Raw genomic sequence first — 282166 nt, 5'->3', positions numbered from 1 at the left:
ACGTGTCCGTTGTTACATTTTTAAGACCGACCTCTGTGCACAAGTCTGTCTAACAGGCACATACTCTAAAGCTTTGTTGGCATTATGGAGAGTTTAATGTCCAACTGCTCCTTTCCGGCTGGTCCGTGCGTTCGATGTCTTCATCTGTACGTGAGAACATAATTGCTGGGAAAGAATGTTTTTGTTTCTCAGTTTGCTGCTTTGTTCTGTCTGACTGCGGCCTCTGTTTGGCTCTGTGGAGGCAGCTCGAATCGCTGCATCTACGAACAGTAACTGCTGATTTATACCTTTTTTTTAATATTGATCACCGAACCTCACCGTTGAAAAGAAATTGTTTTTTATTCTTAGAAATGACCACACCAGCAAATAAGGTACAGACATTTCGTGGCTCATACTCAACATTTAGAAGCTGAATGACTTAAAAAGAAAACATTTTAGCTGGGATAAGTCAGCATGTACCAGTTAATCACAACCAGTTGTTGTGGTTTTCTTCAGTTCTATACCTCCATTTGTGGACTTCTGAACTTTATTATTAGACTAAGTAAGAAGTTGACAGATCTAGAAAATGTTTCCCGATTTGTACTGAGATGTGTATAATAACAGCTGGGATGATAAGGTTAAGGTGTCTTGCTCAAGGGCACCTCACAAAGTCCACCCTTTTTTTTTTTTTTTTCTTTTTTTTTTTTGCGGGAATCAATCCGCCAGCCTTTTGGGTATTGGACGACCCGCTCTAACCACTGAGCCACGGCTACCCCTGTATGTTGCTGTTATCCTGCTCATGGTCAGCCCTAAATTTGACTGCATTTCCATCTTCAGTCAGAGATTCTTTCATTTTATTCAGAAAAGGAAACGTAACATTTAACCTTCTGCCAAAAGTTTATTCAGAGATTCTGTTGCGTTGTGTAATGAAGGACTGGTATTATGGGCTGATGTTGCTATGTATTGATGTGCATGATGCCGTATAGAGACCTTTTCAGTATTTGAACATATAAATACACCCTTAATTTAAACGATGCACTCAGTTAAATGTTACCTGTTTAGTCATGTCATACTTTTAATGAATCCCCCAAAAATGTGCAACATTAAAAGAATAACCTAATGTGATTACACTTTGAAACATTAAGACGGTCGGCTGAGTGAAGGCAGGATTTGCTTTAGGTGTCAGCTGTTCTTGTTGCTATTGATGCTAGTTGTCATTGTGCCAAAATCTCAGGAGATTTCGAAAGAAGAAAAAAAAAAAAAACATCTTGAATGTCTTTAGCCCTTTTCATGCTGCCCGTTCGGGGTGAGACCGATGCTCCTGTGTTGCACATTGATGTCCTGTGTGTGAATACAGGAAGGAAAGTCAATCATCCATAGCATGCGTAGCGAAACTCGCCGCTCATACTGACGACACTGTTCTCAGGAAGCTGATTCTACGACGGCGACACCAACTGTGTGTTAAAACGTACGGAAGTGGTTCTGATTTGTTTGTGTACATTACCAGAGGAAAACAGAAGGTCAATTTTAAATTTTTTATTTTTTTTTTTTGGTCTAATTAGGTGCGACAGCTGTGGGAAATGAGCTTTTGAGTTTGGCAGTGAAGAGAAGAAGCATCCGGATTATTTAATTAGTCATAAACATTAACAGTTTGTACGGTGATGTCAACAAATCTGTATCGTTCCTGTTAACTCTGCAGCAGCTGTGGCGGTAAACGACACCCTAATTACCAAAGCTACCCTGAAAAATACTTTAACAGTTGGTCACTGGTGATTTTTCTGATGTTTGTTAAATTCTGATTATTCTCTATGCAATCAAGATAAAAAGACTGATTACAGAGTCACAGCTGTGCACATGTGAGTACCAAATCCTTTTGGTGAATCTCGCTAAAGCTGCACAAAGGAGGGAGTATGAGGTCAGTTGTCCAAAATCAGTTATTACTGATATGGGACGATGTATTTCCTGGCTCTTTCTATCTCCCAGTCTTATGCCGATGGCTTTTATTACTTATAATTTCACAGAATACTGCAAAGCACGCCGGGCTGGTCATTGTTGGCGCCCAGTTGTTGCTCAGATGTGACATGAGAGCGCTGCTGCTTCACCTGCAACCTCAAGCCTCAACCTCAAGCTAAGCCATCTTAATATAGTTCTGTGGTTCCTAAATTTTTTGGGGTTTTTTTTCACAACAAGATATTTATGAAGCACTTCCAAGCTACGTCCTCGTTTATAAGAGCTGAGTAAGATAAACCTGTGCTTTAGCAGCAGAAACTATAAAAATTCACAAAATCGGTTAAGAGAAACCCTCAAGTTGGTAGGTATAAGATGACATAATCCTGTGATGTTGTCAACAATGTGTTTTAAATTCCACTTTGGATTATGTGAAGCATCAGGAAGATAAATTTTAATTGCAAAATACCTTTTCAGGCGGTGTTCTAAACATAGGTGTGATTATCTTATTTATTTCAGTATCGGTCTTGAATGTAGCTCAACTGAACCTGGACTTTTATTACTGATGTCGATCTGTGAATGTTTGAAAACCGAAGATGACGTGTCGGCACATTTAAACGGGCTGCGTTTGTGTGGATCCTTTGAAATCCTCCTTTATGTTGGAGAGTTTCACAGTTGAAGTCCTTATGTCTGCAGCCCCTGGGTGGGCTTGTTATTTAAAGGTGATACTGACACGCGTCGCAGTGTGAAATCTGACAGGGAACATGCAAAACCCAACACCCAAGGGCACCTGGTCCGAGCTGTACAGGTTTCCACTATTAGGACAACACGCAGTAATCTTATTCTCTTAACCTAAATTCTCTTTCTGCAGCCGACATCAACCACCGTTTGAATCTTTTCTACCTTGCCAATGATGTGATACAGAACTGCAAAAGGAAGAATGCGATTGTGTTTCGTTCAGCCTTTTCAGAGGTCCTTCCTAATGCTGCTCTGCTCGTCAAGTGAGTACAACGTTTCATCTAAGAATGGGTCCTCTATCCAAATTAAAATGCTAGTTTTTCTTCTGATGCTGAGGTGTGCGTGCTCTGTTTTTTCTTTTTGTTTTGTCAGAGATGGAAAAGTCCGCAAATCGGTGGAAAGGATCTTTTCGATTTGGGAGGAGAGGAGCGTGTATCCGGAGGAGGTCATCGCCCAGTTCAAAGGCAACTTGAACAGAAAGGAAAAGGAACGGGAGAAACAGAAGGAGAAGGAGAAGCAGAAAGAAAAAGAGAAGCAGAAGGAGAAGGAGAAGCAGAAGGAGAAAGAGAAGCAGAAAGAAAAAGAGACTCCAACTGCAAATGGTTTGTAGTTTGCTTCTATGTGTTGTCATTTCAGTTGAATCCTTCCTGCACAGTGGAGTTCCTGAGGTGTTCTCCTCAGTCTTCTACACAGTTTGCACATGGAGAGCTTCCTGTTACAGCCAACCGCCGTGTGACGGTCCATAAAGCATCGCACGCTTTTCATGGGAGATCAAACCTGCCACCTGTGTGGAGAAGCAACTCTGATTCAAAGGGATTGTCCGTATGACAGATCTGTTTATGTTATGGATGATAATTAGATTTAGTTACTTTAAACAAAAGTTATCGAGAATGATGATCCAGTTTTACACAGCTGTGAGTGGCAGGAGCCATAGAGTCATACAAGGAAAAAGCCTTTTCTCTGTAAAGAAAAGAGCGTTACTACTTATTTAGAGTTCCCTAAAGGTCACATGCACACGCTTTTGTGGAACAATTGGACCTTTTGCTTCAAATGAGAAGCATTTTGTTCAGAGAAAAGAGTCCCAGCTGAGTAATATTATCCCTTCTGTGAGGAGTGGAGGTGGTAGTATCATGGTTTGGTCGAGTTCTCCAGCTTGAAATTATTGACAGAAGAGCGAGTTTCTGACTATTACCAGAAAAATCGAATGGGAAGTGTCAGGATATCTGTTCGTGAATTGAATATCAACAGAAAATGGGGCATATGGTAAGACAACGACCCGAAGCATGGGAGTAAACGGGGTAATACTCCTCCAGGAGATCACATCAGTTCTGTAGAAGCTGGTATTGGATCATAATGACCAAGTTTAAGATTCGTTCGTCTTTGTTTTTGTTCCATTTATTTGTCTTCGGCGCTTGTGTGAAAATCTCACATTTTAGAAATAAATCCATCAACTTTCCAGCACCACATTTCCTGTTCCATTTGTTATTGTTTTACAGAGATAAATAATGTGTGTCACTGTGTTTAATTCTCCAGCCACCACCAGTACCAAAGCTGCCCTGAAGTCCAAGGTTGTTGCAGAGTTCACAGTAAGCCCTCTTTGTTTCTACTGTCTCTGAAACAAAGCCACTGATTATGCGAAATATTGTATTTATTTGCCCCTTTTTTTTTTTTATCCCTTTTCCAGCTCCAATCCCTGATCGATCAGTTGTCAAGATACAAGCGAGCTGTCGCTGAAGAGGAGCTCCGGGAGAAGCAGCTTACAGCTCTGCGAGTGGACGTCTGCAGCACAGAGGCCCTAAAGAGGCTTAAAGGTCAGAACTCACTCAGGTTATTTCTGCATCATCACACATCTTTTTTCCCTTTTAAGCCTTAAACCTGACATTTCGATCTGAGCTCTGCTATGCCTGTCAAAACACATCATTAGTACAAGTGAAGCAGTGATTTGAACGGGTTGAATTTATTGTGCGCACACCCCCTTATGTGTGTTTACAGAAGCAGACGGGGAAGGTTAATGGTTTGTTGTCATTAATCCTATTTCTGCAGAAATCAGTGCGCTGTTTCTGATGATGTGTCTTATTTAGAAAGTAGTTCCAGCACCTGGCTTGTTCTGTGAAAAGCCCTGACTAAGCAGGCTATTGTTCACATCCTCTGTTCTGTCGGTTAAATTCCTGCGACTTCATTTGAATTTAGAAACGCAAGACTGCCGTTGCCGTCGTGATATTTAAATGTTGAAATCTTGTGGAATTCCGGTGTTCGATTTAACGATTATTTGTCAACTGTCTCGTCTGTCAGACAAGGCCGGAGGGAACAAGTTTGTCAAGGACTTTGAGGACGGCAGCCTGAAGCTGCAGGAGTTTGTCAGCTTCCTGGAGAAAGAGTTGAAAACGGGGCCACCTCTGCTGGAAGCTTTGGGAAACACGGACATCTTCTACGAGACCCAGTACAAGGAGGTCAAGATTGTGGCAAATGTGAGTTTTAGGCTCTTAGAGATAAAGATGTAAGATGTCATTTTTGGTAGAGAAACACTTTTCTTCTTTATTTGAATTGTTTCTTTGATTTAAAATAGTTTGATGTTAATTGTTTTTTTGTTTTGTTTGTTTGTTTGTTTGTTTTTATTTATTCTTTTCCATCTTCCTCAAATATTCTGTTTAATTCTGCCTCTTCTGTGGATCTGCCCTTATCAGGCGTACAATGCCTTTGCCAATCGTGTGACCACTCTTAAAAGGAAACTGGATTCCCTCAAGTCGACTCTGCCGGGACCCGAGGACTCTCCCATCCCTTCTCCATCTGAAGACGCTCCCTCCCCCACCGGCTCTGACTCACCCTTTCTGGGTATGGAGGCTAGCAGAGCTCAGGTGGATCCAGATCTGGACGGAAAGGCCATGGACGAAGGAGAATTACACCGAGACAATAGAGACACGGAGGACATGGATATGTCTGATGAAGAGGCAGATGCTGCTGCTGCAGCTGAGGGTTTGTTGCAGCAGTGTTGTAGATCTATGGTTTCTTCTTTATATTGATCTGCGTAAAGCTTTGCACTACAGCTGTGATTTATAAATATATCTGCTTTTTTCTTTCTTTAACTTGCAGATGACAAGACAGACAAGCCATCCTCTGCTGTTTTCAAGACTTCAAAGTCAGAGGCACCGTCGAAGCTTTCAAACACATCCACGAAAGCCTCGAAGACCAACGCTTCTGCTGCTGCTGCCGCCACGGCAACCCCAGTGACTCCCACATCTACTAAAGCCACAAGTGCTCCAGCCGCACCGCTGGGAGTCAATCTGGCCAAGGTGGACCTTGGAAAGATCAGCTCCATTCTCAGCTCACTCACATCTGCCATGAAAAATACAGGTGTGTTTAGGGTTGGGAGAAGATGGCTTAATGGGACTAATGTATTTAAGCGTTTGTGCAGGATTTATTAGGCGGGGAATCGGCTGTTTCAAAGCGCTCACATTTACTGTAAATTCCAGACTATAGAGCGGACCTGAACATAAGCCACACCTTCTCATTTTAAAAAGAAAATCCATTTTGTGCTTGTATAGGCCGCACCGGGTTATAGGCCGTGGGTGTCCACATTGTAACATGAGATATTTACACAGAAAGATGTTACATGTGAAGACTTTTAATTAAATGCGTATGGCAACATAAAGAAATGCATGCTGCAAATGCTTTTTTTTCCCCGAACAGTGCCTGTAACACCGATGGTTTTAACTTAAACACCTATCGATAACGCACAAATACGTGGCGTAAAAGCCTTTTTTCTCGCACAGTGCCTGTAACATGACTGGTGAGGGGAAAAAAAGATGAAAAAAGACGGTAGCCTACCAGGAAATGTCATTGATCGCCTTCTTCATCTTCCTCCTAAACACTAAGACCTTCATAGTCATCTTCTTCAGTGAACTGAATTGAACAGCCTCAGAACTTCGTCACTCACTTCAGTCTCTTCGTTGTCGCTCTCGCCTTTTAATTTAAAAGCCGCATCATATGCATTTCTTCTTCGTTTGTTTTCCATGTTGAGGGTGAGTACAAATGACCGATTTACAATAATTTAGTAGTGTAAGTGTGTTTGATTTATCGTACAATTTCATTGGACCATTATCAACTATTCGTTCATTTCATTGGTCTAATGTTACGAGGCAAAATGTTTTTGGCGGCATGAAAAAAAACATACAAATAAAAATAAAAATAAAACAAATATATTAGCACCGTATTATAAGCCGCGATGCTCAAAGCCTGGGAAAAAAGTAGCGGCTTATCGTCTGGAATTTACGGTAATTTGTTCTTGCAGGATTCATCTTGTCATCTTCATGTTTGGCCAGGCTGGCTAATCGCAACCATTTAGTTCATATTGGAAGTGATTTATCCGTTATGGGGTGTTTTGGGACGTTGCTCGGTGCTTCAGTACATGTCTGATTTGTTATTCTGGCATTCCCGGGTTTAATCATCAGCTATGTGCACAGCAGTATTCAGCCGTTCAGCTAAATCTAAATAAGACAGTTTTCTAATTATGGTGCCACATGAGTTACATAAAGGACATTCCCTTCATTCCTGTTTTACATTTAAAAGCCCCCCCCCTCAAACTATCTCCCACAGCTCCATTTTAATAGTTGTGCCCATCCAAAGCTTTTATTATACCCATTTCTTTCAAAACAGAGTATTACTTGCGTGGTTTGTTTTCATGGGATTTGGTAGACTTTAAGAAAAATCACCAGAAACCTTATTATTCCTTGACTTATTCCTTCTTTTGCAATGCTTTTTATCTTTCTTTCTGTCCTTACTTCCCTCTCAGCAGCGAGTCCGTCACATCGGCCATCTCCTGGGACGCCCACCACCCCCACTGGCCAGTCAGCAGCTTCCAAAGCAACCCCACCAAGCCCTGCCTTGGCCAGCATCCTGTCACGTGTTGACATCACCCCTGAGGGGATACTCAGTGCTCTGTCGAAAACCAACACACCAGGTTAGGCACATTTGATGCTTTTTATTTGATTGGAAAATCTTTTTTTTTTTCGTTTTTTTTTTTTTAAATCATTGTATTTTCCCCACATTTTCTGTCTTTGTCTTCGAAACAGCTTTTTCCTCTCTACTGCAAAGTGTGACCAACAGCTCCTCTGCTCCCTCCACCCGAACCTCCCCAGAATCGGCAAGTGTCAAAACTCCGCTAACCCCAACCACCCCAAAAATGAAACCTCATCTGGGAAACAGCCTCAAACGAGAAATGCCAGGAAGAAACAAAGACTGGGAGAAGGAGATCCAGCTGTCCCCTCCTCCGCCTCCTCCACCTCCTCGTCTCTCAACTCCTTCAGTCTCTCCCCCCAGCTTAGAATCCAAGATCAACAGCTTCTTGCAGGGTAATCCAGGTTTTAGTCTCGCTCTCGGTGATGTCAGTCCCGACGGGGTCGACGGGACCCCAGTGAGAGATGAGGCAGCCGGCACGCCGACGCAGGATGAGATCATGGACACACCTGGGAGCGTGCCGGAATCTTTGAGCTCATCTGGGGGGCATAATCTCTCACCCACAGCCTACCGCAGTGAACCCTGGGATGCTGCAATCACGCCATCGGGAAGCAACAACGATGGAGATTATCTCGGCTCCTCTTCGTCCAGGTACGGAGCTGGAAAAAAGAGCAGCACCAAGTTAAAGGACAATGAAGCAATGCGGAAGCACGTCTCGTCTTCTCACGCTAACAACATGAAGGGTAAGAAAGAGGAGCTGCACAGCCAGCTGAGGCTTATGGGAAACAACAGGGCAGTGGGAGAGAGGAGACTTTCTGCCAGCTCTCGTAAAATGAGCATCGGTTCTGATGATGGAAGTCTGAGTGGTAAAAAAGAGGAAAAGGGAAAAAGTCTCGCGTCTCCAGGTGGAGACGGGGAGGAGGGCCAGTATCATCGTATTGAGACGCTTGTGTCACCCCACACTGAGGGGGCACCCATCCAGACTCTGGGGTACTCCAATCGACCACTTGGAGAACGCATCAAGACGGTAGAGAGCATCCGCGTGATTGGCCGAGGCTCTCGTCGAGGGGGGGGTGCTTGCAGTCGGCCAGGGGTATCCGTGTGGTACAAGGAGGAAGAATACCTGGAAGCTCAGCCTCCCTCGTCCCACATTCTGCCCCCCTCTCTGAACATGGGCCAGGGAGGCCCTGAGGACATGCCTTCAATGCCTCCTCCTCCCCCTCCTCCCCCCCAGCATCTCCTCCTCTCACATCTTCACCCTCCACCACCCCTTTCTCTCCCACATCCTTCACTTCAGACTCGGTTCCAAATGCCCTACCACACGGAGAACATGCAGACTCCTCCTCCATCACACCTCCATCATCTTCCTCCTTCATCCCCTTTCTTCGGTGCTCCCCCGCCAATCCCTCGCCCCCCTCCACCTCCTGCACAGCAGCGCCTTTCACCTCCACCTTCTCACTCTGCTGTGCCCTCTGCGGTCATGGTGGGGGGAGTGTTGGTTCCGGTCGATCGTCCCCTATCTCTTCCTCCCCCGGTCAGATCAGAAAGTGGAGAGCGTGGTGGAATGGGGCCCAGAGGAAGCAAAATGAACCCCCTACCACTCATGTCATCATTGCTTGGTGAGCCCCCTAAGCTCCCCCGTTCCAGCACCGTTAAAGAGCCCTTCGTCCCCCGCCATACACCCCCCATCCACCGCCCAGGTACACCCGGTGTTCCTCCACCTTTACTTGGCAGAGGGAAGGAGTCTCTCAGTCTATCTCTTCCCTCCCCCTCCCCCTCCCCCACATCCTCCACACCCTCTCCCTCTACACCCAATTCCCCTGCAGTCGACACTGTTCGCTCTCTTCCTCTCCAAAAACCCCTTCCCAGTCCTCCAGCTCAGAACCAAACCTCCAACCCCCTTCCCCTCCTTAACCTGCCCAGTCCTCGACCCCCGGTCCTCCCCACCCCCATCTCACAGAGACCCCTGCTGCGAGGCCGAGCCCCGTCTCAAGACCTCCACAGGGGTGGGTTTCGTGGGGGGAAGCGTGCCGGCCCTCCGTTCGCAGGTGGTCCCTTCCACGCACAGAAGAGGCCTTTCCTACCCCCACGCTACTGAAGTGGTCGTCTATGACAAGCCGAATGAGAAGTGCAAGCCACACATCTAACAGTGCAGTGTGTGTTAGCCCCGCTGGTATGAGCCCAGACATCTCTACTCTGTTATTTAGCTTGAATTAAAGATACTTTAGTTTGTGTGTAAATAGCCGATTAAATCTTCATGCCTCAGCTTGGTAGCCAGTCATCTTAACATTGTACTCGGAGGATATCGGTTACATAGTGCAGAGTGTTGTGTGCCAACCCTCGATCTTCCATTTAGCCACTTATCCATGCACAGTAGATGAGTTTCATTAGGTCTGGTACAAGACTTGCAGAACTATAAGAATAAAACTCAAGTAGTTTTTTTTTTTGGGGGGAGGGGCACAAAAAAAAACTTATTACATTTAGGCTTTTTGTGTGTGATGTGTGATTATGGGTTTTCTTTACCTCAGATACACAGAGAGACAGTGAAACAGAGGTCTAGTTTCCATGAGATACTCAGAAGAAACAAAGCACAGTTGTTTGGCATTTTGGGAAATGTTTATTGGCTTTCCTGCTGAGAATTTTATCGGAAGCCCGTTGCTATCGTCATGTCTGACAGCTAATTACGAAGCTTGTTTCAGCATTGGAATATTAAAGAGGGGAAAAAGGCAAAAACAAAAGTCTCCAAGCCATTCTAAGCTTAGACGGTCGCGCAGCTGACCCACGAACCTTCTGGTTTAAAGCGTCGGCAGAGATGAGCAACTTTAAACTGAACCGGGTCAGTTGCTTGCATCCACGTCACATCTGTACACATCTGTACACTCGGCTAAATAAATGCTCAGAAATGCTCTGCTGTTCCCAGTTTCGTATCTTTTCCCAAAATGTCAAACCAGTTCTTGGACAGTGTGTGATTGACGTGATTTTTTTAAATTTTATTTCTCCATCTGTGGACGTGTGCTGTGCACCCACAACTAGCATTTCTCATTTGAGGTGATGAGATTTCCTGTTGCAGCTCGAGGTTAACACTTGTTCTTACTTCCAGAATACCTGCTGTAAATATAATTTTTTTTCTCTTGCTCGACCTTCTTCAGCATCTATCCCTCCCACTGTACATTACTGAGCTTGTAAATATAAAGAGTGACTGAGTTGATACCACCTTTTTTTCTCTTCAAGCTTTTATTTCTCTAAATGAGGACAATGAAGGTAACTCGCACATCCCGTTTCTTTACTGTGATTGAGGCCTTGGATAAGCTGTAACCCCGAAGAATTTCTCTGCAGTATCTCTCGCAGCTTTCTCTCCTTTTGAAACCACCACTCAGAAGAGGAGGGTGAAGAGAGTCGTGCATTTTTTATCTCTGACGTAAATGTCTGCCTGTGCACGTTTGACGTTAGACTGAGTTATGAAGATACTCGGTAGTGGATGGCGGGAAAGGGGAGGCATTTCATTTTGAACCGCACTTGGTAGGCTTCAACATGTACTGACTTGAATAAAATCCAGAGTTTGAATTGAACTGTGGGGAGGGGGGGGTATACTTTATTTGGTTACCATGGTTACTAATCTCTTAAATGGCGCCGTTTTAATTTATTTTGCGTTGCTGGGCTCCATTTTTCAGCCTGTTTTTCACGAAATTGTTTTCATATATTTACTTAGCTGCTGACGTTTTGACGCTGCACCAGAGTTCAGTTGCTTTATTTTTCTTACTTTTTGTTTTGTTGAATATGAAATGGATTCACTAAAAATACTCTCTTCCTCTGTACTTTTTTTTTTTTTTCTCCTAATTTCATGCCTCTGCCTTCAAGTCCCTGTGCTTAACTCCATAAACCCTTCTGCACCTCTCAACCCACCTTCAGATTACGAAAGAAAAACAAAAGTCAGCACTAAGGCAGGAATTCTCCCCTTTTTGTGGTAATTGTTGCCGTTAATGCTGTCCCAGAGTGCTTGTAGTCGACCCATTTGGTTGGAGGTGCAGACTGTGTTGCAGTCGGCACCTCGAGGAGCGCATCGTCTCCTTTGCTTATTCGCAGCAAACCAAGATGCCACAGACTCTCCTGCATAAAGCTTTTAAGTAGGTACATTGTAGAAATGTAACCAGAAAAATCATTTTGTTACGACAGTGTGTGCACAGCCTCTGATGTTTCACTGCTTCGTGTCTCTTATCTCTGCCGTCGCACATTGGAGCAACTGATGATGAAAAGTAGTTTGTTGATGACTGAGCAAAGTGAATTCTCAAACATCTTCATGCAGACACAGTACATTTTCTTATTTTGTTTCCCCCCCTGTAAATAATTCCTCTTTTGACTTCAAGACAACTTGGTTTGATTATTATGTTTGAAAATGTCTGAAGATGTGACGAAGCTGATGGTCTGTGTGTATTTAATAAGTTCAACTCTGCTGTTACTGCTGTTCTCATCAATGATGTTATATCACTGGTCTTTGAGTGTCCAATCCTTTCTGGTGTTCTTAACCTGCACACATTCTGCAGCAGTTATTTGTCACTGTGACTACAAGCATACTCACAGAACAGAGGCAGCTTCATACAAGACGAGGTAGACTGCGCAACCATAAGGATTAATGAATACGGGGGCCTCCATCCTCCTCATATATTCGGAGCATTTGTTATTGAGTCGATGGCTGCACTTTTGACTGAAACCAGTCGTCGTTCTTAGCCTAACAAACTGGTGGCAACAGGTGTTTTTTGTTTGTTTTGTTTTGCTTTTTGAGATTTGATTTATTAAGTTTTTAATTATTTTAACAGGAACACAACTTGACCCTGCAACACAATTCTGAAAAAACACAATTTTGAAAAAAAATGTAAATTTAAAACGGACGAGTTCTAGTTACAGAGCCGGGTCTTTGACCACTTGTGCTGAAGTCTCGTAAACCGTCATGAATGACCCAGCTCCAGTGGACTTAACCATTACGGCAGGAAAATGACACTAAGCTGCGGTGGGACAGTTGTCAGTAAAGGGCTGCTTTTACATGAACTCAAAGGCTTCGTTTTACAGATCTTTCCAGCATCATATTTGGGCCTCTGTGCTGTTATTCTACAGCTAAAAGAGACCGTACAGTCAAACGTTTTTAGGTCCCTTAAGTTGAACTCAACACTTGTATCATTCAGCGTAATTACCTGCTCTTTTTCTTCTTTTTAGTCATTTGGTAAATATTTGAGGCTTCTACACTTCAGTACATGTCAACATGGACACTGTAGAGGCTTAACGCTGGAATTTGGCCAACTATCTCAACCTTGACTTAACGCACAGAATAATCCTTTATTTTTAGAATATTAAAGTGATTCCTTATATCAGGCGGTGAGATAAAAAGATTGTTTAAGCACTGAATTCACAGCATTTATACCACACAGACTGTTTTATTTGTTTATTATTAAGACTGACTAGTCTGTCGTGTGGTGCTGCAGCGCCCCCAAGTGGCTGATTGGTGGTACTTCCGCTATAGAACCCAGTTTTACGGGTTTAACTGTTTGGTTTTGTAACCAGTAGACTCCATTTCGCTAATTTTGATGTAAATGATGAAATCCAGATTATAAACAAAAACTTTGGCAGGTTTAACAGAGTGAATATAAATCGGAGGCTGTAGATTTGGAAGTATCCTTAAGAGTATGATTTAGTGACCACTGCTTTCAAATGTTGACTATGTTAACGCTTCAGAACATTATAAATAGCATGTTTTGATAGTTTACGTTTAAGTTTTGACTATTGTAGAAATAAGAGTTTAGGGTGGTTTTGTTTGGAGAAATATATGGATTGTTTTTTTTTTCCCCAGATTATTTCCATTTTCTGAGTGTTTGATAAATCCATTTCTGGTACTGAGCCTACTGAATAAACTTGATCTATAGCTACAGAAGGCTCTGAAAGCCCACCGCTGTATTATGGAGCACACCCACTCTGGTTCAGCGTTGTTGCACATCGTGATGCGGCAGGTCGGCAGTTCTGTGTTGGTCTTGTGACGCCCGGCGCATGCGCTGTGTGGTTGGACTTTCAGAAGTCTGAAATGTCTGATCTGACCATAGCTAGCTTTTGGTGTCAGTTTAGATACTTATTTGGATTTCTAACTTGAGATAGCATGCTTTTTATCTACATGCGTAGCTTCTGGGTGAAAGCGCGCTCTGGTGTTCGAACTAGGAGCGCGCACGCTGCTTCGAAGCTGCGTCACCAGTTTACACCGATGACGTCACCGCTGCTTTCTTAACCCGTGCTTCCGGTGTTATGGCCGCTCGCAGGGAAGGAGAAAATAATGTGGCATTTTGGGGAATGAACTTGTAGGCAGGCGTGTTTGCGATGGCGGTGACACAACTGTTTCAGTTGGTAACCAGCAGGTTGGCAGCTCGTGCGACGCTTCGCGTGCACAGGAAGTACAGCAAGGTGCGCATCCTCGTTTTACAGCAGTACACTGACTGATGCTAAGATTAGCCTCCAGGACAGAGTGTATTATGTCAGTGTTGTGAGCTGCAGCTGATGTTACTGTTGACTGAAAATGTGAGACTGGAGATGGAGCTGGTCTGAAACTTAAAAACCAACGTAGCCGCCCAGTTCGACTTTATTTATGCTTATCTAAACTTATCATTATTATTTGTGACTTGCTTTGCCACTTGTTTTTTTGGATAAACCTCAATTGAAAAAGGATCTGCATGTTAATTATGCGTTTGATAACAACCATACCATCTACTTTCCTGTCTGTGTTTCTCTCTCACGTGGTTACCTTTTAAAAACAAAAAATAAAAGTAGGTGCTAATCATTTTATTTATAGAACATAACATAATTGGCAATACTTTGGTAAAAGTAGGTGAGTAACTGTTATATTGTACCCAATTGGCTCTATTAACTAATACAGGCATAGTGAATTAATGTTTTTCACTAATAATGTGCATACAAAAAGAGAGAACCATATTAAGCCAGTTGATTAATGGGGGAAAAACTTTCCTTTCTATTGGGCAGATCCAGCTAACACCAGTGCTGTCTACTAAAACAGCCATGCAGTGAATCCAGCCCCCATTTGATCTGTTATCTTGTGGTTTAGAGTGTGTTGGGTTAACTTTCAGTGGATTTTGGATGCCGAAGTTCAGTTGCACTCATGAAGGCAGCACAGGTTTAAACTTATTCCTATATTATACACCTCATGTTTGCTGTAATATTACAGTAAGTTCAGAATATGGCATTCTCAGTGAATGGCACGTGTTTTAGGACAAAGGGAAAGCAGCATTTATAACAATGTGTTTTCACATTAGTTGCCTCGTGCTTTTTATTATCCTCTGTACCTTTTAACCCTTTTTGACTTTTATCTCATTGTTTCTTCTCCCGCCGCAGGTGTCTCCAGCTTTATCTGAGCGACTGCGAATCTTTGAGTCTTTCAGGGAAAGACGAGCCAGTGAGAGGAGAGTCGAAGCGACAGAAAAGCCCCTCAGTGTCCGCCTGGATGACGGCCGGACTGTAAAAGGAACAGCTGGTGTCACCACGCCTCTCTTTATTGCACAGAGTGTGCGGTAAATACCTGATACACACTTTTCGATGCTTATGTTATCCTTTGCACAAGTAGCACTGTTAATGTATGTGTTATTGCAGAGTGAAAGGAGCACTGGTGAGTAAAGTGAATGGGGAACTGTGGGAGCTTGGACGACCTCTAGAGGCAGACTGTGAACTGCAGCTTCTGGGGTTCGACACAGTAGAGGGTAAACAGGTAAATTATTCCTTCCCTTTGACTGAGCTGTTGTAACTTGTCTGAAATATGCCACCACGGCATGTGCTGTCGCTACGATAGATCTCAACATTCATAAGATTCCAGTTTTGTTTTTATGACCCCCAGATTATCAACAGATGCACTCGTAATTTGAAGCCACTACTATGCATACTGCAAGAAATTTGAAATGGGTCCACCTCATATAGCTCCATTAAGTGTGTATTTTGGATATTAAGGACTCCTCAAAGAAAAAGTACTCTTTCAGTATGTTTTGTGTTTGCCATGTAAAGATATTTTTAGGCACATTTTCCCTGACATAGGAAGGGTTTGACTGGAGCAAGGAAACAGTAACTTTCACAGTCATAATCAGTCTTAACTTGGATGTTACCTTACTTCCATCGTCCCTACATTACCCTCTGGTTCTCTTCTTCACCCACTCTCGCACCACCGTTGGTTTCACAGGCAGCATGGAGGACAGGGGCGTGCGTCCTGGGCGGTGTGTTGGAGGGTGTGTTTGGTGCTGAGGTCTGCAGAGAAGGAGCGTCGGAACTCGGGCTTTTCTGCGATCACTTGTTGATAAACAGGTCAGGTGTTCATGGGATTTTACTCCGGTAGATGTCCACAGAGTCTTTGTCGCTTATTGAACATGTCAAATAATTGTGTTTCAGCAGCATTCACTGATCAAAAGAGAGAATTCAACATAATTGGTCATTATGATATTGATCTGTTAATGTATTTTGTCAGACTTATGCGTTATGTTCTTGTCTTCTACATGTTTTTTCAACTTTTGGTCTTTTTCCTGTATGTGGTCCAACCCGCAGTCCCTTGTCCCTGAGTGATGTGGAGGCGAGGTGTAAAGAGACCGCAGCACTCAAACTTCCTTTGTTCAGCCTGGAGCTGAATACAGACCAAGTCCGAGAACTCTTCCAGGTCAGCAGCACTCGTTTTATTCGATAAATCCTCCTAAAACGACAGTAGACAACACAGTTTTAGTTAGTTTAGTCAGGGTTTACTGATCAATCTTTAGCTCTGGGGCGCCCAATAGGAAAATAGATCCAAATGGAAATGCTCAAATAAATCATAAACCTTGCGCTGTTCAAATCTATAATGCATAATCACTAAGTTAACATGAACTTTATGCATTAAGTTATGCTGGCCAGAGAACGCTCGTCTCTAGTTGTGTTCATTTCCTTAATCTATCCCATAAACTTTGATGAGGCTATAGTAAGCTTTTAGGATTGTGTTTACAGTTTGAAGGAATTATTTAAGCAGCCTTAAAATGTTTTTTACAGTCATTTCAAGGACAAGACTTGCAGTGTTTTGTGCAGTCGATTTGATTTTGGAGAATCTTTAAGTTAAACTATTAAAAAAAAGATCTTTGGGCACCTTTTGTGGCTGACTCCAGGCCTTTTATGTTGAAGCTGCTCATATGAATAATGTGTTTTCTCTGAAATGTGCATGTGTGCTCGCTGTAGGACAGTAAGCTGAGGCTACAACTTGTTGAAGAGCAGATGAATGGCTCCACAGCCACAGTGTACAGGCATGTATAAGTACTCGCACCCAGATACAGACTTTACCCACCAGTGTCTTCAAACACCCACCTAATGAACCCGTTTCTTTCTCTCTTTGTGACTCAGGTGTGGAGACAGTATAGCAGTGTGCAGCGGGCCCCTCCTCCCACACACAGGCCTCCTCAAGGTCTTCAAGATACTCCAGGTGTGTGGTTGTTTGTGTAACTCCTTCCCCCTCTGTCTTTTTTTTGTACTCTTTTTGTTTTCTCCCCTTCCTTTGACTTTGTATTGCACAGCTGCTCCCAAATTGACCTTGTGCATTAGCCTGTTTATCCAATTTTAGCTCGATGATTGATGAGCAGCGCTTTGAAAGCCAAACGCTGTTTCATCTAATATGGCTCTGTCATTTTTCTCCAGGCTTCAAAATAAGATAATCATGCATTTATGACACACTGTAGTCAAACGCAGAGTTAACCTAATCGCATCAGTAAGAATCTGTTTTATTTGGACCCATCTGGCTCTTTCTGTCCAGTGGGACACTTTCTGCGTAAATGGAATTTTCCTCATCCTTATTGATCCAGGGAGCCGTTTCCAAAGTGGGCTGTCGCTGGGCAGGCTGGGATTCCACAACAGCAAGGGGCTGGAAATATCAGAGGCAGGATGTTGTGTTTGTCAGAGGCCGTATTTCTGTTCTGGGCTCCTGCTAACACAATGGCATCCATCAGATGTGCTATCCCCCCCATCTGTTCATTCTCTTTTTGGCTGGGTCTCACTTTCCTTTCCTCTTTTGCCATCTCATTGTTTGTTCACTGTTTTCTTCTCACCATCCCCTCTGCTTTCCATCGCTGCGCCATTCCAGCTGTCCTCCGTGACCCTGGCCAACCAGACAGAGGCCTCGGGTTTAACGCGGCTGCTAGGTGTGGCGTTTCCAGGAGAGAGGGACAGGGAAGAGTGGGAGAGGGAGCAGGAGGAGGCGAGAAGGAGGGACCACAGGCGCATTGGAGCGGTGAGAGAACGTTTTTAGGAGTAGGACTCAAAATTAGATCAGCTTAAAGCTGATCAGAAACAATGAAATCAAGCGTTCCCTGTAAATAATCACATTAACATGTTTGTTTTTTTTTTTTTGCACAGGACCAGGAGCTGTTTTTCTTCAACGAGGTCAGTCCAGGCAGCTGCTTCTTCCTGCCTAAAGGAGCCCACATCTACAACACCCTCACAGACTTCATTAAGGTGCCTTGACTTATGTTTTTTAAACTGGATATTGCTCAAACTCGCTGGGTTTGAGCTCTCTAACAAACCAGCCTCCACCAGTTTTTGAGTGAGTGGAGTAAAAATAGCAGCCATCATGCCATTATTCCAGCATATATCTTAATTATTATTCTGATTATTCAGTGGGTTTGCTGACCTAATTTTAGGATGAAGAGAATGTAAAGGAGAATTCTTCCTCTTTTTTGGCCCTCACAGACTGAGCCACATTTTGGAAATTAGAAATGATTGAACTTTGTCATCGTTTTCTTAATATTAGTCATTTTTATTTATCCATGTCTTCACGGTGAATTTTATGAAGACATGCTGCACTAATGGCTTCAGTGTCGTCTAACGGGAAACGGAAACGCACTCTGATATGAACACAAAATGAATGTAAACACGGCCATTTTAACTGTGGTCGTGTGTTGAATCCCACATCTCATTGAGCAACCGTTAGTTTTAAATTAAGTTCAAATAAACTTATGCCTAAAATAACACCAAACAAATTAACTTATTGAGTCAAATCCTCTAAAGTGACGCATCTTTTCCTAATATTTACTCTCAACTTTGTCTTCACCATAGTCTACATCCATACCCAGCTCTAAAAATGCTCCAATGAGCTACGAGAAGTAGCCAATTTCAAAATGGGATTTCGGGCCTGTGACTCCTATGGTTGCATAATTAAATGATAATAATAACTTGATATTGTTTTTGTTGGTCTGGGTACAAAAACACATGCTTTTGGCTGCTCAAAACTCTCTAAACGTTGAATGAGCTCGAAGGTGAACAAGATGCGTCATCGCAGCAGTGGTATTCCACCTCTTTCAGGCAGGAAATACACAGGTTCTTTAAGAAGTATACATCAAATTTTTCTCTGCGTTTCATTTAGCTCTAGAGGAGCCCGATGTTTGACTCGGCGTCTGCATCCGCTTGTTGGTCACATTGTAAAGAGTGAATGTGACTCATCAGTCAGCTGTACAGAGCTGCAGGTGCACTTTTTTCTTCTCCTCTGCAATTCCATAAAACTGTTATGATTGGTGTGAAGACATTGTGCACCTCCTGTGATATTTGGCGCCCCAAAGCAGGAACCACTGTTTTAAACTATAATTAATGGATAAAATGATTAATTTCCACATGCACACCATAGCATTACCTGTTTGTCATGTGTGAATAAAACCATTTTTATTTAATTACACCTTTTAAAACCTGCAGCTTTCAATAGATTTCAGCACACAACCTCTAAGCCGAGCGTACATTCATAAATGGAGCACATCAAAGTGTTGCTGTTTCATCGTGCTGCCATTATCTTCAGGTGTAAGCCAGTTCATAAAAGTACCTGTACTGTGAACATGAGGCAGTTTCACATAAACACTTTATTGATAGATATTGGTTCAAAAGGCTTCCTGTTCTGAAATGATATAAGACTCGTTTACAGTAAAGCAAAGAAATAAAGAGCAGAACGAGACTGTGAGTAAGCCTTGCTGTGTCTCTCAGTATATATTTTGAGCAGCTATCTTAAAGACGTATTCTAATTATTTCTCATTTTTCATTGTTTTCTGTAAATTTCATGAAATAAAAGAATGAAATGGCAACGATACGCAGTCCCAACACTTGATCTGCATATTCTGTCTACTTAAAATGAACTGAACAACTTTTCTCAGCACTGCTTATGCAGCTAAATCCAAAATACCAAATGTGACCTGTTTGATTATGCAGACTCCTGAGTTGGGTTTATATAATCATTAAATGCCGCTAAAGCTCTTTATTCCACGTTTGCCTGACTGGCTTAGTCATGAATAAGTGTGATGTTGGTATAACACTCGCAGGGTGCAGCTTGTAAAATGACTCTTTGTTTAATAATGACACTGTTGTGACAGCCTGACCTGCCCCTGCACTCATTGTTACGCACATCCTTCCTTCCTGACCTCTCGTAGAGTGAATACCGAAGGCGAGGCTTCACCGAGGTCGTGACCCCAACTCTGTACAGCACTGCATTATGGGAGCGCTCGGGCCACTGGGAGCACTACAGCGAGAACATGTTCACCGTGACATCAGAGGGCTCTCAGACTTACGCCCTCAAACCCATGAACTGTCCTGCACACTGGTGAGCAGGCGCTCAGACATCGGTGTACTCCGGTTCCTTCACAGACACTGACTCTGCTTTCTTGTGTTTAGCCTCATGTTTGAGCAGTGCGTTCGCTCGTGGCGGGAGCTCCCGCTGCGATGGGCGGACTTCGGGGCGCTGCATCGCAACGAGCTCTCTGGCGCTCTGGGAGGTCTGACTCGTGTCCGCAGGTTCTGCCAGGACGATGCTCACATCTTTTGCATGCCGGAGCAGGTAAAACATGGGGGGAAAAAAACCAAAAACAACGCAGACTTTTTTGGGGGCATTTTTCTTCAAAACTGGGTCATACTCCGTGAGCATCTTTAACCGGATCGAAGCTGTAAATGGAGCGCATGTGGGGCTGTTTTACAGTGATTAGATGGGCTGTGCAAATAACTCCTGAGACATTCCAAGAGGCCTCAGCGTGGATGAATGAGGGTCTTTGTCCTGTTCAAACATGACACCTCATATGTGCATCGCTGCCGCTGTACAGTTACGCTAATTATACACGTAAAGTCCTGGAACGGGTCCCCTGTTTGCACCCCAGTAATTCACAGAGATCACACTCACATGATAATCATTGACCTCTGAAATACTAATTCGATCCATGGTTGGAATTTTACCCTTTGAACTCCTCTGTCTTTAACAATCAGCTCTGTTGATTATTAGATTTTCCTTTTTTTCTTTTGCCTCTTGTTGCAACGGTCTTGACTTGTTTCGTTCTTTCTCCTCAGCTGGAAGATGAGATTGTGGCTTGTTTGGACTTTGTTCGAAGCGTTTATCAAGTGTTTGGGTTTTCCTTCCACTGCCTGCTCTCCACACGTCCTACGCCGTGCCTGGGGGAGCCCGAACAGTGGGATAATGCCGAGCAGGTAAAACGCACACATTCGTGCACACTTTATCATGTTGCTCAGTGTGTGTGTGTGTGTGTGTGTGTACGCCAAGTGGCAGCCATTTAATCAGAGCTCTTAAAGAAATCTTTATAGAAAATAATGTGGTGTAATGAGATCCACTTAACCAATCAGTCATGCATGTGGTACTTTCCAGCCGCTTTGTGTTGCGCCTGTGAGTAGATGTATATCTGTAAACCCCCACGGACGCCTTTTAAGTAGGCGCAGTGGCCATTTAAGCTGATTCGATTGAGTGTAATTGAACATTTATAGTTCTGCGCTCCCACAGCTCCTTAACACAGAAGAACCAACATGGCAGTCATAATGTTGCATCGATGTTCTAATTTTCCCTTCAAACCCTGCTCTGTGCTGCGCTTGTTCGTGTGTGTGTGTAAGCAGCAGTTGGAGAGGGGTCTGCAGCAGTTTGGTGAACACTGGGAGGTGAACCCTGGAGATGGAGCCTTCTACGGACCAAAGGTCAGTGGGCGGGGCAGCGTGTAGTTGTTATTCTTGGCCGATTTCGATAAATAAATAAAACGGACAGATCATATGAGCAAATTTTACTGGACTGAGTCGGGTGTATCTGAGAATGTTTTCATTTTTAATGTATTGTCCTGAATCTCAATCTTTTCCTAAATCATAGCATAAAAAAGGGTGTAAGTTGATTTTCTAAGCTGTAAAACGACTAAAATCATCATGTAGATGTAGTTGTTTTATAATCAGATTCACATGAGGTCAGTTTATTGGTGTAGCGTCACACATTGGAGCGTGACGGAGGCCTCATTTTGTTCCTGGCTCTATAGGGAGAAACTGAGGGCCACACCAATAAAAACTGAAGTAGAATATTTATTGCTCCCTGAGGTTTTTTTTTGTTTGTTTGTTTTTTGTATAAACTGAAAGTAATTTGAGGATGAGCTCTGCGTTTGTTGAGGTGATTTCAAGGTCACTACTTCTGTGCAATAAGTCAGCTAACATAAAGCCATGACACATTCAGGCTCATGTGAAGGGTTAGAGGGTTAGAGGCAGGTCACGTCAGGTTGGAGGCGAACACACCAACACACTCCGTGGAACAAACATTCCTCACAGCCACGTTGCTATGGTGTGTTTGCCACAATTAGCTTCAGCTTCTCACAGAAAACCGTTTATTACTGACTCTCTCCACAAAAATGCACCCCGGCAGCGTATCAGAGCGCTGAACTCGGATTTGCGGATACTAATAAGCTCTGTTACATCACAGATTGACATCCTGATCAAAGATGCAATCGGTCGTCAACACCAGTGTGCCACGATCCAGCTTGACTTCCAGCTGCCGGTCAGATTCGACCTTCAGTATGTCGGGTGAGTCCGGTAACAGTTTACACTTCAAGCACTCAGTCTCTGAAACATTCCTACATCTGTGCCGGTTTAATCCTGCACTGTAGGTTTTCTTTTTAGTCGACTCCTGTACTGAGTCCCGTTATTGGTCAGGCTGAAGTGGCTCAGCTCAAACTTAACAGAACCCTAATTTAATCAAGAAAGATCACTCCTTTTCATTAGATTTATCAGCTCACTCCCTTTTTCTTCTGCCTGTAATCTCTTCTTGCTTCTCACTAATCTGCTTCTGTATTGTGTTTTTGATCACCCAGTTATAAGAGGAATCCTTTTGAAACATGGATTTTTGTTCATTTTTATGGAAACGCAACAGAGAAAATCTGTTTTTGGTCAGCTGATACAGATATTGATCCTTAAAAAAAAAAAATCATTAAAACAGCCTTTTCCATTGATGTGCACCATGGCCTAATCGATTGTTGTAACCTTTCGCTCAGACGAGACGGCCAGTTGCACAGGCCGGTGATGATCCACAGAGCCGTGCTGGGGTCACTAGAGAGAATGATCGCGATTCTGGCTGAAAACTTTGGAGGGAAATGGTGAGAAGATGTGTTTTATAAGCCTGCGATGTAGATCGACACTCTAGCTGTGCCCCAGCTCATGGTCACACTTTTGTTTTGTTTTTTTACCCAAACTAGGCCACTGTGGTTGTCTCCAGCTCAGGTCATGGTTATTCCTGTAGGGGGCAACAGCGAGTCGTACGGCAGACAGGTCAGTGATCTGTCGACAGTTTTCTGTCTGTCTGACATCTTTAATCTCTGTCATGATTAATTTGTGAACGATTTAGTAGGTGAAATCTTACAGGAAGCACCTCTCTATCCTCTTAAGGTGGTTCAGCAGTTCCATGAAGCTGGCTTCATGGTTGATTTCAACGACGATCAGGGCGCGACCTTGAGTAAGAAGATTCGCTCTGCTCAGCTGGCCCAGTACAACTACATATTTGGTAAAAGTGGAAAAACTGGGGCTGTTTAATATACTAAAGCCTGTCAGTGTTGTTTTTATCCCTGAATGCACCACCTCCAAACTTCTGCTTCACTAATATTGATGTTAATATATCTTAACATTTTTTTTTTTTTTGTAGTGGTTGGGGATAAGGAGTGCGAGACTGGAACAGTGAATGTCAGGAGCAGAGGAGGTAAACAGCTGGGCCAGAGGCCGGCAGAGGAGGTGCTGAGGTCCCTCACACTGCTACGAGACACAAGAAGCAACCTCGATGACCTTTGATAAGGGCTCACTGGAACTAATTATTCACAGATGTGATCAGTTTTGCATTTTTTTTGTTCAGGCTGATAAACTATTGCTTTATCTGATAATGTGGATGCTGCAAATTGTAATAAAAGTACAGAAAATATTAAAGTTTGTGTCCTTTAATGGAATTCGCTTATAAATCGGTGCCTGGAAAAGTACAAAGTAGAGACTTAAAGCTGTTTAAAGATCACTATCACTCTAATATCAACATTACTCAGCAGCATATGTCCATTAAAGGCCCTTAAAAATGCAAACCACCTGCTTATATTAGTCTGTCGTGACATGAGAGTAGAAAACCGGGCCTACTTTTAAAAGACTGGAAGAAAGAGGACAAGGAGGGGGGGTTAACTAAAATAAGAGAGTGAGCAGCTGTGTCAGGGCTGTGTGTTTTCATGTGTGTTTAGGGGAAACAGCCAAGTCAAGGTACAGGTCAAAAAGATTGGAAGTTTTTCCTTTTTAATTGAGAGAGGGCAGCGGGATGGAAAAGACATCGGTCACAACAGTGACACGGAGGCCGGGAGGGAGGCGTCCGCTCCCAGAGAATAAAGCAAGTCGATAGTGAGTTCAGTTGCCCTAGAAATCATTTAAGAGGGCAGAGAGGTGAGCTGAGGCACGTTTGGGAATTCAAACATGCAGATGGAGATATTCAAGGTTTTACTTTTTCTAGATGAGAAATTTAATGAATTCCATCTTGGTCTGTGAACAGATGTCAGGATGAAGTATTAACAGACCAGGCTCTGAGATACACCAAATCTTAGACTTGTGGTGCTTCTCTGACACAGTGGAAGTGAATGGAAACGACTGAAATATGACATGTCACCATGACAGTCCACAGCAGCAGTGCTGTGAAGCAGTACTCTGGTTCAACACAGCTTTGAGCTGAAAGTGAAGCAGCCAGCCCTAAGCATGATTAGCATGCCAGCAAAATTAGTTATTCCTCATTAGCAACAAGTACAAAGTACTGTTTTGACTAACTGGAATGTAAATCACTTCCCAGTGTTTTGATCAAAAACTAAAGTATGAGACAAGTGGACATTTTGACCCAGTGATGGTCTTGGATTCAATTGAAATGACCAATTTTATCACAGTTTTATCACAGAGGCAGACATTTATATCTGAACCAAATGTCACAGTAATCCGTTCAGAGACTGGAGACACATTATTTAACTTTGAACTAAATATTTAATCCTGCTGCTGGTGCTTAAGAGGAAAAAAAAATCAAAGCATGACTTCACAAATATATGCTTGAACTTTCATTGTGGTTTATTCTGGAATTTCTAATGTATTTTGATCTGGATTAAAGTGTTCAAGCAGCTAACGTCGCTCAAGCCTTGCTGCTGCTGCGGCTGTTGACAGCAATTTAAAGTTGCACGCTTCATTTCAACTTAAAATTGTAAGCACTCCATCTTAGAAATGTGACCTCTTTAAAAAAATAATTTTCTTCTTCTCTTCCTCTCGTTAATAATAGAAAACCAGCCGTCACAGGGTGAGCTGGGGACTGCACGGAAGCCGCTGGAGCTGATTGTGGAAATTTGTTGTACAAATTCCACACATCCTCTACATAGTGATCAAACAGCAAGGTGTGTTCAGTCAGAGGCTTCTTCAGCGCCGCTTTCAGAAGAACATTGACTTTTTTTACAGTGTGTAATGACTTGCAGTGGCTATTGACTGTATTATGCTGCGTGTTTAATTCAATTCAGTTCAGACATTATAATGATTCTATTTGCTTCCAGCGCCTTTTGAGTAAACCTTTACTAGCAGATTCACAGTGATTTTGGAAAGCATTTCAAAGCAGAGGGCTGGACAAACAAAATGAATTTGATACAGCAGAAATCTCACAGTTTCCAAAACACGGGCCAATGAAACTAAATATCTGTATGTTTTATAAGCCAGGAGTTTTATTCATTCCTTGAAAAGGAATTTTAGGAATGTTATAGAAAGACCAAAGATACAAAAATCTAAATACCTGATGATTACACAAAAAATGTATTCCAGTAAGTGACTCTTTATATAATAATCATGTATATTTTGTTGCAAAGCATGCCAGCTAAACTATGATCTCTTTTTTTGTACAAATCTTGCTTCCAAACTTTTGGCCTGTAGTGTATATACTTCACATTCTGTTGCTGATCACAGGGAAATCATAACTATGAACTGGAAGAAAGCTGCTCCACTGACACAAACCCAATGGATCCACAGACTGAAACAAGTACATGACGGCTAGACTCCAAAAGAAAATGGACATCTTTCTTCAAAGATGGGCTTTAGTTATTATCTTACATTATCTGAATGCCATTTCAGTATTAACACTAACCAGTCAGTGATATTAATATAAAAGAGGATTAATAATCCCTCTGTCAGGGACTGTTCAAATATGTTCAATATTGTACACAATTTGAAAATGAAGTTAAAGAAAAAAGAAGATAAGGTTTTCAAAGTTAGATAAAAGGAAAACTGTGATCACAACATTGAAACTAACCCCATTTTCAGACAGTTGAAAGATGGATTTAAAGTTATAAAAGTTTGTGGGAAGACAGCCATCGTCTCGATTGATAATGATAGATGTCATAGAATAAGCCTGTTGAAAGTCTGTGCTCTCACTCTGCTTCAGGCTTTGTCCAGAACCTGGAGATAAAATACGACCCAGACAGTGTAGCCACCAGCCAACATTGCACAGTAGTTGCGTAGTGATGACATAGACCATTAACTCCAGTAAACACTCCTCAAATTTTGACTGTAGATAACAATATGAGCCTCCCTTCGCTCTCCTCACAACTCCACTGTGCCCACCCTTATTATATCATCTCACGCACACACACACACACACACACACAAGGCAATCTTTCACTGAACTAGTGGAGTCACATGGAGTTCATAGGAAATTATTTTTAGCTATAGGGACTTACCAAAAAAGAAAATGGCTGCTGTGGGTTTAGTCCACAAAAAAAAAGAGCTTTCTAAGACAGCAGAAGCTATGCGTAAAGACAGTTGATTGCTCCCACTGACTTCCACAGTGAGGTTATTTGATGACAGTTTTTACTGTTAAAGGTCTTTTAAAAGTTTTTTACACCATCAGCATCGACAGTGAGCGATGGGGTTATTTCTCATTAAATCTTTCAATTATTCTCAGCGAGCAGGACTCTGTTAACGATCTGGATGAAGTATTATTTGAGGCTCTCAGTGACAGTTGGTGGATGAATCTCAGCAGTTTTGCCTCTAAAATAACACAATACATTGAAACGTGGTCTGTATAATGTCCTGCAGCCCAACATAACATCTTACTATGTCTGACCAACACTCCAAAAACAATATATGTAAAATTTACTGTCATGTATAATGAAGGAAAACATCAAATCATAATGTCTGAGAAATTTGATCCAGCAAAGATATGCCAAGTTTTTGTTTGACCTTTTAAGATCCGATACAGTATGTCGTATATGCCTCTCAGCTGTTTTTTTAATTAAGATGAAAGTTTTTAAAACACACAACGGCTCTGTTTTTCTAATGATGAACATTAGAGGAACGATCATAATTTGCTGTAAAAGTCAAAGGTTTCAGCTGTCCTGCGGCTTCTGTGTTTTTTCTGCATAAAAAAGGTATATTTATCATTAACAGCTCTGTCCGTTTCTGTTTTTCAGAAAACTCTCAGGTGTTATGAGGATGTATCCATCATACAATTAGATTTTACGCTGCTATTTTAAAGGGAACCCTATGTCTAACGGGTTTGAATAAGACTAAAGTTCACTGTACAAACTAGTCCTGAATGCTAATAGAAAGGGCAACTGGATTTTTCAAGCTGGTTGTTCACTGCAGTTAAAAACTGGTGAGTCTCTTGGATGAGAAGTAAAAAGTCCTCAAAGAAAAAAAACAGTAACAAATGCTTTCTCTTTTGGCACTCAGAGATTCTACCCAAACGGTATCTGAGAAATTAATTCAATACAGAGTTGTAGAAACAGTAGATAAATATAGGATCTCTAAGACGTAGTTTTCAGGGGCTGAAAGTCTTCTCCACAGTGACAAACCGCAGCGTGGACAAATTCTATACTGGAAAATCACTTCGTGGTTTCTTTGGGATCGCTGTTGTCCTGGAAGTACTCTTTTCCTGGCGGGAGGCAGAGTGACTGTGACCCAGGAGGGAGGCAGAGCCAAACAGTCCGGCCGGGGGGAAGATAAACAGACTGCTCTGTATTGTTCTCTTGGTATCACTGAGAAGCTGTCAGCCTGAGTGATTGAAGGCTAAACCTCCCAAAATAGGCCCTCCAAGGCCGGGCTGCCTCTCCCTTCCATCTCGTTATAAATAATCTGTGTGTGTGTGCATGCATTTTATGACTGTGTGTGTTCTAAAGAAGAAGCTAAAAAGAAAGGGTGTGTGAGCAAAAGTACAGAGATGTGATCACTGCCAGGGTGGCCTTAGAAAGAGAAGCCACTGAAAACAATAACAGGAGGTTTGTGAGGCTGGAAGCCAGTCACAGATACCAAGCGCGCTCGACCCTCCACTGACCTCTTTAACATGCCAGCAGTAACAGTACCGTCGCTTCGCCTCCATCGCTCATTATTCCAAGTCATCTGTGTGTGTGTTCATGCCTGTGTGTTTGTGCATGCTTAAGTCAGTATTATTTGAACAGGGGCTTATAAATTTCCTCCTGAGGGAATACCACTCGATCATTTGGACTCTAACAGGTGTGTCAGTGGTAAATGTTCTTTATGCACATACAATGCTGTGGGAAGGTTTTGAGCCACCCTTCATTTCATCAATTATTGCCAGGAAAACATGGAATGGGTGCAGTGATTTATTGAAACAGACACAAAAGGAAATACAGTATATAGGCAAAAACAGAGATTGTACAATTCTAACAAGCTTGACAATCAATATTTGGTATGAGCACCTTTATTTCAAGCTTTCTTCTGATTTCTTCTCATTGAAGTAGTCTTCAGGAATAGTTCTCCAGGCTTCTTAGGATATTTCAAAGCTCCTCTTTGGATGTTGGCTGCCTTTTGTTCCGTTCTCTGTCAAGATGATCCCACACTGCTTCAATAATGTTGAGGTCCGGGCTCTGGTGAGGATTCATCCCTCCATAAGATCTGTTGCCACTGTTTTTCAGTCCACTTCTCAGATACTCTGCTGCAGATAGTTTTTTAGGCTTCTTCTTGTGTAGTTTCCACTATTTCTTAAAGACTGGAAAAAAATTAGTGAAAACAGCCAATGTCCTAAGACACTTTGTAAAACCTTCAGAAAGTTTGGAGAACTGCTGCTGAAGACAACTTTGAAAGACTACCAGGAAGTCATGCAGCTTGGAAGCAAAATATAAAGAAACGAGTGGCATCTCTTAGACCATACTGTATGACAGCACTACAGCATCGATACATGCATGAAAACAGGATCCTTTTTTTTTTTCTTTGTTTGTGTTACATTGCCAAGCAACAATCAAAAAAATGCTTTCTTTCAGATTTAAGCAGTGGAAGAAAGCTGTCAAGGAGCTTTCTCCTTAAACTGGATATCCCCAAAACCTCAGCCCACCCAGGCAGCCTCCACTCCTCTCCCCCTCTCTTTTCCAGTAACTCGTCTGGGTCTAGTAACTCTGCTCATCTCAGGCTCAACTCTCAGCTTATACGGAGTGAGCTTCTTGCTTGTTGCGACCTGGCTGCTCTCTTGACCCATCAGCTGAGCTCCACTGTTACCCACCAGTGCTCAGTTTCCTCCCTCCATGCTTGAACTTGGCTTTAGGTTAATTTCAAGGCGATGGATGTTCACTGTCACACCGAGCCGGGGCAGTTACACTCGCAAAGACACACAGATAAGTGTATCACAGCCCAGCGCAGTGGAGTAGGGTCTCTGGCAGGCTTTAGTCTGCTCCAAACTATGTCTGCTATGCTCAACGCACTGCTGACCTGATTTCCTATCCTGCCCTCATCAGAGCGGGATACCTAGAGCGAGCAGACCTAGTTGAAGAGCCTCAGTGTGAAAGAGGCATTCAGTTTATTGTTCTAGCAAACCTGTTGAATCGTTCTCAGGAGGGAGGAGTTTATAGTTTCAGGGGAAGGTCAGAGGTCATGTTGACTCTCAGGCCAGTTTAGTAAGCAAGGAGAATAAATCATTCCCTTTGCGATTTTACAAATATTTACTGTTATCATTCCTCTCTTGCTGCAAATCACTGTAAAGTACGTTGAATGTGAGGAAGAGCGGTGAAAGAAAAGCCCGAACCCTGACAGTTGAATTTTCTTGCATGACTTTATGCCAGCCCATGTGGAAGACGCCCTTGCTCTGGGAGCCCATACTGCTGCTTGTTTTGGTGCCAAATCTTAAGAAATCCAAGGGTAAATGAAAAGTTAGACAGAAAAACTGTGGGTGGGACATGAATTTACACAGAAACACTTCCAAAAAAGCAAGTTGGCCATGCAAAGCTGAGTTCATTTATTGTTTCAACCACATTTCGGAAGTGAGGGAAATCAAATGATCATCTTTATTCATCAATATTCTATCTGCAAAATAAAAAATCTTCAGATAACATTTGCTTTAGAAAGAAAATGTTGCGAAACACCACCCAGAAGGCTGAAGACACATTAACAAGTTCTTTTATTGGACTGTATTCTTTCCACAAACCTCATCTTAGTCTGCTGCGCAGAAACCTGTGAAGTCTTTGGAGGAATGAGATGAGGAGAAGCTGACCTCACACTGTGACCTCAAAGTGCTTTCAGGATTCCTGCTTTTCGAGGGTAACTTAACTCTGCAGAGGGAGAGAGAGATGAGCCGGGCGGCTTGTACGGGTGAAAAGGAAGGGAGGGTGCAGCAAAGCAAAGCTAAACCTTTGGCGTAAATGCGGTATAGATCATGTTTGATATGTGGCGAGGATTTATCATTAAAATTCTTTGTTTAAATAACAGTTTCTGGGTATGGGTGTAATTACTTGCACATGTTAGACTTATATTGTTACATCAGCCTCCTGTTTGTGCATGCATTCGTTTTTGTGACTGAAATGCAAAAGCAGTAACAACAAATGCATTTTGCATCATTTTTGATTAAAATAGGTTAGAAAGAAACAAAGTGGTCAAATTACAGATGCAGATGGATGATTTTTTCCTATTCTAAAGATGTGATAAGAGTGTAAATTAAAGGAGTAGTTCAGCATTTTGCAAGATTATATCTGGTCTTATGGTCTTATGTGTGTGAAATATGAAGCTTAGCACACAAGACATGAAATCAAATCAGTTCCAACTTGTTCCTCTACAGTACACAAGTCAACAGTAGATAAGAACTGAAGCATCAGACTGAGAGGCTGCACAATAAGCAGCTCTCAAAATGTGTGTCTGCTCACATGATGTAAATTCTCTGACACCTTATGCAAAATCAGCCAACAAAGAGCAAGCTTCAGATCATATTCAGAGTTCATTGTAATGAGAGTTGTATCAAACAGAGCTGTCAGCTGCCTCAGGGCCCCAAATTCCCAAATTCACCTGCTATCATTTGTTACATTGTTATTCGATTAAATGCTCATGTGTGTGGCAATATGCATTATTCAGCGGGCAGCATCATGATAGGGGCCTCTCTCACAGTCCAGCATTATGAACCAGTCTTGGGGCTCTCTTGTGTAGAGATCTGGGCCCCTCAACAGAACAGTTGGTTGGGGTTCATGGTGTTTTATGGTATTTCTGTCCTGGGTCTGTTGCAGCAGTGAAAGCTGCTTACTTACACTGCTTTTTAGATTAAAACGGCTTCTTGATTTATTGGTTATGCTTTGCTTAATTCTTTCTTTTGTAAGTCAATTATCATCTATCGAAAAGACATATAACAGGATTTTAAAATATTTTCTACTCATACTCAAACATTTTTTACCTTACTTATGGCATTGCTCTTGTTGACTACCTTTTTGAAACCTCAAGTTTGTTGTCTTTTCGTCGCCATCTTGGATTTTCAGAGGCATACATTATGCGCATTATTCAGATCCAGGGTATATGGCACAACATCTGCTACTCAAAAGAGCTGTGATTACTTAGGCCCTATTTTAAGCCTTGATACAATCTAGATGATGAATAAACCACATTTTTCGAGAACTTGATGATACACATAGAGCGCTTTTTTTCTGTCACACCCACATTCATATGCGAGTTTCATGGAGGCAATCAGGGCTCTAGTATCAGGTCCAGGGAGAGAAGAAGCAAGGGATCAAACCACCAATTATTTGGTTTGAACATGACAAGCTCTACCTTATGAACAGCACATCACTTTGAAATTCAACCCCCACACTTGTCATGAAACAGGAAATTGGTTATACAGACCAAAACTAGGGTCTTGATACGGGGCCTATGAAAACTGACTTGCTTTGGGGCCAGCTACAAGTGGTCGTTCAAGGACATGCTATGTTTAGCATGAATAGGTTGGCTAAAATTTACAAATGTTAAAAATCAAATATATGATATTTAGAACCTTAATGCACCAGGAAAAAACTATTTGTTATGTAAAAATATAGCATCACACTGGCATCCTTACCAGAATGCATTGTAATGTAACTCTTGGTGTTCTGTGTCGTGGCAGCCGGACTGACCACTCCTCCACATTAGTGCATTTGATCCTTACTATGAAGTGACAGGGAGGGTAACTTCTAGATTTCCTTGAATAAACCATGTTCCTCATCTTACATACTAACTCAAACAGAGGCACGAGACCGCAGTCGACACTGTTTGTTTAGGACTAAAATTCTTGTGCAAGACTCACAGGTTTTAATATAATGGGCGAGTATAAAGACTGAAGCGATTTTCACAAGGATCAAATAGTGACAGCTGTACAGGTCACAGTACCTTCACATCTCCAACTCTTCTGCTCGTGACGGGCTAATGATGTTGTCCAATCCAGTTGAGTTACTACGGCTAAAATTGCTTAAAAAGTTCATGCTGGATCTGAGAAAGATGCAAGAACCCGCAGTGCATTGCAGTTTGTCCATTAAGGGACCACATAGCCTCAGACTGGTCAGGGTGCCTGTGCTGACTCATGTCCACCTCCAAAAGCACCTAAAATGGACACGTGAGCATCAGAACTGGACAATGAAGAAATAGAAGAAGGTGGCCTGATCTGATTGATTACATTTTCATGACATCATGTGGTTGACAGGGTCCTTGTGTGTCACTTATCTGGGGGACCAGGACCTGGCACCAGGATACTCTGTGGAGTGGAGTGTGACGCTGGGAAACCTGGGGGTCCTGTCATTCATGGGGATGTCTTCATGGGTGTTCTTGGGAATACACCAACAGTATTTCTTGAAAGTGATGACAGTTTGACAAACATGATGAGTTTAAGGTGCTGGCTTGGCCTCCATATTATGCGGATTTCAGTACAGGTGATCACCAGTGGGATGGCTGGGCAAACAAGTCTGATTGATGCAAGCCCCAGTTCGCAACTTTCAAGATTTGAAGGATCCGCTACTGACAGCTTGGTGGCTCGTACCACAACAAACCTTCTGAGGGAGGTCATAATCAATCTTAGGTGGTGGGTCATAAAGTTATGGCCGATTGGTGTGCAATGTCTCAAATTACTCTGATCATCGTGATTTTTAGAATAAGTTGTGATAGGGCTGTCTATCAGCCGTCACCTAAGCCAACCAGAGCATCATTTTCACCAGCTAACTTTAATGCTTCAACTGCAGTTTAGTAATTCAGCATCAGGGCTGCATGGTGGTGTGGCGGTTAGCACCGTCGCCTCACGCCTTCCCGGCTAGGGCCTTTCTGTGTGGAGTTTGCATGTTCTCCCTATGTATGCGTGGGTTCTCTCCAGGTACTCCGGCTTCCTCCCACTGCCCAAAACCATGCATGTCACATTAATTGGTGACTTTAAATTGATTATAAGATTGAGTGCAAGCGTGTGTAGTTGTTGTGTCATTTGTCTCTATGCTTGCAAGATGGACTGGCCTTTCCAGCGTGTACCCTGCCTCTCGCCCAATGACAGCTGGGATAGGCTCCCCCAGTGACCCTAAAAGTGGATGGATGGATGAATAATTCAGCATTATGCATAAACGATGTGTCCAAGATCTGATGTAAAATGCCCCAGATCTCCATAAATGAACAGGGTAGGAATTCAGCAGCAGCAATTAATTGAAATAGTGATGCAACACTCGGTGATCTTTCACCGATTGACCGTAATCATTGTAAAGGTCCTCCCCAACAGCATTGGCTCTATCTGTCAGTGTCTCCTGTGCCAAACATGGCTCAGCTGTCCCAAGCCATACCATACCATATGAGCTTGTTCACTCAAACTTTGGTTTGTTGTTGTTATGAGTATATATGTGACTCAGTGGCTTCTCTGGATGAACAGTTGTTCTCTGTGTGAATGATTGGAGCAAGTTTATCTCAGCAGTTTTGTCAGCCAATTAGGACACAGCTGAACTGACCCCTCTCATGTTTCGCCATTGACAACTCCAAGTCCTCATTAGAGTGTTCCACCTACTGACCCTTTTATTTCAGCCCGTTTTCACTCCGTCACATACTGCAGTTTTGTCAGGACGTTTTGGCATCGCAGATCAACGCGAAGGGAGCCTTTGCCGTCAGTTTTCAACATGCCGAGCAAATGTAGTGTAACTGTCATTATCTGATATAATTTCCCCATACATTTGTGTGGATGGGAACTTTATGGCAGCAATGGTAAAGAGGCTAAGTTTAGTTTTATATTACATCTAGCTAGATGGAAATTGTACATGGAGTTACTGCAACAAAAATTAATGATGTAAGGGAAAAAGCAAGTTAGCAGGCTAGCAAAAAATGTTCAAAGACATATGAACCACTGTTCACTCAGCTAAAGACTTGAAAATTTGTTCAAAACATTCAAATGATCAGTTTGACATTCAAGCTAATGGTTTGTTAGCCTGTTCCCTTATTTGATTGAAATGTTCAAATGCAGAGCTTCACACGCCTATCAGAGATTACAGGGATTCCCATGGGAATAAATGGGCTGCCAGTTGACTTGCATACCAGTACACACTTATTTAGAAGTCAAGCATTAAACCCAACTATGATCCTTTTCTCAATCTATGCAATCAATTTTAGTGCTTAAACCTAAACAGGAAATAGTGTTACCAAAACTCAAGCATGTAGTTTTAATGCTTAAACGAATGAGACTAAATGTAAGCACAGAGGGGAAGACATAACTGTTCAAACTTTCATGATTTCACATCCTTTGGCGCTCTGTTACCCCTCCTCCAACTTCTTTATAAATATGTTTTGTTTGATGACAGATAAGCATTTAGGTATGATGTCACACAGTCTACTGTTAGTAGTGCTGAGGCAACTGCATTAGGGCACCAACGCCAAAGGACACATTGTCTGCTTCTCAGAGATGCCCAGGGCTCCTCACAAAACCCCAGTATCTGATGCCCTGAGATGATAACAGGTTACTTATCTCCGACTTTGACCCTGTTGTAAACCTTGGTTTCCCTTGTCTCTTTGCTCCTGTAACAACAATCTTACCACTTCAGGTATACTGAGGACCTGTGAATGCATTTTCTCAGTTAACTTCAAGCTAAAATACAGTTAAAATACTGAAAGAGTATCTCCTTTGGCTCGCTCAGTTGCATCCATATTAGACTATAAAGATATCTCTGCTGGCTCTCTGTGGTTCGTCCAGAGCGCAGACGCCCTGCTTTGATCCGCACCCTGGCACAGGATTGGTGGAATCCAGCAAATATTGACTCCATCCGAGCCAAACAAATCACTCCCCCCTTCCTGCGCTCCTTCTCTTTTGCTCTGCTTTACACTTGCTCTGTTCCCCTCTAATCTGCCATTACCTCTTTCCCTCACATTCCCTTTCATCCCCTTTCTGCAGCTGCCTTTCTTTTCACCCCTTTTGTGTCTATGTCTGTCACTCTCTCTCTCCCTCCACTCAAGACTTCTCAGGCTGTCAGTGCTTTCAGTCCAGGCCTCTCCTCCTCCTCCTCTCAGCTGCCCCCACAGAGTTCAATCCACAGCCCTCACTGTCTCAAGCTAGTTTGGATTTCACACACATGAATATTTCACACCTGAGTGCATTGTATGTTCAAACATATGCTGCTGCCTTGAGCCTGGAACATACTTTTTCATCTCTTTGACCCTGAAAACGAGCACAAGCTAAATGTGAAGGCCTTCATGATAGTGTGCCAACATACCTTCATATGATGTTCATATGTGCATCAGCTGGCTACCATAGAGGGCAAAGAGACAGAGGGAGGAAGCCAAAAGGGAATTTTTCAAGTGAAACTTAAAAATAACTTTCTGCTTTCACTGCTTTGGTCTTTGATCTGCTTTCGTGTTTTTTTATCGGCATGGTATGATACACTGGGGTTTGTTGACGTGCACGCTCACTTAACTGGGAGCTATCGTTCCACAATGAGACCAAAGCTGGAGTTACATTTCTGCAACAATTCTTGTAAATGAATCCGTGGACCTCTGCAGAAAAAACTGGCAAGGACTACTACATTACAAACCTCTACAAAGTTCCATGTGGACCTATGCGTTGTTAAATTAGTACATAGAATGATGGTTGAAAATGTATTAATCCCTTAAGGACTTGTTATATTTCTGTACAATAATGACCTAAAAAAAAACTGCAGTGGAGTGTTACACCAGTCCTAAAAGTGAATAAAGATAACTCAGGTGAGACTGGGCATCCTGTTTTATTTAAAGAACGAGGATCTATTAAAGTCAGATCTCAGCAACATGTTTGTGGAAATGTATCATGGCAAAAACAAAGCAAAGTTCTTTCATTAGAAAATCACTTGTTGAGGCTCACCAGGCTGGAATAAGTTACAATCATAAGTTCACAAATGGAGGACATTCCAAGACCATTATTTCAACCTCTGGCAAAAATGGTAGAAACACCATTGGAGGATGTTCTTTCAGTTGTTTTATTTCGTAAAACAAACCAACAACATCTGAATGATCATCCCCCAAGGGTGGAGGACGGCCATCTTTGTGCCAGGAGCTGTAACCTGCCAACAAAGATCACTCCAGCAGCAAAACTTCGATTCATAATGAGAACCCAAGGGAACTTTTCACAGAAGGCTTATGGCTCCACCATCAGGAAAACATTCACTCATTCATTTTCCATCCCCATGTTATCCAATTGAGGGTTGCAGGGAGCTGGAGCCTAGTCTAGCTGCCATTGGGCAGGAAGGCTACAGCCTGGACAGGTCGTCAGTCCATCACAGGGCTACACAGAAACAAACAAGACAGACAGCCAGGGGCAGGCACCAGGTAGTTCCTCAGGGAACCTGACCACCTCACAACCATGCAGACCATAAGAGAAACACTGAGCAACAAAGTGAATGTCAACGGCGAGGCCAAAGGGAGAAAGCCACCATTCTCCAAAAGGAACACTCCTCCAGAGAGACCACTAAGACCAGCCAGAAAGGTTACGGAGAAATGTTTTTTTTGGTCAGACGAGAACAAAAGAGAACATTGTTTAAATAAGAAGACTTCTGTACAAAGAAAAAAGCAACTCTCCATCTGTTTCCCATTTATTTTGCTGCATCAAGGAAAGTTTGTCTTCACTGATAGAAAATCATTTATGAATCACGCAAGCAAACTCTAAATGAAAACATCAGAGTGGATATTTGTATTTGTGTACTGAACCTCCAGAGAAAGTGGGTCGTGGAGTAAGACAACAACTGATTTAGCCAAAGAATGTTTAAAAAAATGTAAAAATAATTATGTTTTTTTTTTTTATTTCTGACCTTTACCCTGCGAAGAAAGCTTTCATGATGTTTACAGTGCCTAAGACACATTTTCTGTGCACCGCAAGTGTGTGAATTCCACACCAACCAGTTACTGAAATATTACAGTTTGGACTATCTGTGATCCAGTCAGCTGATAAACTTACAAACCCAGATGAGGACATCTTCCCCTCCTTCTTATATAAAGATATAGTTTTGTTAAAGCATATTCTGCCTTTTTATCTCTGTCAGTTTGAAATGAGCGTTACACGACCAGGAGCAGGAGTCACCTGCCTCCCGCTTTCCACACTTCGTTGACCTTTTTTCAGTCTTTTAAGAGGTCTAACCCTGACTCCTCGGTTGGTCTCAAGAAGCCTCGAGGCCTCATTAACTTTAACAGTAAAAGGACCGCTGCGTCTGGGCTTGAGGCTGGGGCGTGTGTATGTTCTGGAGGGCAGGGTGTGTGTATACATGCAAGTAGTTTTTCGGGTGATTTATCACTCCCACAGGGCACCGCCACTCTGATCTAATGTGCTATTACTCAGATCAACCAGCCGAGAAATAACAAATCTGCTGCTACATATAGACCAACATCTCTGTGTTGTGTTGACTTGTTGAGACAGACATGTTGCTAATCGGGGTCCTGTGGTTGGTGGTGTGTGTCCATAGGCCAGCACAAAAGTTATTTCTTCACAGAAATCCAGAGGCAAAAAAAGGGGGGAGGGGATAGAAAGGGGGGAAACTAGGAGGAGGGAAGGCAGCAAAGGGTTCTAAGTGGTCATGGACCACTGGTGGCCATGGCAATGACCTCTGGCTAATTGTAGTTACTGATAGACATGGTGCTTAGAAGTCCAGAGATATCCATTACACTAATCACACTCAAAACACACACACCAAAAGCTACTGCATATATGTCTGAGCATATTTACCCTCTGGAATCTCATCGTTCTTGCTATGCCTTTTTACATGAACTTCTTTTATTTTGCCAGATCAAATCTTAAGCCACCTGTGTAATGTGGTTTAGTCCTCACTTGTTGGCTTTGAAGTCCCTAATCTCCGTCGCCATCGCTGTGGTCATATTGTAGGATGCCTGTCCAAGAAAAGCAGCAGCATGACCCTGGGACATCTCAAGCCCAGGGTGTGTTAATATGTTCTCAACCGTAAGTCCCTGCGAACACGCCCTCTTTTCCCCTTGCCAGTCTCGCTAACAATTCCACCATGTCGCCTCTCCGCTGCAGGGTGGAAAATGTTAGTGAAAACAAGATCCTTTCTCATTGTCTCTGGAAGTGCTGGGATGTGCTTCAGTCTTTTGGAAAACAGAGAAGACAAATTGCTAAAGTCTTGAAGGGTAAATTATGATTTCAGCTGCTCAACAGTTCAGGGCCTCCTTTGCTGTATTTTTTTTTTTAAATGCATCAAATGTTTTCATCTGTGACACATCTGGACTGCTGGCAGGCCATTTCAGGACCCCCACTCTTTTATTATAGAGCCCTTGTACTACATGCAGAATGTGGTTTGTCATTATGTTGTGGAAATAAGTACGTCTGTCCTTGAAAAAGATGTCAACTTGATGGTCCATTTTTTAAGAGAACTGTGAAGCTTCTGCATGAGTTTTCCATGCACGGTAGAGTTTTAACTTGCATTTGCAAGTGTCTAACAATGGTTTTCAGAAGTGTTCCTGAATCCCTGTGGTGACTTTAACCACACAACCTTGTCCGTTGCAAGTGCAGTGCTCTCAATGCAGTGCTGCCTGAGAGATTAAAGATGACAACAATTCAATATCAGTTTTCTGCCTTTTTCTACATTCTCCGAATATTTTAACATTATATTCCACAACTGATGACTCTTTAATGTCTTTGATTCTCTTTTTATACACAATCATATTACTGACCTGCTGCCAAGTAACCTAATTAGTTGTGTGATGTTCCACCAGGATTTTCCTTTGTTATTTAGCTTCACATAGTTTATCCAACAAGGTTCTACAGTTTTTCTTCCTTTTCTTCCTTTCTCCTCTATTCATTTATCTTCTCTTTTGCTTTCTTGTTACATGCTACTTTGTCTGATTTCATAAAAAGCTCCTCCTCTCTTGTCTTTACTTTTTACATCATCTGAAGTCTCCCCCCTGTCTGTTTTCATTGTGATGAGGTTGATGTTTTTTTATTGATGCGTCATGCAACTATGCTAAGCCCTCCAGGGACTTAAAAGACTCCAAAAAGTAATGTAAACCAGATGCGAAGTGCAGCAAATACATTTCAAATAAAATGCCCTGGAGTCCAAAGTTACAAAATGTTAATGTATAGATTGTCCAACCCCACCAATAACATTCACAAATTAATTGCTATAATCTAAAGAAGGAGTAAATAGTATTTTTTTTCCATTTAAACACAACTTTTTATAGACACCACAGTTTTGTTTATATATGCACCAGAGTATTTCCATTTTAATCTTTACAGTGTCATTCAAAGAAAACTCAATGTTCCTCAGTGATCTAATCAATCTGTGTGTATCAATAGATAGCAGACAAATACCAGACCTTATTTGTGCAACTACAGATCATTTTAATAAGATAGATTAATTCAATTTTCCTGTAGACGTCTTTTTATTTTTTTTTTAATCATGGAAATGTTCAAAGTTAAGATTTGCAACGACCTGAAACACCACAAGAGAAGTCCTTCCTGTATATCAGGCTCCTGAGAAATCAACTAAAGTCATTAAAGCCCTCAGATAACTTTTATTTTCTTTTTCTTGTGGTCCCCACCTCTGCGCCACCGTTTACCCCCCCACTGTCCCCTGTGTGCAGTTTGACCTGCATGCTCCGTTTCAGGAGTTGGTGGATTGCAGTCTGTATGTAAACAACTTGGCATCTGGCCGTTTTCACATCTGCTTCAAACCAAAGCTGAGAAGACTTCCCAGCCAGAAAAGACACACATGTATAGGCTGCACACGGAGAGTTGTAATTCAGCCTCAGAAGGGGCTTGTCTCTTGGGTGCGCTTATCTGAGCTCCAAATTAGTGTAACAGGGCTGGTTCCTGTAAATGTGATTAAACAGTTAGGAGAAAACACAGGCATGTTTGTGTCATGTAAAAATATATCTTTTCCCGCAAACCGACAGCTATATTTCATCCATGTACATTAAATAAAATCATCTTCCACTTTGAGCTTGTGTTTTTTTAAACAATATTATAGTTATAATACGTTGCAGCCTACTCCCACAGCAGTGTTGCTGCTCCAGATGGTTGTTTCTGATCATTACGACTGATCAGTGTGACCAAGCACAAAGACGCATTATTTTGTTGGATTGTGCAACCAGAAAGCGGCTCTGAGAGTTATTATCGCTTGGTCAGGACCCACAGTGAGTGTGTCTGAGAGGGAAAGTATGGTTTGTGTGTATGAACGTAAAAGGTAGCGCGAGAGAGAGTTGTGTAATCTGTCCATTTTGTGTCTCCTGTCTCCCCCCTCTTTCTCTCTCTGTCTCTCTCTTGGCCCCCTGGCTGCCAGGCGTCACAGCAGTTTGAAATAAGGACCCACAAAAGTTGAGTGAACGGGACTGAAAGAGAAAGAGAGAAAAACGGAACACTTCCCACACCGCAGAAATCACGGGGAGTGACTGTGACAGGAGGAAAGGGACAGAAAGAGTGAGACCAGAAGAAGCCCTCGCAGGACTTCATCACATGTCTTTCAGGACCTGAACGGATCACTAAACTGGACTAAAAATCAGTATCTGTGGGTCAGAAGTGTGCGGGAAACTCTTGAAGTATGCGGCTCAGTTCACTATTCAGGTAAAACTTTGACTTATCCAGCTGCTGCTTCGCCACATGTGGGTTTGCATCCTCTTTTGAGCGGACAGGCAGGGTATTCGTTGTGACTGTGGTATAGATTTCTAAAAGGCGTTTTGTTTTTCTTGGGAAATTTTTGGTTTTTACGCACGATGCCTACTTGTTGCGCGCAGGGCGCTGTGCAGAATATATGATAGGAATTCACCAAGAGGCGTCTGGTTTTAGGTAAGAGTTCCCTCCTCGGGGCGGATTTCGTGAAGTTTTCCTCCGATGTAAACCTGTCCCTCCTCTGCCTGTCCCCGCGGCTCAGAGTTTATTCTAAAATGTGCCACTGTAGCGGCCGCGGAAACGTGGAGCCGGGTAGGGGGTCGTTACTTCGGCCTGAGCGGCTCTGTTGTGTCAGGCTGTGCGGGACCTTTGTCTGTGTTTTTCGGGGATAATTGTGTACTCTGGTGTGGGGAAGCTTCCAGAGACCGCGGCGGTGCACCACTCTGGGAAGAAGGGACCAATTACTCTGCCTACATGTGGCTTGCGGACTGGTGACTGCGGTGATGGTTTGGTTCTCGTGGTGAGCGCTGCAATGTCCATCCAAGCGAGTCTCTTGGTATCATGTTCAGGCTAGTTTCTTGGCAAGTTGGAAGATGGTATTCCACTTGTTTCCACTGCACTTGTCTACATTTTATGGATTTTTAAAACATTTTTATGATGATTCTACACAGACTGTCCTTTTCCTGAAACTGAAAGTGCATTTATTGAACATTTTTCACCTTCTGAAAGAACAATAAAACTTCAAAAGATTGTTTTCTTACTGAGCCAACACCATTCCTAACACCAAGCAGTACACCAGACTCCAAAAGTTATAAAGATGATTTTGCATGGTGACTGACTGCGCCCATGAGTAAGTGTTGACTGTGTTAAAAACCACGTCCTCGGGGTGTGTACAGTCTCAGGGAGAGGCATGTGGAGGGAAAACACGCTCTACGTTTACACTCATTTATTTGTCAGCGCCCTCTAGGATTGCCCAGATCGATTGATTTAACCATAAAAGTAAAGGGTTTAAAGGGAGATTGTTTCCACCTGCCACCTAGTGAGAAGGAAATGGACATAGTTAGTTGCTTAAGTACGCTTAGGTCATTAGAACACGTGATAGGGTGTTGACTCAACACTTCTGTTTTTTGTTTTTTTTTTAAAGTGCATATTGATTGAAAAAAGTTTAAGAAAGTTGACAGAGAATAAAGGAGGTCTCTGTGAGTATGGACAGTATATTGCAGTAGTTTTAGGTTGAGGTCATGGAATAGTCATATGGTTTGTAAATGACCTTATTCAGCTTGCTGTTATTTTAAATCCTGCATCTTTGCCACTTCTTTCACCCTCTGTTCTTCGTCCCGCCAGGCTCAGTGTGCTGTGGGGCTTTGTGGTGGTCACGACCTCCATGACCAAAGCTGCTAAGAGGAAGGTGAGTCATCAGATCATCAAGTTAGATCAACAGACAGCAAAGTCACAATAGAGGGGTGAAGAGGTGGCCGCAGTCAAAGGACAGTTTCAGATTTTCCCAGTGTGTCCTAAAGCATCACTCACATGCCCAAATGCACACTGAAAGAGAGGCTGGTCCTAAAAATGTTCCTCCATGATGTGACGCTTCACCACTCTAATCCAGTGTGAATCTCCCACCATGTTGCATCGCTCTTTGGACGAAAATCCCTTTCATGTTAAGAGTCTCATCCTCACACTGCGACTATCAGAATGCGTTGTCCAAGAGGAGCAGCTGAAGATTTTCACCAAATATCATCATCGTCTATTCAGCTTTTCAGCTTTGTGACTCTGAATTTTACTGATAGCTTAAACAGGGCCTCAATACATGCAAAGGGGCGCACACTGCTGCAAGCTTGTTGTTTAAGTTAGAGCAACAGCTGAAGCTGTTAAAGGCTTATCAAGCACCAAAATACTTGCCATACTTGCAACAACTATTTTATCACTACAACTGCAAGGTGTATGATGAACTGGCTAGTTATAAATCAATCCACAGGTGTTTTGGCATTTTATTGGCCTTACAAGATGATGTCATGTCATACTGCAACATAAAATGAGTCTGGTTGAACATTCTTTTGATGGTCAACCCTCCGTTGATGGTCCCTCTGCACCATTTGACTCCCTTTGAGTGAATGTTAGGGATGTGATTTATTGTGCAGGGCTCAAATTTATATAAACTTGCAGGAAGAATCCTCTCTGCCCCTAACACTTGATATTTCAGCTTAAGTTTAAAATAACTAAGCGTTGAGGGATTTTACTGGGAGCCTATAAAGTTCATGCCGTTTTATGTTTCTTTGTTTTGCAGTTGAATGTTGGGTCTGACTGCCCTCAGCCCTGCTGTACATGCACATGCCCCATGTTCAGGACTAATTTTGTTTAATTCCTCTGCAGGAGAGACTTGGTGTTTTATGCAATTAGGTAGGCAAAATTGCACGTGTAGTGCTTGGCAGTAAAAGTATTGATTCATATAAAAAATTGAAATAATAAGAGAAAAACTTCCACATGAAACTCATGTTTCTTGTATGGTTTAAAGCCACTATTACTTATTTTGTTGCAATACAGGTGTTGGAGAAAGTCTTAAAAGGGCCCAGAGTTGTACTACAGTGATGCCTTTCTTGAGAAATGTTTTAAGAGGGAACCCATGAGTTCATAGCTGCACCCCTGACTGATGCAGGTCTGGTAGTACAGTGTTGCAGGAGTTTAACCAGTAGCTCCACAGGTCACCGGTGGCTGCTGCGGGGTCACTGCTCACAGCTCATTAATGGCCCCAGTTATGTGGCAGCTGTGTGTTTGATGGCACTCATTTCACAGAGCAGCACACCTTCCCTCTACACGCGCACACACGCACACAGTCAACCCTACAGTGATGCTTCCCTTTCCTTCTCTCACACCCTCCCACTGTTTTACACCCCGGATAGTGAATGGAACCCATTTAATGTGGTGGCAAATTAGACAGCATTGCATCCAAGCATGCAGGAGCATGCAGAAAAACACAAGTTTGCTAGTTACACCTGTCCTCTCTCTCCCATCCACAACAGTTTGTACTGTAGGTTTACTTGCTCATTTCCACCTATGTACACACACAAACACACACACACACACACACATTTACAAGCTTCCAAAGAGAGGGAAGGGAAGTGGAGCAGAGATTTATGTTTTGGTTCTTTCTCAATGGAAACTTTTGTTCAGCTTGCATGTTTGCCGCTCTGCCAACCAGGGCAGTGCTTCAGTTATGAAATGAGAGGAGAAACATTTATCTACAACCGCAGAGGACACATCAAAGTCTCAGCTGGCACCCACATACAAGCAGTCACACATACTTATATACACAAACATAAAATGCACAGCCGGGTCAACCGTGATCTTGTTGTTTCTCATATGACACCAACTCCGGTGAATTTATCCAGCCGCTCTGAAGCTGCTGGCAGGTGACAGAGTCTGCGAAGCCCGACCGAAGTACTAAGAGTTAGGATTTATATTTTGGCTTCAGAGGAAGGAAACTCACGAGACTGCAGCTCATCAGTGCGCTGTGGAGAAATAAGTCCCTGCAGAGATTTTGGATTTTGGAATTGCAACGTTTTTACTAGTTTAAGGACTTCTTTAAAATGTTGCCAAGGCTTGCAGTTTTCATTATTTTTACAACAAAGTTTGGGCTACAGTCAGCACAGCAGAACTGTAGGGAAAGTACTCTTAGCTTCTGTCATGCTTTTTTTAAGCTTTTTTTTATGTAATGCTTCTTTTTTTTTAGCTAATCTTTGCTGATTCTTTTTTTGTGTCATGAATGGTGAGATTTAGAGAAGAACTCGATGCTCAGAAACCCCAGCAAGAATCAAACGTAAGAATTAGCTGCTGGATTATACCAGGTGCCCTGAACTTTTTTTTCATTCTTTCATGTCCTGATGCTAGAGGCATAAATAAAAACATATCAATGGCTCTGCCTTCTGAAATGTGATAATTTTCTGCCGTCTTTTTGATGCTTTACAGAGTGTTTGGCTTTTGTTTTACCCACATCTTTTACCCAGTTAACCAAAGAAATAAACCATAAATTATTGCAGCCCTAACCGAGGACGCACTTATCAGTCTGTTGTTCACTTTGACACAAACATCCAGTAACTGTTTGCAGTTGAGAGCCTGTACAGTAAAAGGTTAAATTGTTATGTATAAATCATTAATTTCCTGTTTTTGTGTGTGTTTGTTTATGTTTGTGTGTCCTAGGCGGCAGGTCGACGGTCAAGACAGGTGTTTGAGGCAGAGCCTGTGGAGGGGGAATGGTCTGTATGGGGGGAGTGGTCAGAATGCTCTCAAACCTGCGGCGTGGGCATCTCACAGAGGAGCAGAAAGTGTTTACCCCCTCCACCTCCACAAACCCCTAACCTCTCCCTCTCCCCACCTAACTGGGCAGGTTATCTACCCGGGAGCATCAGGGGTCCTGTTATCTCACCTGTGAATCCTTACTACCCTCCTCGCTACCCTGGGCAATACCCATCTTATCGTTCTCCATCGATCCCCAGCAGCAATAACCCAGGACTCTCTTTGTATCGGAATACACCCTCTGGAGGAGAAGGGCTTCCTGTCCCAGGACAAACCAATCGCTCGCCGGCTTTTTACAATCCAGAATTCTCCCCAGCCAATCAGGACCCTGTTTCTGCTTACCGAGCTCCCTACCACACACCTTCACATGGCTACAACCAGCCAGCACGGGTCATCAGGAGGCCGACCAATCCAGGAGCAGTGAGAGGTGGAGGAGGTGGGAGCAGACGCTCAGTCTCCACCGGTCGGGAGGGTTTGCTTTCAAGGAGGTGAGTGACACCGGAGGATTGGAAAGCAAACTAATCTGACTCATCATCAAAGACCAGACTGACAGGCAACATTTCTCTGGTGTCTTCTGAATGTGTAAAGCCTTTTTCAAATCTGACTACACTCACCATCACTGGTGTAGATGGAACCCATAACCACACCCATCAATGATGTCACAGTGTAACTAAATGCTCTGTAGCAAGTGGACCAAGAAGCGTCTGTGGGTCAGCAAATATAAGATTTAATCTGATGTAAGGTTAACTTTAGGCTTGTTGTTACAAAAATCAGAATTCTATTATGATATGAGCTTCTGGGAGAAAGATTCAGCGATGATAAGTTAGGATTTATTTAGTTTGGTCCCGCAGATTCTTTCAGTTCTGTTTGTTCTGATCTGCAGTCTGTCAGATAACATCACCCAGTCTACTGGGAGTCCAAAAATATTGTTTGATTATATCCTCAGTTTTAATGCCCAAGTCAAACATGTTAAGACAATGTCAAAGATTAGGTCTGACATACGAATAATTCATTTCTTGTCTTGTTTTGACTACTGGAGTTCACATAATTCAGGTGTCAGTCAGGGCTCCTCCATTACCTTCAGTTCATTTAAAATGCTGCAGCTAGACTCATTTACCTGGACTAAAAAGCAGAAACACATCACCTCTGTACTCCCATCTAAATTCTATATTAGTTTCAAAATTGAACTGCGCACTTTCGAAGCCTAAATTCTTTAAATCACTGATCTATTGACCTGGTTTCTGCTCTTCCAATCATTGAGATCCGAAGACAGCACCCTGCTAAGTATTCTCAGGTCAGAAACAATGAGAGATCTTTTGGTTCAATTTTCTATTAAAGCCCCCGTTTTATGGAGCTTTCTACCCACTGAACTCAGGCATCTTACCTTTGCAGAGGCTTAGAATTGGGATCAAGAGTGTGGTTTTTTTTCATAGTTTAAATGGAAGTCGTCGTCTAGCCCTTCAAACTGTAGCGTTGGAGGCCCTTTGGACTAGATGACCACGAGGCCAAGCAGAGGAAGTGGGATTGGGCTCTCCCCACTTTTAAATCCCTCTTTAAAATGTCCCCCCCTGTAAAAGTCTCATACCTAAAAGGCATTTTTATCTTTGCAGTCTTAAAAATAGGTCAGAACATTCTTCTGACCGACTGCAACTTGCCTTATCTCTACTTGTAAAGAACTTTGTAACATTGTTAAGAAAACAGCAACGCAATAATATTTTGTTATGCTATATGGCATTATTGACAGAAAAATGTTTCCAAAAAAGTAGAGATGTGGGGTTTGATTTAATGCACCTTGAATATAATTTATTGCTGACTTGTACTCCCTTGAATATCTTACGGTATGGAAGGGAACAACCTTTAAAATGACAATCAACAAATCAGAATTGAATTACTTGCTATGTTATAATATAACCAAACTAATGTTGGCAATATTAACTCCATACTGTACACAACTTATCCAGTCAGTGAAGGTGACCGATCGCGTTAGCTCACTGTACGAAAAGCTTAAAAAGGGACTTAGATGAAATTTGTTTCTGTTGTTGGGGGCAAATTATGAACCCAAAAATGCACAATTCCCCTTTGACTTTCCAAAGAGTGGTTTCCGAAGTTATTGTTTAGGCATGCAAATGTAAAAGTTTTAGATGTTGGGTGCTTTATTTGAGAATGTGGTAGGCTGAGGGTCAGCGATGTCTTTCTACAAAGACTGCAGACTGTGTTTATACTGTAGACTTTTACAGTCTAAGTCTGGTGACTGATGGATAAACAGACTAATTAATCAGCTATCCTCCCGTATGTTATCTGTTAGATAACATACATTTCACTACATAAATACCAAAGATATTAATACTCAACATATGGTTCCATCGGGAATTGCTGCCACAAAGTGTTTTGGAAATATTTCAACTTAGTCAGTTGAAGCTTCTATTTGTGCCTCTATCAACACCCCAAGTTCTCCTTTTCAAGGAAAAGGCATTTGTCATGAAAGGAAGTGACTTTTGCCTTGCTGGCAGTAGCAACAGAGGTTTGTTTAGGATAAACAGAAGCTGCAACATTCTTCTCAGACAAAGAAAAGATTTGTATCTCATCTCAAAATACAAGGATGAAGTGATCTCTGGGAATGGCTTTTCAGAGTCCCACAGATGATTCATTCATATGCCATTAGTTAAAGTGTTGACATGGTTTAAGCATTAGAGGGTTTGGTATGATGGTTTGAGTATTGGGCGTTGGAGTTGTGCCCATCTCGGCCAGTTATTGCATTATTATTTCTGTTTTTTGTCATTTACACAGGCACTACATCACTCTGCCCTCTCACTGCAGTCTGCTGGGCCCCATGTTGTTTATAATGAGTTTATCCTGCCTTTTCTGCTAAATCCAACTGTAAATCTTTTCCTCTTAATATTCGCTGTCCTGTTTTTCCCATTTTCTTTCAACCCGCAGGTCTTCCAGCATCCGTCCGGGTCAGTTTGGGTACGGCAAGGTTCCCTTCTCTCTACCTTTGCATCGTCCCAACCGTCAAGCTCGCCACACTGGTAACAGCACTGACGATGCTCTCGGATTAGCTACCACTGAAAACAAAACAATGAACAGCAGGAAAGAAGGGGAAGAGATGGGCAGTAATGAAGAAGATGGGGAAGCAAGGAGGACAGAGGTAAAGGGAGATCAGGATATCAGGGAGGCACCTGCTGCTGAGGACGGACCCACAACCACCACCACTCCTGCCATCCCACACCGACATTTGGACAGACCCTCACACACCCAGACGGAGCACGGAAGGAGCAGAGTCATATCCCGACGCCAATCCCCACGCTCTCCATCACTCTCTGTCTTCAGTAACCGCCGCCGATTTGATTGGAACTCCGTCACCGCCCCGCCGCCTCCCATAGCTCCTCTCTCACAACCACACTCCTCTGGCAGCGCTTTACCTTTTTCATCTCCTCTCCACCGCCCCAGCACTGCGCACAGAAACAGAGAGCTCCAACCGGGCTTCAGCCCCCAAGCTCCACCTGCAGGCAACATCTACCCTTTACAGCATCTGCACGTTTCGCACCTGGGAGTCGAGTCAGGTGGGCATGGAGGCGGGCAATCTCCTCAGGTGTACAGATGCTCTGGGCCGGAGAAGGAGTACCGCAGGTGCTTCTCACAGGTAAGACTGTTTCAAAATGTCATCTAAAAGCCTAAAAGAACAAATATTGCAATTCATTTGCTGTCTCCAGACCTTTTTAATTGTCTTCATCTTTGCCCTGTACTCACCTCTGATTTATTCGACCTGCAGTCATGCTTGATTTATATGTGGGCCATGTGTTGAAGGGAGCAGTTAGGCAGCCGAAAACTGAGGAGCTGAAGGTCAGGAGAGTTTATTTGATAGGTAGATCATTCCCCAGCTCCAACACTGGCTGGTTGTCTTTGAGCATTCACACGGAAACTGCCTGCCAGTGCCTCGAGGTGTGCATGTACTGGGGGGGGGGTCACAGCCAGACCACACACCTCCATTATGAAGTTACACACATTCCTGAGCGCTAGTGTCTGCGCTCGGTATCCTTCCAAGTGATTGCATATACACTGTGATTATGAACCTGTGTGTGTGTGTGTATGTGTGCGTGTGACTGTGCATGTATGTGTGTGTGTATAGCGTAGTGTGACTGGCTGGCGGACTGCAGTGATGATTGGGGTTGTGACCTGCTCCATACGTCTTCATGCAGCACAATGAGAGCTTTATCAAGAGCTAAGACTCGGTACTTGTTGCCACGAAGAGCAGCCCAACATGCAGGCTGGTTGTGTGAGATGGGCCGACTGAAACCTCAACGCACACGTGCGACCTGTAGTCGACCTCTGAGTGAATCAGGATGCACTGAGATGGAAATGAAATGTGGGGTTTGTAGTCAACGTTGTGGGTAAAGTTTTACAACCCCATTATAAATGGTCAGGTGTTTCTCAGGGATGCTCTTTATTTGGTATCTTCTTCATTTTCTGTTTCTGTTAAAATTGCTCAAACAAAAAAATTCAGCACATAGACACATCACAACTTTTTTTTTTCCCCCAGTGTCAGTTAAGCTGTTTCAGCGCTCTAGCGTCACATGAGGCAACCTTTCGCTTTAAAATAACAACAACAGGCTTCCACGCAACCTTCAGACATTGTTGTCATTTTTCAGACATCATTCAAATCTGGTCCCTGGAGAGAGTGACATCATGCGGAAAGTCATATATTTTAAGCTGGAATGCATTTCTATGTGTTGCCTTACTTTGGCCAGACAGTCTTCATAGCTGGTTCCCCGTTGCCATTTTGGATTTACGATTTGAGGATGGATAAAAATGGTAAAGATTGAGAAAACTTCCACTAATGTTCAAAAAAGTTTAGACACTCTTTTGAGGTGTTTTGTGAGCTAAGTCTGACCTGGCAAAGACTGAACTGACATGATTCTCCAGCTGTTTATGGTGCCTGAGCCTTCAAACAATAAACTCAACTGACTGATAAGAGATCATACCCCAGATTGTCCTTGAGATGAAAGTAATACCGCGGAGCTCCCTCCATGGACAATATCTCCCACCCCATGCAGAACACCATCAGTGCACTGAGCAGCTCCTTCAGTGACAGACTCCTTCACCCCAAGTGTGTGGAGGAGAGATATCGCAGGTCCTTCCTTCCTGCTGCTGTCAGACTGTTTAACAACCAGGTCTGACACCCCCCGACACCACCACCCCCCCAGTAGACCCCTGTATATAATAATAACATAATAACAATGTGCAATTTTGTCTTTACGAGCCCATGTACAACTGCTGCTCCTGGTGGTATTACCTGCTATGTCTAAGTTGTCTTTCCTCTTTTTGTCTTTTGCTTGCTGCTGTAACATGTGAATTTTCCCATTGTGGGACAATAAAGGAAATCTAATCTAATCTAATCTAATTTCCTTCTTGAGGTTGTCCATCACAGTTGTCACTGCATTTTGCCTCCTCGAGGTTTGTCGTCCAGTTATGAAAAAAACAGGAGCAACCTCTGGTGACGATGCACAGCCTGTTTTATCTGCTTCAAACTAGTTAACGGCTGAGTATTGTTGAGTTAGTATACTGATGTGTTTTGGATCACATCAAAATACTTTATGGTACCACCTGAAATATGAGAGCAGCACCAAATATAAAGCACAAATCAACGATTCTGCCTTTAACTGGACTATTTTAAGGCGACTGCAACTTTGTCTGTAAACATACGGCTGCTTGTTTGAATGTTATAGAATTTTATTGTCCACCAGAGTGGAAATTTATCTTTGGTTCACTGCAAACCACCCCTGTAGGACCTCTGCCAGGGATGTTCTCAGGGAAGAAAAAGACCTTTGTTTTGGGGAGATATTCAGAAAAACTGGAGTGGGGGCTAATCTCTAATTGGTTAAACCTGGAACAATCATCAACATCAATCCAATTACCATCAGCAGTGAAAAGTAACTAAGTATGTTTACTAAAGTTATATTATAAAGTGCATGTACTTGAGTGTTTTAATTTGTTGTTATTTTTATAGTTCCTCCACTATGCTGCATTTCAGAGGGAAATCTTGTACTTTTTATGTCCCTTCATTTCTTTGACAGCTGTTAGCTGGTTTTAAAATCCCCCTAAGAACCACGAAAACCTAATTTTTACCATGGAAACATGGCTTTAAAATGGCTATGAACATACTTATTGTGGCCTGCCACATTTAAGAAATAAAGTTGCCAGTTGGTGGACTTGTCTGCTTGCACTTGTAGTGTCTTCTGGATCAACATCTGACTGTATACTCAGTTTAGTTTAGCGGCAAAACAGCTGTTTGGAAAGCAGGTTTCTGAAGAACTGGCTGCAGGACTGCACACCATACTACAACCTCAATTCCAATAGTGTTGTATTCCAATAGAAATATGTAAATAAGAACTGAATACAATGATTTGCGAATCTCATAAACCAATATTTTGTTAAAAAAGTAACAGAAAAACAAGCCTTGGAACAGGGCGATATATACAGGAGTAACAGCCTGTAAATGTCTGGGAACTGAGGAGACTGGTTTCTGAACCTTTGGGAGAGGAATTTTGTCCCATTTTTGTCTTGTATCGGATTCTAGCAGCTCAACAGTCCTGGATCTTCTTTCTCATATTTTACATTTCAAGATGAGCCAAATGCAGGCAGGTCAGTCCAGCACCCGGACTCTTCTGCTATGAAGCTGTGCTGTTGTAATAGATGCAGTATGTGATTTGGCCCTGCCTAGCAGAAATACTCAAGGCCTTCCACAAAAAAAAAGATGTCACATGGTGCATATGTGTCTCTAAAATCTGTATATAACTTTCAACACTGATGGTGAGTTTCCCAATGTGTAAGATGCCAGTTCCATAGGTACTAATGCACCCCCGACTATCAGAGATACAGGATTTTGAACTGAATGCTGATAGAAAGCTGGATGGTTCCTCTAATCTTGAGTCCAGAGGACACAGTGTGCATGAAAAGAATTTCAAATTTCTATTAATTTGACCACAGAACAGTTTTCCTCTGTGCCTCAATACATTTTAAATGAGCGTTGGCTCAGAGAAGACAGCAGTGTTTCTAGATCATGTTCACATTTGGCTTTTTCTTTGCAAGACAGAACTATAACTTGGACCCAAAGATCATAGTCATCCAGTAGTGATTTTTTTGCCATGTCTGTTGCACACAGAATTGTCTCCAGATTCTGAATCTTTCCGTGATATTTTGTACTGTAGATGACAGAATATTCAAAATCTTTGCCTTTGTAAGTTGAGCAACTTTATTCTCAAATAGCTCAAGAATCTGTGGACACAGTTTGTTGCTAATTGATGAAACTCTGCCTGTCTTCTGGGAGTCTGTCTCTCCAGTTTGCTTTTTTTATATAGTCTATCATGTTACTGACTTGTTGTCAGTTAACTTTATTGAATGCAACATGTTCCTCCAGATGTTTCTCTTTAGTACTACTTACTTTGTTGCGCCTGTCCAAACTTTTTTTGAGAAGTGTTGCTGCCATCAAATTCAAGATGAGCTGATGACTTTCATGAAATGGCAAAAATGTCTCACTTTCAAAATGAATGTTTTCAGTTTTCAAATCCTTCCATTCTGTCTTATTTACATTTGACACAATTGGGTTTGTAGTGACATAAGACTATAAGTAATCTTAACAATGCATATAACTCCTGGGATTTCTCATTCAGGACTGCAGTAGTTTTATAAGCTGTGTTGAGACTTGTACAGCCATAGACAGTTGGAATACTCCTACCACTAAGCATCTTGTGTCCCTCCACTTTTTCCTCTGTTTTTGTGATGACTAAATCAAAGCTGCAACAAATATAGTTTTGTCACCTCGTGAGTTCCATTGATTCTGCACCAGAATGGGATTTCTGTAAACGTTCGTACCGCCTCACCCCAAATTCCTGCAGTGGAAGAACACCTATTATTAGTCCACCAGCTCACCATCCGCTGCATTCCCCTCTGAATCTTTATATGAAAGTTTTAGACAACTTTTTAATCACATTCCACACTTGCGCATCTGCATTTGACATGTTTTGCGTATTTTTCTTGAAGCGATCATTTTGATCATTCTCAACTAAATTTACCCGTGTTGGATGCACAGATAAGTTAACTCAACAGAAAGAGGCATGCAGCTCAAATCAGGGAGACAAAAATACCCAGAGTGACATGTGAGTGGTTTATTTATTCCTGTGGGCCACTTGCTGCAGGTCTATCTTAAGTGAGAGCGAAGGAGGAGATGATAAGATGGGATTTAACAAACCACACACACGCACACCTACACGTGAACATATTTGTCCTCCTCACACAGCTCATCCATGTCTTCCTCTAATCAAGTGGAAGTAGACACTTGAAGTTGGAGCCAGGTTGGCACTTGTAAGCTCTTGACTTTTCTCTCTGTGGATAATTTGCAAGCCCCTCTTGATGTCGAGTTGTTCTTTCTTTCTGTCTGAGTCCTGCTGTGTTTGGTCGTCCCTATGTTAAAAGCAGATTTAGTAGCTGGCAGGATACATGCTCTTTGTGTGCCAGCAGTGCTAATAGTAGTCCTGTGATGGCTGAGCCTGACTCATTGGGTTACATATTTACCCAACATTAACCTCTGCTTTAGCCTTGTTTGCTCCTGCAGTCAACTCTTGGTTTTATGTCTTCAAAATAGGTTTCAAGTGGTGAATGTAGGACTTTGCCCAGGCTTGTATGTACTCAATATGTGTGTGTGAGTGATTTAGGGAGTGAGCCAGACTGAGTGTGACACATCCTATTATCTATTAGGTGTGTTTGTCATAACACGGCGTGCCTGAGGCCCATCACAAGTGTGATCGGCTCTGTGTATGAGTGCATTTTTACTGTTGCGTTACAGCAATGGGGAACCAGGAGAGGGACAGAGGAAATGAGAAGGGCAAAAGGTGAATGTGCATGTGTGGATGAGTGTGTGATGTGTGTGTAAGTGCAGGGTGGTAGAGGAAGTGACGTAGTTAAGTATTAGTGAAAGAGAGCACTGTTTTTAGAAAATCTGCACACAGTAGTGGGGGGTGGTGAAAGGGCAAAGGGAAAGCAAGGCAACGGAGAAACACAGTGTTTGAGTGTGTTTGAGAGGCCAAGGAGAGCTGTTAGTGTAGGAGACAGGAGAGATGGATGGTGGGCAGCAGCATCAGACAGAGTGGGATGGAGGGGAAAAGATCCCGCGTGAAGACAGAGGTTTGGAAAAGCATTTGTGTGTGAGTGAGCACAAGAGAAGTGTAACAACAGAAGTTACAAGTTCTGTCAGAGGTACAGGAGAGGAAAAAGTGGAATTTGAGAAGAAGCTGTCCGACACAAAAAAGAGACAGCAGCTCGAAGCAGACATTTCCTCTCTGAAGTCTTTCACACTGTGTTTTGATGGCTGTATAAGCTCTCATCCCGGCTCCATTTTCTGTCCAACTGCTCAGAGTAAATATTTACTCAGAATTACTAACAGTGAATGCCTTGACATGAGCAAGTGAGACTTTAACATGACCTAATAAAATGGATACCATCAGACACAGGATGCAAGGGAGACATGTCTCACTGCTCAAAATATCCTATTTTCATAGTTTAATTCTCTCTGAACTTTGTCTTCTTACTGCCCAGCTACCACACTCCAAAAGGCAGAAGACAGAAGATAGGAATGGCACCTTTGTTATTTATATATTTTTTACCCCTCATTAAACACTTTGTTATTCAGAGCTCCTCTCCTCCTCTGACTGTGGTGGAAAAAATATTTTTGCATGACCCAAAGTTCTTCAGACTTGGGAGGGAGATAAAAAGTTTACTGCTTTTTCTTTAAATGAGGAGACTATGAGGTAGGGCTGCATAGTAGTGTGGTGGTTAGCGCCGTCGCCTCACAGCAAGAGGGTTCGCTTCCCGTGTGGACTTTGCATGTTCTCTACATGAATGTGTGGGTTCGCTCCGGGTGCTCCGGCTTCTTCCCAGTTAGGTTCATTGTCCCTAGGAGTGAGTGTGAGTGTCTCGTTTGTCTCTGTGTGGCCTCTGTGACGGACTGCCGACTTGTCCAGGGTGAACCCTCCTCTGGCCCACTGACAACTGGGATAAGCCCCAGCCCCACCCCCCAGCGACCCTAAATTGGATCAATTGGGTATAAGAAATGGATGGATGAACTATGAAGTAACTTTGTATTTTGTTGCCGCACTGAATAAAGTTAACAATTGTATGGTTTGTCGATAAACATGTATTTCTGAAAGATGAGAGGCAAAGCTTAAAGGACTGCAACTGATCCCCATCAGCTGTAGGGGAGGTGGACTCAATGCTCTTATACCGAAAAGGGAGTTGGGGGGGGGGGGGGTAAACCTTGTTATGACCTTCACTTTGTCAAGATAGACCTAGTAAGGCCACAGGCTCTCTTTCCGTCAACTTGGTGTGAGCTGAACTAACATGACACAGCCTGGAGGAAAGTGGATTTTAATTAGGCAAAAGTGAACATGCACAGCTGTAACGGCGAGGGTTTTGATGAATTTCTTCCACATCCTGTTGCACTGGAAAGCAGAAAAATAATTGTTTTTATCTCAGTTGCCTTACCTCAGTTGTAAAAAAAAAAAAATCATAATTGTAAATAAGATACAGTTAAATTCCCAGCTCCAGGAGAAAAACACAAACAATCTGCAAGTTCTTAACTCCATCAAGCAGGACCTGGAAAGACCTGGAAAACTACTCAGCCCCAAATGGATACAGGATACACGGCAGAGGGGAAAAAAACACTTTTTTCTGTGTTGCTCAGGTTCTTCAGATATTATTCTTTCATCCTGCGGCAGTCACACTGTCCCTGGCGCTTCCAGCTCCTGCCTTATTAATGTTGCCGTTTCAGCCCATGCAGCCAAATAAGGTATCTTTTATTACTGATGAGTGCTTAACTGCAGCAGATTGCAGGACATCATCTAATCATCCCAAGATTGAAATTAAATTAAATCAATTCAAATGTTCCCTCCTCTTTGCTCAGTGTAGAAAGTAAACAGATCCTACACATCTTGTGACCTTACATGGCCAAAACCAGTGGAACTTAGCAAAAGCTAACGTCAGCCACAGCTCAGTTATTATGTTCCTGCCCATTATTCACTCGTAAGTTAGAAATCATGTGGGAATCTTTATTAACTTATGGCCATGTAATTCATATTTTTTCTACCAATATCACCAGGGGGCCTCTTTATAACCATTTAAAAAATTAGAAACAGATTCAAACGAGAGCTCAAGGTGACATCTTTGAATGATGTATCTTGCCGACAGTAGGAGAAGTAAAAAAAAGCTGATAATCTTTACGCTGAAGCAGCTGCAGCCACAGAATGATCAGAAGCTGATTGCCACAATTAACCAAGAACCAGAATAAATCTCAGTTTCCAATGATCATTACATTACTGCTGCTCCTGTCTACTCCACCCTGTTGATCTGTGGAGCTTGTTGTGGCTGTAACAACCAAGGAGGAAAACTGCAGGCTCTCATCAAATTGGATCAGCACACAGTCACCAATTACATGGTAATATATCCCTGTGCCAAAGAAAGAGCCTCACAGGACGTTTCAGAGGAAATTTGATTCAGAGATTTGAGTGTAGACGGAGGAAAAACTTAAGTAAGTTTTGTAAGAAAACTTTGATGTGTATTCAGACCATTATCTTTAAAATAAGACATTGCTCTTCTCGGAGAACTTCACTCCCAGATTGTCTTTCAACACATTTTCTGGATTGATTTAAACTAGCGAAAGTGTATAAGCGGAGAACCTCTAAACTGTGCCTCATCCACCTCATCTAGAACCGAGAAGCAGACAATACCTCCAAAAACACGCTGTAGCATTGCTAAATAGTACGAGTAATCCCTTTGTTGCACTGGAGGCTGAAGTCAAAACCTGAGGAGTTTATGTTTTAACTAAGCTGAGTCACTTGCGTGTCTTCAGGCTGCTGCAGTGAGAGTCAGATGATCCAATCTAATCACAGCCTGTCATTACACAGGCGTTGGTACACTGGAAATATATTATTAGGACTATCAAAGTGGAGCCACGCTCCTCAGCTCTACTGTCTGATGTGCTTACTGCTATTTTTAAGTGACAAACAGGCCCAGATGTGCAGATGCGCTGGATTATGACACACACACACACACACACGCACACACACACACACACACAAACAAACCACACAAACTCATTTAGACTGAGCTGCACTTTACAGGCTTTGATGCTTTAACAAGCAGAAGTACCTGCTTTTACAGGTGCTGCTTTTACAGTGTTTACTTGAGCTCATGTGTGCTTTGAGTTCCCCACAAATATTTCTTTCATGCTCCTTTTTATCTCTGTCAGTCTGTCTAATGTCAATTCTCACTCTGTCTTTATTTCTCAGAATTATTTAACACGTTAAAACCTGATGCAGCACATAGGTATTCGTAATCCAGTGCGTAGAGGGCCCCCCAGACCTTAATGAGTAAACCCATAAGCTCTGAAGTAATCATTGCTGCCTAACTGTACTAAGACATTTATTTGTAATTTATTTTTTTGGTAATAAGACTCATCCTCCAGCTCAGCTGGATTCTAGACTGTGAGAAAGACTTAAAAACAAGTCTCATTGTCTTCATCACCAAACCAAAGGGTCACATGACCTGATAAACTCTGACAAAAACAAAACTGCTTATAACAGCTTCCTAACAATAACTCCTATTTAAAAAAAATCTTAATTACAACTGTAGCAAATCTAATGCAACAGAAATTAACCTCAATAAACGTCACATCCATTTCAGTTATAGGAGTATAACTATAGTGAATGTGCCAAAATGTTGGAAACCTTCAGCGATGGTGCCGGTTGTATTTGTCTAATAAATACAGCTTGTCACGGCACAGGTGCCCCCAGTGTGGAGGAGGGGGAAGAAATAGGCTTCTATTTTGTGAGACATATTCACAAATGGGAAGGGTGATTCACATCAAGTTGATAAATGGGAGATAGAGTCAGCCTGTCATTAGCCTTATCTAAACAATGTCAGAAAATTAATCTTAGATATGGTCTGATAACTTTCCAGCTGGGGAGGTTCTCACACAAACTCTTGTGGGTGACGGATAGTTTTGGGCACGCTGATTCCCCGTGTGTCAGTCTTTGAACTCAGCTTAACCTTGTTCAACAGATTTCTACAGTCAAATCACAAAAACTTGAACCAGGCCACTTTCTGGTTTTGCTTCTAGTGCTTAGAAGTAGACAGATGTCTCATCCAATCACCTGCTAGTATTCTTTTTGAATAGTTTGAAGTGCCTGTCCTTTCTCAATGTCAGGAACACCTAAGCCAACCAGCCTTGTGTTCAACATACAGATGCTGAAGCTCAATTGTTTTCTTCATAAATGTCTTAGAACAGTTAGGCAGCAGTTTCACTCAGTCACAAATAGGGTACAATAGAGATAAGACAGTTTTATTCATAAATGATTTGCTGGTAAGAACAACCCAAATGCTTACATAGCAAAGTTATTCCTCAGCCTGTATATACATACATATATTAACATTATGAGTGTATCCATATATGTATATAACTGATTTTCAGATCCAGTTTGCAGGAGAAGTCATGTTGACTAAGGAGTTGTCAGCTTATTACGCTGGAGGGGTTCAAAGGTGTGGACTCAGTTAACTGTTAATGTTTACACCAAACGCTCTTTTAACAGATTAAGTGTCGTTATTGGGAATCATTAATGAACGAGTCCGGAGAACAAAAAGCGTAGCCATTCACACTTCTAGCTCTCAGAGTATCACTCTGGTTTCATGATGTGAAACAATGCTGCATGGAAATATCGTCATCTAAGTGCTTATGTATTGAGTTTGTGGTTGTTGCACTTATTTTCCCTTTAATTGTCTTTTTACAAACTTTGCCTTGAACAGTTGAGCTGTTTCCAGGCTCGTATTTCTCCTGAGAACAGCAGGGATGTTTCTCATTGTGCTCGCCTCTTTCACACGTTGCCCGCTCTTGATCGATGAGCAGAGTTTCCTCTGGAGGACTCCTGACTTCCCCTCTGGGGTCGAGGCTGAAAGCTGGGTGGTGCCCTGCAAACTATAGACGCACGGCCTCCAGCACAAGATTAGCTAGAGAATGTTAATCACTGAGGCTACATTAACATGTCATGGATTAGTCCTGCCGCCTGTTGATTCATGGCTGCAGGGGCCAGCGGTCAGTTGTTTTGTCTGCGAAGCGCTGCAGTAATCCTTGAGGAATGACCGGCCAGCCTTAACCTGTATGGGGTATTGAGATGATATGGCCAGCTGTGCAGGCGTAGACTCGCACGGGGAATAACAGCGACTCGTCACCTGGGCTTTCCCTGCGGAAACATTAGTGAGATGAATGGGTCCTCCACACACATCACTGGTTTTTTTTCTTCTAGGTGTTTGTGTTTCACGGAAGAGTGTTTTGTGTGATCAGGACCATGTGTGGTTACGTGTGTGGCATTTGTGTTTGTGTTTGTGCAGTAACACCCCCCTGCTTTGCATGCTCTTGTATATTAGACACAGACTTTTCTCTCCTCTTCTTGAACCCACCCCCCACCTCTGACAGTAAAACACATCTATAATATTCACAGCTCCCGTACAAACACACACTGACTGTCTCTCTTTCACCACCTGCTTTCGCTTTTCTTTCTTTCACCTGCTCTATGCTGCCATCCATCTTTCATCTTCATCCCGCTTTCATTTTTTTGTGACTCGCTGCTCTTAGTTTGGCAGATACATCAGATATTCAGTTTTCATAAAACTTTGGTTATATTATGGGTGGGATTGCAGCCTTCCTCATCCTTCAAACAAACTGTTTCTCTTTTTAATCCAGCAGGCTTCTGGCTGACTTAGCCTCATGATCTCTAGGTTTCAACACTACTATTCCCACCATTGCTTTTCAGTGTTCTCTTGGTGGTGGATTTATGAATATTAGTATTAGCCAATGTCAGAGATGCCTTTAAGGATGTTCAATGTTCAAAATTTCCTCCACTTATCCACAGTCTGTCTGACTGAGGGCTGGTGAAAGAGCCAAACTCTTTATCGAATATTTGTAATAATTTTCCAGGATTGGGAGCATCAGCAGTTCTTTTTCTGGAATCCTTTTGTCATGCCAAGATTCATTTCCTCACACATGTGTTAAGAAGATCAGCCGGGATAGATCCCTCATACTCACTCACACATCACTGTCATCTCATTGATTGAAAACACCTGACAGCTAAGTATAAAGGTTCACATACTTTCACAACTATCAGATATGGAATATTAGATAATTTCCTCATACAACTCTGCAAACATCCCAGATGTTTTTGGTCATGTTTATACAAAAATGATTGGCCGATTATTCTGAGTGATTTGTTCATTTGTTGAATAACCATCATGGAACAATGCCTTGGCATACAAAGCTGAATAACAGGTGCATCTGTGGTCAGTGCAGTGTTGTTGCTGTGGAAACAAGACAGTAAAAGCATGAAACCTGTTACACTGACCCTGTTTTTAATGTTAGCTGCTGACTTCAGTGAGACTCGATAGCTGTTCTCATCAGTGCCGCAATGTTTGTGTGTCATTAAAGTCCCAAGACATGAAATGTTTGATTGTTAAATGGAGTCTTTTTAGGCTGAACTGTCACACAGACAAAATATTCAGTCACATAAATATCATTGAAGGTCAGCATCAGCTGCTGAGAGCAAGGTAAGAGGAAGTCGCTCTCACTGTGAATTTAACTTTTATCTGCTTTTCTTAAATAACCAAGTGCATATGGCTTTGTGCTCTTAGCTACAGTCATTAAACATATTTACAGCCTCTGTGCCGCTGTGCAGTCTTCGGCATAACAGAAAGGAGCAGTAAGCTGTGTACTGAGAGTAAACAAAGTTATAATTTTTCTCGATCCCTTTGATCGATGATCTTTTTTACAGGAGAGCCACACTGGCGAGACAAAGACATGAGAGCCACAGAAGGCCACCAAAACCATTCATCATATCTTCTTACTCAGCATTGCAAAACATCTGTAATGCGGCACTCCTAATTGACTGTCTTTGTGTATTAATTGTGCTCTGTTTTTCCCATCCACTTTGTTTCTCTCTGTTCTTCTCTTTTGTTTGATTAGAAATCAATCCAGTTTTTACTGTTTGTGCATTTCATACTAATTAGTCTTGCATGTGACGCTGCAACAGCCAGACCACAGATGAAAAAAAAAATCTTCATTATGTATTGGCCTTAGGCTGTCCTGATTTTTCAGAGATCGGTCTCAATCATAGAAAAAAATCTGTCTGTCGAACCTCTACGGAAAAGGGCTCGTAAATATTCAGATAGCTGTTGGTTGTCTGTATCGTTAAAATGATACTACCAAGCTAAATTTGATTTCAAATTCAGGAAAGAGGGGCGCTTTTTTTGTTTAAATCCACTTTGTTTGGATCTGGAAAATTGATTTTGTTTATATTGGTGGAGTGCCGCTCTCTGAGTTTTTTTTCTCTTCACCCCTCCCCCCTCTGTCCTTTCATGCATGCCTTGGTGGTTTTAAAGACCCCCTCAACCTGCGCTCACTGGATACAAGTCCTTACAATAACATGCAAATTCTCCAGCAGAACTCTGAAACACAAGCGAACACATCTTCTCCCGCCTGCTTTAACTCTCACTTCACCCCCCACTCCCACCCCCGTCTTCTCTCCACTCAGTCCATTAGCCTCCCCATGTTTTTACACACCCTAAACTCTCTTGGGAGGAGAATTCACTCACACTGTAGCGCTGCTGTGATCACACGCATGAAAGCGCACACTTGACATTTTCTTGCATTCTTCCTTTTCTTTTACGTTCATTCTCTGCCTGTTATGGAGGCTCCTTCTCACATTTTCACTCTGCTGTAGCATCCCACAGCTGCACACGCTCTCTTGCATGCGTGTGCCTATTCAGGGTCGCTGTCCACTTATTGTTTACGGTCTTACATGCGCACACACATGCACAGATACACAGAAACTATCCACTTTCAAAAGGCTCAACATATTTTATGTCTGGGGGAAATATTTAGAGCCATTACCAACCACATTTAACACACACATCAGGGTAGATTTACACGGTTGTTTGAAAACATCAGGTCACATACGTGCACTGACCTTCAAGGATCTGCTTACACTCCGGTGTTCAGTCTAACACGCTATCCTAAAAGAAGGTTTCCACCAGGTTGAAACATATGCCCTTTAAGTAATTTAGGAATCAGTCTGTTTTAACAGCATGAAACTGTGGCAAATTGTACCACATAAAGTTTCACGAGCTAGTTTCACACTTTGGCAGGACAGAAACACCTGATGATCGTTTTTGTGACATGACAGCCACAAATATTCCTCCACACACACACACACACAACACCCTGAAAGAGATCAATGCAGCGAGCCCGGACTCAGTAAGTGCACCTAGTGAATTTTTTCCCATGTGAGGCTTTTAGTTACACTTTGTCACTGAGGCTGGTTCACATGGGAACTGTCGACCTGTGCTTCAGTGTGACTGTGTGTTTGCGAGTGTGTAGAAACTTGATGATTCCCTTACTCTTGGCTCCCCAGATGAGTAACTGGGAAATGTCCAGCTGTTTGCGACAGCTGTGTGAGTAAGGAGAGGTCTGTAAAAAAAAAAACTAAACTACAGGAGGATAGGAACGAATCAAAGAAGGAGAGGAGTGAAAGACAAGAAGATTGTGGAGCTGACAGAGATTAGAGTCGCAAGGAAATGTGAGAGCTCTGTGTGCGGCATGCCATTGTGTGTGTGTATGAGTGTATGTGTGTGTTGAAGCCAGCTGTGGGCTTTTAACTCATCACACAGTGTGATTCTGGCTTCCCACGGTTAGTAATACCTGATAAAGCTGAATATGTCTGCAGAAGTGAAAGTGTTCATAACTTTTCTTCTAGTAAAAGTACCAGGGAAACAGTGCATAAATGCCTGGATATTCTGCATTTAAATTGTTAATGAAGAAAAATATATACAAGTCGATTCAGCCAACTATAGATAACTGAAAATGTTTAGATGTTGGAGTAGACGGTTGATGATGCTTTGCAGCAGGACAGTGTTCACAAACTTGTTTGTAAAGAAGAGATACAACGTCAAGAGGTGATGATCGGGGTCCCGGCTTAATTGAAACATTTGAAGTTTTACTGTTCATTGAACTCAGCGATCACTTTAAACATATCAAATGGCTAAATTTCAGCAAGTGATCTAAACTTTTGTATTCCCTGACAGGGTGAATTTTTTTTTACGGACCTCTGTAAAGCACAGTGGTGGTGGCATCATGATTTGGACCTGTTCTGCTGCACCTGGGCCAAGACAGTTGATTCACTGCCTCTATGTCTCAACTAACAGAGGGGAAACAGACTAAATGTGTGTGTAAGCACACACCTATGCAGATCTGGGCCACTTGGGTTCGGCATGTGCAAGTCACCAAAGAGGAACAGCAGCGGGTTAACTTTTTTCGCAGTTCTAAGCACAACCAATATATAAAAATGGCTATTGATGGAACAGTGAATACTGAGCTGAATGTGAAGAGAACCCCAAACAAAAAAGAATGGTTCAATGGTCATGTCAAAGTCCTGACCCTAAATCAATGGTAATGATGTGGAAGAACCTTAAGTAAGCAGTTCATGTGAGGAATGCCTCCAACAACCCAGAGTTGAGGTTGTTCTTTGCAGAGGAATGGGTTAAAGTTCCTCAAAGCTGATGTGCAGGATTTATAAACAGTTACGAGACGAGTTCAGCCGCATTTTGAATGACAAACTAGTATTGATTTTTGTCTGCCTTTTTTTCTTGGAACTTTTGATGTTTTTGTGAACTTTTAAAGGCTTTTTTTTCATGCCAGCTCACCCAGCCTTCATGTTCAAACATAAAGGATTTTCTTTTTTGCTCTGATCAGCAGTGATGGAAGACCTGGGCGCACATGCAATGAGGATGATTTAAGATTTAAGGTTTTAAGATTACTTTATTGTCATGTACACACGAATGTTAACATGAAATTACTTCTCCGCATTTGACCCATCCAGGTTGGCACCTGTTGAACACACATGCACACGGTCACACACTCATGGAGACAGATGCCATTCACTGGAGCGGTGGGCAGCCAATCACAGCTGCCTAGCTCAAGGGCACCTCAGTCGTGTCAAGGAGATGGACTACCACCCCTCCAGCTGTCAGTCCACCAATCCACCAATTTGCGCCGATGGGTGCAAGAGTGAGCACTACTTTTAATTGGATGGCTGGCCAGAGAGGCTCTGAGACAGCATGAACTCAGTCAAAAAAAGAGTAAAAGTTTATAGATTTTATCTTCATCAATATAGCTGCAGCTCACTCTCAGTGTGTGTCTGGCTTCAGCCGTCCAATCAAAGATAATAAACCAACCTAATTATCTCAGAAGGTTTTGATTATCAGAGATTGTAGTCCAACACAGCCTGCAGGATATGGTTTAATACCACCCCTTCGTGTTGTTGTAGCAGGCTTGCCTACCGGGAGGAAGCGTTACTAGACTTGACTTCAATTCTGTGTTTTTTGTAGCCCTCGGTGAACTGAGGGTAAACACACTACTGGTGGCATGAGGATTTAGGGATTTAATTGATAAGTTGGTAATTGACTTGTTAATTGGTTTGTTGGTTAGGTGTAGTGCTGTTTAAATCCCATTTAAACGCATGACTTCTGGTGTAAAAGCAGTGTAAGTGTCCTCGCCTGCACCCCCTCTCCCCTCCCCCCCCTCCTTTGGAGGATTTTATTCTAAATGAAACCATCTGAGGGAAATAACTCTTTGGTGGATCTGTTAGACACGATCATGAGCCAAAATATTTTCAGAAGCACTCATTTGATATCTAATAATTCACTGCTCTCTGTTTGCTTTCTTTCTTACTCGGAAATGTGGCGACGTACAGTAGATACAGTACCTTTTACTGGTAAATGTACTAAAGTTTCTTGAGTTTCTGCAAAAGAGCGTATGTGTGGGGACAACGGCCTAGCTCTGTGAGTTATATTCAGTGCAGCTTAACCCAGCAGTCATGTCAGCCTGGTATTTAGGCAGTCGTTTCTGCGCAGGTATCCCAGAACTTTTTTCCCCTCAATGGCTCCATGAGGACTCCTCTTGAATGAGCCCGAGTTGCTCATGCACACACGCCTGTAAACGTGCTCACACAGTCACTCGCACTCCGTGGTCATGCACTGAAAGTCACAGCGGATTTATGTGAGCAGTCTTTTCCAAAAAATATATCATTTCCATATGGCTGTAATACACTCGTTGCTGCCCAGAGCAGCATGAAGACTACACTTGTGAGAGTTAGTGCCTAAAGGCATGGTGTGTTTGTGCTTACCCTCCTCATCTCAACTTAATTTTCCCCTTCATTATCAGATGTTTTTCCTCGCCTTCGACTCGTTACACTCCACCCTGCCTTCTCCAAGGACTGGGAGAGAAACAACACTTGTTTTAGTAGCTGTTCATATTGTATCAATGTGTGGCACTGAATTTTTTTGACTTTTCTCTCTGTGACTTATTGTTTTTGTCCTCCAGGTGTGTGGAGGAGGTGCGTTGGACTCCAGAGCGGAGCAGTGTGCGGCCTTTAACACCCAGGAGTTCATGGGTCGCCTCTATGACTGGGAGCCTTTCACAGAAGGTGAGGACTGAGTTAACGCGCTCACAGTAGTCAAGAGTTTGGCTGCAACGTGCTTCAGTGCGGTAATAGGTTTATAGGGACAATTAAATGGCATGACAGTGGGGAGGCGGGGTGAAAAAGAGTCAGTGATATGTGAGTTTGAGTGAGTTACATTTCTCTCTGGTATGAGTGAGCGTTGGCAGGCCTCCATCGCTTGCCCAACCCTCCCACTGGAGAATGCCTACATCTACATGCAGCACTGATGGTGGTGAGAGTTTAGAGTAACAGAGAATAGCTGTAGCTCAGTCTGCTTGTATTCTTCTTTTTTTCCTCTGGTTTGTCCAGCATTTCCCTCTCTGCCCTCCTCTCCTGCCAAGCTTCTCCTCCCAGCTCTGACTAAGCACACAGATTCCTCCTGAGTGAGATAAAGAAGAAGGGAGAAAAAGACAGGAGGAGAGAGGTGAGGGGTGATGGGTTGCAAGTGTTTTGTCACATGACCGTAAGGAGCACAGGGGGGAGGCGGTGACGTGACTTATGCACGCGCATGTCTTTTGTTTCTTTGTATGTGCGAATGTGGGGTTCGGTGTGTTTGTTTGCTCTCTTTTTTAAAGCGTACAATAGTTCAGCGCAGGTCAGTGAGTGCCTGTTTATCTTTGTTTTTCAATGCTGGAGGGAAAGAATAAGGCGAAAGAGAAAACTCCTATGAATATTTGAGGAATTTGGGAGAAAAAAGAAGAGTGGATAGAGAGACTATCACAAACGTGTGGGGGGGAGTGAAACACAGCTGTGAGATGATATCAGCAGTGTTTGTCATTAGACTTTTAAAGTATGTGTATGTGCCTCTGTGTATTTACAGCATGAGCTTATTGGCAAGGGCGCTTGTACTGTAGATAAAAGCTGAGTGGCTCTGGGATGATATGCCGGAAAATGTTTGTGCATCTGTTTGTCTGTGCTTTTCTGATTATCAGCAGCAATATGAAGATCTAGAACCAGAAGTAGCAGATCAGCAGCACCACTCAGCCCACATACAATGCATCAGTTTGGTTCTTCTGTCAGAAAACAAAACACACTTAGTCCGCCAGCACAAATAACCCAAAAAAACTGAATACATGAATACATGAATGGAGTATATATAACAAACATGATTTTCTTCAGAAATTTGGATCGTGACATGATTCAAGTTCAAGTTGCATCACTCCAAGTGTTTTTCACAAGCAATGGATCAAGTTAAAGGACCTTTTAAAATCCTTCTTTTGAATGTTAGCCAGCTATCTTAGTTTTCCATTTCACAATTTTACTGCCATGCTTCAGTCTCACGGCTCCCGTCAATGTAATTTTTAGCTGCTGAAGGAAGCTGTTCTCATGGACAAAAGCAGTGACAAACAGACTCTATGCTAGCTGCTCAGCAGGCAGACATGGGTAGTCATTAGCTAATAATGACGCAATTACATCAGTGTTTATTACATCAAAAATTGTATGGATATGAAGATCTCTTAAATGTGGACACACTCACTTTAACAAGTCAGTTTACTCCTTTCACTCTGAGGCTGTGTGGTTACCTTCAGTGGTCTAGTACCTACATTTGGTATTCAGTCGGCACTCCAGCTGATAAAAATCCGCAATTGCTTCAGAGTCATTTGACGCAGATCGAATACCAATTGCACCCTTTCCCATTGCAGTCAAAAGACAGATGTTTGTGGGCGTTAGCGATTTTATTATTTTTTTTCTGTCCAGTGTGAATGGAGCTATAGAGGAAGAACGAAATGCTACAGCCAGTTATTGCCCCATGAGACACGGGACAGATGGCTGGTCGGAATTGCAGTGAATGCAAATGTTTCTCTGCATCTGCTGGATGTATATTGAGGCAGTTCATAAGACATACTAAGACTTTTTTTATTTGCATTTCTTAAACTTCATAAAAGTCTATGGATAACTATAAAATGTTAGAGTTTGGTAATTGTGCATGACAACAGATTACAAGTTTTATAGATATTAGACGCTGCTGTCACTTTGATATGGAGCTACAACGCATCTACCAACTACCACACCTCATGAACTTTGTTATAAGTTGCCATATATAAACATTTTATATGGCCTTGTAAATGTATTACAATATAATATGAAAATGTTGGTAATGCATGGTAAACATGACCCTCGTTGAAAGTGTTTCTAACTTTCTACACTGACATGTCAGTGTTATATTTATGATTTATTTACATATTTATTGTGCTGCTGCCCATAGAAAGACATAAATATCCAAGAAGGTGACGATGAGTCCCCACAAAGAGACTACCATACCAGTGTCGCCACAGTTGGCACTGATATTGCATCATACTATATTAAATAGTCCAAAAATAATTTCCTTTTCTGAGACACAGAAAACAGACTGAAAACGACCGACTCTTGCAGCCACAAACATTTGACTTGCACTGTTTTCTTCAATAATATTCTCACGGCATCATTATAAGCTACTTGAAGTCTGTGTTGGCAAGCTTTCCTGTAATTTGACCACAAGAATGCAGTATAGAGTGGTGTAAGATCTGCTTATATATTCGCTTCATCTAAATTTGGTCTAAATTTGCACAATCTTTGCTAGATGATATGGCGTTGCCTGTTCATTTCTTCATAATCTGTCATTTGTTATGTGTTAAAATGTTTGGGATATTATGTATAGGCTACAGTATGTTTTATTTTTTATTTATAATAGAATATATAAAATAACATCAAAACCAGTTGAGTAACAAGGTGGGATTGTAGACCTGCCTGTCGCAACTTTAAACCTCTGACAGTTGAAGTGAAAAAAAGTCAACATATTGTCGTAATGCTGAGAAGCCTTGGATTCTGGCAGTTAAGACACAAGCGACCCCCTTAAACACAGCTGCGGACCATGCACACCATACTGTGCCAACAGTACTCCCTGAGAGCAGTGGCCTCCCCCAGCAGGACAAAAATACCACCAACACTGCTCAGAAACACCTCGAGGAACCCACAGAACCCGAAGGATATGCTGCCAACATCACTGTGCCAGACACAGCTGGCAGGTCAGAGCTGTTGTGGATGCTTCAGGGCAACCTACACAGTTAGAGGCTGGTGGTTTTACTGTTGTGGCTGACACATACAATATGTGTGTAATAATCGACAAATAGATCAAGAAAAATAATACAACGCTGCAATAAAACCGCCTTTTATTTGATTTCCGACCTTTTTTATTTACAGGTGTATTGTAAAGTTACATGTGATATTGAACGTTAATGTTAAAAGTTATTAAAGTATTGTATATGTGTGCTATATGAGTAAACTCAACCTGTCCTTTGACACCCTGCCTCTCTCCCAGTGTGAGCTGTGATCCTGCCAAACATAAAGCAGATAGATTGTTGGCGAAAAGGTCAGATATCCCGCTGTATAATTGCTTTGACTTTCCCAAGCGAACATGAGAAGTCTTCCAGAAAGGGTGTTTTGATTTTTGGTCAGACTTTGTGCAATCTTAAGGACAGAGGTGGATCAGCATGATCATTTCTGAGCGTTTGCAGCCTGCACCGGTGCTGGGGGTATCAGCTGGAGTCAAACTGTCTGCATAAATACACGGGGGATTTCCTTTCCAGCACCCCCGCTCTTGCAGTGTTTGTGAGGCTGTGCTCTGAATTTGAATTGCTTTTTGATGTTCTCTATCTGTTGTGTGTCCCTCCCTTCTGCTCCACCCTGTTGTTTTTTTTTTTTTTTTAAATGCCTTGTCCTTGAATTTGGCTCAGAAATCAGAGACAACTGGACAGAGAGAGGGAAACAGGACAACCTTTATTACAGAGTTCAGCAGTATTGTTGTAGTATGAGGCTGTTTGAACAAAACAAGTCACCAGAATGTCACATTTGCTGGCTGCTGTGGTGGATACCGCTCTGTAAGCTCTCAGTAGGCGACGTCACTCAATCTGAGCAGGAGATGATTCTTTTCCACTCTGTTAAGTAAACTGTATCACATTGTTTACCTCATTCTGCTCCCATTGCTCATAACCCAAGCCCTTTTTTATCTAGCTTTTCATCATCACTCTGGAGGCTACTATGGATTATGTGTGTGCATGTGTTAAAACATGAGGTGTTCATTTTATCTCCTGCTGCACTCATCTGTTTAGAACTATTTATGTGAAACAAATTGTGCAGTTTTGTGCACTGATGTGGCCTATGTCTTCGGAGTGGAAGTTCAAACAGTAAAGCTGCCACTGTGCTTGCAAGCTTCAGAAATTATAGTCCTTGCTGCTCTCTGTATAGCAGCAGTTTTGTAAGCGCTGCACGTGCAGGTGTTGTTTTACTTGAATATTCTCGTCCTTTTTTTAGGCTTCATCCCCTCTGCGCACAGCCATCCTACCCTCTTCCTGTCCCACTGCCTGTCTCTTTCTCTCTCCCTGCTCGAGTTTGTTTAGATGGAGAGATAGTGGGGAAGTATATTTAGACAACATATATTCCACTGTCTGAACACTAAGCTCAGAGAGGGCCAGCAGGATGGTGGAAGTGAATGGGAGCTCAGAGATGGAGGCAAACAGAGAAACAGAGACAGACAAGAAGAGACAAAGTAAAGTTAAAACCAAAATGTAGGAAAAGAATTAAAGAGGGTTACGATGGGCTCGAGGTTGACTCAAGAAGATGTTGAATATGGGAGACGAGGAGGAGGAAGAGAAACAGAGGGGCAGACAGTGCACAAGAGAGAAAACATCTCCCACTTTTAGCTCCCCCTCTATTTTGCCACTGTCTCCAGTTTAATCTCTCAAAGATAACTATGACAGACGGATGGAGAGAATGAACATGGAGAGAAAGAAGGTGGGAACACTCTCCCCTCTGTAGCTCTCTTTCCCCTTCCTTCTGAATACATACGTTTTATCGGTCTTCCTGCAGTTATCAGGCAGTAGAAAGACCAAACGAGTGAGGAAGCAATGCTGAAAAATAAAAGTTAGCATGTTAGATAGTAGAGTGACTCGTGCTGTCACACAACTTACAGCACTGCGGTGCTAAAGACTCACCATATCTGAAAACCAGTTTAAGAGTTTATTTGTCCTTCAAAGAGAGCAGACAGATGTATCTACTTCTTTGCCGTTTCTGTCTCTGATCCTCCATGTCTTGTTTAAGGATATTGAAGCTGTGCTGAAGGACTTCTACGTTTTCAGAGTATATTTACAAGCAATCTGATGAACCAAGTCGTGTCTCCCTTTTATTTCCCGCAGAGTTGTACAAAGATAAACATCCTGCCTGGATCAATTGCTTCCTGTGCATGACCTCTTTACCACTTCCACCCACTCAGTGAGATTAAATACACTCCTTAATGTTAATATATTTGTGCAAGAAAAGAGTTGTTTATCAAGGTGTAAAACAAGATGAAAAGGTACAAACTGTTTGTGCGGTGTTGGCCCACACTGCATGTTTTTTGTCATGACTCACAACCTGGCTCATCTTTGATGTAAATACATTTTTTGGGGAAAGCTTAAAGCAGATACACCAAGCGACCTATGCAATGAATTTTGAAACTGACTTTCCAGTAAAATGCAGCGTCTGGACGCTGGAGTTTTTCTTTTTCTTGTTTTAGCATTTCTTAATTCAAGATGACCTGTGAGGCACTTGAATTACACATGAAGAAGCACAGTTGTGCTGTAAGAGATTTCAGAAACTTTGGATATTTTGTGGAAGCATATGGAGTTCCTTTAACTTCACAAGGTGAAAGCGGGGGGTTGGTATTTGCCCTTTACACTTTGCTCTCAGCTGTCTCCTTTGAAGATGATGGAAACTTTAGGTAACTTGCTGCTGATGTCTTTCCGAGCTGGCAGAGACATTTTTATTCTATTTTTATGGTGAATCAGTCTTTAGTGCTCCATGAAAGTGTTGAGAAGGGCAAACTTATTTCAAGCATAATTGTATTTCTCTGTATTAAACATGTTTCTCAACAGACTGATTCTCGGACAGAATTATGTAACTGTATAATAGCTTTAACTGGTCATGAGGTCAAGCTCTTCACATTTATGTGGAATTTGATCATGCGTATTGTTGTGTTGTAAATTGTCAGTGAAATATGACAGAAGAGTGCAAAGTCACACACTTCCAGTTTCAGGCACTCTTCCCTCCTATCTCCAATTTAATCTGTGACTCGTGAGTCTTTTGCAGTGAGTTCATGTCTACAGCCCAATTTCATGCAACATAGTCACAGCAATGTCCATACACACACATATATATACACTGTGTCTGACTGAGGACCTAAACACCCATTACTTCCCCAATTTTTTTCTTTAAAGAATTTGACAAACAGAGAAGCAACTCACTTTTTTTTACTGCCCATTCCTCTTTGTCCCTATCACTTCTGAAAAGGAATAGTTCCACATTTTAGAGTCTAGACTTCCTCTTCCCTGCAAAGACACAGATAAGAGGTTGGACATGCATCTAATGTTTAAGTAAAATGGAAATAGCTTTGCCTCAGCTCAAAAATCTGCCTTCCAACATCTCTCAATGAACTTGATCTGCTGTATATCAACTGTACATTAACATTTTATAGAGTTCTTCTCAATGGGAAGTTGAACAAGTATGCATCACAAAACTGTAATTTATTCCTTGTAGTTTCACACCTTTCAACCTCCAAACTGTTTGCTTGCACCCCTACTCCCTTCTGAGGTCCTCTGTATTCACTACTCGTCTACTTGTCTGGCTTCTCTTTACAGCACTGAAGGACTTTTCATTTCCTCTCTATCCTTGAAGCAGTTCTCTCTTTCTTTGATTCCTCCCCTCTGTTCTGTCTTTGCACATATTATCCCTCCCTTCTGTGTGTACCAGTTGGGTTGCACCCATAAATCTTACCTTCCTCAAGCTTACGTTTACACCCTCTTTGTAAGTATGCATCTCCTGGGAAGGTGCAGCAGTGAGTGCACTGAGCAGAGGGGGAAATAGCTGATCGCTGTCTCACCGTCTGACAGTTAGGGGTTATGAGTCCGGTCTCAGTTTCCTTACCACATGGAAAGACGTTTATCACCCAGCTGCATCTTCTCCTCGCTGCTCAGATAGACAGATGCAAACAGTTACGCATATTTAAAGAGAAGGATACAGTGTGTGTCTTGTGTTCATGCTACTACCCTCTGCTTGTGTTTTGCAGTTGGTGTAGACAAGCAGTGTGAGCTGACCTGCAGACCTGCTGGCTATCGGTTCTACGTTCGCCAGGCGGAGCGCGTCAGAGATGGGACGCCCTGCTTCAACGTTAGCACCAATGATGTGTGTGTAGAAGGAAGATGTCTGGTGAGTGGATTTAAATGCGCATGTGTGGGAGTCTCTGGACCTGAGTCCACTCTGTTTAGCTGGTGTTGACAGTCAGCCAGAACCTGGCTAAATTGAACCTACCACTCAGATTAGGTCGGCCCTCCTCTGGGCCTCTTTTCCCTGTATCTCACCCTCATTTCCCCCTTTCTGCCTCCATCTTGCGACCACCAGTTACCAATTTACAGAAATAACAGTGAAATAAACACTTGCATCAGATGTGAAATGTCATTAAGAGTTCTAGCATTTCTCTACTCTGCCCCCACTCCTCCTTGTTCCCCTACCCTACTTTTCCCTCATTGTCTGAGCCATCACTCACATCTTTTCACCATCTTCTCCTGCCAGACTGAGGGTTGCGATGGGGTGCTGGGCTCCAGCGCTGTGATTGACAAGTGTGGGGTATGTGGTGGGCGGAACACCTCTTGTCGAAAGGTGACGGGAAGCTTCCAAAATGTCACGGTTCCCTTTGGTTACCACAAGATCCTGGACATCCCACCCGGAGCCACATTCATTAACATCACGGAGAGACGAGCAAGCCCTAACTACTTGGGTGAGATGTAACGGGCAAACAAAATTGCACACACACACATATACAAGTGCAGTTCAAGATTTCTTGAATAAAAGTGGCTTTAGCTACAATAAAAGTGAATATTGGCGAGGGAAGTGCATATTTGGCGCCAGACCATGTGTGTGCTGGCTTCAGCTAAGACTGCAGATTTTGTGGCCTTGCAGACTCGGGCCAGATAAAGCTAGTATTGTTGAAGTCCATAAGGAATCAGTGAAGTGTGTACATGTTTGCGTGTGTGAGTGTTTGCTTCACCAGCGTCCTGTTTGTAAATGAAGCAGCTCTCCAAAGTCTGTGTTTGTCTGTCTGGGAGTGTGTTTTAGCACATGGGGGGTTTCCTAAGAATCTGCCAGACTAAACAGGGTCTAAATACGAAAAGAAAATACAACTGAAATCTTTTGAGACTCTCGCTCTTGCCTCTGTTTCTCCAGCCATGAGGAGTGGCACAGGGGCTTCAGTGGTGAACGGACGCTGGGCTGTGGACGCTCCAGGGGAGTATCAGGCAGGGGGAACCACTTTCACCTACACCCGACCCAGAGCGCAGTCAGAGGGGGAAGAAGAGAAAGGGGAGTCCCTGAGGGCACGAGGACCCACCACAACACAGCTGCAGCTATATGTGAGTACTGGGGCCCAGGAAGGCCTTCATTTAAACCCTGTAAGTAAACACAAATGAAGGCAATGAATACAGCCACAACGACCAGCGTCCAAGCAGATCAGAGGCATTAAAGATTACAATTAAATTATCTTCTGTCAACAACAGCGAGAATTTGGAAACATGCTTCAATGCTTTTGCTTCATTATTATCTTGCAGAATCAGACCATCAGAGGATTCAAAACCACTCAACCTTTGCTTCTCCAGAGAATACAACTCACTTGACTACCCCACTGTAGAGACAAAAGTTTTCCAAAGTCTAAATTTTAACTATCAAATCCTGAAAAGTACAATTCTCTTGGTTTTGCGTGTATTGGTAAATATTTTGGTTGGCTGAATTTAAAATGTGTATGGTTAGATGAAGCAGTGGACAGAGGAACATCTAGATAGAACATATGATATCCAAACAATGTCTGTACAAAATTTTGGAAATGTAGAAGTTAAATGATAAGTGGGATTGGAGTTCAGCCTTACTGTTTGTTGTGGTAACAACAACAAAAGAAAATTCTTCCTAGTTTTTTGTCCACCTTACGAGTCACGCACCAACATGAGGAAACCAATAGCTGGAAAAGCAAGTGGTATTAAAAAGAAACAGCTGGCAAAACATGTTACAGTAAGGTTACCTGACAACGGCTCAGTAAAATGAATTGGGTATTAAAAAAGCACCTAAGACAGACCCTCACCCTAACCCAGCTGCACATAACTGCATCCACAAATTGTTGATAAATTTCAAAATAATGTTACTCAACATAAGATCTGAATATTCATTTAATATCAGTCCACAGAACATAATATCATTAAAGCATTCAGAGAATCTGGAGAATCTCTATACACAAGGGGCACCCCTGAAAATCAATACTGGATGCCTGTGATCTGCCCTTGCATTAAAAACAGGCCTGATTCTGTCATGGAAATCTCTGCATGGGCTCAAGAACATTTCCAGGCATCAATGTCTGTGATACAGAAATGTTACAAATCGTTGCATCCTGTTCAGATTTTATAACTTTATAACTTTTTTTTTTTTAATTGGGCTTGCATATTACCTTTTTAAGAAAAAGCTCTTGTAGATGGGCTGCAGGGTTTTGCAGTGTCACAATGAACTCCCGTGGAGGACAGCAGTTTAAAATACTGCAGCCTATCCTAACCTCTGACAAGCACATTTCTCTGCAGGGATCCTTCAAGTTGTTTTATGGTGTGTCACGTCTGTTTTGCACCGTAGATCATTTTCCACAAGGAGAACCCGGGCATCGACTATGAGTTCTACATCCCAGTGGAGAAGAAGGAGGGAGAGATGGAAAGACTGATAGAGAGGGAGAGGGAGACGTCCAGAGAGGCACCCAGGGAGAGGCCGAGGGAGAGAGAGCCAGCGAGGGCACCCCTGCGTGGTGCGTCCATTGCACCTTAGATTTTCTGATCTTCCCTCTCCTGTTTGTCAGAGGCTATATCCGCACGTTGCATACGTTTAGCACAAATTTGAAACTTGTCAGTGGTTGAACTGAACTGTAAATCCAACTGAAGAGTTGAATTTAAGAGTCATTCTTTTCAAATTATATGAGGAAATATTACTGTAAGACATGATTGATGTCTTTTTGGATTAGGATGGGCGCGGTTGTGGGCCAAGTGGGAAGAATTCTTGTATGAGCGTGTTTGTTTGTACTTGTTTGCCCATGACCTAGATGGGAGGCTATCTGCTCGACATGTTTGCTGTCATGAGACCATGACCTCATCATGACATCATTAGCCTCTGACTCACTCTCTTCCTCCTATTTGCAATATTTCAGCGTGTTTTGCCTTTTTCCTCGCCCTATATCACTCTTTTCTCTTTCTCCACCTTGTGTCTATTTCCCCACCTTTCTTCTGCCTTTCCTTTCCTTTTTAATCTGTCTTAATCTGTGTTTATCTTCTCTCCTAGGTCCCCTAACTGTGTCAGTAGAAGACCCTCCTCCCGATCCTCCTGTTTCAGACTCTTCTTTCCCCTCCTCCTCTTCCTCCTTATCTGTGTTCTCTCCCCAATCCTCTGATCGGTGGATACCTGAGAGGACACGCCCACGAGGATCCGCACCAAATAGGAATGCCCGAATCCCCCCTCGCACTGACCTGCGACCGGACACCCAGTTGCCATTTGTGTGGAGGAGAGGTGGCCTCACAGATTGCTCTTCCTCCTGTGGCAAAGGTCATCCTTCTGATTATTCATATATGTGTCTTACTTTAAGTTTATATCTGCTTGATTATTTTGGATGATGTGATGTCACCCTCCTCTGGTTGAGGGGTGTAGGTGCAATAACACTGAAACTGCATCCCTTCTCTCTCCGTAGGTTCACAGTATAGAGTCATTCTATGTATAAACCGCCACACAGACGAAGAAGTCCCAGATGATAAGTGTGACTCTGCAGCCAAACCTGTTCCTGAGGAGGAGCCTTGTAACACACAGCCCTGCCCACCATTGTGAGCAAATTCACGTTAACATTAACCCTCAGTATACATGCGTTGTTTTTCTAAAGGTTTTTCTACTATTGTTTCCTAAAGTGATTCATTATTTTCTTACATAAGCCTGAGCATGTGATTCTTCTCAAAAAACATTATAAAGGAAATTGATTACTCTGTAAAAAGCTCACCAGTGGCCCCTTCTACTGGTACGCCTTTAATCCAGATGTGTGAAAGGGGAATGAACAGGCTGTGGAGCATTGTGGTTGTACCTTTAAGCAGGTAGCAGAGCAAAATCGAAACACCGATATAACAGATGCTATTTTGTTACAAAACATGCATTCTGGCTCAAGAGGTGAAGAATATGAAAATAAAATCAGCATTTTCAAAGTGGATCGATTTGAGTAAAAAAAACAACAGATTAGCCTTTTGAACAAAGGCATTCAGCTGTGGTTTCTCTGCATAAACAAAGTTGAACATTTATGGTCGACCGATGCTAAATTCGTCCCGATGGTGAAGATGTTTCCTTGTCTGTGCGTTAGCTGGGAGGCCAGTGCGTGGTCTGAGTGCAGCGTGTCCTGTGGGCCGGGTGTGCAGCAGAGGCAGCTCCAGTGCAGGCAGAGCTTTGGAAACCGCTCCACCATGGTCCACCCCCAGCGCTGTGCCAACCTCACCCCACCAGAGTCCACGCAGGCCTGCCAGCTCCAGCTTTGTTCGCACTGGGAAGTCAGCTCTGACTGGAGCACGGTACGTCAACGAAACCAGTATGTGACTGGAAATTGCATCTGCTCGTGGGTGCACGAGTGCTGCTTCTCAGCATCTGCAAAAGGAGTTCCATTTCAACATGTCCCTATGTTTCTATCATAAACTTTCTAAACTATTTTTCTGTCCATTTAGTATTTTTCCCTTAAATTATTAACTAAATGATAATGTATCATGCTTCATCTGGTCATTCTCAGTCTCATGTTTCTCTCTTCTCTATTCACTAAAGTGCTCGGTGGACTGTGGAGTAGGGAGAAGAACACGGAGTGTGCGTTGTCTCAGCGATCAGGGTGGCGTGGTGAATGACAAGGAGTGCAACTCTAGGCTCCGCCCACAAGGAAGCGAGGAGTGTAACATGGGCCCCTGTGTGACCAACTGGTACTTCAGTGACTGGTCCAAAACTGTAAGCAACATGCATGCACATAAGCAAGGGAGCAAACATGCACTCAACTGTAATCCTCAACATGATATCCCACTTTGTGTCCTCAGTGTTCGGCGCAGTGTGGCCCCGGGGTGCAGAAGAGAGAAGTGGTGTGTCTCACCAGAGGAGGGGTGAGAGACGGTGAAGGAGCAGGTGACTGCGTTGCAGAAAAACCAGCTGAGATGAAGGCCTGTAACAGGGGTCCGTGTGTGCCGACAACCATGTGGTACAGCAGCCCCTGGTCACAGGTAGGACGGAGGGAGGAAAATGCTGCATACAGTTTTAATAGATAAAACCAGAATGCAGAGATTCACAAATTATTTAAACCCTTTTTTTTTTTTTTAAAATGGTGCACAGATGGCATATATACTGATTCTGAATTTGCAGGGCCATGTATTTCAAGTAGGCAGAGAACCTTGTGAAAGGCTGACAATGTCCAGGATTTCAGTGCTCAAACTGACCAAACATTTTTACATCAGAGGAAATTATTTGCTTTTGAGTCTAAAACAGGGAAACAGTGGCTAACTTCACCTGCAAGGCACAGGAAATAATGATAAGGTCATAACTTACATTTAAGTTTCTGATAGATAACATAACACGGATGAACACGCTGCTGCTGTAATGTTGTGTATTTCTCATTAGTCATGATACAGAGCACTAGTGAATGTCTGGAGCATGTAAACATATTTCATTAGTTTTATTACAGCAGTCAGCCACAGCTTCAGTCTCCTCTGATTTACAACTTATGCAGGGCAAAGGAAGAATTATGAGGTTCGTAATCTTTTCATGATTATAAACCTGCGTGCTGATACCTTTACAGCTAATCAGTTACTTAAAAAAAAAAAGCAGCAACAGAACAAAGTGTGCATCGCCTCTAACATCATCCAGTCTGACATTTATTTGTCTTCTCTGTCTTGCTCGTGCACTTTATCTCTTTTTCCTGACTTTATCTGAAGGAATTGTCTTCAGTATTTGCTGCATCTGCCACGACCCCGTCCAAACTTTTAGAAACACTTTGGCATCAATTTCAAATGATTCAAAAAATGGAAATAAAACCAAATTAAATAGGTTAAATATTAAATTAAATGAAATATTCCCAAATCATTGAGTTCTGTTTTTATTTACACTTTTTTTCGGTTGTGGGTTTGTTGTTTAAGGAGCACTTTGTTGTGTTTTGTTGCACAGACACTGTTGGCTGGTGTTGAGTATTTGACTCGTTTGATGTGCTCTTTCAGTGTAATGTGCTGTGTGGGGATGGAACCCAGCGACGAGACATCATTTGTGTCGAGAAGATGGAGAATGACTTTACTGTCGTGCCAGCCACAAATTGTGCTCATCTAGAGAAGCCTGCGGCTGTCCAGGAATGCGAGATGGGAGAGTGTCAGCCACAGTGGTTCACAACAGAGTGGAGCGCGGTGAGAGATGACGGAACAGGAAGAAATGTGGAAACTGCACTGTAAGTGAAAGTGTCCAAGGATTTTCACCATAGTATTTACGCTCTGTGTTTTTTTCTCTTAGTGTTCACAGTCCTGTGGGAAGGGCTTACAGGTGAGGGAGGTTCGATGTCTAACACCGGACAAAAAGCACAACCAAGCATGCGATGTCAGCACCAGACCTGAACAGGAACAAATCTGCAACACAATCCCCTGCGGCTTACAAATCACAGGTGGGTGTGTGTGTGTGTGTGAGACCGGGCACCTATGTGTGTTCTGGTCATCATCCCTGCTAACCTCTGCCTCCTTCTCTCTTTTGTCAGATAAAAACTGCCGGGACAGACGAGATAACTGTTTGATGGTGGTGCAGGCTAGAATGTGCGTCTACTCTTACTACAAGACTGCCTGCTGTGCCTCCTGTACGCAGAGTGCCCAGCGCGCCAAGAGGCACTGAGCAGCCCTGGACTACAAGCAGTCGAGAAGAAAAAGATATACCTAGCTGCGACGATGAGTCTGTAGAAATTGACAGCCCAGAGTTGACATGTCATTCGAATAAGATTTAGCTATTTTCTCCTGACTGTTCAGGTAAAACACTGTGAAAACAGACGATTCCTTCTGTCAGAAACCGATGTAATCCGGAGCCACATATTCAACTGGGCTTTCTTTAGTTTACTCCGTGCATTAACAGGTGCATTGTTAGTACTGTCATTTCCACTCTTGAAGGCTCATTTCTGTGGCTGTTAGGTTGTAACAGAAGGCGCTCACTGAGGACACAGCTGTGTTTCAGCAGCAAACTTAGCCCTCCTAATCTACAGGATCTTAAAGCAGATGCATTCAAACGTGCATACCACTACTTATGTGTTAAACAAATAATTACCATATGTGCCAGATGAACTGTGTATACTGTAGTGCTGCAGTATGAGTGCCGAAGATCTACTGGAATAGATCTGTGTACAAGTCCCCCCTCTTAGCTATCGTAGCTGCCCCCGGCCAAACTCGAAGGATTTTTTTGCATGTTGTTTGTGTTTTACCGTTAGCCAAAAAAATATGTCCTCAAGTGTCCTCTTATTCAGTATTTGGACAGATGAACCAAAGGGGTGGGGTGACCATGGCAATAAGTGACCAAATATAAAGGGGTGGAGAGACAGAGATGAGATTCTTCCTGAACAAGAAGGATAGTTGGCATGGATGTTGTACAGCACAGGCTCTGTATAGTCTCTTTGCTTCACATATAAGTCTTTTTAACTCTTAACGTTCAATTCCTTTTTACTTAAGAGGACAAAAAGCTTTCAAACTATTTGCTTGCGGAAAATTATGCTTGACACACACAGATTCAGGGTATTTGCCCAGAAAAGCTGAGAAACTACAGTTTCTCCGTGTCAGCACACCTTTTACAAAGTAGCTTACACAGTGTGAACTCTGTGTAATCACAGCTGAAGACTTGCAAAAGAGAGCAGCAGAATTTTTACACTGACTGTTCAGGGGTTCACAAGAGCATTTTGACTTGTGTTAAAATCTCCACCTCTGTGTAAACATGGTGCTGTCGACTAAAAGTGCAGCACGTGATTTTTTTTGTTTTTAAAGAAAGAAATTAAGTGATCGAACAGTTCTTCTCATAAAGTCAAATGAGAAGGCCAAACCAACAATGACTTTGTCTCCATCGTCATACGTTTGAAGTTTCCTGCTCTGCAACGTGCGGATGTCTTTAATCTTTTAAAAATGACTCGCTACGAAAAAGATAAGGTGATTTGTCAGGAAAAAAGCAAACAAACGAGTCAGTAGGGAGTAAGTTTGAGGCTTTTGCAAATTTCTTACTTGGTGAATAATTTATTCAGTACGTTTGGTTTATGAAGGACTAACTAATAAATTATTAGAACAATCTAGAGCCCCTGGGTTTACTTTAAGGAGAGGTGTGAGTGTGAATATAAATTGTTTTTGCATAAAAAATGAAACCAAGAGGAATCAGCATCAGTTCAGTGTTGGTTTTGTTCTTTTCATGGGATTTCTTGATCATAAAAACAATATGAAATATGGCCTCTAACATCTAATTGATTTTGCAGTGGTCAGCTGTGCTAACGTATTACAAACATCTGCATGTCATCGCCTTCTTGGGAGGGGACGTTTTGACTGTCCCACGAGAATAGATGAAGTCAGAATTAGGAGACGTCAATGAGACTGACAAAGCTGCTCTCTTTCTCGCAGTAGTTAGTAACTTCAACTATGATTATATATCAAATGCAGTCATCCTGCTAAGCCATAAAAACTGAATCCAACCCCAGTCCTTTAAAGGTGGGGATGCTGTGTAAAATGTAACTAAAAACTAAACGCAGTAGTTTGCAGTTCTCATGAACCAATATAACGTTCACAACAGAACATAGAAAGCATATCCAATGTTCAAAGTGAGATGTTTAACTATTTCACCAAAGATATTAGCTCATCTTGAATTTGATGGCAGCAATAAGTCTGTAAAAACTTGGGACAGGGCCATTTTTACCATTGTGTGGCATCCCCTCTTAGTTTAACAGCAGTCTGTAAACTTCGGGGAACTGAGGAGACCAGCTGCTGGACCTTAGGGAGAGCAATGTTGTCCCATTCTGGTCTGATATATGATTCTAGCAGCTCAACAGTCCATGCCGTGATTTCCAACACCGAATTGTGTCTGTTTTAAATGCAGTGCTGCCTGAGGATCATGAGCTTCCAACAATCATTTTTGACCATAGAGACGTCTCCTTGTTCTGAATCTTTTAATGATATTTTGAACTGTAGGTGATGGAACATTCAAAGTCATTACAATTTTACATTAAGGACAATAGTCTGAAATTGCTCCACATTTTGTAGACGCTGCCCCTCTGATGTGCTCTTTCTATACACAGTCGTATTACGGACCTGTTGCCAATCAACCTAATTAGTTACACCATGCTCCTCCAGCTTTTTCTTTTTACACACTTTTCCAGCTTTTTGTTCCCCTGCTGCCATGAAATTCAAGATGAGCAAATATTTTTCTTGAAATAGTAAAACTTCTCACTTTCAACATTATAAATGTTGAAATAGATATCAGTTTATGAGATTTACAAGTCATTGCAGTCTATTTTTTATTGACTTTTTAACTCAGTGTCCCAACCTTTTTGTTATTGGGGTAGTAGTTTGCGTTTTGAAGCGGCAGTCTCTGTATATTTGTGTGTAAGTACGGCTTTATGCTCTTTTAAATGTATTTCCCACGCCTTCCAACCCAACGTGTACTCACACCCAGTCAAACGTGAGGAGCCTGTATATTTGTCAGATATGTTTTATTGTGTAAATTTCTTTGAGCATCTTCACACTTGTGTTTTATTACTGAATAGAGTTGTCAGAAGAGTTGTAGGCTGCATTTATTCACATCTAACTGTCATATAACTGTTGAATCAGTGACATTATTGTGCATTTGAATTATGAACGTTTCCATGTGCATGCATGTGTGTACGTTTCTTTGTTCTGCAGCTGTGGCTTTTAATGTGTCATTCTCATCTCTAATCCCTTGTAGTATAAATGACATCATATACACATATATCTATACAAATAAGAATAGTAATTTATCTATGATCTGAAAAACATGTAATTTATTATCTGTTTTGAGAAGCTGTAGGAATTTTTTGTTACTACCAGAGTTTATGAGATTGTTATTATCAATATGCCGAAATTTTTTTTATCATCCAAAAAAACAGAAAAGAGTGTGGGAAAATTATTATCTGAAAGCTTCATTATAAATAAAACAGAAATAACAGAAAATTAATAAATGTGTCACATTTGTTGTTGACCAGTGAATAAGGGTGATGTTGCCACTTTTCTCCAAACGGTGGCGCCATTGAGTCTGTGAATCCTTTTGCTTCAAGGCAAACACTGCATGTTTACTTTTAAGAGGAGAATGTTACTATTAAGAAATTAATAGAGCAAAGATGTTCTGTCTTTCAACTAAACAAAGTCTTGTGTTGCAAGTCGTTGCTTTGCAAAAGTAGCCTATCCAAGGAGCACAGGCAAAATCAGCTCTGTCATTTTCCCCATATTCAACATAGCACCAAAAAGACATCAAATAAAGCCATTGTTTATGCAATTATGCATTTAACGAAGGGTTTTGAATGTGACATTTAGGCCTCCGGTACAAAGAAGCTGTTTCCAAGAGACATTTATCATCCAAGCCCTGTGTTTTTTATTATCAATTTTTGCCAAGTTCAACAATAGGCCGTGTTGTCTGTAGTTTAAGTGAAAGTGGGGAGGAAAGGTTGGGGATTTTAAATGACAACACACCTTTGTTTGACTTTTTTTCCAAGTAATAATTATGATTCTTAAGTTAATTGTCGTTGCAGTGCAGGTGCAAGCAGCAAGGCTTCTAGACCAGGACTTTGGGAATACTCATTTGAGCCCATGAGTTTAAAGTTTTGCAAACTTGGTTATCAACAAAGTCTTATAGCTGTTTCAAAGCAGTAACAACACCTCTAAGATCACAATTTCTGGTGGTGAAATATTGATTTTGCAAGGGGAACGCCTCCTCCGGTGTGACATGAAGTTTTTTACAATTACATTTAATTAGTCAGCAGATGCTTCTGTACACAGATGCTTACAAATGAAAAAACAACATTGAAGCTGCAGAGTGGCAAGATTCCTGAATTGTAACTTGAAGTCTTGGTTTTCTCTGCCTATTTTGAAGGAAATTGTCCCCAGTGGGGAGGGTTTTTTTTATGTTGACTAGTGGTGAACGTATTAAAGCATCTAACTCTGACAAAACAGGTGATGTCAGCTTCCAAAAAGCTAAATAGCAAGGTTTTTTCAGATTTTCTCCTGGCAGGTTGTGTGCCTCTTCTGGTTTGTAGGAAGGACTGTGTGACGTGAGATATAGGCTGCATGCAAGTCTGTGTATTCTAAGGGTGTAGCTATATGGTGGAGGGTACTATAGGGAGAGGGCACCAGGCAAGGCAGATGGTGACCTTTAGGAATGAATTACCATGAACCCAGTGACTCCTTTCAGGCTCTCCCTTCAAGACTCTAAGCACGCACATGTACCTCAAAGATAAGAAAATTGGATGTACTGCTTGTTTGTTTTGCCACATTACCGTCTGTTTTTACATACAGCAGTTATGGTTCGGTGTCAACCGCTTTTCCAAACCACAGCCCTTAAAGTAGGCCAACTCCATCCCCGAGCTATCTCTCTACCCTGTCACACATTTTGCTCCGTGTGGGTGTGAGCCTGATTTCGGGCTCGGGCGTGAACAGCTGTAGTAGTCGTGACCGCGTGCTCGTCGTCGGAGGCGCGCTTCGGCTTCACGTCAAGAAGCATCGTTTCAGCACCAAGGCCAGAGCTCGCGGCGAGAACAATAGGCGGCTCCGCTCACCATGTCGCCTAGGCAACGTCTGACGAGTTCTCACTCGCAAACCGCCGCTCAAGCCGAGAGAATTAAAAACACTTAAAATCCTCGTGAAATTTCACAATATTGCTCTTAAACTAATACGCAAATGTTTAAGTTTGCTGAGTGACAAGTTAAAGGCTATCGCGCGAATGTGATCTATTTTATTTGTTTAAGCACGGTGAGCATGGTTGTTGACGGTCCCTTGGAGTTACGTCACAGGCCAGCAACCGCTTTGGTGATAGGAGGGGGAGGGGGAGGCAGAGAGTGGAGAGACACCGGTATCTATAGGACGTGAAAAGCCATACAGCCGTTGAACGGGTAAGACGCTACAAGAATCTGAAAATAGCAAGAATAGTAACTAAAGACAGACCCTTTAACGGTGGGACCAATAACGGCAAGACTGAAAGAGGCTGTTACGCCACAACAATCAAGTTCAAGTAGTTATAAGTTAGCCAAATTGATGCAGCTGGTTCTCACGTTGGAATCAAATAGGAATTAAAAGTGGGCTTCCGTGAAAGTGATAACTGGCCAGCTTCGTCCACTTTGGATTTCTAAAGTCGAGAAGTTGGTGAAATCTCATTCCGGTAGTCACGGTGATAAGCTGTCACCTGCCAGGGCTCCGTCACCTCCAGACCGGGAGACCTGGAGCACGGCTTTTTTTGTTTTGTTTTTGTGGAAACACCACCGAGCCTGCAGTGTGAGTACACCGAAGAGGAGGCACAAAGAGCGGAGAGCATCCAGAGAGGAGAGGCAGGTCCGGGACGGAGAGACAGCGCGGCGAGGACAACAACGGGGACCCGACGGAGAGCATCCTTGTTTTATTTTCTATCTGCGCGGGCTGCGTACGCATTATTACCGGTAAGAGCTATAAAGTGTGGTTTCTGAATATTTGTCCATATGTTGTTTTGTTCTACCGTCTGTATGTATATATATGTGTGTGTGTGTGTGTGTATATATATGTATGTGTGTGTGTGTGTGCGTGTGCGTGTGTGTGTGTGTGTACATTGAGAGGGGATCGGACAAAGAGCAAGGGAGCCCCATGACATCCGTGTGTATGCTGTAACCTACAGCTGCCTAAACAAAGAAACGGCTCTATTGCAATGATTTCCCCCCACTCACGGTGTCTCTTCTGCTTCTTCTTTGTAGGGATCCTGAACACCGTCCATCGCCGAAAGGTAATACTTGCTCGCAGATATTTTCTTTTTATATATATTTAATTGGAGAAAAGTGCCATTATTGGTTTTTGATTGGCTAATTAACATTTGCATAATTATTTTCCCAGAAGCCACTAGAGTCCTTTGTCATCAGACTGGGCAATAAATACTCTAAATAATCGAGAAAATACTTTTATTTTCATGGCTGAGATGAGCGTTTTATATCCATGTGCAAATGATGCATTTTATAAGAATTCAATTTTTACACTTTTTATAAACTTACTAAAAATTATGATATTCACAGCATAAGTGTCTGATCAAAAGCAGTCCCAGATTATGTTTTTTATGTCATTGTGCAAATCTATTCAATCTACTTTCTGCTAAATAAGTGAACACCATATGACATTATTTTTTTATGTATGTCTTCAACTTGTTTCCTGTCTTTCCCTGCCTTTCTGGCTGTGACCCAAGGATTCATCCAGCCTCAGCTGCTCCTCTCTAGGGATACCTGCTCCTTATCCGTTTGCCCCTCAGCCCCCGCAGTCATCTCCTCCACTTTGTCCCGATGAAGGAGGCCGACGCCATCAAGTTGTTTGTAGGGCAGATTCCCCGGAATCTGGAGGAGAAGGACCTTAAACCCATTTTTGAGCAGTTTGGCAAGATCTATGAGCTAACCGTGATTAAGGACAAATATACTGGGATGCACAAAGGTAGGTCTCGCCCTTCTAACGCCGCTTAAACAGAGACAGTCAAAATGACAGATTGCTAGATACAGTGCTGGATAGATAGATGTGCTACGGTGAGGCAGATAGATGGGTGGATTTTTTTCTGTGGCGACTGTCACATGTATCCATGGAAACTGTCACAGCACCTCTCGTCTTCATCTCCTGTTAATGCTGCAGCGTGAGATCATGAAGACAAGCGAGCAAACTCAGAGCAGGTACACTAAATCCAGACGCGTGCTATGTAGCAGTATTGATGTGCCGAAAAAAAACTATCTTGTGCTGTTTTTTTAAAACTGTAATGAGACTTGTAAATGTGACCACTACACATCACGAGAGAATATGTTATGAAGGTTTAAAGATGGGAGGCCATAATGATTGGTACGTCCGCCCAAGAGCTTCTTATTTGTATTAATGATGTGAGAGTTTTAGATAACTTCAAATACTAATAAAATGAAGATTTGGCACGCACCCTCGCACACACACACACGCACACACACACCCAGACACACAGCGATCAGGGGTCCTGTGTGTTACATGAACCAGATTACGCTGTATGCTCCAATCAGTGTAATGGGCCTGTAAGCCAGGGTGACACAAGGGAAGGAATCTGTTGTTTTGAGAATCCCCACGGCCACAGTAAGCCCCTCTTAAAAGCAATGAGATGGACTGTAAGATGTGTGTGTGGGTGTGTGTGTGTGTGTGTCTGTTTTGTACTTTCCTGTGTGACAGTGCGTGTCTTGTCATTCTAAACTTTTTTTTTTTCTTCTTCTGGCATTATGTTGAGTCATCATCAATTCCTCCCATTTACAGTCGGTGTTCATTGATTCTTTGTTTTCTGAGTCTGCATTAGTCTGTGTGAGATGTCACAGGGAATGCTAACCTGCTGCTGATCTTGTTGTCTTAGTGCTGGTGACAGGTGTAGTAAACGGCTCTGGCCAGCCAGCTCTACTACCCACCCCTCCCTCACATACTCAAACACAGGTACAGCACATAGGGAGGGAGTGCATTTGGAGTGATGGTGAGGCATGCATAGTGGTTGGAATTGGACAGGAAGCTGACAGTGGAAAGCCTGTAAGGCCTTTTTAGCCCCACGCACACGTCTGTGGTGCTGTCATGTGTGCTGACTTGTGCTGTGCCGTTCTGAAATGTGCCGTGCCGTGGAGTGTCCTTCTCCGCTCTAAAGTACACCGATATGTTGTCAAGTGTAGCTACTGTAGTGCATGATTATTTGAATTCTTAACTGTCTTGCACAATTATCCTGGTGATAATTCAGAGTATACAGCAACAAATAATCAGAGGAGGGAAAAGAAAATAGATACCTGAAATGGTTTGTTAAACTGTACGTGTTTGAAAGTGTGTGCGCGCGCGTGTGTGTGTGTGTGTGTTTGTAGGGGGGGAAATGAATAAAAAAGACACAGACAGTGACAGATTTTGGAGCCATTCACTGACCTTTTCTACCATTATCCCTCTCGTCCTCTCTTTCTCTTTGTCCGCCTCTTTCTGTCTGACAGGATGTGCGTTTCTGACGTACTGCGCGAGAGAGTCGGCACTGAAAGCCCAGAGCGCTCTTCATGAGCAGAAAACATTACCAGGGGTAAGTGCACAAAACAGTCATAAACTCAAACATCCCCGGATACTACACACTAACACAACCATGCAGGCGATCCTGCATGTGCATTCAAATCGCAGAGAACCTCCCCCTCACCAGCATACACAGACTCTGCCATATACCTTGTATACACACACGAGTAGCCTCACATCAGTGTGTCTGTGTGATTGGAGGCTCAGCTCCCATTAGTAACATTGTGACATAACTCAGCAGCCGGCAGGCGTCTTGCTGCTAAGGACAAACACTCCCTATCGCTGGAGACACATAGGGTACTCCATGAGCATTAGCATCTCCATTCCTCTATCTTTCTCTGCCTCTCCATCTCTCTGTCGTTTCCTCCGTTAGCCTCCGGTGATAGCTCCCGTCTAGAGAGTGTGTGTAATTAATGTGACCATTCCCCTTTGTCTCATCCCAGGCTCCCTCAAGTCTCTCCAGTGAGGGATTGTGCGCTATGACTGTGCAGGGGTAGGACACTGTTCATTATGGAAGGGGCACTGTGCAAGAGCAATGTCTGTCTCATAGGCCTTCCGTCTCTATCTTTCCCTCACTCTTTCTTCTCTTTTTTTCTCCCTGACCTGGTTTCCACTGCATGATTTCGCTTCATCTGTTTCGGAACATTTGCGATTTCTTCCTCTTATATTTACATCAAAGCTTTCGCGCAAAAACCGTCTAACGCAAAACAGAGTGACGTGGAAATATAGGACGTTTATGAGAAATGGCATTTTCCGAGTCTTATCTAAAGTTGTGATTTGCAGCAGTTAGGGCAGGATGGTAAGTGTGCCGCCACCATCGCCGAAGGTTTCTCTATCTCATTCGCTCTGCATCGCCTTGCAGCTGATCGGAGTTTCAGTTCCTGCGCCTTCTCCGCAAGCTGGAGAGTTGATAAGATCTCTGTGAGAAAATTGTTGAAGGAGAGCCTGAAGAGAGAGCGTTGGGGGAAGGGAAATCTTCTGGCACATATGAGCGCAAATCCCTGCATACATACATTTTGCAGTCATACATGCTCTTTCATCTAGCTGGGGAATGTCTGTGAATACGCACACACTCACCTATACAAGCACAGCGTGTTCATAATGACAATAATCCAATTAGGGACCGCTAAGAAGTCTGACCTCTGCATTTAAATCACCTTTCCACTGTTGTATCTCCCTTTCCTCTCTCATGCTGACATTTGTCCTTTGACTTATCCTCATCACCTTTTCCCCTGGGTATTGCTTCATCCTCGCCCGCTGGTGACTTCAGTAACAGTGATACATATGCCTGCTTTGCAGATGGACAGTTGCATCATATTTCCAGATAAACTGTGATAAATATTGTGGACACACAGAGGAAACATTTGCTGGGAGGATACTCATTAGCAGGAGGCAGCATGAAACAATCACAAGCACCAGTCCCCAGAGGAAGACTAGTGCTAAAACAAGGGTGTGGTTATGGTGTGCATTTTTTTTCAATAAGATCTTTCAGCTTTTTGCATATTCTCTGTTTGTCTTACCCTTTGGGGTTTGTTTGAAAAAAAATCTACAGTCAATTATTTGAGCCAGAGTAAAACCAGAATATAAAACATGGTACTTCATGGTAAATAGACTGCATTTAAATAGCACTTTTCTGTTCTTGTTGACCACACAAAGGACTTTTACACGACAAGTGACATCAACTAAGTCACGCTTACTAATGCGGCTCTTCTTAGACGTGTTACTGGCTGTGCATCGCATCGAGTCATTTTCATGAAAATGCTGTTAATCGTCCCGGTATGTCGACCCGTCCTTGGGTTTGAGAAAATTTTTGCAGTATGAATTCAAATATTTGGGAGGCTACCTTGGCTTGTTGAGCCACTACATCATGCAGCACCCACCCACCCACCCCACATCCTCAGCTTTAGCTCTGCTGTCACTTTCTACTACCCATCTTTATCATTTTTCTATCCTGTGTTCTCCTTCTTCCCCCTACCCGCCTCTGTTTCCTTCTTAAACAGGATTCACCAATGAGCTTCTCCATTTTTCCTGTATTCTTCCTTTTATTTCTCCCCAACCCTCACTATCTGATGTTCCATTATATCTCTTATGTTCAACTCCTCCTCTTCCAGTTTCCTTGGACTAGGAAGATATTACAGAACGCTCTCTTCACTACCCCCTAACCCTTTTATTTCACGGTATCCCTCATCTCTCATCCCCCCATTTCCCTTCCTGCTGCCTTTACTCATTTTTTTCTCCTATTGCACACTCGCGCTTCCTCCTCAGATTCTCATTTCACAGTCATTTATGGTAACCCTTCTAAGTCCTCCTCTCGACACAAGTCCCACTCTGTCTGTCTTCTGCTTCCATCCCCCCCAGTTCCCCAACCCCTCATCTCATTTCCCCTCCTCTCGGTTAGTTGACCCTTTTGACCGTTTCACCTCACAATCTTCCCCATCTCCTCCCTCTCCTCCCCTTCTGCTTGTGTTCCCCCATTCCTGTTTGTTAAGGTGCGTGTTGAGTGGATCACAAACTCATTTTCATAGTCAGATTCTGGACTCACCAGGGGGCAAGAGGACTGTGCGTGTATGCTTGGATGTGCAGTAGTCTTGGTCGAGTGGGCTTGAAACTTGGAATCACTATAAAATGCAGGAAGCGGTGGAACGTCAGGCTCCTCATCCAACTTTAATGGAACTGTAGCGTCACACTCATACAGATGTGTTTCTCCTACATCCACAACCAAGCGATAAAGGTGTGGTGACAAGGGTCCCGGCTGCTGTCTGGCGCCCATTAATGAGATTAGATGCTGATTTAACAGTTCAATCAAGACAGTAGAGCGATAAAAAATGAAGCAAAACACGGAGATGTATGTAGAGACACTACACCTCAGATGTCCTTCAGCAGGGGCAACACAGTGTCAGATGTGAGAATGAGAAAAAGTACAGAGGGATTGAGAGGGAGATGAACAGATGGCCATATCAGCGTGTCCTGCGCCTTGCGTTTAATTTGGACTCAGTAAGAGAAGCAAAGATGGAGTGCGACACGAGGAGAGCAAGAGTTGCATGATTTAAGTCACAGTAGCTGGGGGGGGGGGGGGGGAGAATCACTATCAAGTTGCTTTGTAGCATGCATGTTTGATATTAGCTGTGGTGCAGAAATTCCCCCTGGGACACATCCATGTAAAAACGCTCACGTTTAGGCATCACATTTCAGTGCAGTTTAAGAAACTGTGACTAATAAAAACTGCTCAGTTGAAAGTACGGTTCGGCTCGCTGTGGTGATGTTTAATCAAAGGCATGTCCAATAATGCTCAGTGAGGGTACGGGAAAGATAAGCATCTCATTTGCATCTTTCAAGGGGGATGGGGGCGATGTAGAGACTCGGGCTATCGTAGTAATGAGCACATCTACCGTAAATATATAATTTGATATTAAAGTATGTGCTTTGAAGGGTGCTGGGGTTTTTTTTGGTGTTTGTGTCTTTAGTTCAGAAGAGATGGTGGCAGTGGGGTGACAGCACGTGTGCAAGGTCAGAGGTCAGGGCCCAGCCTTCAGTGAATGATTCCTTGGGAGGGGAGGGGACGGGAGGGGAAGGGAGCAGAGGCTGCTTTCAGAGCTGTAAAACTTCCCTCCAGGAGAACATGACATCCCCCATAAGTGCTAGGACCAGTACAGAAGGTCATCTCTGCCCACTGCAATAACCTTTTAAAATGGCTCTCTGTGCCGGGACGTGGGACTCCTTTGGCATGAAGTGCTTGATATACCCGCTTCTTTATTTGTTCTTCTACTCTATCTTTACTTTTTTTTCTTTGGTAAAAACCACACTGACACAATTTCATTTCCCGTTGGGCTCGTTGTTACTGTGGCCCTAATCCAGAATGGCAACATTTGCATACTAAATGTTCCCTGTTTTTCTCTTCTACTCTTAAACTTCATAATCCAGATCATCAAAAACACAAGTATGCACGTTCATGCTGGTTCAAACGCAGAATTCAGAGTAAGCATTATTTTTAAAAAAAGTCCTAATTCCCTTGTCATCCATCCTTTCTCTCCCTTTTCACTAAGCCACACTTCTCTCCCACCCCGGTTAGATTTGAACCTCCCACCTCCCTCCGCTCTCTATCTATCACTCTATCTCTCCCTACCTTACTGCTGCCGTGTTTCCTCCCATATCTTTCCCCTTATCTGTTCTTTTGTTCTTTGCTGTTGATATCTCTCTCTCTCTCCATTTAATCTGCACCCTCTTCTCTTTGTGTTTATCGCCCCCCCCCCACTTTATCTTTGCGCCGCTTCAAACACAACTGTTTGCACACGCACGCACGCACACGCGCGCACACGCTTGTACACATGAGCACCCTCAAAAACACACACATCTGTTTGGCCACGCTGGCATCTGAGAGTAGGTGAAATTAAAGTGTGATAAGCGGCTTACCAGGTGTGTGTTGTCATGCTTCACTGCTCTCCAGGCAGCAGCACTCTGCTCCCTGTTTTTTGATTAGAACCAAAACGAAGCAGACACACACACACACACACACACACACATTGTACTTCCCCCGATACACTGTATGCCTATGAATTATTAAAAAGGCAGAAGAAGCAGCACAGGACAAGTAGTTAACAGTAAGTGATAAAGCAGTGGATCAATACACTGATTAAAAAAAAACTACTAAAAGTTTGTAGTTCTGATATTGATTAAATGCATATGGTCTGACAGCGCCCCGGGGCCGATAAATTGAAATACTTTAATCCCAGCGTTACCGTTGCAGATGTGTTATTCGAGGCTGGATTTAAGAACGGACGTGTACATTTATTTATATCCCGGGCTAAAACAGTTAATGCTTTGCATGCGCATAACGTGAACCCACGTAGACGCGGTTATAAGGCGTGTAAACAGCAGCTCAGGGGTCACGCTGTTGCTTCTGCCTTTGCTAACTGTTACATCACTTTAGGGGCATGCAAAGAGATTGAAACGAGCGCTGCGAATATCACACCGACGTAATTGCGGTTCCTCTAATTGCGTGGACCTTTAGTATGTCAGTGGTGCTATGAGACTACAAAGATAGGCCCTATCTTTGCATGTGTCCATCATCCAGTACGTGTAGTTGATGTTTATCAGGTCTACTCGGGGTGTGTGTGTGTTGTGTACGCTCTGCTCTGTGTGTGTTTCCATGTGGAATCTAAGAAGCCTGGCAGACAGCCTCCCTATGGAGCAAAGCTATGATGAGCAATTATCCACTAGGGCGACTTTGTAGGCTAATTTTGCATATTTATGTGGTCAGCAGCACTGTTTACTATTCCCCCTCACTGCTTACTGCTGCATTTTCGATTTAGAACAGACCCCAGTTCCCTCTCTCCCTCTCTTTATGTTCTCTCTGTCTCTTCCTCCTCTGCCTCTATCTCTCCCCTCCTGATGGGGTTTGTGATGTGTATCGCTCCGCGAGCCCCCCCCCCCCCTTTCCCGTGCTGTTTCTCTATTTTTATCCTCCCCGTGTGTGGGACGGGAAAGGAGTAGAGGGACAGGTGTAGATCTGAGTGTGAATGTGTGTTTTTGAGAAGCAGACAGAAAGAGGAGACACCAGAAGGAGGGGATGCAGCGCAGAGGGGTGTTTGCGTTGTGTTGTGTACAGCTTCGACCAAGGGGGTCTACCGTATTTATTTCAAACAAAAGTCTTTGCTGCTTGTGTGTGCGCATGTGTGTGTGTATGCATGTGGGTACATTTAGGCATGCAACATGCAGAGAGAAAGAGTGCCTGCCTCATATTTCACCACAAAATTGAAGCAGAATCTAATCATAGCCTCATAAAAGCCTGACCCTGGAGAACGCCTGCCTCTTTAAGGCCTCTCTCTGTCTCTCTCTCTCACACACACACACACACACACAAAGACAAAAACAGGCGCACACACAAGAACATTTATGTATTGGCCACTTTGACTGGTATGTTTGTGTGGACACACGATTACCAAGCTGTGTGATTGTTCACTGCCAAACCAGTGTCTCTCAGATGCTGAGCTCTAAAGTAGCCTAAATTTGAGCTGAGTCCATATCACACACCATCTGTTTTGTAAATGCAGCCAGCTTCTGTTCGGTCTGCTTTCCACATTCATAGATAGCAGTTTGCTGGTTAGTTGCAACTACGCGTCTACGTTATTCCATCTGATGCACACTTTGTTGCTGAAGTGTTCGCTTCAGACCTTGAGTGACACACTTAAGTCTGGGTTCTACACTCTTGGTGAGTTTGGAAATCAACGATTGTCCATTGAAAACCCTCGTGTTTGAAGTATCTGTTGAAGTCAGATATGAGACATATGAGACACACACACACATACATGCAGTTTGTCTTTCACTTTTGTATTTTTAAGGAATTTAGAAGAAAGTAAAGATGCCAGAAGGCAGCGTGCCAAAAATCACAGTGACCCTAACTGATGCCCAGATCCCAGCATTTGCACTTGGATGGGTCTGTGATCACTGAGCAGCGTCCATAATGAGCAGTGCTACATTACATAGCAAATATCACCGCCTTTTTACATCACTTAATGTAACTTTCCCTTTTGGTGTCCTTGGTGTGCACTGGTATGAGTTTACAGTCTTACTTTTTGCATGTATGATTACCAAACTGCAGCCTGCAGCCTGCTGTCCAGACACCTTGTCGCATGCAGTATTTATGTGTCTCCACAGAGATGGTTATAGAGAACAGGCCCATGTGAGGGGGCTGAATGAATGTGTGAATTTGTGTGAATGAAAAGGGGGGGAGGGAGGGGGTTAGGACATGTGGAGGAGGGCCACGAAGAGGTTTGGTATGAATAGGAGTGCACAGACATGGAGGGGGTGGGGTGAGACAGGGGAGGAGTAGAGGAGGTCTGGTTGGAGAGAAGGAGGAAACAAGACAAAAGTTTTCCATAATGAGCATGGAGGAAGGGGCAAGCGGGTGGTGTGAGGAAGAAAGGCTTTTCTCTGGGTGGTGAAGGAGTGGGAGGGTGTCGGGGTGTACTTCTGTCAATTTAAACAGAGACATCTGTCAGAGGGGGCCTCTAAGTGTGTGCCTGCAAATGTGTGTGTATATGATTAGGCAGGCAAGAGGATGACAGGACTTCAGTTGCACCTGGGTTGCGACCTCCACTTTGAGGTCTCCTTTCTTACCACACTTCAACCTGCTGTCTAAATAGTGGCCTTTTTCTCTCTGACCACAGGGCAAAGCTGGAGCTGTACATGCTCAAATTACACTGGCATAGATTTCCACACCTTACAAAGCTGTGCGCAACAGCAGAAGAAGAGGAGAAACGGCTCCTTGGGCACGAATTGTTTTGTCCGGTTTTTAAAAAATGCTTTACCTGCTGAATGTAAGATTTTCCACACTTCTTACAGCTGATAGCATTTAAAGTTTATACATGAGATGAATCACTTTTGACATATAGTTCAAGTTATAGATCATTTCTAATTGATAAGCTGCAAATGTTTCATTCAAGGCGAGACACTCAAAGGCCTGCTGCACTTATGAGCAAGTTTTATATAGTCTTCTCCGTGATTACATTTTAATAATCTAATAGGCATTGCTTTTCCATCTCACATCACTTTACCTCACCCTATAGGAAATGTCTTGATGACAAGAAAGATTTTTCAAAGAATTGACAAGAATTTAAAAACAAGGCAAAGATCAGCAATTTCATTGATTTATCTTATTCTGACGTACAAAAACAACTGTGGAAGTCAATATCAGGGTAGTTTTCAGTTCACTAATGCTGTCATAGGACATACAGTCTATTTGTATATTTGTCTTTAATTTTCTGGAATCCTGCCCAGCGCCATGAGGATCTTAGCACTCAAAAATGTGTTGTACTATTGAATGTAATCTCAGTGAATATGAGAATTCTGCAATCATGAATTTGTATGGCTTTGAGCATCCTTTTTAATTCACCAGCTCATTTCCCAAAGGACTTAAACTCCCTGAAATAGAAAGAAGGTCCAAGCGCATAGGTCTAATGGTTATCCGCTATAGTGCTGCTGGATTATGTTGGACTAAATCCAGAGGATCAAATTTCAGTGAGTGCTCCACTGCTGCATACAAAATGCTCTCACTGGGGTTTGACAAAAACGGCATGATTTTCTAGGGATCAACAGCATGGTTAGTTCTGCTTCATGCACAGTTTGATTCCATTACTATGCAGGGCGATAAAGAGAGAAAAAGAGAATATGTTGCTAATCCATGCTCCACCAAAGAGGCTGATGAAGGGTTAACTGCTAGATAACATATTGAGTGGAGGAGATTGAGGGCAGACTTCTCAGGTGTGAAGAATGGAATGAGAGAGACAGAGAACGAAGAGATGAGAGCAGGGGGATGGGCCGCCCAGGAGCTTTTATTATGGTTTCAGGCAGTTACCAGGCAACGGAGCTGAGCAAGATGCCAGGTTGCTTGGCAACCCGAGGGATGCAAAGCCTAACTTGGTGGTACAGAGAGACGATAGGACAGAGGGTGGAGCTGTGCTGCTTGGCTGCTCCACCTTACCACTCACATTCTGTGTTTCTCACATTTTAATGTCTTCATCCAGTTGTGAACGAGAGGCGCAAACTCAGTCTCATCAGGGAGCCGGAGTGTCACATTTACACTGTGCTCTGCAATGCCGACATATTAACATAATGAAAAACAGTTGGAAAAAGCAAACATTTTCATGGACTTTCTCACACAGATTCAAATATGTGACAAGATTGTGTGATTTGAAACAAAATATTACAAGAGCTAATGGTTCTAATGGTATTTTTAAGAACTGGTTACTGAAATTGTAATGAATTAATCCCCATTATATAGTTATCATCACCTTTATGTGTCATGTCTAACTGCCTTGTTAGATGACGATGTAGAGGTGGAGAACACATTTATTAATTTATGGCTTATTTCTGCTTTAATGACACAGGAGGGGTTAATATTCTGCTGATCAGCTCCTGCTTGTTGTGTTTAAAATCCAGAATCTGCGTATCCAATCCGTCTGTGCGAAATGAAATACCCGTTTGATCATTTTATTGTTTATTACCGTTTGTCTCACTTGTGTGTCATTAACTTGTAAAAGCAGTGGCAGAAATGATGGACTAATCATCATCATCATCATGAAGCCATTTCATTAGAAATAGTGTCATGCTGTTGTACATTTTAGAAGAAGAGTTATACAAAAAAAGTTGGGTTTTTTCAAGCAGTCCTCCTGGAAGACACAAATGTTGTCAAACAGCATGGCCACGAGCCTCATTTTGGGTTTTTGGTTTTGAGTTTGTGAGCGTGGAAAGCATGTGAATGAGATATAAACAGTAGAGGAGAGATGGAGGGACCATAAAAAGATAAAAAAGAAAGCTGTAATGCCCGCATCATCAGGCAGTATGGAGGGATTATAGAGTTGAGAGTGGAAATAGCGGGATAGAGGATTGAGGAAGAAGCAGAAATAATGCTGGATTGTGGAGAAGGCATAAAAATAGTTTTCCTGTCTTAAGTTCTCTGGAAAATGGACATCACTCACACAGCTGTAAATTGTCATAATGTCATAATGCGACTGTAATCGGTTAGCATGAACATTTCAGTGTCGTGGAAAACTGGATCCGGTGTTTTGATTTGAACAAAAAAAGAATCATTAGACCGAAATTATAACATTGATTCATCGCTGTATTAATCCATGTTCCACACAGATTTACATGTGCACACACTCCCGCCGTTCCTGACACCATGGCGCAATGGTTTGTTCCACTGATTTTGTGTAGGTGGGGGAGGGGGCAAAATACGATTTGATTGGATAATCCAAGGATTTAATATCCTCTAATCCTGGTACAATCCTCTCTGCATTACTGCAGGGAGTAAGATTAACTGTATGTGTGTAGTATGTGTTTGCTTCTGTGTGAGCAAAAGGACGGATGCTGTCAGAGAGGGGAAAGGGGAAGTGTATAACTGTGTGTGCGCACGTGACTGACGTGCACTGTGCGTGTGTTAGTGCTGTCATCACAGCATGCAAATGGACCTGCATTTGCATGCATTATTTGGTCATGCGTGCACGATTGGACGTGCCTCTACTGAGAGCAAGTGCCCATGCATGCTCCCGCTCCCATGATATATGACATGTATGCCCTGACACATCGCCTCACATGCGATTTCCCTCTCCTCTGAGCTGTAGAAGCTCAGCGATGGCTTCTTAGCATGCAGGCGGATGAATCAAACCGTGCTCCAGCGTGAAACCGGCTCCTTGCACACGCACACGTTTGCAGATGGTTGCTGTTAATTAAGTCTTAATTGGAACGTGAGTAATTAGAGGATAATTCAACTTGAAAGGAGCGTGTGGCTGTTCTTGTGTGTTGGAGTAAAGACGAGAGACAAAGAGAGAACGGAGTACAGTCTGACTGACTATCAGGGACTACACTCTGTTTGCATTTTCTCTCAGGCTCAAGGGAGCTGTAATCACTGCAATATAGATTCACGTCCCTCACCCTCTACCTCATACTTATTTCTGCCTCAAGTCCCTGCCGATATCCCTTCATTTTTCCCATAAATTTCCTGCCCTGGTCATTTCGTTGTTCTCATGCATTTTTGCACATTCTTGGTGCTCATTTTACTATTTCACAACTCAGAGGGAAAATGTCTTGGGAGTGATGTTTTAGAGGTTAGTGCAAAGCCAGCAAACCATTCACCAGCACTAATTCTTTGTTTACCCAAAGAGCATAGCAGTCTCCCTTGGCAACCAGCATCCTTGTTTACCTACTCAATGTGCCGTCATACAATTGCCATGACAACGAGCCGGTTGCCATGCCAATTTTCCGATGCCATTGTGTTGTCTCTGAAGCAGCAGTGTGCACCTCTCACCTGCTGCTTCTCACCATCTCTTCCGATTCTCCCTCTAATCTTTCTTAATACATTAACTCGTGAAATTCACATCATGTGGTTCAGATGGAAATGTCACAACACGTTACGTGCACACACAGACTGAAAAGCTGCAATTCAAGAGAGCCTCGGGGCTTTCTGTTGGCTCTGTTTTACGTGCACAAGGATGAGCCCGATTAGGCCTAATGAAGGAAGAAATGGAAGGGGTGATGGATGGATGCAAGGATAGAGAAAAGGTTAGTGGACACAAATCTTGCTACAATCAGCCCGCTCTACAACAGAATCCGAAATCAATGTACAAGACGGGACGGATCAATGAGCTGATAGCACAAGATTGATGGCAGCATGGATGGACAGCAATAACATCAGGACTAGCATATGATGGATGGATGGAGGATTGGATGAATGGATGGATGGACAGGTAGATGGTTACAGAAAACGGTTAGGGTGTAGTGTGTGTATTTTCTGTAAGTTTATGCTTATGTTGACAGTTCGTGCCCATAAAGGTGTGGGGGTTAAAAGTATATATCATTCCTTCCTGTGCTGTGCTACGTGTGTGTGTGTTTTATAGGAGAGCGTGTGCAGAAGTGCTTGCATCTGCGCATGTTAGTGTGTGTGATGGCCTTGCCTTAGATCAATAACTTTGTGGTGACAGCTAAGAGCTGATTAATCAAATGTATGGATCAGTCTCCCTCTGCTCTGCCCTCTCCTCAATTACCAGCTTCATTACATTGCCTTAACACCCCACTGGGTCCTTTATCCATTCCTCCTTCTCATCCTTTCCCACCCCTCTGTATTCCCCTCTCTGTTGCCTCCTGTCCTCTTATTATGCTCTTCACTTATCTCCCACTAATATCTCCAAGATGAAACGTATATATCATTCTGTTCAAGTCACATGCTTTTACTGAAAGTGAGGCATTGATTAGTCATTTTCGCACTTTTTATTACAAATTCTGTTAATATGGTTTTTGCATCATCTCAAAGATATTGGAAAACAGTGGAGCCAACTCGGCAATCATTTTTCTTTGCTTAGTGTATTGATGTGACTTCCATGTTCAATCCGCCCCTCTCCACCCTCTGCCTCCTTTTCCTGGATCCATTCCTGCTCTTCTCTCTCTTCCTTACTTCTCTTCCCTCCTTTCACTGCCATGGTTCTGCAGCGCTCCTCCTCCTCCTCCCCCCACCCCATCCCCCTGGCATTAACACTGTCTCGGCCTCAGTGGTATGACTAAGCACTGTGCGTGTGGTATGTTTTCGTAGCTGTGTGCCTTTATGTATGTGTGAGACAGATCTACGGGGTGTATGAATGGCATGGACGTTCAGAATGTGTGTTTGCTAAGATGCATCAGCACTCTTGGCAGTGGATCTCTGTAGTCGTGACATTTTTTAAACAGAGCAAGTCACGACTGAATCACACCCCGTCCTCCCTCCTCCCCCTCTTTCTATTCTTTTTGAATCATCTCTCAGGGGCAGCTCTGCTTTCAGCCCTCCACTCTCAGTCTCCTTCTGTCTCGCTCTGCATGTAATACTTCTTTTTCTAGTATTTCCACTCACTCCCCGGGTTCTTCTTGGTCTTCCACCTGCCCTTTCAGGCAGTTGAAGTCAGTTGGGGTCCCCCAGGCCTCTCCTTTTGACTCGCTTTCTTCATCTCTTTATTTTTAGCTGACTGAGCCTGTTCATTTTACACACTCGTCACTTCACCCCACAAAGTGATCTCTTTCCTCTCACTCCTGCCCCCCTCCCTTTCCCCCTTCTCCGTGTCTCAGCCTACTCTTGTCTCCTATCTAATCCACAGTTCTTCAGTAATCCAGATCAGCTGGCCCACATTCTTAATCTTGTCACTTCTCAATCCCACCAGTCCTCTCCTGCGGGTGCGTGTGTGTCAGAGAGAGAGAAATCAGAGGCAGTTAGGCTGTGTTTGTTTGACACAAAAAGAAAGCAGTCCAGACACACTGATGTCACCTGCTAACCTTCACTTATCAGTGACTAAAAAACACATTGACTCACCCACACTGTTTGTTCTGATAAGCCACTGAATGGACTTTAATTAACTACATTTCTCAACTGAAGTCCCATGGCTTTAATTTGGCATTAGTCTAATTTCCAATTTCATGTGAAACTTGAATTCATTTCTGAATATTTGAACAAATGTGAACCTCTCATGAGTATATGTACTGGAAGTCGCATCAGTATGATAGCAAAACATATGAAGAGACATGCTGACTGTCTTTGTTGACGTTCCTGTTTGTTTGTCCCTCAGATGAATCGGCCAATCCAGGTGAAACCAGCTGACAGCGAAGGCCGAGGAGGTGAGCCACACGCGCTCTTTCTGTATTTGTGAAGGTTCTTCGTCAACATGATGTATCTCCTGGCCCTTTTCCATCACAACTAAAATCCTTACCCCGGACAATGTTTATTATGTGTCGCGAGGGCTGTGTAAAATGTCATCACAGTGCTGCACAAACGTCCATCTTTCGAAGGGTTTAAACTAAAGACTGCCCACACACAAGCAGAGTGTGATAGATAAAAGGTGTCAAGTTGGATCAGACAGAGACAGAAAGCACTCAGCAGGGTGCTTGGCGGATTCTGGACTTGCTACTAAATACCCTTACTTATACACACACACATTCAGAACACACTCCTCATGCCTCTCTTGTATCACCAGTCTGTAGTCAACAGTGCCCCCTTGTGGACAAAAACAATAGTAACAGAGAATTCACCAGTTAGGGGAATGTAAAGTTGATTTAATATCTTTCCTCTTTCCCTTCATTCATGCATCTTTGCTCCACCAGAAGACAGGAAGTTGTTTGTGGGTATGCTGGGAAAGCAACAGAGTGATGAGGATGTCAGAAGGCTGTTTGAGCCCTTTGGCAGCATAGATGAGTGTACTGTTTTGAGAGGACCAGATGGCACAAGCAAAGGTAAATTGCAAAAAGTGCATATGCACACAAATTAGACACCATAAGCTTTGTTATTCAATTTAGTTGTACTTTCTAATTTATTGACTGTGTTTTGTTTCAGGGTGTGCTTTTGTGAAATTCCAAGGACATGCAGAAGCCCAAGCTGCCATTAATAGCTTGCATGGGAGCCGCACAATGCCTGTGAGTTGCACGCATGTGATTACAAGCATAAAAAGCACACACACCTGCACACATCTGTTCTGGATGACGTTCACCCGAGATGTAATTAAAAATGACACCCCATTCTTATCTGTATTTAAAGGGCGCATCGTCAAGTCTGGTGGTGAAGTTTGCCGACACAGAGAAGGAGCGGGGGCTGAGGAGGATGCAGCAGGTGGCCTCCCAGCTCGGCATCTTCAGCCCCATGACCCTCAATTTCCCTGCCTACAATGCCTACACACAGGCGGTCAACGCACAGGCAAGCACAAACACAAACGCTCTCTATACAACAACCACACGCACACACTGAGTTTGTGAGGGGAGTGCTGTGCTTATGAAAGGATGTAATAAGTTTGAAGAGGCTATCAGTGGTCTAATTGGGGCTAATGCTATTACCCAGACAACAGAACATACGTCATCTGGCATTAGCTTTCCCGCAACACACAACCATTAACCCACTGACTCGGGACATAATGGCCTTGTAATTAGATCTCTATTCATCTGTTCCTCCATCACTCCCTCTCCCTGGCCCTTCCTCTCATTTTTCTTGCTTCTCTCTCTTTCTTACTCTTTTTCCCATATCAATTTAACCCCCCCCCCCTCCCCTTCTTTTTCTCTATTCCCTTCCTCCCTCTGCTTCCTTCCTCATCTACAGCTTGTCCAACAGCAAGCCCTGGTTGCCCAGTCAGCGTACTTGTCTCCTGTGGCAACAGTTGCCGCCGTACAGATGCAGCAGATGGCGGCACTCAATGCCAATGGAATCATCGCCACACCCATTACACCCATCACGCCGTCCTCGGGTACGTTTGCACACGCATGCCCTTCATACTCAATAACACATGTAAATCTGTGGCAAAGGTGTTGCATTGTGCACAGTCGCGTATGTCACAGTTATTGACGTTTTAGCTTTTATCAAATGTAAAAGTGTTCGGATTATTATTCGGACCCTTTTGATACTTAACTTCATCAAAACAAAAGGCACTGTTGCTAAATGTAGGAGTTAGAGTCTCCAGTTGTTTGTATTTCTAGAGGATTTTGCATAAGTTAGCAGAAGAAATTCATAAATGATGCACGAATAAGGATTTTATGATTGAGTTGTGAAAAAATCTGCAGTGAAAGAGGCTAATTGTTTTGGTTTGATCTATGTCAATAGGTACAAACACCCCACCAGCAATCGCAGCAACACCTGTGTCAGCGCTCCCTCCACCAATAGGAGTGAATGGTTACAGCAGCGTGCCAGCTCCCACCAGTGGACAACAAACTGAAACACTATACACTAATGGCGTTCACACATATCAAGGTACACAGGAATATTCAGCTATGTAGAAGAATGCAACATAGATATAAACAGAATTTACTATCGCATTGCTTGTGTTTTTCATCCTCCCTGCTTCTGATTATTTTTGTCCAGCCCAGAGTCCAGCAGCCTTGGATCCACTACAGCAAGCTTACGCAGGCATGCAACACTACACAGGTTGGTGTTTGAACAGATTAAAGCACTGACCAGCTGTCATTTTCATCTGGATTCTTAAAACATATTAATCTCTTGCACATATGTACATATTTATTTAATGTATATTGTGCAAAGTTTACTCTTTGTTGTACAGCAAATCCCGCTCCACTAAGCACAGATGTACGAGTTATCCAAACAATAATGAGAAAAAGATAAATGCTCTTACTTACCTCGACACACTGTATGTTGAAAATCCCTTCAGGGTCACTACAGAATCTGGTCATGTTAGATCATTTTCAGTTCAGTGATAAGTAAGTTTTTAGAGACAGTTTTTTGTACAAAGCAGTTAAGTTAGGGGGTTAGATAAAGATGTACACTGGTGAAAAGTTAGCAGGGGAAGCGGTGTATCTACTCTCTGACTTTCAGGGATGAAAGATTTTCAAGGGTAATTAATTCTATGATTTATGTGAATTCACCGAGACACCATCTGTATATATAGTTCACAACCATGGACCAAAGGCTTGATGTAATGCGCGCACACCAGACTCAGATTAACAGCGTCTTTGTTTGGTGACTTCCTCCACTCTGTTGTTTCAGTTAATAGTTTTCACCTTCAACGGGAGACGTTGCACTTCAAAGGAAGCGACTCTATTGGACACTTATGTTGCCACCTGTTGTTTTTACCCAATCAGACGTTGCTTCACTCTGTTTCTTCCAATAGCGGCGTATCCTGCTGCCTACGGATTGGTTGGCCAGCCGTTTCCCCAGCAGCCAACGCTGGTTGCCCAGCAACACCAGCAGCCCCAGCAACAGCAGCAAAGAGAAGGTGGTGTGACTTCCTTCCTGATTGGGGCCACACCCCTCTTTCCAATGATCTTGTTTAAAGTTGTTCATCACCAGATTTTTTTACAGCATGAGATCATTTTTTGTTCTCTGCCTAATATATATTTGCGCCTGTCAGGTCCAGAGGGGTGTAACATCTTCATCTACCACCTGCCTCAGGAGTTCAGTGACTCTGAGATGCTGCAGATGTTCCTGCCCTTTGGCAATGTCATATCAGCTAAGGTGTTTGTGGACCGTGCCACCAACCAGAGCAAATGCTTCGGTGAGACACACAGACGAGGGGCAACGTGGAGGGAAGGGTATTAGAGCACGGAAAAGTGGTGAAACAGAGATCGTAATGGGGACAGAAAGATGTTTTATTGTCTGTATATAACAAAGAGGATGTGACCTCTGCTATGTGCCTCTTTCAGGGTTTGTGAGCTTTGACAACCCAGCCAGCGCTCAGGCCGCCATCCAGGCCATGAATGGTTTCCAGATCGGCATGAAAAGACTTAAAGTGCAGCTCAAAAGGCCCAAAGATGCCAACCGCCCATACTGAGTGAGAACTGAGAGGGGGAAGAACAAATATTTAGAGGTGAGGTGGTGGTGAGGGGGGAAATGAGTGACACGATATAAAAAGAACTGAGGTGTAGTATGTTGGGGGTGCAGGTGGATAAAATTGGCTTAATGACAGAACATGGACAAAATACCTTAACACTTGAAAGTTCAGTGCTAACAGAGGGTAAAACGTTAACAGGGAAAACTTGACTTTGCAGTGAATATGCATTGGCTTACTCATGGAAACAACTTAAATCATCTCAGGAAAAGTGAAAATACTAAAATATTGTTTTCCTTTTTATTTTCTTTCACAATCTTATTTTCTTTCCTGCTGTTTTGATCTTTTCCTGAAACGGCAACTTACCTCACCCAAGATCCTTCCGTCCAATCATAATTCACGAGGACCCCATCGCTATGGCAATGGTTGCCTAGTGACCGATAAAGCCCTGACCCCCCCTTCCTCTCGCATTGTTGTAAGTTGATTGGTTGGCCTGTGTTTGGGTTGCTGTGGCGATTGATTGCCTGTGTTGGTTGCCCTTGGCAATTTTTGTTCTGTCACCTCGAGCAACCAGCCATGCGTTGACCTGCATGTCCTGTTGCTGTAGTGACCACAGACTGTGTTTGGTGCATTGTGACTTTATTTTGTATTGACCTGTGCACATACTGATCAATAACTATCAATAGCCAGGACTGCACTCTGAATCAACTGATTGGATATTTGATACACTTAATCACTACATAGTAATTTGATCAATTCTGTAGCAACGCTCGTTATTTTTTGCAGCTTTGTTTTTGATCAGTTTCTGTAGTGTTCTGTTTGGTGTCATTATTATTTGAACAAATGGTTTTGGGTAAAATAGTGAGCGTGGGCATCTATGTGTGCGTATGTGTCTGTGTTACACTGTAAGTGTGTAATACAGGACAGAATAATCCTTGTTGTATTGGTGTCTGTATCGAAAGGTGACCAGAGGTTTATATTGTGGACTGATGGAGAAACTTAGAGCAGCAGAACAGAAATCATGACATCATTTTTGCTGGAGTAACTGATAGTTTAGGTATGTTTTTGCAACATACACTGACAGGGCATGATGGACAGGAGGACATGACATGTTTATAAGTACGGTATGCAGACCGGACAATATGGTCACAAACTGATCCAAAGCATGGGGTTTACCAGCTAGAAGAGCCAGATGAGGTTATCTAATCTTTCTGACAAAAGCTCTGTGTATTTATTGGCGAGCATGCATTTTGTTGAGCTGTACTCTGATAGGCTGAGTTCATAATCCTGGACTGTGATTTTTTTTTCACTGTGATGTGGCACTTTAGTTTTTGGCTCCTTCATTTTCTCTCTTGGTCTTCCTTCCATTTTATATCACTGCTTTTGTGGTGTTTCCTCCCCCCTCCCTTTCAGCACCTGTTTCATGCTCCTCCTCCAGTCTCCTTATCTTCTTCTTTCTCCCCCTTCCTCGCTCTCAAAAGGTTTCTCTGCTTCTCTCATCCCGACCTCCCCTTTCTCCTCTTTCTAGCTCGTCTTTTGAGGTAAAGTGTATGAGGTTGTCATGGTGGAAAAACAAGTGCCTCTTGCTTATTGGAGAACAGCCTTCAACTATAGGAATTCTGGGAGAAAAAGAGCAGCGAGAACATAGGATGCCTTCGGTGTGAGGTAAACGTAACCCTCCCACAAACCCTCACCTTTACTAAAGAGGAGAAAAGGTGAAGCTGCTGTCAGCTCGGTGTGTGGAGGCACCGTCAAATGGCAGCGCACATTATAAATAAAGCATTCAGCTTCTATTTCGAGTCCAACTTTCACATAACAGATCCTTGTGGATACAAAGGCCGTATAACGCCACAGTCTGGGCCTACAAAATAACTCCCTGAACCATTAAAACCTGCGGTCCTGACATTATTCAGGTTAAGCTATCACCCAGAATTTCTATACTGCAAATGCCAGAGAGTGATGCATGTTGGTAGTAGTGTTTGCTTGCCATGATCCGAGGCACATGAGTGCAGCACAACGCTCATTTGGACACACATAAACGCATCAGCTCCACAAACGCACACATACTTTCGTCCAGACACGCACTCCAAGTCACACGAGGACACACAGAAACGATTTTCACTGTATTGAGTTGCATGATCCAGACACTGTGTGTGTATGTGTCCGAGCACCATGATTTACTGCTGTGAAAAGAGCTTTACAACTGTGAATGATGCCTTCACACAGAAACAAAGAAAAGCTAGGAGCGTCCGAAGGTACAGTGTGCTGCAGGAAAAGTGACAGTAGCTCCAGTCATGCCAGGAGAAGTCTTGTTTGATGGGAGGGGCATGTTTGACTAAATTTGAGGATCAGACACCCACACAGAGCTAAAGTTTATTTATAACTCACTAACAGGCCGTCTCTTCTTCTCTGTCCCTCCCTCCTTGTTCATGTATCGCTACCTCTACCCTCCAACTTTCCCTCCTCTCACAGGTGACCTCTCAGAGTGCAGCTGAGGTGGAATCCCAGGGTTCATTGTGCTTTCAGACTGTCTGCTACCTGTGAGCGTCCGCGGAGATCTGCCACACACACACTGACGCTCACCAAGATACATGCACTCTCAATACTGAACCTCGAATGGTACAAGGCCGATATGTACATAAAGTGCACAAACAGACACATGCCTGCTGACACACACACGCACACACACACACACACACACGGTTCACACGAGTAACTTACCCACAGAGAGGAGGGCTTGGTTTGACCAGCCTGTGTGGAACAAGGTATTTAGTCCAGCTAAAGACCACCCAGACCACGTCTGTGGGGAGGCTACTGATCAAAACTGCTGATATATCACTTCAATAGACTTTGACGTGTCTATACCATGTCTATTACATGACAAATATAAAGGGACCGATGTTTCATATTAAAAAAAAAAAGAAAGAAAACTCAAAAAAGATGACTAAATGAGTAGGTTAGAGAGACTTTGGAGAAGATCCTAATGACCTGTACATAGTTTAGTTTACAAAGAGCAGCATTTAAAAAACAAGAAAAAATGCAAAAAGAAGACTACTTTAGATAAAACACTGAAGAGGACACTTCAACATAACTATTATTATTATTATTATCATTATTATTATTATTATTATTACCACTAGTGACATCTTCATCTCCATAAAAGGATATTACATTCCAAATTGTAAAATGGGAAATCACAAACCTATTTTAAATTTCTAGTTAGATTTTAGGGGAAACGCGGGGGAGGGGAGGGATTGCACTTATATTTGGGAGGTTTTAATATTTGAGCTATTTTTTATTTATTTACTAATTTAACAATTATTTTGTTTATTGGGAGAAAAGGTCTGAGTGGGAGGCAATATTTTGAGTGTAGAATTTTTTAGAGAAAAACTTTTGAGGGCCTGTTTCTGTCAGACTCTTGCAATCAAGTAATTATAATGTATCTATTAATTATTACAGCAATTATATTTATTTCTAATTTATTGAATCCTGTTTTTTGATCCACTCTCTTTTTAAGTTTAAATAAAAGGTATCGTACTAAATGATCAGCTGTGGTTCATTATGTGTGTTTGTGTTTTTACGCTCTGATGATAAAAACAGGGTTTTTTATGTTTTGCAAAACTAAAAAACTAAAGAACCTGTGGCCGAGGATATCTGCTTCAGATATGGATGTTTCCGGGCTGTGTCTAAAAGCCTGTGGGAAGCTGGCTTTTCCCACGGAGGAGTCCACGCCGTGTCAGACTCGTCACACGGCCGCCTTTTAAGAGGAGTCGAGGGCAGACTGTCACTGAGACGTATGCCGATGTGTTGCTGAAATCAGTTTCAGGATCATTTGGGAAAAGACCATGATTCCACTGCTGTTTTGTTTTTTTGTTATTTTTTTACAATGTGAGCATAGCAGAGTGAGTTCTGCAGAGTCAGAGGAGACTTTGAGGAAGAGCTGAGAGTAGAGATGCTCAGTAGCATCTTATACAGCATATTACTCACTGAATGAGGATGGAGTTGGAGAGGAATGACCTAAGAAATATTTAGACCTGAGAGAAAATATGCCATTTAAGGGAAACAATTTAGTTGTTAAGGGTTCGGGAACTGCTCCTGGGACTTGTAACAGTGCACATACATCGTATGACCAGGAGGGGGCGTGACTAGAGTGCATTCAAAGAGAGAACATTTCACTTCACCTCAGATGCAGCCGGCTCATTATCTCCCGTACTGATTTATGGGCGATGGCCACTGTTTATCGGTTAATTAAATACTGAATTTGTTTTAGCTCTGAACATTTTCCTGCCCCTGGGACAATGATTCTACTGGATGCTGACAAACATCCTATTATTAATCCCATGTTTGCAAGCCATATTGTGATCAGAAAACATTTATTCAGCTGGATGTGACTGGAGCTTTTAATTGCTCTCTTAGAGAGCAAAGTTGAAAGATGACGCCACATGTTGTTTAAACTGTGGATGCATCTTTGGCCGAAAGGAGAACAGCGCTCGGCGCACACTTCAACGGGTTGAGATCAATTTAAAGAGCACAATATTGACCGAGGTCAACAAATACTTTGGCTGAGACCCCGTCATGTAGAGCATTTTCACCTGCATCACCCCTAAAATGTGTCATCTTATTCATCTTCATGAAAACTGTTTTAGTTTCCTGGTGACGTTTAAAGAGTTTTAAAGTTTTAATATAGTTCTGACTGTTTCTCAAAACAAATGTACAGCCTAAAGAGCTTCCAATAACCACTGATCTGAGAAACACCAGTGCCTCACTGACCTTGTCCTATTGAACCTGCCTCACGTCTGCAAACTGTCACTATCTGATGGAAACGTTTGCAGGCTGGAGGTTACCATGACCTTAAGTCATTGAGTGCTGTGATTCAGCCTGTAACCCCTGTTGTGCCTCATTTACAGTTCATGGCTCACAAGAAAGAAAAGAAGAAGAAAAAAGGTTTGGCCATTGGAGAAGCAGGTCAAACAGAAAGTGTTTTTCTGCAAAGGTAAATATTCAAAATACAGTTTGTATTTCAAACTGTATGTCAGATGTTCTTAAACTCTGTAGCACAGAGTGACAAATGCATGTTAACCTACTACTCAACATTTTATCAACTACAACTGATGAGACAAACAAGCTGACATTCAGAGTCAGAAGCAAGTAATGCTGCACAAGCAAACAAGTGAGGTCAAAGGTGAACTACAGCAAAGCCTATAAAGTTTTAAAAATTGCACAACAGCACAAGTATTCCTACTCTGTGTTATGAGATAACTTAAATGGGTGTTTAATTAGAACACATATGGTCGACTGAGTACCCGGCTCTCACCGCTTTACAGATTTGGGGTAAAACTTTCTACCGAGCCGAAACAAAACGCGGATATGGGCCAGCGTGAGTGCATGTGTGTGTCAGCCGAACGCTTTCTCATGTGCTCGGACGTCATCTGCGTCCCTCCCTCTCCGTTATCCCCTCACTCCTCCCTCTGACTGCCTCTCTCAGTCCCCTCTCCAGCCGGCCCGACCTGCGCCTCTGTCCGGCCATACGCCCACACAGACCCCGCCGTCTCCAGTCAAGAGGGGGGGTGAAATTAGCTGATACACGACGAGGAGACAGAAAAGCCCGACCGTTTGCTGGGAGAAAAAAAAAACGCGCGAGGCCCAGCAGCATCTCATAAATCATCCCATCTGTAGCTGCCTTCTAGTTTTTCACAAATCTATCATTCTCCCCGTGGAGGGAAACTGACTTTAAAGTCCATGGAAACATGTAAAAATCAGTCCGGATCTGGACTAGCTGCGCCCTTCTGAGCATAACCAGCGGGCTGGACGCACAACGGGACCGTTAGGTTTGTGGCTGGTTAAGAGGGACCCGGACTACGCTGGGGAAGAAGACAGAAACTGTTTTTATTTCAGGTTGAAAAGTCGCGTTTCACGCTTCTTTACGGGAGAAAACACCAAAGTAAGTACCGTTTCACTTTCATGTCGGCAAGTAGACGTTGTTCGATTATGTGCGCGTGAGTGTTTGCGGCAGACGCACGCTCCGCATCCTCTCAGCTCAGACGTCATCACGCATTCATGTAGCAATCGGTTAATTTGAAATATATCACTTGTATTTCACTTTTGGCTCTTTTGCGGGGGAAACGATATAATGTGTAAGTATGTACGACAGAACATTCATAACTTGTTTAAGATAAGGACGTGAAGCTGCCTGGCGCGTGGCTGAACGGTTGGTCTTTACTTTAAAAAGAAAAAGTTTGCCAAATAGCAGCAGGTAATCACTTAGGTTACCATAGATACAACGGTCACAGATACATATAAATACCCCAATTGCAGAACTTTATAGTTCATCAAGCTTTCTCTTGTTTTGATACAAACATTTGTCTGGGACTTCTAGCGCCATTGTTGTTTCCGCTGCGTAGTTACATTAAAGCTAATATGAACACAACAATAGGAATGTAGAAGATTTGAGTTGAGAGAGATGAATTTGACTAAAAAGAGGTAGCTGGGAAACATTGACGAGTAGCTAACAACTGGAAGTTTTTATATGAATCTTACTGGTACTTGTGTTGCTACATCGTTAGTAGCACGTTGAAATATACTACAATTACAAGTATACTACAAGTATCTCTGTACATAAACACCCGCAGCACATTAGTCAGTAAGTACGTGTTTTGAGTTGGTTGCGGAGTAGCATGCAGTTTAAACTGTAGGGAAACTGACCATTTCTCTTTTATTATGCTGTCGTGCTTTCTCTAGCACACACATTTACACAAAGGTGAACCATTGGTGGCAAATTGGGGATGAGCTTGGTAAATAATATGTCAGCGTGCAGACTGGAGTGTTAGTGTTCAAAATATTAAAATATTTGTTTGCTTTACTCCTAGGTGATAATCAGTTTGTAAATCATTCGTGGGCTTGAAAAAGTCTCTTCCTAACAGGAGTTTTGCATCCAAGTTAAACATCATATTGCTTCCACACACTGACAGACTAGAGCGAGAAAACACACATCAACCCTAACCTGGACAGAAAATAACTTTACGGATCATTTGTTAATGATTGCATCTTTTTTTCTCTTTGGTCTCCTCGGGTCTTTTTTGTGAGCCTGACTTTGGTATTCCTCTCAGAAAGAGCAGCATTGGAGGGGCCAACTAATGTTGCTGTACTTACTCAAAGGGTGGATTTGGCCTGTGTCCAGATAAAGAATATCAGCATGACAATATTACTTTCACGCCCACTGAACAGGCCTTTTCACACCAATTTGCTGACTGATTGGCCTCTCATCAATAATTCATCAGGGTCACATATCAGTGTCAAAGGTGCAGATGTTGGCTGTCCTGTGATCTTTACCTACAACACAGCAGATTGGCTTAGAGAGATGAAGCGGCTCACTGAACCCTCTTGTCTGCCTTGGGATGATTTGACACATTCCTCCACTTACAGAATATAGCTTTACGTCTCGGGATATTTTAATCACTGCGCAACAAAAAAAAACCCCAGCTACTTTCCAAAGAAAGCTTAAAATGTGAAGGAGGTCTTTGTCTTTTTCTCTAAACTTTCTGGCTCAAAATGTCGAAGGCATGACCTGAGTTACAGCTAACGAACCATGTGCAGAAAGCATGCCAGTCTCCGAGCTGCTGATTCATCTCGCAGTAGGCGCAGTTGGGATTTCAGAGTTTTCTCGGCTATCTGTAAAGTTGTCGGAACACTCATAATGAGCAATGTCCATGCAGAAGTGTGATATACTGTATTTATTCCACATCATCATGTGTCCAGACAACCAAACAGTTGATGTCAATATCAGTTAAAATGGCACTCGTTTATTTGTTTTGTAAAATAACAGAAACGGGTAAAACAGATTGCATGAACTAGATCTAAATATATAGTAAATATATTGACTGTTCATCAGTTTGACACTCGACACAGTTTGTCGAGTTGCTATAAATGACAGAAATCAAAATTGTTTCTGTTTAATGTGCATAAACAGCCATTTCAGGGTTTATAATGTCTTATTGTAGCCTTATTGTAAAGGAGTTTTAATTTAGAAGTCTTTAATCTTGTTTCCTGCTTTTTACCCAAGTTTTTACAGTCAGAGACAAAGCAAACGAGAATAAGAATCAAATCAAATCCTCTGTGCCACCTGTTTGTACTGAAGAGAACGCACGTTTACATGATCCTGAAAAACAAATGAATATAATTGTGTTATTCTGACTGAAATTGTACATAATCTTCTCAAAACTGGACTAACACACAAAGATACTGTGGGTGTCGCCTGATTTCTGATCCTTGACTCAAATGGGTCCAGGAGCTTCGTACATGCTTTTTGTAAAAACAGCAAAGCGTAAGTGTATTTAGATGCAGCCAAATTCCCAATAAAGCTGCTCTCATTCACATATTGTTCTGTTTTCTTTGTCAGACAGCTGAACACTGAAAATCCAACCCATTAAGACCAGGTCTCACCTCCAGACTGTTGCTCAGCTCTAACAAAATCCTGATTTCATAACCTCAGCTTCATCTGACAAAATCACTACTCAAGCACGTTGAAAACAAGGTCTGTGCAGCGAATTCGTCTACACCTTCCCCTCAGAGAAAGTTAGAAGCGGCAGAATATCTTCAATGTTCTCTCATACGGTCCACAGCATCTTGGCGTCAGACATTTTTCAGTCAATAACTCAACTCAACTCTGCGCATGTGTGCAGGAACGAGGATGACATATCAGTATGTCAGGCTTAAACGGTCGAGCCAAGCTGTGACCATAACGCAGCTTAACTGTATGTGACCCTCAGTATTAAGCTCTAGTTAGGCCAGTTATAATCAATAAATAGGCACATCCATCTGAGTTTGTGTGGTTGTTTGAATTGTCGCGCTAAAGCAACAACACAGCTCATACAGTATCGTGTGGTTTATAAACGCCGAATGAAGAGCGGTAACGTCTGACTCCATGACTTATCTGACTGCTCGAGTCATGTTACTTTTTGTGAAATAACTGTTCAGTCAGTGTGCCAGTTTGTCTCTGGATTTATCAAACAGTGTCAAACTGTCCGCAGTGTGAGCTGTCTGATCTCACCATGTCAGTGTCCTGGTCCTCATTAAGCGTTGTGGTCTGAACGATTCAGCTGCCTGTGAACATCTTGAATATGGATGGATGCGAGTAAATGGGTAGTTGTACAAACACAGATGGTATGTTGGTAGTGACTCACAGTCAGAGCACATTGCTAGAGTCTTATGACTTATGTTTCCCTGGCTGGCTCAGTCTCCTATCCTACAGATAAATAAAGCACTGGCTGACTGTAAAGCAACCATATGACTTTATTCATCCTTGGGGAGTGAACTGAAAAGCTGGAGAGCGTCCTCTGTATAGTGGCAGCATGTTTACATTTTCCAGATATTCCTGGAGTCTGTACCAGGTTCCAGTTGGATCTGTTTAGGCCTCTGTTTCATCCAACTGCACCATAGGTTTGTGAAGCCAGGACTCGGGTAAAACTGAACAGAACTGTATCAGTAACAGCTGGAGCATTTTTTTTTTTTTTTTTGCCAGCTCGGCGTGAGATCACTGTTTACTATCGCCACATGCCTGTAATGTAATATTCTTACTGGGGAAGGGAGAAAGACAGCATCGGACAGAGAAAACTTCCTTTTTCCCTCCCCTGCCGGAGGCTTTCCTTAGTTTTATTGGACCTTTGAAATGGTCAGAGTCTGGTCATGTGATCTGGTAAGCCAATGGCATGTGCTGTTAGGAAAGCCGTACGGGGAAAAGTGCTTTAACATGCTGAATTCACTGCATTACTTCAACAAGTAGCCCTAAAAATATCCTCTTGGATCCAAAATTGAATCCACTCTGCCTATTCTGTGTTTCGTGGCATATTTCTCCCCCTTAGCGTTCACCTCTGGGCATGTTTGTACAGCATGTTGAGACTAATTACCGTTGACACAGTTCTTATAGTATAATGATATATAATAATATCTTCTGACATGATTATGTGAAATCATTTTCCCACAGCAAACACAGCTCCGTCTGCCCTTTGAACCTCATATACTGGTGCTCAGAAGCTCATTTACTTGTCTGTTATTAGTGGAGATTACACAGCCTTTTTTATGAGGCCAGATACACAGACAAACATGCTATTCAGCAGAGCTTACAAGCTCTGGCACTCCTCCCTCCAGCAGAAGTGAGATGTGGTGGTGCTGAAGTGGAAGAGCTGGCAAAAAAAAGTGGGAAAAAAACATGTCACCCTTCCCATCCACCAGCACATTTATTAAAAGAGGAGAGAGGGGAGAGAGGGGATAGCCCTGCGCGTGTAGCCAGCAGAGCTGTTGCAACAGGAAGCGGGAGCTTTGATGACTAACGTGACATGATGTGGAAAATAACCGACCCACTCAACCATGACGCCTTCTGCTGAGCAGCTACAACTGGCTGCTGGGCCTTTAGGGTTGCCTTCATGACAGGGTGGTGCCACTCGTGAGGCGCTGATCCGAATTGGCTGGGTTTTTTTTTTAAGAATTCTGGAATTCATTGAGGATTAGATACAAATACGACGCTTCTTTATGGCAAATTGTATCAATAGAGCTGACAAATAACAGATGTTTGGTCAGATTGTTTTCATGTGAAAGGCTTCAGATCGCCTCCTGATTACAGTAAAAAGAGCTGATTGACAAAGTTGAGACTGACGCTGTAAGAGTGAAACACTGTTTTTACAACCTCTCTTTTCCATAACAAACACTTGAGCTTGTTAAATGTGAATATTTAGGACTGCCAGTCAGAAAGGACAAGCAGTGTAAAGAAATCACCATAGTTTCTATTTATAGGGACGGCTTTCAAATCATTGCGGGTTTACATATTTCATAACGTGTCACATAACTGTTTATTTAGCTTTTCTGCAAGCAAGCTTTATCAATATTCATTTAAAAGTGTCTTTTAGGACGTATCTTTTAAAGATAGTCGAGAGAGAGAGAGAGAGAGCAGTGCACGTGTTTCTGGCTCTCTGAGCTAAAGAGGGAATCCTTCTCGATTACTGGCGGGTAGCAGCAGGGTGGGGATTGGGAGTGGAAGTGAAGCGGTTACAGAGCTTTGGCATTTGCAGCTGCAGTGGTCGGGAGGGGAGTTGTTGTAGTTCTTCACGGGACTCCGGAGATGGAGCGCATGGGTGGGGGTAGGGGGCTGCTGTTGCTCTGTACTTATGGATGAATTATGACTCACACCCCTTAGATTCTCCTTCTCCCTCGCCGCCGAACCCCTTTACTCTTTCTCTGCCGCTCCCGCAGAGGAAATGTTCATCTCCGAACCCTCTGAGTAAAAAGCAGCATTTGCAGCTGCCGTCCGCTATGAGTCGTGTTGAAAGCATGAAGGGAAAGATTTGCTCAGATGTTGGTCGGATTTCTCCTCCCTTGTGTGGGCCCTCCCTGCATGCTTACTCTGCTCTGTTATATGTATAAGGGAAAAAATGCACAGAAAGGCTTCCAGTGAGCAGAAAATCGTGTAATAATCATACATTACCAGGCCTACATGGCAGATTCCTGTGAATGCAGCCTGCCGTTGGCGTGTGCGGTCTGATTTGACTGGAATATACCATGTGACTTTATCTTTACAGCCTGTTAAACTCATAAAAGTGGTGCTGAGTCCTGGTACGTACGCCCTTTCAGGATGCTGTCGGAGCTGGGCGAGTGGTTCTGGCAGGAGCGCCTGTGGTTTCCGGAGGGTCTGGGTTGGGCCGACCTGGAGGATCGGGATGGACGAGTGTACGCGAAAGCTCGGGATTTATGGGTGGCACTTCCCATCGCCCTGGTATTCCTCATTATCCGCCAGATCTTTGAAAGGTCAGAACATTTTTCACTCGTGTTTTGCCGCTTATCTCTGCTCCTTATCTACATCTAATTCAAACATTTACTTCCTCTGTCTTCACACATTCTTCATTTTTCATTTAGTCTCTGCTTTAGCTGCCGCCTGCTCCTTTGCTTTGTTCTCGTTTTCATCCACCAGCTTTCTTTTCTTCTATTTAAGACTTGTGAGGATATTTGTTTTTAATGTTATTGTTTTCTCTCGGGACTTACTCTTCTATCCTGCTTTATGACGAGTGAAAGTCGGTTCATTCCAGGGCCTCATATTGTCCCTCACATCAAAACATGGCTCCTGTTTACAGTAGCAGCTCGTTTGTAAGTCATTTATGGCATAATTCACCTTCTGTATGTTTAACTGTTGATGACAAGAAGTTTGCCTCTTTATTATTGCTTTTTATATCCCTCTCTCCTTCGCTCACGTTATGGATGGAAAAATATTGTTTGACAAACCGAGCAAACAAGAGTTACTACGCTCCCATCTATAAACATGGATGAGAGTTGTTGTGGGTGGCAGCTGCTCCAACTACACTTGTCATCTTGGCTGCCTGTCTTATCTTTTTCTACGTGTAAAGGATGACTCTTTGAGTCTGTGTTTGCGTCCTACGCAGCTTTAGCTGCAATGACATGCATTGCCTAATATTTCAAAATTAATCTGAAAAAAAAAGAACAGGAAAGAAGTAATAAAGTGGTGGCGTTAACCTTTTGTCATCTGTTAGGGAGTTAAATGATAGCAGCTGATCTATTTTCTTTCTGCACACTTTTGTCCCATGTGGAGCCATCATAAGGGATCTGTAACCTCCACTGGGGTTACGTACCTTTAAATTTATGTCAGTGATTTTGCTGATTTCGGTGTTATTTTGGAGTTTTTCCCGCCACCACTCGATTACCACTCCTCCCCGTTCAGGCTGCTCAGATTAATGTGGTGAATGAGAAATATTTAGCATCCTTGATTTGTAAAAAGTTGAGACAACAGTCCTTTATTTTCCTAACATGCTTACTTTTGAATCTTATTTTGTGATTGCAGGACGGTGGCTACACCCTTGGCCTCTCTTCTCGGGGTGAAAGAGACAGTGCGGCTTAAGGTCCCACACAACCCCGCACTGGAGTCCTACTACTGTAACATCACCAAAACCCCCACCCAGGTAGATTTTCTCACACTTCAGTGCAAAAACAGAGGGCTGCGCTACATGCTTTGCCACCAAATACTAATATTTTATGCCTTTATGTGCGGCTGTCAGTCTTCAGTAGCGAGCCTTTGCAAGCAGACTGGCTACTCGGAAAGACAAGTGCAGCGATGGTTCAGAAGACGGAGGAACCAGGACAGGCCGAGCTTGCTCAAAAAGTTTCGAGAGGCCAGGTAAACACACCCATATGCACCAACTCCTAAAGCTATATTGTGTAGAGCTATTCGAAACAGCTGCTGACCCCTGAGTTCCTCTGGCTGTATGGGCACATTTCTGTTGCAAAAGTAGCCCTCTATTTTTAACATGCACTCATTACATTGTCACTCTGTCACTATCGTGTCTTTTTGCCCCGGCTCCTTACGCACACAAACACACAGGAACAAACACAAATGCAACCTTCAACGTGCTCATTGGCACAGGGCCTTGGCTTTGTCGGCGGCTCTGTCACTGCTCCTGGTTATTTTTATGTGTGAGCGTTTGCTGTGACAGAAGCTGAATCAAGCCAGCAGCGTGATGAAACAAGGCCACTGAGAGTGGCCCGTGTCAGCTAGAAATGTGAATATGTGTGTGTGCAAACAGGCGGCGCTAGAGGCCGCAGCAGAAACTGTGATACTGTTAGCATCGTGGGGATTGATACGCAATTAGACGTACCTTGAAAAGCATGCATAAACGTATTCATTAATCCATCCCATTCCATTTTTCTAGAGCACGCCTCATAACAGCAAAGTCCCTGATTTGATTCAAAGATCCATGACGCCTGTCACGCCATTATATTAAACACATTTAGATCAGTTATATTGATGACACTGTCGGAGGAGATGAGAGAGATGCTGCTGAGATATTTACGCTTCTTAAGTGTCGGGGTGGCAGCAGTTTCAATGAGAAATGCTGTAATCCCTGAGAATTGAATTTGTGATTTTGGTGGACTGATCCTTTAGACCTGATCCTGTGCACAGATTATATTCAAGCTGACGCTCGGCGCATAAGTTGTGTGGTCGTGTTCGGGCGTGCATGTGACTGCATGTTTAGTCACTCTCTGGTTATGGTGTGTCTTTCACTGTGCTGGTTGCAACATAAGGACATTTTTTCTTCTGAATCAACCTTTTGTGTGTATGCAGACAACAAGCTTTCTGTCTTCCTCCCTTACTTCCTCCACTGCTGTATTTCTGCCACTCTCACTGTGTGCTCTTCCTCTCTTTCCACCGTTCTGTGTCGCTGCTGCAGCTTCTTACTTCACCTGTATGGGCAGAGGCAGTGACCTCTTACAGCCTCCAGGACAGGATAATAACATTTTCATTGTCTGTCCGTTTGTTTGTGTCCGGATTTGACCTTCTCAGTGAAGCTCACCAGGTTTTTCCAGTGGCCTCGTGTCTATCTCCAACTTAAGCAGCTGCTTTATGCTGGAATTTGGGAATGTGTGATACAGTTATTTAAGTACATCTGCTGGTAGAAATTGTGCCTGTCACCCTCTCCCCATTGACTGAGGCAAAAGTGTGTTTGTATGTGTGTTCTCTTGCAGTTGGAGATTTACCTTTTACCTTCTTGCTTTCATTGCTGGCCTGGCCGCCCTCATCGATGTGAGTACTGTCATGTTCCTTAAATATATCACCTGCCCCGCTGCTGTAACTTGCCGGTTTCCATGGTAGTTGCGATAACCTCATCTTTCATCTCATCAGAGAGGAAGCACTGACTCATCCCAGTGCTGAGTCAGTTGATATAAATACACGTCGTGTTCTGCGGTTTCATCTCCATCCTGTCTCTCCTTCCAGAAACCTTGGCTGTACGAAGTGAAGGAGATGTGGGAAGGCTTTCCAGTGCTGGTACGTCTCTGGGGTGGCTGAGTGCAATAAATTAACGCACCAGGGTTTCTGTTCATCAGATTCAGTTTGCAGGCCTGCAGTCGACACTTTTGCCACTTGAAGCTGATCGATAGAAAGCTCACTGACTCAGAATGTTTTCTTCATTGCTCCAGGTCACATTAATTGCTTATAAACTATGAATTATTGTCACATATTGTGAAGCAAGGCCAGCAAACATATATACTTAAATGGCATTCTATGTTGTATACAAAAGAAATCAAATCAAAATGACACTTTTCCTATTGGTTTATTATCATTTAAATCGTGCAAATGACAGAGATAGACCAATTATCTTTGGGTGTTGGGTTTGAACTGTAGGTTTGAGCCAAACAAAACATTTGATTTAAATGTGTCAACTAGGCCTCTTGGAAGTAGTTTCTGAACATTTTCATCATTCTGAAGGTCAGAATTGTAATTGAATTCTTTTGAGGGTATTTGGAAGGTTATCCAATAGCAAGAATAAGCTTTAGCTTAATTTCAAACGATAGATTTGTGCAAATTAGTATCTGGATTTTGAGATGAAAGGTCTGTCTCCTGTGCTTTAGACTCTCCTTCCGTCTCAGTATTGGTACTACATGATTGAGCTGGGCTTCTACGGCTCTCTGCTCTTCAGCGTGGCTTCAGACGTCAAACGCAAAGTAAGTGAACGCATCTCAGAAACAATGAATCCCAAAACGCATGACTTGAATGGCAAAAGAAGGAAATGTTGCATCCTCAGAAACACTGAAGGAAGCAATACATTAGCGATACACCACAAACAAGAAATAACATACATAATTCAAACAGTTTGGTCTTTAATGGGTTTCTTTTGTTCATATGTTGCTATTACATTGTGGTCTGCTCAAGGGGAAGATAAATCATGTTTTCATTTATGTGATCTGTCTGACATCTGTGGACTGCGAGTGGACATTAGACTGTTCTTACACGTGTATTCATGTGTGTGTGTGAGTGTTTGTGTTTGCTGGACTTTGCTCAACGTGGTCAGCTGAGCACAGTGGGGAATAGAATCTTGCAAAATAGGCACAGTGTGTTCCTCCAACACAAAAATTTAGCCTAGATACCTCCTAAGCAGGATTTAGCACCACGCACACAAACCCACTTGAAACACGCAGCACACGGTTCCATTTATTTATTTATCTTTCCTGTCACAGCATAAGCAACGTGCTCCTTTTCCCTGCACATTTTGTTGCCTTTAGGACTTCAAGGAGCAGATAGTTCACCACGTAGCGACCATCCTCCTCATCAGCTTCTCCTGGTGTGTGAACTACATTCGTGCTGGAACTCTCATCATGCTGGTGCACGACTCCTCTGATTACTTCCTGGAGGTAAATGTCACACAGGCCTCGGTGCTTTACAGTAGGTGAGGAAGCAAACATGTGCCCATAGTCAAACCTCCACAGCCACTTCTTTGTGCTCGTGGTTGACTTAACACCCTGTAACTGTAAGAGTGTAGTGGACAGGCCTGGTGTCCCTGTATTCACACAGGTTGTGCTCATGTACCGAGTCTTTACATGCTGCAGCCCACCCTGATGGCAGTGCACTGATCATATACTGCCACCTGGTGGAGGAAAGTAAACTTGGGTCGTCAACACTGGGCCAGAGTGTAATTTTTACTGATCCATCAATTATGATAACCATCTGTCTGAACATTTTTCTTTCCTCTGACAGTCTGCAAAGATGTTCAACTATGCTGGGTGGCGTAATGCCTGTAATTACATCTTCATCGTATTTGCTGCAGTCTTCATTATCACCCGCCTCGTTATCTTCCCCTTCTGGTACACACACACACACAGAATAGCTCTGAATATTGTAACATACCACCGGTGTTTGTTGCTCTGTTCCACGTGACGCTTTGATCCTCTGTGTCCCTTTTTCAGGATTATTTACTGTACCTGGGTATACCCGGTGACCATCTACAAACCCTTCTTCGGCTACTACTTTTTCAACGGGCTGCTGATGACGCTGCAGTGTCTTCATGTATTCTGGGCTGTTCTCATCATTCGTATCGCAATACGCTTCCTCACCAACAATGTAAGCAACATTAAACTAGTCTAAGAAAACACATTTTTTACTTTTACTTTTTTTTGGGGGGGGTCAAACAAAAGGACAGAAATCAGTGCTCATGGACTCGCTACTGAGAAATGCAGCTGAATCATTTGAATCTGATAAATCACTGAAAGAGCTGCTTTCTACTGTAGTTTGCAGTATGAAAACGTTAAATCGACTTTCAGGATGTTTGGGAAACCTGACATAACATATAACTTCACATATGCCACCCTTATTAAAGAACAATTCTCATCTATGAGCATTTACCTGAGGCTCTTGGTCCCACTGCCCGTTCCAGGTGGGACGGTTGCTCCTTTGTTGCGGTTTACTGTTCTGTGTGAAAAGTACCGACCCAGACTGGAGCTTCAGAGTTGAGATGTACCTCTGAGATGGCAGCAGCAGCAGTCACAGAGTTCAAACAATATCAACCATTTAGCACACCCATGTACTCGGCATATGAATGTCATCCAAGTTGGGAAATTTAAGTCTTGTTTTACCGACGTTGACATGTACTTATCAAAGGAATCGCGTGTATTGGACCCTCATGGACATGAAATGCCTCGGCTGTGATGATGAGCTGGCTCACCTTCATACTACGTCAAAGAGATGTTTTCCAGGACTTATACAAGAAGCTTTGGACCGTCGAAGGGACTCTCTGTTTGACCCAGACTAGCCAAAAGTGCAGTTTTAGGTTTTTCACTCATTCGTGCCTGTTGGAGACTTCAGCACCGTCTTACATTGACCACAAATGTCATCCCTGATTTGAGATGTACAAGGTTAATTTTTCACGAAAGGACAAGCGTGACGGTTTCATGCAAAGTTTTATGGAGACGAACGTGGTGAGGAAAAAAGATCGGGAAGTATGGAAGCTCATTGTTTTGGTGATCTCTGAGAAGCAGCGAGTTGGCAGCTATATTGAGTGAAGGTTCAGAGTCTTCACTGATCTCCAAGGCTAATGAACAAAAGTTGTTTTGACATGCACTTGCATCTCCTACCGGTACTGAAGATAGGTCGTTCCAGTAAGAAACACACCATCTCCCTGCCTACCAGTGAACCCCAAACACTCCCTGCACATTAGTATTGTGGTTATTTAGCTGTCAGTTGAGATAAATGACAAGCTAACCGACACAGTAAAGCTTTGTTATATATAACAGTTGGAACAACAAAGCATCTGAGGACAGACACAATACTGTGCATGATCAATACTCAGCATTCAAATCTGGTAGGAATCCAGTACAGCTTGTTAATGGGTGATGGGGTCTCAGAGAAACGTTGGAGCCCCACGAGGCAATGAGGCACCGCTCAAAAATGCACAAGTCAGTAGGAACAAACTGCTCAATAAACCTGCACATCCTGCAGCTCAGAGCACAGAGCTGTCAGAAGCACTTTATGCAACCACACAAATCATTTGTTTTCAAACCACAAGTTTTACTTTCAAAATGAAATTTTCTTTTGCTTCAGTGAGGTCTGCTATCTCTCAGATCCTTTATTTTACATTAGAAGCTGTGCTTGAGTTTATAATTGAATTCCACAGAGTGTGTTTCTGTGTCAAAGGAGCTCGACATGACATGTTGGAGCCTGTTTCTCTAGTATTTCTGTCGCTTTTAAAGTTGTTTTGTTTTAGTACTTTTTCTTGGTTTGATTTTTGTGCGGGACTGCAGTGAGGACGTTTGCCATTTCTACTGCTGCTGTTGCTTTTTGCATTTTGGGACAGTAAACAAGGTAGACCGGATTGATGCGTCATCACATCACATCACAGTATTTGTGGCATATTATTCATTTTTCCTTTGATTGTTTGTTTGCATGGTTCACAGTAGCAGCTATATTTGGACTGAATTAGGACATCTTATTAGTTTAGTGAAAGTTGTTGGATTTAGAGAAGCTTTTTTTTCTTTTTTTATGTCTGTGAGCTGTTAAAAGCCGCCCCACGTTCACTTGTGAGTTGCTAACTTCCTACTGTTTTCCCGCTCATACGGTAGCATAAAAGGAGTTCTGTGAGAGCAGCGTCAGGGAATCGACTCGTAAAACTGCTTGGAAATAGTCTGTAATAATAACTGTCTTTGCATTTGTCACCTCAAGCTTTTCCTGACATAATTGGTTCAAAGATATTTATGACAGCTGCTGTACATGCAACGAGGCTTCGGGGTATTCTGATCAGGGGTTAGCTGCTCGGGAGAAGAGTGGTCGTTTTTCATTCTCAAGGTCGCCAGTTTGATCCCAAACTTCCTCTTTCTACATGTCCAGGTATCATTGGGCAACTTACTGAACCAGGCTGCTTCATGTTTACACACTTGTTCGTACTCGTCAGTGGCTTTTTCTCAGTTTTAATGCAATGTGCAACCATCTGAGTGAGGAGCCTCTCTGACCCCTCGTTGTTTTGTTTTTTTTTCAGGAAAAAGTGGACGATGACAGAAGCGACAAAGATGAAACGGACGAATCAGAAGAGGAGGAAGAGGAGGCAAAGGATAAAAAGCATGGAAAGAAAAATGGACCCGTGCAGAACGGCCACACAGTCCACAACAACAACCACAGGAAGACAGAGTGAAAGCAAACGTGTCTGGATGAAAGAAAGCGAAAAGGACTCACATCCCTCGGAGGGGGAGTTGCAAGGGAGAGATGAAAAATGAGAGAAAGAAGAAGGGATGCGGGTGGGAGGGAGGGGGCAGTTATTCCCTAAAACCACGAACAACGGGTATCTTCTGAAATTTGACACTGTTTCTTTGACACAAACACACACTTTTAGAGGGCACAAAGATCCAGCAGATGATAGACACTACACGAAGTGGCACGGCTCTCGGCTTTGTCATCGGAGAAAATGTATCATTTGCCTTTGTTTTTTTAGTCCCAAAACTTTCAACGAGACAGGGGAGAACATGGAGACGAGCGAAGTGTGGAGGAGAAACGGGAGGGGGGGGGTGATGCTGCTTCTACTTTAGCTTTCATGCTTTAACTGTGTGCCTTAGATCCAGCTGATGGATGGCTGCTGAAAAGCCATTTTAAAGCTTTCTGCTTCGAATTTGTGCTGCTTTATTCTTTTTTTTTTGTTTGTTTTTACAGACAGAACAAAACAAAGTAAAAAAAAAACAGGTTTTATGAACGGGCATTGATTTCCCTCTTTCTCTGTCTATGCACCTACTTAGCTGTTGGCCGACTGCGACGTCTTTGCACAAACCTACGAAGTAACACCTTGTAGTAGAACCGAGTGTCTTTGCTCTCCCGTGCCACTCGGGCCACTTACGAAGTATTCTGCTATCAGTTTTGAAAGAAGTTGTTGTTTCTGTTCAGTCTTAATCTTGCTGAGTTTATTTCGTACAACGCCTGCTTCCGGTCACGATTTCTCACCTGGAAACGATGCGGCTCTCGATCCCTCTCTGTTGGAACTGAGAGCAGCGGACGTAAAGCAGCCCAGAGTCCAGCAGTCCAGAGCTGAAACTCTCTCCAGCTCAAACTCCACATTGATGACGCCGCCCACTGAAAAGCGATGACTCGGCGTGCTCGTTGCTCTGTGGAAATACAGGGATTTCGCTGAGAATCGAATGGGCCAGATTTCTTCAGTTCACTGCCTAATAGCTGGGGTTAGGTTCCTTAACCTGGCTAAGAATTTAAGTGTTGATCCAAATCAATGATTTTAAGTATGATTAAATGTAGGAAAATGCGTTTACAGGTATGATCTTTGATGTTTTTTGGAAGAAATCTCTCGATCTGGTTTCGACGGCAGTTCCAGTCTTCTTGTGATAATGTATCAGTATGTCAGTGCCTTATCTGTAACGAATGGGGAGCTCTCTGTCTTCATGTCCTCTCCTTTCCTTCCGTGTCCCCACCTCACTTCACACCATAGCTCTTCAGCTCTAAGACACCGTTTCACTCACACACTCGCCTCTCTTCTTTCACGACGACCTTCTTTTCAAACTCACTCTCATTCCACAACCACATTCTCTCTACTAACCTCGACCAACCAGCAACTTTCTTCCCCCGGTGATACAGAAGAAACAACTGTGTCCTAATTACAGTGTTACACTTATTTTTCTTTTGTTTTGTTTTAATGATGCCTGAGTATTGTTATGAATGATAAAAGATCATCAATCACAAGGAAAGCACTCTGGGGTTGTTGTTTTTGTGATTATGTGAAAGATACCACAACACACACATAGCAGGAACTTTACGGAGACACGTCGGCAGGAAATCACTCACCTTTTCAACCTTAAATATTTATTCCATTAGACTTCTTCATTCCAAAGACCTGGAACAAGGAAAACTGTCACAAGCACTACGTTAAAGTGGAATTTTGTACTTGAATACTTTTAAGATATATATATATATAATATGTTATCTGACAGCTGCAGTTGTTTGAGATTTTATATCCAGAGCTTCACTCATCTTAGCACTTTTATTTTGTATTGCTCTGTAAGTTTCTAGAATTACCTCCACTTCATCGACATTTGTGAGGAAAGTAAGAAAATTAAAAGACACATAAGGCCCACATTTAGAGTCCTAGTTACAGGTTGTATAGATTTTAAAAGACTGATTTATTAAAAAAATGGAACATACGAGGCATGCGAAACAAGTAAGTTCACCTTTACATTTATTGCAACTTCAAATCCACGAAATCTGAAGTTTCAGAATGTTCCTCGTGATCAGACTCCCGAATGCTTTGGACGTGAGATTTGGAACCTGCTTACTTTGACCTCTAATATCCACAGTCGGGGGATTTCTTTGCTACTAAAGGTTTCGGCGTCATTGTGGAAATATTTAAAAAGTTCTCAAAGGCCTTCTGGATGCTCATTAGTCTGGCTTGAGATTGAAAAGATATCAGAAGTATTCTAAACTTTTTTTTTAAATAGGAAATCCCCCTACAAGTACATGCATTCCAAAAAAACGGTGCCAAGAGTGTCCAGGACTGACAGACCCCAAGAAATTTGGTTTAATGTAATGAGAAGTCTGAGAATCAGAGTCATTGGAAGTCATTCTTACAGTTGATGGTGTCCAAGTTCAGTGTTTACAATCTACAAAAGTCCTTTAGACTAATTTACTCATTGACATATAAGAAAAGGAATAATGGGATCATGTCCACTTCTCAGATAAATTAAGAGACATGGTTTTTGTGTTGGGGAGCTCAGCGGTTGCGGCCGTTGGCACAACTGAGTTGCAGCTGTTTCTGTACAGATGTAGAAATGAAAGGGGCCTGACTAGCAGTAATTTGAAATATTTCAAAAATATTTCAACAGTTCATGCTGCTCATAGAGGTCACAACAGATACTAAAGCAGAACTTTACAGACTGTTTTAACACTCATACATTTGTAATATTTTGTAATTTTCCCCAAAAAAACAAATGTCTAAGTAGTACTTTTTCCTAAATACGCTTTAAAAAATGTAAAAATGTCACTATGTTGTCGATCATGATTAAATCACCAGCAAAGTCGGGAGCGTCTCCAAACTCTCAAACATAATCGCACGACTTGGATCATGTTAAAGGACAATGCGACACAGCGTAAAATATAGTTTACGCTTTCTTTGATCGAAATTAATGCATAAAACCAAATACATACGCGCACGCGCCGTTTCCCGACGGACTCAGGAAGAAAATATTGGTTTTCTAACAGGTGACGTCACTAATACTCATATGCTTGCTGTCCAATAGGAAGAGAAGGGGAGAATGTAGCTCGGTCTTTTTTAGCTCGAAACGCCATCTTACTTAGACAGGGGGTTTAAACGGGCAGAAAACAGGATAACGGGCCGTGACGGATATAAACGTTAAGTTTCGGTGTGTGATAAACCCTCTGCTCACTCTGGGGTAATATTAGTCATGGCTTTGGGCCAAAGTTATATCAGAAAGTGAGCGTGTCAGGATATCTACACTGGTTAGCCTAAAGCTAGCTAGCCAGGGGGAGTGTTGTTTTTTTTTTTTGTTTTGTTTTTCGCAGCAGAAGTTATTTGTTTATGTTATTCCACACGGACATGTCATCTTCAAATCCTGGTAAGGAAAAGGAAAAGTTATAGTGATAGTTTCGTCACTGTATTCAGTAGATATTTATCTGTTGTTTTCTAAAACCTCTCTTAAGCGGACACTGTCCTAAACATAGCGTGACAGCATCAGCTAAGTTAGCTTAGCAGCGAAGCTAATGCTACACTAAGATCGGCTAGTTGTTGCATAAGTGGAAGCTCGCTAACTTACTTTCAGTGGTTATGTAAATGCTTGAATTGTGTTTAAAATGAGCATTTGGGGGTATTTTTAAACAACCAACACATCAAATATGATCAACTAAATATAAATTATCTGTCAAACTGAGGTCGGCTAACTCGATCCAGATGTTAAAGTAATGCCGTTTTTTTGTTGTTGTATGGCTAGCTCTGTGTCGTGATTATCTTGGCTATTTGCAGACATCTTGTCACGAATGTAGCGTTTTTTATTATATGGATCATCATGTATCATACGCGACAGATTTATGCTTTAATGTTGTCTAGCCTTTGGGTACAGGCTTCAATGGGGGCTGTAGTTTCTTTTTTAGTGCATCAGACACAGAAGGAAATCACCTGTCATCTCTGCTACATTAGCCTTTCCGCTGCGCTGTGTTATTAATAGACTTAACAGACCTAAATCTGGGAATGGGGGCAAGTGGGACCCAAGCAAGTGGCGGAGCGGTTGTGCCGAAAGGGACCAGCAAAAGACGAGCACCGTAAGTGTGTGTTACTGTCAGACTTTCTAGTGATAGGACAATACTGTGCCATTTTGATTACTTGTTTTAATTTTTTTCCTAATAGCTCTTGTAAAAATTCTTGTGAGAACATTGGTGAGTTATTCTGACTTTACTCTTAACTTTACAGGTCAGATTTTGACGATGATGAAGGAAGCAAGTTGTTCAGGTATCAATGTCTCTATAATTCTTTATAAGTTATTTTCTCATGTGATCTCTGGACAGTGTCTCAATAATCAGGTCTGCACACCCTTCCCGGAGGACGGAAGGCCTTGTGAGGGTAGGCAGGGTAGACTTTGCACAAACTCCAGTCTGACTAATGTTTACATTCACCCTCTTACACACAACTCCTCTGGGTAATGTCTTAAAAATGTCAAGTCTGCAGTCCATGTTTGAAAACTGCATAATAAAGCAAGATAAAATGGTCTTGTTTGAGTTGTATGGGCTGCTGAGATAACAGTGTTTCCTTTGTTCTTTTTCAGGGACGATGATGAAACCGGAGGCTCCGGCAATGACAAAGAGCGCTTTGCCAGGTAGGGCGATAAATTATGGGAAGTGGACAAGAGAGGAAGGAGTTTTAAGGGGTACGATAATGCTGATACAGAGCTTACCCCCATAATCTCTCCTTCTTTCCAATTTAGTTTTTCTGGGGGTTTTTTTCTTTCTTTTTTGGCTGGTCATGCACCTCTTTTTTTGGAAGTGACTTTTGAGCCTGTGTTTTAGTGGGCTGGTTTCATTTTCCAGGTTTTTGGAGGAAGATCAGAGTTTTGCAGATAAGGAAAAACTAGCCAGGTATGGCATGTACCACCGAGGAAGGCTCCCTCTCCTGCTTGTGTCCATATTGCTATTGAATGCAATGATCAAATACTATCCTGTCCTGCTGGGATCCCAGCACACTGTTGTTTTGACAGCACAAAAAACTCAGAGTACATTTTGCTGCTCTATGCATCTCTTTTGGTGCCTCTCAGAAAGGCGGTTGGTTATCTCTCAACCTGCCACAGTGTTATGTGTCACTAACTGCACTTCTGTGTGAGTCAGGGACTTCTATCATTCTGGTAATCTATTCGTCTTGAGAAACCTCCTCTTTGTCTGTTTTGTCTCCCCCCCTTTCAGGACAACTAAAGATTCATTCTCTTTCTGCACCAGCCCTCTTTTAATCACATAATCTGGAATTAAAAGACCAGACTTTCTTGCTTTCTCACTCTCATAAATCACACATAATTGTTTTATGTTTTATCCCATTATTTCTCTCACCTTCTTTTATTCCCAGCTCTTCTTCCTGATTAGTAGTCTTGCATTGCAACATTAATTTTAAACTCTACTCCATGTTTTCCACTTGCCTGTCCCCTCCTCCCCATCTCAACCCCTCCTTTTCTGTCCACCTCTTCCACCCTCGGTTCCTCACTCCAGGGAGAATCACAGTGAGATTGAGAGGCGGAGGCGAAACAAAATGACTGCCTACATCACAGAATTGTCAGATATGGTGCCCACATGCAGCGCACTTGCGCGGAAACCAGACAAACTAACCATCCTACGAATGGCAGTGTCTCATATGAAGTCTTTGAGAGGAAGCGGCAACACCAATGCAGATGGATCGTACAAACCTTCCTTTCTCACTGATCAGGTATGAGTAACTGAGGAAAATGTCAGAATTTAAGAAAGATCAGATGTGAAGAAACGGGGGAAACTTGAGGCTTTACAGAGGACATGTTCAGAGCAGGCAACAGTTCCTGACAGGGAAGCTTATCACCACACAGCTAAGTCATCTATCATCCAGATCTCACAGTCACAGGGTAGTTCACACTCTGAGGTCAATAAAAACAGAATAAGGGAGAACTGAAAGTAGGACCTTAAGACCATGTCTTAAGAGAAGTTGGCTTCCTTAACGAAGCACTTTTTAAAATTTTTTTATATGAAATAGACTAATTTGTATTTGAATTAATCTGAGTTTATTGGATAATAATTGGTTTGAGTTGCACTGTATGTTAGAAGAGCCTTGAGGTGACATTTGTTATGATTTGGTGATATATGAATTAAATCTGAAGTGAGCCGAATAATGTCTTGTTCTCCAGACCCTTCTGTTTCCTGTGAATTGTTTGAAATAAACTGAGAATATTTTCTGACGCTTCTGTTGTTTTTTTTTATTTCTTATTTTTTTGTATGTCTTTAGGAGCTGAAGCACCTCATCCTGGAGGCAGCTGACGGCTTTCTGTTTGTGGTGTCGTGCGAGACTGGCCGCATTGTTTATGTTTCGGACTCCCTGACGCCCGTCCTCAACCAGCCGCAGTCCGAGTGGCTCGGCTCGTCTCTCTATGATCAGCTCCATCCAGACGACAAAGAAAAGCTGAGGGAGCAGCTGTCCACCGCAGAGAACAACAACACAGGTATTCACTCACAATGCGTAGAGTCCCTCATTGAGTTTGGGAAAAAAAAGCACATCTCTGTGGGAATATTTTAAATGAAGAATGTAGAAAGTGTACTGAAGTTTAGTGTCTTGTTTCCTGTTTTTAAGGGAGGATGTTGGACTTGAAGACAGGAACGGTGAAGAAGGAGAGTCAGCAGTCGTCAGCTAGAATGAGTATGGGTGCCCGGCGCTCCTTCATCTGCAGGATGAGGTGAGACTCACACCGGAGTCAGCTGTTCAGTTCATTCTTTCATACCGAAACATGTGCCAGGGTAAACTTCTTGTTCATGCGGCGGCCTCTTTGCAGGTGCGGCACGTGTCCGGTGGAACCGATGTCGATGAACAGACTCCACTTTCTTAGGAATAGAAACAGGTGAAGCAGATGAAAACTAACCAGTTCATTAAAAGTTGGTTTAGATTGTGTTGGAGTTAATACCGAAGGACGCTGTAATATGTAATAAGATGCGTGTGGACACAGTTTTCTAACTTTCAGTGCATTTTAAACTTTCTTCTTTCATTTCAGGAATGGTTTGGGTGCAGCCAAGGAAGGGGAGCCCCAGTATGTAGTGGTTCACTGTACTGGATACATCAAGTCATGGCCCCCTGCAGGTAAAACCAGTCATTCTGGAGTTCAGCTACACAGACCTTTGTTATATTAACTCTTTACCATGTGCTCAGGGCCACAACATTTTCAAATAGTTTTCATTAGTTAATATTTGTTGCCCACGTTTCTTATTTAAGGTGTATCGCTAACGGACGACGAAGCCGACAACAATCAGGGGAGTCGCTACTGTCTAGTTGCCATCGGGAGATTACAGGTATGATGTAAGGATGGCTGCTAAGAGATAACCTAAAAGGACAAAATCCAGACCCACTAGTCATTCAGTTTTTTTGTGAGTGATGTGTAATTGAAAAGCGTGGGATGGAAACTTGATTTTGAATAACGGAAATCTGAATCTTTGTATTGATTTGACACATTTCCTGCAATTTGTGTACACCTCCATCAAATTTCAGTGATATTTGAGCCACAACTTCAACAGATCACTTGGTAAAAAAATTTAAAAAAGCCCTTCCTGATGGCAGTTGTGTTGAAAAGACAGTACAGTCTCACATGAAGTAGACGATTTGCACTGCTACAGTATCTTTGGAAATCAGTGATGTGACTCATATTCTCTGACTCAGTGCATTGTTCTGGGCGAGGATTTGCGTGGAGATGACCTTAAACTGAACAAGTAGACAGGAAAATCAATCATGTTCGTGCACATAGTGGTTTTTAAAGTTTCAGTGCTGTGTGGTCTCATCAAACATTGGTGTTTGGTGTTCAGCGTGTCCTCACAGCATAATATTTAGAACCAGTTTCTTCTCCAGGTTACTTGTTGCCCAGGCGACACAGACCTCAACAGTATCAGTGTTCCAGTAGAGTTCATCTCCCGCCACAATTGCCAGGGCATGTTCACCTTTGTAGACCACCGCTGCATGGCTGCTGTTGGCTATCAACCCCAGGTAATCCCAGCTTACCAATGCCAGGCAGCATCCCCCAAAGCTCTTTATGTCATATTCTGTATATGATGGTATCATATGCTCTGTATTTCAGGACTTATTGGGGAAGAATATTCTAGAGTTTTCTCACCCTGAAGACCAAGGCTTACTGAGAGACAGCTTCCAGCAGGTAAACAATAAAGAATACATGATGCATAATTAGATATTTTCCAATTACTTGAACAAATATGTTCAAGTAATTGGGCTCCTGTTTGCTGAAGTGTCAAGTGCTGTATATCAGAACCCTGCTTCTTTATTTAGGTGAAAATAACATGCATTTCTTTGGTTTTGTGCATGCCTGAATGTATTTAACTGTGTGAGTTTGAATGTGTGAGACGGATACTTGAAGAGCTTCCCTGTGACTGTGATAAGACAACGTCAGCATATTTAACAGACTTCTATTCAATAATGAAGTGATCCTTAGTCAGACTAAAAGTGAAACTATAAGTAAAAGCATCAGTTTCTATAGTTGGAATATTGTGTCTGAATGTGTGACGACAGTATTTGTGCTGAAAGGGAACTTGTTCTTTCTCTAACCACAGTGTGTCTGCACCTTCAGTTCCCAACCATCAACACTGCCGTCCAGTTATTTTTGTAACCTGATATCTTCCAGTTACTGCATTTTTTTGTGTGTGTGTGTGTGTGTGTGTGTATGTAAACCTGCTCCTTGTTGCTTATGGAAACACAAGCATATGATCGTTTGGCACCTTGCACTCCGTGTCCTCAGGTGGTGAAGCTGAAGGGTCAGGTTCTGTCAGTGATGTTTCGGTTCCGCTCCAAATCCAGAGAATGGATCTGGATGAGGACGAGCTCCTTCACCTTCCAGAACCCCTTTTCAGAGGAGATTGAGTATATCATCTGTACCAATGTCAATGTCAAGTGAGTAACACGTGTAGCATGATTTCATGATCAAATGCAACACATTGTGGAACAATTTAAGTTATGAAATGGGACTATTGTGAAACAGTCGTCTTCTGTCTGGATGCATACAAGTTAGCTTCAGTCCCCAGTTCCTCTTGCACCTCAACCACAACCCCTTTTAATAAAACAGAGACTTATCACCCTCTCCCCACACTTTTCCTCTGCACCCGTCAATGATTGTGGGGCAGTAGAAACTCGACCCAGGACCCTCTCACTCCCATCTCCTCCCCAGGGGCTTCGGTGCCCCCTTCACTGGGTCAGAGCAGCCCAAATGGCCATCCTGCTGTGCTCAGCCCGGGGCAGATGGCCACCAGGTGAGACCAAGCTGAAGCGACTTTCCTCCCCCCCTGCATGGGAGTGCAGGGGCTGCTTCTTCATGGGAGACTCCAACTGTTTCTAGCAACCTACAGTTCTTCTTCCAGTTGTTTTCATTATTTATTTATTTAAATTTTTTTTTCCTACCTGCTCAAACTGGGTGACTTTCTTTCTTCATTTCTGCCGTGCTGGAGTAGCCAGCGTTAAAAACAAACACCGAGCATGTCCTTTCATTCTTTCCCGTGTAGTTTGGACACATCAGCTTTTAACATAGTTGGTGTAGCATGTTAGCAATATGTTTAACACTTCTGTCCTCGTCTCCTGTATTCGTTTATGTTTCCATGGTGACAGGTGGCGGGTTGATTGCGGTTTTGTGGAGAGGTGTTTGGGTTTTCTCACTCAGCAGTGGAGGGCGTGGAAATGGAAATGAGTCTATTTCAGGCAGACTTCAAATCAGCTCTCCCTGTGTTTTGTTTGCTCTTACAGACAGTTACAGCAGCAGCAGCAGGCTGACCTGGAGGGAGGCGGGGCAAGAGACGGGCTGTATGAGGCCGGGCCGATCACCCTCTCACAGGTTTGACAATGAACATGTGCGGGCACAAGGGTCTACATGTACAGCTTGGTTGAAATGTAGATAAGCACATTTTTTCTTGGGGGGCCTTTGCTTTAGTGGCTGATGAGGGCTTTTTATGGAAACACAGACAGGATGTTGATTGTTTGTTCACCAAGAAAAAAAGACCCCAGAGGTCAAGAGAGTTCTTTTATCAGAACTTCCTTCAGCTTCATTTTGAATCGGCTGCAACGCTTTATTTTTAACATTTGGTTACTTTAAGATGTTTTTAAACTTTTAAGTATAAAATGAGATGCTTTTATATCCAGATCCATGAATAAAAGACAAGGACTCGTGCACGTGTTAATGCCAACAGGCACAATAAGACTAACAATAGTTCATATAAATTAGATAAAAATGTGGAGAAGGGCTATTGTCCCACATGCTGCCTCCTAAGAGATGTTGCTGCTTTCGGTCATGAACACCAGTAGTGTGCAGCAGAAAGTGCGGACAGTTCGGTCCGGGCTTTTTCCACAGATGTTCTTCACGCTTCAAAGAGGGAGACCTGATACTGGACGAAGGGTGGCGGGTTAGCGTCTGTCTGCAGAGCAGAGGAGGTGAAACGTGATGCGAAAAAAATACACTTGTTTTCTATCTAACTGGTCAAAAATAGCCATTTTGGCTGCTTGACAACCATTGTTGTGGTGATATCAATACCACATGTGTCAGAGCGTATCCATGATAAGTGACAAGCGAGCGGAAAGCGGCAGAAAGGGGAATTGGCAGCAACCTCACTAGCTGTGCATGCTCTGTAATGTTTGCTCCTTTGTTTGATGTTCAGGAGATTTTTACTACGACCCCGAGTGGAATATCTCCTCAGGATGTTCGGAGCAAATGTTGTGGACATTGATGTTCACACACTTCACTGCTCCCCAACATCCCTCGAACATTTCAGGGCTCCAGTTCGTTGGTGACCAGTTGACTCTCACCACCCCATAGAAAATGCACCACTGACCACAGGACATATGAGATTTCAGTTCTGTTTAAAGCACCCAGGGACTGTTACTACTCTGACAGTCACCAGCTCTAACCTACAAAGCACAACTTTTCTTTGTGGCAGGGCATGACGCTCACCCCCCCCCCCCCCCCCCCCCCCCCCCCCCCCCCCCCCTAAAGCAGCACCCATGAATGAGTTGTGAGAAACATAATGAGGACATGCTGTCACTTCTGAGTCTGTCCCAGTTATCTGAACTTATAATATTAGCTGCTACACTAAAGGCTTGGAGTCCAAAATGGTATTGAAGACAGCCACCACACAGCTGAAACCTCAACTCTGCGTCAGGGTCAATGCAACAGCCGTATCGATTGGGATAAGTCTCACACTTTGCCCGCTGATTGGCTATCGAAAAATTTCACATTCAGCATCTAAACGTTGAAGTTTTACTTGATAAATGCTCAGAGTTTGCATCATTTCCTTTTTGTGTTGTGTTGTTTAGATGCCGGTTCAGCCAGTGACGGCTGCAGGGCCAGAACACAGCAAAAGCATAGAGAAGCCGGAGCTCTACCCTTCCCTGTTCCAAGGACCTGATCAGACCAAGGGCATGCCCTCCACCTCCACTCCATCCACCCAGATTTACGCCAACAACTTCCCTGCCGGTCGTTCTACTGACACATACAGGTAGGAAGTCTCACCGTGTGGACGTGTGCGCATGTTTACACGTACACTACAGCGAAGGCCTCAAGGCAAGGGAGTGGTTTCATCTTGCTGCCTTTGTCATCGTGAGGTTGCAATCTTGTGTCTGAAGTAACAGATCTAACTGATTTCTTGGTGCTCTTTCAATTTAATTTTTACTTTCTCAAAGCGTAATTATCGGTGCATGTAGCTCTTATCTCATTATCTGGAGATCTGAGCTGATTAGGATCTTATACCACCATCGTGGGATAAGGATTAGTGGGAGCTGGAAGCAATATAGTGTTGTTGAGATCTGGCGATACTGGGATTATCATCTCTGTAAACTCTCTGAAGTAAGAATGAACAAACTTATGTAACCTACCAGCTGGTTTGCATGTCTGTAGATTTGCATGTCAGACCAGAGGAGGCACGGCTGTTTTTGAGTAATATTGGTTGATAAGCAACTATAGCTGCTGAGAAACCTGGCAGTACTCCAAGTTGGTAGCCTGCCACTGCTGATCTATAGTTGTTGAGCAGAGGGTTTATGCAAAATGAGTCGAAAGCAAGGATCAACATTCAAGCTTGGCTCAGTAAGAAACCGTGGGGTTGGCATTAAGCGCTGCATCTATTTAAAAGGCAGATTAAAGGGAGAAGAAGTAAAGAAGTGCAAATTCGGTGCGATGGAGTGATTGAAGTGTTAGGGGTGTAGGTGTACCTGGAAGAGATTAGTCTTCAAGAGATTTTTGATCGTAGAGGTTTTTACGCTGAGTGCAGACAAGCAGTCGTCTGTAAGCAAGCATGCAAATGTCCGTATGAACTCATTGTAACCTGCAGCGACATCATTTTACCTTTCAAGTCTGGAGTGACGCACACCTCGCAGCAACACTTTCATTACAGGTTTGATGTTGATAAGCGCGCCGCATTAAGTTAAATCTTTCAAGTTGGTTTGTTTCATCTTTCGAGCAGAATTAACTGAAGTGACTGTTTAAGGCTGCTGTTCCAACTCTCCTGCAGACTTTGAAGGGTTTTAAGTTAATAAATTGATTTCCATGTGTATTCAGAAAAGTTCCTGCCACTTTAAAGGCACATATTTAAGACTTAAGGAGAGGAAATGTCATGTGGTCTGAGTTCCCCTGTTTCAGAGTGATGGGTGAGGGTGGATGAAGTGCTGCACCTATCATGACCAGTGTTTACAGTGCAAGCCTCACAGCACTGGCTTCAGTTTGTCAGGTCTAAGTTCAGCACCATTATGTGGCTAAAAGGTGGTCCAACAGAATATAAGCACATACCAGAGCTCCCACTCTTCATCGTCTCCTCTGCAGACCAGTCAATATGAATCCCCAAATGGCACAGCCAGCGCACTCAGCAGGGCAGATGCTGGCCCAGATGTCTCGCCAAAATGGAGCCCAACAGTCGGTGACCCCATCCAGCACCAGCAGCCCCCTTCATGGAGGACCAGCAGGAGGATGGGCCGGAGCCGGGGTCCGACCACAATTTAATAACCAGGTAAGGCAACAGGACAAGGATGCGTCAGATGCTGTTTTTTTTTTGTTGTTGTTTTTTTCACTCTTTGTTCAGTCACGGAGGAAATAAACTGTTAATCTGATCATTCTTGTTTATGCCAGTCATTCCTCTCAGTGTTGCCTAATCGGTTCTGAAGTTGTTTTCCTCTCCCTGTTCTAACCAGCAGGTGGCTCCCCAGGCAGCAAAGACCATGGCGCCACAGTTCCCTCCCATGGCAGGATTTGGAGGTGGCTCTTCCAACACTTTTGGCCAGATGCCTACAGGTGCTGCTCCCACCGCAACCAACGGCGCAAACTACTCGCAGATCAACGCTCGTGTCAGCCTCAACACCAACGGTTATGGTAGGTTGTGTGCGTACACGTCTGCCTCTGGGTTCTACGGCTCCACAGTCTTACCCCTCTGTGCTCTGCCTCAGATGGCTCTCAGTCTGGAGCCCAGTTCCCCTCTCGAGCCGCGGAGGCAGTGTGGCCTCAGTGGCAGGGCCAGCAGCACGCTCAGAACAGTGCTGAGCAGCATCCTCACGCTCAGGGCAACCAGCAAGACATGTTTCCTGTGAGTGATACCAGCTCGCCACGTTTCAAGGGCACGCTTTACTCTCCCGTTGTGTGTCTCCAAACTGACATCTGCTTGTCTTTTGTCTGATTTAGGATGTGTTGTCTATGCTGGACCAGCCAACCAACTTTAGCAGCGAAGACTTTGAGATTCCCATGTACCCGCCATATAACGAGTGACCTGCTCAAGACTCATCTGCTGGTCTTCCCCTTTGTCTTCTTCCCTGATTCTGCTCACAATTTATTATCTGTTCAGATCCTCTGCTCTTCCTGCTCCTGAGCGTAGCGTTCTTCCCTTAAACTGCACAACTACAAGTCAGTTAGAGATGAAGATAGATATATATATATATATATATATATATATGGGAGGAAATAATAAAAGAAGAATAATTGCTACTGACTAAAAGATGATTTTTGCAATATTCCAGCCATTGTGAGACAATTCTCTTGCTAGCACTGCCCAAAGCTCAACAATCCATGTTGTAGATATGTGATATACGGTATATATGAATATATATATATATATAAATGTTTAAAAAGAAACGCACAGTCACACAAACACACTTGAAAAGACTGCACAAAAACACAGATCCACACAAAGGCCTTTTATTCTGATATATCAGTGGTTTTTCTCAGGCATCAATTGAGAGAATATTTGGCTGTTTCGCCCTTTTAGCTTGTAGGTCAATCAGTCCAGTCGGTGATTCGAGCTCTCAGGAAAAAGCAGGGACACGCGCGTTGAGAAGGTTTTTAATTCCCAGCTGTCGCACGCGAACCTCACCCTCGAAGTTTTAAATCCGCAGCTTGTCCTCACGATTGAACTGCCTTCACGGAGTGCTTCTGCGTAGCGTAGAGAGTTGTTTATATGTACATGGGTGGCTGCACCTATAAATTCTGTTGAGTTTTTTTTTTTTTTCCTCGTCCATCGAATGATGTACTTCAAGAACGCACACATCGTTACAACGGATACGTGCCGTTTCTCCAGGTGCCGGTTTGTAAAGTCTACAAACTATTAGTCTTTGCCTTCAGATGCATCTTTACAGTCTGCATGCGTTTGTAAAATGGATGCTTACAGATTGAATTATCAACTAAAGGTTTGTTGGGTTTCTGCCTTGCTTTGTTTAACCTCCACTTCTTTACCCTGGAGGTGCGGGCTTTTTGTACTGCTTTTTTAAAAGAATTGTTTGAGGGGGGGGGGGGGGGGGACGGCAATAATTAACAAGCAGGAATTGTGTACTTTTAAAGCCATTTTTCCTTTTTCTTTGTTGAACTGTGTTATTTCAAAGTTGACAGACGTGATCGTACTCTTAGATTTGATGGAGATGTTTTGTAAGTATTTTATCAGTTGATCTCTTATCCTGTCCTTTGCTCTTCTCTGATTGGTATTTTGCGGTTTGATCAGGGTATTAAAGGATTCAAATGGAATGAATGGAGTTGAAAACAAGTGGACCTGCAGGTGAAAATGTCCAGAAATACTTGGGTCAGTGTTTTTTTTGTCCTCGTCGGAGAGGCCGAGGACCGACTCTTTGCCAACGAGGTCTGATATTTTTTTTTGTTAGGTTTTGCATCACAGAAGAACATTGCGGGACAAAAGGTGGCCCTCGTGTGATTTCTAAAACGTGTGGAATTTAAAGTTACAGGTATCCGATGTCTGTGTGTAGCATTTGTGATGACGGATGATGTCAGTGTGTGTAACCCCTGTAGATAACTCTCTGGTTCTCATCTTCCAGAGGATGGTATGCTGGTGATTGTGTCGTCTTTGTTGTTGCTGAAAACTTCTACAATTGCTCTGTTCTTTTTTTTTTTTTTTTTCACTTTTAGAAACACATATATATATAAATATACTGTACATGTTTATGGAATTTTAAACAAGAGAAAGAAATGTTTGGGGTTTTTTTTGTATTAAATTGTTATATTGTCAACAGCGTGGGAGTCGGCCTGTGTTTTCGACACAATCGCAAAATCATTTGTGCCCTCTGCTCAGGAGAGCCGTGCACTCAGCTGATCACACTCATGTAAGATTTAGACTCCTTCCTGTTGTCGGGACCTCGGTGGGGTTTTATGTGCTCATCCGAGGAAACAAAAGCCAGCTTTGATTGGCCCGTATCTGTCTTCTTTCCTCTCACCGTGTGTCGGTGTGGTTCTGTGGGTATGTGTGTGGACCGGTTTCCTCTTTCATCCTCCTCTCTTTCACAGGCCGGGGGTGGAAACCCTTGGATTTGGTTGTGTAAGGCAGGTTTGCTGCACTTTCTTTAGGTTGCACTTAAGTGGAATTGTGGGTCTTATAAATCCAGGTTTTTGTCACATTTTAAAACACAAAACCCCAGCAGTTTTCTTTTTTGGTCCATCTTGTCCACAAGTGATAATCAATTGTCACTTGTGTGTCTGTTAGTGGCATCAGAATACAAACAATCTGCATTTTCTTCTCCTTAGGATCAGTTTCCAACCCTTCTCAAGTGGATTGCCACGAAGGTGTCATATCCTCTTTCTCCTCAACCCCTTTTACTCCTTCTTTACTTTTTTTTTTTTGCCTTATACTCTTAGGCCCAACAATAGCCCGGGTGCAGTGTTTCTATGCATGCACAAAAACAAAAACGTGTGTGCAGCCGCATCAGATCCTGTGTCTGCTGAAGTGTCGTCTCCTGAGGAGATGCGCTGGTGTTCTAATCTCAGGAACAGTCCGATTGTTACCAAACTCCTTTTAAACAATTCATAGAGGACGCAGGTGCCAAGTGCGGCTCAGTGTGGCCCCGAGATTATCTTGTTCAACACATGTTGGTACTGGGAGGGGGAAACAACAGAAATAGATAAGAGAGAGTTAGGTGAATAGGACATAGACGGATTAAAACCACTAGAGGAGTAACTTTTGTTAAATTAATAGACAGTTGTTGAGTTTTCTCAGCATGGACCCTCCAGTTGTCCCTGCGACCTGGATGGATGTGGATGTGGACCTCGGTTTTGCCCTCTTTTTCTTTTTCCTCCTCTGCTCCTTCTTGTTGGTCACCATCATCCGCTGTGCTCAGCTGGTGCTGGACCCTTACAGCGCCGTCTCTGCGTCCGCATACCAGGAGGAGCAAACGGAGGAATGACGGAGGCCAGCGACCACTTCAGGCTCCTCATGAGGAATAAGAATAACGATACCCGCGCAGCCCACAGCGTGTTTTTGTGTCCGGGTCCACGTGTTGAAGAAGGTTTAAACTTTTGTTTTGAGGGCATTTTGTTGCCTTTTCTGCTCCACCGAAACTTTGTGCAAAAGCTGCAACTTCTAGTGATGTTAGGGCACAACGTGGAGTTAATAAAGTGGTCCGCTTAGGAGGAGGTGGTGGAGCCGAGGTCAGAAAACTCAACATTTTAGTGAACGCAACAACATGTGAGGGGGGAAAAGCATTTTAGAAAACCCAACTCGTAAATACTACAACAAAAAGGGGGGGAAACATCTGCATTTCAGAGAGCACCATCACAGAAAACACAGTTAAAAAGTTAGAAAACCCAAAAAATCTAACGTGTTTTTTTTGTTTACTTTCTGTATTTTATGTCTTTAGGTGTCATATTTTCTATTCTGTTGTCGTGTTTATATATATATATATATTTATATATATATATATATATAATGTGTTTCTTTGGATTTGCTGTTGTGTTTTGCACCTCTGGGCCACTGTTTCGTTGCCAAATAGCAGGTCTGGAAATACTACTCGCAGTACACGATACTGACGTTCACAGCTCCACTTCACAAAGTAGCAAAACAAAGTTAACCTTAATTTGTTCCAGGAAAAATATTCGAAACAGACTTTACCATCTGCTCATGACAGCAGAATCTGCACGGTGGAAGCTCTCTGATACAAACAAAAGCCAGTCCCCTCCACAATAACAAAGTGCAGATGTTCAAAAGATCTCAATGTAAAACAGATGCTCTGTTCTTTCTTTTTAAATTGTTTCACTTTGTTTTGGAAATTTTGCACAAAAGAATCTATGTTTAATCAGCTTGAAAGAAGTTTGGAAACTTGGTGGATTTAGTATTAACCCTTACCCTCCAAATTCATCCCTCGAAACAGACGCTTTTCTCTTTCAATAGATCTTGAAGTTTGGGACCACAGAGAGAAGAAACTGAGAAGAATATGTTTGGTTAAAACTCTTCCATGAAAGATGAGACTCTGTAGAATTTCAATTTCAAAAACTCGCAATGATTTGGCAAACACTTTAAAACAATATTCAGGAGAGAATGGTGCAAAGGCAACAGATGAGTGAGGTGAAACTTTCTTACTTTTAAAGGAGGTAGTCTCCTTTTTAATTAATACCAGAAACAGGGTTTTAAAAAGTTGTTCTGGAGTATGTTGCTGACATTAAATCACCCGATAATAAACTGGATAACCGCTCCGGTGGGTGGAGTTTTTTTCTTTTCCAGTCATCAGAGCGACCTGACACCGCCCACTTCGGATACCCTGGGATGCAAAGCGTGCGATACCCATTGTAGCTAGCCGGTAGCATTAGCAAAAGGCTAACTTTATATCTGCGCCAGACAGGATGGAAAACAGTGAGGGGTGAGTGGTTTTCAGATCAGGTATTAGTTGTACCGTCTGTTTTTTCATTGAGAGCCACTCGACACAAGAGTGTTTGCTTCCCAGCCACTTGCACCATCATATTCTGCACGTGAAACAAATTATTTTGCTCATGCTAAGCTAACGAGCTAGCATGCTCACCCCTGCATCAAGATGCGGTTTGTTGTCTCCTCGCTGCCCAACTTGCTCGCAATTAAGTGTTTATGAACTCGTGGCGGTTTACATTAACACTCACTCTGACATATAATAGGTTATTAATCCCTGTTATCATACTGGAATTTGATTTTCTACGTGTCTCTTTTTGTGCTAACAAGTTGAAGGCAGACGTTTAATTAACTCCTGAAGCATCTTTACAGTTATTTTCTGTTGTTTGATTTACTTATGCAAATCAAATGTTATTTATTTATCGTGTCTGTCCAAATTTTTTTGCTTCCATGTTTTTACTCGTGAAGTGCATCTTCTTTCACTGTGTGACTGGTTTGTAAACAAAACCATTGATATGTAAATTAGTTTCTTCATCTACTTCAACCCGTTAAGTGTTTTAAGGATATATTGCATCTTTGCTGGATTTTTACAACTCGTCTCGTTAGTTTGCATGCATTTGTACTGTTTTCACCTCAGAAGATCATGAGCTATATACAAAGGAGATAGCAGAAACAGCAACTGTCTCTACAAACCTGCCCTGTACAGACAGGATGATAATGTAATGTTGATCAGGTATGTGCACACATGCAAGGAATCCGGTTAGCTTAGCTCTCAGCACAAACATAAAATATAGTCCATACACATGTACAAAGAATGGAGAACTAGTGGAGAGTAGTGCAATTATACTATATGATGACAAATGATTCTGTCAATAAGACAGTTGGGCCTTACAGACTTATCCTGGCAATGCAGATCAGACTTTGAATAAGCATTAGCGTGATTTTTAGGATGAACGAATTTCTCACAACCACATGCACTCAGTTAAAGATACACCATGTAGCGAAAACTGTACAGTCCTGCAACAAATCCCGTCTGCATACCCACACATTTTATGATGATCGATCAGGACGTTTGGTGCTGATTAACTGTTTTACTAATCGGTATTTTTGTTGTAGTCTTAAGATGAGAAACAAAATGCCACTGAACAAAGCCAAAATCACCATAACGTTCCAGAAAATAACTGAAGTTTCCGAAGTTTTGTTTTGGTTTCCTTTGTGGATTTTGTTGCTGTGTTTTGCAGGGCCACCAGACATCTCTGTTTTTGTTCAGTACTGGTGTATAACTTGTGTTTCAGGTTCAGAATTGTATGTAATTGAACTGGGTTTGTTCTGTCAACACCGGGCCAGTACCTTGCATTGTGTCCATATGCTGCCACAGGTGTGTGAACTTGTGTTCCCTCCTCAGAATGGAGGTGGACGGCTGGGACCCGAGTCTGGAGGAGGAGTTTGGTATCTCTCTGGATGAGCTGAAGAAGTGGATTGAAGATGCTGTGGAGAACAGTGACATTGTGCAGAAGAAAAAGGCTCAGCTGACAGAGCTTAAGGAATGGGTGGAGCAGAAAGAGGAGGAGGAGGCGAAGACAGAGATGCTTCTCAGCGATGCCAATCAGTGAGAAGGGATTTACTTTTCCTCAGAAAGTGGGGCGTTTGTGTTTTCAGAGCCACTCACGTCTTTCCTCTCCACTCCGCTGTAGGTCTGTCTTGGAGTGTGAGAAGCTGGTCAAGGCAGCTTATCGAAGGAACGGCCTCGTCTACCGTGAGAGCAGCTCAGAGGACGAGGGAGGCGGAGGAAACAAGCTGCCCTCTGAAGTCATTGAGATAGATGATGATGACGACGACGACGTCATTGCTGTGGGCTGTTGTAAGTGGTGGCGTTTGGTAAAGGGATGTATTCAAATCAATGTGAATACTGAGGTCATTATTTATCTTTCTCCTCTCTTCTGCACCATCAGTGGTTCCTCCGAAGAAGACTTTAACTCCTGCCAAAGACCCAGCGGTGAGAGCCTAGAAATAAGTCTGTTTTTTTCCATACTTCACCTCTTATTGTTTCCTGAATAATTGTGTTATTTGATTAACACTCTTTGTGTAAAATTCCCTGATATTTAAAAAGACTATTGGGTGCAGTTTCTCTGCCAGTTAAAACCATCTCTTGAATTACATTTAGCTTTTTGTTGGGCCTGGACTCCTCTAAGGCTGCATTTATCTAATTTTATGATAAGGACCAGAGGATTCTCTCTGCTGTCCTTGTATGTAAAACCTTAGAACCGAAAGAGGGCGAACTTTCTTTTTCACATGACTGTAAATGTTTTATCCCCATCTACCTTCAGACCAAATAAGTTAGCTTTTTAAAAGGTGACAGGCCACACAAGATGAGATCCATTTTAGGAAGATCTAATGCTGTATAATTAGACAGATAACACATTTGAGTTCAGTTTTCTCTGATTCATGTGGCTCAGACATGTGACAAACGGTTAGGTCAGGCTGGTCATCAAAGGTAAAACCATGCTGTGATTTATTTGAGGCCACGATTCTTCTAGCCAATTAATCAGATGGTCAAATGAAACCACAGTTAATTTGCCTGCCAAGTAAATGTGATAAGGTCTAACATTCTAGAAAGATTGCCGTCGCAAAATGTTACATAAAAGCACCGAGGTGGCCATCTTAACACGGTACCACCATGTTCAGCTGGCATCCGATTAGTGGAGCGTAATGCGTGTCTGAAAGGGGTTTATTTGGTGCCCAAAAAGGGGAAAAGGGCCGTGATAAGACATCATTAACAGGGACAGTCATGTTCAGTTGTGGAAGAACAAAACGGTTTCAAAGAGAACTGCTCACACATTTGCTAGAAAGACCAGTGAAAGCCTCCATGGGACTGTATTCAGAGGCAGGATGTGAAGGTTCTGCCATGGCCTCCACAGACCTCTGACCTAAACATTCAGCAGTTGAAAATCTGTGCACAGCTTTCTCTTGATAGATCTAGATTCTTACAGAACTCTTAAGAGTTTTGAAAGAAGAATTAGTCAAATAATGCAAAAGTGCTGATAAGCCGGTATTCGCCAAAATGTGGCCAAACTTGAGTACGCCAGCGTATATCTTCAAATAAAGTGAATTAAATCTAAGACATGCATAATCAGCGTCAGTGTATATTATAGGTTCCAAGTGATGAGTAATAAATAATGTTATTTCCACAATGTTATTGGGGAAAAGATGTGTACAAAAGTAGCCAGAAGCAGATGAATTCTTGAAATTGAGACAAATTTTTTGAGCAAAGTTCTGCAGCATACAAGATATTCAGCATGTAAGATATTCACCTGGCTGATTAGGTTATGGATCCTTCATAAAAAAAAAAGTAAAAATAGCTTGCTTTTCATGTCTCTTCTGAAGTAGACTGCCGGGTTTTGCTCATTGCTGTTACTTGTTCTCCATCTATGACACCAGTTAAAAGAGGCCTCCGCAGTTCTACAGAAAACCTCCCAGCAGGTGCAGAAGTTGGTCCAGATTGCCTGCAAGCCTTCACCTGGTGCTCCCTTGCTTCGACCTTCAGCACAGTCTTCAGCTCAGTCAGGTAAGCACACACTAAGGTACACGTGTGACACTTATCAGGAGGCATAACTGATACCAACGCGTTTGGCTTTTCGACCGCTCAGGCATTCAGAGTTCAGCACCGGCTGTGATCGTATCCCAGGCTCCATCTCAAGCGCTGACCCACCCGAACCCTAACGTGAAGGAAGATGAGCTCAAGATCGGAATGAGCATCTTAGGAAAGAAACGCACTAAGACGTGGCACAGAGGCACCCTCGTTGCTATCAACCCCGTCGGTGTGTTTCCCCTCCTCTGGTTTCTTTTTCGAGTTACCTTTAAAGTCATTTTAAGCATTCGGCGCTTCAGGCTTCTGAAATATTTTGCACTTTGCCCCTTTTTTCCACCCTCTGTCTGTATGCAGGAAATGGCATATTCAAGTATAAAGTGAAGTTTGATAAAGGCAAAAGTCTGCTGTCTGGAAATCATGTGGCGTTTGACTATAACCCAACACTGGAGAGTCTGTTTGTCGGGGCTCGTGTAGTCGCCAAGTATAAGGATGGCAACCTGGTGTGGCTCTATGCGGGAATCGTAGCAGAGATGCCCAACAACAAGAATCGCATGAGGTGGGTGGAAAAAAATCTGAAGAGATGTTCAGGTGCTGATCGACTACGTGAGTTCATCGATGTCCCGCTGTGTGTTTCAGATTTCTGATCTTCTTTGATGACGGCTATGCTTCATATGTGATACTGCCTGAACTCTATCCAGTTTGCAGACCATGTAGGAGCATTTCTCAGGTTTTCTTTGATTTAAAGTGAAGCCCTCGTTTGTGGGAAAATGAAATAAAAAGATTATTTCTGTTTTGATAGTGAAACATACTTGGGAGGACATTGAAGATGCTTCTTGTCGAGACTTCATCGAGGAGTACATCTCCGCCTATCCCAGCAGGCCAATGGTGCTCCTGAAAGTCGGCCAGATAATCAAAACGGAGTGGGAGGGAACCTGGTGGAAGAGCAAAGTGGAAGAAGTGGATGGAAGCTTGGTCAAGATTCTCTTTTTGGTATGCCAGCGCCAGAATTATTTCTTCTTTTGGTGACAAAAATTCAGGAAACAGCTTATATCCTGAGATGAAAACATCAGCATGTATATGGAGTTTTCTCCTCTCACCGTGTAATAGATAATGACATTTGTAACCACGGTAACAACACTCAAAGGAGATGTCTCCTCTCAGATGAGTGAGGCAATTTAAAACTCGACTAAGACTAAAACCTCGCTTAAGCTAACTCTAAAACCAAATGACAAATCTGCACGCAGACGTGTGTCTGTGTTGATCAAATACCCCAAATCGTTCACTCTCTGTGGGGTGAGATGGTAAACGAGCCCTCGGCGAAACCTCCTTTACTATGAGTGCAAGTAAGAAGGCGTTCCGCTTTGAATAAATCGCTGATTGAGCAGTTGTAAGGCTGAATTTGTTGTGTCGCCTGGTGTTGAGCAGGATGACAAGAGGAGCGAGTGGATTTACAGAGGATCCACCAGGTTGGAGCCCATGTTCAACCTGAAAATGACAACAGCAAACACCCACGAGAAGAAGCTGGCTGGCCAGCAGAGGACGAGGCCTAACATGGGTAACAGAACACACCGCTTCAGACCAGCGTCCACACAGACACAAACACTACTGTGTAGCTACTGTGCCTAAGTGTTTGGGACAGAGTCACGTGTTTCTTTGAGTTCCCCCTCTGCTCGTTAAGTGTAAAATTCTAAATCGAACAATTTGGACGTGATTAAAGTGCTCACACCAGGCTTTAATTTAAAGTCATTTTAATATATTTCAGTTGCACCGTGTAGAAATGACACTTTTTATACATAGTCTCTTGATTTCAGGGAGCCATGATAGTTGCCATTATTCAGCGTGAGGTGAGTAGCTGTGTCAGTGAAAGTCAAGGAAGCTATTATGAGGCTGAAGAACAAGAGTAACCATTAGAGGCACTGCTCAAACGGTAGGATTATCAACATCAGCTGTCGGGAACATCATTAAGAGGAAAGAATGAACTGGTGAGCTCTGTAATCACAGAAAGACTGATAAGACCTCCACTGCTGATGAGACCGCGGAGCAGAGGGGTAACTCAAAGAAAAATGGGGCTTTGTCCCAAACATTATGGAGAGCACTGCATATTAAAGCAGAAATACATTTTATTTGACTTAACTTTCATTTATACAAGTAAAGTCATTGATGCACTCATTCTCAAGAGAGCTATCTTGAAAAGAGACGCATTAATAATTCATGAGAAATACACTTTGAAAAGGCTTTCTGTCAAGATGATATGTTAGCACCCTTAATCGTGTGTGTAGTTATTTAATGATGACTGATTATTGAATGGCCTTTTTTTTTTAATCTCCAGGGGCATTGAGAAGCAAAGGCCCAGTAGTTCAATACACCGGGGTCGAACACGTTGGAGGGTCACCTGTCAAAACGCCGCAGGCCCCGCCCAGTCAGCCTTCAACAACGCCACAGCTTCAACAACGCCCACAACCCCCACAACCCCCACAACCCCAACAGCCCCAACAGCCCCAGCAACCCCAGCAGCCCCAGCAACCCCCCCAGACCACACAAACTGTGCAGCCACCACGTGTTGAGTGAGTATGCTTATAAACAAGTTGCAGACACTTCTAATGCTAGTGTAGTTAGAATGTATTATATAGCAAAAACAAGGCTACGATACAGTCGTGTTTGTTGACCACAATAGCATTACTATGTTATAAATGTTCAGTCAGAGCTTCATTAATCAGATCATTTTCACACTCGTTATTGAAATGTTTTATCAAAGGATCAAACTGATCAATCAAAGCAACTTTATACTGACCTGTAGTGATTCTACCTTCCAATTGGACCCAACCAGTGTCAGAACAGACACATTCTCTCACTAAAGGGGTCGAAGACTCCGGTTTTTCTGATACTTTGTCAATTATTGGTTGGAGAGACAGGAAGTTCAATGCATTTCCTCCCTTGATTGTCATTGGAAATGTGTGGTAGCGAGCAGTGAAAATGTACCAGCTTGGAGGCCAGATGAAGAGCAGGAGGAAAACGAGAATGTCAATTTTATTGGTTTCACCAGTACAAGCTGGCAGGAACAACTGTAACCCCTGCGTGGCTTTAAGACGACATGGGCAGACAGAGACTGCAGACAGAGCCGTAAAAGTAAAGATGATTAATTAATGGACACGTCACTGATAAAGATCCTCTCTGCACCCTGGATTTTGAACTGTTAGCTGTCGATGTTGTTGACTGAGAGAGTTCACCTGTTTTTTCTGCCAACACTGGTTTCCAAGCTACAAAAACGCCACCAAATCCATTCATGGCAATATCTGAAGATTTTTACCACATCTATTTTCACCACTTCTTTTTCCCAAAAGTCTGTCAGCTGACGTTTTTTCTCTTAACAGTAATATTGAGTTGATTTACAACATCGTTGGATCTAGATCACGTTGAGGAATACAATGCTATGATTGGTTGCTATGTCGTTGGCTAGTTAAGTTGCAAACGGCTAATTCAGCTTTAAACTTTGAGTTATTACGGGGCGCAATTGTGAGAGAAAGGGAAAAACTTTTAATATGGGGGCGGACTATCAAGTATATATTTACTTTTCTGCTAAAACTCCAGAGCTAAGTGTCGACAAACGGGGGCAGGATTTGGAGAAGTGAGAGTTGTCGTACAGTTAGCTCCAGCTTTTAGCTCCAAACTGAAGCTGAGGATCTCCCCCCCTTCATTATACTTTACTGTATGTAATGTTACAATGTTGTTTCGGGTGTTAATTTGCATTACATATTTATATGTGTTGCTCCTCACTGTTTTAAAGGAACAAACATCAGATGGCAAAGAAGAGCACTTCTCCGTTTGTGCCGGGGGTGGGGGGCACCCACGCCTCCAAACTCCTGCTGTCTGCATCCACCACTTCCACCAACTTCTCAAGGTGAGGTCACCTTTTTGTACGTTTTTGTGTTTAAGGTAAATAAAACCTGAATGCAGCGATTTCCGGAGCTCATTTGGACCCTTTTATTAAAAATAACTCAAAGACAACACCGTGACTCTACTTGGTAACCATTTTTTTTACGTTAAACCTTTTTTTATTTTTTAAGATTTTATTGCATCTTATACAGAATTTTAACCGTTTGTGGGAAGGTTGTTGTTTGATTTAACGATACGCTGCACATAAATGAGCCTCATTTTCAGTAGAAGGGATTGATTTCAGTTTGTATCTTCTTATCTTTTTTCATTCATAGTGGAAGAATTTTGAGCGCTCCAAACACTCCTACAGCCACTTTCACTCAGTCGTTTCAGAGACTGGTGCCCTCTCAGCCTCCCGCTCCACCTCCTCCTCCTCCTCCTCCTCCTCTTCCTCCTCCACCTCCCTCCGTGGCACACACGATGGCCACCATCCCTCACCAGCCTTCATACAGAGCCCCGACAGACCGCATCTTCTACCTGGCGCACACGTGTCAGCCTGCTTGCCTGAATCGCGTCCGACCAGTAAAATCAGACGTTCACCGAGGAAAGAACCCCCTCCTCACACCTTTGCTGTATGATTTCAGACGTATGACGGGGCGACGTAAAGTCAACCGAAAGGTAAACGCAAACAGCAACACTGCTGAGGACTCGTGAGCAGACACATTTATTTCTTGTTTGGAGTTCTATTGGTCTTGTTTAACCTCCCCTGTTTCCGTGTCCACCCTCCAGATGTCTTTCCATGTGATCTACAAGGCTCCGTGTGGACTTTGCCTGCGTAACATGGCAGAGATCCAGCACTACCTCTTCCAGACCCGCTGTGACTTTATATTCTTAGAGATGTTCTGTCTAGACCCCTATGTGCTTGTCGACCGGCCCTTCCAGCCACAGAGGCCCTTCTATTACATTCCTGACATCACTGGTGGAAAAGAGGACATCCCACTTTCCTGTGTCAATGAGATTGATACCACCTCACCTCCTAAAGTAGCCTACAGTAAGAACGACATTGAGATTGTTCCAGAGGAGAGATTCTTTGGGTTTGTGCAGAAAAGAGACTGCACAGTATGTTCAGTGCATATATATATATATATATATATGTATATATATATATACTTGTATAACCTCCTTAGGGGATCGATGTCAGACATTGTTCCTTCTAAGTGGACCAATATTTTTACTGTTCCTCGCTCTCGATTCCCTCATGACCCACGAAGGCTGCCTTACAGAAAACAACAGCCTGGTGATACGTTGCCATCTCACAGTTTAGTTGAGTGCGACATGTGGACAAACGCATCAGTTCTTATGAGACAGGGCTTAAAAGAAACCTGTCATACCTTCAGTAGGGATTTGGCTTTCTGCTTGTGTCTGCTGAATTATAAAAGCTTGTGTTTTTACTGCTGAAATATAGGCCTAATTACCTTATGCCTAATTATTATTAATAAAATAGGTGCAGAGATTAAAGTGCTACCTTAAATTTACCAGGTAGATTTGATTGTTTTTGTTTTACTTTAGATTAAAAGATGATCACAAACCTGAGGTTTTATAAAAAAGTATCAGTTGTCCTCCACAGTGATACACTGCAGGGAATAAAAGTGCTGTGCTTTGTGCTCATCAGACATTCCCAGAGCCACGCCGGTCAGGTCAGCTGATGTTTTTAATCTGGTCCCAATTTTTATTTATTTTGTTTTTTTAATAAGCCGATGGATTAAAGCGGTCCGTTTCCTTAAATTTCAGCAGTTTATTTGAGTTGAAGGCGTGCCGGTTCTAAAAAGACCCCAGATTTAGACTTTTCCCCCTGTGTGTTTATGTGTAAATTAAGATATGAAACAAAATCAATTCAAAATGTTAAAAAGAGCCTGCAGCTGAATGTTTGTTGCTTTGTACAATCAATATTTTGAATTTCCCACACTGGGGGATGAAGAAAGTATTTTTCTGTTCTATTCAAGATGGATTCTGTGAGAGGCTGACAGATGTTCTTCTCCTCTCTTTAAGGTAAAGAGCGTATTCCTGAAGACGGAGTATTTATTAACACCAGTGCAGACTTCCTGGTTGGGTGCGATTGTACTGATGGCTGTCGAGACAAGTTAGTGAAGCTTTCTTATATATATCTGACACTGCTAATACACTGAATTTGTGTAATGAGGTCTTGATATTTTTTTGTTTTAATTATAGGTCCAAATGCTCTTGCCACCAGCTGACCCTTCAGGCTACAGCTTGTACACCGGGGGCACAGGTCAACCAAAACGCCGGATATCTGTACAAGCGATTGGAGGAGTGCCTTCCCACAGGGTCAGCCACTGCACATGCATAATGATACAAAAGCCTCCCCACTGGTTGTGGACTCTACAGAAAGACTAACTCACTCTGACCCTTCATAATCTAATAAGAAGACGGTTACTCTTGAGTATAACAGCTAATTAGGTTCTCATGTTTCTCTTCCCTTTTTTTCCCTGCTGTTCCTTAGGATCTACGAGTGTAATAAAAGATGCAAATGCTGTGCTCAGATGTGCACAAACCGACTGGTGCAGCACGGCCTGCAGGTCCGTCTTCAACTTTTCAAGACTCAGAACAAAGGCTGGGGCATCCGATGTCTGGATGACGTGGCCAAGGGCTCGTTTGTCTGCATTTATGCCGGTGAGGAACAAACTTGGAATTATAGGTGGTGGAAAACGGGCTCGAGTTTGAAATTCATATCTTTGGTATTCTTTCCTGCCACTTTTACAGGCAAAATCTTGACAGACGACTTTGCAGACAAAGAAGGTTTAGAGATGGGTGACGAGTATTTCGCCAACCTCGACCACATAGAGAGCGTGGAGAACTTTAAGGAGGGCTATGAGAGCGAGGCTCACTGTTCAGACAGCGAGGGGAGCGGCGTGGATATGTCCAGGATAAAAATCCAGCCGTCTGCTTTAGTATCAGGCAGCGGTGGGGGGCGACCACTCAAGCCAGGTGAGTGTGAGCATCTCTGATTGGTTATCAGGCGATCAAATTTCTTAGCGTTTACCAAGCCCACATAATGAATAAATGATTGAAACATCACTGGTCAGAGCTGGTTAAAGCTGAACTTTCTGACCAGCAAATGATGTGAAAGTGAATGCATGTGATCTACGTTTTTTGACAACCCAAATGTGCTTTCTTCTTATTACCTGATGCATTTCCAAAAATACAGCACTTTATTTTAAGTTGTTTAAAAAAACCTTTTCTGTCATATGCTTTTGTATTTTGAGTCAAGTTCAAAAAGGAAAAAGGCCAACAACCCATAATCTGCCAAAAGGAGAATATCCTGGAATTCCTTTTATGTTGGATTTGGAAGAAATAACCAGGAAGCTGGAGTTCTTTATGCTTTCACTGACGGAGTTCTTGGAAAGAAATTTAGAACAAGACTAAATCTGAATGTGAACGTCAGACTTAAAGGGGAAAAAAAAGAAAGTCTCATATCTGTGTATCTCCAGCCGCCAGACAGGAGAAGCTTCTCTGCCATGTTTGGTTCTCACCAAGCCTTAGCCAGTGTGTCTCTGGGTGTATCTCACTGCTTTTCTCCTTCTCGCAGCCCAAAACTCGAGCTCGTCAGACGACAGCAATGACGATGAGGACAAAGACTCAAAGAGCGAAGATGAAAGCGACAGTTCCGATGACACGTTTGTGAAGGACAGCTACTACAGCTCCAGTTCTGTGTGGAGGAGTTACACCACACGTGGTCAGCTCAAGGGCACCAAGGAAGGTTAGCTCGCTGCAAATTTGATATGCAACTCTGAGAAGGTCGTGTGTAAAAGGGTGTTTGCTTGGCAGCCAGATGAGTCATTAACAGGCTCACGCAATGTTCTCCTGGTGAATTAGACTTTCTCCTTCCCATTTTCTCACCTCGCAGGTGAAATCTTGATAAATGACTTTATGTCTGTCTTGCAGCTGCTTTAGGCCTGTATCCCTAAATCCCAGCAGCACAGAACAGAAGGATTACTTTGTGCACTGTTGGAGATCTGCATTTAGAAACAATCAAGAGAAATGAAATGATTTAAGGAGCCGAGTCTTTAAAGACTACATGCATCGATATGTTACGATTATGATTATGTTAAGTGTTACGTTTGAGCAGAAATGAATGTGCTGTAGTGAAAGACGAGATTAAAAACAAGCTCTGCAAAGATCTTCGAGGAGGAAAAATGTGTGTGTTTTGGTAATTGAAAAGATAATTTATATCATGTGAGATAAAGATGTTGCCGTGACAATGCTGCTCGCCCTCCTACCACAGGGAGTCAGGACAGTAAGGACGGATTGAGCGTCTCAGCGAAAGCAACAGATGACGAGAAACCACCGTCCATGCCAGAGGAGACGGGAAAAAGCAAAGTGGCGTCTTGGCTGACAAGCCAGGGGCTGAAGAAGGTGTGTAGATAAAAGAAAAAAAGCAGAAATAATAATGATTAATGGGGCTTTATTTCAAATGGAGGAAATGCAGCTCCTTTGTGATATTATTCTAAAAATAAGTATCTTAGATGCAACTGAAGATGTAATGTGAGGTTTTTAACAGGAAAAATGTAAAGAGGACTCCGATTTTTAAATGGATTTTGCTTCATAACTGCATTGCATAATGATAGATAACCCTTCCTTTGCTGTTTGTCCATGACAGGAAACTGGAGACAACAAGAGGTATGTATGAAAAGCCAAAATATGCAAAAATGACCCAAGAATGACTCAACAAGAATGACTCAGAAACCAGTGAACAACAAAAGATTGACTGATTTTCTGATTATTCTAAGTAACATAAAGGCAGAACTGGTGAAGAAGCAGGATGTGATGACTCTCTCAGACAGCGACGATGTTCAGACCATCAGCTCAGGATCTGAGGACAACAAGGAGAGGGAGAAAATCACTACAGGTGCACGGAGGGAAACGGGATCTGGGTCTGAGTCTGCAGGGTTTTTCACTCTTTCGCCTTTTCATTCTTCTCTTTCTTCCTGCTTCAGGTGTGACCAAAAAGCAGGTGGCCGTGAAATCTACTCGAGGCATCGCCCTGAAAAACAGCCACAGCATGATGGTAAAAACCGGTGCGTCTGGAGGCATGGGAGGGTCGGGGGGTCAGGGGGGGAAACTTGGACAGCAGGGCCCGACTGGAGGAGGTGGAGAAAACGCTCCCAGAAACACGCGCCTCTTCTTCGACGGGGAAGAATCCTGCTACATCATCGACGCCAAGTTGGAGGGAAATCTTGGGCGTTACCTCAATGTAAGATGTTGAAATTTGCACAGCAACTATTGTCACCTAAATGCAGGTTTTCCCCCCCTAACACTGTCACCTCTTCCATCTCTCCGTGTTACAGCACAGCTGCAGTCCTAATCTTTTCGTCCAGAATGTGTTTGTGGACACACACGACTTACGGTTCCCCTGGGTGGCGTTCTTTGCCAGCAAGTGAGTTTTGTCGCAGTCAGTAAAGGTGCTACGTTATGAAAGGTTATGATCTTTACTACTACAACCTCAAATTTCATGGCATTTTGAACGCTGTTTTATGGCTCCTTTACATCAGAGTTCAGGGACCATGTTGAAACACGGATTTTCTGTTCATAAAATGTAATAACAAAGTAAAAACAGAATGTGCCTGTTATGGATCATCAGATGTGAAGCAGCAGCGTTTCATGTGACAGCAACTACCACTCATTATGCAACGATCATCTGCTCAATGGGAGCATTTTGAGCTCAATAAATCTATATAAGTGTTGCGATATGATGCTGCAGCATCGGGGGGGGGGGGGGGAGCATGGAGGCGTTGTTGCGTCGCTATTTAGTTTTTATAGAAATGTTTTAGTCTGTTTTTACTGTAAAAATGTGTTTGTTTCTATAGTCCCAGCTGTTGAAATGTAATATAAATGAAGTGGTTTTTGGTTTTCTTCTCACTCCCATATTCACGCAGTCAGAGTTCTGTGGGCAAACCTGAAAATATGGGTTGAACCTTCAACTCTTCCAGTAGCGACCGTTGTGTCCCTGGTGGTGTCGGGACGTGCTTCTGTTCTTGCTCTTACTTTGCCTTCTTGTGTGCCCGTGCAGGCGGATCCGGGCGGGCACGGAGCTGACCTGGGACTACAACTACGAGGTGGGCAGCGTGGAGGGTAAAGAGCTGCTGTGCTGCTGCGGATCCACAGAGTGCAGAGGAAGACTGCTGTGATCCATCTGGACTCCTGACGTGGGAAACTATAAAAACAACAACAAAACCCTTCTCAACACTGTAGCTTTTGTCTTTTTTCTTTTTTTTTTTTAAAGTTCTGTGAATTTTACTGCACGTGTTTCGTTGATTTTACTTCATATTGTCATGGTTCCTGAGTTGTCTCCCGTTTTCTTTACATCTGAATAAAACTTTGTCGAATGAACAAAGCCTCTGCACTTTTATCCGAAGAAGTGCATGTCAATCAGATCTTAAAAAGAAGTCGTATTTCAGCTCAGCGCTTATGCTTTACACTGCTCAATACGCCTCACTTCGGATTCTCTCGTGTTTGAGGTGCAAAGAAAGCTGGGGGGGGGGGCGGGGCGGGGCTGACCAATCGGCTGTGCTTCCTTTGAAATGAACATTTATCTGCATTCACACAGTGGAAGCAACCCACTCGGGACCAGGAGCTGCAGCCGACCTTACCGAGTAGTTTGTCTGAGACGTTTCCAAAATGTTTTACTACCCAGTAGTTTTAAAGCACCACACGGGATGTTTCTCCACCATCTGGTGAGTAGAAATGTGTTTATGACGGCCCATCAGTGGTGAACAACCTCTGTGGCTCATTGCATTTTCATTTTTCTGTGTGTCAACCCTGGACTTGTTTGTTTTTGTGAAGCTGTGATAAAACTACCAAAAATCACAAAAAGATGTGTGAAAAACTAATTTTTAGGGCAAACCTCTCACTGTTCTTTAAGTTGAGACTCAGTTTTTACTTGATCACAAGGAAAAGGTCGGATAAGTGATATTTAAATGAAAAAATGCAGATGCTTGATGTAAAAGGCGGAATTCCTCGTACGGGATATGTTTTCCTCTTTGAGAATCTAATATGTTCCCACTTTTCCGCGTTTAAATCGAGCTTTTCCTCCTCCATTTAAACATTTCTGGGTGTACAGTTAAGATGAGAAAGAAAAAAAGAGGGTGTCGGTGAGCAGGTGCGTGGTAAAGTTTGAAAATACACCCACTGAAGCCAAAACAGCAGCGTCTGAAGTCCCATCTATTAAGGCCACGGCTTTGAAGATAAAAAAGAGCCACGTGGGGAAATGTAAAAGGAAGAAATGAAGGTTGAATTTCAGTTTCATCTCTTAAAAAGATGCATGTCGAACAGCCTTAGCTGGAAGTTTAAAAAAAAGATGAATTTTATGTGTATATGTTGGAAGATCGCACACTTCTCGGCTCTTCTTCACATCCGTTGATTAATTTTGTTTGCTCGTTCTGTCACTAATGTAAAAGTGTGAGTAACTGGATGTTGGGGGCTGAGTTACACCAGAAACTGGTCCAAACCAAAGGAAATCCCTCATATTTTGCTCTTCTTTGACGAGTCATTCATCCTCCAGTTTTAGCCTCAGTAACTGATGGAAAGCATCAAATCTTTGCTTCAGGCTGGTCGCTACAAAAGGCATCAAAGTTCCTCGCCGGGACTTCCTGAAAGTCAATGTGAAGAGCACCTGGTGAGTCCTTATTCCTGCAGTCTTCTCTTGTTTTCTCTTTTGTTTTGTTCTTAATGAAGCTGATGCCTGTTCAGTGATGACATCATGAACTACGTGCTGGAGCGGGTCCCTGCCCCCCGACCGGGTCTGCCGCGGCCTCGCTTCTCCCTCTACCTCTCCTCCCAGCTCCAGTACGGTGTGGTCGTGGTCTACCACCGGCAGTGTGTTATTCTCCTGGGTAAGAAAGCCTTGGCAGTAGCAAGGGGACCGGGGTAGAGACCAAAGTGCTGGTCTCAATGCTAATCTTTTGTCCCTGTAGAGGAACTTCAGTCTGTTGTGGGCCAGTTTTTGAAACAATTGAGCTCCAGGAAAATCGACATGGATGACCACAGCAGGTGAGAACATTTGCTTGCAGGGTGCAACACAAATTCACTCCCGTGTGCTGCTGCTGAGTAGAACGTCTTTCTTCCAGGCAAGCTCTGAACCTGCCGGATGCCCTGTCTCTACTGGAGGAGACTGAAGGAGCTCTAGATCCTTTATTTGGGGTGATGCAGCTGCAGGAGCCCATGCCCAGTCCCAGAACGCTGATAGAGGTGAGAATGGGGACAGTAGTTAATACTGGGCAGACGTTCGCAAGGGGAAGATGAAGCTGGAAGACATCTTATTAGTTGTACTGGTGCAAAGTGAGCTTGTTTGCGCTGTCCTTTTGGTTCTCAGATGGGTCGGGAGTATCTGAGGGAAGCCTCTCCTGAATACGTACGTTCTCCTGAATCCGCCCGTCCAGCTGCTGCTGAGCTGGAAGCTGGTATGAACACCTGATATTCTGCACTGACATTAGCATTATTACATACTCTGTCTGGGCTTTGAGTCAATCCACAATTAAGACGTGAAATGCACCATAAAGAAAACAAATGGAAACTTACAATGTTACGTGCGTTCAAAATAAAAGTTACACGTATGATAAATCAATACAAATAGAATAAATTGTCTGTTTAAATTGTTTAAACATATCAGCATTATATCATTACAGGCACCTTGAATGTATAATTGCATTTTGGTCTTAATTTTGATTGAATCTTGTGTATTTGTTGCATCTTTTTAAATAAATACTGTGATCTTGGCAGCGCAGACTTTAGATTCAGTTCTGATGAATCTAAGTTCAAATGTAACTGACAAACGCTGCTCTATGGAAATCTAGAAAATTACGGTAAGCTTACAGCACTGTATGTTTTGAATGCAGCTGCCTTCATACTAAAGTCAGGTTAATGACTGATTAGTAACTGAGTTTTTACGGTGCAGGCATGAAAAAAGGAGTAAGGGTTGAGGAATTCCAGCTCTTTTAATACATAGAAACCACTCGCTGTGGGCTTAAATGTGATTCTACAACTAAGACAAAAGCCGTTATGGTGACAGTGTTGGCTATTCCTTCTTCGTCTCTGATTATATAAGCAGGTAAAAAAGGACTTCTGTTTATTTCAAGAGTAGAACCCACAACCCCCCCACCCCCCCCCCCCACCCCCCACCACCCCACCACCCCACCACCACCACCACCACCACCACCATCCACCTTCCAGGAGTTAAACGCATTCAAATGGAAGTCAACCATAAAAAGAGCAAATACAGACAATTCAAATCGTTCACAAGTCTGAACAGAAGCTCCAGCTCCTGTAACAGCATTCTGCAGACAGATGAAACTCAGATCGACAAAGCCGATCTAACGCCAACGACATCAGTGATGTGACAGAAGATAAAAGCAGTGTAAAGGATTGTGAGTGTTCTCAGATTCAGCCAAATCCAGCTAAACTGATTGGATTGTTCAGCACAGTGCAGGCGGAGCCGAAGCGTCCGGCCGAGCGGGTTTGACCTGCTGAGAAAGTTGAGCTCAATGCTGATACACCGATAAACAGACAGGAAAACAGAGTGGAAAGAAAAGACTACATCCTCCTAACGAACAGAGGTTGAATTAAAGGTGTCGGGGAGAGTGGTGCGGCCCATTTCCACTCAGCCGGAAGGTTTTTATATCTGCTTCATCATCAGCTGCTGCCTTCATTGGGCCGTGGAGCTGTTGAAAAGGCAGCTTTTTGATGATGTCATCTGTTCTGTTTTTCTCAGGCATAACTGCATCTCCGGAAAGCATCACTCTGAGAGAGATGGAGCCTGCTACCATCCCCACTGCAGAGGTACAGCTGCCAAATGAAGCTCATGCAAAAGAAAACCCCCAAAACAGACACATTTTGAATCTTGCTGGTGTTACTCCACCTCTGTCTTCGTTGCTCTTCAAGTTTGAGGGCGAGGACCTTATTGATCACCATCCAGACACCATCAGTTTCCTGTTGGCACAAGCGGACCACTTCCCAGAAGGTGCGTGTTTTTTCCGAAAATATGGCCAACAATAAATGGTTTTGTGAGGACCGAGAGTATGGGGAGGAATGTTTCCTCACAGGAGGTTTGGAGTTACCGAGAGAAGACGCGACGCCCAGAGAGCAAGAAAGCGAGCAGGAGAGGGGAGGAAGGGACCAGGAGGAAGAGAGGACCAAGGAGCAAACGGGATCCACCACTGAGTAACTTATCCACCCTCATGCACACAGAGACACCAGCGCAGACACACACTGATCAGCTGACTGTCGCTCTGCCCGCGTCAGACTGCAGCCGACCACTGTCTCCAGTGAGGACGGCATGATGTCGCCTCAGCAAGAGCCGGATCTGCCTGTGGAAGCACCCAGGCCTCCCAGAGACCAGCTCACGCCCGTCTCTGTGCCCGAGGTCCCGCTGCCGTCCTCTGCAGCGAGGGAACGCAGAAGGCGTCTAAGAAGTCTCCAGTTAGAGGTGCGAGCTTTTGTAGCATGAAACCTAAGCATTGTCTTTGAACCATAAGTAGCTTTAGAGAGGAAAAAATGTCTCCTTTTGGGTATCAATGGCCTTTTAAAGAGGCTTTAACAGCTTTAACAAACAAGCAGTATTTAAGATGAGCATCGATCGCACAGATCCGGTAACGGTTCAGCCTTCTTCACTCCGGTTGTGTCTCTGACCACTTGACATCTTCTGGAACCATGTAGGTCGAACATGGGCATTTAAATAATTCCACATTTATCTTTACTGGGGGTGTTTGTTCCTTTAGGCCTCATTAGGCCCCATGCTCTCTCATTACGTAATCACCTGAAAAGGATTAAATCCAATCTCCTCCATCAGCTTTGCACATTTGGCAGTACATATAGATTCTCACAAGGTTTGTGGCAGAATAAGCGAAGCAGTGAAACCAAAGGAGCCAGATTGTAAATCAGCACTTCTCACACCACAAGGATGTCCCACCGGCGGCGAGGAAGAGGAGGAGGAGGAGGAAGAGAAGGCAGTTGATCTTCTTCGACCCGGAGACGCAGCTCTCGCAGGAGGAGCTCGAGCAGCAGATCAACGACCCTCTGATCGAGACCAAGCGCTCGCATCTCCTGACGCCGTCCTCTGGCAGGGTCCTTACTGCCTCCGAGCTGCTCAACAACCCCTGCAACTGTCAGTAAAACACTGCTAAAACACAGTAGAAAGACACGACAATGCACCTCACATCCCTGCCAAAAAAAAGAGAAACATCTGCTCAAAAGAAACATCTGGCCACCGATACGAGGAGCTGTCTTGGAGCTGTGCGCCTGCTCTTCTGTTTCTATGGAACGCTGGGCTGCGGCCTTCTTTGTGTGCACAGCTGTTTTCATAAATCCCCTTTTTTTTTTTGGTGCTGCCTCCTTGAAGTTGTTGCAGTAATTAACTGACTGATAGAAAGTGTAACCTTGTGTAACCAAGCAACCTTTTCAAAAATAAACCACAAAGCTATTTTCCCCCGCAGTCTTGCCCGACGAGGTGCTGTTTCTATGGAGACAGGCTGCCACCATCACGCCCCTCTCGGGCGCGGACCTTCTGGTCGGGGAGAGGGGGCCCGAGTCCACCGACTCTGAGCGGGAGAGGGAGCGCGAGGTGATGGAGGTGGCAGAGAGAGAGGAGCAGAGACTCGAGCTGAGCCCTGAGGAGGTGCGCCGGAGCCTTTATGTGGGACACTGGTCTGTACAGGTGGGAGGAGGCGGATGTGACGAGATCATAAACCCATTTTGTGCATCCGTGTGTGCGTGCAGGTCCAGAGAGAAATGGTGGAGTCAGAGATGTTTGATATTTCAGGTAAAGTGGCTTCAGAGGAACAGAAAGTCATTTTGCCTTGGGTTAAGGGGGATAGGGAGCAACTACAGGGACATGCAAAGTCCTCTAATCTGTGTGTGTGTGTTCAGCTCCTGGTATACTGCCACTGGAGGCCTCTGACCAGCAGGAGGTGTCTCAAGAAATCTCCTCTGTGCACACATCGGAGAGAGAAGGGTGGGTTCAAAAAAGACAGATCATTGTGTTTGTGTTGGTGCAGTCACACTTACAAGCGTGTGTGTGTGTGTGTGTGTGTGTGTGTGTGTGTGTGTGTGTTGGCAGGTCCATCATCTCCAGGTCTGTTTCTACGCTGCAGGACATCCCAGAGGTGATGGACGAGTTGATTGAAAGATTTGGGGCACAATCTCCCGGGTATTTTTTTCTTTTTTGATCTCCGTCCAGTAAAAAGCATCCAGTAGAAATGTGCCTTCATTCAGGTTTTGACGCTGAAGTGCTGTGATGGGTTGGATGTGTCCAGGTTGTTGCCAGAGTTGGCGGAGCTTGAAGTGGAGCCTGTGCTTTTTCATTCCCTTTTGCCGCCAGAGGCCAACCGCAGAACTGTCAGCAAATTGTTTCAGAAGCTGCTGGGTAAGGCGGAAGTATCACTCGCTCATGTTGAAGCCGTGTTCATGTCACAGCGCCAGCACCCGAAGAACCTCTATGATCAAAAAGGCTGCGTTAAGGCTTCAAATGCACCAAACGATGTCATGAGTGCAGCTGTTTGACACCGCTGGCATGTGCAGGACTGAGGCCTGTAATGTACTGTGACTCATGAAGAAATACAGAGTTGAAGTTGAGTTGAATGCAGATTAGAAAATATGTTGGTTTTTTTTATATTAGAAGCCAGACAACGGCTAAAATGTCCCTTTACATAAGTACGCTGACCCTTCACTTCACACTTGATTGAAGTTTGGCAGCAGAGGCAGCCTCAGGTCTTCCAGATAATCCCAAACTTTGACACATTTTCCTTTCAGAGGTTCGACTTCAGCCGGGCTGGAGCGTCAGGGCACAGGTATTTTCAGATCTCCCCGGAGAGACCAGGCCCTCTCCAGCTCCTAAAACCAGCCACTAGTGTTTTCTTGTCAGTACGTTGTCCTTTCTGATACAGATTTGTGCCTTGACACGATCCCTTCTCATAGCTCTGTGGACAGTTCTCTGCATCATCGTGGTCTGTGAGGCCTTTCCCCGGCAGGTGGGCTTATTCAGGTTGTAGAGGCATCACCGGGACCTCTGACAGACGCAGGATGCACCAGAGCTCTTAACAAAGGCACTGTAGGTCTGTCATTTTCCACAAATGGACCAAAAACTGCACTGAAGAGAGCAAAAATGTGAAAAACCTCCAGCATTTGCGCCGTCATTCATTTGTAAAAATGGATCTAATGATGTTGGGCATTTTGTGTGTGTTCGTGTGTGTTTTCATCACATTTACTGAAACTTAAACCTAACGTGGTTGGGTTTTTTTTGCAGAGAGTCTGACAGCCAGGAAGCTGTGTGTGGAGCAGGACCAGCCTTATGGGGACATTTTAATATTTCCTGGATCCAACTACGAAGAGGCGTTCGAGGCTTCGTAAAAAGCTCCCCGTCACCACTTTGACATTTTCTGTGTTCTGAATTCAGATGTTTTACACCCCAAACCATCACAGACGTCTTCCTTTGTGGGTTAGCATGATATAATGTTTGTTCCTGATGTCTCGTCGACGACGTTTAAAATGAGGTTTTAAAACGTTTCATCAAGTGTTTCCATGTGATTAAGCGTCATCTGTTGCTGATGGGACCTTCATGAGAGTTCAGATCCGACCTGTTTTTATTGTTAATTCACTTTTAATGCACTCAGCTCATGTGATTCTGCGCTGACAGAAACCTCTGTTGGAATATTGTGTTCAATAAAGCCGAAACCTTTGGGAATCTGTCAGTTATTCCTGTAAAGAAAGCGCCCGCTGCAAAGTGAGAGCTATCTGCAGCATGCAGGGCCGGACAGGTGTGGCACAACATGTCGGAGGGGTTAAGGAGGTGCAAGGAGGAGAGAATGAAACTGGATCTGTCCTCCCCTTCCTCACACATCTTGATTCTCCTCTGAGGATTTTCTCATGGGGGTTGTGAGCAAAGTTTATTCTTAGCGTCTGTCTCAGCTCGCCTTCTCTGTGTCTGTCGTCTCATTTCTGTGTTTGTCTCTGCCACTTGTGTGTTGTTCGCTTTTTCCGCCGCATGTTCTTCACTTTGTCCTTCCTGAGGATTTTTTTTTTCGGTTCATTGCTGGACTTTGCGGCCACTCAGTGCGGATGTTCTCTCCCCTTCACTTCTGGCTTCCGCTGACAATACCTCGGGCCATTTTTTCACTTTCTCCCAACTCCGTGACCTCCATTCTTTTTTTTCCCCGAGCCACCAGCTTAATATTCATTATCCTGTCCTCGGTGCTTTTTCTCCACAGCTCCCTTTTTCTCCCATCTGCCTCTCTGCTACACCTTAAAGCATCACCTCTCCATCTCCTTTCCCTCCCCTCGAGCTTGACCTTTGTCGGAGTCGATCCACACTTCTGCGGGATGGGGAGGAAGGAGCTGTTTGCTCTGTTTAAGGGTTTTCTGGACTGTATTTGTCTCTGCCTGTCTGTGAGTATCATGCATGCCTCTTGCTCTTGCATCCATCTGCTTCCGTCTCCTCTGCCTCGGCGTGATTTACTCTCGGCTTGGTGTCGGCTGCAGGTGATGAATTTCTGGTTTGCGAACTCTTTGGCTCTTTACAAACATCCTTCTCCCTTTGCATGTGTGTATGTGGGTCAGTGTCGGTTTTGTGTGTGTTTAGTGGCCCGTGTCCAGCACTAAGTGTCTCCTCACTTACCCCTATGCTGGGCTTCTGATATTAATAACAGTCTCAGAATGCGGATGAAAATAGAGCCTCAGCTCCTCCAAAGAGGCCAGAAGTCTGTTATTGACCTCCTTTAGAACAAGCTCAGGTCCCCGTGATCAGCAGCGCACAAATCAACAGTTTGGGATGTTACATCACGTCAGGCGGTCTGTGCTTTTATAAGCAGCTGGAAACTGCTGACTGTTTCAACATATCAGTGGAGGCAAACACTGGAAACAGCGCTCACGGACACAGGTGATACATTCAAGCGAATAATATATTGAATTGCCACCTTGTAATTCTAAACCTGCCTCATTCATCGCCGGCATCAAGAACTTTGAAAGCTTGTTGTGATTTTAAATAAATTAGAAAAACATAGTTCGATCCAAAGAGAAGTCTCGATGAACCCCAAAATTTCATCATAACCTCTGCGGCTGTTGTGTCAGAGTGTGTACGTCTCCAAATTTGACCTGCACAGGAAAAGTGCTGCTAAAAAAATGATAAGAAACCTGCAATTTGCCAGTGAACATACACGCAATGACCAGGCCTTTTGGAGTCATGTAAACTGGTAGATGAAGCTGTTTGGTAACAGTTACAGAGGAGAAGTCTGGACCAAAGACAGCTTTTTGGAAGAAGAAGCACAAGTACGTGATGGTTTTGGCGCTGCTGCGCTGTCTCAGAGACGTCGGCAGCCTCTCTGTCAGGATTCAACAACGACCTCTGCGTCAGAGCAAAGAAGATGCTGAAGATGCTGAGAAAGGCTGGAATGGCGAGATCAAACCCCAGATTTCAGTCCCGTGGAAATGTTAGAGCATCAACAGTCAATATCCACTGCATTGATAGCATGTAGTTATTTTTTCTTTCCTCTCGGTCTGAGTGTGTCAGTGTGTGTTCAGCTGGTGACCTTTGCTCTTTCTGGCCCTGAAGTCGGGGGTGAAAGTAACGGAGACATTTTGTGGCTGACTGTCTTCACAGCGGGGCAGCAGTGATGCTGCAGGCGACAGCGAGCGGGACACTGGCAATGGTCACCTGATCTACAAAAGCGGGGACATCCTTGATGACAGATGTAGGTGTCAGTAAGGGAAAGGGAAATCTAATCTAATCTAGAACTGGAGGACTGCGTCCAATCTAAACAATTCAGCCTTGTTTGAGCCCCACTTTTCTTGCAGATGAGATCGTCGACACTTTGGGCGAGGGGACCTTTGGGAAAGTGGTGCAGTGTTTGGACCACAGCAGGTAAGGTTACATTGAACAGTTGAGCCTGCATGCAACCTGTACGGATGGTTATTTTTAAAAGAGCGCTTGAACACGCAGAGGAGGGAGACGAGTTGCACTGAAGATCATTAAAAACATGGAGAAATACAGAGAAGCAGCCAAACTGGAGATCAACGTGCTGGAGAGGATCAGTGAGAAAGACCCACACCACAAACAGTGAGTCTTTAGTGGCTTTGGTCAGTGTTGGGATGATTCCATCATTTCACGTGCTTCACGTTGCTCCTCTGTGTTTCTGTCCCCGTCAGTAACTGCGTGCAGATGCTCGACTGGTTTAACCACTACGGCCACGTGTGCATCTCTTTCGAGCTGCTGTCTCTCAGCACCTTCGACTTTTTGAAATCAAACAACTTCTCACCTTATCCAATTAACCAGATCCGACACATGGCGAGCCAGATCTGCCACGCTGTCAGCTGTGAGTGCAAAACACATCATGTCAACTGTGCAGCACCCCCCCCTCCCTCCTCCTTAAACCACTGAATCAGTATCACTGATGAGGTTGAATAAATTTTTCACAGCTGTCCCACTGATGGAGCTGCAAGCGAGATATTTAGCAAGTGACTATTACCTGACAATTATACAAGAGGTCCTGCTTTAAATCTGCATGCTGGAATTAGAACAGCACACCAGCACAGCTCAGTTACTTTATTTGACTAATGCAGCAGTCTGTAAGCAGCAATTCGCCCTTGTAGGCTCTTTCATGAGAGGCTAGTTTGATACGATACGATAAGACAGACTTTATTGATCCCGCATTGGGATCATTAAGGGTCTCTACATCTAAAGGTCTGATTACAGGCAGTACTGCAAGTTTGAACGCATCCTTGTTGTGAGCCGTTAAAAAACAAAGATATCCAGATGCAGAGCAGATCAAAAACAGTGTATTGCACATAATCATACAGAGGAATAATCAGAATTATAGATGATACAATATCAGTTTATCTTTTTTTTATATAAACCTCAAAAGTGTCACAGAATAAATCTATAATGCAATGAATTAAGCTTTAAACTACGCATCTTTTAAATAAGTTGTTATGAGTCGAAATGCTTTGTAAACTACTGATTTTATTTGCACCTATGTATTTATTTCCTGATCATATCAGAAATAAAATAAAATGTTCAATCTTAAGATTTTAACCTTAACTGGTGGCTGAAGCTGTACAACTTTACTCAAAGCCATATTTCAGTGTTAGAAGGGCTACGCTATGTTCCACCATTACAATTAGAAAGAACTTGAAGATAAAGTGTTGCACTAAGAACGTTTTTCTTTTTTAATAAAAGGTAACTAACTGAATTGAATCGGCTATTGACTGTCAGGTTGATACATCGTTGTCCCACATGGCTGTTAGAAACTGCTGGAAAGACGACATGAAATACTGATGAGACGACATCAGGTGCTCAGCAACAGCAGGGAAATAATGGTTGCATATAACATGAGCAGTTTTTAAAAGGGAAGGTTACACGGTTTCTTACAGCAACTCCTCCTGGCGTCTGTGAAGCCGCCCCAGAGTTGTTTCAGTTGTGGTTGCTATGGCAACTCGAGATTCAACTGAACCATTTTCCTTACATCACGTTACAAACACTTAAAGGCTTGTTCTGGCTCACGCTATGTGTTGAAATGCCCACCACTTAGACTGAAACGTCAAGCCCTGGTTACTTTTCAGGTAGCGTCCACCAGCATGTTTCCCTATTTTTTTTAAACGCCTCAATAACTGTTTGATGGGCAGCCATGAGTGTTTGTGCTGTTCGTTCTCATCCAGTGAATTAACTGGTCTGCGCACACCTGGGGTCTTCCTGAGTAAAAATGACCCGAGAAGTTTTTATCATCACTTTTAAACCTTTATTTAACCAGGATCAAGAAAAAAGAAACACTGCTGCGCCCTTTCTGAAAGAATGCAGATATTCTGCTCCTCTGCTCGGTTATTTTCATACAGTCGTACCGTACGAACACTAACTGTGATTCATGTTAATAAGTAAGAGAATGAAAGAGTGAGCTCACCTGAGATGTTGAAAAATCTCACTTTAAATAGCACCTGCATTAATTTGTAAAATTTTATGAAATTGTCCACAACAGCAGAATTACACTGTGCAACAAGCAACAAAAAGGCCACAACCCTCTGAGGGATTTACTGCTGTAAACAATCATTTTCTGATATGTGTATTTTCCTCCATTTTATGTACGAACACCTGATTTCGACCACGACCACCAGTTTACTGAGAAAATAGATCAGCAGAAAAACGCCACCAGATGAGGGCGTTGGCTCCTGATAAATCTCCGTGTGCTCTCTCTCCTCTCCCCCTCGCTCGGTCTCCTCTGCAGTTCTCCATGACAACAAGCTGACTCACACCGACCTGAAGCCTGAGAACATCCTCTTCGTCAACTCCGAATACTCCCTCATATACAACGTTCAGAAGGTCAGAAACAACTGCAGGCATGAGACCCTCAGAATACCAGGGTGTTGAATGACCAGGGATTAGAAGCAACAGAGACTGCTTTGCGGTTGCCCATAAAGATACAAATTTCTGGGCCGCACTACGTGTCCCCCATTTTTTCAAGGGGACAATTTTCACTCCAGGCTCTATTTATTGATCCAGTTGGACAATGTGTGTCATTGGATGTGATTCAGTCATAATTATAAGAAACATATGCTTCAATGTCAACAAAAAGAGGATTGCATTTAAACATTTAAATCATTACCTGATTTATCTGAAGAAATCCCTTATTGTTTACAATTCACAGACAGACTTGTGGTTCAGGTTTGATCATTGTTCACGTTATGACATTGTGGGAACAGTTTATTCAGGTATTTATTCAAATACTATCCAAGAGTTAGCCAAACATAAGGCCCAACAGGGGAAAAATTGAGCCAACTATGTCAGGTAACAAAATCCTTAATTTAAGGTGTGATGTGGTGGACTGGTTTTTGTTTTCTCACACCAGTTTTGGTTACTTTCTGGTTGCTGCGAGCTCAGACGCAGCCGCTTCTTTAGCTTCATATTTGTCAGAATGTCACAGTTATGTGTCATAATAAACAATTATTACGAAAGCACTGGTCTGGGAACCCCTTTGCTAACCTTTATCCAATCTATCCTTTGCCCCTTAGCCTGTGTGATGTAAATTTTTGCCACCAGCATGTGAGGGTCCATTGGGTCAATTGCAGCCTTAAAATTTGTAACCATGCAGACGGAGCTCTTTTTAGAAAAAAAAAACCCAAACCAGGCTTCAAACATGAGGCAGAAAAAAACATGGATGCTGGTTTTAAAGAGTTTTGCAGGAGAATCGCCATCATTCTCAGACCTGTTGGACGCTCTTGTATGGGAAGCTCCTGGGCAGCTTACTCAATGGGTAAAATACAGCCCAAACCCTCGAGAACTAATTCAGTAAACTCTTCCCAGAAGTCATGTTTCTTGTGTCAGGTGATGTCCACTGTTTTATTCAATGTTAGGTTAATTAAACCCTAACTCATGCCATATTAAAGTGTCAATACTTATGAGCGGTCAGTGTCTTCCCTGCCGCAGACAGCAGTGAGACCAGTCTCAGTTTGGAGAATCAGAAACGAATCCTGACTGATAAGCCAACATTAAAGCTACTCAGGAGGAGGCCATGAGCGAATTTCCCACCATGTACAAGTTCATAAAAGTCATATTGGTTCAAGAGAGAGACGTAGTGTGGATTTTTTACATCTCAACTGTAGAATGTCGGGGAAGCAAAGCGCTCTGCAGGCAGTTGCAGCGCAGTCTGGATTGTAACAAGGCATCACGGGCCATGTTACGCTGAACTGTCTGATGCAGACGGGACACTATTTTGATGTTTGAGTTGCTTTAAAAGGTGAAAAAAAAATGTGCCCACTTTTAAGTATCTGTGAGGTTAGCTCTTCCTTCAAGAAACTTTCAGATTCACCAAACTGAGAGCGCTCTGACTGCTGTCTGCTGCAGGTAAGATAAGCAGGTAAGCTGGAGAACTATAATGGGCCATAGAATCCAGATAGAATTCATTCCCAGAATGACCAAAATAGGAAGTGGAATGTCCTTTATGACATGTTCTTTAAATGAAGAGTAAAATTCAGAGACTTTTCAGTGTTTCTCTCTGTCTTCCATGAAGAAGTGCAATGAAAGGAGAGTGAACGACACCACCGTGCGGCTGGTTGACTTTGGTAGCGCCACCTTCGACCACGAACATCACTCGGTTGTTGTCTCCACACGTCACTACCGAGCCCCGGAGGTCATACTGGGTAAGAGATGCTGCTTTAACCTCCTGAGTAATCAGGAAGCTGTCCGCGTTGTTTGGCTGGTTACAAATCGCCTCCCTCTCCTGCAGAGTTGGGTTGGAGTCACCCTTGTGATGTCTGGAGTATCGGCTGCATCCTGCTTGAATACTACGAAGGCTCAACTCTGTTCCAGGTCACACGAACGTTAAGAATGTTAAAAGTGGTAGAAGCGCGATCGTACACTGTCGTCTTCACTTATTCTTCTTTTTACTCACAGACTCATGACAACAAGGAGCATCTGGCTATGATGGAGAAAATACAGGGACCGATTCCTCGAAGAATGATTCAAAGGAGCAGGTATCGCTCTTCTGCACCTTGTGATATAGGACACTCTGAAACACTTTTACCTGACAGTATCTTTTATTTTCCCTCAGAAAGCAGAGGTATTATTTCCACCACGGCCGTCTCGACTGGAGCGAGTGCTCAAAGGCCGGGCGCTCCATAAAATCCAAGTGCAAGCCACTTAGGGTGAGTTAAAGTAGGTGCAAACATTCAAACATAAGTGACCTTCACCCTTTCGACAACAAGTCTCCCTTTTTTTTTAAATTGGGTTTCTAGAAGTACATGTTATCACAAGGCACAGAGCACCATGAGTTTTTCGATCTGTTGGAGAAGATGCTGGAGTACGAGCCCGCGAAACGCATCTCTCTTGCCTCTGCTCTGAGCCATCCCTTCTTCCTGCCCGTCCATCAGCCGGGAAGGCATCAGGTCTGGAGGAGGAGCTGTGACCTCAGCAGATGACCCCGAATAACTACTCGACCCTGTGTGGACCACACCAGTGTGTTTGCAAGTCTTAACTCCATCACAACGAATCATGTGCGCTCTATAAGAGGCTAATTAAAAGGAGGGCTCACAGAGTGAGCAGGGCATTTATTTAGTTCACATGTGGAAATGAAGAAGTAGAGGAGATACTGAAGAGTCGTTGAACTGGAACGAGGCAGAGCTGGATTGATTTAATCGAACACGGAAACCACAGCTGACAGCAGCAGAGAATGACCATGCTTTAATTTTTTCAGTTTTTACCATCGCAGGCTTAATTCATGTCTGTGCTGCCTGAAATGTTCAAATAAGTCAGGTTGCAGTCTCCCAACATGTAGTCTTAAAAGCACTGATTGTTTACTATAAACTATATAACTATACATGGAAATCAGCAGAACTCTTAAAAGTCTGTCCACAAACAGGAGCACGGTTGGCATCATGGTTTTCTTAATATGCACGAATGGGGGTAAATCGGTTCAACTATGCAAAAACACAGGTATTGTCCCATGTGGCAACCCACATGCCTGAAGATCAAATGTACTCCAAATGAAAACATGTAAATAAAAAAGGTAGAAAGATTCGTCACGTATCTCTAAAAATTCATAGAACAAGAGTCCAGAAAAACTAGAGAGTCTGAGGATGTCTTGAAGTGATTTGTGTGCTCGTGGTCACCTCATGATAATAACCGTCATTTTTGTAATAAATTTTGTATCGTGTTCTCATGTTCTGATTGTGGCCTCAGTTCATCTTGCAGTCCAGTCAAGTCTGTGGCACACTGCTGGTGGAAATGACTTGCAGCCCTCCTTTGGCATGTTGATTGAGTGCAGCTCAGCAGAGAGCACAATCACAAGGCTGAACAAGACGGTGCGCTCGCCAGCTTTCCTCTGCAGCCTTGGCAGGGCTGAGAGCTCATGTGTGTCTGACTGAATGAGACCTTACAATGAGGTTTGTGATGATGATTGTGTGCACCTCTGCGTTTGGGTCAATCTGTAAAATGTGTATTTATTGTTCTTTGGCATGCCAAACTCAGTTTTATGGTCTTTATGAGCAGGAACACAAATGATAGTATAGGTGAGCAGGAATTATGCTGGGGAGACAGACTCAATCATAAGCTGTTGCAAAGCCAAAATAGGAAGGTCCTCATTTAAAACCAAGGGAGTCAAAAATTCCAAGGAAGTCGGGACGCTGTGTACAATGTAAACTAAACGAATGATTTAAAGATCTAATAAGCCTATGTTTTAGTCGCAATAGAACATAGAAAACATAACAGATGTTGAACATAAAATATTGGAATATTTGATGAAAAATACTAGCTCATCTTGAATTTGATGGCAGCGACATGTTCACTACTGTGTAGCATCCCTTCTTCTTTTAACAAGCGTCTGTAAATGTCTGGGAACTGCGGAGACCAGCTGCTGCACCTTTGGGGGAGAAATGCTGTCCCAGTCTTGCTTGAAATAGGTTTTAGCTGCTCAACAGTGCAGGATCTTCTTCTACTGTGAATCTTCAGCATGTTGCAACATGTTCCTCCAGCTGCTTACTTTTCCAGCCTTTTGTTGTCCCTTCCTGACCTTTTTTTAGATGCGTCGCTGCCATCAAAATCGAGATGGGCTAATATTTGTAATGTGACACTTTGAGTCATCGTTATTTTTAACGTTCCATTGGGAATTGAATACTGGTTTATGAGATTTGCAGACTTGGTTTGTAATGTAATGGTAGAACTTCACTGATTAGTATAATCAAGTCTAAAACTGTTTAAAAGTTTAATTAAAAGGAAGGTTGACGTAACAAAATGGCCCACAAGTGTGCTGCTGGCATAAAATTAGAAATTTGGTTTAATTTCTAAATTTCTTGCTCTTATCCTTCAATCTGACCCATAAATGCATCCTGGAAATGTGAGCGTTTCCATATCCAAGCAGATTTGCAAGTCTTTTGTCTAATAAGACATGAATCTTCTAAAGGAGTTGGGTGGAAGGCGCGGCTACGGAGAATATTTTGAACCATACACCTATGTGTGTAATGACCAACACACACAACTAATGATCAGTCAGTAAAACAGCAACGCTACCAGAACACTTCCATAACTTCTTGGTTAAATTTAGGAAATAAAGTTTGTTGGGTAGAGTTATAAAAACTGTGGCTAGGTCTTAAAAAAACTTTTTTACAACGTTTAAACACATGTTATGATGACACGTTGCCACTTCCTGTGTTGTTTTTAGCCTATAACTTTACTTGGGTAGGGTTGAAAATCCAAAACTGCTTGGGTAGGATTAAAACCCAATCATAGGACCAAAATGCATCATGTTTACATCACGACCTGCGGTTACTCTCACCAACACCAGAGGCTTCACGTTCTTTGATCGTCATTATCGACAGCGTCTGCCGACATGAACAAACGACCTATGGGCACAATATGAGGAGGAGGAGGAGAGTGAAACATGGTTCAAACAGAATAATCACTAAAAAGAAAAATTCACAAACTCATACAGCACAGAACTTTGAGCAGATATTCTCCTGATGGTCATTTTGGTTTAAATCAAAGCAAACTCTTTAAAAGTTTGATATATTTAGGTTATGATGCTTTATGGTTTTATATCTAATCATTCTGTATGAAATGAATACCTGCAAAATATTAAGTTTCCATCATGTCTGCAAGCTAAAGAGCCAACACAATTAAGAAATGAAAACTAAATTAATACAATATATTCATATGTGGGGTCCACCTGTGAATGTTTTTATATATATCAAATATATATTCAAAATGCCTTGATGGTTGCATTTGTGTAAATGTTTGCGTTGCTCACACAGCAGGCAAGTGTGTGATCACATGTTCTTGCATGTTGTGGCATGATAATTCACTTTTAGCGTGCCTGAGCTCAGCTTTTTCTTCAGAAATCCTCACTGGGCTTTGACTTCAACGCCATCTCTGACCGCTGCCGCTGGTCCTGTGCTTGTGAGTGTGTATTCGTGCTGTGCTACTGCTGTGGATATATAAATCTCTTTACACAGGTGCAGTCTGGGGACTCGCAACCCTTTTTGAAGCAAGCCTCCGTGAGGTCAGCAATTAGATGTTAATGGTGAGATCTGTTCAAGGGTTAGGATTGATATCAGGCAAGTGGTTTTTATGGTCAGAAAGTCGGTGTAAGCACATTTCGTGTCCTCTGAAACGATAGAAACGCAGCTGTATGTGTGTGTGCGTGTGTTGCACCAGAGCTTCCATGCCAGCTGAGTGGCCCAAAGCCACTTAAAGGATTCTGGGTGGATCAGCATCCAGCATGTGACAGACCATTCATCCTCCTCAGACACCCACTCACATGTTCTCATGCATGATGAGGCATGCAGTCAGCAACCAAAAAAAGATGACACACACATACACCCACAAGAGTGTGGTTTCCTCACCTAACCGTATGCTGAATGTGATGATATTTTAGATGTGATTCATTTGTTTGATTTTCTTAAATGAGCTTCCTTAGGAATAACCGGGAAAATATTCTCACATTGGTCGGCTCAATCTCCTCCCTCATTTCTTCATTTGTCCTCTCACTGCTTTTCACCTGCTGTGCAGAAGCGCTGCTGTTCAGCAACAGATCGAGAATCTGGTACTGAACGTTTGCTAAGGAGGGCGTGGCTCTGATGGTGATCTTGTTAAAGCATTAACCTCAGCTGGCAGAAATCGGAGGGATCCGGGCAGCAGAGGTAGAAGAATATGAGAGACCTCCTTAAAAGGGCCAGTTGAAGTAAGTGCATGTGCTGTCAGTTCCAACTGGGGCATTAGAGTAGGCCGGAGATCGTAAAAACTCTACGTGGGGAGTCATTCAAAGACATCCAGACACAGAAAAGAGCTGACAGAAAGCTGAAGTGGTGCTGGAGTAAAATTTATCAGAAAATCAGAAAAAATTGGGACTATAAAATGGAAATAGAAAAAAATGCTTTTTGACTTTTATGTTTGCTTGGACTTTTATTTGACTCGACACTAAATGAACACAAGATATGTCATCTTTTATATCATTAGCTTAAATTGATGCATTCATATTTGCTTTTCAGACCTGCAACACATTCAGAAAATAGTTGTTGTGGTTAAACTTTGACCACTTTGTGTCACCGTTCCCTTTCACAGCACTTAAAAGACACTTTTGTGTGTGGATGGTCATTTTTGTCTTAGGTCCAGAGCATGTGGCGTTCATGTCTTCCAGAATAGAACTTGAACACTGATTGGTCTGACCACAAACACATTTCCCCTGTGAGATGGTCCATCCCAGATGGGTCAAGTCAAGGGAAGTCAGTATGAGGGATTTTTTTTCACACGTTTATCTACAAACTGGAGATATGCTGCCCATCGTTTCACCGAGCCGCCTCTTTTTTGATTAAATTCCTTCTTATTTATATCTTCCATCTGTCCCACATGTATAACCAAAGATCCCCTGCACAAACTCTCTGAGCGATCTCTGATATAATAAACTGCAGTGTAGACATAAGTGCTTGATAATGTGTCTGTCAACAACTGTGACTGCTCCATGGGTGGAGCTGGTGAATAAATAGTCATGTTAAATCTTTATTGAGTCTTATCTCAATAAAGCATATCTTGTTAGAGAATTTTGCAGCTGAAGACGAAAACATTTTACAGGTTATTGATAGACATTTAGAATATAGCTGTCTGTGTCGTTGATCATTTGGAAAACGTTCATATAGCACTTACTAAAGTGTTGAATATACGTCCTCAGAGATTATTAATGTTCTGTGAATAAACAGCAAAAAAAGCGCTTAAGAGACTGTTTTTGAAAAGTGACTAAAATAATGGAGAAAGGTGGATGAAAAGAAGAAAAGGGTCTCGTGTTCTGCTGAGTGAAACAGAGGTGGGAGTGATGTGGTTTTGTTTATGACTAATACTTCACTTACATCAAAGGGTTGTCTCACTTCTGAAGTCTTCTTTCTGAAGACAATATACGTAAGTGGCTCCAGTTCTTACCACTGCTTTGGTGCTCGGTTCACTTTAGAATCCAATTAAAAGCCTTGCTGATAACTATGGAAGCTCTCAAGGCCCCTTCTTAAATCCCAGGCCTTGTTTAATGGCTCACTGCTTTAACATATCCCACCGTTACAGTTGGGGTTAAAATACTCCACGATTCTGGGGGAATATTGTATCTATCAAGTCTACACTTTGGTCTGTTATTTTTGTGTTAAATAAGATGTGGTGACTATCTAATACACTGTTTTAAATAGGGAAGCTGTTTTTTGCTCTTTAAAACACATACAGATGTTTTTTTTTTTAATAATTCCAACCTATGTCATCTCAGCATTGCCCCGTTTAAGATCTGCTGTAGAGCAGTATTACATCTCTTGGCTACTTTAAGCCCAGATTTAGACTGGATTTTATAAACAGAAGTATGTTAAAAGAAGACGTACTGCACACCTTGAACTCAGTATTTAGAGTAAAACTATACATTTAATAAACTTTTCCCTTTTTTTGTTGAATGCAACATGACTAAACTGAATGTTAAATTGTGTTTACATAAAATCGCTTCAAACCTCAGCATCGATATTCTCCGTCTTGTCCTCTCAGATAGCTTTTCAGCCAAGTTGTCAATACTTTTATCTCTCAGACGCTGCTGTCTCAGGCAGAGCTCTCTTTGTTTCATTTCCTGTTTCTTCGTCTTTCCTCATCTTCAAAAATGTGGTGAACCAAATACCAACTGCTGTCTGAGAGCTTTCAGAGGTAAGAGTTTCATTTTCCTACTGGTGCTTGCTACTGTTACCTGCTACCTTCTGATTACCCTGATGCAATTAAGAGAATGAAGGAGAAATAGAGGAACACAAAGGGGTCTGATGCCAAGCCTTTGATACCTCTGTGTGTCACTCAACATGACATGACATGACCTAGTGCCTCTAAATCTCCATCAAAGACACGTGAGTCATCGTGTGGATTCCCTGCCACTGCTAACGAGATTCCCCTCATTAAGTCCTTTAATCTGTATAGAAGAATTGGACGGGCTGAAGTGTAAAGTGAATCTGGAACGAGGGAAGCCGAGGCTGAAACCAGAACATAGAATCTTGTTCTGTGAGGACCAGGACACACACACATGACATTTCCACTGGAGTTTTCTTTTTTTCTCCATTTTGTTTTAAAGCTTTGGGGATTCTCTGCAGGTGGTGGAGTTGAAGGCCATCTGGCTGGGTGGCTTTATCAGGATTTCATGCTTAAGCAGTTATCCAACTGTGACCACCTGCATGGGTAAGAATACTGTGGACCGGAGGACCATGATAAGTTGGCGTTGTGTGGGAATAAACAAGCAACCTTAAAAATAGCCTCTGTAATTCATATAGTGTATTTTTTTTCATTTTCTATCCTTGTGTGGGTTCCAGCTTCCCCTTTTAGTAGCCTCCTTAACCTCCTCTAGATGATAAACACTTCATCTGTGTATGTGAGGCCAAAGTCCGTGTCTGAGCCTTGTCTGACTGCCGTCCTTGTCCTTGGCAGGTCTCAACCTGAGTTATTGCTGCGAGATGTGAGTCTGCCAGAACCACACAACATGTGCGAAGGAGAAAACCATTACATTTCCACCCGTCACCTGTCGAGGAAGTAGGGGTGTGGTAGCTCCCACTATCCCGAGAGCTGCCGTTCATCATGGAGTCTGTGGTGAGAGTAAAAAAGTCGTTGAGGACACCCATCAGGAAGCTGACCAGCTGTGTTTCAGGGGCAAAGGGGAGGAGGCTGTGCGCCAAACACAGGAGGAAGAGGAGCAGAGGCACGGGAAGCCGCGGGGGATGCAGCATGTTGGGGAAGACCCCTCCCCTGCGAACTGCCCCTCCTAAAGACCCGCCAGTTATTTGCCCGTACCAAATAGAACTGGAGAAGACGAGGCAAGTGGACGGTGTGCATCATGCAGAGACAGACATGTAGGGGAGGAAATAGTCAAATGCTTTAAGTAAACTACATCTGTAAGAATACATAATTGAAAATGTGTTAAAGCATCTAAACTGTTTGTTTAAGGTTTAATTGTCACAATTAGCAAGTCTTTTAGAGCGGCTAATTGTTTAAAATAAGCTGTTATAAGCAGTTATAAGCCTCCCTACCCAGCTGAGGGTTATTCAGAGCCAAGACTCTTTCAAAACAGGCCAAAAAACCTTTTTATTCAGAAAGGCAAATGATTTCTGGTTTCTAACTGATTTTTAACCTTGTCCTAACTTGTAGCACTTTGAGATCTTCTTGATGATAAGTGCATTAGAAATTAAATTTATTATTATTATTAGTAGTAGTAGTAGTAGTAATTGCACTTTGTTAACATGAATAAGGAAAAAGTATTTCGGTGCTACAAAGTGCCACAAAAACTCGACCAACAGGCTGACTAACATAAGAATAAATAACTGGAGCCTTAAGTGCACATGCTGCGAACAGGTGCTGTTCTGTAAATTAAGTTTCACCTGAGGAACATAAAATACTGCCAAATGTAATTCACCCCATGAGAACACTTAATGGCAATTAAACCACCAAAAGGGTTTTCTTTAGTGCAGCGCTTTCTAAAGTGTCACAGCCACCACTACATCATGAAGTCATTAGAGGAGGCAGCTGAAATGAGCTGAGGTAACACACATCACCTGTGCAGTGGCCGAGGAGTTGCTTTTAGCTGAATTTTGTCTGTAATACTTCAGGGCTGTCTGTGTTCACAGGAAGCTGCGGGAGGCGATGAACGCGCAGAAGAACGCAGAGAGAGCAGCTATGAGAGCTCACTTCAGGAGAAAACATCGGCTGTCTGAGGTTTGTCAGAACAACGGATTATAAATCATGCTGTTGCTACAGTTTCAGGTCCGAGGGACATGTTTTTATCTGATGTTAAGCAGTGTTGGATGTTACACAATGCTGTTATGCTTTCATACAAAACACACACACACACACAGGAAATAGGCATGACATGACATTATGTGTTGGTGGCACGTAATGTGTTGAAATTACATGTCGGCACCATGGAAACAAAATTGTAACACATTAAATGCCTCCACCACAAAACACACTTCTAAAGAGGTCATGCTTATTTCATGTGTTTCTGTCAGACCAGCCTGGACTTTCTGCTGTTTTGACTTTTCTCTGAAATCTTATTCGAACTTCCTCAAAGTTTTCAAATTCCCCAAAATATTCACACGCTTATTTGGTCATTCTTTTCAAAATATATCTTTCCTCATGGGTTCTTATTCATGTTTCTCATTTCCACAAGCACTATCCTTTAACAGATTTCTCACAGGCTCTTCTTTGTGCGCAGTCTGATGGGGAATTTTGAGTCTGCAATTCTTTTTATGCTACAATCTGGGTCAGCCATACTGAAGCATGGCATGAATATCCGCTTATCAATCAGCACTTTCACACTAGACTGATATTTGCAGGTCGTGTGTCAACCACCTGTTTAAGCAGTAGAAAAATGAGTGTTTAAATGAGTGTGTTCTTGTATTGTTTCAGTGAAGAGGTTATTTTCCAAAAGGCTTGATAAAGATATCTGAAATACAAAACACTGGAGTTTAACTCCACCCAGAATGAATCATTAGATATCAAACGTGAGTCATTCATTTGAAAGTTTCACCAACAGGTTTTTGTCTTTCCTCTAAAAAAAAGTCCTGAAACTTAAGACAAAAATTCTAAACATGCAGATTTTTACAGACAATTAAGACAATTGTTCATATAAGAATTTCTTTTAATATACAGATGTTTTTAATTTCTTTCCCATCCCTGCTGCACTGCACTAGTGTCGAATGACCAATGTGGACACAAATGCGGGGTTTATTTTAATTATCTAGTTGTTATTTTTATCAACTTTCTGAGCCCTTCAACCCTCTTCTTCTCCTGCTTTTCCACCATGATTCAGAGCCCTAAGGACACAAAGCACCTGAGGTCTGTTGGCGGCAAAGTGTCTCTCCCCCACGAGCTGTCGAAGATGATTCAGCAGGATACCAAAACCAAGGACGACAGCTTCAACCTGCTGCGCGCCTTTCGAGGCCTCAGCTTCAACACGGCGGCGCTCACAGGCAGGAAAGCCAGCAGGACGCCCACTCCCATGCTAACAAATAGGGACTCTTGTCGAGTCATGTGATCAATACTCTAATTGAGTTTGGCATTAGAGTGTGAACGCGCATGATTGCTGCTTCCACTTGACTTCATTTTATTATGATTTCCCCGAACATGCAGACTCAGTCTGATCATACTTGACAATATGTATTTCTGACTTTCCTTTTTTTACTTCATCGTCAAGGTCAAATTTATTTTAGTTAAAAACAGTTAAAAACAATGTTGACCAAAGTCTTTGACAGTCAACAAAAATTTGTAAGTAAAACAACAAAGAAAAATAAGAAATAATCAAATATATGCACATGTTTAATAGGAATAAATGAACAAATCTAATTGGATGTCATGCAATGCTCGACACCCAAATAGCGTCATGATCTAATCTGTCTTTGCACATCTAAGAGCAGCAAGTTGCATGACTGCAGTGCTCTGTGTTCACAGGGAGAAAATCTGCTAAATAAGATGACTCCAATCGGTTTAAAACAATAAAAGTAAGCAATAAAATCACAAATGCAATGTGGAAACAGACGAGAAGCCAGTGAAGGGATGCCAAGACAGATTAATTTTAAGGTGACGTATGACACAGAGAACATTGATTAAGACTGATATACACAGTGCATTGCAATAATCTAGTCAAGAAGAGATGAAATTGGAAATGAATTCCTCCAGATCTGGGGGGTGTTAAGTCCTCAACTTGGCAATTACGTTTTTTTTTTAATCTTTTGTTTAAGAAATCAACTAAATGTAATGGCCAAAAAAGTTTGTATTTTTTCTAAAATGCGCTTAAAAAGCATAAAATTGGCAGCAGACTTGATGCATCCTGTCAATTATGTATGACCTTCACCCAAAAATAAATGTGATACACATTTGCAGTGCCAACATTATATCAGATTGCAAAATACATGCATTGGTACACGGAGAAATATGTAGCAATTTCACAATCAAGGCGCAAACATTGGATAATAGCTATGCTCCTGTTGGAATACTGATAACGTTTCCTTTGCCGTTGATCTCAACAGTTGACACTCTCCAGCTAGACAAAAATGTCATATATAGGGGTTAGTAGGTGGTGTTAAACCCACTCGTGTTCAAGAGTGAGAATGCTGGTTCTGTTCCACAACCCTTTAACCTTTCTTCTTCTATTGTGCCGCCACAGTTATTTACTTTTTTTCTGCCCTCCCACCTGCTGATGGCTACGTGTTCAAAAGAACAGGGTTTGGTTTAGATGTTCAAAAATACATACAAAAATACATTTCCACACACTACAGTTCAATGCTCACTGATATTAAACATGATGTGACTACATGACTCAGGAGTTTTAAGCCAGGAGTGTGTTGGACAGAAGTTCCTATTTCACAGTTTCTGGTGAGACTCGGTTGGGAAGACTTTAAAAATGTTTATACTGAATAAATTCTCATGCAGCAATGATTCTGTCTGAAGAACAAGCAAGTATTATCACATTGAATCTATTGTGACACACAGTTTTGTTTTAAATATGTTTGATTTTCACCTTGACTGTCAGTTTTAACACTTTTTCAAAAGTCCATATTGTTAAATAAGCTGAATATTGTTAAATAAGCTGAATGGGAAGGTTTTCTCATGGTGATGCATCAGGTTTTTTTTTGTTAGTGCTACTATAGCAAGTGTACTGGGCTGTTGCAGCTGTTTAAATGATTTAGATCTAACTGGATGATCTATACACAAGTAAGGAACCTCAGGGCCACATGTTCACATTTAAACATTCACCCGAGCGATGAATTGATAAAATGTGCTCATTTTGTATGATAATGTTTTCGCTTTGTCTTGATATATTCAGTTTGTGTCACATCTACTGTACCAAACTGAGCCAAGCACGTATCAGTGATGTCTGCGCGCCACATTCTAAGCTGTAAACTTCTTGCTTTGACTGCTTTGTTTGTGTGGAGCTAATTCTGGTGTGTAAATAGTCTGAAGCTGCTTAGTGGAAGGACTTTAAATATGAAGCAGAAGCCAAAAAATCTTGTAACCAATAAGTATATATTGTATTTGTTGCTTATTAGCTTGGACAAAAACTTGTAATAAAGACATTTTGGTGAAGTGAGACTCACTCTTTATCTTGTCTGCTAGTGTGTGTTGCATTGGCCTGACATTCTGGCTCTGTTGTCTTTCTCTTGAACTCTGACACTTCAGATTCATAAATCATCATGTACTATCAGTTTGTTAGAGAGATAACCCGCATCCAAGGCTCTGTATGAGGCTGGAGTTAGAGGAGAGAAATAATCAGTCCGGGACAACATCAACGAGAAGTGTCACAACTCCGGATGAGACCAGCTGAAACATCTCGTCTGGACCATGAGCAGCATGTCCATGGGAGTGACTGCGTGTGTCAGAGCACAGGGCACTTCTGTGGCCAGACTTTTTGGAGCTGCACCACAAAAGGGTTTCTGTATGACTGCAGCAGGGACTGTGGTGGGTGGAAAGTTAGGTGGGAGAAAAGGAGCAGTGAAAGAGGTCAGAAAGAAGGGTGTGGATGGACGAGTACGTAGCTTTGAGGAGATCCCTCACACAGGGAAGAATGGCTGGATCAACCTGGTGAAGTTCTGGAGAGAAAATCGTTTCCAGCAGCTGCACAAGCACATGGAGAGGACCTTCAATGCCCTCGGCCCCATCTACAGGTAGAAGGGTACGTTTCAATACGTTTGTAAAGTTCGTTTGTGTTCACACCAGCCATTCTGTGTTTGTGTAAAGGGAGAATGTGGGCACCCTGAGCAGCGTGAACATCCTGTTGCCATCTGACATCAGCGAGCTGTTCAAATCGGAGGGGCTGCACCCTCGACGGATGACCCTGCAGCCGTGGGCAACACATCGAGAGATACGCAAGCACAGCAAGGGAGTCTTCCTCAAGTATGTGCCACATTTTTGTTTTGATGACTCACGTTGTGGAAATTTGCATGTGTGTAAGCAGTTCAGTTCCCTCATAAAGCCTCCATACTTTTAGTGGAGACATTTTAGGATTAAGATCAAATCAAAACAAGCCCAGTTGGATCAAAAGAAGCACAGTCTCTGTTGTCTCCTGCCAATTCTACTCACTAATGGATGGCATGCATGGATGTCTCCCACTGTGGAATTATTGTTTCTGGGAAGAAACCAAACTGGGAAAAAAGTCCAGCTATTTAGTGCTGAACCATTAAGTTGGAAGAGTTACACGAAACATTAAAAAATTATCAAAATCAAGGGATGAAAGGCTGAGCTATCCTGAGTTTTTATTCTACAGGTCGATTTGAAAAAAAAAAAAACACTGATTCCTGCAATTCCCATAGTTCAGTTTAGCTGTGAAATGCTTAATCTCAACACTCTCTGCATGAGCATAAGCTCTCATGATGTTTTGAATAGCAGCGCTTATATCGAGGGACACGCAGGTCTATTTTCAATTAAATTAGAGGAGAAATTAGAGGATAAAGTGTGCGATAACACTACAACACTTTCCTGGTTGATTATGCACATACAAAAATGTTTAACAAATCTTTTATTAGATATGCAACTAAGGAATTATCTCATTAACATGGTCTAATTTGCATGGACACCCAGTACCCTAAACATGGTAAAATAAACACAACAATGGGTTTTGTGTGTTTTTGTTCAATCACTCTGCCTCCCATTGTACTTTTAGAAACTCTGGAATATTTACTTTATTTCAGTAAAAGAGAGGTGCATGTGCCATAAATTGCCACTTTTTGCTTTACAAGGAACTTGTTAAATGGGCCTATTTCAATGCTTCACTGTGACTCCGCAGGAATGGCGAGGAGTGGAGAACTGACCGTCTGCAGCTCAACAAGGAGGTGATGATGAGTGCGGCCATAACGCGCTTTCTCCCCCTTCTTGATGAAGTGGCAAAAGACTTCTGTCGAATGCTGCAGATGAGAGTGGAGAAGGAGGGAAGAGGAGAGGAGGGCAAACGCAGTCTCACCATCGATCCCAGTCCTGACCTTTTCCGCTTTGCACTGGAAGGTCGGAGGTCATCCCCATCATCCCGGTTTTTCTACTTATCACGTGTTGAAGTCAACATGATTTTATTTACGCTGAGGTCACTAAATTCTGCACCCCTCCCTCTTGCGACACGCTCTAACTCAGCCTAAAAGTCTGAAATACTGACGCAGGCTGTGACAGCTTCTGACGTCAGAGGGGTTACACAATCTGCTAGAGCATTTTAAACACTTCAAAAGAAAAGCTTTCCCCTTGCACATATCTCACCGTGTCCCATCTCCATGCTTTCATTTGAAAGCATTCCAACCCTGAACGGAACCAAACTTTATTCATTAATGTGCATCTGCCCTTAACATATTCAACATGCAGGAGGTCAAGGAGAACATGCCTCTCTAAAAATAGAAATGATCAAAGCTGCAGCATTTCTTTTGCAGGTCTGTTCCTTTCATGTGTCTAACTGCATCACACCACATTCACAAGTGTGAATCCTTGTGTGACTCAGCGCAATATACACTTCTGTCTGTTCGTGAGTGTGAACCTGATGACATTGAGTCATGCTGCTCTGATCTTAATGGGCCACTGCACACAAAACCAGGAGCTAATCCAGAGTGGGAAGAAACTCTATCCTAGTGGTTGATGTGAGGTTAATGTAACCCAAGCACGTCTGCCAGGCAAAGGACGTGTGAGGGAGGGGGTTGCAGTTCCTTTGAGACATCATATGCACACAGAAAACAAAATAGGTTGTCTATGTTGAGGAGGATTTGATAAATGTCATCTTTCTGTCTGGGAGGAAGATATTGCTAAAAATGAATAAAATCAAGTACTCACAGAGTGTGTTCAACCCAGATCTTAAATTTACAAACTGAAAACATGAGTCAGAATGCTGCACAGATAATTCAAAAACATCTGAAACTGAGTCCATTATTCTCTGAAGTGTTTGTGCTTGTTAAGTTTGTTTGTTCATTCAGCTATCCCCCCTGCAGCCAGTTGCCATGTGATCTATGGAGAGAGGATCGGCCTCTTCTCTTCATCTCCCTCACTGGAGTCTCAGAAGTTCATCTGGGCAGTGGAGCGGATGCTAACAACCACCCCTCCACTCCTCTACCTACCACCTCGCCTGCTGCTCCGCGTCGGCGCTCCCCTGTGGACCCAGCATGCCACAGCATGGGACCACATCTTCAGTCATGGTGGGAAAAGCTACAAGCACTTATTGGAGTCCAGGTTCATCTCTATTTCCCGTCTCAGTCATCTTGTCTTTTGCTTCTTCCAGCGGAAGCGAGGATCCAGAAGGCATACCAGCGCCTGTCATCCTCCCTGAGTCCAGGGTCTGTGGCTGGGGCAGCTGAGGGCCGGTACACTGGAGTCCTGGGGCAACTTATGGAGAAAGGGAAGCTATCTTTGGACGTCATCAAAGCCAACGTCACTGAGCTGATGGCTGGAGGGGTTGACACGGTGTGTGTGTGTGTGTTTATTTTTGTGATTGTCTTCCTTGGCCTCAGTCTGTGTCACCTCTTATCCCATCCTATCTGCAGACAGCCGTACCCCTGCAGTTTGCTCTGTTTGAGCTGGGACGCAACCCGGAGGTGCAGGACAGGGTCCGGCAGCAGGTGAGGATGTCATGGGCACAATCAGACGGTAACCCTCAGAAGGCTCTGCAGGGTGCACCACTGCTGAAAGGCACAATCAAAGAGGTTCTCAGGTACAGAAATTCCAACACTTTAGCGACAGAGGGTTTCCTGCTCCTATATCTGTGATTTCTTTTCTTTCTTTTTTTTGATGACCACTTACTTGCACTTACCTTACTTACCTACACACACATTTTGTACGTGGCCACTTGCCTCTCTATACAGTGTAACACACAACAAACTATGTGCTGCAGAAGGAGTTATAATCCCTTTACAGGATTTTAAAACTAATGTGACCCAGTACGGCTCCTTCACAAAATCTATGAAGCATCTACATTTCCAGCTTTTGGCTGATGTTAAAAGGAGATCATTTTACTTTACTATTGAGATCATAGTGGATGATGGTGAGTTTCAGTGAATTCAAAATAATTTTCTTAAGGAAAACCCAGGCAAGATACCATAAAGGTGTTTCTTTTTTCATCGATCTGAGCCTACTTTGAGACAGCTCAGTAGCATTTGGCTGCAGACTGTGAACTTGAAGGCAGATTGAAGATTCTTAATGTTGGTGGTAAACTGTTGATGATATGATTAGATATTCAGCAACCTCTTGATTGTAAAAAAAGAAAAAAAAAAGGTTGGTAGGTGTCAAGTTAATATTTCAAAAGAAATCTAGCGATAACGCTGAAAAACTAGTGACTCCTGAAGAAGAGTGAGACTATAAACTTTATGAGGTACTAACTGCAAAAGGATTTGATGAAGAGATTTGGGTTTTTTCCTCTAAGACATCTTTTCCCATAATTTTTCCCAATGAATATCCATGTCCATGAACTGGGAGTGTTAAGTGACCCTTGACATCACAATCATAATAAATTACAGTCTCACATCTCATTTGGCAAACTACTAAAATGCTTCAGGGTCACCCTGGGTTTGACATTTTCCCCGTTACATAAAGCCTTGGAGACTCAATGCAGACACTCCCAGCTGAGCTGAACCTTGATGGTCACCAGCGCGATGCCTGTACCTGTAGCAAAAGCAACACCTGTAGCTTGGGAACAGGAATAACCTGAGGTCACAGAGTAAAAATAGCTTGTTCTTTTAGATCAGTGGAGCATGAAAAACAATCATGCTCTGAGCTTGAGAGCAGCTTTCTGGGAGCATTTGGTTTCATCATTAGAAATGTATTAATCCTGAGTTTGTGTAGACTTATGAGAGAGAAATCAAAGGTAACACGCAGAAAACAAGAACCTGAGTGTGTGTACTGGTTTCTATCAGGTTATACCCGGTGGGAATCACAGTTCAGCGGTATCCAGTGAGAGATATCATTCTTCAGAATTACCACATACCTGCTGGGGTGAGTGTCAACACTGTGGCTCTCTTTCAACCAAACTCATTCTGGTACATTCAGAACATCATTTGAGCTCCACACGTTTGTTCATCAACTCTCCCCCAAAGACCATGGTCCAGGCCTGTCTTTACCCAATGGGAAGGAGTGCCCAGGTGTTTGAGCATCCACTGCGCTTTGACCCCAGCCGGTGGAGCAGCAACAGGGAGGACGGCCGGAAAGGAGAAGTGACAGGGTTTCGCTCGCTGGCGTTCGGGTTTGGGGCGAGGCAGTGCGTCGGAAGGAGGATTGCCGAGAACGAGATGCAGCTTTTGCTCATGCATGTGAGTGACAGCAGACATGAAAGCAGTACTCAGATTATTTAGTAAAAGTACCAGTAACACAAATGAAAATAAAACTGTAGAAACAAAAGTCACAAATTTAATAGCTCATAAAAGTCTGCTGGGGTTGATTTTACCTGAAATATTATGGAGTTCTTGAAATAAACTGACTTCACTGGCAGCTTTTTATCTGACCTGATTGAGGTGAAACTGGTTTTAGCAAGTTTATGCAAAGCTATGCAGCATCTCTACACACTGTGAACCAACAGACCGCTGGCCACAAAGGAAAAAGACAGTTGCACTTCTCACTTTAAAGTGTTAGACACACAGCCTGAAAAAGACACAAAACAACCACAAATCATGTCGATATAGTTTGTATGTGTTATGTACCTCAAACTGTGCAGTTTACAGATATTTTGTGTAATCTTGTGCCGCTTTGTGGCCTTTTTACACCCCTTTATGATTGATTTTGGTCCTGCTTTGGTAAGTATATTCTCTTATTTTTATAGGTTTACACCCGTGTTTTGATTGTTTTGCATAGTTGTTGTTTTTTGTCTCATTCTGATGGTTTAATTTCTTTCGTCTCATGCAACACTCTGGCCATTGGGCCATTTTGTTTCTCTACGTTCATTTTATGTCTCGTCATTTACATGTCTTTTGGTTGTTTGGGCCTTTGTCTTGGGCGTGTTCGATCTAAGGCCACCAGCAGCCTGTGCCTGGTAGGCCAGTCTGTCTATGAATAGTTGCAGACTGAATGGTTCAAAGAGCAACAAGCTTGTTGTGAGAGGTGTAAATGAAATATTAATGACAGAGAACAATAAAGTTCAAGAGAGAAACTCTTGTTGGGTTAAATGCTTACGAAACCTTTTAATAACTGAGTGAAAAGTAGTAAAATGGCTTTTTACTTTGATTTGTTGTGGAGTAAAACTATAGATTAGCATAAAGTGTAAACACTCTTGTAAAATACAAGTATCCTTTAAAAATCCTGTCTTGTCCTGACTCCTTCATCACTTCTCCCCCCTCGTCCTCCTCCCTCTTTGTTTAGATCCTGCTGAGCTTCCATCTCAGCGTGCCTTCCTCAGAGGATCTCAGAACCACCGTAACCCTCATCCTTCAGCCAGAGACTCAACCAAGGATCACTTTCAGGAAGCTTTGACACACAAAAAAAGGAAGATTGTGCCACCATCATTGATACATTTAATCACACAGTTTAGAACGGTTTACTTCTTCATTCCTAGTTCTTCTTAACGATGAGCCTTTTGTGCATCCTCATGCTTTGCATTTACTTATGATGATGACAAATAAAGTGTTATTTCCACCTACCCTCTTGTCTTTAACACGTCTGAGCTTGCACAAGCACCGTGGCCACTTCTGTCCAATAGATGGCGCTAAAACTCACATTAACACGTTGATTTCCTTAAGTCTCTTGCTCTTTCTCACCTCATTATTGACCTGCTTCGCGCTGAGTCCAACAGGTTAGTCATTTCCTTTCTTAACTTTACTATTTTTATACTACAATGTGTGCCTGTGCTGTGAGGGCCAGTATTTGCTGGCTTCTTTTAGTATGATGCAAGAAGAATGTTTACTTTTAGCTACTTTTGTCGCTCCAGCAGATATTGATCTCTCTCTCCGTTTACCTTTCGTCACTTGTTTGCTTTGAGAATTTATAGCTCATCTTCTCCCCTCCCCTAAATAATAATATTGAATAAAAAGGCTGAATCAAACTGGAGAAAGTTGTATGGTTATACTGCGGCATCACTCTTGGAGAAACATAATTTGTACATTTAATGATACATATTTTATTTGATATCATAAAGTTGCACTTTGGTCTGCGTACGTAAAAGCGACCTTTGATGCGTTTGGCAGTCAAAGTGCAGCGTTCGCAACCTCATGGAAGGTGTGGGCCTCACAGGCAGAGAGCTACTGGTTAGATTTTCAGCAGTCAGCGAAGGAGCAAAGGTCTGTTTGCACTTTTAGCTAAAGATTGACGCCTTCTGTCAGCCTTAGTTTGTGCGTGAATGCGCATGGATAAAACGCTGCAGCGTGCAACTTCAAAACCTCTCTGAAACTTGAGTAACTTGGCAATGCATGACCTCAGTCTGTTGTCTCACATATATACAGTGTAACATCAGTCTCACCGATTTATAAACATGATCTTGGGATGGAATACAAAACCTGCAGGACAAAGACAAACTTTATGGCATAAAGCACATAATAAAGGATGTTTTTCTTGGAGAGGCACCACTCTCTGCTTTCTAATTAGTAACTTTGTGTGGACTTTTTACTGTCTGTTAAAATATTATGAAATAGTGGGCTGGTTTGAGTTAATCCTCCAGCACTATACATGCTTTTGGCTTTACTTACTACTCCTGCTGGCCAGCCTCACCCTTTTTTTTTATTTTTATGAATTATTCATATTTAATGATAACCTATTGGCATTGTGTTGTATGGTAATGCGTTTTATATCATCAGGAATTTGTGATCAGATTACAAAGATAAGTGATCGTAATGGTTCTCGCCTGTTTTTCGTGAGGATAGATATATTAAACTCACTTTATTTGTACTTTAAATGGTTTCGCACATCCAACCGTCTCTGGTCCTGGAGATTTGGAGGAAATCACTTCAATCGCATTTTAAAAAGCAAAGAAGAAATAACAGGTATTTGCATACCATCACAACCGATTGATCTTACAATTGTTGCTTTTAAAAGCAAGCAGTTAAAAAAATCGTAATACTATTCAACAAAACACCAACGAGCAAGAGTGTTTGACCCGTGGAAGAAAGCAAAAAGGAGCAATTTGCAATCGTCAGAAAGAGGCTTCAATACAAACCGTATCACATGAAGCGATGACATAATAGGGGACGTGTCGCTTTTTTGGACAGTTCAGAAGACTGTTAATGTGTCATCTCCTGGACTCAGGTACAAATTCAGTTGAAACTAAAGATTGTTTCCATGACTGACAAATTATCTAACTAAATAAATAATTCATGAGCCTAAAGATGACAAAACTGACAGAAAATGGTGAAAATGTTCATCACTAGAAGATCTTTTTTTCTAGAAGTACTCTGTATACTATTTACTATATATGTAAATAACACATTATTTGAATGATTGCAACTTGTTCTGTATTATTAATAATTTTTCTTTAATAGACAAATACTAAGAACACTACTATACAAAAGCATGAAAAGCCACTGTTTGTAAATAGTACAACACTTCGAAGTCAGTGTTAGCATTAAATAACCCCAGCTTTGTAACATGGGGCACCGTAGTGCAACGTTTTGAGTCATTACTGATCTATTGAGAAAATAGTTTTTCCATTTTTAGCATCACGTTGGCCCCGTGAGGCCCCACCACCTTTTACCAAACTGTGGAAGTGGGAGGAGTGATTAAGGAGCAGCGGAAGGGTTGGAGGGTAAAAAATGAATTAAACAGGCTTTTTCAGGTGATAGGACACGCAGTGAAAGACAAGCGGACAACACTGGGGAAGGACAAAGACAGATGAGGCAGTCCAGACAATTTACATTAGTAAAATCAAATAAACTGAGAGAATTTGGTCTGTTTAGAGAGAACGCTCAATATGGGTAAGTGGGTTTGCACCTCTCCATTCAACTATGATATGGTTTAAAATCTAAAAAATACCATTACATAATTGTTTTATGTGGTTAATAGCAGGAGTTTTGTATGTAGTTGATGGTCACTGTCTCTACAGAGGCTCACAATCATTACTATTTTCTAAAAGCAGACGAACATCAAGTCATTCTGCGAGGTTATTTTCCTCAGTTGCCCTGCTGTGTTGTTTGTCAGACTCTTTTTAACCCCAGTGAGGAGGTATCTGTTCTCCTACCTTGAGTTAACCGATTGACTGCACAAACACACAGGCTGACTTGGGTTTGTTTGTGAAGCGTAAACAGGTTATTCCTGATATATTCTGTCCACACCTATCACGAGCTCCCCCTATCTTATTATCAGTCATGATGTCTCTGCATGGACTGATATTTCACAACTTCAGGGTCTCTGACCTGAAGTCTTCTTTATTTATAGGCTTCCAGGAACAGGTATCAGCGTGTGTGTTTGTAAGTGTGCACACGGAGGGGATGTTTTAAAAGAGGATCTCAGTGGGACCCGTAATGATGTGTGCAGCAGTGTGGCAGAACTGGGTCACAAGGAGGCGCGAGGAAAGGGAAAAAGACACAAAGTGGAAGATGAAAAGCTGACAGATATTGAATCCACAGGGTGAAGGAGTGTTGCAAGTTTGTATTAATCTGCACAACTCTCAGTCACCAATTGACACTGGGGAGTTTTGCCAGGCTTTGTCCTTGCATATGACTGTATGTCCATTCACTGCACAGGACTTGAGCTGACTCCTAAAACTGAAAGGTTTATTAGGAGGTCATAACAAAACAGCAGATAAAAGGTTTTTCTCCTCCCCCTGCATCTAACATTCATCATTCCTTCACCTCACCCCTCTTCTCTGTCACCCGTCTTCATCCTTACATTTTCACTGTTTTGCTGTTTGCACTGACCTTGTCTGCCAGGCTGCCCGCTCGCCCTCGCCGTTACTCTGTCCTCCCTGCGCTGGCAGAAAGCGAGACTTGACCGACTGTGACAACCTTCAGATTGGATTCCATTGTTTTGGGATGAAAGCCCTCAATTAAGGTCTACAATGCTTTGCTTGAAAGATACAGTCCACGTTTCCTGGTTTGACCCCTCAGTTAGTGACTGGTGGTGGTTGAGTCACTGGAATAGGATGCTGAAAATGATTACCAGCTGGTATCATACCAGTTTGAGTTTTAATATTTCATAATTGGTGACAGTTTTTTAAGGCAAAAATGTCTTTAAAGTGAGCCAAGAGAGGATTTATTTTCATCTATTATGATTGTTGTGACAAAGGATCAAATATTTGCACATGAAGGGGTCACTCCAACCACAAAAGATTCTGACTCAGCTTCTGAAGGTTTCCCTCAGCTCTGTTTTAAACTTATTAGCAATGCTCAGCTCTGTAATTTGGCCACAACTTTACTGTTTTGCTTTAATCTCAAAACTCTTTGAGGCTTATTTTCTAGCAGCCACCAGCAGCTGTTGTCTTGGAAATAGCTCCAATCATCTGACTGTCAGACTGCCAGATATTTCTTTTTGAGCTTAAATGACAGAAACAGAAATATTGGACTTGTGCTATTCAGGAGGATAGAGATGGCACTGCGCATGAATGCTAATGTTGTTCTGTTGCTGCTGTATGTGTAATGATACTTTTGCCATTATGAAGAAAAATCCTTTATCTGTCACTTATTACAGAACCATGAAATCCTTTCCCCACACATCAAATCTCATTAAGAAGCTGGAATCATATCAGGGCCCCAGAGTAGATAGTATTAAGGTGCCCATTATTTGTGAGATTTCAGTAACAAGTTCATTGCAAGCCACACTGTGCAACATAGAGCCAATAAACCTGGGTATTATATCACATATGATGTATGCAGACTGAAAGGTGGTAGTACCTTTTGAATCAGAGGCTATGGTGCATCTCCTCCATGACTTTTAACCATGCTGTGTTATGATGAAAGCTGAAGGACACATCATACAAACAAAGCCTCTGCTGACAAAACTCAGCTAGGCCTTCTTCTTTATTGCAATCCCAAACATTTCATTTGGCACAGTTTACCTCAATTTATTCTAATACGTGCAGTTGTTCGTTTTTTGTTTAATCTTTTTATTATCTTGAAACGATGCCAGTGACGGATTTGTCAGCATTTCAATACATGCTGCATTCCCATTGGTTGTTTAGTAGACTTTGCAGTAGTTCCACCATCTCTCCTTGAAAGACTGTTATAACTGAAAGAATGCAGGAGCCACAATCAACGATGTCATTTTTTGCTTTGGACAGTCCAAAGTTGTACACTGTAATCTTTGTGAAGTGACTGTGCTTACTGTCAGATCCCATCAAATTGGCATGTTGGGAAGCAGATTTTCACCCACTGTTTTCCTGCTGGGGGTGGCTTCTATATTTTTTCTAGCCATGTGGAGGACGTGACTGGTCTGTAGAAATGTTCAAGTATTAGCAGTTGTCGTAGGATCGATATAAATGCCAGAATGTATGTTTTACCAGCATGAAATGTCAGTGTTACTCATATTACCTCTCAGTGGTCATAATGTTATGGCTGATCAGTGTAAAGGGCTTTGCTCATGGGTCCAGTAGGGGCCCTTCAGGGACCCAGTCACTGTCACAGTGGCCTAATAGCTTCATAGATTAAAATTTACCAGGGTTCTACTACACTGTGCTCTGCAACAGCCAGTGCTTAAATTAGGGTGTTATATGAAAATCCACGTTGTTTTTAAGTGTTCACTCTCTCTTTTTTTCCTTTGCATTTGCTTCTGGAGGATTTGCTTTTATAGTCCTCTTTAGGATAGAGAAAAATAACAACATGCAGCTCCTCAGATGACAACAAGGATGCAGCCATAGTCTCAAGTCTGATTATCTCCTCTGAGAAAGCATAATGTGTCATTTCACCTTACTTTCTGCTCCGACAGACACAAACGTGGCCTTTTTCTAAGCATTATGTGACATCCAAAAACAACCTGTCTTGGATGAAACAGCCACCTTTGTGGAGAGCTGCTATCTTCATTTGCTGCAAATGTCAGCTTAAAAATTGGTTGATTTTTCCTCATATTATCAGCTTTCCTGAGTCTTTTCAAATGCCTTCTAGAGAATTTGTCAAAGAATATCTGCAGAGCGGTGGTGTTTATTTCTTTCATATTATTAACTTGTAAGACGGCTGAATGTCAGCATATAATTTTGTGTGGCCTTTGCAGACAGTTTCTGGTTTTTTTTGGGTTTTTTTTTTTGTTATCATCAAAAATGCTGCACCTGCCTTATATCTGTTGGTTTGGGTGCATCATTAGTTTTTACAGATGAAGCTGGCAGTAAAGTTTCATGACAAACTTGGCCCTACTGACATCATTCTTTTGTCGCTGTAGCTTGCATCAGGCGCTACTCGGATGTGATGAAAATGCCAGACTCTTTCATTCAGCAACAGCAACTGGATGCCAGCATGGCTGACACCTTCTTGGAGCATCTCTGTCTGCTGGACATCGACCAGGAGCCAATCACAGCGAGAAACACCAGCATAATCTGCACCATCGGTGAGTGTGACAGCTGGCTGCAGACGCCAAGTCTCAGTTTCAAGTATGTTGTCTGGAAACTGTTGCGTGTCATGACTGGCTCTCTGTCAGGCCGACAGGTCCTGGGTGGCCTTCAGTGTGTTGGCAGGGCTTTGATTATCAGTAGTTGCACATTTAAGCTCTTGCTGCCTCTTTCTGTCTCTCAGATTGTATTCTTCATTTCTCACAAGAGCAAGTGGAGTAGCGTGGAGTAGGGTGACAGATGGACAGACAGACAAATGTAATTTATTTTAATCCAAAATTGCAACCAGTAATCATTTCATTGTCTTCTTGGCAAGTAAAATAGCAGCCAAGTATCAAGAAATAGGGGGGAGGAAAAGCTACTTCAGATTTACTGTTTCAAGCAGACGAATAACATCCCAAAAAGTTTGGACAAAATCAGGTTTTTTTTATTTAAAGTAGCACAAAGACCACATAATCAATTATTAAACTGTTTTTTGAAAATCACTTGGAAGCTAAAGCCAAAATCCAAGATGAGAACAACAAAAGACTGGAACAGTTGTAAAATGCTAAAGATATCCCCCAGTGGGACATCGCTCGTTAATTAGGTTAATTGGCTCACATCACTCACATAAAGGATAATAAAGAAAATTATCACAGAGATTTCAGAAGTGAAGATAGGGTTAACTTCAGCTTGATAAAAACTGTGTGGGTGAAAACTTAAACGACATCTCTCGATAGACAAATGCAAAGTGTTTAATATGGGGATTGAATTATTATTTATGATACATAACATAATTAAAACGTAAAAAAAAAAGCCTTAAAGGCATTCATTCAAAGTCGCTTTCTACCATCACAGCCACTGGCAGAGACAAGTTGAAGTGTCGTTTAGTTCCATCGAGCACGCTTTGCTGAATCAAGTAAACAGTTGGGGAGATTTTTCTGTCAAGGGGATGCTTTGAGCCCTCGTGCCCAAGTGTGTCGTAATAGGTCACGGGCAATTAAAGCTGCCCTAGGTAGCATCAGGCAGGAGGCAGTGTACACTTGGACCCTGGACCAGTCTAACACAGCCAGTTCAGAGTCAGTTTAGTCTTCAGTTAATGTAATATGTATGTCTTTGGACTGTGGGAGGAAAAAGAAAACCCCCACAGGCACAGGAAAAAGATTCTTGTGTTTTCTCAATTTTGACACTTGGTATGTTGTCTTTGTGTGATTTTTCATAAACTACAGGTTTTAAATGATTTGCAAGTCATCATAAGTTTACATTTTACACAGAAACCTAACAGAGTTGTATTAAGTTTTTTTTATTCTACTGGTTTTTTTTGTCTCATCACAGGTCCCAAACACAAAGAAATTCAGTTGAAAATGACAGAAAACTAAGAAAAACACAAGGAATGAAATTTGTTTTGGCTGATGAACAGCTGATTGTTTAGTTTCTTCTGTATTTGCCATTAAATGATTCTTAACTTTAAAGTATCATATTCTTTTATTATTTTTGCCTCTCAGGTCCTGCATCTCGATCAATCCCCAAACTCCAGGAGATGGTCAAGGCTGGGATGAATATTGCTCGTCTCAATTTCTCTCATGGCTCCCATGAGGTATGTACAACACACGATGTGTGTCCCCAGTCTCACAAAACAGCATTTCCTGGTTTTTCACTGACACTGTCTTTGTCTTTCAGTACCACGCTGCGACCATCAAAAATGTCAGAGAGGCGGTGGAGACCATAACCTCGGACCCTTTGTATTATCGAGCAGTGGCCATCGCTTTGGATACGAAGGGTCCTGAGATCCGCACCGGATTAGTGAAAGGGGTGAATATGTTGAATTATCAAACAGTATAATAAATCAAGTAAGAGGAAGAGGTGCATATAATATGCAGACATCATTAGTTACAGGTTGTTTCTTCTCTCGGAAACACAACAGCTGTGGGCGTGTGCTGCTTTGCATTTTCATCACCATCTTGTTGTTTGGTTCTCAGTGTTGCTGTTGCCCGCCGTCTGCTTTGTTGAGTAAATACCTCTGAGCTGTTGGCATCCTCTTCATGCCTTGATTAGCTTGCAAAATGCTCTGCATGACATGCGATCTCCACACTGAGCCTTGCTTCTTGCGTCTCTATCTGGAAGACGGAACTGTGCCACTAACTCTCTTCTCTGCTTTATATGGCTGTATATTTTTAGTACCTTTGTGTTTACTGTCTGTTTTATTGTCTTATTGTCTGTTTATTGTCTGTATTATATCACACATTATCTTTACAGTATAATTCATGGCCATACCAAATACATTCTGACTGCAGTCATAAAACAAATACACATCAATGGTATTTTTCAAACCCTGAATTTGCTCGTTGAAGCTCAGCAAGCCTTTAAACCCGCATGGGTCTAGCCAACAAGTGTTAAATGTTTCAGTTTGGCTGAAATGGGAAGATTGATACAGCGAGGATGTTAGATCTCTTCAGGTTTGAAACTCTTACATACAAATAGACAGCATATTTATTTTGAATAAAAGGAAAGCTTCTTTCTTCAGTGCTTTCACCACAATTTCATCCTATCGAGATCATTTTCTTGAAACACAGTTCCTTTAAATCATTAGTGAATCTACATACATGATAACCCCACCCATGGGTTGGCAAGGAAAAATGCTATAAGGGCTGCATGTTCTTGAAAATGTGTTTCTGGTGTCTATCGCTGACGATGTGTGATGTTTCTGTGTGTGTGATAGAAAGTGGAAGAAGAAGTGGAGCTGGTAAAAGACAGCCATGTGCGAGTGGTGACAGCTGAGAGTGACAAAGACAAGACAGATGGGAAGATTATCTGGGTGGACTATCCCAACCTGCCCAAAGTCCTTGAGAAGAAAGCAAAGATCTACATTGACGACGGACTCATTGCACTCAGAGTATTAGAAATAGGTAACACAAAATAAATCAAATTCTTCTGTATCTTATTCTTCTTTTACGATTTACTTTTTATGAATTGTTGAATTGTATAATTGTAATATATACACTACATCTTTAAGTAAATTATGGAGAAAATATACATTTGGCTTTGAATACAAGCAAGATTATCTTTTCTTAAAAGCTTTTCTGATTTTAGATTAATAAGGAAAATAGATTAAAGCATAAACGTAGGTACCTTGTAGAGACAGTACTTAGTAAAACTCCCTTTGAGAAATATCCCAGTTTTCTGGTCATCCAAACATCAACTTTCCCTTCAGATCTGTGAAAAGTATTTTTTCTTGATCATAAAATCTTACAGAGAAAAAAATGCTTAAAATGTTGACAAAAAATCAGTTTATTTGGGCTCACACATATGCCTATGCATGTATAAACCTCAGACCCCTGTTTTCCATTGTTATATTACATTTAGCGTCATGATGACCTGCCTGTAATGGCCCCATTGGTGGCGTCTTCTGTCTTTTCATCCTTTTGCTGTTCTGGTCTCTGCAGGCTCTGACTTTGTGGAGGCTGTGGTGGAAGCAGGTGGGCTGCTCTGCAGCCGTAAAGGTGTTAACCTCCCCGGGTGCGACCTGATCGGCCTGCAGGCTGTCAGCGAGCAGGACGAGGCTGACCTGAGGTTCGGGGTGGCTCACGGTGTAGACATGGTGTTTGCCAGCTTCATCCGCTCAGCCCAGGATGTGAAAGATGTGCGGCGAGCTCTGGGGCCACATGGACAAGATGTCAAAGTGATCAGCAAGGTGGAAAGCCGGCAGGGAGTTGAGAAGTGAGTCGAGAAAAATACCTCTCAGTTAAAACCGTTTAGGCAGCTTTTTCAATTTCAAGCCATAGGGCAGCTGATGGCAGAGAGTCTTATAATGAGGCTGTGACAGGACTCATAAATCTACCACTGATGGTGGTCTGCCCCCCCTGTAGACAGACAGCTGTGAGTTAAGAACCGACATTTGTCAGCTCTGGATTTGAAACATGTTTGATAAGCGACCCCTGTGGCTGTTCGTGTAAGTTATTGCTGCCAATTAAAATATCTGACAGTTCATATCCCTGCTCTCACGCTATGTTTTCTCCTTCTGCTCACTGGCTGTTCACACTGTTTAATCATCAAAGAACAGTTTCAATTTGTTATGTTTTCTTAAATCTGCACCAGTCTCCTGATGCGCCTGCATGTCATCCATGATTTGAGATTAAGATCCCAATTTATTGATTTTCAATATTTTTTCAAGCTCCAGATGCAGTTTTCAAAATCCTGTTTTTGTAGCTGAAGACCTACTTCTTGATAACGGAACAGGAACAAACGATCTTGTTGTTGCTTTTGTCCTCTGTGTTTCCTCCTTCTTGCATTTGAGCCTTTCGCCGGTTGTCTTTTATATCTCCAAACACTCAATCTTTCACCTCCTGAACACTCCAATCTGTGTGGCAGTTTTGAGGAGATCCTTGCTGAGAGTGATGGCGTGATGGTTGCCAGGGGCGACCTGGGGATTGAGATCCCTGCTGAGAAAGTCTTCATCGCCCAGAAGATGATGATTGGACGCTGCAACTCCGCTGGGAAGCCAGTCATCTGTGCCACACAGGTCAGAGCACAAACATGAGGGCAGCCACATAGAGGGATGCAGAAGTGATAAAATATGCAAATGTGGACCCTTAGCTGCGGTTTTATCCAGTCAAATGTCAAACGGGGCCAGGGAAACTCACATTAAGACCTAACGGGCGTACATTAACCTTTCTCTCCTACATAGTGTACTTGCACACAATCTCTCTTTCACCCCATGGCGCACCATCAGAGACACACATGCACGCACTCTCCTGCAGCCATGTTGAGTCACAGTGCTGTATCTTGTTTATGCTACCACTCTTGACTCGCGGTGACAGCGTTATAGCAGGTTTTCTACTCGAGACCTGAGCTCACGAACAACACCCACACGTACACACTAATCAGCATTATCTGAAGCTTCCTAAAATATGCACTTGGAGACGAGGCTGCAAGCTGTCTTATTTTCTAACTGTCTGCACTTCTGCACTTCTAATTCATTACTAGACTGCCATTGTCTAATGTCTCATTTCTCTTCCATTACTGTCCATCCACCTCCTCCTCTCTTGGTTCTCCCCCTAAATTGACACTTACAAATCCGAAGGGACTTAGCTATGACCGATTAATTGATCGTGTACATTTATAGTGCAGACTAGTGTTGTTAACATGATTTCATGTGTTTTAAGATGCTGGAGAGCATGGTGTCCCACCCACGGCCAACCAGAGCGGAGGGCAGTGACGTAGCGAATGCTGTGTTGGATGGAGCCGACTGTGTAATGTTATCTGGGGAGACCGCCAAGGGACTGTTCCCTGTGGAGGCAGTTGCAATGATGCACTCGGTGTGTGTTTCTGTGTGCAGATGACATCTGTTTTGTTGTATCTGAATAAGTGCCCGCTGATAAAACTCCACTCCTCTGTGAGCCGCTCACCCCTGCTCTCTGTCTCTCTGTGTTTCAGATCTGCAGGGAAGCAGAGGGGGCCATTTTCCACCACCAGCTGTTCGAGGAGTTGCGCCGCCTCACTCCTCTGTCCTCTGACCCCACTGAAGTCACCGCTATCGGAGCTGTGGAGTCCTCCTTCAAATGCTGTGCTGGGGCCATCATAGTCCTCACTACCACTGGCAGGTGTGTATACCAACCCTAATTCAGACAAGAGCATGCATGTGCACTGGGCAGTTCAGTGAAGATCCCCAATACTTTCAGTTATGTTTAGAATATCTTTACATCCTCAGTTTATGATGTGCACATTTTTGCCTTCGTACTGCTGTCACGTTGGTAGCTACATTAAAACTAACTTACACCAGTCAGCCAGAAAATTTAAACCACTGAAGGTCAAGTGAACTAGACAGATTCTCTAGTTGCAGTAGAGTTGCAAGTTGGAGGTTTATTAGCCAGCATATGAGCCATCTGTTATTGTGTTGTAGGCAGGTAAAGGAGGCTGAAAAAGGATGTGAGTGACTTTGATAGTGAGGAAACTGTGTCTGAGCTTCTCCAAAATGGCAGTGTTTTTGTTTTTTTTGGGGGTGGGGTGTTCCTTGAGCCTCACAACTGCTAAACCGTGGCAAACTGCTGCAAAATGAAGAGCAATGGTGAAGATACAGCAACAGGATGCATTATGGGAAGGTTTGGCATGCTCTTTATTTAGTCACCACATGCTGTCTCAAAGGGGATTGTTGGATTTCCTTTTGATTACCCTTTGTTATTGATTTTTGTGCTGAATAAATACAATTTGACTGAACTGACTGACTAGATCTTGGAAAACCCATTGGATACAATTAAGATGCATATTTCTTAAATACATTAGATATTGACTGAAGTTTGGCTCTAAAGTTGAGCCATCCTTTGACTGTACACTCAAATGCATGTAAACATCAATTAATTCCTGTGTAAGAACTGAGTAAACTTTTTCTTCCCTGCAAACAGATAGTGTACAGGCTCTTTCAAGGTTGCTGCTACAGTTGTTAGTGTTTAATCACAAAGCAAAGCGACAGATTGATTTTTGCATACATCTCACAGTTCGTACATCCTCAGGGGGTAGAGTTGCTCAAATGCTTTATTTTGCTCCTGTGACATTTTTGTCTTAATCTCCTGCTGTAAAATTCACTTCCCTGCCTGGCACAGCAAAGATTTCTCCTCCTGCACTCATACAGGCACACATGAGTTCTTCTTAGGTTTTTAAGTGTTTCTGGAAATGGGTTTCGATTGGTATATTCACAACTTAGAGTAACCTCCAGACCCTCATTTTCTAACATTTCTTTGGTCGCTTTCATTTGATATTGGATCTTGAACGATGGCTTATTACTGATGCATGAATGACAAATCTTCAGTCGTAATAACTGTGACATTTTGACATTTGGAAACGCATCAGATTTGGAGGCGCTGGAGTAATAATGTTCATCCTTTACATGAGAGGTGGGAGGATCTGATAATCCATGCCAAATTGCAATTAAGTCAAAAATAGTTTTTCCCCTCATTTAGCCATCCATCCATGGAAATGCTGCTCATCAATGATAATTTGCTTTCCCTCCTCATCCATCATTTTATCCTCCTCATCGTTCCAGGTCGTCACATCTCCTATCCAGGTACCGCCCTCGCTGTCCGATCATTGCAGTCACCAGATCCCCTCAGGTACAGTCCACTTCCATCTAAATTGTTGATGAGTCATGCTTTCCAAAATTGACCAATGTGTGCAATACAGGCTGTATTTATTTATTTATTCACTACTACATTTTAAGTTCTCTACGAATTGTTTTGTTCTGAGACAAAATGTGTTTCAAATTATTTTAATAAAATATGATGATGATGATGATGATTGCATGATTACCTTTACAGTTTATAATATTTATCCCTAAATATTATCTAAAAGATAAAATAACTGATGTAAGATATGACAGAAGTCTTGTGGAAGGACCTAAAGTGCTTCTTTGTCATATTCCTGCAGAAACTTTTAAACATAATGTAACTTTTGTGTAGTACACAGGTAATTCAAATTAGATCCCATCAACATATGCTCTGCATGAAGGTGAAAGGTCAGATTTGGATCCATGGAAGCACATCTTGAAGTTTCACACTCATCTCTACTCATGACATCACTTAAATCGTGTCAGGGCAAAAGTTCATCATTGTCTCTGTGAGAAGCCTTTTGTATTATTCATGAAGGGTATAAAGACTGATGGTTGTGGACACAACCAAAACCTGAATCAATTACCTTTACACCAGATCTTAACCTAAATAGTCAAAACAAGTCATTTCTAAATAAAGGATCAAGATTTTGACCTGATGTTGCTTCAGGGGGCACGGTTGTCTTTTATCCCTTCATAGAGCAGTATCTACGCATGCATTTAGGGTCCATAAAGTGGACATTTTGGCCTTCAGGTGGAACATGGGGAAAGGGATTAAACAGATATGTTTATATAATGGTAAAATTAAATTAACTTTGTGACATAAACCTGCTGTAGACATAAATGTCAGTGAGTAAAGTATTGGCCTCACAGTAATGTTGCAGCATTGGTTTCCAGCCTGTTAAGAAATCTGAAGACAACCTTGAGAGGTACTTCGGTTAAGATAGCTAAAAGATAGTTAGAAAGGGAATATATGTGATGAAACTAACCTTAATATAATTTGCATCCGGTAAAAAGTCACTACAAGAGACTGAAACGTATAAAAGCCAATCTGTCCTCACTCCAAATGTGTCGTGGTCAAGACTCCGTGGCAGCACATTTTTATGTACTGTTACCCCTCAGACATTGTCTTTCATTATGTAAGTCAGTCATGTAAAAGTTCTCATTTTTAACCCAGTAAAGGGTAATTGGGTCAAAAATAGACCCAACGTAACCCATAGCCTAATGTCCTGTGCTGATGACCTCTCAGTCTTAGGACTTGTCACCGTGGTAACCCAGAAAATGCAGACATATTCCAAAGAGACAACCTGATCTCACACCAAAACATTTAATAGTTACGTTGGTCCACGGTGAAAAACTTCACAAACAAAGTTCTCAAATTGAACAAAAACAACAGTTTCCACACTTATTTCCCATTTATAGAGACACAACTTACATGATGACGTATACATTCAACGTCCTCCTGTGTTCACGCTATATGATGACGCTTTGCCACGCGTTGCTGCATGATTATGTAGTTCCTGTGTGACGTCTTGCTTCATGATAATGAATATGTGTTACACTCTGTTGACTTTGTACTTTATGAGGAGCAGGAGGAGGGGTAGTAGAGGATGATTCAAATGATCAGCTCATCATCAAGCTCTGCAGTGGCCTGATAAGGAGCCATTCATTTGAATCAGGTGTGGTGGAGGAGGGAAACATTGAAAACATGCAGGGCAGTGGGTCATGAGGACCGGAATTGAGAAACACTGCTCTGGTGAGTGTCATGAACGATGGAGGAGGTAGGACCCAGATGCAGTCTTTCAAAATCAAAAGGGTTTATTCCAAACAACACAAAAACAGGGAGCAAGGCAAAACAAAGGGCTCGGCAGAGCCGGATTCAAAAATACTTAACTGAATTAACAAGACTATGATAAATAAACAAGACTATGAATAACATTGTCTGTGGATGAATAAGACTTTGGCGACTGTGGCATGAAGGGTAGTGAGAGTGAGGATTCCGCCATCAATGAGAGAAAACCAGGAGACTAAATGCTGTGGAGGGGGTGATTACTGAATGAGTGCAGCTGATGATAATGAAGGCAGGTGACGTGAGTGAAGCTGATGGCAGGGGAGAAACATGACAAGAACTGAATCTAAGAACATGACAGAGAACCTGAAAACAAGACTTAACTGAACATAACCTGTGACAGTGAGTGTCATGGAAGAGATTGCTTGTCTGTCTCCTATGAATGGTTAGTTAGACTTAAAAAGTGCATGATTAGGGTTACAATTAATGTACATTGTTCGGTTTAGATGTAAAAAATGCAGTGTCTGGGGTAGAAAAGTATACACAGGTATTACACATGAGACGTGAACTGTGCCACACAGCAGCCTTGTGATATGTTGCACGCTCACAGTTTTGACCCACTGATTGTGACTCTACTATGTTTTAGAAATACTGTGTTGAACATGAGATTATTATTGTCTAATGTTTGACTCAGAACATGATGTGTTCCTAAACTTAGCAAAGTTGTTGTTCCCCTTTTGCCTAATCCTAACCAAACACCAGCTTTTGGTTAGAAGCCTCATGGTTGTTCCACCACTATGTCTCCTACCTCCAAATATATTTGGGAGTCACTGCATTAGATGTCTGGTATCCATCATAGATGTCAAAGTTCTGACTGACCAATGTTTGTTTTAGGCCCAACTACAAGAAAGCAAAAGGAAAAATGATGAATCAACAAATCTATAGTAATTCCACTGTATTGGAACAAACCTGTGTTCTCTTCTTCAGGTGGCCCGTCAGTCCCAGCTGTTGAGAGGTGTGTTTCCTGTCCTCTTCCACCCTCTGCCTGCTCCTGTCTGGGCCGATGATGTTGACAACAGGGTCGAATTTGGCATGGACATAGGTTAGCGTGTGTTTGTCTGTTTCTTCGTATCCTTTTATAGCCTGAAAATAAAACCAAATTACTCACACCCCCTTCTCTGTCTGCCACAGGGAAAGCAAGAGGATTCTTCAAGTCAGGCGACATGGTGATTGTGGTGACAGGTTGGATTCCAGGGTCCGGTCACACCAACATCATGAGGGCAGTGAATGTCACATAATAACATCACCTCACTGGACTCTAATTCTGACTGACATGCTGGTCTGCCCATGCTTCAGCCTTCTGGATCTTGATCATAGATGAGTGTGATGAAAGCCTGAGAGCCAGCTCTTAAATTGAAACAATAATCTCTGTCACAGGCAGAAGTTTTATTGCAGCAGCATAATTTTTATTTGAACGTGATGTTCAATGAGGAAGCATTTTGCATGATGGTTGAATTTGTCTTATAAAATGTAATGACTCCCTTCAAATAAACCTTGAATCATTTTAGCCGTCCTCCTGTTCTTGTTGGGATTGGAGTTCACTAATTGAGCTGTCCACTCTCTTTCTTCTCATCTCCAATACTGAAAGGGTGGTTGTCTGGGGCAATGGAAAGATGACAGTATTGGATTACACTCTCTTTGTCCACTGAGATGACCCAAATGCCACCTCTGCACATTGTTCATATAAAGTAATTATGTGTTCCAGCTTTCTCATGACTGATGATCCTTCCTGTGTCATCTTCCTGTGACTCTTCCTCCTCTTTCTGTTGCGTTTTCTTTCCAGCTCCCACATGTCTGAGTTTTGTGTTTACAAGGCTAATAACAATCTTTCGAACACAATTAAAGCGCTTTAAAAGCTTTTTCTTTACTTCTCAAAGGGGAGTCTGTGTATATATCTATATATCTATAGATATATATATAGATATATATTCAAACAAGGTGTTGCAATATACTAGTATTGATGATGAATTTTGATAACAAAAATCTAAGATAGAAATCACCTTGAAAAGAGAAGTGTGACAATATCATGATGTGACCTCAGCTGATATTTTTGGAAAAACAAACTCAGTTGGTTTTGTGTAGATCCTTATCTCCCATTTTAAGTATTATTCAATTGCCAAAAAAAAGACAGAAAAAAAGTTAAATGTGTAAAGTTTAATTTCTTTTTGAGTTTTCTATTGACATGATGGTTATATTTTTATCACGGCAACTGTTTAGTGAAAATCAAATGACAGCCCGAATTCAGTCTCTAACTGTTCTGACCAATGGTTTATATTGTAGATGGCATCAAAGGGAAGTGTTTTATTATAAATCAGATTTTACTATAAATCACAACCAAATCCTTGTGAAGTATTTTGATGTTGTAGCTGTGGGACGGTTTAATACATAGAGATACTCATTTTATCACTGAGCACATGCTTTGTATGTAAAATGAAGCAAATAAAAATGTAAAAAATAAATCTGTAGAAATAATGAAGCACACAGTGTAAGATGTATATTATAACTGAATACAGTGCTTTTCAGATTTTTTTTACAAGCTAGATTTAAATGAAGATTATCCAGAAGACAACACTAAATGTTGAAACTGAGAATTTTTATTCAATTCCATTTTCAGCAAAACATCGGCCCATTTTGAATATGACATTGGCAACATGTTTCAAAAGAGTTTAGCTGGGAGACATATTTATCAAACTGTTGCATCTGATCCTTCTTCAATAATAATCTGTAAACACTGGAAATGTGGGAACTGAGGAAACCACCTGCTGTTGTATCGAAAGCTAAATGTTTTCCTGATATTGCTTGAAATTGGATTTTAGCTTCTTAGCAGTTAAGATAAGATAAAATGAGATAGTTCTTTATTAGTCCCACTGTGGGGAAATTTGTAATGTTGCAGCAGCAAGGACAGTAAGATAGAAAAAAAATGGGCATATACATAATTTTATGTTTGTGAATGTTCAGAGATAGTGTTGTATTGGTTATAGAAAAATAAAAAATAGTATACCATATACAGTATTGAATGAGTCACTTCAGCAGCCAGTATATCAACACACAGAATAAGTATGGACTGATATTTACAGTGTATTTACAGTGTTCCACTGATTATACATGGAGATATTGCACATGATAGGGATGAAATTGCACATTGTTCCGTTTTTTAACGTCAGAGCTTTACATGTATCCTTTGGTCTACTGAGAACAGTGCTGGTTGTACAGTCAAACAGCAGCAGGGAGAAAAGACCTGTGATACCGCTCCTTCAGCCATTTTGGATGTTTCAGTCTCCTGCTGAAGGAGCTACCCGTTGCTGTGATGGTGTCCTGTAAGGAGTTGGACAGGTTGACCATCAGAGATGATAGCTTGGCCATCATTCTCCTCTCCCACCACCTGAGACTCAACTGAGTCAAGAGGGCTTCCCAGAAAGAAATCAGTCTTTCCAACCTCTTCCTGTATGGAGTTCAGGACCTCCTTTGCTGTATTCTGTATTCACAGTTTGCTAAATGTTTTCCGTGGGTGACAAGTCTGGACAGCTGGCCAGTTTAAATCCTGGACTCTAATACACTATCACAGGTCGAAGGTGATCAGTGATGCTCACCTTTGAACTGTGTTTTGATAACAACCCGTGTTATGCAGCATCCATGACTTCCAAAAAGAATTCACCATCTTGATTCATCAGCACTTAAGTCACATCAGTCCATCTTAAATGAGCTTTGGCCAAAAAAAAGGCAGCTGTGTCTCTTCATCTTACACACACACACACACATATATATATATATATATAGTTTGTGCTTTTCTTTTGACATAGTAGAGTTTTAACGATATGTTACTGACTAACTATGATCATGAACAGTGGCTCTGAAAACGCTGTTCCTGTGTCCATGCAGTGACTTCTACTCCAGAATCATGTCTGTTTTTAATGGAGAGCTCTCTGATGTGCACAATGACAGCTTTAATCTTAATCTTGACTCCTAATCTTTCAATTACATTATTACCATAATGCGTTTAGAGATATCATAAACCCATGCCCATCATTACTTTAAAGACTTCTAATTTAACAGCAGGGTTCAGATTTATCTGCATTTTCAGTTCACTGTTTTAAGTTACATTCTGTGTTGCAGTGCAGATTTTTCCTTTAGGTTATATTTGCCTTAGGGTTTATTTCCAAAAAAAAATGTGTTTCACAAAGTATTTTTTTGTTTCTATTTATGCAAAGCATGCAATGTTTAAGAAGTTGATCGCAACTGTATATAACTCGGTTATAACTAAACTTATTTCCATTGAATGAGATAATAAATGACTGTTGAATAAAAGGTTTGCAGACCAACTAACTCTGGATTTTAGCAAGAAAATGATCTATTATACCTATATGATAAAATTTGTTCTAAATATGATTGTTCCTCATTATCGTTTTTCTTTCTTTACGCATCTCCTCGTCATTATTGATAATGCTCTCTCGTTTTTTCCACATTTGAAAAAAGTTTCATCATTGCTCTCCACATCACGCACCCCTGCGCTGAGAGGGAATGACGCGCGACCAGTACCTGTGAGAGATGCGTGCGTCTTGCGCCAGCTGGGCATGCGGCCTTCGGGGACAGATGATGAGGATGCGGATACCATGGCAACAGGCCGATTAGATCCAGACCTTTAAATGCACATTTATTTATTTAATATTTCATTTGCATCCGCTGTGCGCCTCTGTGGTCTCGCCTACCCGACCTCTGAGAGTGAGTAAGGGGGAGAACTGAATTCGGAGCTAAAGTGGATTTCATCCGCTCCGAACAGTGCGCAAAGGATCTTAAACGATCAACAAGTTGTTTTTATTTTATTCGGGGTTTTCTTTCGAAAGAGACTTGAATTCGTGCAAGTGCACCGTTTTACCCCGGAGCGTCTTTCTTCTTCTAAATGTAGACGACATTTATTTGTTCTCGGTGCCACAACGCGGGAAAGGACACCGCCTGTAATCCAGACACAATGTCATTGAAAGTCGGGAGAAGTGAGGATGCACACAGTGGCGGATGATGAGAGAAGACGGTATTTCAAACGTCATTCTATGAACACCTGACCAAGTTGATTCCGGCGTCAGTTTTGTGAAATACCGCTGTTACAGTCTCTTCTCTGTCTGTCTGAGCGCTTCCGTCACGGGTAGACAGTATTTCGGTGAGCCATCCATCTTCATGAAGGTGGTTTTCCCTCTCGGATACTGAAAATGACAGCGTGCCGTGGACTCTGTGACAGCATGGGCTAGATTTGGGGATAATTTGACTTCTGCCCTTCCACCGCGTTTGCCCCTGACGGTCCGTTTTTCTTTGTGCGTGTTTCTTGATGCTGTGTCAGAATTAATCAGTGCGCGTTGGAGTGTGAGTGCCCGTGTGTGCCCATAACGTAGGCTACGTTCCTTCTGTCCATTGACAACCGTCTCATTCTTGTACAGGATCAAGTGTCCTTGTCATTCATCTTCGGCTGATTGTTCCCTGTTCTACCACCTTACCGCCCCAAATATTTCGTACCTATTGATATTAGTTGAAAAATATATAAAATTGGGTGAGCAGTAGTGACATAAAAGCTGTACAGCAGGACAGCAACGGCCAATGAGCGTCGAGCGCTTATCTACAAGAGACCGGGAAACTGGTGCCAATATGACCGGCGTCGGAGCATTGAGGGTGGCTGAGGAGAGGAGAGGGTGGGCCTCGGGAAGAGAGAAGCGTTTCAAGGACGAGGAAGGAGGAATGATTCAGAAACATCTGTAGATCAAACGAGAGTCTTTAAGAAAAGAGGAAAAGTGAGACTGCTGGCGTCACATTGGTAGAATGAAGGATTTAATGTCTGGATGGGGCCATTTCCAAGGGCACTGAGGTAAGGATGGCCACATTGCCGGAGAGACGGCGGAGGTGTGAGCTGTCACCCCCAGGAGAATGAATAGAGACACAGGACACTTTTCTTTGGCTTCTTCTATTTATTATTAAGACTGACAGTGGCACTCTCACCTATGTAGGATAATCTACAGGAGGACAACATTAAGCAGCAGCTTTGCTGAGGGGGCGGGAGTTAGCCTACAGGTTACAGTCACACTTCCTCTCTCCTCTTCCCTGAGTTGGGATGGATGGGGTGGCTGGAGGTGTGGGTACCCCTGGAAGCGCCGGGGGGTCTGGAGGTGACACCCTGCCCAGACGTAATGGAGGAGACTCGAAGCGGCGCAGTAAGGGCAGCCTGCCCTCCCCGGGTTACAGGCTGTCCCAGGCCTCACTGGAGGGAGAGAGGGGCTCCTTCGGGGCAGACAGCGCTTCCTCAGGTGGACGCGGCCGTCGCCTCTCCATCATGAGCTCGTCCACCAGAGATGGCTTTGCCTTTCGCACAGCGGGCACTCCAACCACCCCGGTGCCCCTGCCGCCGCCACCACCATCCTCCAGCTCTGGCACAGCCCATCCTCCACCGCGCTTAGTGGGCTTTGCCGCGTCCCGCGCCGCCCTGGCCTCCACCTCCTCCACTGGAACCGGAGTCATGGTGGTGGCCACCGGCGCAGAGACAACCACCACGGCCTGCAACACCACTGCAGCGGGGACCCCTGAGATGGGGGGTCACTTTGGGCTGGGTGGGTTCGGTATGGGGCTGGACGGGGAAGACTACAGCAACTCCAACCAGAGCACCTTCATCCAGAGACAGTTCGGAGCCATGCTTCAGCCGGGGGTCAACAAGTTCAGCCTTCGCATGTTCGGATCTCACAAAGCTGTGGCTCTGGAGCAGGAAAGACTCAAATCAGCGGGAGCGTGGATAATACACCCTTACAGTGACTTTAGGTATGGAGGCACACGCTAACTCCACTGCATGCAACTTGTTACTCTGATGTAGGTTAATGTCACCTGTAGCATATAAAATACAGGTCATGTTCTTCTGGTAGAAAAATGGATGAAACAAATGGAAATTGTGCTCAATTTAAAAAGCACACTTGAAGCATAATGTTAGTCACACAAAATAAGGAAGGAAAACGTGATGCATTCATGCATTCAGCAACCTCCTCTGTGGTTAGCTGAAATGGGAAGGAGGACAACTGGGAGAGGGAAAAGTCATGCAAGGGGCTAAATATATAGGTCTTCTGCTTAGGGCACAGTGTGCAGTGGAAGTGATGTTAGGGTTAGAGGATGGTGTCTAAAAGTCTTTAGGAAGACAACAGAGGCTGAGGGGGGGATGCTTTTTGAAAAGATAGAGAGAAGGTGCAGAGGACTGGAGGAAATAAAATGCAATAATGGTAAGAAGGCAATAAGAGTACACATTCAGATTTGCTTCCACTGTTTACAGAATGAACCAGTTCACATAAAACAGGGTACTGACACCAGAAAATGCAAATTGGAGGGACAAATTTAGCCAAGATGAGTATGAGGCCATCCATGTCAATGAGGTTAAATGTTAAGTCTGTTTGCACTAGCAGTGATAAACCAAGCAAAGCACCCCCTCCTGGTGACTTCACACATGGATTTAGATTTTTTGCTTTACCTGGTGAGAAAAATGCTATTGCACGTTTCATGTGAGGCAGGTTTTTAGGATAAAAACAAATCTTGTTAAGTAACTTCTCTGATTTCCCATTTTGTCAAAACTGAGGCAGCTCTAAGGGAGAATTGTTATTAATGTCCAATTGAGTCCAATTTAAATGCACCCTTACAAATTCTACAGTAGCTGTGTATTATCAACTTCTTATTCACAGACATGGCTACTTCTTGATCATTTAGAGACCCCACTTAATGTACAATCTTCTGAAATGTGCAGGTGGGCAACAGAGTGAGTGGAAGCATTCATATTCTCCAGACAGACTTGATCCCCAAGCTCCTGGCCCACTTTTGTCTCATCAGACACACAGGCACACATAGTCATTTTGTATTGTCTGTCAATGCGATGATCACTCCCCAGTGATGCTCACAGGTGAAATTATGAATGAGGTCAGCAAGGAATGGAGAGAAGGATAGATGGAGTGTGGATGGATTTATGACTCTTTTAAATCTTTTGTTTTTTTACTGAGGCTCCTGACAGACACCTAAGGATGCTAATAGATCAGATTTTTTCTAAATAATAGATGATGTTCTAAATTATGCAAGTTGAGTATGCATTATGCATAATCCACTCTTCTAACTTTTCATTTAAGTACCTGTAGCATGGAGCGACATCTGAGGAAGAACTTTGTGTGGCCAAGTGACAGAGAGGAGAAAACAGCTCTAAAGCAATTTAATGTGTATTTTCCTGACATCAACCTTGAGCACAAGGACTCTTTAGCATGTGTGTGGTTATATGTATGCTTGTGTGAGTGTGTGTACCGTGAGTCTGTCATTACTGAGGCTGCTGATAAGCTCTCACTTTCAGCACCTCATTACAAAAAGACATGTTGCTCCTGCACCCATAAGAATACAAAATAAGAGGGAGACAAGGTGAAAAAAATTCCTAGACTTTCATATGCAGGCTTTACACATACTCATAGTGTCATCTAGTAGCCAGTTGTTGCTGTGCTTGTTTGTCTGCTCGTCTGGCAGCATGATGGGTGGAAGCTCGCGAAGAGATGACATCTGGCCAACTGCAAACAGGGAGCCAATCACAGACCACTAAGGAGACACTTGGCCTCAATTACAGTAAAATTAGCGTTCGGTTTGACAACAGCTGAGCAGGTAGATGCAGGTCAGTTATCCCCCAGCACCTGGTCATGTTAAAAATGGAATTCTGATGAGGCCATAGAGAGCTTTGATTGCATTTGCAATTCCTATGTGTATGTGTATAAGCTTGCGTGTGTTCAGCTGATGTGTGCACACCACACGCAGGTGCATGCTCATGTACTTAATTCACAGTGTTGTTTCAGTTGGGAAATCAGCAACATGGTCTTGACATGCCAAATTTATTTTATATTTTGGATCTAGCATCTGGTTGTTTCTTTGGTTTCTCTTATTTGCTGGATTCAAGCTTGATTCGGATCTTGATTTCAGAGAAAACAGTAACATTTTGTGTCAGAGACTGATTATATACAGTGTCGTCCATTACATTATGCAGCAAACTAAAACATCACCGTCGTAAACTGTTGAGGTTGAATTAACTCCAAATTAAACCTTTATTCTCTAGAAAGAGGATGCATTGCAGCACTATTCCTGAAGGCAACAAGGAGAAAATCTATGAATTGTACTTTATTCTGTAGTTGGATTGGAAACTAATCACATACATAAGAGTGACACTATTATAAGAAATGGCTTCATTTAAATTGGTGGTGTTATTGGGGCATCCTCATCCAGGAGACCTAGTCGCCTTCTGTCCATGTGGTGCTATGCCACTCTTGTCTCTCCTCTCCCTAACCACAAACACCTTGAACCAACATCTGCTGCCTCAGTGGCCCAATTTCATGGCAGTTCACCCCCTGACCCGTCTGCTCCCCACCACAGCAGGACCAGCAAAGTGACTGGCCTACAGCACAAACCCTCTGCATCCTCCTGGATCACACAACTCTGCCCCCCTCTCCTCACTGTCCTCCACAGTGTGATCATCCCAGGTAACAGAGAGCTCTGAGAAAATATCCTTGGCAGCTCACAAGGCGACCACCACCACTGGCTCTAAGACAGTGTTGTGGTAGCACTACCTGGGAACCTAAACTATTAGGAGACCAGAGGAGTTGGTCCTGGCATCTAATGTTGCAATGGTCTTCTTTACTGCCTAAGAACTTGGTCAAGGTGTCTGCACTAACCAATGAGGATATACCCCAGGATGCATATCTTTATGAACGGAGGGCAACTGGAAGCTGCACCTCCCCCCAGCAGAACAAGTTGGAGGCTTAGTAGAACATTCTGGCATTTCACAAATTCTTCCCATCCCGTCCAGGCTCACTCCCCCTTGACTGATGGTAGCACCTCACCTTTGGTCAGTGATGTCCTGCCCTTCACCTGCACAATATTGTAGTGAGGTTTGGTGTTTCTATCCAGCCTTCCAACGAAGAATAGATGTAACACCATCAAAATGAAAAAGGGATGTTAGAGATATAACATAGATTTCAATATATTTTCCTTTTATTGTCATAGCTGGTGCAGGTGGAGCAACAGTAGCCGTATTATCAAGGGAAAACTTTGAAACTTCAAGTAATTATTTAAGATTAAACAGGTTAACTGTTATGGGGGTAAATCTGTTTAGTTAAACTCACAATTTATAATCTAAAATATGACAAGAGATCCCAACCACATCTACTTTATTAAGTAAATATGGCGTACTGCAGCTTTTCATATGATTTTAGTGTAAAACCTTATTTTGAAAACAAGTATGAACTAAATGGATCAAGTAAACGTTGTGTTGTAGCTACGTCACATTAATTCATGTTCTTGAACTGCAAATGCACTGTAATTTTCCACTGCTGATCCAGGGCTGACACAATCAATAATCTTTTCTCAGTAAACTGATTCCTTATTGATTTAGCTTTAAAATGTAAGTAAACGAAGAAAAGAATATGTCCAAGCTGACACATTTTGTCAAAGGAATTCTCTAAAACCGCAAAATGTTCACTATAGTATTTGAGTCAATAGATATGAAAAGTACAGACAGACACAAACAACAAATGTAGACTGATGTGACTTATTGGTCTGTTCCCTATAATCAGAATTAACATGCTGTGTTCTCAAGGTCAGGAATCAATCTCCATCTCTGTAACAGCAAGCTCTGTTGCTGTAAATAATCCCAGTATTTATCACCAGTGTATTTATGAAGTGATGCATCTGTCAGTATAAGTGACAAAGTCTGAGAGGAGAGTGTGTGTAAAGCAGAGTGATGACTCATGCATGCTTAATCTCCACCAGTCTGGTGGTAGCATAACACCACAATGTTGTGTTACTAAATTAGTGCTCAGTGCAATCGACCACAGAGAGAAAAAGAGACAGTGTACATATGAATGAGACGGACAGCTGCAGTGAATAAGCAAGTCAATGTGATGGATGAGGGGATTAGGTGAAGGAGAGACAGGAATCGCCTCCTGATGATTCAATCAGCTCTTCTGTCATACTTTCCCCTAAAATATGATAGATAGATAGATAGATAGATAGATAGATAGATAGATAGATAGATAGATAGATAGATAGATAGATAGATAGATAGATAGATAGATAGATAGATAGATAGATAGATAGATAGATAGATAGATAGATAGATAGATAGATAGATAGATAGATAGATAGATAGATAGATAGATAGATAGATAGATAGATAGATAGATAGATAGATAGATAGATAGATCTACAAAGAGTAAGTCAAGTCCTGATGAGTCAGCAGAATAGAAGTAACAAAGTCCAAGCTATCAACACATATGCCCTGCCAGTTATCAGCTGGTATAATAGCCTGGCCAAAGGAGGAGATATGAGTTGGAACTCCCAAAGTCAAAGTGAGAGAAACCTCTAAAGGTGGTGGAGAACAACAGAGTTAAGACCCTGTGGGGCTTCCAGGTCCAAAATGATAAACTGGTGATGGCTAACCAACCGGGCACTGTGCTGGTCGACAGACAACAGAGGAAGGCAGTAGTGATAAATGTAGCAAAACGAGGCAAGAAATTATTTAGAAAATGAAGGCAACAGTGGTGACAGTGGTAATCGGAGCACTAGTGACCTTGATGCCCAGACTGGGAAAGTGGCTATATCAGGCTTTACTGGGAGTGCAGATTTATTTTTTTATTATCTTATATACAAGCATTAGTGAGTATGTTTTTTTGACAACTGGCGTTTGGGAGTGTCATAGTAGGAAAAGCACAGGTGTTACTTATATCAGTGACCTAATATCATGTTTTAGCAGTTACTATACAATAATTTATACTTCACTTGTTTACGCACCAAGGAATCTAGACACTTGTCATCTCCAAATGCTACAGCATGTATGGATCTTAAGTTAGTTTTAGCCATGTTTACACTGAAGAAATGACAAACTAGCACATACTGAGTGTCTAATTGGTATTGCACATATGTTCAAAAACATTTGAAAGTAGCATAAGTACATGAAAATAAGATCAATTTGATTTCAAATGTATCATGGACTTTAAGTTACGCCAGACTTTAAAAAAAGATCTCTCCGTCTTTATCCTTCTAGATTCTACTGGGACCTGTTGATGTTGCTGTTGATGATGGGCAACTTAATTATCCTGCCAGTGGGAATCACATTCTTTCGTGAGGAGAACACACCCTCGTGGATCATCTTCAATGTGGTCTCTGACACTCTCTTTATGGTCGACTTGGTTCTCAACTTCAGAACCGGCATTGTCAAGGAAGACAGCACAGAGATATTGCTTGACCCCAGGTCAGGAGGAGTATTTGTATGTGCATTGATGTGTTGGAGTTCTGCTGTAGCCTGTTGTCTGAAATATCAGCACAGCAAGCCCACTTCCATAAGAATATAAATGAGCTCCTCTGTGCCATCTGTTGGGTTTCTGTTCAAGCTAATTCACATGTGAGATGTGGAAAAGTGACGTGGCTCAGCTTTGTTCAAGCTCCAGTGTGTTCCTGATGAATATTGATGAAGGGTGTCTCATGCCAGGCAAATATTTGACTCACTTTTACAAAGCAAGATTGCCAAATGAGGTATGTCACCAGTCTTCCATCTTCCTCTAACTCAGGGAGATCCGCCAGAACTACCTGAAGAGCTGGTTTCTTGTGGACTTTGTCTCATCTATCCCAGTGGACTACATCTTCCTGATGATGGACAGTCTCGACTCGGAGGTCTACAGGACAGCCAGAGCACTGCGCATATTCCGCTTCACTAAAATCCTGAGTCTGCTTCGGCTGCTCCGCCTGTCCAGACTCATCCGCTACATCCACCAGTGGGAGGAGGTGAGAGGCACAGACAAGGGAAACCAAAAAAAGACTCATCACAAGGCACTTTCTTATGATACAGCTTGTTTTGGTGGTTTAGGAACCTTCTTTTTTTTAATCTATAATAAGACGATGAAATGTCTCCAACAAGTTATATTAAATCCACATATTTATCCATTTTCTTACTCATTCTGTCCTTTCAGATCTTCCACATGACCTATGACCTTGCCAGTGCCATGGTGAGGATCGTCAACCTGATTGGTATGATGCTGCTGCTGTGCCACTGGGATGGCTGTCTCCAGTTTCTGGTCCCCATGCTGCAGGACTTCCCTCCTGACTGCTGGGTTTCCAAGAACCTGATGGTGGTGAGTCTCCACGCGGGAGTCTTAATTTGCGTGTGTTATTCTTAGCGCGCTGAAGTGGATGACTTTAGCGTTAGATGGGAAAAAATAGGACATTCAGAATGAATTGAATAAGTCACAGAAAGTGCTGTCTGAGCTGGTTTGAATTGTGTGCAGAATATTCATTTCAGATAAAGGCAGACTCTGAGAGGAGCTGGTTTTGACTGTCTGTGCACAGGGTTTAGCTGTTTATCAGCTATGACACGCTTTCCTCCTTATCTGTGTTAATTGGCTCATGCAGCAACATGCCCGGCTGGAATAAGAATGACTACCATCATTACAAAGATGAAAAAGATTCTCTAATTAAAAAAGCTCAGCAGAGATCAGGTGGAAAAACAGTGGAAAGCTTGTGCCATGGATGCAGATGCGCAGTGGTATGAACAGCTGACTCATGTCCCACTGGTTGCCATGAGTGACAGTTGCTAAGCAGACTGATGCTGGGATTTTCCCCTGAGAGAGTTTCCTCATCTACTAGACCATTAGCATCTTGGGATAATTGAACTCACGCACTAAACAGCAGGCGCACACACACATAGACACAGTTCTTTATGTTTTTCCTGCCTTTTACATTGTCCATGTGGCTTGCAGATTTCCTTTTTTTGGTCATCATGGTATATTTTGACTCTTACTTTGCTCTGCTGTTAGTTGCAATGGCCTCAGCTGTATTTTCTGAGGTGATCTGCCACAGTGAGTGGAACATGACTAAATTACGAACTATTCAATATCACAGGGCCTCAGTAATTACCACTTTGAACTTCTTTCTGTCTGTGTCCCACTCACAGAACGACACATGGGGTGTGCAGTACTCCTATGCTCTTTTCAAAGCCATGAGCCACATGTTGTGTATTGGGTACGGTGCCCAGGCTCCAGAGGGAATGACTGATGTGTGGCTCACCATGCTCAGTATGATCGTAGGCGCCACCTGCTACGCCATGTTCATCGGCCATGCCACCGCTCTCATACAGTCATTGGACTCGTCACGTCGACAGTATCAGGAGAAGGTGAAATGTGACGTTCGTCCATCTGTTGCTACATGTATGTTTCCTCACATATGTAATCGCTCAGACATGATCTATTTGATATGTTTATGTCTAGTTCTGCGACTAGATAGATAGATACTTTATTGAACCCGGAGGAAATTCAGTAACTAACTATTATTGTGAGCTTTAGGTTATTTTCAATGAATTGTTTAGTCTTTTTTTTAATTTGCCAGAGCTGAAAGTTCTTGAACAGAAATATGCTCCGTTTGTAAAGTTGTGTATCAGAAAGTTGGCACATCATCAAATCTGGAAGACTAAACCAAGGTTTTTTTTAGTCTTTCTGTTTAATGTTGTGGAATAAGTTTGTGTCAGCTGACTGCTTTATACATTTCCAGCCAATCAAAGATCCAAGATTATTTCCAGGATAATTATGTCTGTCGTTTCATAACTTCTATCTCATACTTAGCTGTTTTGTTCCTTTATGCCTAAAAAAGTAGTTAAAAGCACCATACGAATTACGTAAAAATTACGTAAAAATATGTTAACAATATGTTAACAAATAGTAACATAACTGAGTGACAGTTGTAGAGCAGGAAACACATATCTCTTTGGATGTATGGGTTATTTTCTTTATTATTATGAATTAATCTTTTTGTTTTGTGAAAGTTTGGAAAGTAAAAGTTGACCAATTCTAGATATATCATCTTAACAAGAGATATGAACTATTTTCATTTGTGGCTCTCTTCAAAGAGAATGTGAAGTTTACGTCATGCGTCAGTTTGTTTGGACGCCATATTGTTTCCTCACTTGCCTTTTGTATACATACCCGAAATTCTAACTTCGTACGCTCAAACTGTACGATCAGCCTCTGAAATCAAACCTAATTCTAATCCTTATAACCGAATGTTAAACAAATCTGTCGACTACAGATTTTCAAAATCAAAACAAATCTCTATTATCACTGTAGTGACTTATTCCACATGAGCCCATGAAATTAACACACCTCTGATTATATTTGGAACCACAATGATTTGTTTTCTTTAACAAAATAGAGGCTCAGATTTTGCTAGGGAACTGGCTTGTTAATCAGCAGATTTTGCATTCAGTGGAGTGAGTGAATTAAAATCCATCTTGTCTCCTTTTTTCTTTCTTCATATCTTCTCTTTTTGAAAAGATTTGATAGTGTTCATAGTATGTGCACACATTTGTGCTTACGCTCTACCAGAGCAGTAAATTACAGTTAAGTATGTGAAAATTACATTTCTACAACACACCCAACAGAGATGATGACGGTTTGAAGTCTAACATTTTCTGATTCCCAGTGTAAACTATTGACTTTCTTTTATAAATGGGTCGATGAAACAAGACGCAATCACAAAATATTCAACAGAGTCTCACAGAGAAGTCACTTTCTTTACCCTAGAACCAGCGGACGAATGAATAACGCACCGGCACAATTTCTAACCAAAATAATTGTACAGTCTGGGTTTCAGTGGGCACATACTGTATGTTGCTTTCCCTGATTGTGTTTTTGTGCTTATATTGCAGTACAAGCAAGTGGAGCAGTATATGTCCTTCCATAAGCTTCCTGCAGATATGCGTCAAAAGATCCACGAGTATTATGAGCATCGCTTCCAGGGGAAGATGTTCGATGAGGAGAACATCCTGGGAGAACTTAGCGAGCCACTAAAAGAGGTAATGAATTCACAAACACCGGCTGTGCTCATGCCTGCAGCAAATCTCTCAGACTTTTATTCTCTTCTTGCTTAATCTTCTGTTCCTTTTCATTTAGGAGATTGTCAGTTTTAACTGCCGGAGCCTGGTGGCTAACATGCCGCTGTTTGCCAATGCTGATCCCAACTTTGTGACCGCTGTGTTGACCAAGCTCCGCTTTGAGGTGTTTCAGCCATCTGACTTCATCATACGTGAAGGCACCGTTGGACGCAAGATGTATTTCATCCAGCATGGAAGAGTCAGTGTGCTGACTCGTGGCAACAAAGAAACCAAGCTGAGCGATGGATCTTATTTTGGAGGTGAGGACATTTCATTGTTACAGAATTTAACAATCCCACGTTTTTTGGGAGGGAATTACCAAATCATTCAGTGATCGCTTCCATTCAAATGTTTAGTTTGAGGTTAATTTGTCTCACAGATCCACTTGTGTCCTGTGCTTGTTCTCCTCCTGCCATGGTCTCCTCTATCTTCATCAGAGATCTGTTTGTTGACTCGTGGACGGAGGACAGCCAGCGTCCGTGCAGACACATATTGTCGGCTGTACTCACTCAGTGTGGACAGCTTTAACGAGGTTCTGGAGGAACACCCGATGATGAGGCGTGCCTTTGAGACTGTCGCTGTAGACCGTTTGGACCGTATTGGTAAAGTGTGGGCTTCTGATTGCTGCATTTGCCTATCACTCTTATCTGTGCAGTGATTCATTCAGCTTCGACAGGTTCCAAATAGTTGCACATATCCATCCAAGTCTGCTGAATTCTCCTTGTCCGGATTGTCATCAGCTGAAAGGTTCAGGAATCATCTTTGAAAACAAATAATAAAGGATTGGCAATATTTTCTGTGAGGATCAGAAAATATTTGAGGCTAAAGCTCCAGCTGTCTGCCTTGTTTATTACCCAGCAGACAGCTTCACATTCCACAAAAGTTTTTATTCTAATATTCTAATAATGTGTCAAATTATTCAAAGTTGTTCAGATTTTATATCTTAGACATTTTTGGCATATATCCTTCTTTTTATCCTTCCTCTTTTTTTCTCTTTTTCTTTTCTCTTCTTTTTACAGGCAGGAAGAATTCTATGCTTTTACGGAAGTCTTCCCAAGGTGGATCTCTGGGGGGCAGTATGGGTCGTGGTGGAGGCCGGGGCGGAGGGGGTCCAGGAGCTGGGGGTAGCCTTACAGCAGGGGCTCTGGGTTCCTGTGACAGTATGCTGGTGCAGCAGATTGTTAAACATGACAGCATGCCAGCCATGCAGGACGCCATTGCAGCTGCTGCTGCAGGAAGGAGTGGAGTGATGGGAGGGAGTGGCACGGTGTCCCCTCGGCCACGTCCTGTCATCTGGGCACCGCTGGTCCATGCTCCCTTGCAGACTGCAGCTGCCACAAGTAATGTAGCCATTGCCCTCATGCACCACCAGCAGCAGCAGCAGCAACTCCAGCAGCTCCAGCAGCAACATGCTCTTGGAGGGTCTTTCTTTCTGCCTTCCCCTCTGATCTCCCCTTCTCCCTCCTCCTCCTTTCCTCTTTCTCCTCCTCGTGCTCCTGTATTACAACCCCTTCGCCCCTCTGTGAGCTCTCTTATTGGGATGATGACAATGGGAGGAATGAGTGGTTTGTCGCCAAGAGGAGGATTTCCTGCCTCCCCTTCAACCATGGGCCCTCCAGGAGGGGTGACATCACCTCCGATTGCTAAAACACCACCCACTGCAGCTTCTACTGTCCCAACTTCTGTCCAACAAGGAAGGACTCTCCATTACGGCCCCCGCTTTCAAGCTGATCATTCCTCTGGGACTGCTGGAGCACTTACAACACCAACAGGGGCAAGTTCAGGGCCAACTCCACCACTCCACAAGGGACTAACCACCAACCCAGCAGCCTCTTCCAGTGGCCCATCAGAAGGCAACGCTGGTCAGCAGGGTGCAAAAGAGGCTCTGTTACGTCATGGTGGAAATAGCTATCATGGTCTGCCAGCGTTAGGCAGACTGACCCAGGAGGCCCGGCTGCTGTCAGCCTCACAGCCCACTCTGCCTCACCGTTCCTGGGCCGGAGTACAGCCTCATCCTCCCCTGCATCGTAAGGCCTCTGGTGGGAATTTGTTGGCTGCTCCTTTCTTGGCAGGGCAGTTAGCTAGGGGAGTGAGTGCAGGTATGCTCACCTCTAACCCTCCAGTACAGCTGGTGACCAACATACCATTTACGGTCCAAGCACAAGCCACTGTTCCAGTTCAGCTCACAATAACACAGGCTATCTCTGCAAACACAGCCACACACACACAGTCCACAGCTCAGTCTGCCTTTATACCCACAGCTGCACACATGCCCTCTATGGCTTCTTTACCATCTTCTTCCCCTCCAAAGCAGATCCCACTATCCTCTGCTGCCCCATCACCTGCACCTACTCCTTTGTCTCCTACAGCTGTGCTCTCTCAGACGCCTCGTCCAAAGCCAGTCCCAACAACCCCTTCTGGCTCTTCCTCCCCTCCCCCCTGCTCCACCCCGCCTTCAGCAGGAGCAAGCCCACAGTCGACTCCCCGTCCAAAACCCCTTGCTACACCTTCTTCTCGCTCTTCCTCTCCGTCTCCATCATCCACACCACCCCCATCCTCTGTTTCTACCCCAATTCCTCTCCCTCAACCTCACGGGCCCAAATCATCACTTGTGTCCTCTTCTCCCCCCTCCTCTTCGCTAACATCTTCCCCACCACGTCCCCAGAGCCCTAGAGCCAAGGCATCCAACACACCACCTTCGGTTTCTCCGTTGTCTGGCCCCATTCCTGCTCTGCCTCCAGCCCCTTCACCCATACCGACTCCCACTCAGACAGCCCGTACCCGACCTTCTACTCCCTCCCAAACTCCTACTCCAACCATCACACCGGTAGCTCCTTCCCAGACGCTAACATCTGCATCCACCCCTTCTCCTGTCCCTGTAACATCTAGCACCTCCCTGAGCAAATCCCAGAGTCCAACACCTTGTCTCCAGCCCCCTGTCCCTGTTTCAGTCAGAGGCCTGACTTTAAGCCAGGTCGCAAAACAAGCCTCACCTCTTACCTTGACCCAAACTTCTACCCCTGCTTCGACACCTGCTAGCACCAACCCTCCAACTAAAATCACTTTTTCGGTTCATCCTGTGAAACAAACCTCTCCTGTTCTTACTCAAAGCCCCACATCAGGCTCGAGCCGTACCCCCAAACAAATCCCATCAGCAATCTCATCCTCAACAGCCCTATGTCCAAATCCAAGCTCCACTAACCCTTCCTCCCTTTCTACCACCTCCTCCACCACCACCACCACTTCTACCGGTGTTCAGTCTGCCTCTGTTCCCTCCACAAAACAAACCACCCCAGCTACCACTACCCACTCCCAAAAACTGAACACACCCTCTGTTCCTGTCCAGGCCTCTCAAGCATCCACTCCTGCACCCAACCAGACAGCACATGCAGCCACCCCCACCAACTCCACCTCCCCTAAAGGTGTGAAAAAGGACCCTCAGCTGTCACTTGCCAGAAAAGACTCGGAGGGACTGAGGCACAAACTGCCTGCCAACATGTAAGAAAGAAGAGGGAGAACATTTCAAAGGACTTTGTGTTGCTGCCGGTGCTGATTAGCAGAGCCATGAATATGCAGATTTGTGTCAGAGTTGGTACCAGGCAGCCGATGGTTTCATGTGGACAGATACATCTTCTTTGCATTTATTCTAGGATGTGATTGTCTTAGAACATCTGGTGTTTGTGTGACTTTCAGTCAAGACATCGATCAAGGAGAAAGACTTAATGGGTATCTTGAGTGGGAGGTACTTGCAATGGCAGAGTAATAACCATCCAAATGTATACATACATATCTGTGATAGTGATCGTCAGAGCAAGCACGGGAGCTTAAGTGGAAATAGGCTGCACTATGCTATACATTCACAGAAAAACTAGATGGAAGCAATAGCTTGGAATGTTAAAAGCTGCCGAAAACAGCAATACTAGTGATGCATTTTATTCAGTTGTGACAGGAAATAAGCTTGACAATGATTATAAATGTGACAATACAACAATATTTTTGCTGTTGGGAAGAAAGTCCATTGTGATGTCAAAATGCAGGCAATAGAGCAGATACTTCCTGGTTTCCAGCACCAACTCCCTCTTGCTGACCATTCTTCACCAAAGTGTAATATTTGCTCATCAGATTAACGATGATTAGCATTTAAAAATCACTGTAAAGTTGGTACTAATGAATTTGAATAATTAGGAGCAGTTCACTGGTAGTTCTGTTGTCCCAGGTGTGTGGTGTTTAGTTCTTGAACAATACAAAATTTTCAACCTTCCATGTTCACTTTGACAGTTGCTGTAAATTGTGTTTTTGTGTGTGTATGACACACGGTACTGCTCTGCTGTGCACTGTGGCACGCATGGTTTTGTTCCACCCAGCTTCCCGTATTGTAAATACGTGCCTCTCTGCGGGTCTGTTGTATGCTTCCTCACCCCTCGGCCTCTTTGTCTTTTATCCCTCGTCTGTCTAGCTGCCTTTCATCTGATTTCATCTGATTGCACAGCTCTGGCTGCTAACTGTTTCTTTGACGCTTGCAGACTCACTTCCTTTCTCTCGGTTTGCCTGACACTCTGCTGCCATCAGCCTCATGTTCAACTGGCAGTCTCCTCCTTCTGTCGCCCTGTTACTCTGTTTTAGCGCAGTTTCCAGTGATGTTTAATATTTTCTGTGGGTAGCAACAAGACATTTTTGTATTAACCCCTGATACCATGTTGCCTAGCCTATATCTTAAGGACCAAATGTTTTATTTTTATTTATCACAGCTTTAGCTTTCGAAAAGAAAAAATGGCTACTAAATGCAGTTTAAATGATGATTTTGAGGAAATCCTTGTAATGATGAAGATGAGAAGAAGGTGATGATGATGTACATCTGGGTATAAGAATAAAATGGATTTAGATATCAATTTGTATGTTGTGACACATTCATTTGTCTACCTGCATGCAGCCAGCAGCACAGTTTATGGCTTTAATTACAGTGAAGCTGTTTGGTTTAGTTTGAAATAGTTTCACTTTCAAAAACATGCATGTCAAGTTAATCTATGTCTCTGCAATGACTCAGGAGTGAGTGTGAGTGTGGATGGTTGTTTGTCTCTATGTGGCCCTGTCATGGAGTAATGACCTGTCACGCCCAATGACATCTGGGATAGGCTCCAGCCCCTTCTGCGAACCTCAATTGGATTAAGTGGGTACAGAAAACGGGTGGATGGATTATTTCCAATACCAAGGACCCATGCTCTACTTTGTAGTTTTAGGTAGGACAATCCAGCTCCTGCACCTGTCCACCAAGTTTTGTAAGATTCATTGTGACGGTTTCACATATTCAAAGCGTTAAAGTAAAATAAGTAATAGATTTTGGCTTTAAAAAACAAAAAAAAATCCTTAGAAGCGTTTCGGAAAGGCATTGCTGACTTATTCTCAGTTCTGTGAGCAGGGATGTCGCCAGGATGTTATGAATAATGTGGTGATGAATACCCTCAACTCACCCTCCCACGCACCTCTGAGAGATCTGGCCAAAAAACTGAAAAACAAAAAGAAGACTGTCTCCTGGGTTTTCCATATTCTATTTTTACAATTGTTCAGATATAAATTGTTATCTTTTTTTCTTAAACCAATTCCTCCTGCTTGGCCTTCCCATTTGACTCTAACCCTCCATTATGCAGAAGTAAGATGCTCCTTTTCTTTTAGGGGTGGGATCAATGACTTGTAATCATCTAGAGTTTAGTCAAAGTGACAAAGCAAATAGGACAAATTGGGATTGGGCCTTTAAATGAGGTCTTCCTCTATCATAGAAATGTCTAAATGCTCTGTAAAGCCCTTCTCTGCACTGCAAGAAAAAAATGTTACTGAGAACAATGAAAGCCCTCATTTAAACAAACTAAATGAATGCTGAAGGGAAGGATTTGGCCGAACAAACCATCAATTTTACATTGTTAACTCTCTGCAGGCAGTGAGAACACTGAGATTCCCATAAAAAGACTTGCTCAGTGTTAACAGAAGTTGCTTTGGCACAGGTTGTGATGAACAAAAAGCTTATTTAATACAGACTTTATACACAAAGGAATAATAATAATAACTCCACATGCAGCCCTGGAACGAGTGCTTTGATGCAGTACTGAATAAACTATAATAGTACAGCACAAGATGTTTATGATAATGATAAAATTGTTTTTTTATTTATATATTCTGACTTTAATTATTTTCTTAAACAATCTGAGAAGATTCTAGAGTAAATTTTAGATGAAAATAAAAGAAATATTATATATATTTCATAGTTCATAAATGTGTTGTGTTTTTTTATCGTTGCTGTCAGGTGGATGTTGTGAAGCAAACTACCATAAAATGTTCTTTACAATATGTATGAATATATATTTCAGTGGTTGAAAATAAAATCCTTTGAGGAATGAATAGCACTTGAGAATTCCAGCTTAAGTACAGATTTGGAATCAACCACCACTGCCATTGTGCATTGTTTCTGTAATTTCACTAAAATTACCCTGTAATTAGCATATTTTCATTTTACTTTGGATGGATTATCTGCATGGATTTTCAGTACATCAAGTACCACTTTACTCTTGGATGTGAGCCGTGGTGATTCAGACCTCGACTTGTACATGATATCTGAGGATTAGAGGTTTTGTGATTCAACCCGGCACTGCTGTGCAATAAAACAACTTGCTGCACGAGTTAATCAAAACTGTCTTCCTCCCATCTCCAACTCTGCTGCGGCTGCTCCTGGATCCCCAATCCTAATCCTGCACCTCTCAGCAGAGGGCAGGCACACTCAGATCCAAGGTTAAGCTTGTAAATGTGGGGACACTTAATTCCCTGCTGCTCTTGAAAAGAATAAATGAGCATTCGCCTTCATGAGGGTGGATTACAGCAGCACTGCTACACCTGCTTCCCCTTCGCTTTCTGTGCCATTCTGTGTCTCATTTGTTCTCCCCTTTTGCTCATTCGTGTCCATGACGTTTCCAACAGCTCTTCTGCACCATGCAGGCATACAAGAGAGAACTGCTTTGCAAATCTAAGAGCTAAAGAGGCCTCTAAGAGGCATTTGGGTTTACATTTGTATTTGTACACTGTTTGATTAGCTGAGTCATCTATGGCAGCATAAATGTATCCGTAAAAGGATGATTACCTCGTGGGTGTAAATATTTAACTGGCTTTTTGACTGAAAATAAACTATGAGATTAGTGGCAGTGGGGGGAAAACTACACATTTTATACCTCACTTTCCATACTTTCACATGGCAGAATTAAAGCAGTTTTTCGAGGAGGCCTCAGATAAACAGACACTTGCACGAGATTCAGGGTTGCAGTTTGTATAGTAACCACTAGATGGCGATGACACTCTAATAATCAGGTGAACACAGCAGGAAAGAGATTGGTGCCATTGTAATAGTTATATTGCCTAAATATGTAACTTTGCAGTAACATGAGAGAGCAGGAAAACCATTAAGGTGATTGGAATTTGTAAAGTGAAGAGGAGACGTCACTGTGGAGTCAGGAGACAGTGTGGAAGAGGTTTATGATGGCAGACCTGCCTGGATTACCAGCCATGAATAGAGGTAGGGGGATAAACAAGACTTGTAATTGCTGCCTTCCACCGTGGCTCTGAAATAGACTCAGAGGGTAGTCTTTATTCGCTGGTAAATAAATAGACTGCAAGACAGAAGCCAAATAATGACTTTGTTGTCCCTCATAACACTGCAGTGTTACATTAGCTACAGTCAGTCCACAAACAGACTATGGAATCCTTCCTGCTTTGCTTGAAAACAGCCAGTTTGCTCATGACCTCTGGTTTACAGGTTGCATGTGCTGCTGCAAGTTCAACCACAAACTGATGTTGACTCCTGCAGACTATAGCATCTGAAGGGTTTGAAACGACCACACGGAGAAAAGTGTATACATTTTACAGTAAAATGTTGAGGCAGAATCTAGGCTAAGTGAGTTTTGTATCCAAGGAAAAGATTTTAAAAAAACTAAAGCAACATTTAAGAGGAACACATTACATTTGCTCCTCTGCACTGGTGAGCTCCAGACCTACACCAAGTCAAATTACTGTAAATATGCAGTAGATACACAACAGTACCGTATCTTATTACACAATAACTGTTAAACAAAGTTACATACACATACAGTTTAGGTCAATTAACAGCTGAGGCACTCGGTTAACCCAAGTTTTAAAAAAAATTCCTGTCAATACACACTCCTGTACTGACACTATGAATGCAGTGCATTGTTATATTGATGACAAAAACCCATTGTTACACAGATGGGTAAAAGAAAAGTCAGGCTCTGCTCTCATTAAAAAAAACTGGGTTGAGAAGCAGAAAATAACCTGCTGAGCAAACTTGAATCAAGGTACCTTCTGCAGCACTGGCTTCAAACCATGGAATGATAAATGAGCACTGTATGTGGGTAAAGCCCAGAATTATTGATAGTGATGTTGGAATTTCATGGCACTGGATTACCCATAACCCCCCAATGTAGTGTTTTTAAAGTATTTTTGTCACACTTTAGTGCGTTGCTTCCAAACCTGGTTCTTTACTATTCGACTGGTGGGGATTTAAAAAGAATCAAATCCCAAAATATCAGTTTTTTCTTACTACCGTTTTTAGAAAACAGTGATGCGCTGATGGATCATGTAAAAATACATCAAACCAAGAGAAACCCTGCTGTCATACAGTAAACTGTAATCGGTATGCAGTTAAAATAACTTTTTCTGGATAAATGGTGGCATCACCGCCACTTTTTGCTTTACAGTTCAAAATTAAAGTTTTATTAACAAAACATATCATTTGTCAATAGATATTTCAATCCGTTACAACACTGGCATGTAATTTATGAGACTGTGTTACTTTTGATCCTTTAAGTACGTGCATATAGTGTACATGTCAAAGTATTCATGGATTATAGAAGTCTCTGAATAAGTAAAAAGAAGCATCACTTATGCAGAAGCAGCAGTCGTTTTTCTTCTTTATTTCCAGTCATGATCATACTGTAACCCCTGACTATCTAGCTACCTTTCTTTTTGTTGTTGGAAACTGTTGCTTTCACACAAAAGATAAGGTGCACTTATGATGCTCATGGAGTGTACTTTCTTATTTTGGTAGCTCAACCACAAAGCGAGCACAGATTTAAGGTTGAGGGGGGTGGTAATAGGTGGGCTGGCTGCCTTCACCGCAAAATTATATACCGACTTCCTGCACCCTCTCTACAAAAACCCACCAACACACTCACATACACACGCACTCGGAGCTACTGTAGACGAGGATGAGATTCAAGCTTTGAAAGAGCGAGGTGATTCCCATCCCATAACCACTTCAAACAGGAGACATAGGCCTGTGCTCTTCAAGATGAGGTTCTTCTGTGGGGGAATGATGCTGCTGTTTAGTGACATAAAACATGCACCTGACTTTTCTCTCTCTGGAAAAAAGAAGTGATCATGTTTGAGCTTCAGAAGAAGACTAAACCCAGTAGTCTGTATTTTTTTTTTCTTATCTGATTCACAAAAAACTCTTTAAAAAAAAAGTCCCTTTTGCTGTTGCCCTTTTGTCGCCACCACATTGGATGTGACACATCCTCTATGTAAGTTTCATTTATCACACTGGTTTCCGTTAAACTTCAATAATGTGCCAGCCTTCGTCCGGACAGAGTTTGGAGTCCGTTGACCACGTCTCCATCCGTGGTCACCTCCTTTCGGGAGGTATATTTCTGAGTCGTGAGGATAGGGTTGTGGTTGGTTCTACTTGGACAGAAAATGCGTTTGCATCTGACAGGTAAACCATAGGCAGATATTCCTCAATCCAGTGTGCTCTACCTACCTCTGTGCAGTGATGCCCAGAGGAGAGCGGAGGGGGAGGAGCGGGGTCTCCAAATCTACCCATCTTCCTCCTCTCTGCGCCGCCAAAGGCGCGACAGACACCGCTGACGGCCTATCGGGCCTCAGTCGGACCCCGTCCGTCATCCCCCCTCCCTCCTGCGTGTGCCCTGCCCACCCCGGCGGTCTCCTATCCAGCCTGCCAGAGCCAATCCGCGACTGGGTGTAAGTAGGGCAAGCCGCTTCCTGGTTCTCAGAAAGGAGGAGCTGGGAGCCGGAGTGGGCGAGCGGAGGCAGTACACGGGGGGTCAGAGCAGCCCAGAGAGCCGGCGGTCTGCATGGAGCGGAGATCTCTGGACCAACAGCAGAAACGCACGACTTGGTAAAGACTAAACCCCCGGTGTGTCGAGCCGTGGACGACTGGAACGGTGATCCCCCCCCACACACACACATACCGAAGAAGACGTCAAGAGCTGGGTGGATAAAAAAAGAAATTTAAGAAGTAGAAAAAGTCGGCAGGGTGGGACGGAATAATCCAGGAAGTGCGGAGGCTGGTCAGGTGGGAGGCGACGAGTCGGGGCAGGTGACACACCGGCACTCAGGTAACTGCTTCACCTGCCTGCTCTCAAAATGACAGAAACTAGTTCATCCCGATAGGTTCAAAGGGTGTTTAAGCAACACTTCTGTTTGGCGTGACAGCACCGGCTTGTTTCAACCTCTTGTCTCCCCTCCTCCCTCCTTCCCGGTTCTGATCAGGGTCACGGGAGGACTATCCACGTCATGGGTATTTGGTAACTCCCGTTGACGTTTATTCAGCGCGTTTCGGCGGGTAAAAGCTCTAAATAAAACAAGCTCTGCGCTTAATTTCTCCCTTTCTCGTCCTTTTTGGATGCAGGTACTGCAGCCGCTGCTCGATATTTACGTCTGTGTGCGCGTAGCGTCCAGGTGAGCGCGCGCGACAGGGAAAGAGCGGGGTTGGCGGGTACATTTCTGGAGACTGGGCTGCTAATTATAGCCGAGAACACCGGCTGACATCCAAAACCTAACCTGCTCTCACGCACATCACCTGCCCCAGCGCGGCTCGTGCACGCGCAGTCCAGTGGATCTGCTGGATTTAGCCTCTTGCACCTAAATGATCTCCCTTCAGTGGTCTGTTAATCATCATTATCATCATCATCCTCCCCAGGGCGCACCCAGTGTTTTATTTTAATCCTGACCCAATCCTGTGTTACAATGGGATGGCGCTCAGGCTGTAATGTTAGGTTAAGGCTTCTGCCTGCATCATGGGTGGGGAGGGCTGTCAAGCCAGTGGGCTCGTGGGTGTGTGTCATTACAGAGGTAGATGTCTTGCTGACTCGCCCCTCTGACAGACCGGCCAAACGAGCTCAACTGGCTTGGGTTTGGTTTCCCGTCTCAGCCACAGCTTGTTTGGTTAAATGTTTAGGCGTATGTGCACGTTCAGGTTTTTAGGCTCACCTCTCTGCCTGTAAGGGGCCTGCGTGAGAAGCTGGGAAACCATCGATACGGCCTCCAGTTGTGCGTAAACTTGTGACTGAAGGGTGGACAAGTTTCAAGAGGAGAAACATTTTTTGTTTTGTCTTTGTGTATCGGCAACAGTCATCACGTGGCTGGGCCTTTCCTCCCTCAGCATCGGATGGTTCTGTTCAACTACAAGAACCATCAGGGTTTTGAAAAGAGGTCTTAGTGCCAGCTCTGTTTGCCCTAACTTTGTGTGTAACATAATTAGACAGCTGTGTTTCATCCCAGGCTGCTGCTGTCCTGACCTGACCTGACCTGACCTCCATCATACGCTGCCATCTGCAGGCCTGCTTCTTGTAGCTGATATCTGTCTTTCTTTGAATCTTAATTGTGTGTTTATTCTGAATCTGCAGATGCATGAATGTTTTCTTTTACTTGTGTACATGGTCTGAATGTTTCTTGGAGAACTATGGATGTCAGAAAAATCTCCTGTGTGAGCTTTCCTAATGTTACTTTCTGTTGGAGAGCTTCTTTTCTGAAGAAGTTAAAGTAGGAAGCAGCAGGTTTCTGTTGGTGCTTCTTTTTTTTTCTATTCATTTACGAGACAAATCCCCCCCCCCCCCAGATAAGGGTGACACATCATATGACAGCGTGTGGGTGTGTGTTTCTCCCCGTGCACTGTTGCTAACTTTAACATATTTTACAAACAAAAATGAAACGAGTTAGTCAGACGTGGGTGATTTCCTGATATCAGTTCATTTACTGTGTGGGAATCTCAACTTGGATTCATATGAATTGAATTGAACTTGCTTTCTTTTTCCCCTCAGGTTTGGTACTTCTGACCACTGATTAAAGGACCAAAGAGGGGAGGACGAGGGACGGACTGCAGGCACCCATCATCTCCTGGGTTTATGGACTGGAGGTAGGCTTCGTATACCTTTTTATAATATATAAAAACACCTTCGTCATCAGTCTCTCTGTCTTTTTGTTACTCTCTGATAGGCACTTTGTCCTGTCAAATGATCAAAGCCTCTTGATGTATAGGGACACAGCTGATGGGAAATGTTTTTAGGGTGTGTGTTTGACGGAAGTTTTATTTTTTTATTTTTTTGTAAAAATACATCTATAATGTTCGAAGGTTGTTTCATGTGATTTTTGCCCTTAAATCAAACTTCCGTCTCCCGGTATGTGCTTGCTAACACTGACCATCTTGTGTTTGTATCAAGACAGAGCATATATATGTTACCATTCTTATACCTCAACTTATAGGCGAGTCCTTACACTTCCCTCAACATGTTTCTGCTTCGAGATGTTTGACTTAACTGTACTCAAATACTTATCTTGGAGGAATAATTCTTAATGCTAAATTTTGATGACTTTAGAGATTTAAACAATGGTAGGAGAGACACTTTAAAGAGCCCACATTGTGTAATTTTCTGCATGTATTGTGTATAACTCTTATTTTATTAGCTATATGTTTAGCTGAACGATCTGTTGCTATTTCGCTTCTGAAACGCTGGTTTTGGCTCCCGTCTCTTTAAGGCCCACCTCCCGAAAAGCCCGGTCTGGTTTTATTGTTCAGGTTATTGATAGGAAATAAGGAAGTGCGAGGCAGCTGTTCATTCTCTGTTTTAAGGGTACCAAACCAAATGTGCTACATGACGATGTGGATAAGTAACGCAAGAACAAGCCTGGACTACAAATGAGGTGTATCCGGCAGTAGAGGCACAGTGTCTTCTCTGTGAGACAAAAATTCACACAGGTGTGGGCTTTGGGCTTTGTAACCTTGCAGACTTGCGTCCTATCAAAGAGAAGCGAGGCTGCCACACACTGAAGCTTCCATCAGCTGTTGCAATTAACAGCAAATATACTCAGAGTGCACCCATTGGTCAAACCCCAGTCTGTTCAGCACCTCCTGTTAAACGTAGAAACATACTGAACTCTGACTTTTTATCTGCCTTTTACTGTAATCATCATGCTATGGGTACACTCGAATTTAGCGGCTGCTGATTTGACCTGGGGCTGCACCTTGGTGTGGTGGTTAGCACCGTCGCCTCTCCACAAAAGAGGTTCCCGGTTTCAGTGTCAGCTGGGACTTTCTGTGTGGAGTTTTCATGTTCTTCCTGTGCATGTGTGGATCCTCTGTGAGGGCAATCCTGCTTCCTCCCACAGTCTGAGAACAGGCATGCTACACTAGTTGGTGATTCCAAGTTGACCAAGTGATTTTGCTTTGTCTCTGTGTGGCCCTGTGATGGACCTGCGAGCTGTTCAGGGTGTTCCCTGCCTCTTGTCTGATGGCGGCTGGGATTGGCTCCAGCTCCCCCCCCACGACCCTGATTTGAAAAAAAACAGGTGTGGGGAAATGAATGGATAAATAAATTAACCAAGTAAATGTGGCAGCAGACCAGAAAGTTCAGCGAGTGGCAGAATGAGCGACGAGCTGCACAGCAGCTGTTAAGGATGTAAATGTTAAAAAGAATAGATGAAAATATGGGCAAATGTTTTGACCGCTCCTCGAGTTGACCGACCAATGGTAATTAAATGTAGGAGGTTGTTAGAGAGGGACATTAAGCTTTCAATTGGAGACAATGTTGCATACTTGTGGCACAAGCTATTGAAAGCATGCATGGTGTTAACTCACAAAAGTTTGAGATAGAAGTTCCAAACCATCCAGCCGAGTCACGTTCGCAGCCATGACTATGCTGTGAATGTTGGGCACAGATCTTTTAATACTGATATCCAAAAGCTGCGCCTGCCACATGAATATGTAAGCTTGATGGTATGTTAATCTGCTCAGCCTGCAGGTGCATAAATTGACCATAAATTAACATTTTCTGCACATTCAAACGACAGCAAAGAAACGGCAACATCAAGTGTTTTCCACCTAGTTGGTCTTTGTGAAAATAGTCATCATTCGAGTTTAAACGCACTCCAGATGAATTGGATAACAATACACTCATTAAAAACTGGATACATTCATTGCTTAAACAACCATAAACCTGTTTTAGCTTCCATTCAAGTAGGGCGTCATGCACATATTCTCACAGAAGAACAACTTAAGTAGATTTAATAATAACAATCTGAGATAAATTTACAGAGCTATTCACATAAATGGTCACAGTTTCTTAGAATAGAGCTTGTCTAATTTACCAGATATCAGTCGTGTAGATCTGCTTTATTAAGGCTGTCACAAATTCTTTGCTCCTCTGACTCAGTTTACACCACAAACACATTGTGGGGGTCAAACCTCAGTAAACACTGGTCTTTACAGAGTGGGAGGAGCCTCGTGAAGACATCCCCATCCTTGGAACAAAATATGAGCTGAATAAAGTGGTCAAGCAGTTGAATATTTTATAGGCAACCTGGAAGTTAACTCCTCTGTGGTTTGTTAGCTGCAGACTCTCCATAACTCCAACTGGCCTTTTAAGACGGCTCAGCAACAATGCCAAAACTAAACTCTTGTGTTTGAAGCAGAATGTTGACATCCATAGGGGTTTTTGTTAGATGATAAACACAAAGATGCTTTTGAAGAGCTTTAAAACCATGTTGACAGTGTTACAGCAGTGATAGATTGAGCAGAACACATATTGTTAAAGGCTCATTGAGCTTTTGGCTCAATTTTTAAAGTTAAGCAAATTCAAATGAAACTGGCTCATTTCTACAAGTGGAAATACCATGAAAATGATGAACCCAAAGCCTAATAATTTAATTTTAGGCACGTAATAACATGAGGTATCGCATATAGGATTTTATTTACTGGTGTATTTTAAGCTACAGAAGATAAAAAATGTTGATCAGAAAGTTTTCAGAAAGCATAAAAGGGATGGAAGTGTTTGATATCTCTTCATTTAGCATGTCTTCAATCCGCTGAGAATACTGAACCCCGACACTAAAGTCTTACAGAAACGGCTTTAAACATTTGATCATTGATGTTGATAACGTTTACTAATGTGATGAAGTTGGATTCTCCCCACAAACCTGATGAAAATCTGAGATCTGAGGAGCATTTCCAGCCACATTTATTGTGCGTTTTCCAGCATCTCAGCAGAACCCAACATGCAAATACCGTAATAACGTTCTAATCACATTTTTAAAACGTCTTCCTTTCTGGTTGCTTATAGATGCAACAAAGAGCTCAATTTTAAGTGTGTCATGCGATACAAAACCACGAGGACCCAAACTGACATATAAATGATTCTGAAACTAATGCTAATGTACAGGCTTGTCTTTGAATGAGGTTTTAAACGTAGTAATATGTGGATATATGCACTCTGTCTGTGACTCGGATGTGTTTGCAAGTCTGTGGTGGGCAAACTGCTGGTGTGACAAATCATGTGACTGTGGCTTTGCCGGACCGGTGACTGCCATGTGTCCATGAACTGGTGGGTAGAGGGAAGTGACATTGAGTGGTCTGTCAGGCGAGGAACACACACACACACACACACACACATACACACATACATACATGCATGCATGCACACTGTTCCAGGAAATGCTTTAATCAGGGCATGTGAGCCCATACAAATTCCCCCTTTTCAGACATGGGTCTTTCAGTTTCATACAAACCGAGTAAGTGGGAGGAAGGTGGGGAGAAAGCGAGAGAACGGGGGAGGCTGAACGGGAGTTGAAAAAGTAAAGTTGTTTTTTTTACTTGCCCTAATATTTGAAGGTGTATCACCCTTTTTCTTGTCGTCTTCGCTCCCACGAAACATTATTCCAAGAAAATCTGACTAAGATTTATGCAGAAATAAGGAAGAATTACATCTCAGTCGTCTGACTGGTGCACCATCTTATGTAGAAGGGTCATCATGGCTCATATGGGGGTTTAATGAAATGTCACCTTTTCTTTTAAACTACCAATAACTGAGCACATCTGTTTTGTGACAGCAGGTTTTTTTTTTTTTTTTTAAAAAAGCCCTTTTTAGATCAAAATCAAGCATTGACTTCTGAACAAACTGCACATTTTCACCATGTATGTCGGTTGTTTCTCCACACTGAAGCAGTAATGGCTCAGTGATGACTACACATAGTCCGTAATCTAGTCTGCCACTACAGTTGAGTCTTGCCCCCACTCGTTGTGTCAATAGAGGAAGTTATGTATCTGCCATTTCCTCTTTTCAGTCATGAGTTTCTGTAGCATTTGACAGCCCTTCCTTGCTCTCGACCACCAGCCTCACAGCCCACGCCACCCCGGCGTTAACCAATCAACAGGTGGCCGTGGCTCTTCTTCTTGTAAAGAGTCCAAAAAAGAAGAAGAAGACGAAAAAAAAAAAAAAAAAGGTTAAAGGGTGAAGGAGTGACAGTGATTCAGCTCTTCGAGTAACAGTGCAATTGTTTCTGTACACAGTGAGCAGGCGGTTATCATAAATAGGTACAGTGAGACAACACTTCAGGGAAAGTGAGAATAAACACCCAAACATGAGCAGACGAAGGGAGTCATCGCTGCTGAAAGTGACCCCTTTCAAGTGTGTCGTTCAAAGGGGAACTCCAGCTGCAGATGGAGGCTTGTATTCCAAGAGGCTGCATGTCATCCCCTCTGGAAAAATAAAATCACCCTCATTAATATAAAATGACACGTATCTGACCAGTCCAACCTTGCTTGTAATATGTTACTTTTGGACCAAATTTTTTTAAGGTGCAGAATTCACATTTTCTGCTCAACATTTTTCTTATCCTAATATTCTGTCATTCGATACAACTTTAGCTCCCCCTCAATTCATTCTAATAGATTTAGTACGTAGAGTGAAAGTGGTCTCTTCTGCTTCTCATGCTGTTCAGCTGACTCTGTCCATCACATCTTTCTTTCTGTTTCCACCAACCGAGAAATGTTTGTCTTTCTGCCTAATCTTTCTCAAAGCTGTTTTTTTTTTTTTTGCTGTAATCTATTCATCTGTTCTAGTGTTCGACCATCTTTAGTGAGGACAGGAAGAGGAAACTGATCAGGATCAGTTAGTTTTGCGAAATTTCTTCGTGTGTTTTTTTTTTTTTCCAGCGCTTTTGCAATATCTTCCTTTTTTAAGGTGGGAGGACATTTGTGCGGGAGAAGAACAGATGTTGAGACAATCCCTGTGATTTGGCAACTTTAGATAATGGCCAATGCACTTAAATGCATGCAGTAATGCGGGTTATCATTACATGTGGAGGCTGAATAGCTTAGTTGAAAAAATTACTATTGATTTCTTGTTTCACATCTCGTTTTTCTTGGTTAAAGACATTTCTGCTCATGAAAGTACTCTCAACCCCATTTTCTAAAAAAAAAAAAAAGCGTGTTTGAAATGAAAATAAACAGAATTAAATTATTTGCAAATCATTTAAACCCCTTGTTTAATCGAAAAGAGTACAAAGACTATATATCGAACATTTATTTATTGAAGCTTATGCTCATATTGGAATTGGCCGTGTCTCAAAATATCTGACAAAGGGGCAACAAAATGTTTTTTTGTTATATTCACTTGCAAAAACAGTCCTCCAAAAGATACCAGATGCACACACAATAGTAAAGTGTTTACATCGTACTGCAAATACACTCCATTACCTTAACCCCCTCCTCTTCAAAACCACCCCACCTACACCAACACCCACGCTAACTAACTCTAGCGACACACAGTATTCAAGTCATTCATACACACAGTACTCGAGGGGGGAAAAAAAACACCTAAAAAAACCTTTTCGCTCATTTTCTGACGCTTATCATTTGAAGTTTTTTCAGTTCAGCTTTGAAATTGTTTTGCAGCCGCAGTTTGTGGTGTTGCAACATTTCACTGCACTGAACCGTGTTTTGCCCCAAAACTGATAAAAGGATTAAATCAGTGTTGTTTCCAGCGGTGCTGCAAAGGTTTTATTTTTCACTGACGTATTCAGTTGGACATTGTTCCCAAAAAAACAAAAAAACAGGAGGAGTTACACGAGCTCTCTGAGACAATTTACAATTATTTCAGCTGAAAGAGGGAATCTGCAGATATTCCTAGAATTTCCAGATATGTTTGTGTGTGAGAGCGATTCTGATGCTTTCCATCAGAATTTGTAAATTGCACGACTACTGGCTAGTCAATATGATCCAATTGTGAGTAGTTCTGATGACCTGGCTCTGCTGTGCACGTACCCAAGCCAAAAAAACCAACCGTCATAGGAAAAAAAACAGTGTGCAAAATTAATCAACAATTTCATTTACATTAAAAAAAAAGAACAATAAACCAATTTGTATTAAAATAAATGTAAATAATAACCAAAGTGTTTGTTTTAACATATTCTGTTGTTGGAAGTATTCTTCATGCTTTCTTTTTTCCATCATTTTAGTTTGAAAATAAACCAAAGCTGATGGAATCGAGACTCACTGGACGACTCTGAAGTTCAAAGAGGTTCTTACTGTTCTTCCAGCTACTTAAGAATCAGTTTGTGTTGTTGGCTGAAATCTGCTTCGCAAATGCTTTGGTTCTGATGAACGGCAGCCATGGGTGGCTGACCCAGTCAGTGTTGATCTGCCCTGTCTCCCAGTCTTGGGCACTAAATTCGATCTTTGAAGGAAATGTAAGCTACCTCACATGAAACATACCAGATCTCTATCAGGAGAAGTTGGGACCAGGAATCAAACCACTAATCTCACAGCTTGGGGTGAGATGCACAAAAAAAAAACACTGAAATGACCTGAAGTGTCCTAAGACCTGCTATGATTCACAAAGCATCTCCTCTCGGTTAGGGATGCAGAGAGAAATGATCTGGTACTTCAGCTCACCTCTCTCATGGTAATCGAGGACAAACTTTATATTGGCAGAAACAAGCAAACTTGGGCTTTGGACTAGCAGTTCTAGCAGTTTTGTTTTAGCTGGCGTGTTCGAGAGGATGCCAATCACTGATCTCGTGATCTGGGGCAGTAAATTTATCATGTCGACGTTAAGCGCAGATGTCAAGCAGTCTGAGATTGGTCTCGCCTGTACTTGATGTTAAAATATATTCTGTCAAACAATCTTTAGAAAATGGTGCCATTAAGACGTGTAAACTAATAATTTAGTTTAATTTCTTTGTAAATGTGTTGACAAAGGAAGTTTGGATTTAAAACTTAGTTTCTTGTTGCATTTCTTCACAATTACACCTACACAGCTCGCTGGTTTACACCACGGACCGGCATGCTGAAACACCCCGCTGAGTGACAGCAAGTATACTTTTAAATGACTGCACGTTTGACTGCGAAGAGGCTTAATTGTTCTTCTGTTGGTTTTCTTTTTGTGTGTGTGTTCATACAACAGCGTATGTTGGACTCCATCTTTATAGATTCAGATAATCTCGCCAGATGTAAAAGCCACATGTAAGGAAAAAATCGAGTCACTCTTCTGCTCTTGCATATTAATTGACGCAGGGTGCGGTGTGTAGTTCGCCCACACACACCTTGATGCTCCAGTGTTCACACACACACACACACACACACACAGCTGTGGAGTGCCGGGGGAAGAAACTGCTGACCAGATAAGGAGCTAAGAGAGGGGGAGAGTAAAGTGTGAAACCACTCCGTCAGCATGCCTTCTCTTTCACATCTGTGTGTGTGTGTTCTCCATCTTACGGTGAAACTCCCTTTTGGTGATGCTAATGATAGAGATGGCTGCTACCACAGCTCTCCGTCAGACATCTGCACACACTCGCACACAAACATATACACCTGCAAGGACTCTTGCTACTTCCTGTGGCTGCGTGCATGTGTTCACCTCCTGCTCGATTGCTGTTTATCTCCCAGCCGTCATGTCACGGCTCCTCTCCCTCCCCTCTCTCCGTCTCCCCCTTCCCCTCCCCTTGTAACTTAACTCTGTCGACTCTTGTTTCATGTCTCGTCGCTAACACAGATTGTTCGAGGCTGGGACTAGATTTTCCTGTCTTAGCCTCCCCTCTTCTTCGCTTTATCTTTCAGAGTATCTCGACACCCACTCCCTGTTCTCTCACTCACTCTCATGTGTTTCTCCTCCCCCATACTCTCCCTATTTTTGTGTGATTTCTAAGAACATGTGTGTTTTTAGCAAACACTCCTCCCCTGTGTTCCTTTTACCGTTGTCTCTTTTCAAATCTCAGACTATTTTCCTCTTTCCAACCTCAGATTGATTTCCTTTCGTGCTACTGTTCCTTCTGTCTTTCAACGTGGCAAACAAGCAGAAATATGAGACTTTACGTTGATCTCAAGAAAGACAAGTGCGAAAATGTGTTTTGATTTCTATAGGTAAATCACTTAGGTGCTGGGAGGGTTGCCTAAACTAAAAAAAGAGTTGTTCTTTTAACCTTAATGTGTAATTTCAGCATTCCTCCCCACTGATGTATGTTTGAGGTAAACTTCCTTTTGAGAATATTGCCATGAAACTAACAGGATGTGTTCTATTTATATCCGTCAAAATATGAAATATGATTTTGAGTAGCATACAAGTCATTAAAAAAAATCTATTTTAGCAATTTTACAGATTTTATCTGTAAAAACAATCAAATTATGACTTTTTTTTTCTCCTAAAGTTTGAATATATCGCTGGCAAATTAAATTCAGCCTCACTGAAGCCCATTATGATGTTAAGAAAAGACCCTGCAGAAGGAAAAAAATCTGTTTTTAATTTTCAAAGTTAAGAAGAAGAATGTACTAACTGGCAGAATTTTGAGCCCTCCCAGACCAGAGTGTTTAGCTAGAAGATATTGTCTGAGTTGAGGTACAGGCACATAACAAAATAATAATGAAGTTGCAAGGATTTCCCTTTGGAAAATTTGCTCTCAAAAGCCTTATACAGTATATATGTCCTAACAATATCGTCTGCGTGATCGTTTTTAAGGTATTTACCAGGAATTTTGGATGTTGTCAGTGTCCGAAAAAGATTTTATCTGGAAAAGAAACCATTGCTTACGTTAACTTCTGGATAGAAGATGGTTGGTATTAAGAGCTATAGCATAAATGTGCACCCAAATGTCTTGCCCCATGTGCGGATAAGCTGATAATCCTACAGCAGATCCACATTGGTGACCAGGTCTGGCATGCAAACTGCTGCTGCAGCTCACAGAGGAGCGTTGTGGTGTGGGAGGGCGAGGGGATAAGGGCCTCTGCTCTGCCAACCAAATGAATAATGTAATGTGTTTCTGGAACTAAGACCACACTACGCGCATGCGTCACACTTTACACACCATAATGCTTCACTTACAGTAAAGACAGGAGGAGGGGTTGGTTGCAGGGGCTTTCTTGAATTAAAAAAAGAGACAAAAAAAAGAACTTGTGCTGAGTAACGTAATGTTAGTGGACTTCTCCTTTTTTTTTTTTTTTTTTAAATCCATCCCCAGTACTGTCATTGCAGTCATTTTAATTATCACAGTGCTGTCTTGTCATGTCTTGTCTTTGACTAATTCAAATGGCAATTCAAATTCTCCCTGGTTGCGTCTGTTTTTATATCTCCTGGTGGGATGCAAATGTGCAGTCCAGAGGGAGCTGTTGGGACTCACATCAGGTGGGGTGCGTGTTTTATCACCCAGCAGAGATGAGCTGTTGCATTATTAGATGATCTGCATGTGTCAGTTCAGTTTCTAGATGGTATGCAAGTGTGGTTTCTGACACTATCGTAGCCTAAATGCGATGGTTTTGCTGGTAGAATGCTTTGTTAGAGTGCTACGCTGGGGTGAGAGGAGCAGTGGCTTTGGTTTGGCAGACTTATGTGCTCTCATCATCTCTTCTCATCCCCCGTTTCCTCCTCCCCATCTCTTCCTCAGAGAAGGTGTCCCAGCACTCCACTCCCTACCCCAAATAAGTGAGGTGTAAAGAGGGTCTGGTTGTTGTTCTTACGCACTGAAATCTGTCACACAGAGAAGAAAAAGTGGTGTAAGGAAGACGAGTGTGTGGAGGAGAAACGGTATGAGCTTGAGTCTTACTTTCCATGTGCTTGGTGAATTTGCTGTTTTTTGGGGAAGTTTGCTGTTTACTTATGTTGTGGTTAACGATACCATTTCAGTGCTGACTTTTATCTGTCTGAAAAGAACGTGTTAATGCGTCTGAGTTTAATTTAAAGTAGCGAATGAACACCAATGTAACTTAATTTGTCACCATTTGTCAGTAATCGATATGTTTTATGATGTAAAAGAGCTGCTACAGCACATTTAACTTCTGCTAAATTTTGTCAAGTGTTCTTTCATATATTACCACTACTCAATAATTGGCATTCAGTTTCACTTCTGTAGTGTGAGTGTAATAATATTCTTGTCTTTCAGCCGTTTAAGTCATACTTAAAACGCTTTCACAACCAACCATACATGCACACATTAATCAACACATACGCACCCGTATATGACACATATTATATTCTTATATATACATATATATGTGTAATGCACACATGAGCAGGCACTTTGGAAAACATCTGACATCAGAACTTGTAAGAGCATTTCTCCTTCTTCTTCTCAGCCACAGTTTTGTGTCAATGGTATAAAGTCATATTTTCCCCCTTAGTGCTGGAGCCTGATATAATTGAGGTGGACTGGGAAAACTTACAGCCTTTAACGGAAAATAGGAGCCATAAAAATAAAACTAACAGTCGTAGTTCCAGTCAACACACTCGTGTGGTGTGTGTGCAGTGAGGTTTCAATATATAGACGATGAATACTACAGCATGCTTTTATGCTGCAGAATGAATCTTTGTGTGCATATTTGGTCGATCCTGCAGTGTCATTTTTGTGGCCTCCACACAAGTTTGCTACTTTTTTTTTCTTGTAGGAGCTGCACTGAATCACGGTCAGTAATGGTGCTTTTAAGTTTCCATTTCCTCCCGAGCAACGTAAATCCACGGCAGATTTGCCTCTAAAACGTGTCGGAGTTTTTTAGTTTTTCTTTTTTTTTCTTCTTTATGGCTCGGCCTTACAACACGGTGTCAGTTTGAGGCCGTCGTGGCTGTCGTAGATGACAACAACACTATTTGAAATGTTCAAAACGGTATCAGCGTTTTATCTTTGAAGGTAACAGAAGAAAAAAAATCTTTGTTGTTAAAAAGAGAGGAAGAGAGTGCGCATAATGAAAGCAAGGGATGAGGAAACCGTAGAGTTGCAGAGGTGATTAATGCCTCCACCGTCGACAAAGGAGTGGGAGGTGAGAGCAAAAAACAAAGAAAGAGATGAGAGATTATTGTTGAAAAGATAACATCTTTACAATTAATGCAACTTACACTACTGACGGCAAGTATTTGTTTTTTTTCTGTTGCCGGCAGATTAAAACTCATCAACAGCCAGATAAATACAAACGGTGATGTCAGTTATTGAGCTTCAAAGCACTCAGGCCTGTCAACATGAATGAAATAAGAATGACTCTCATTAGAATTCATTAGAATAGCTGCTTTTGGACATCATTTTGTCTGCGAACAGAGCGTGTTTGTGGTGTCTTACTGAGGGGTGTAACATTAGCTACAATGTGTTGCAAGATTCAGCAACTTATGTAGACATGTCCTTGGTAAGCAAAGAAAAACAGAAACAAAGTGCCGAGGAAGGAGAAGGGGATATGCACTGTGTGTGCGGTTGTGCATGTCATGATGTGTCAGTATTAAGTGACTCACAGACAGATAGAAAAATTGGTGGGAATCATTGCCGTTTCTTTTCAATCTTATTATTTTCCGAAGACGTCTGTGTTCTAAGGAATATGCCTAAAATAACAAGCTTAAACCACCAACCACCCATGATGCCTTTCTTTTTTCTTTTTTTCTTTTTTTTTCTCTCCCCTGGGCCGGAAACTTAATGTGCGTTGTTGTGTGCTCCTCCTAAAAGCCCTTTGTGTCTCACTTTTTTTTTTTTTCACTACTTCAGTATCTGCTTTTTGGATTTTTTTTTGTAGCTTTTCACTTGTTTTGGAGCATTTCACAATGTTCCATCCCGTGTTGTCTATTTCTGCACATGATATGGTTGTGTTTTAAAAGGGATTACCAGTAATAGTCATCCTCGTTCTGGTCTGTTATCTTGTCTACATACAACGAGACACAATGTACACTTGCAAGGTCGAAACGTCCGATTACACTTTGCAGCACAGATCCACTTGGATTCTGTTCCGCTTCTTTCCGGCGTTATTGTGCATTTCTATTATGTGTGGCTGAAGCAAATTGTTGTTATTGTTATTTAGATTATTGATTACTCGAGAGATTGTCTTCTAAAAGAGTCATTTGTTGATAACATGTAAAAAGTAATGGTGGAGAAACCCATCGCAACTTTTTATGGACAAAGTAACCTCCACAAATGAAGCCCAAAGATACTGTTTGCAATGATAAGAGTGAGAGAGACAGCTAATCTTCACATATGACGACCTAAGGATGTTAGACTAGCTAAATCATTTACGCATTCTGAGAACAGTCGCTCTGCTATAGTGGTGATGATAAAAAGGGGAAAACTTAACCTTGTGACTTTTCTGCATCAGCGGTTGCCTCAACACACGTCGTCCCTGTTGCCTCAGTTTGAAGAGATGACTCTTGTGTAAATGCTCTGGCTTGAAAAATCTTAGTAAATATTTGTTACAGAGGCTGTGGTGTTGTTTTATGACAAGCACATGTTCAGCATGCTTTCAAAGGAAGAGCTTTCTGCACCAGTTTGTCTCAGAGGTGTGGTGTAATATGATTTAGCTCTCATATTGCACCTACCTGAATGTTTGATTTGAGGTATAATATGACTCATAAGGCCAATATGATTTTTGTTCTTACATGGTTCTTCAACTCTGACATTCTTTGAGTTGACTAAAAATAAGTTCTTTCTAATGTGCTTGGGTTTGCATACTCTGGGTTCCTTCCTGCTCAGCCAGCTGAACTTGAGCTTGAAGGTTATTTCATCCTCATCACCAACAGTCATGCTCCAACGTTGTCGAGCTGCCATCCAACGCCCTGTTGACCCCACGTCTGAGGACGACGAGGAGATGGTGTTTATCGGAAAGTGCTCGGAAAATGGGCCGTTAAGTTTTGGAGAGAGGGGGCGCGTAGGCGACCTGGGGGGGGAGGGGTATCTCTGAATCTCTCTTCGTCACCGTGCACCCTCTTTTGATACAACAGGAAGGAGAGTGAGTGGCAGAATGTGCGAGAGAGGTAGACATCCCCAAGGATGAACGCTTAACGCCGACTTCTGACTGAGGAGATCAGACCTTCAACTTCCACATCTAAGGGGAGAAGGAAATAGGAAAGAAGAGGTGGTTTTTGAAAGACGGCGAGAGGGAAAGTGAAGGAGAAGACTTGCAAAGAGCGAAAAAAATGGATGCCACGCGACAGTCGCTGCCTCGTCTCCAGCTGACTGTGCCCATGCCTATAAAGACTGGGAAGGTAGGGTTGACATTTTTTGGCTCACCTTTGGATGAGAGGCAGTACCCAGAAGGAAAAAAAAACCTGACATGTCTTTGAGGAAGGGAAAGGATTAAAAAGTTGAACCAAAAGTATTCATTGAGAACAATTATTTGATTGTTTTACTTCTTCATCGTATGGGTGGAGTTCATGTGTGTCTTATAGGCTGTAGTCATGTTCATCGCGTAACAGGTTAAATCGAACAATGGTGGGTGGGGGGAGCCACGGTTTTGCACGCAGTGTGTGTGTGTGTGTGCATGTGTTTTGTACAAGTGTCTGTGTGTGTATAATAGGGTGTGTTTTGGAGCAGGTTAGTCAGGTGGATGTGCCGTTGTTGTGCAGAGCCCTCTGGGCACTGTGTGAACGCTGTTATTGGATGACCAGGGGGGCTGCCAGTTGCTATGGGAGGGAAATGAAGAGCAGGGAGGGGGGGGGGGGGGGGGGGGGGGGGGGGGGGGGGGGGGGGATGTGGAGGGTGAGTTGTTTGTGGAAAATCTGGTCTGCTCAGGTGTGTCAGAGATATTGTCGACCGGGTATAGTGGGGACAGGGTGAGGTGCGAGCTGAAGGATCCAAAGAAGGAAGTTTTTAGTCTTATTAATACCAGGCCTCTCGGAAAGAAAGTTAATGGACTTGCTTGGCTTTTTGATCACTCGTGGTGCCTATTGGAAAAACTGCCGTGTAAAGTTCTTTGTTCGATTATTTATTTTTTTATTTTTTTTTAAAAGAAAGAAAAGCTGAGAGACTGATGCACAGTTCTACAATTTCTTCTCTTTCTGCTTTTTCCTTCATTTTTTCACTGGTACTCCCCCTTTCACTCACTCTAGTCTGTCACCCCCACGTCCCGTGCTTGCTTTTCTTCCTTCTCTTCCTTCTAGATCAGTCCCTCGGTTCTTCCCCAGGTATTTTAATCGATCGGCTAATGCTATAAAGGTTTCACACGAATTAACCTACTGCCCCTTGACCACGACACCTACAGAGTGTTGCATAACACTTTCTTTTCCACTTCGCCGTGATCAGGCTTTTGGTTTTATATCTCCCTGCCTCAACGATAATTTCTACATTGTCTTGCTTTTATATTTTGTTCCATCATCACATTTATTTTTATAATATTCTAACCCCCATCTCATTGGCTGAAACTGCCTTCGCCTGAGTCGCAAGCTGGAGGGGAACGAATGGGATGATCATGGGAGCAAGTTGTTGTTAAGCCTTGTTTAAACTGTTCCTCACATGAAGTACCTTCTGTCCGTCATGCAACTGAAGATTTGCTTTTGAAACAGTGTGCTCTCAGAAAGGTGTGCAGGGTAATGTCGTTTCTAGAAACTGCGACGACACAATGACAATATTGATCCTCATGTCATAGAAAAATGAAGCAAGCATGTCTAATCTTCGCTTTCTGTCGTGTAGGTGGCAATGTCTCCAGGAGAGGACGGTCTGATTGGGATCCCCTTCCCGGAGCATAGCAACGAGCTCTTGTCCCACCTCAATGATCAAAGGAGGAAAGGACTCCTGTGTGACCTCACCCTTACCTCTCATGGGGCTCGCTACCCAACACACCGCTCTGTCATGGCTGCCGTCAGTCTCTACTTCCGCCGGTTGTTTGGAGCAGAGGAAGGGGGCGGCGAGGGCGGAGGAGGGTTCAGCGTCTGCCAGCTGGACTGCGTTGCACCCGATGCCTTGGACGCCCTGCTGGATTTCGCCTACACTGCCACGCTGACCATCCCCAGCTCTGGGATGAGAGATGTGCTGCGAGGAGCTCAGCTTCTGGGAATCCAGTGTGTGGCTGATGCCTGCAGAGACATCCTTGGGGAGACAGCAGAGGCAGAGGGGGAGACGGCTGAGGAGCAAAGAGTCCAACAAGCAGCTAGTGAGAGGTTTGTGGAGAGTGCTGTAGTGAAAGGGTCCAGAAGAAAAACGGACAAAAAGAGGGTGAAAAAGATTGGGCCAGTTCACATCAACTCTTCACCTTTGAACCCACCGCCTGTCTCTCCTACCTCACACGCTTCACCTGCATCTGACAGCTTTCGCTCCCTGCCCTCTACTCAGCCTCCCAGCCCCGAATCAGAAGAGCTGCACCTCATATCCAGCCAGAACGGGGATCCCAGGGCAGTCCGAGAGCCAGGCAGAGGGGCCACACTAAATGGAGGGCTCCTTCACTGGCCCCAAGAGCGTCTCCGTATAGCCCACCCACCCCCCATCCAGTCCTTGAGTGAAAAGATGTCTGAAGAAGACGAGATGGAGGGTTTAGGCGATGATGTCACGCTGATGGGAAGCAGCTCCATACCTACCTCTGTAGCCGATCGAGGTGCAGCCTCTTCAGTAGCAGGAGGGGGAAGAAAGAGGAAGTCTCAGACCCCCCAGCAGTGTCCAGTCTGTCAGAAAATTATCCACGGAGCTGGAAAACTGCCACGGCACATGAGGACTCACACAGGAGAGAAACCGTTCCAGTGCCCTGACTGTGGCGTTCGTTTCACCCGGTACGAAAACATCCACTTGAAACGTGCACAAAGAATGATCTGTTTCAGTTTTAGTTGAACAGATTTTGCATCTATCAGCATTTTGTCTCATGTCACATGTCTTCTCTCTTCTGTTTTTTTTTTTCTTTCTTTGTTCTAGTAATGACAAGTTGAAGATCCACATGAGGAAACACACAGGTGAGCGCCCTTACCCCTGCCCCCACTGCCCTGCTCGGTTTCTCCATTCGTACGACCTAAAAAACCACCTGTCCCTGCACAGTGGGGCGCGGCCCTTTGAGTGCCCACTCTGCCACAAGGCCTTTGCCCGGGAGGACCACCTCCAGCGTCATCGCAAGGGTCACAGCTGCCTGGAGCTGCGTACACGCCGGCCCAGACGTGGGCCCGAGCTGCTGGAGGATGTACAAGGGGATGATGGCCGGAGGGAGCAGGCTTTACAGGCCCACTCATCCGTCTTCCACCCTCGCACGGTGCTGGAAGGCGGAGGCGGGTCCGGCGGTGGCCCGCCGCTTATTTTTGCAGGCGACATGGAGAGAGAGCGTTCTCTGGCCTTTCATGCTCTGGCCCAACTCAGGCCTCAGAGGCTGGCCACCTACCCCGAGCTTTTCCTGCGAGGGCTGGAGATGCGAGGAGGAAGGGAGACAGAGGGAGAAGATCCTGGGAGAACCCGCTCCCCGGCTCTGCAGCGCGACAGATGGGCAGATGAAGTGGAAGAGGAAATGGGAGAGGAGGAAGCAGAAGAAGGGGAATAGTGAACAGAGACTGTGTGTGTGTGTGTGGTAAAATATCCACAGTAAAAAATAATTATTCACTCAGGTGGCTGGACTAATGATCTGCTGCTCCCAGACAGAGAGCACTTAAGAAAAGAAACTTAATCATATAATTTGAAAATGGGAAAAAAAAAAAAAAAAAAGAGGAAAACGGGTCTTCTGAGATATTTAAAATGTCAAATGTTAGTCTTCTGCTTGTTGGCATTTTATTTAATTTGTCTTTTAAAAAAATTTTGTTTCCCGTTTGCAGTTTCATTTCGAGTATTTTAGGTTTGAGCTCTCTCCGATGCTTGGATTGCTTTTCTTGCTGATGTGTATCGAAATGTGTGGTCATCGGGATGCTTTTCACTATGCAAACTAAAATCCAGGGCTTCAGTATAGAGGGATGTTTGAAAATGTATATTTTTATTCAAACATGAGTTGATTCAGGTGCAATTTAGAGTTCATATCATCTATATCGTAAGAAGGTTTGTGTGTCCGCTGTCCTCTGGTGGTTATCAGTGGAAATGCAGTCTAATTAATCAAACTGGTTCTGTGCTTGTCAGCAATAATCTGAACCCTTTTTGTTAGTGCTTGAATCTTTGCTTTGTTTTGGTGCTTATACCAAAGATCGTTGTTCTCTTTGTTTGTTTTTTTTCTTAAACCAGGAGAGGAGAAAGGTGAATTGTAGCCAATGTTGGGTTTGACAAAGATTCCTCCCAACTGTTTTGATAGCCATGAGAGAGACTCTGTTTCCATATCTGTGTGTTTCAGAGCCGTAGAGCTCTGTGTTAAATGCCTGACCAAAAGAGACAAAGTCTGGGTCAATAAGTTGACGTTGATTAATGCTGAAGACAATTCTTCCTTTCGTTTTCCAGAAGCTGTGGACTTCAGTCTTCCATTGCACTCATTTGGCTTCTTTGTTTAGAAAAACAATCAAAACAGGGGCAGAAAGGTGAGATGATGTCCGAGACGACGTGCCCCCTTCTTTGTATTTATTTATTTATTGATATTTATTGTGGCTCTTCTGCTTTTGTAAGACAAAACCCAGGGATGAACACAGATCACAATCCACTTCTCATCCAAAAATTGCAAAAAGTTACTTGACGCCGAAGGTTTTTTGCTCCACATTTCCATACACCTTGAACACCTTCGTACAGGCTGATCGTCGTCTTTTGGCCACTCTTCCTCGAATGCATTCTTTGCACTTTTAACTCACCAGGTTCTGCAATAACAGAGGCACATTCCATACTTCTGACCAACTTCTGTAGCAAAAAGGGAACAGAGCAAAGAATTAAAGAGGGTTTGAAACCTTTCATGTAGCTGTAACACAAAATGACTTTTCAGCATGCTTTTCTGTTGTGAACTCCTCACAAATAGTACTGTATCACATGTTATTGCATGGCAGTTCTTATAGATCGGCCACCGCTGTGACTAAAGGGGCCATTATCTTATGAGTTTTATCCATTGCTGACCAAAAAAAACCGTTCTGATCTTCTGTTGCTTTCCGTGGCCCTGTAGGGGGTCGTAATGCAACCATTAATGGCTTTAAATGACAGCAGTTGTGTTGGTTGTTTCCAATCCTCTTGAAATCCATGTAGCAGACTTACTGGTCTGGCCTTTTGTGCACTATCCGCTCTCTGTTGTTTCTTTTTTTTTTTTTTTATTTGCACTATGACATTTGAGAGCTTTGGGCTTTTTCTTTTTCTCGTTTTGTTTTGTCTGACCTTCAATATCTTGTCCATTCTCTTACTCGGTACGATTTAAATTGTGATCGAAATAGTACTTCTGTAAAACTCTCATACATAACCTTCCTACTGCATATTAGTACAGAGTTATAGCAAAATATATATCTATATATAGATATAGATAGATACATATATCTATATCTATATATATCTATATCTATAGATATATATATGGGGATGAAGTTGCCTTAGTCGTTTTTTGTGCTGCAACTATTCTCAGGAAATCTTGAGCAATGCACTAAGTGATTATACAAAATGTAAAATGGGAAGAAACTGGTGCTGTAGGGCGACTGACACTCTTCATGCAAGTGTAATGCCAGTAGTTTCAAAATATTAGATTTTATAGATTTTGTACTGTAAAAAATAAACGAAGCAAACCTATGTGTAAATAATAGTTATGAAAGTAAACTACTGGCCTTGCTGGAACCTGTCTTACTGGAAAGGCAGTACGACAGTTGGTCCTGCGCATGAAGGGTGTTGTTACTCCCAGTCAGAACTTTGTGAATGAATGAATGACAGTTAACGGATGCCAGCTGTGAAGTGCGTCTTTCTATGTGAGCTGTTTGTTTTCTCGGCTTCGGTGAAGGGACTTGGGGGCGCGGTCTGAGTAGAGGTCGCGCTATCAGGGATACATTTTTGTCTTTCAGTTTTTAGAAGACCCTCTCAGAGATATGGATTAATTTCCCCATTATTTGTTTCAGTTGATGCAAAGAAAATAAAGATATATAAGCTTGCCTTCTTTTGCATTGTTTTACTGTTATTCTTTAAGGGCTTTAGTGGCCATTTTGAAGGTAAAAGTCCATTGAAAGCTTCCAGTATCTAGTAGTGTGGTGGAAAAATCAGTTAGGTTTTTAGAAACGTAATGGGGGTTGAGTTATGTCATTTTAATCATTACTGAATTAAAAAACTTGAATAGATTGAATCAGATAATGAAGTAAATTAATATTTCTAATTAAATATGTTCCATTCCAATAATTGCATATGTTAATGACACAAATGAAAAGATTTCTGGAATTAATCGTGACGTGTGAATGAATCAAATCTAAATCTTTTTGGAACTGGTACAGTACAATGAATAAATCTTCATATTCAGAAAAAATAAACACTTTTCTAATGTCACTTGTATTTTGCAGCTCTTTGGACCTCAATTTCTTACATTTCAATGGGGGGTTCGTGGTTATACGCCTGAGTCCCGCAGAACAGGATTTCCAATCTGAGGTGCTAATCCTGTGATCAAGATACTTAATCCCACATTAACACGTGCGTCTTCTTTGATATGTAAAGAGCATGTATGAAAAGATGATGTTCATACTGTGAAAAAGTAAGAAAATGACCTTATTAATGACTCTCTCTTGAATTAGATAAATCCATAAATAAAGTTCTTCCACTGTTACTTTATTTCATGGACACGTTTTTGTTTTGTTTGAAATCTGTTTGATTTACTTGTTTATTTGATACTGATTAAAAGTGCGCTCCACAATGACAGGAGAATTGGGGCCCCGTACAGTTGACAAACTTGTGTCCTCTGCTGGACAAACTATGCAACTGTTTCCAACATGCCTCCCTCTGCTCTGCCTGTGTTAACATTTCTGGACAGTCATCAGCAGTGCGCGTGAGCCATGACGGGTGAATATAGTGAAAGGATGTCAGCCCATTAACTTATTGGTCAACCATTACATTAAATCTTTTGAGCTGAATATAAATTCAAGTTTGTTCCCCTTAAAAGTAAGTAAGTGTCTCTGGGAAGGAGAATGTTAACTTTTTTAACGGCTCACTTTCTAGTGTTGTTAGAGAGGAACACTCTAAAGTGTGTTTGAGTTAAGGTGTATCTGAGGTTTTATTTCAGTGGCCCTTGGGTAAATGTTTACATTGATTATCCATTATAACCCTGTATGAAAACGATGTGACGTGGCCCTATCACGGGTCCTCCAACTGTTTCCTGTGCAGATATGCGAGTGCGCGTAAAATTGGATACCTGTCCGGCGCTGCGTGCACGAGCAGCTGGAACAGGACGTGACGTAGGCGGTTCTCTAATCCTCTTAGTTCAATTAAGATAAACCAGAAGGCCTGCACTCCAACTCCTCCAGCAGTGACTGTTTTCAGAAATCGATTGGATCGTGCGAGGAGTCAAACGGAGGCCCAGAGAGGAGCAGCTTCGAAGTGCGAAGCGGTTCAGAGTGAGTTGGTGGGAGGATGTGTTCAGCCCCCGGCAGGATGCTGCTGCCTCCGCGGATGCTGTGGGGCGCTGTGGCGCGACAGGTGGCTCCGCGTCTGACCTACAGCACTGCAGCGCAGCCGCAGGTAGGCCCGCGCTCACGCACACACACGCACACGAATACACTCTGTGGAACGACGACGTTTTCATCGAAAAAAAATAACAAGTTTCCTGAAATGGAAAATTCAACCAAAAGTTAGTGTTATTGGCTTTTCGTTGCGTGGTTTTACAAACTGGTGTTGCTTATGTTCACAAACATAAAACTTGAGCATCAGCCATGTCTGAAGTGTCTGACCTACAGTCACAGGATTTTTTTCACAGTACAAACCCGTTTCTACAGAAGACTGTCAAGCAGTGTAAATAAAAACAATGGAGTTGAATAATTATTCAAATGCCACATTTGATTTGGAATAGTAAAAAATACAAGATATCTAATGTTGAAACTGAGAAAATGTGCTATTTTATGAAAAATATATAGGCCCGTTGTCATTTTGGCAACAAAAATCTTTTGAAAAATAAATGCGATGAAGTGAAAAAGTGACCAATGATGTGGTAACTGTCAGCAGGTCAATAACATCTTGAAGTAAGAAGAGGTTGGCTCCTTGGTATAATCCACAGCTGCGTGCATTAAAGCAGACTGCAAGAAAGCTGGAGAGACAGTGGCATTCCTCTAATTTAGAAGAGTTTCAATTAGTCTGGAAAGATAGTTTAATAATGTATAAGAAAGCCCTTCGTAAAGCTAGAACTGCTTATTATTCATCATTGATAGAAGAGAATAAGAACAATCCCAGGTTTCTTTTCAGCACTGTTGCCAGGCTGACAAAGAGTCATGTATTCATTTAACTCTCAGCAGTGATGATTTCATGAGATTCTTTATCAATAAAATTGTTTCTATCAGAGAGAAGATTAATGGAATCCTTCCCTCTATTATCACTGATGTATCATCAAGTAGAGCATCTTTAGAAGTATCTTTAGAACCTGATTTGTATTTAGATGGCTTCTGCCCAGTTGATCTCTCTGAGCTAACAACAGCATCTTCTAAACCATCAACTTATATTTTAGACCCAATCCCAACCAGACTGTTCAAGGAGGTTTTCTCCTTAATTGACACTTCCATATTGGATTTGATCAATCGGTCTTTGTTGACAGGATATGTACCTCAGACTTTTAAGGTTGCTGTAATTAAACCTTTACTTAAAACACCTACTCCTTGATTCAGAAGTTTTGGCTAATTATCAACCTATATTCAATCTCCCTTTTTTTGTGTAAAGTTCTTGAAAAAATAGTTGCAGTTCAACTTTGTGATAATTTACATAGAAGTAATCTGTTTGAAGAGTTTCAGTCAGGATTCAGAGTGCATCATAGCACAGAAACAGCACTGGTGAAAGTTACCTATGATCTGTGCTTGTCCTGTTGGATCTCAGTGCTGCATTTGACACGATCGATCGCAATATTCTGTTACAGACATGTTATTGGCATTAAAGGAACTGCATTAGGCTGGTTTAAGTCATATTTATCTGATAGATTCCAGTTTGTTCTTGTAAATGGAAAATCTTCCTCACACATCGGAGTAAGTCATGGAGTTCCACAGGGTTCTGTGCTTGGACCAATTATTTTTACTTTATACATGCTTGCATTAGGTAATATTATTAGACAGACTACAAGCATGTCTTAAAGCCATAAAGACCTGCATGATTCAGAACTGTCTGCTTCTAAATTCAGAAAAAACTGAAGTTGTTCTCTTTGGACCTATAATTGTCTAGTTATATAGTTACTCTAGATGGTATTTCCTTGGCTTCTAGTTCTACAGTAAGGAACCTTGGAGTTGTTTTTGACCAGAATTTATCATTTGACGCACATATAAAACTGATTTCTAGGACTGCCTTCTTTCACCTTCGTAATATTGCTAAAATCAGGAACATCCTGTCTCAGGGTGATGCAGAGAAACTAGTTCATGCATTTGTTACTTCAAGACTGGACTATTGTAATTCTTTATTCTTGGGCTGTCCCACATATTCTCTGAAAAACCTCCAGCTGATCCAAAATGCTGCAGCCAGAGTTCTGATGAGAACTAACAGCAGAGATCATGTTTCTCCAGTTTTAGCTTCTCTTCATTGGCTCCTTGTTAAATTCAGAATGGAATTTAAGATTCTAGAGCACTTCGCTCCCAAACTGCAGGTTTACTTGTGGTTCCCAGAGTTTCTAAAAGTAGAATGGGAGGCAGAGCCTTCAGTTATCAGGCCCCTCTCTTGTGGAATAAGCTGCCAGTAAATGTCCGAGAAGCAGACACCCTTTCCACTTTTAAGATTAGGCTTAAAACTTTCCTTTTCGATAAAGCTTATAGTTAGGGATGGCTCAGGTAATCCTGAAACATCCCATAGTTAAGCTCCTATAGGCTTAGACTGCTGGGGGACCTCATCTGTCACACCTTTCCTCACTTTGCTCTCTTTTCCCCCTGTTTAATTTCTCAAATTGTATTATGTACATGTGACATTATTGTGGTTATTAACTTGTGTTTCCCTGTTCCAACAAGTATCCTTTGAATGGTGTTACGGTGTTTTTTCCCCCTCTTTTCTGTCTTCTCAAACCCCAGCTGGTCGAGGCGGATGGCCACCCTTCCTGAGTCTGGTTCTGCCAGAGGTTTCTTCCTGTTAAAAGGGAGTCGTTCCTTTCTACAGTTGCCTCAGGCATGCTCAGGACGGGAGATTGGACTGAAGACTAGTTTCGGTGCAATCTGTTGGTTTCCTTAACTAGGATATTGTTTTTTGAATTGGCTCTATGTGAATTAATTGGTTTATTTTGAAATTAATTAATTGGATTTCATTGGTTTATGATTACAATGAATTGAATTCCAATTGGCTTGAATTAGACTATATTACTTAAATGCCTTGAGATGACAATTGTTGTAATTTGGCGCTATATAAATAAAACTGAATTGAATTGAACTAGAGCATCCCAGATAGTCTTTCAGAAGAAAAGATGGGTTTGGGGGTTTTTTTGGATAGAAGCACATGGTCCTATCCAGGTGAAATATTTTCAGGGATGGCCTCGCTTATATCAGTAAGACAAAGACGATTCAGAATCAGTGTATATCCCAACCGCATGGCTCCGTGCTAAACTGACCTGCCTGCAGTCCAGACCTGTCGCCCACTGATAACCTTTGGTATATCATCAAATAAAATGTCTGTCTTGAAACTGCAGTATTTAGACTCCTCGCTCTCCAAATGCTTCCAGTGTTAAAAGTAGACGTGATGCAACGTAGAGGGAAACACGCCCCCGTGCAATAACTTTTCTGAAACTTGTTGGTGGCGTCAAAAAGAAGCAAATACTTTTCAAAAACGCACACAATTTCTCAGTTGTCACACTGTGCTCTTTCATTCCTCTCTTTTACCAGGTGAAACCTAAAAAGACAAAGTTTGGTCCTCTGAGTGACCAAGACCGAATATTTACCAACTTGTATGGCCGACACGATTGGAGGTGAAAAAAAAAAAAAGTCTATCTTTTTTCAGAATACGTTTTCAAAATGCCTAAAATTTAGTGGAAATACTTTGCTTCTGCTCCTCCTTTCTCCCTGTTTTCCGACAGACTCAAGGGAGCGCTCAAAAGAGGAGACTGGTACAAGACCAAGGAGCTCGTGTTGAAGGGGCAAGACTGGATCCTGAATGAGGTGAAGATCTCAGGTCTTCGGGGCAGAGGGGGTGCAGGATTTCCCACTGGCATGAAGTGGAGCTTCATGAACAAACCCAGTGACGGCAGGTAGGAAAAGAAGCTGCATCTGATCCGGCTGGGAGCCTGCCGGCAGCTTCACTGTCCTCTCCAAGGCTCAGCGTGTTTCCCTCTTTCCTGGATGATAGGCCCAAGTATTTGGTGGTGAATGCGGACGAGGGGGAGCCTGGGACATGTAAAGACCGTGAGATAATGCGTCACGACCCCCATAAGCTGATAGAGGGCTGCCTGTTGGCTGGGAAAGCCATGGGTGCTCGTGCTGCATACATCTACATCAGAGGAGAGTTTTACAACGAGTCATCAAATCTACAGGTAGGGACGGTCCGTAGATGAAGTGTGTCTTCAACAGTGTGCTGTTTGTCATAGTCTGCCTTTCTTTTCTTGAAATAGGTGGCTATTAATGAGGCATACAAGGCCGGGCTGATAGGGAATAACGCCTGCGGCTCGGGGTTTGACTTTGACGTGTTTGTGATGAGAGGAGCTGGGGCATACATCTGTGGAGAGGAGACGGCTCTCATCGAGTCTCTTGAGGGCAAACAAGGGAAACCTCGCCTCAAGCCACCTTTCCCTGCAGACATAGGTGAAGTAAACAGTCCCCAGTCTCCTACATCCTGTTTCCATCAGCGTTTAATTATGCTCGAAGAACCCGCAGAATAAGTTTATGTTGTAATTACAGTTATTCGCTGCTGTTGCATCCTTTTTTCTCTCTCTTTTAAGGCGTGTTTGGCTGCCCAACGACTGTGTCTAACGTGGAGACAGTTGCTGTGGCGCCTGCAATCTGTCGTCGAGGCGGAGCTTGGTTTGCCACCTTTGGAAGGGAGAGGAACTCTGGGACGAAGCTGTTCAACATCTCGGGTCACGTGAACACCCCGTGCACGGTAGAGGAGGAAATGTCTATTCCTCTGAGAGAGCTAATAGAGAGGCACGCAGGTGTGTGTTTGTACAGCCTACCTCTGTGTTGATGTTATTTACTCGGTCAAATGTTGACGTGACTCTGGCTTTCTCCCCTCGTGTGATTTGGTGCAGGAGGAGTGAGGGGTGGCTGGGACAATCTATTAGGAGTGATCCCAGGCGGGTCCTCCACACCCATCATTCCTCGACACGTGTGTGATGATGTTTTGATGGATTTCGATGACCTGGTTCGTGCAGAGACCGCCCTGGGAACTGCAGCCCTCATAGTCATGGATAAATCGGTAAGCAACAATTGCACAGCGCACTGCACCTTCAGTGACAATAGAAAGACAAACCGAGGCATGAATGTTTGCTTTTCCCCAGGCTGATGTGATCCGAGGTATTGCACGTTTGGTGGAGTTCTATAAGCATGAGAGCTGTGGTCAGTGCACCCCCTGCAGAGAAGGTGAAGGACTGCATTTAACACTTCTACTGTTCTTCCAACCCATCTGTGCACTGCATATGGTGCTTTTCCAGTCTCTTCCAGTAGCTATTAGAGGCATCTGCAAAAATACACACAATCATCACAAATGTATTAAAGATGCAGAATCAGGCCTCCATCAGAATCCTTGATTTTATACACTTATGTGGCGGTGATGCTCTCCTCTACCACAACCAGGCTGCTGTGTTCAACAACATTTTGTCAGTGACATAAACAGTCATGTGGAACAGTATCACTCCATTAAAGCAGCTTCAAGACTGATAGATACAATTTTACCACTCTGCTCCCACACACATCCTCACTATATTGTATTTAAACTATTTCAATAATTTTCACAACATCGCAAAGATATTCGTAATGATATTTAAGTGTTTGTCCTTTAGTCGTAAATGATGTCGGTGACTTGGTCACTTTCTTGAATTTTAGGATATTATCGAATTTTTAATTTTTTTGCTTAAAAAGGTTTCTCACTGAATTCAACGACCTGGAAGTGGCAGCTATGATAAGAGCTTTTTGAATTCTCTAAATATTAAAGAAATGAGCTTCAGTGCTTGTTTAATTATCTCCTTCAGCATAGGAAACACATGATGAAAGAGAGGAGATCATTCTGTCCAACAACTACTTCTGGCCACAACTTTCGAGTCAGTATTCAATTATTTTCATCCAGCTGCACCAACTGATTTGTGTGGATAAATATGACGAGTGGAGGGTGAGAGTGACAGCGACAGCTTTCACTTTTGTGCCTTTTTTAAATTTCAAGCTTTGACAATTAAGTAACAGGCTCACGTCACAGTTTAGTGTAAATGTGGTCGGATTCTCATTGCAGCACACTCATCTTTTCCTGGGTCCTTACAAATTTTCCCCATCATCTTTCCTTTACTTGTCGTTATCCTTCAAGGACAACAAACAGAGCCTAAGAGAGGGCTGCACCCCTGAATATCTGTAGAGTTGCGATGAGCACTGAAGCTCACTGATAAAAGCCGATTTTGAACGGAGGTGCCTTCTTAACTTGTTTTTATGCGATATATGAAGATGCAAATTGCACTCCACAAGCCCTTTCATGGCAACTTTTAACTCTTCCAACTATTTTTTCAAACGGCTCTGTAGATATTTGCCCTGGGAGGAAAAGAAAGGTACTCGGAATGAACTTTGCAATAGGTTTATGGGTTCTCTCTTTTGTGGCGCGCAGTTACTTGTGTGTTGTAATGACCTCGGCTGTCGCTGGTCTCTCTTTCAGGAGTAGACTGGATGGATAAAATGATGTGGAGGTTGGTGCGAGGAGACGCCGCAGTCTCAGAGATTGACATGATTTGGGAGCTCAGCAAACAGATTGAAGGACACACAATCTGTGCCCTGGGGGATGGAGCTGCTTGGCCTGTGCAGGTGACGCTTCTCGTACAACTTTCTTTTTTTTAACAATTCAGACAAATGAAGCAAGGCACAAGCTCACATAAGTGTAAGGTGTTTACCCTCTCTCATCTTTTTGTTTCCATTAGGGTCTGATTCGTCACTTCAGGCCAGTCATGGAGAGCCGCATTGCTCAGTATAACCAGAAAAATCCTCCAAGAGAGCCGGCCATTGAGATGATCTAAGATTAGCTTATTTCAAGCAACCAGTGCGCTACAAGTGTATCAGTGTTGGCAAAGTGTTATGCACATTATTTTCAGTATAGTTTTAAGTATGAAAACATTTCAGAATTTTAAATAATCCACTACGAACCCTGTAAATGTGGCATGAGTGCCAACTGTGATTGAAACTGGGCAATGTAATAAAACACATCCTCAAAGACACCAATAAATTAGGTTTATTTCATAAAAGCATGAAACAAATTCAGTAGGTTTACTACATATAACTCTACTATGATCTGTACAAAAAGAAAAGAGCTGAATAGGAAAGGAAAGTGAGACAGACGGAGGAAAAAAGACAAAAGGTGGAGATGGTAGGAAAAAAAACTATCTAAAATAAAAAGAAAACTGATAAGTGATGTACAACATCATTGCCCTTTGATATTTATTCTATTTTTACAAGGACACTGTATTCAAACACTTCATCTGGTGTGGTTTTTCATTGACTTTAAAATCAAACTGGAGGCAGAAGGTCGCTCATCTGACCGTCTATATATCCACATATTAGGATCACGTTGCCAGTCCCTAAAATGTGCGCACAGGAAGAAAAAAAAAAAACGAGTTGTACAAAACATGAGTTTTTCCCATTTGGATCCAAGAACTAAATCCTGAAACCAACACACAGCTGTCAAGACTCATCCAAGTGATCAGCGGGTGATAAGTGGTGGAAACGACAGGCTCAGTTTGGGTGAAGATCCTTTAAGACTCTGTGGAAAGCACTGAGAAACAAGGTTTTCAAGGTGCCATCCAGAAAGGCATAGACTGCTGCTGTGGCTGTGATTTGGCACGAGGGGGCGGTGGAGGCGGGCAGCGATAGCCCAGTGCCCAGCCTGAAGAAGCCGAGGTGGGGGGGACTGTCCCAGGGTTACCTGGCCCTGAGGCTTTGGAAGAGGGGTGGTCTTCCTCTTCATCAGAAGAGTCGCCCGTGTACGCCACCAAACCTGTTTTCAGTCTTTTCGTTGCAGGCTCTGGAAGAAGAAGAAGGGGAGCAAACAGAGGAGAGACACGGGCGGCGCATTTGGAGAAGAGAGGAGAGACAAACACAGAACACCAGCAGCGACATGTTTCACATACAGCAGGTTCGAGTTAATAATTCCAAACACATTTTGGGAGAAACAAATAGTTAATGGATTCAGATAAAAGTTTATGTCAGCAGAGTGGTGGGGGTGGGGGGCAGCCGTTTGAAAGCAGCCATTGGTTGGTGGGGTTAGCGACAGTGTTGGGGCCGTTCAATCGAGCGGCAGGATGGCGTCACAGGTCGAGTCATGCCCCACCCCCAATCAGTATCCAGCATCACGCCAGAGACACATGGAAGAGAAGAAAAACACAGAGAAAAAAAGAAAAACACAAAAACAGGAGAGATTCTTGTTAGTGAGGAGGACAAAACTACACACAGTCCAGACGGAAAGGTGGAATTAACGTATCAGATGACTTATAAATGCACAAAAAGGTGTCAAGTCATAGCTCCACCTCGCTATCTGGAGATTTCAAGTCCCACCAGGAGACTCCTGTAAAAGTCATAAGAAGCAGCCGGTTCCAGGCTGAGTGGTCGAGCTTATCTCATCTGCCTCAAGAACAGGCGGTTTAAATATTAATCACGGTTTTTTTAGGCCAAATCTGGGTCTCTGATGGGGGTTAATGTGACACATACAGCGCTTCCAAAATCCCCAGCAACATCACGAAAATTTAGTGATTTGAGAGAGTAAATTTTTCTCTTCGTGTCGCCTCCTTTGCTTCGGAGACTAAATCAAGGCTATTCTTCTAAAAGGGTCACAGCCATGAACTGTGGGATTAGGTCAGGGATTTGACAAGCCACAGGATAACGCCCTTACCCACGGGGCCTTGCGGTGCCCTCCTTTCTTCCATCTTGGGTCTCACTCCATTAACGGACAGGGATGGTGGCGGAGGCATTAGCTGCCGACTGGAAAACACAAAGACAGAATGTCAGCTAACCGTGCCTTTTGACCCATGTGCAGGATTAATTTTCATGGCAAAAAAAACAACTCTGTACCTGTCCCTCTCACTCGCCGGGCCAGAGGAACTCGGCTGTGCGGGTCCTGCAGTCTCTGGGCCGCCCACTGAGAAGCCTGCACCTAAATTAGTCATATGAATGGGTCCATGCTATGAGCAGAAAAACACACAGTCGCGATTAGCAGACATCCTCCTCTAAGCCCTGCCCTGTAATATGAAATAATAAACCTATCCCAACATCAGAATGAAGAGATTTCCCCAGAGTCTGATTACACTGAATTTTCTCCCGGTCCGTTGTGAGATATAATACCTTTCCCTGAATCTCCACATTACCAGGAGAAAGTCATGGATAAACTGTAAGTGAGCGTCATCGGGGAGACAAGCAGGACAAACCATCTCAATCAAGGTATATAAAACATTAAGAGGGTGAAATGTTAAGTGAGCGCATGCTGAGAAAGACCTTCGACATGATTGGCTGAAGAAAGTGACACAAATAGCAGTCAGGCTAAAGAATATATTTATATAAAGGAGGGAGGGGGGGATTCAGAGGGGGAGCAAAGAAAAGAAGGGTGGGAATGGCTGCCAACAGAGAATAATGAGGGGTTGTAAATGTAGAAGAGTTATTTATCACCTGGTATCCCAGTAAGCCGCTGTCCCTCTCGTCTGGTACCTCTTCTGTGAAGCGTCTCTTCTGTGGTGGGTTGGCTGGAGCCGCAGCAGGTGGAGCTTTGGGTGGTGCTGCAGCAGAGGGAGGAAAATGTACAGGAGGAAGAGTCTGCAAAACAATAACACCAACCAGTTATTTCTTTGGATGTGTCCACCGTATATAGAGTACAGCGCAACAGTTTTGAGCAACCCTTCTTCTTGTAACTTTTTAAAGTCGTGACGAGCAACAGTTCTCCGGAATATCTGAAGGTCTTTACATGTTTTTCTTTAGACTTTGGCTGCTTTTCTACTCTTGTACCCAACTGACCTGTGAATCATTCAAACATAAAAAGGACGCCGAACTAAAGGGAAGAACCACAGATGTCTACAGACACCTGAGCAAGGAACTAACTTAAATTGTATCTTTAGGCACTTTGTTACGAGCAGTGAGTCACAAGGACACATCAGTTGTCATTTCTTTAGTTATACCAAAGAGTTTGACAGACAGAAAATAGTAGTTTTGCAACAACAAATCGATTCCCAAACAGCTGACAGTTGAAAACTTGGTATATCAGGGCACAGTGGGCACCTTGTCCTTAAATATGTGAGGAAACTGGACAAGTGACGGGCCTAACACTCTATCTAAAGCCGATGAACCGTAGCTGAAAGTGATGTCCTTAAGAAAGAGGAAAAGATCTACCAAAGACCTGACGCAGGGTCTGAGAGATGCATCTGGACCTTCAGCTGATCCATCTACTGTTCACTGAAGCCTCTTTAGAAATGGTTTCCATGGAAGTGTGGCTGTCAAGAAGCCGTTTTTAATGAGGGGAAACGGGAAGAAAAGGCTGCGGTAGAAAATCAGTGGTAACAGGTCTTATGGAGGGATGAATCCTCCCCAGAGCCCGGGCATTTAAGCCACTATGACTCAGGGACACTGAAGACGAACAGGAAAGCCAGATTTACATATCGATTACATAATAATCAAGAGCTTAGCGATTCCTACCTGAGGCAGAGTATCTGGAGCAGAAACCGGAGCTGGAGCAGGAGCGGGAGCCACAGTAGGAACAGGGGCAGGAACGGGGACGGGGACAGGGGTAGGAGAAGGGGCAGGAACAGGAGCAGGGGCTGGGCGCAGGGGGTACTGAGACGGCACACCTGCAGGCACCACAGGAGTTATAGGAGGCGGCAGAGCATAAGGTGGAGGGACAGGCTGCGGCTGAGCTGGGGGAACAGGCATGGGGTAGCCTGGTTGGTATCCAGCTGGGGGGTAGTAAGGGGGCTGAGGAGGGATCCCATTCACTACCGGAGGCTGTGCGAAGCCTGGGAAACGAAGAAGGGGAGAACACATTAAGACCAAATGCGACCAAAAGAACAACACCAGTGTGTGGTGAGTAAAAGAGTTCATGCAAACACTGGCTTTACAAAAGAAACAGAGTATATCAAGCAACTCTGTCAACATACATGTTACAGGATCATTTTATCTAAGATCCAAAAGTTAACATATTGCTCAGGCTGGTTTTTAGCAACAGAAATACCAGCTGTGTTGTACCTTGTTGTGTTGGCATCATCGTGCTCATTTGATTAAGATATCGAGAATACTCTGCGTGGACCTAGAAGAAGAAAAACAATGCATCGAAGAGTTATTAGTGGTTATGGACAAAAATAAATATACTATAATGTACAGCATGACGTTACTGCAGAGATATCCCTACATTACGATAAAAAACATATCATTTGCAGTTATTAGCTGCTAACGGAAATAATTTGGCGCTCCACATGAGCACCTCCCAGTGGCTTCAACCCTAACTCCTGTATTTTTGCGGAAAATACGCGTTTCTCTCGAGAAAAACGCTCACTGCTTCCACGACTATCTACAGTTTTGTTGCTGATGTGTCTAAATCGTTATCTCAGCACAACATCTGCAGAAGCCACAAGAAAGCTGATGTTTAGTTTTTTTTTAAAGTTTTAACTTCGATTCCCACCCTCGAGTGGCAGCCACAATAGTTTTTTTTTTTGATCGGAGATAAGCTGCACCTGTTCGTCAAGTCGAGAATGCAAATGCAAACATTTTTTAGGAAACACAATAAAACTACTTTCACTTCCCTGTAAAGCACACATTCATCTTACTTTGACAAGCTAGGATGATGCTCCCCTTGAGTAAACCCTGATTACAGCCACGACCAGGGCAAACGTCACCCTATCTAATTGCGAATGCTCATTTTGGGCTGATTTCAATATTTTCTTCTTTTTTTTCTTTTTTTTTTTAAACTTCAATGGAAATGACTCACCGTCTGAAGCAGATTCTCACACAAGGTTTTAGCCGCTGCTAGTCCGTCTGGTTTAGGATGACTGAGGAGGTAAGCATTTAGTTCGAGTGAGTCCAAACAGCTTAAAAAAGCTATAGACTGTGGCTAATTTCATATCACAGCATTTGCAGGTAAACTTTTCCAAATCAGGTGAAAGTACCCACCTAATGTAAATGTACATCGGTTCAAAGGCCTCTCGTCCAGATGCAGGCTCTAAACAGCCCGATCCCTTCCCTCTGAGGAAGACTTTGGCCCCAGTCTCAGCCTGAATGTGCTGCAGGTACGAACAGCCGGGGCCTTCGACTCGCTCTTTGACCACAAACCCCGGGATAGCGTGCTCCAGGCCCACAAACACCTTATCTTGAACATAATGCATCTGAGAAACGAGGAAAAAAAAGATAAGTGCGTGTGATAGTGTTTGCAAACACCCAACAGCATGCTGAGAATGCCATTCTACTGACACAGCAGGTCACAGCGGCTACACATTTGACTGTTTGTGGATGAGCTGCAGTCCACTGCCAAAAGAGCCTCTTCCAACATGACCAACACGGTTTATTGCGATGACACGTGGAAGGTGAAATTTACTATAAACACGGGATTTATTACAGTGGTCCTTACTTTTTTTTAGTTAAAGTCTAAGCAGCTTTGTTCGGTAATGACTTAAATAGTTGTTGTTTTCCTGGAGTTGAAGTATGCCTGAGGAAAAGATATAAAACACATAGTGTCATCCACTGCTGAACTGTCTTACCCCTGACTGAAAGTGAGGTTTGTGGTTGGTCACAGGGGGCAGGGAGGGAGGAGGTGGGTTCTGCTGATGGTAAACTGTGACTGAGGCCCCGCTCGGGGAGAAAGACGAGGAGGATGATGAGGCAGTTGCAGCCTTTACGACACCATTGGTAATTATTTCCTTAATTCTATTGACCGCTCCTGGAGAAAGAAGCAAAGAGACAATCGGTTGAATTATAAGCTGTATGAAAACATGCCTTCAGCATAAAATGACAATAAGTTTAGAAGAGTACTGACTGTCGACGAGCTCTCTCGTCTGTCCTTGGACGTGCAAATACAGAGGTCGATCCCTGCGTGGAAAAAAATCAGAAACCAGGCCATCTTCGCATGAGTAACTAATAGTTTTATGATGAATCACTGAAAATAAAGTGAACCGAGAAGTCACCCTGGAAGTGCTTTGCTCTTCTCCTCTGCTGCCATGTAACGGCCTCTGGTTGAAACCGCAGCTCCGCTCACTTTACTGATCTGAAGACAAGTCACACGTGAGAAACAAAACACATCACAAACCAGGCGGTGGACCTATTTTCCTGTTCATGTTGGAGCTGACCTCATCCTGCGTTTGCCCGCGGGTCAGGAGATTTCGACAAGTGATTGGGACGTCATTGATCTCGACCTCAGCTACCACCAGGTCGTCTTTGGCTTTTGCCGGCGCTGGAGGCTTTCCAACACCCAAAACCTGTGAGGGGAAGAACAGCAGCGTAAAGTATACCATAGGACTATTTTGGTATTTAGGGTAAGCCTGTTAAAAACCCTGTTAAAAAGGAAAAAAAGGGTTGTCCACTTTGGACATATAGATTTACGTTTTTATAGATTTTTATTTGCTCTCATGTGAATGAGACTATAAGCACTATAATAAGATTTTAAAAATTGTTTTTGATTAATCGCAACGTGTCTTCAGAATGACGACTCAGAGTAGTAAACGTTTGATATGAAGGTCATTCAACTGTTTATGTTTCATTAAGGATTGATTTTTCAACTGTTATCTCTTCTAGAAAAAAAACCCAAAACAAATCAATCCCTGACTGTACACTTTGTAAAGTTTTAGATCACAATTTTAAAAACACCCTAATGTTCTTAGTAATATTGATTCATAAGGTCAGTCAAACAGCAATTCACTGATCTGCAATGTGACCTGTGCTTAACTTACTTGACAGCCACAACATAACGCACAGTGTTTAAAAATGTCCCCAAATTTACACCGATCGGCCAGAACATTAAAACCACTGACAGGCAAAGCGACCAACACTCCTCATTTTGTTAGAATGCAATCTTCTACGTCCTGGATGTTGCAGACCCGTCACACCCTTCCCTCGCGGTAACAGCATTTACTCACAGCAGCAGCCTTCACCAACAACATGGCAATGGGCCCAGGAAGGGCTCAAAGAACACGACAAAGAGTCCGCCTCAAAATTCCAAAGATGCCACTCTGTTGGGACCTGACGGTGTCTGTGTTAAGCGAGCTCAATCCACAGGGCCCCAACGGTTTGCTAACGTCCTGGTAGTAGACACTCAAGGACGCCCTCGTGATGTTATCTGTCTACGTCATGACTGGTCAGAGCTAGGACTTCTCACAGGACTTTCAACAATGAAACAATTAAATGCGAGCCTTTACTAAACTAGAGGGTTTTTTTAAACAAAAAATAGTTTCTTCCTTATCTTAGACTCCTTTAAGTGTTTAATTTAAAAGCTGTTGAATATAAATAATAGATCTAGGTTAAGGTCTCCCACTTTGTAAATAAGGGGAGAGACAAGATAATTGTTTATGTGTCTCTGACACCACCGCAGATGTGCTTCTAAAACGATCCTTTACAGAGAAACTTCACTTGAAGTTCATTACCTTCTCAAGTGGTCCCGGGATGCCTATTTGTGAGGGTTTGAGTTTGCCTTTGGCCACCAGCATAGCGTTAATCTTGGCAGCCACGGCGGCTGCAGCATCCAGAGCCCCGGTGGGCGCAGCCTCCGCCTCCCCCATCCCACCGGAGCCGGAGCCGGGGCCGGGGCCAGGCTGGTCCCATTTACTGCGGCGCCTGGGAGGACAGCAAGAAACAGCAGGAGAAGTGTGCCTTATTATAAGAAACCGGGACTGAATTTCTCATGTCTTTAGCAGGTTTAACTTCATCTTCTGTCATTAACCGCAACACTGTTATTGTTGAAGTTATAGAGGCTAATAGTGAGCCTACGACCTTGTTTGTACTCCCAATCATAGTCAACTATAGGCACGAAGTGAGCCTTCATGTATTCCTAAACACAAATAATTTGTGTTTTTATTTTGTTTAATGTAGTAACAGGATAACTAGCATGAGCCATAACAGCAGCCCAACAGTACACCGCCATGATTACATAAGACGGCTAACGTTAGCAAGCTAGCTGGCTAACTAAATGCATTTGGACGACGTGTAAGAAACCCGCCCCCAGAGAACACATAACCAGTCCGTTTTCACACCTACCCGCTATTTTGTGTTCCACAAAATGACATTAATATTCCGTCAGATGAATGTTCTCCTCTCAACGCAAAAATAAATGTGAAAAACCTCCTTTCCCTTCAGCACAGCTTCTTCAGGAGGCGGTGCTGGCTGCTAACCACTATTCATTTTCTCACTTCCGCCTCCGGTCCGGCTAACCTTGTTGTTGTCATTATGACCACAAGGTGGTGCCAAACACCATCACATGTTCAGTAAAAAAAAACAAAAAGTTCACGTGAGAAGCTGTTGACTCACTTGTCCTGCCTGTCAGCATCTCCGTGCCACCCTTGGAGATTTTCTCCGGAGGAGGTATCAAAGTCTCCAGAGGAGAAGAAAGCCTTGAGATGCCGGACATGCTTCATGACCGAGGTAAGTTTTTTAGTTGCTGTGCTTCCTCTTATAATGTTTTTTAAAATGTCAATAGGTCGAAAGTTTGTCTGCATTGATTTTAGTTGAGTTTAATTTAACAAAAGGGAGTTTCACCCCTCATTTAGCTGAATTGCCCTTCATTTTTTTATCTATCATTTTAAGTTTTTACTGAAAAATACTGTAATCTGCCTGGGTCATTCATTTAAGATGTAAAACTTGCAGAATTTGTTCAAGTTTTAGACAAATTCTATTCTGAAAATAGTTTATAAGGACCAGCTCATACGATTTTAATGAGGATGGTGGACTTTAAGATCTTCTGACCTATTTTTATTGACTTTTTTATTGATTTATTGATTTTTTTGCAAAGAAACTACAAACTAAATCTTTCAACTGAACTTGGCTTGATGGTGTCAGAGCTGCATGTGAGGAGAGTCAGACCCTCACGCAGAGGCGAATGAGGCCGACATCCTGCACAGGTTGTTGGATGTTGGCCTCAGCATCATGCCTGCCACCTCCCGGCCTGTGCTGATGTATTGGGTTACTCTAAGTCACTCTGGCAGGTGATCATTTACTGACCACCCAGGGGCTCAGTCATGGCCAGGAGGTGCAGGTTACTGTGGAAGGTGAGAACACTGTGTGGGGGTGACATGGATCAACAGACTGAACAACCAGCAGCCCTGGCTGAATTTCTTTTGTTCTGTGCTGTAGAGTGTTGAAAGCATATTTCAAAACTCTGCTTTCTGGAGTTTGATTAGGATGGAGGTCTGTGGTGTGCGCATTAGAGAAAACAGCTTGTTTTCAAAGGCAATGCATTAGTAGATCAACATGCCTTGTCCGTTATCTGCCAAGTGGGCAGAGCTTGCTCCGCACTGCTGAGCCATCAGGTGTCCTCCCTGCTAGGGACACGGTTACTGGGATGGGTCAGTTACTGAGCCACCCGAGCTTGAAGTTCAGTCGGAGCAAAGACAGACAAGTGGAAGGACATGTTGTGTAACATGCTGCAGACACAATGCAGCCGTTTCAAAGCAGTCCGTTGTGCAAGGCATCATGTTTGTAGCACAACAGTGTTGACCCAAAACACTTTGAATGGAAATTAGGAACCATTGGTGTGTAGAGCAAGGTCTGAATACATGATTGAAAATGTGGCGATATTTTAGACAAACAGTTCACATTAATTAGCAGGATGCACCTGACTATATCCACAGTATGTTTATCTGTGCATTGTTATCTTCAGCCTGTGGCAAAAAGCTTTTCAAATGTCAAATTAGACTCTATAATTTCCCCTCTTATGTTTCTTCTACTGTGCTAGATACCAGTTTGTTGAGAGAGAACATCTCACATTTAGCCACCCAAAATACACAATGGTTAGACATCCAGTCATTAAATGCTGAAGACTGAGTTTATGAGTTCATATGAGTGAAATGCATGGGCATAAAATGTTCAAAATGTTCATTCAGCTGTAACTTTGGCAGCTGTAAAGAATAAAAGGAAGAAATGTAATATAATGTGTCGCATTTCATCAACATTTGAACTTTGCACCACTTAAAAAGATTAATAATGCTATAGATACTCAATTCCCTCTTTTCTTTCATGTCGCCTGCAGGTGGCACTCTAATGCTAAATATCACCTTTTTTAGGTCACAATGTTCCCTCTTTAACTTCAATGATTTTTTTTTCTTCCTACCTGTTGGTTCAAACCAATTTATAGCTAATGCCCTACTTGACAAAATCCGTTATAGTGTACCTCCTAAGAAAACTTCTTATGGCCTTTTTCTTAGCACTTTTACGTGACTCTTTCTTTGGGGGAATTTGTGAAATAGTTGTACAAATATATTCTACAATAGCGCATTAAGTACTTTGTTGGACTTTCTTTCATGGAGGCTTTATTATAATATTATCATAATAGAGTGCTATATATGAATCCTTACTTCACGATCAAGCTTGATTATTAAAAAAAAGTACAGAAAAGAAGCCAAAGGGGTTCACCTACAGTGCTCATACTTACCCTCCTGTCCTCATATTTATTGACATAAACCCCAGCTAAGACTCAAACCGGGAACCTTCCTGCTGTGAGGCAACAGCGCTAACCACCCCACCGACATGCGGCCTGCCCGAATTTATGTCTTCAAAATATTCTGGTCACTGAAGACAAAAGAAAGCTGCAACTATTCATATTTTTAAGGGCTGGATCTGCAGGCGCTTGACAAATTAAAAGAGCGACTTGACGCCTCACCCCAGCGGTGACCTTTAAGGGAAAGTGCACTCCAAATGGATCCAAACTTATTCAGAATGATGACCTTTGTCCCCTAATGAGTCATTTACATCTTAAAAGCAAGAGTTTCTTCTGTGATGACTGGCTCCCACCTACAAAGTTGAGCACAAAGATCTTTGAGAATGATTTGATGAGTCTGGTGCTGTGGTAACAGTTAGCAGATATCTGGGTCAGATGAATGAAACACTGCTCCCCACCATCACTATCACCAAAAGACAAAAATGACTGAACAGCTTTCATCCCTCCAGTAGCATCTCACAGACTCTATGCCGAGCCACGGTGAAGCTTTTTCGGTGGCTCAACACCTTACTGAGAGACTTTATGTCGGTTTTTCATTTACCCTTGATTAGTGTTTTTCTTTGAAATCCCGACATGTTCGTTACCCCACGCTGAGACTTTTTGCTCAGTGTCGAGCAGTTGTAGGACGGCTTCACAACGCTCTTCGGCTTTCCTGTTCGACCAAACCGTGGGGTTCACAGGAGTGCGGTGTCAGAGGTCAGCAGATCCTGGACGCCTGCATTGACAGAGATGGATATTTACGGGAGGTTTGCTGGGAGAGGAAAAAGCACAGAGAAACGCTACAACTCACGGGGAGGGAGACGGAGCAAGAAGGGAACACTGTAGTAGGAACCCAAGTGTGAACCGTAATGTGTATGTTGGTTGATGTAACCTCCGGCCTTCGAGGCACGCAAACCCGGGTCTCGCCTGATCCTGGCGGCTGACACTGAGATGTGAGATCAGGGGATGTGATGGGAGGAGGGCGCCACTCGGTGGGGTTTCCAGGGGTCGAACAAAGAGACACTGTCAGTAGCTGGGTTTCAGTGTTTGCTGTCAAACCAGCAATTACAAGCAGCTTTTTTTGCGGTTAGTGTGGGTTTTTGTATCGTATGTGTGTGTGTTCGTAAAGTTGAAAAAGAGTGTTTGATTTCAGCTGCTGTGATGCTGAAAGCTGGATGTTTTTAAAGTCTGCGATGGCGATGATTGTTCCAAGGCCTTTGAGACCTAAATCTTGAGGTGAGAGCATGCAGAGGAATGGAAGTGTGGGCAGAAAGTGCAAAGGGGACAAGAAGTGATTGAGAGAAGGAAAACAGATGGGAAGATTGAATTTTAGAGGAGGGACGGCAGAGTGTGAGGGGAATCTTTTTTGTGTATGTCTAGAGAGAATGGGAGCCTCTTATACACCTCACAGCGTGAATTTGGCCCGGGCTGTGGCCTCGTCTCGTCTACACAGCGGGGCGCTTTCCTGAGCGGGCTGCCCAGGGGAGGGGCACCTGCAGCAGCCCCAAACACTGGTCAGGAGGACTGCCTGATGGGCGGAGTGAGGGGGGGCCAGGATGGAAAGATGGTTGGTGGTTCCAGGAAACTGACATGTGCTGGAGTTATGAAATCCTCAGGTAGAACACAGCGACACTCACTAAAGAAAATATTTGCCCTTGCGTTTCCCTGTAGCCTTGAGAGGAAGACACTGCCTGTAATCTCAGGATGAAATCAAAAGCTTCTGTTGCAGGGGAGGACAAAAGTTATCGTTGGAGCAAGTCAGCCGGTGCTGGCAAACACCAACCAAAAACAACACAAAGTTTATAGATCGGCCGGCCTGCCAACTGAGACAATATTTTCCATCCATTTTGTTGGGTTGACCAAACACCATGTAGTTGAAGTTTATCAAACACTCAGTCATCCCTGCAGACCTGAGGGAGAACTTAATCATCTGATATATGGAGTTTTAGAATACATAGACACCCAAAACCTCGCCACTATGCCGACTCAGAAAATCCAACAACACACCCTCCCTACACTTTAATATCCACATTACCGCTAAGTGTGATTTTTGGATAAGTTTCACCTTTACATAAGATACACCCTCAATCTTCTGTCACTTTGGTATGACCCAGGGGTCCAAAAAAATCACTCAGTCTCATATGAAGGCGCTTGATTTCAAAAGGAGCTGGCTCTTTGTCTGCAAGGAATTCCATTTAAATGGACAAATGTGCTGTGTGAGTCTCAGCTGTCTGGGAAAGGTGGATGGATATTGCATTAACTTCACAACAGAAGCGCCCCCTGTGGTGTGCCTGCACATGGCTGTGGCTAATAACTGCAGTGGGAACATTATGCTCAGAGGTAACCAAGCCAAGTAAATGGAAACACATGGTCAGTAGCATGGACTAGAGAGGTTATGGTATCGCAGTGCAAAGAAGCGCACGAGCTCTTTTGACGAATGCTTTTAGTATGAGTCTCCTCAACCTGTCACCGCTTCATGGCTTCTCATGCAGCCCTGAGGTTTTCTGTTCCTCGTTTAATGTTCTTACAGTCCATGTATGCACCTAATGTGCAAAGTAAATATACTCAAGCCTAAAGTTAACACAATTAAAGGTTTCGTTTTACATTCTAAGAGGAAATCACCTAAATGATCCAGTACCTGGGGATTACATAATCTGGAGGTTATTGAATGTCTAGTCAAAACACAGTTAACCACAGTTAGTAGATCTCAATGGTCCTTCTGTGTGATTTGAGGGGAGTAAGAAAAACACCATCAAAATATGGAATCACCACTCTTTGAGGCTGCTCATTCAGCCGTTTTATTGTGCAGGAAAATCTGTGACAGATATGACACAAAAGTACTGAATTTAACAGCCAAACCTTATGACTCTGTAAAGCATGCCTCAGAAATACGAATAAAACTGTGTAATTGATTCATGTCTTCTTTTTGTCTTTAGATCAGGAGGCAAAAAAGCATGAAGGATGCACTGAAACAGAAAAAAAGGTAAAAAATCGGAGTCCTTTGTTGCACTTTGTTGCTGTTTTTTGACAGCTTGAATTGTTTGAGGCAAATGAAAAGTAAAATACTTTTCATCAGTCAGGTTCCAACTTTTTCTTTGGTGAAAAAGTCAACAGATCAGCTTTGCAGGATGAAGTCAAGTCATTGACCCTTTTTATTTTTGTTTGTTTGTTTTCGGTTTCCACTATAAAGTTTTAATCAGACTGAAATATTTCTCTCCTCGAGAAAAGTTTGAACCGTCTATGCTCTGTGGCAAGATGCATTATCATCCTATGAATCGATTTCAGCATCATCAAACCTTTAGAAGTGACCAAAATTTTAACATCCACGTGTACATTTACTGTAGAAATAACGACCCATCTCCCCTGGTTTTTTACCTGACATCAACACCATGTCACCAAGGATTGTGGAAATTCCCTTGTTGCACTGTTACTTATGTGTTCCACTGGACCTGCACCAAACAAAGTCCCAGCATCATCCCCTTGTCAATGCAGATTGGTGATTCATCACTGAACATCACTTTTATCCAATCAGTCCACGACTGCTCCTCTTTAGCCCACCATGACCTTGTTTCTTCTCTTTAGCTTATTAGTGATGGAGGACGTTCTTCGGCCCCATTTCCCTCAGCTGCTTTTTCACATTTAGGTCACAAACACTGACTTCTGTTTCTTGCCTTTTGTTCTTCATTTCTTTTGTTGTTTATTTTCTATATTTTCACTTTATTAGTGTGAGTTTTCGTCCTTGGTCGACCTGCATGTTTCCCTTTTACAACTTTCCCATTTTGTTTGTACTTACCTCAAAATTTGGACACAGCTGACTGAGAACAACCAACATCTTTTGCCACAGTCCGCATCGTACTACCCTCTTGAGGGAGTTTTATAATCCCTTCCATTGTTTCCAGAGACTGCTCTCTTGTTGTTTTCTGCCAATCAGCTCACTGAGCCCGGCAAGAACTCCCTTTAAACTGCAGACTCATTTGCGTATTCTTATGCAGGTATGTGTTTTATAAATGCTAATCACAAAGCGATTCCATCATTTTTTCCTCTATTGGATGTATTTTTATCTATTTTTTTCATTTTCTTGAGGGCATCTTCCTGTCACCCTCTTTCTAAAGTGGACAGTGCTGCTATGTTTTATGTCTAGATTTAAATAGAATCTTTGTCGTCTTGTGCATTTATACATTGTGCGGTTTTCTTGCTTTGCATCAGTGCATTTGCTGAGTTGTTTTAGATGCTGCCTCAGATTTCCTCCAGGTTTCTCAATTGATTTATATTTTCATAAGGAGCTGTGTCATCTTTTAGGGAGAGTTCACCTTTAGCAACACAGATGCAAACATGTCGTCATTTTTGGTGAGTGTAACCAAGGTGAAAGGATTTAAATCAAGACAAACAACACCTGCTGTGTCAGCCTGAATCATTGATGTTTACAGTTAGATTTCTTCTCAATGTGACTGATTGGTGACACCAAACTCAGTAACACTGTGGTGTATTCATTTGTTACTTTTGTCTGTATTTTGGTCGGCTTTCCACATGTTTCACAGTTTTTCTGAGCCCATTGTGATCCCCCTCAATCTTCTTAGGGGAATGCAGTGCAGTGCAAGGCGGAGAGGTGGCGAATAATTCTCCACCAGCTTTCAACCAGGGAATGTGGAATCAATGTCTTAAACCCTCTGGCCTCGACTCCAAGACACCACCTGTCAAAAAAGTACTGTTTCTGCCCATGCTCACGCAACTCCAAGCCATTTGTCCCATCATCCCATCCCCATCCTAACCCCTCTCTGTCAAACAACAATATTTGCTCATCTGCGTCAAAGAGCAGCAGGGTTTGCAATACAGTACAGTGCAGCCTTTGAGTCAGACAGACAGAGACAGGTCTTTGTAAATGGGGAAGACCCTCCTGAGTCCCTGACATGCTGACACAGACACACAAACAAAGGTATGACACCATCTCAAAGATTTCTGCTCAGCACCGAAGTCTTTTGGAAAATTGTTACTTTTTTTTCATAAAAACTGTTGTAAGTGTCAGTTAAATGGTGTATTATTTGTTGCAGAGAAATCAGACAACTCAATTCAGTCCTTATAGATCAGATGAAACAATGACAGAGACACACACTCTTTATTAAAGACTATATTTTATACAATATTATAAACCCCAGTTACAGCCATCACCAGTTAAGGCCATGCAAAGCGCTGCATGATTCAAACAATAAGTAGATTTTCAAAACCCAACATGCAGTTCAAGATTATAGCAAAGTCCTTTTTTTTTTTTAGATATATTAAGGTTCAGGAGAATAAAACAAAAAGCTTGTGGACCCACCTAAACGTAATTTAACATATCAACAAACAATGTCTCAGAAAAATGTCCCACCGAGGTCCCGGCCAGACAAAAACCAGTTGTTCAAAAACAAACATTTTCTTTGAGAGTTTTCTGAAAACAAGCAAAAGTGTGTCAGGGTTTGTCCTGAAAAATTCTTATGCATGCACAATATGAGGCATAAAGTCTGTTCTCTTTATGTTACTGCAGTCTGTTTACTAAATAAACCAGCCATCTCCATTCTTAGGTTAAATGACTTCACAGATGTGATTTATATGACGGTGACAATGTATAACTTACCCGTTGCTACAGAAGCAATATTATTAAAATACTTTCAAACCACAGTATGTAAACTTTATTGCTACTGAATTATTTGATATAATTAATCATCAAAAGTTTGGAATATTTTGCATTGGCCTACATTAAGAAACAAATCTTACAGAGATTGTCATTTTATGCTGGTAAACTCAACTATATTTCAGTATTAATCTCCTAAAAGGAAATATTGTCCTCTTATAAAGCATTTATCCAAAGTGCTATCATTTGTTCAGTATTCTTACACTTCCTCAGTTTGCAGACTGAGGTTAAGTCAGCGGTCTTTGATGCCTTGTATGGAACTCAAAATGCATTCCTGTACCTTATCACACACGTGTGTGTGTCGTGTGAAAGGCTCTTACATGTGCAAACTCACATTATTGTCTCCACTGTTGGAGAGGAACAGACACTACTGCAGTGGACTGCTCTTGCGGCAGAGCTGATTTGCTGACGTCAGCACCTGCCGGTTGCGTTTTCGTTTTCCTGTCAATAGTGTGTAGAAGAATGGATTCACGCAAGAGTTTCCATAAGTTAGCCCTGTGAGGATACGATTCACTGTCACCTGTGTGCCCACCGGTACTGTCCGCAGCATGTCGGGCTGGTAGAGGGGGAGCAGCTGCCAGATCCAGAAAGGGAGGAAGCAAGCCCAAAATGCCAGGACAATACCCAGGATGAGGAGCAGGACTTTGGGTCTGGGTGCACGAGCAGAACAAGCAGAGTTGTTCCCACTGGCCCAGGCAGGCCGGGTCTGTGACACCCAGTAAAGCCGTCCGAGAGTGGCGTAAAGTGCCCCAATAGCCAGCCCGGGACCGAGAATGCTGGTGCAGAACAGTATACTAAGATAGGCCTTGGAGCTTTGCTCATCCCATGCCGGGACACACAGCTGACCCTCATGATTCTCCCCATCCTCGAGGTGCAGGGTGATCATCATAGGCAGGCTGAGAGCCACCGCCAGCCCCCATGCCAGGCCCACCCGCAACAGGCTGGAGGAGTTGGAGGAGGAGGTCTGCAGGGGATGGGCTACAGCACGGTAACGGTCTAGACTCATGGCGGTGAGAGTGAAGATGGAGGCGTGCATGGTGAGCAGGTCCAGGCTCAGAAGGAGTCGGCAACCGAGCTCCCCAAATGCCCATCCGGATGCCAGGCTGTCGTACACGATGAAGGGAGCAGTGAAAAGGTAGAGCAGGTCAGCGAGAGCAAGACTCAGCACCTGGAGGTGAAGAGAGGAGGAGGAGGGAGAGGAGGTAGGGGAGGAGGTGGGGGAGGTAGAGTTGGCAAGGCAGGATGGTACAGGTATTTTTGTTAGGCAACAGGCTGGTCCTGCTCCACGTCTTCTTCTACCTCTGCTGCGCCTCAGAAGGAGGCCCAATGTATAAAGGTTCCCTGTGATGCCCAGCAGGGAGAGGAGCGAGAGGAGGGAGCAGAAGAGAGCTGTGGATGCCAGGCTGGGGGATGGAGATATGGAGGGAGAGGAGGAAGGTACTGAGAAATTAGGGATAATGGGGAAGGTGTATGGAGAGGGTGGAGGCAGAGAGCCTGAGAAGTCCATGATGTGAAATGTTAAATGGTTTGTAGATCAGAGGGATGACTGGCAGTAATGTCAGACTATTTAAAATGTTGGAATTAGGATGCAGAGGGGCTAAAGATGGGGTAAAGTGAGTCAAAAGGTAGAAAGAGATGGAGATGAAAACATAAAATGTGTTAGTTTTCTGTCACTACTTTCCTCTTTTTTTTCTGGATTCAGGAGATTTGATTTGACATAAAGAACAACAATCTTTCAATTCTTATTTGTATTTCTGAGGGTGCTGCAAAGTCATTTATGTGTTTTTAAATGGTGACAGCATATAAAATAAATAAAGTCCCATAAACATGTTTAAATGAAAATGTCGGCTAAACAAGGATGGTTTATGTTTCAGCAGAAACCTGCTCTTGTTGGCACAGCCATCACAGTTTTATAGTTTCACTGGAAGCCCAGCGGCGCTGTTTTGGTTTTAGTAAAAATAATTGAATTTTCGAAGTGGGGGATCCAAATGAAGACTGTAAATCTCACCCAAAACCTCCTTCTTCGGGTCAACAGTTGGGTAACAATTAAGTGAAGTAGAAATCAGGAAAAAATGAAGAACATCAGAGCAGACATGTCTTTGAAGTTGGATCGAGCTCGTCGGTTATAAATTGCCAAGTTTTTGTTTAAATATCTTGTGCGTGCCATGTGCGCTTTTGCGCACCGGTGGTTTGGATGTGGACCGATGCATGGAAACCTGCCGACTCATAACGCGACAGAACTGAAGTTTGGCGCTATGTTCTTGGAAAAAGTAACGTTTCGGCCTTTTACTTGTTTTGCGAGACAAGCTTAATGTGTTTCCCTCAGAACTGATGATTTTCTGGACAAGTATAATCTGAAGCGACATCAAAGGAGAGGCTGGCCGTGACCCAGGCGGCGCCGGGGTTAAGAGCTACTGTTGAACTCTGGAGGAGCAGCCTGGGGCCCCGCCGTGCTCCGCGTACACCTAGACTCCCGTGACTCGCAGCAATATTAATCACAGGGCAACATTTAAGCAGTCTAACATGACATTTTCTTTTAAACTGCGACGCATCACAAATGCGCAATGTAAGAACAAGCTGCCAGCCCCCAAACTTTAGAAGAATGCTCTCTAATTGCTTCGATAAGTGAGATTTCCCCCTGTTATAAGGTACCCACATATTAAATCAGCGGCTGAGATCACAATTAGATTCGTCCTTAAAAGAAAAAGCTATTAATGCGTAGAAAGGCCCGCGTTGGGCCTGCAGTGCTTAAGTTAATTTATTTATATATATTTAAAGGTCTGGTCTCATGTAAGTATCAGTTAATGATTGGCCTTTTTTTTTAAAAACTTACTTTTAAAGAGTTTAATCCCAGATGCTAAAAAAAGATATTCCTTGGAGTTGTTGGATGAAAAAAGTCAGTTCCCATTTTGAAGCCTCGCTCTCCTCATGTGTTGTCTCTAAATCTTCGCCTGCCGCAGGAGGAGGTGATTATCAGAAGTTAGATGGGGAAAGTCTTCATTTGAAGTCTGTGATCTGATCCCTGCCGTCTGTCTTGTTGAGCCCTCAGCGCAGCTCTGTCCTCAGCTCAGTCACTGATGAGTCTGAGTCCACCCAAGGAGTGTGAGTGAGATGCAAAAGGGGTGGGATGGGACGCAGAATGAGGGGGGCTTATCCTGTAGAATGAATAGCGATATGCCGACCTGATCTAGGACCAGAGAGCCCCCCCCCCAGAGTGAATTTAATGTGTGTTTTTTTTTCAAGTCTTAAAAGCCTAACATCCATAGAATTTATAGCATTGACTTCTCTGATCATAGACCCCCTTCTCCAACAATTAGTTGTGGCAGGGACGTTCTTTACAGCTTATTCAGCCTGTGATTTAAATCTGTTTGAAACGTGTTGGCAGCTTTCATCCTAAATATTTCTGGTAATTACAGTTTGCTCATTTCATTCGCTCTGAATTATGACCAAGAAAGCATTCTGAGTAAACCAGCTCACAGCAGGGCTTAGTAACGGTGTAAGAATTTAAAACACAGAAAACGTTAATATTAGTGTCTGTTTTAAATACTTTATAGCCACATTTATGAGGATTAACCATATGTTTGATCATAGTTTGATGACTTTATAATGGTTTTTGGGCCAAGCATGAATCTCACTTGGAACCCATTGCAAGAATTTTCCATGAAAGCTGACAATCTGACCGTAAATTGTATCATAATATCATATTTTGGCAAAAAAATCACATGCTGTACAAGCCAAAGGTATGGCAGCTGCATTAGATTTTGAGAGCTACCAATTTATTGCGGCTGATTTATGGAACCTAGATGGTTTTTTAAAAAAATGGAACACATTTATTCAATATAACACTACTGATTCACTTTATTAGGATGGCTTATTTAAAAAGCAAAAAAAAAAAAAAATGCATTGAGTGGAAAACTGTAAAATATTAACTCAAAGCAACACAATTCATTTCATGTCCACACAATAACCAAAAAGTGAGAATTACATGATAATTCCTCTTGAAAACACTACATCAGTGAGTTTATTTCAGAGATGAAGACTATCCGTTGATCTCTTAGACTTTAGATCTGTTTATCTTTCATCCACATTCGCTAAAATCCTTAAACACAAAGAGAACGCTTTGAACAATGTATTTTGGATTTGTGGCTTGGGGAGTCAGTGAAAGAAGAAGAAGAAAGTCAATTAAAAGCAGTGTCGAATGATCTTTGCCATGGGTCTTTTTGACAGTAGATCTGAATTTTGGTCTTGGCACCAGGAAAACGTCATTACACTCCATACAAAACTGACACTGCCGGTAAGACTGAAGCTAAAATTGAGTTTTGTCTCTCTGTGGGAAGGGCAGAGAGACGGACCAACTGAGCCAACGTATCATTTGCTGTCATCTCGTGACGCACTGCAATAACTAATACACTTCAACTCTGACCCAATGTCAATACCGCAACAGCTCGTGTTCAAACACAAGGCATCTCACGGCCCAACAAGGGATTTATATGGTGATCTGGTGTTTAAGCTGTAGAGGAAATTAATTATCCAGTATATTCGCCTGTATCAACATTTTTCCATGTCGGAGCAAAGTTTAACTGGTGGACGCTCTGACAACATCACCGAATAAACGGGCCTTTCAGCAGTTATCAAAAGCAACTCACAGTCGCCTGCTATCTGCCGAGTTGTTTTTGGCTCGTCAGTTGTCGAACCCACAGCTGTGGTTTACCCGCTTCAAGAGGCTGAGCAACTTGGAAATGATTTAGTTGTGACTACAGGCTGTAAAATGTGTAGGCTGTGCGCCTTGTGTCGGTGGTGGGGGGAAGTTCACGTTGGCCGCTTCATACATGTGCTGGCGTACATAAGATGGACAGAGACAGGCTGTAAAGACTAAAGAGGGATGGGAGGGTAGGGGGGGACATACCTATCCCCACGGGGTGTGAGGAATTTGAACAAATACCTGGCACAGGCATGCCAAAATAGGGGAAAGGGGGGAGAGGGCTATGGAAGCACGAGAAGCCCAGGCTCCCTCATACATGGAGATGAGCAGGTATAAAGGCTCATTGGATGGAAATAGAGGAGGAGGAGGCTGAGTGCCAAGGAGACAAGACACTTAAAGTGAGGTGCCATTAGATATCAAATTGAAAACAAGCTGGAAAGAAGGGGAGATGAGTATGAACTCTGAAACCAGACATTTTTTAACTATTATTCTTAAACTTAAACATGCAAACATGGGGAAAAAAAAAAAGGAGCGGGGGAAGGACAGGGTCTGAGCTCTGTGCTGTTTATTTGTATTTGTCAGAGTACATCAATCTCAGCCCAGTGAAGACATCCCATATAATTTCTAATTAAATTTACCTGAGCTATGGGTTTTGTTCTGTCGCTTTGACCTCAACTGGATGTGTTTCTTCCAGTTAATTAGCCTGCATCCATCCTGTATGCAAATATCGAAGGTCTGAAGATGGGAGACAGAAAAAGAGACCGCTGCGCTGCTTCGCTTTCCTGTGCTGTCTTTGGAAATGAAGCGTTAACACTGAGGGCTGGAACTGTGACTGTAGCTCCGTTTTGGCATCTGGGATATGTCCTTTGATTATTGTCAGAACTGTAAACTATATTTTAATCATACAAACAAAACTTGTAATATTTTTCATCATATTTTAGGCTCAAATGATGTAGTTTTTGGGTAATAGCCACTAAAAATCAGTCTTTCTTCAAACCCTTTATAACTAAATAAAGTAATTTGTTTTTTAGGGAATTCTTATATTACTGTATACTGTATTGACAAACTTCTTATTTGTGTATATACTATATTTGTATGTCACACACTCTCTAAATGACATCATGAAATAACAGTTGCTTCGTCCGACATTGAATGCAGTCTTCTGAAGACTATTCATTGCACTAAAGTGACATATTTCCTGATTGTAACTGCGTACTGGTCACATAGAAACATATTCTACCACATGTTATATTCCTCCGTTTCAGGATATCATTAGATCGAATGAGTCCCTGACTTGTCCCTGTGCTGCTTGGAGTTCACGTGAGGCTGAGTGAGTAAAAACAAAATGGAGCTTCATTATAGAGCTTCCATCTTCATTATTCTATGTCTACATTTATTTCTGCTGCGCAAAACCCGAATGAAGGGGCTGTAACACATCCAATCAGCAGGCAGGCACAATATGACAAATGCCCTACATGTAAACTCCTAACAGCTCCCTAACCTTTTCCTGGCTCTACTTGCTTTCCTCGTTCATTTCATTAATTAGCTTAACTGTTTCTGAGCAGACTGACTGACAAATTGCCTGCTGGTTGACCGTCCTCAGTATCGTAACCTTGATTAAATGGGCGGACATTTTTGGTGTGTGACAAACGTTTGTTGGAGCGGGCTGACTCACAACTTGTGATGAGTTATTGATCCCGGCAAGCCGCACCACCCCCCCACCCCCCTTGCCAGTGTGCATTTGCAGTCACACATCAAATTTCTCCTGTTGCCTCCATACAGAGCCAAGAGTTTGTCCTGTGTGAGAGCGCCCTCAGCGTGGGTGTGTGCTCAGATCAGCCTGCTTTGTCGCATTTAACACAGCATTTACTCACTCTGCCTTTGTTTTAAAATGTCACAATCACTGTACTGTTAAAGTTAACTTAAATGACAGAGCCTAATAGAAAATTCTGCTTTTGTGATACCTGACACACAAATATTCTGAAATATTGAAAGAAAAATGGTTTCCACCTTGTCTACTTTTTTCATAGGATGGTTCATCCAGTTTGAATATTTTGATTCAACAATACTTTTTAATCCCAGAAAGGAAACTATATACATTATAGAAATAAATACAGTGAATCTTATATATTT

The 282166-nt window shown here is 42.8% G+C and overlaps 18 protein-coding genes across 31 annotated transcripts in view; 16 read left to right on the top strand and 2 right to left on the bottom strand.

The window, feature by feature from the left end:
- rprd2b (regulation of nuclear pre-mRNA domain containing 2b) overlaps positions 1 to 12108 on the top strand; it is a 15617-nt gene extending 3509 nt beyond the window's left edge. Inside the window, exons 2-10 of the mRNA XM_072394184.1 lie at positions 2798 to 2927; positions 3037 to 3266; positions 4198 to 4250; positions 4349 to 4475; positions 4957 to 5132; positions 5349 to 5637; positions 5755 to 6015; positions 7454 to 7621; positions 7734 to 12108. Coding sequence (XP_072250285.1) covers positions 2798 to 2927; positions 3037 to 3266; positions 4198 to 4250; positions 4349 to 4475; positions 4957 to 5132; positions 5349 to 5637; positions 5755 to 6015; positions 7454 to 7621; positions 7734 to 9715 — 3416 coding nt within the window. The 3' untranslated portion in view covers positions 9716 to 12108. The remainder of the gene's footprint in view (positions 1 to 2797; positions 2928 to 3036; positions 3267 to 4197; positions 4251 to 4348; positions 4476 to 4956; positions 5133 to 5348; positions 5638 to 5754; positions 6016 to 7453; positions 7622 to 7733) is intronic.
- A 1755-nt stretch (positions 12109 to 13863) lies between these two features.
- tars2 (threonyl-tRNA synthetase 2, mitochondrial) lies at positions 13864 to 23844 on the top strand. Its single transcript, XM_072394185.1, has 18 exons — positions 13864 to 14055; positions 14998 to 15173; positions 15253 to 15367; positions 15830 to 15951; positions 16189 to 16297; positions 16843 to 16907; positions 17005 to 17083; positions 17738 to 17884; positions 18010 to 18108; positions 20061 to 20230; positions 20302 to 20464; positions 20965 to 21102; positions 21520 to 21597; positions 22358 to 22458; positions 22926 to 23027; positions 23127 to 23199; positions 23317 to 23431; positions 23570 to 23844. The coding sequence occupies exons 1-18, from the start codon at positions 13972 to 13974 to the stop codon at positions 23710 to 23712; spliced, it is 2079 nt and encodes a 692-aa protein (XP_072250286.1). The 5' UTR covers positions 13864 to 13971; the 3' UTR covers positions 23713 to 23844.
- Positions 23845 to 40807: 16963 nt separating this feature from the next.
- On the top strand, positions 40808 to 81480 carry adamtsl4 (ADAMTS-like 4). The gene is made up of 17 exons (XM_072394183.1): positions 40808 to 41182; positions 42572 to 42635; positions 45425 to 46008; positions 48458 to 49163; positions 65991 to 66093; positions 73187 to 73326; positions 73690 to 73894; positions 74341 to 74525; positions 75781 to 75946; positions 76474 to 76734; positions 76877 to 77006; positions 77528 to 77732; positions 77977 to 78150; positions 78237 to 78416; positions 79404 to 79583; positions 79687 to 79834; positions 79925 to 81480. Exons 1-17 carry the CDS (start codon positions 41160 to 41162, stop codon positions 80053 to 80055), a joined length of 3585 nt encoding a protein of 1194 aa, XP_072250284.1. The 5' UTR covers positions 40808 to 41159; the 3' UTR covers positions 80056 to 81480.
- A 3615-nt stretch (positions 81481 to 85095) lies between these two features.
- Positions 85096 to 108206, top strand: LOC140316372 (CUGBP Elav-like family member 3). Of its 4 annotated transcripts, none has more exons than XR_011917327.1 (16): positions 85096 to 85837; positions 86126 to 86154; positions 86605 to 86843; positions 88370 to 88452; positions 101522 to 101570; positions 102057 to 102182; positions 102283 to 102362; positions 102484 to 102639; positions 103036 to 103180; positions 103534 to 103680; positions 103792 to 103854; positions 104555 to 104659; positions 104795 to 104938; positions 105087 to 105250; positions 105588 to 105686; positions 107684 to 108206. XR_011917327.1 is itself a non-coding variant. In XM_072394182.1 (15 exons), the coding sequence occupies exons 3-14, from the start codon at positions 86699 to 86701 to the stop codon at positions 105212 to 105214; spliced, it is 1374 nt and encodes a 457-aa protein (XP_072250283.1). In that variant the 5' UTR covers positions 85098 to 85837; positions 86126 to 86154; positions 86605 to 86698; the 3' UTR covers positions 105215 to 105250; positions 107684 to 108206. The 4 variants fall into 4 exon arrangements, 1 of the variants encoding a protein (XP_072250283.1); XR_011917326.1 differs by having other exon boundaries at positions 85097 to 85837; positions 102054 to 102182; XM_072394182.1 differs by lacking the exon at positions 105588 to 105686 and having other exon boundaries at positions 85098 to 85837; positions 102054 to 102182.
- A 2473-nt stretch (positions 108207 to 110679) lies between these two features.
- cers2b (ceramide synthase 2b) lies at positions 110680 to 126211 on the top strand. 2 transcript variants are annotated; one of them, XM_072394180.1, is made up of 11 exons: positions 110680 to 111152; positions 116831 to 117004; positions 118050 to 118167; positions 118264 to 118382; positions 119729 to 119786; positions 119979 to 120029; positions 120614 to 120706; positions 121265 to 121393; positions 121737 to 121843; positions 121946 to 122099; positions 124507 to 126211. In XM_072394180.1, exons 2-11 carry the CDS (start codon positions 116832 to 116834, stop codon positions 124657 to 124659), a joined length of 1155 nt encoding a protein of 384 aa, XP_072250281.1. In that variant the 5' UTR covers positions 110680 to 111152; position 116831; the 3' UTR covers positions 124660 to 126211. The 2 variants fall into 2 exon arrangements, with proteins under 2 accessions (XP_072250281.1, XP_072250282.1); XM_072394181.1 differs by having other exon boundaries at positions 116779 to 117004.
- A 1554-nt stretch (positions 126212 to 127765) lies between these two features.
- Positions 127766 to 140207, top strand: arnt (aryl hydrocarbon receptor nuclear translocator). Of its 5 annotated transcripts, none has more exons than XM_072394177.1 (20): positions 127766 to 128089; positions 128696 to 128789; positions 128938 to 128976; positions 129290 to 129340; positions 130218 to 130431; positions 130978 to 131191; positions 131320 to 131422; positions 131519 to 131584; positions 131735 to 131820; positions 131953 to 132029; positions 132580 to 132714; positions 132806 to 132880; positions 133478 to 133629; positions 133863 to 133985; positions 134473 to 134560; positions 136033 to 136214; positions 137531 to 137714; positions 137896 to 138073; positions 138148 to 138284; positions 138380 to 140207. In XM_072394177.1, the coding sequence occupies exons 1-20, from the start codon at positions 128053 to 128055 to the stop codon at positions 138461 to 138463; spliced, it is 2319 nt and encodes a 772-aa protein (XP_072250278.1). In that variant the 5' UTR covers positions 127766 to 128052; the 3' UTR covers positions 138464 to 140207. The 5 variants fall into 5 exon arrangements, with proteins under 5 accessions (XP_072250278.1, XP_072250276.1, XP_072250277.1 ...); XM_072394175.1 differs by having other exon boundaries at positions 133860 to 133985; XM_072394176.1 differs by having other exon boundaries at positions 127767 to 128089; positions 133860 to 133985; positions 137899 to 138073.
- Positions 140208 to 141146: 939 nt separating this feature from the next.
- LOC140315680 (cortexin domain-containing 1 protein) lies at positions 141147 to 141812 on the top strand. The gene has a single exon (XM_072393274.1). The coding sequence runs from the start codon at positions 141187 to 141189 to the stop codon at positions 141370 to 141372; it is 186 nt and encodes a 61-aa protein (XP_072249375.1). The 5' UTR covers positions 141147 to 141186; the 3' UTR covers positions 141373 to 141812.
- Positions 141813 to 142701: 889 nt separating this feature from the next.
- Positions 142702 to 156537, top strand: setdb1b (SET domain bifurcated histone lysine methyltransferase 1b). 2 transcript variants are annotated; one of them, XM_072394174.1, is made up of 26 exons: positions 142722 to 142821; positions 143461 to 143556; positions 144229 to 144432; positions 144518 to 144684; positions 144776 to 144819; positions 146262 to 146388; positions 146471 to 146641; positions 146767 to 146968; positions 147049 to 147122; positions 147212 to 147402; positions 147838 to 147967; positions 148742 to 148976; positions 150197 to 150310; positions 150621 to 150963; positions 151075 to 151336; positions 152335 to 152425; positions 152515 to 152631; positions 152807 to 152976; positions 153067 to 153291; positions 153893 to 154063; positions 154589 to 154719; positions 154964 to 154983; positions 155094 to 155212; positions 155301 to 155557; positions 155652 to 155740; positions 156374 to 156537. In XM_072394174.1, exons 2-26 carry the CDS (start codon positions 143546 to 143548, stop codon positions 156489 to 156491), a joined length of 3783 nt encoding a protein of 1260 aa, XP_072250275.1. In that variant the 5' UTR covers positions 142722 to 142821; positions 143461 to 143545; the 3' UTR covers positions 156492 to 156537. The 2 variants fall into 2 exon arrangements, with proteins under 2 accessions (XP_072250274.1, XP_072250275.1); XM_072394173.1 differs by lacking the exon at positions 143461 to 143556 and having other exon boundaries at positions 142702 to 142821.
- Positions 156538 to 156901: 364 nt separating this feature from the next.
- Positions 156902 to 164035, top strand: LOC140315679 (meiotic recombination protein REC8 homolog). Its single transcript, XM_072393273.1, has 17 exons — positions 156902 to 157037; positions 157910 to 157978; positions 158053 to 158195; positions 158277 to 158352; positions 158430 to 158550; positions 158675 to 158762; positions 160070 to 160137; positions 160240 to 160318; positions 160401 to 160518; positions 160600 to 160783; positions 161257 to 161461; positions 161790 to 161971; positions 162073 to 162115; positions 162223 to 162307; positions 162413 to 162502; positions 162609 to 162718; positions 163598 to 164035. Exons 1-17 carry the CDS (start codon positions 156982 to 156984, stop codon positions 163699 to 163701), a joined length of 1821 nt encoding a protein of 606 aa, XP_072249374.1. The 5' UTR covers positions 156902 to 156981; the 3' UTR covers positions 163702 to 164035.
- A 544-nt stretch (positions 164036 to 164579) lies between these two features.
- clk2b (CDC-like kinase 2b) lies at positions 164580 to 171989 on the top strand. The gene is made up of 11 exons (XM_072393272.1): positions 164580 to 164736; positions 165947 to 166037; positions 166141 to 166207; positions 166286 to 166402; positions 166492 to 166658; positions 168561 to 168655; positions 170343 to 170472; positions 170559 to 170641; positions 170726 to 170805; positions 170883 to 170976; positions 171067 to 171989. Exons 1-11 carry the CDS (start codon positions 164671 to 164673, stop codon positions 171247 to 171249), a joined length of 1173 nt encoding a protein of 390 aa, XP_072249373.1. The 5' UTR covers positions 164580 to 164670; the 3' UTR covers positions 171250 to 171989.
- A 5900-nt stretch (positions 171990 to 177889) lies between these two features.
- Positions 177890 to 180362, top strand: LOC140316322 (complexin-3-like). The gene is made up of 3 exons (XM_072394107.1): positions 177890 to 178129; positions 178937 to 179020; positions 180117 to 180362. The coding sequence occupies exons 1-3, from the start codon at positions 177890 to 177892 to the stop codon at positions 180339 to 180341; spliced, it is 549 nt and encodes a 182-aa protein (XP_072250208.1). The 3' UTR covers positions 180342 to 180362.
- A 2282-nt stretch (positions 180363 to 182644) lies between these two features.
- On the top strand, positions 182645 to 189126 carry cyp11c1 (cytochrome P450, family 11, subfamily C, polypeptide 1). Its single transcript, XM_072394106.1, has 9 exons — positions 182645 to 182967; positions 183041 to 183196; positions 184086 to 184300; positions 185260 to 185463; positions 185547 to 185728; positions 185809 to 185975; positions 187174 to 187252; positions 187354 to 187566; positions 188609 to 189126. The coding sequence occupies exons 1-9, from the start codon at positions 182645 to 182647 to the stop codon at positions 188717 to 188719; spliced, it is 1650 nt and encodes a 549-aa protein (XP_072250207.1). The 3' UTR covers positions 188720 to 189126.
- A 1862-nt stretch (positions 189127 to 190988) lies between these two features.
- pklr (pyruvate kinase L/R) lies at positions 190989 to 205018 on the top strand. 2 transcript variants are annotated; one of them, XM_072394104.1, is made up of 12 exons: positions 190989 to 191148; positions 194540 to 194704; positions 196190 to 196281; positions 196365 to 196496; positions 197404 to 197590; positions 198128 to 198401; positions 199053 to 199203; positions 199847 to 199999; positions 200118 to 200284; positions 201721 to 201787; positions 204557 to 204671; positions 204761 to 205018. In XM_072394104.1, the coding sequence occupies exons 1-12, from the start codon at positions 191145 to 191147 to the stop codon at positions 204865 to 204867; spliced, it is 1614 nt and encodes a 537-aa protein (XP_072250205.1). In that variant the 5' UTR covers positions 190989 to 191144; the 3' UTR covers positions 204868 to 205018. The 2 variants fall into 2 exon arrangements, with proteins under 2 accessions (XP_072250205.1, XP_072250206.1); XM_072394105.1 differs by having other exon boundaries at positions 191027 to 191049.
- Positions 205019 to 208267: 3249 nt separating this feature from the next.
- On the top strand, positions 208268 to 224423 carry LOC140316318 (uncharacterized). Its single transcript, XM_072394103.1, has 9 exons — positions 208268 to 210418; positions 215697 to 215903; positions 216220 to 216433; positions 216619 to 216780; positions 217599 to 217817; positions 219345 to 219491; positions 219589 to 219829; positions 220007 to 220171; positions 220589 to 224423. Exons 1-9 carry the CDS (start codon positions 209721 to 209723, stop codon positions 223069 to 223071), a joined length of 4536 nt encoding a protein of 1511 aa, XP_072250204.1. The 5' UTR covers positions 208268 to 209720; the 3' UTR covers positions 223072 to 224423.
- A 5153-nt stretch (positions 224424 to 229576) lies between these two features.
- On the top strand, positions 229577 to 250849 carry zbtb7b (zinc finger and BTB domain containing 7B). Of its 3 annotated transcripts, none has more exons than XM_072394141.1 (4): positions 229577 to 229978; positions 231683 to 231777; positions 246552 to 247621; positions 247761 to 250849. In XM_072394141.1, exons 3-4 carry the CDS (start codon positions 246558 to 246560, stop codon positions 248368 to 248370), a joined length of 1674 nt encoding a protein of 557 aa, XP_072250242.1. In that variant the 5' UTR covers positions 229577 to 229978; positions 231683 to 231777; positions 246552 to 246557; the 3' UTR covers positions 248371 to 250849. The 3 variants fall into 3 exon arrangements, with proteins under 3 accessions (XP_072250242.1, XP_072250243.1, XP_072250241.1); XM_072394142.1 differs by lacking the exon at positions 229577 to 229978 and adding an exon at positions 230062 to 230205; XM_072394140.1 differs by lacking the exons at positions 229577 to 229978; positions 231683 to 231777 and adding an exon at positions 244836 to 245128.
- Positions 250850 to 251999: 1150 nt separating this feature from the next.
- Positions 252000 to 259266, top strand: LOC140316345 (NADH dehydrogenase [ubiquinone] flavoprotein 1, mitochondrial-like). Its single transcript, XM_072394148.1, has 10 exons — positions 252000 to 252416; positions 255725 to 255807; positions 255916 to 256086; positions 256185 to 256368; positions 256447 to 256636; positions 256774 to 256986; positions 257083 to 257249; positions 257332 to 257413; positions 258687 to 258832; positions 258946 to 259266. Exons 1-10 carry the CDS (start codon positions 252309 to 252311, stop codon positions 259039 to 259041), a joined length of 1440 nt encoding a protein of 479 aa, XP_072250249.1. The 5' UTR covers positions 252000 to 252308; the 3' UTR covers positions 259042 to 259266.
- A 386-nt stretch (positions 259267 to 259652) lies between these two features.
- Positions 259653 to 267376, bottom strand: khdc4 (KH domain containing 4, pre-mRNA splicing factor). 2 transcript variants are annotated; one of them, XM_072394134.1, is made up of 14 exons: positions 267230 to 267340; positions 266620 to 266809; positions 265330 to 265458; positions 265168 to 265247; positions 265020 to 265072; positions 264745 to 264923; positions 264161 to 264372; positions 263979 to 264039; positions 263240 to 263300; positions 262694 to 263010; positions 261677 to 261820; positions 261086 to 261195; positions 260907 to 260995; positions 259653 to 260042 (listed from the first exon to the last, which is right to left on the bottom strand). In XM_072394134.1, the coding sequence occupies exons 1-14, from the start codon at positions 267256 to 267258 to the stop codon at positions 259810 to 259812; spliced, it is 1887 nt and encodes a 628-aa protein (XP_072250235.1). In that variant the 5' UTR covers positions 267259 to 267340; the 3' UTR covers positions 259653 to 259809. The 2 variants fall into 2 exon arrangements, with proteins under 2 accessions (XP_072250235.1, XP_072250236.1); XM_072394135.1 differs by lacking the exon at positions 259653 to 260042 and having other exon boundaries at positions 260799 to 260995; positions 261086 to 261167; positions 267230 to 267376.
- Positions 267377 to 275698: 8322 nt separating this feature from the next.
- uts2r3 (urotensin-2 receptor 3) lies at positions 275699 to 276838 on the bottom strand. The gene has a single exon (XM_072394155.1). The coding sequence runs from the start codon at positions 276836 to 276838 to the stop codon at positions 275699 to 275701; it is 1140 nt and encodes a 379-aa protein (XP_072250256.1).
- Positions 276839 to 282166: the final 5328 nt, after the last annotated feature.

Source organism: Leuresthes tenuis, unplaced genomic scaffold, assembly GCF_036924035.1.
Source record: "Leuresthes tenuis unplaced genomic scaffold, fLeuTen1.0.hap1 SCAF_10, whole genome shotgun sequence".
In the NCBI taxonomy this organism is placed as follows: domain Eukaryota; kingdom Metazoa; phylum Chordata; class Actinopteri; order Atheriniformes; family Atherinopsidae; genus Leuresthes; species Leuresthes tenuis.
Note: the sequence above shows the minus strand (reverse complement) of the source record. Positions and strands in the feature narration are given on the sequence as shown.

Bases quoted from the DNA above. Each gene is read 5' to 3' on its own strand.
- tars2 (XM_072394185.1), top strand. From the start codon at position 13,972: ATGGCGGTGACACAACTGTTTCAGTTGGTAACCAGCAGGTTGGCAGCT. The intron at 15,174-15,252 runs GTAAATACCTGA...GTGTTATTGCAG, and splicing joins TTTATTGCACAGAGTGTGCG to AGTGAAAGGAGCACTGGTGA. The intron at 17,885-18,009 runs GTGAGAGAACGT...TTTTTTGCACAG, and splicing joins ACCACAGGCGCATTGGAGCG to GACCAGGAGCTGTTTTTCTT.
- adamtsl4 (XM_072394183.1), top strand. From the start codon at position 41,160: ATGCGGCTCAGTTCACTATTCAG. The intron at 73,327-73,689 runs GTGAGTGGATTT...TTCTCCTGCCAG, and splicing joins GTGTAGAAGGAAGATGTCTG to ACTGAGGGTTGCGATGGGGT. The intron at 78,151-78,236 runs GTAAGCAACATG...TTGTGTCCTCAG, and splicing joins TCAGTGACTGGTCCAAAACT to TGTTCGGCGCAGTGTGGCCC.
- LOC140316372 (XM_072394182.1), top strand. From the start codon at position 86,699: ATGAAGGAGGCCGACGCCATCAAGTTGTTTGTAGGGCAGATTCCCCGG. The intron at 103,681-103,791 runs GTACACAGGAAT...ATTTTTGTCCAG, and splicing joins TGGCGTTCACACATATCAAG to CCCAGAGTCCAGCAGCCTTG. The intron at 103,855-104,554 runs GTTGGTGTTTGA...TTCTTCCAATAG, and splicing joins AGGCATGCAACACTACACAG to CGGCGTATCCTGCTGCCTAC.
- cers2b (XM_072394180.1), top strand. From the start codon at position 116,832: ATGCTGTCGGAGCTGGGCGAGTGGTTCTGGCAGGAGCGCCTGTGGTTT. The intron at 120,707-121,264 runs GTAAGTGAACGC...TGTTGCCTTTAG, and splicing joins CTTCAGACGTCAAACGCAAA to GACTTCAAGGAGCAGATAGT. The intron at 122,100-124,506 runs GTAAGCAACATT...TTTTTTTTTCAG, and splicing joins TACGCTTCCTCACCAACAAT to GAAAAAGTGGACGATGACAG.
- arnt (XM_072394175.1), top strand. From the start codon at position 128,053: ATGTTATTCCACACGGACATGTCATCTTCAAATCCTG. The intron at 131,585-131,734 runs GTGAAGCAGATG...CTTTCATTTCAG, and splicing joins TTTCTTAGGAATAGAAACAG to GAATGGTTTGGGTGCAGCCA. The intron at 132,881-133,477 runs GTAAACAATAAA...CCGTGTCCTCAG, and splicing joins TGAGAGACAGCTTCCAGCAG to GTGGTGAAGCTGAAGGGTCA.
- LOC140315680 (XM_072393274.1), top strand. From the start codon at position 141,187: ATGGACCCTCCAGTTGTCCCTGCGACCTGGATGGATGTGGATGTGGAC.
- setdb1b (XM_072394173.1), top strand. The intron at 152,426-152,514 runs GTTAGTGAAGCT...TTTTAATTATAG, and splicing joins ACTGATGGCTGTCGAGACAA to GTCCAAATGCTCTTGCCACC. The intron at 155,558-155,651 runs GTAAGATGTTGA...TCCGTGTTACAG, and splicing joins ATCTTGGGCGTTACCTCAAT to CACAGCTGCAGTCCTAATCT.
- LOC140315679 (XM_072393273.1), top strand. From the start codon at position 156,982: ATGTTTTACTACCCAGTAGTTTTAAAGCACCACACGGGATGTTTCTCC. The intron at 158,353-158,429 runs GTGAGAACATTT...TCTTTCTTCCAG, and splicing joins GACATGGATGACCACAGCAG to GCAAGCTCTGAACCTGCCGG. The intron at 160,519-160,599 runs GTAACTTATCCA...TGCCCGCGTCAG, and splicing joins CAAACGGGATCCACCACTGA to ACTGCAGCCGACCACTGTCT.
- clk2b (XM_072393272.1), top strand. From the start codon at position 164,671: ATGGGGAGGAAGGAGCTGTTTGCTCTGTTTAAGGGTTTTCTGGACTGT. The intron at 170,473-170,558 runs GTAAGAGATGCT...CCTCTCCTGCAG, and splicing joins AGCCCCGGAGGTCATACTGG to AGTTGGGTTGGAGTCACCCT. The intron at 170,806-170,882 runs GTATCGCTCTTC...ATTTTCCCTCAG, and splicing joins AGAATGATTCAAAGGAGCAG to AAAGCAGAGGTATTATTTCC.
- LOC140316322 (XM_072394107.1), top strand. From the start codon at position 177,890: ATGGAGTCTGTGGTGAGAGTAAAAAAGTCGTTGAGGACACCCATCAGG. The intron at 178,130-178,936 runs GTGGACGGTGTG...GTTCACAGGAAG, and splicing joins AACTGGAGAAGACGAGGCAA to CTGCGGGAGGCGATGAACGC. The intron at 179,021-180,116 runs GTTTGTCAGAAC...ACCATGATTCAG, and splicing joins GAAAACATCGGCTGTCTGAG to AGCCCTAAGGACACAAAGCA.
- cyp11c1 (XM_072394106.1), top strand. From the start codon at position 182,645: ATGAGCAGCATGTCCATGGGAGTGACTGCGTGTGTCAGAGCACAGGGC. The intron at 185,976-187,173 runs GTACAGAAATTC...GGTTTCTATCAG, and splicing joins ACAATCAAAGAGGTTCTCAG to GTTATACCCGGTGGGAATCA. The intron at 187,567-188,608 runs GTGAGTGACAGC...CTCTTTGTTTAG, and splicing joins TGCAGCTTTTGCTCATGCAT to ATCCTGCTGAGCTTCCATCT.
- pklr (XM_072394104.1), top strand. The intron at 199,204-199,846 runs GTCAGAGCACAA...ATGTGTTTTAAG, and splicing joins CAGTCATCTGTGCCACACAG to ATGCTGGAGAGCATGGTGTC. The intron at 201,788-204,556 runs GTACAGTCCACT...TCTCTTCTTCAG, and splicing joins CAGTCACCAGATCCCCTCAG to GTGGCCCGTCAGTCCCAGCT.
- LOC140316318 (XM_072394103.1), top strand. From the start codon at position 209,721: ATGGATGGGGTGGCTGGAGGTGTGGGTACCCCTGGAAGCGCCGGGGGG. The intron at 210,419-215,696 runs GTATGGAGGCAC...TTATCCTTCTAG, and splicing joins CACCCTTACAGTGACTTTAG to ATTCTACTGGGACCTGTTGA. The intron at 219,492-219,588 runs GTAATGAATTCA...CTTTTCATTTAG, and splicing joins TTAGCGAGCCACTAAAAGAG to GAGATTGTCAGTTTTAACTG.
- zbtb7b (XM_072394140.1), top strand. From the start codon at position 245,060: ATGGATGCCACGCGACAGTCGCTGCCTCGTCTCCAGCTGACTGTGCCC. The intron at 245,129-246,551 runs GTAGGGTTGACA...TCTGTCGTGTAG, and splicing joins TGCCTATAAAGACTGGGAAG to GTGGCAATGTCTCCAGGAGA. The intron at 247,622-247,760 runs GTACGAAAACAT...TCTTTGTTCTAG, and splicing joins TGTGGCGTTCGTTTCACCCG to TAATGACAAGTTGAAGATCC.
- LOC140316345 (XM_072394148.1), top strand. From the start codon at position 252,309: ATGTGTTCAGCCCCCGGCAGGATGCTGCTGCCTCCGCGGATGCTGTGG. The intron at 255,808-255,915 runs GTGAAAAAAAAA...GTTTTCCGACAG, and splicing joins TATGGCCGACACGATTGGAG to ACTCAAGGGAGCGCTCAAAA. The intron at 256,987-257,082 runs GTGTGTGTTTGT...GATTTGGTGCAG, and splicing joins GCTAATAGAGAGGCACGCAG to GAGGAGTGAGGGGTGGCTGG.
- khdc4 (XM_072394134.1), bottom strand. From the start codon at position 267,258: ATGTCATTTTGTGGAACACAAAATAGCGG. The intron at 265,459-266,619 runs GTAATGAACTTC...TTCCCCTCACAG, and splicing joins TCCCGGGACCACTTGAGAAG to GTTTTGGGTGTTGGAAAGCC. The intron at 264,373-264,744 runs GTAAGACAGTTC...CTCGTTTCTCAG, and splicing joins AACCTCACTTTCAGTCAGGG to ATGCATTATGTTCAAGATAA.
- uts2r3 (XM_072394155.1), bottom strand. From the start codon at position 276,838: ATGGACTTCTCAGGCTCTCTGCCTCCACCCTCTCCATACACCTTCCCC.